Raw genomic sequence first — 285,676 nt, 5'->3', positions numbered from 1 at the left:
CTATTAAAGGGCCGAGTGGATATTCTGAGACATGGTGCAGGTTACTCGCGGTCTCTGGGCGTGTGGAAGATACATGTTTCTCTTGGATTTGAGTGACACTCGCTCAAAGGCCCCGACTCCAAAGACAGGAGACATCACGTCAGAGCTCTCCCCGCAGCACTAACGAAGGCTCCCTCCTAACACACACTCACACTCTCACACCATCACCTTCAGAGGGGGACCCACCACCCTGCAGCAGAGCCTGGCCCCTCGCCAGAGAGGAGGGAAGGTGGGGGGAGTTTTAGTGTGGAGCCTGGACGAGCCTCATCCAAAACACAGAGACCACTTAAAACACATTCCTGCAGCTCTTTAACACGGCGGCTCAACAGCTGAGGTCTCCCAAACTCTGAGAGCGGTGGAACTGGTTGAGTCGGGGTGCAGGAGGCTGATGTGTGGGGGGCTGTGGGACGTTACCTTTACCACAGGAAGCAGATGAAATATGAAACCTGGTCATGTCAGCAAACTTCCTGTTGAGCTGTGTGCTTTTGTTAAGCTCTTATCTCACACCTGTATGAATCATTGTGAGGCTTGCAGAGCCTCAGAGTCATTAGCAGCAGAGACTGACAGAAACCAGTGTGACGCTGAGAGCGACTTATAATCAGCAGAAACTGATCACAAACCAAAAAGCCGCCCCTCTGGTACACGATGTCCTCATCTTCAAATTGCAGAGCTAAGCTGCCTGAAAGGTGGCATAAGAGTTTTATGTCTATGACAAGTAGAAGCTTGTTGCATTGGGATCCATGTGTACTCACCTTACGGCCATATACACTGGCACTCCTATAGAGAACATTGTTCACGAGATCTAATTGGAGTCTATTTTTGGCTCATGAGAGTCAGCCCCGCTTTGAAAGGTTTGGTGCGTCATTCATTCCATTATTGAAACGTGGAGGTGATGTTCTGTAATACAACAGACAGATGGCTGCCTCAGGTGATTCAGTCATCATTTATTCTTATCAGAAGTATGAGGAGGCGTTGGCTGCACTGTGCACCTCCAACGACCAGCTCTACACTGTTTGATAAGATAATTACCCAAACATACGAGGCCTGCAGGAGATAAATGATGTGTGAGAGCGCTGTGAGTACGTATTAGCTCAAAGCTGCACTCTCTTTTTGCTGTCCTGCATGTTGCACACAGTCCCTGTTTGTAACCCATCCCTCTTAATCCACAAACAACACATTTCTCTTCCTTTCTTCATCAGCTGTTGGGCTAGCTTACCAAGCAATCGCCATCAAATTGGCACCAACAACTTGGGCCAGGAGACCAGAGCTCAATCTGATAGGTCAAACGTGTTCATACTGACTGTAAATGAGTGGCAGGAGTAAATCCATCCATCTATCCATCATCTATACCGCTTATCCTGTTCAGGGTTGCGGGGGGCCGGAGCCTATCCCAGCTGTCATTGGGTGAGAGGCGAGGTTACCCCTGGACAGGTCACCAGTCAATCACAGGGCTGACACACAGAGACAGACAACCTTTCACGCTCACATTCACACCTACAGGCATTGTAGAGTCACCAGTGAACCTGACGAGCATGTCTTTGGTCTGTGGGAGGAAGGTGTTTTGTCTTTATTATACAGTAACTGCATTTAATAAAGTCTTCTACTATGTGTTATGTGTTCACTACATATTTTCATATTGTAAAAATGCATTTTATTTCGCAGACATATTCACGTTGTTTGATGTTTGGGGAAACTGAAGCATACCATGCAAGCATGAACACAGGAAGGCTAAGTGATGCAACGATGCTAACTGTTGAGCCACTGTGCTGCCTATGAAGCTTTATTAAAAGGATTTGTTCTTTCTTACTACTAAAAAGACACACAACAAAGAGTCGATAGCGATGGTAGCAACAGATACAAGGTTAACAATGGTCATCTTTAAGCTTGTTAGCATGCTAACGTTTGCAAATTAATCGGAAAAGTGTAGACAGTCTTTTTTTGAAAGTTTTTTTTGTGGCCTTTAATGCCTTTATTAGAGAGGTCATTGGAGAGTGTTGGAAACAGGGGAAGAGGGAGTAGGGATGACGACAAAGGTCCGATGGTGGGAGTCGAACCCGGGGCCGCCTCATTGAGGACTGTAGCCTCTGGGCCGCCGATTTAACGCTAAGCTAAACCGACGCCCAGGCTGATGTTATTTCGATGTCAGTTTTTCGGATATTTGTTCACAAATAAAAAATGTTGGACCAATAATCTTTTGGACGGATGATTGCACTACAGGAAAAGTTATCAGACGACCAAAAATTACTATAATTCCTCAGGGGAACATAAGATTTGTAGCAAATATTTTGGCAATTCCTTCAGTAGTTGTCAAGCCCTTGGAACATGTCAAGAGAGAGGAAAAGTCTGAGGATCACCAAGGTCATTAATATTTATCCCATGAATATCTGCGAAATGTCATGGACATCTGTCAAATATTTCAGTTTGGCTCCCAGTGGTGGACCCACAGACGGATTGACATCGCCGATGGTCCAACATGAGCCTTAAAACTCTCTGAAGTTGGAAGACGTTTAGTTTTTCATTCACTTCTTTTGCTGTGATGATGATGCATGTCTGGAGACAGGTTAGACGTCTAAAGAGCTATTACTTTTGGCCAGACAGTTTCCTCAAAGACTCGATCGCTCCTCTGAACATTTCCGTGCAGAAAATACGAAACGCACCAACACTCCATTTCTCTCAGGGACACTTTGAATAAATACTGAATTATTTGTGGCCTGATGCACGCATGCGGACTCCAGAGCGAAGTATTCCAACATACACACACGGTTACAGCAGGCTGGACTGCCAGTGATTGTGATTGTTAATGAAAACATACAACACTCAGCACTCAGCAAGGCTTCAAACAGAACATTCCAGTGAAACACCTCTGTGGGCAGAGTTATTTCACTTCCTTATAAACATCTGGTCTCACTTTGCGGTTGATTATTATAGAGGCTTTCTTGTAGTGTCATGTCAGACGATTAAGTCGCATGAGGACACAGAGGAGAGAACGAGGTAACATATCTAATGATCTGAGTTGAAAGCGAGGGTATTAATCGCCTCTGGATTCATTAAGTGTTTGAAGGAATACTTTAGGAGAAGAAAAAGGGAGCGAGAAAGTCCCTCTGGTTAATCTGACAGAGGTGGTAGTTATTACGAGGAGGACAGATAACACAGCATGTGGAAGGAATCACAATCACAGACGGCATCACACGCGAGCGCAGGAGCACTAACTTCCTGTCACAAACACTTTTTCCCAAACGTACACACCAGCACTTTTATATCCTTGTTTACCGCTCAGCTTTCCTCTAACACAAACAAACTCTTTCTGTAACATGACTGCTTACATACTGTCAGTCGACACACACACACTGGCCTTTTTCTCCTCTCTCGTCCCGCACTGGAGCATGGACAGGCCAAAGCTCACTTTTCAAGAGGGGATGCTTTGAGTTCCAGAGGGGTGCACATGAAAGAGCAGCAGAATATAAAGGAGTGCCCAAGGATACACTGCAGCGCTCAATGTGAGGACAATTTAGCCCTGATGGAAAACCTGGATCAAAGGCCTGGCCTCCATAATTGCACATTCCCCAACAAACACTGTGCCATTTGAAGAGCGGGCCAGACCTCCAGACTCCTGAGACCCGTTCCTGTGCACAGACACAGGCAGCCCCAGTCCTTTCACCTTGCTATGTTCTCTATCTCAATGTCTCGCTAAAAGATTAGAGAAATGCTTTCATTCCAAAAGTGCTCATGATTTCTCTTTGAATGTCAAGATACGGACCGAGGCCGAGCCAAGCGGCCCGCACAGCTTCTCCTCTCCTTTGTTATAGGTCGCCAAGTCGTGGTTATCGCCACGGTGACTCATAGAGCAAAATGACCAGACTAACACTCATAAAGTCATCAGAAGCACTTCAACAGTAAAATAATCTCTGAGCTCTTTTATAAGCTGATGTTGCATTGTGCCAGTGAAAGTAGAATTACTGCTGTGACGTGTTTCCTGCAGCATCAGTGCAGCGTCCAGGCTGTGAAACGTCCTCACAGTATAAAGTCAGACGGGTCCCTCTGAAGGACATTTCTAGCAGCTGTTTCTGTGCTAAGCTAACTGAAGCTAACCTCATATTTGGAGACTATGAAACTGAAATCATTCTAACAGAACAATATAGTGAAAATAATGAACATTAACTTTGCTCCGTTGTGTAAATAAGTTGGATGGGGAATGTCTTGTTGCAGGTCGTCGGCCATGTTGTCTGCTTCACTTCCACGTGGCTCAGAGTACTCGCTGTCGCTCACAGACGTCACCTCTTCTCCACGCTCCGGCTTCCCTCTCTGTCTGTTTGTCTTCACACGTCATTTTACATCTCAACATTGGATACGCCAAGGATACATCTTTTCTATGAGTTATTGTCCCTCCATTTTGTTGGGAAAGTGGCGTGCAATGATGCAAAATAAAAATAATCAATCATTTTCCTTAAATGCATTAAAGCTGGAGTAAAAAAGGCTGTTTTGAAAATGTAAGCAGGAGAAAAAACAGATATTTATGTCAAACAGAAGAAGGTAAAAGTAAAAAGGTGTCAGAAAAATAATAAACTCTACTTTGTTACGTCCCGTCTCTGCAGAGTTTTAGTTGCATAAGCTCACAAATGAGAACAAGTCGCTGCTTTCCTGACTCCTTCTAATGATATTAGGATGATCTGTTTAAACTCTTGGGTTTATCTTCATGAGAGAATCAGTTGTGTGGTGCTTCTCTGTATACTAAACAGTAGGATGTGGTTGGACAGGAAATTGTTTTGAACTAGAACTTTCTTGCTCCCTTGAGCCCTGTCTGCAGGTTGTTTTGCTTCTGCACGCAGGTTCAGTGATCAGAATGTAGTTTCAGAGCTTGTAAATGTAGCGTGGATATCTTCACTGTGCTGCAGGTGAAGGACCTCTGGGTGTTGTGGAATGTCTTGGCTCTGCGGCGAAGGAAACCATCAATAAAAAACTGCTGGAGTTGTAAAAATCACAAGTCAGCTAGAAGAAAAAATGACTTATCTTCAATGTTTGCACGCTGAAGACTTTCATTACTTAGTTATGGGTCTTTAAACTTTAGATTTGGGCTGATGTTCATCACCACATGTCATATTGTAACAGGATAAGTAAGTGTAGTGAAAAGGCTTCCTTTTGCTCTGTCACAACAGATAAACTCTGTACTGATGTTTGCACTAAATCTCTCCTAACACTGCACAGACAGCAGCAGATAACCAGCGTGGCTGAGCAGAGGGCCTGTGAGTGCTTACTGCAGGACTTCTGATGGTTTTATGTTCCGTCTAGACGTTAATAAGTGGTTGTGTTTTCCTGAAAGCGCACCCCAAATCTCCCCTGAAAGTCCTATGGCGATGCTGGAGTAATAATATACTATATGCATGTGTTGTGGAGCTGGACTCAAATAAACATGCTTCTAATAGACCAGAACGTGGCACAGAGAGTGCTCTGTCAACAGATATATCACACGTTTTTCTTTGTTCATACATCTCTTTGACGTGGTAGTCTTCACATGTGGAACCACTGCAGTGTAGACAACATAAAGAACTTGACTTCTTCATTCAGAACTTTCTATTCTTCTAATGTTTGAAGCAGAGTGGGCCAATGCTGGCTGCGTAAACAAATCTGACGTTAATATTGACCAACTGAAGTTCAGCCTCAGTAGCTCTGATTTATTGTTTCTTATCTTTAAAGTCAGATTACGGAACTTTTAACAGAAGAAGCATCTCAATTTTCCTCCTACAGATGAAATGTTCAATAAATAAGTTACATGAACACTTACTCCGGGGGGATTCACTACAAATGGATTGCAGCGGCTGACAGCAACATGAATTGTGTATCATTTGCATCCGCTATCTGCTCCGTCCAAAGGTCTGATTCATGAAGCACATTGCACTCATGATATTCAAGCGCAAACACGCCCAACAGCAGCTCGTCCAGATATATAATTCCCTTCATGTGCAACAGCTCCAGACCGTCTCCACACATGTGGACAAAGTGTGCCCGTGTGCCGGGGTTGGTGCAAAAGGTGCACAAAAGGTGAAACTGTCGTCATGATCAGTGGAAACTCAGAGCGTGACAGCCCTTTAAATAATGCGCTGCAGTTACCTCCAGCTCTCTGCAGACGGTAATATTTTCACCCTAACTGCGCAGTGCTGTTAGCGCTGGTGTTTGTGAACTTGCCCTGAATACCTGCGTAATAACTCATTTATATACCGAAGCACAGAGACGCTGTTTGCTCTGCAGCGCACTTTGGGACGCATTTAACCGTCTGAGTGTGCTTCGAGAATTAGTCTTTTTGCGTCATTTGCACAGGCTTAGCGTGCGCCCTTGGTCTTTCAGATCTGTAGCTTGAAGAGTCCAAAACTGTAGTTCCTCAGGTGGCCACTTGAAGCAGACTCCAATAATGAGACAATCCTCATTCGGCTCTATATTAAGCTGCAAACCTTACAGCAGTAACTTCACTAATGGATTAGCCAATGGCAAAGACTGTAAAGCTTCAATAATTGCTTCTCTCCAGCTCCGCCCTCTCGTCCAAAAATGGTCAATTGTGGCTCGAGGAAACCAACATGTCAACGGCCCAATTGCCATCACACTGGCTACATTCATTATTTATATTCTCCCTTTAAGATTCGATGAGGACGAAGGTTGTTGAGCAGATAAAATAATGGAAATAGAACCTCTAACTTGAAGCTTTTCGATCAGATGTGAGAGTTTACAGATCATATTTTTACTTCACTGTAAAGCTTCTCTGTTGTTTCTTCCCCGCTCCTCCTGCACAAGGACTATAAATGAAATGGAGCTGTTACTCTGGGGCAATTTAAAATAAAATATGGTCCATGTGAAGCAAAGAAAGCAAGTTAAATACTGTAAGCGGCCTGTTTGCTTGAAATATAACCCTGCAGCCAACAGTCCAACAGTAGTCTATGAATCACTGCGGCCATTAAGATCCAGACACACTGATACACATATATCTACCATCTGCGGCTCACCTGTGACCCAGTCCTATTATGCTTGCTAACCAGATGGACCATCAGATAGGCCCTCCTTCGGGACGCGGTAAATGTATAGGTCTAAGTCTCCCATTCAGGGCTGACCTGTCGTTAACCCGGGAGGATTTTCTTCAGTTGTCAGTGAAAAGCATTTGAGTGGGTCGGATTGAGTTTCTCCTTTTCTGACATTCAAGTTCAAAGCAATCATGTGGAGGAGGCTGGAAGGGCCAAGAAAATAACCGAGTTTAAGAGCTGAGTTCCCAAAAAGAACCGCGATCGGGTTATGACGAAGCGTAATGATCATTTCCTCGCTGCTTTAAGGACAAAAGAAGAAGAACATTTAAGCTAGCTGAGCTCTTCCAGCTTTTATTCCTTCTTGGCTTCACTTGAACCTGTTGTGGTGCTAACAACGAGACACAGACTGTCCACGGTCTCCATTTCACTCAGAGGGTAGATCTCTGCAGAGATGAAAGCGGGGAGGCCTCTGGTGTTAATCAGGTGCTGATTGGCAGCTTGGGAGCCTTTAAGGAAACCTGCAGAGAAAAGATTATCCTTGAACACCACAGCCTGTCCTCCTTAATGGTGTCAGTGTTGCATCGAGATCAGGTGAAACATGTAGTTTCATGTTTTAGCTCCTAGAAGAGGAAGGACACTCCTGTTTCTTTAAAGTTGAGCTGAAATCAGACAATCATCTTGCCAATAAATTTGTTATAGATTCTTGTTGTCTGTTGCAACCAGAGGTCTACTTCAGTTCATATTTAAGCAGTATTTAAGCATGATGTATTTTGTTGCACTCTGCGTTGTGCTCAGTTCAAAGGGTAAGGAAGGGCAGAGGTTATACAGAAAGATTTCTACAGCTGATGCATGTCCGAAAGCAGTGTTTGGTAGCGTTACCTTTAAAAGTAACTCTTTCCTGAGTAATGTAACGTGTTACATTACTTTTGCATTACCAAAAATTAAACCCCCTTTGCGACTCGTTACACATGTGTGTTATATCATCAGGACAGCGTGTAGCCTGCTGTACGTCTACCTTTGAATGTATCGACTCTACTGTCTCTGCGTCGCCTTGTTTACGGCCCATAATCTGTGACTCAGCAGCATAATAAGGCTGCTAAAACTATGTCTTCTTTAGCTAAACCAATCCCACCAACTAAACCCTGTGACTGAACCGTAATGAGGACAGGAAGATCTCACTCGTTCACGCCCAAATTAATTCCCTCTCCAATAAATATGTTCACAAGATCTTTTAGGAAATGGGACACACGCTGGCTAATTGGAGGGGTGGCAGGGGTTAAACACTTCCCTCAACATTTCAATCTGTCACTCTGTACAGCTGCATGCTGGGACTAAAGCCTGGGCCTGAATGTTGGAGTCCATCTGAGCCTTTCCAAGGACACTAAACTGTAGACACCCCAGAGAGGCAAACATGGCCGCCTCAGAGGAAGCACACAAACCAGCTGTGTGCCACACACACCCGATCCATCACATCAGTCTACCCTTCTGTCGCTGATGCTTACTAAATTCTCATATAAAAATGTGATTCCCCTCAAATCTAAAACCCCACAAGCTGTAAGTAACACGTTTTCTCTCTCCATCTAAACTCTTGTCACTCATGATCGACTGCCAACAGCTCATTCTCCTCTTCATCCTGTCGGGGCCTCACAGAGATTGAGGTCTCGTTCATGTCGCTGAAGCCTGCCTGTGTAACCCCAGGCCCTCGCAGGATGTGGCATGAATTACGTGCACACACCGCACTGCTTAGATGGTAATCTTTTGATAATATACAGCCAATTTCCACCCTGTTACGAGCAGCTGATTGGTGCAGAGTTAGCGGCGCAGTCCACGCCTCTTTCATTATCACAGCAAAGTATGTGACGAGTCCCAGTGGTGCAGTTTAAACAATCACATAATGAAGCTGCTTATCGAGATGCTCACAGAGTTCACTCCTCCCCACTTCTTTGTCTGCAAACTAATCATAGTTTCTTTTTTTAATTAGGCAAACACAGTCCTTTATGTGCATAATTAAACATTTTAAATTAAAGTTTGATTAGTTTCCATCTGATTTTGCAAGATAGCGATGAGGACTCTAAAGAGGGGAGGGGCTGACACATACTTGCTGCTGTCTTTCAACACTGAATGAGGGTGTTTTCTGTCTCTGGCAGTTTGTTTAACCACTTATATGATTGGATTGCTCATTAATTCTCTTTCTGTCACGTCCCAGCGTTAATCATGTTTTAACTGTGCATTTAAACTGCCACCCTCAACATCTGTCTGATGATTTAATGTGGACATATTACAGTGAGATGTTTTCCTGCCACTGATATATTCTGATGCTTTGATGCAATGACGCACTATAAACCAAATTAGTGTCTCATTACAGTTGATATGAAGACGCATGGGAACATTCTGTGAGGAGAGTCTGGAAAAGTTAGTCAACTATAATGTGCACGGCCTTTTCCTGCAGTTTCACCCACCAGGTGTTTGCTTTATACGTTTTATCAGTCCCTCCAGGAAGTTGCAAGTCAGCGAATTTACGCAAATTCAGCCGAACTTTTTCACAACCTTGCAATTTTCTCTGCCAATCTCTGCAACTTTTCCACAAGCGTCGACGTGTTCATCCCCAAATATTGATCTTCACAGGTCTGCAATGTTGTTTAACCATCGGAGAGTATCGTTTACCTTTAATATCTCCAGACTGCTGCATGCTGGGGACAGACAGCTGATCCGTTCTAACGAGGCTCTGGTGCGATCGTCACTTTCATGAGCTTCCTGATCTTTAATGAGACTTTAAACAGTGAGTCCATGATCACAAACCCAACATTCAGAGTCCTCTTGTGATTATTTATCCACGTTGAAAACTGTTAGCCGCTCACTTAGCCACCTTCCTGGTGCCTTTCATTTTCCACCAACCAGAGGCTCTGTTACATACGTGAGTCAGTGTTGATATCAAAGAGTGTTTGTCCAGTGAGAGAGTGATCACCATCTCTTATCAGTGGTTTTATACAAGTGTGTGATATGTGATAAATAACGTGATTCTTAGCATCAAAATATGTGCAGTCCGAAAGTACTGTTCCATGGGAATGTCCTTTAGTCTCATTCAATTTTTACACATTTTATTTGGCATCTTGCCGCGGATATAAAGACACGTCAGGAGACGAACAGCTCACTCAGCCAGTAGATATTTATTGGAGCGTTTGGAGCTCGGTGGATGTGTCATGTGTTACACACAAAGAAGCCTCAAAACGTTGCGACTCGCTGCAGCGAAATCATGTCTGCATTTCAGGCCTCAACAATCACGCTAAAAAGCTGCAAAATCCTGGAGGGACTGTTTTAAAGTACAGAAACATGTTAATTAATGCACAAAATGGTTAAAAGCAAAAAGTGTTATTTGACGGAAACACAATGTGAAGCCTGACTGCTGAGTAAGACATCAGTCTGTCAAAGATCCTTATCGTTATTACTATTAGCTCCCTCCTCCCTCCCTTACACTCCACTTATCATGATAAGCTGTCAACTTTCAATCAAGCATGAGGCTGAGGTGAAGAAACACGAAGCTTTGCTCCTTCTTCTTGATCCTTCTTTCTGCTTGTGTTATTGTCCTTTGGTTTCCCACATTTTGGGCCAGTAGCCTCGATAGCCACAAACCGGCTGACTGCTGGTCACCACACCTATAGGAAACACGCCCACAGGACATGCTTCATACCCCAAAATATTGGAAATATTATCCACATCCGTGTGTTGAGTAAACAAATATTTTCCTCACCAAAAAAATGTACTTACGTATGTTACTTATGTTAAACATTCTGAGGTTTGTGCAACAAACACCCCGAGCTCTGCTGTAACTCCAGTTAAACAAACAGGGGAGTGAAACTCCTGCAGCCCTCTAATATGCAAACTTCATATCTTTTCATCTCTTAGTATAAATACTGTTGGATCTCTTATGCAAAAGAACTTTCTATTTCATGCAAACTTTTGTCCTGATAGCAACTAGCATTTCCAGTCGGGTTTCCTTACACACGATTTGACACAGGTGGGAACTCACTCAATTTTATGGCCGACGGGGGAGTAAGAAATGTACACACAGAGTCACAGAGGCACATCAAGTTAATGTCAACCCTGTCTTCTAAAAGTTATGTTCATTATCGACTATTTTTCATGCATTTTTTAAGGAACGAGGCTGCGATTCCTGCGATGTCGAGACCGATCCTCAGTGGTATAAGACTGATGCACTTCCTGCATTAGAGCAACACAACGCCAATGGACATAAATCAATTGGAAAAACAGAGAAATGATTTGGCACCGGTTGATAATATATTATAAATCCTGTTCATTTGTTCATTTAACATTACTTTACACTTGCATGCTCCAGCTCTGAGACTCAGAGTGAATGGCTCGACACAGTGGAAGGACGGAGGCCAGCTGTGGTCCTGATCCAGCCGTTCGCTTATGTGGGTCCAGACAGATCAGTGTGAGGGAGGGTTTGCTGCTGCGAGGCTGCTCCACCTAATCCCAGGCTGCATTACTCAACCCGTCCAGGCCAGCAGCACACAGACGCGGGGACTTCCCCTTCCCTCCAAAGACGTAGAGGAATACTGTATTGCCTCATGCACCACTGAGGTAATATCATTACTTCAACCAAATGCAACAAAGTCTAACCTGAATATCGTCTGAAGTGTCCAAACCTTGTCGTGAGAGACGACATTCAAAGACCGGTTTTTCCTCAGATATGTTAAAGCAATAACATTTCCGTCATTTGTTGCCTCTTCATTCATCTCACGGTGCTACATATCAAAGTTTTCCTGCTTGTAACTTTACTCTGCTGGGAGTTTTCTAACACAGAGAATTACCTTGACTCCTGCCAAGACTATCGAACAATGCTCTCAGTCATTTTCATGTTTTCCTCCAATAGATACCAATCAAACCTTCTTGACTTCTTCAGGGGAAACCCATCACATGGATGTGCAGCAGCTCCGCGAGGTATTGTCTCTTGCACGCAACTCTAAAATTACTGCTATCCACTGTTACTGGCACCCTTTCAACAGCTCCAGGGTGCTGAGGGGTGTCATTTCTAAAAGGCCCAGAACAGCGTGGGTAACAATGTTTAAATCTGTCGGAACAGAGCTCTTAAAATCCACCACCTCTCATCATACACAGTTCACAGGGCATAATTGTATGTAAGCATGGTTCTTTTGCTCTATCTTTACATGAGATAATGTGAAAATAAGAGGTGAGAAGTTACAGTTTGAACAGAATCTGATACGTAATCCTTTCATTAGGAGATGTGACATTTAGGCTCAGACTTTATTAAGAGGACAGCTGAAGAGACTCAAGAAATATGTAGAAGAGAGGGGGGATAACAAGCTCCAAATGGCTTCCATGGCTTGGAGGATTGGAGTTAAACCTGAGGCCGAGGCAGTGAGAACATCAGCCTACCAATGGGGCGACACCAACGCCCAAGACTCCTGGTGTTTGGATAAAATAACAGAGTTTAAAGTCTGGTCGCATCATGCACATAAGGAGGAACTTCATAGGTGGTCTTCTCTATAATCTCGAACATGCACTCTACAAGATATGAAAATAATGGTATCACTCACTACAGGACATTTGTAAGATCATTATGTGTACCATTTTACATGCTCTCGTATGATCTCACCGGGAAGCAAATGTAAACAAACACAAGCTGCATCCTTCGATGGACGTATATAAAGGCCGACTGCATCACAGCGGCGCGTCGAAGGCTGCCCAATTTCAAAGGCTTCTTCGGATGCGCCAAACAAATGTGTCCTCCTTGTCCCGGGCCACAAAGCATCCATCAGGTGCATCCTTCGCAGCCCAAGATTCATTGTGTGCCAATTCAAACGAGATGGCGTACTCTTAAACGGCCGAGGAATAAACTTTAAATGTAATGTAAAAGTTTTTGGTTTCAACTCAATCGAATAGAAAGAGATACTAATATTAAAACGTGAAAGGGGCCTGGAAACTTTAAATTATCTTTAAAGTAATAGGTTAAGTTACATGACATTAGTTACGATAGCTAGTTGGCTAGCTAGCCACCTGTTGCTAAGCGACAGGAGCAGCAGTTATTTTAAATGCTAAATATCAAACATGTCTGAATCAGGACGGTAATAAGTCTGCAAGCAGTTTGGTAGGTTTAGGATGGATCTGTAAAGCCCGCACATTAACCGATAATCTGGGCTGAAAATCAGTAAGACCAAAGGCCCAAACCAGATTCCTTACATGATTATCTCGAGGTAATCAGGTATAAATCAGCCTGACATAGCCTGAGCCCGGCCGTATCCAAACCTTCAGATGGGATGTTATTGTGTGTAACAAAGACACAGGCAGGTTAATCCTCTTCAGTAGCATAATGAGGAGAAGAGTCGGTGCAAAAAAGACCAAACTGGATCTGCTCTGACATATTTCCCTCGATAGATAAATATGAACTTGAAGCAAAGCGTTGGGCCTATCTCTGAAAACAAACAGGGCCATATATTTCACTTGGAATAACAGAGATCAGCTGTATCAACACTGGTCCTCCTACTGCAGCCAGCCACCTCAAGTGAGAAAGTCTGAGAACCGTCCTCTGAGTGCGTCTGAGCAGACATGAGGCAAAGGCTCTGTCATTCGTCTGAGAGGGATATTAAACTAATCAGGGTTCTGTTTTAATAGCCAACTTTATACAACTGTCAACTGTAGATAGACAAAATACAAACAGCCATCTCCAAACAGACACAGCTGAAGAGCACTTAATGGCTGTTATGATGTGATGGCAGTATTATGTTAGCGAGGCCGGCCTAACTTTTCTCTCACAAATAATCTGACTGCTGTTTGCACTGGCACAGCTGTTTGCGGTGCCTTTGTTCAGCTGTGCGTGGACTCCCTCCCTTTCCCCAGTTTGATAACATAATACTGTGAGCATGTTTCTGGAGGGTAATAAAACGAGACGGAGCCGCTATCTGCTCTTTGAATGAACAACAGATTTAAACACATCCCACCAAGCTGGAACATTTTACCATCCAATGTTTTCTCTCTCGTACATCCTGAAGACGTGGAGCGAGCAACGGGGTCAAAGGGCTCAGAGAATGATTTTCTTTCCAAGGCAAAACCCCTCCCTCAAACAGATTCAGATTTGTTAAGTCTTTCAGCTTGAACAATTGTCATTTTATAACAGTGAATGTACATTAAAATCATGTCACAGAGAGCCGGATACAACTATCAAGAGCTACATTAGACAATTCTTAAAGGGAGAACCAGCTGTTTTGAAAACTGTTGGTTGCACACCAATTTATTTGCATATCAACATTACAAGGAAGCTTTTTTATTGAACACACACGCAACTGTTCCCTTCCAATGCCGATCTTTTGACCGACCATCTCCCAACCACCCAACCATTTTTCTTCCAAGTGAGACACTGCTCCACAACACTGGTGGGACTAAGAGCCTGTGTTGTATTGTTGTCATGGAAACAGCTGTGGCTAATACTGTCTGCCTCTGCCCAGTTCACTGACTGTTAGCATCATAAAGAGCTGTCAAGGTTATACTGCGCCTGTCAGATTATGTGCATTAAACGAGAATACATTCATAGGTAGACGTGCAGCAGGCTACACGGCGCCCTGACAATATAACCCACATGTGTAACGAGTCACAAAGGGGGGTTAATTTTTTAGCTTTTCTCAGGACGTAACGCAGTAACGTAACGAGTTACTTTTAAAGTTAATGTTACCCAACACTGGATAGTGGCCATACCATAAAAGCTGAGCTTGGCTTTTTACTACAGTTCCTGGACTGTGTATAAGAAGAGGACGATGCCACGGTGATGCTAACTATCGGTTTGTGAACCCCATGGTGAAGCCTCGAGTTCGGCATTTTGGCCAAAGTTTTTTGGAACCAGAAGTGACGGTATCGTCTCTATCCTGGTGGAGCGACTTGTCAGTCACAGCTAGCCACGCCCTAAAACACACCCATCTTTCTTACTCTAAATGAGAGGATAATTTACTAATCATGTTGTATTGAAGAAGACCTGTAACTAGAGATTAAAGCCATAAACTCAGTCAGAACATTTTTAAGGGAACTAAGGGAATAAATCAAGAGAGTAGTAGGCTCCTTTTCCGATTTGGTTGCAAACATTCTGACTTCTTTTTGCTCCCAGTGGAGTCGCCCTCTGCTGCCCAGTAGAAAGAATGCAGGTTTAAGTCACTTATTCTTTCAGGAAGTAGACTATTAGACTATGACTGCTTAGAATAAAGAACATCCAATCTTAAAAAGCTGACGTCTTTTAATAACACGAGTCTGATATAAAGAGACGCTCATCTTCGCTTGTGTTTTCTTGCTTTCTGCATTTGTAAATATCTTGTGATTTCCCAACTCTTAGGCCAGTCGCCTCCAAAGCCACAACCCGGCGGACTGCTGTCACCACACCTATAGGAAACACTCCCACAGGACATGCTTTATGCCTCAAAATATTGAAAATATTATCCACATCCTCGTGTTGAGTAAACAAATATTTCACTGGCCAAAAACATTTGTTAACTCCCGTGGGACACAGGACTCTAATCCTACTTACCAGTGTCTTATTGTGGACCAGCTCCCTTTCAGTCCTGTGCAGAATAAGAACATCTTAATTCCTTGATTTGAAGAGGAAAACGTCGCAAATACGACATTCATTAGAACTTAAACGTGTCGAGTAGGATGCTGCTGCTTCTGCTCGAGCTTCACTGAATGAGGGAGGTGGTGCTGATGCACTAAAATGTCCTTTTTATTTCATAGAAGGTCAAAGAATTGCGACCTGTCGATGCACCTTTGACCTCACAAAATTATTGTCATTGTCGAGACTGTCTGCTCTTCAGCGAGCCGTGAGTGAAGCTGCTGCTGCACGTGTTGACTGATGACTGTGGACTCTATATGAGAGGTTTTGCTTTTGGAGTGAATGTACACACATCTAAATAAATATATTAAGGAAGTAACAGGGCACAAACACACAAACCTTGGGAGCTGCAACTCTTGCATGACGGCATGCTTAGTCACAGACCTGCAGGCTTTTCCATCTGGGGGGGACTCTGTGTTTTGTTTCAATCATCAAAGCTATTGGGTTTAGGGTCTCCTCTCTCCGCCTATCACTCAGCGGCACTCATGGCCACTCGGACCCTGAAACTTTACTCCGGGCTGCTGAGAGGAGCGGGCGGTGGGGCCGAGGAAACGTCTCTGCGGCGGTGCTCTGCGCTGCCGGGGGTCACTCTGCCATTCTTCTGTTACACAAAAGACTTCTTCGAGTGCCTGTGTGACAATGGCCTTTAGATCAGTGGAGCGTGATGATTGTTAACGTGAATGCACTCTGGATTAATTGAGCCAGAATTAATATGAAGTTTTTGGAGTTTTTTTCGGAGTTGGCAGGGAAACTTTTAAGCAGCATCCATTAACCGTGACTGAATGTTCACGTTGGTGTTCATTAATATTATTTTTTCATAGCAGACGTTATTGTGGTGGATGACTGGTCTCAGACTGGTCTCAGACTGGGACTCGTTAATGAGCACAACCTCTCACTTTCAACCCTCAGAGCAAACACAATGTCACTCACAAGCTCCTCATAATGAACACGCTCAAACCACATGTTCACAATAGCAGCGAGGCATGATTTCAGAAGACAAGCCTTTAAGTGAGCACAAAGAATGTCAGATGTGCTGACACGAAAGATCTCCCTTTTTTCTCCTTGATTTACATAAAGCTTTGAGCACCGAGGGAGACGAGACACCCGAGCGTTTGCACACCACATTAAAAAGCATTCAGGGCTTGTGATTAGGTCACAATGAAAAACATTATCAAATAAAAATAATTAAAACAAGGTTTCCAGACTGTTTGTGTTTAGTCGTCATCATAAACAGAGTCAGCCCAGTCTGTCGGTGAATTAAGAAAACACTGGGCCCCTTCTGCCGAGCCGACCTCGACTCACGGATCCTGTGAGACGTGCCAGCGGTTCGCTCTCTTTCAGCACAAGTCGACTCGGCCAGTGACAGACGGGCAGCCTCGTGTCAAAACACTGTCTGCTGCTGCCAGCCTACAGACAGCACGCAGCCCGGCACGGTTACTCTGTCACCCTCCGAAACTCCTACATGTTTACAGTGCATTTTTGTGTGCGATGACATATGAAATAGATTAAATGTGCGACATGTCTCGTCATTCTCGGGGGGAAAGCAGCCAAGTCAACAGTCAAACATTCACTCTGTTAAATGCTTTCTGAAGCTCCTCCGTACGTCGTCCTCACTCTGATCTACAGCTCCCATCCACTGCTGCCACGCCGCCATGTTTAAACAAGATATTCTCACGTTATTACAACATACAAACATGGCGTATGTTAACAAGAACATTTAAGTGACATAACAATAAACATTTTTTATATGTTATACATTATAAGAAGATAAACCTCCCTGTATATGAGCTTTTGAGCTCCCTTGTCTCGCAGGTTCCTGTGGTTGCTGTTGCAGACCGCCTGCTGCCTGCTTGGCTCCATCTGCTACAATTATTATTATCAGTCTTACTTTTATTATCATTATAATAGTTGTTAATGCTAATATTACATCCATCCATTATCTATACCGCTTATCCTGTTCAGGGTCGCGGGGCTAGAGCCTATTCTAGCTGTCATTGGGCGAGAGGCGGGGTTACACCTGGACTGATCTCCTGTCAATCACGGGGCTGAGACACAGAGACAACTTTTCCTTCTAGCTGTGAGACAACAGCGCTAACCACTGCACCACCGTGCAGCCCCTAATATTACATATATATATTATTATTATTATTAATATTATTATTGTAGCTATTTCACTGGCATGTTCTCTTGTCTACATGTGGATTGTGTTTTGTCTTTAATTTACTGATCCTACTGTATTGGCAGTGAAGTGTGTGCAGCATTGGAGTCCAAGACAAATTTCCTTAAGGGAACAATAAAGTGTATCGTATCGTATCGTATCGTATAAGGGCCTGTGTCCACTATCAGCGTTTTTTGCTCTGGTCGTGCCCAAGACCTCGATTTCAGAGCGCGTCTCACCGGCGCTTACTGTTGCTCCGTTACGAACGTTGTCTGGTGGCACTGCCGCTTCCCTTGGAAGTGATTGTTTTTCTGTATGCTAAATATTTGCTTTATTTCAAGGAAATTTTACAAAGAAAACAAATAATAGAAAGGAATCGTGTCCTGGCGTCAGCAGCAGCTCTACACCTGGAAATTGAACCCTTGAAAAACCAAAACGATTAGCGTCTCCTTCGCCATTGTTGTTGCCAAAATTGATATCCCACCCCTCCCTGATTTTGATTGGTTGTTGAGGGAGAAGTGACATTGACGAGCGCGGCGGTGTTCCAAAAGTTTAACCGAGTTTAACGATTATCAACCGAGAGCGCAGCAACAAAAAACTCTGTCAGTGAACACGGGCCCTAAGTCTGTATTATCTGCTGTTGCTCGATTTGTTCGTCTCTATCCATCTCTCTCTTTCTGTATCTCCCTGTATCCCACCCTCTCAGCCCCGTCAGTCGCGGAAGTTTATCTTATTAAACCAGTAAACTTTTCTACTGATGCTGCTGCTCCTCTTTCCAAAACTACTTCAACTTCTATCAGTGTCACATTTCACCTTTGTTGACTATTATCTTAGCTTACAATAACTTTAGCATGATTTTTCAGTGCCCTTTTCTACCAGAGGAACCCTGGTTTGGTGTTTTGAACCGTTTAGTGTGCAGTAACCACGTGAGGACAGAACCAGGCGGAGATGCCAGCCTGTTGCAAACTGACACCTCTTCAAAGAGCTGCGAGTCTGCCAACCATGCAGAGGTTTCATCTTTCTGACCCGAGTTCAAACGGCAGGACTCGTTCTCACACTTAAAGCTGAAAGCTGTTGAGCTCGATGAGTTTTAGATGAACAAACAGCAAAATGTTTCATAGTTTAGGACAAGTTCAGGCTTGTTCACTTGGCTTAATTTGAGATTAATTAAAGGAGAAGGATAAAGGCCAGTGTTTTGTACCAGGTGAAAGCAGCCAAAGAAATGCAACCTTTTTGGGTGTGTGTTTTATTCCCTCTTCAACCACAGGAATGCTCTTAGGTGAAGTAAAAAAGGAAATTATGAACCGGAACGTTCCCATTTCTCACTTTTCCTGATGTCTTGGATGCAGCGCTTTGTGCACAGAGTTTCCCAGACTTCAGCGATGTAGGAAACAAAATAATGAAGCCAAAATGTTCAACTGCAGAAACAAGATGGACATTTTTAATCATGGCCGTGGGAGTCAAACTCATGCCTTGAAATTATAAAGAAATCTGGAGAGTTGGGAACAAGTTAGCAGTGTGCAGCCATGTTTTTGTTCTTCTGTGCAGATTATTTTCACACAGCAACCTTTGACTGGAGTCAGGTTGAGCTCAGCCAATAAGATTAACAAGAACAAGAAAGCAACTGTGGCAAGAAAAGTGTAGGAATGTAATACTCCAGATTGTCTAAGCAGACAGATATTTGTTCTTTTCTCTCCACCAACAAAACAAGCAGCCTTCAGACGACAACCCAGTGAACCAAGCTGCTAATCTGAAAAACTATTACGCAGTATGTCGTCTGTATGACAGCCATGCATGCATTGCTTACATGCTATTTGTCATCATGCTGTGGAAAATATCGCTCCTACTGACAGTTTTATGACTTCTTCACACAGCATTCTGGGAGTCATGGCCAAGAAAAAAAGAGACGGCAATAAAACGCTCCTGTTGCCGATTAAGTCACAGTGAATTTAACCAAACTGAGGTTTACCATCGATCGAGTGTCACGGCTTCGATCGTACAGACCGAACAGAAGCAGAACTTTTTCTTTGTCTCCAAAAACGGTCTGAAAAACATCTTTTTTTCCTCTGCAAAAAGTTAACAGTCTGCTGTTTGTACTGCAGCCTCCAGAACTTGGACGAGGCTGCACATAATTTATTTGCAAGTTTGTTTAATAGCACACTCCTTTCTGCAGCCGCAGTTTATATAAGTGAACAAGTGCTTCCTTACAGGCCTTTTTGTCACGCCTGACTGTCAGATGTTTATTAAAACAAGTTTCATTGAACAGTGAGGTAACAGCAACAATCCAGTTTACCCATTTAAATCCTATTTTCTACTATCAGCGGATCCCTTGAATACTTGTGTTTGGAAGGCATGCGTCTAATGATGAGAGATGATTATCAGCCAGCTCTGCAGCTTTCCTGCGCGTGTTTGGTTTCTGGCCTGCAAAATTTACCGCGTGGGATCAATTTCACCGCATCCAAAGTGTCATAATCACAACAGTAAACAAGTTACATCTGTCCTCAGGCGGGAGGTGGTGGCTTTCAGCAAAGAGTTATTAACCTGCAGGCAGATAAAGCAGCAACAAGCTAGTGAACAGAGCGCAGCATGCGCAGCTTAAAAGGCAGAGACAGTAAAGACAGAAGAGTGAATAACTTATATTTATAAAAATATTTACATATAGGAAACAGTTTGCTGACAGTTCACCCTGTCAAAATGTTTCTACAGGTGAAACTGTGTCAGCTTGGCGGTCAAACGGGACTTTAGAGGAAACAAACATGGCGGACGATGGGCAGGAAGAGTTGGTGATGATAGAAAAAAGAACAAACTGTGGATGAAGTGGTGGAGACGGCGTGAACACGGGCTGTACATGTTACTTTATGCTGCACGTTTGCTTTTGTCGCCGTGGCTGCGGTTGTTGTGCTTCCTGCGTCAGTCAACTCGCTTCCTGATTGGTTTGGTTCCACAGGACGATCCACAGAGAGCGTGCTCGGCTGTCCTCGGGGTCCCCCCCCCACACAGCAGGATATCAGATCAGAAATATTGAACATGTTTAATATTAAGGATTTGAAATCAGAGCGGCCGTGACGTCCTTCCGAGCAGCACTTTTAGTTTCACACTGGATTCCAACTCTGCATCAGCCCACGATCACCAAGTGGACCTGTTTGGTTTAATGGGTTCACATTAGAGTTACTTGAAAGTCCGACAAGTCTCATGCAGAGCAGAGCAGTGCTTTCTAATGAGACACAGAAAAGTGTTAATATTGTGACGTAGCGGGGTAGTTAGATGGGTGGAGGAAGAACGAGGAAGAGGCGATGTGTGTTGCTACCTCAACAGAGCCCAGATTTATTTCCTTGTTAACCCAAGGTTGAGGTGTCCCCAGAAAAACGACCAACAGATTGGCTAACAGCTTTTCTCGCTTGGCTCTCGCTCGCTCAACGTGCATCTTATTCTTCCCAGAATGCCGAACTCCCGTTTAAAGACGTAGCTTTATAACTCTCTCTTTCCTTCCCTGGAACTACAGCTCAGCCATTAACCCACTACGGTGGACCCCTCCCTCAATAAACAGCAGCAAACATAAACAGTAACTTATCACCCAGCGTTACAATATTTTACATCTGGGGAATATAAACAAGCTTTAAAGAAGGGAAAGAAGTCTCCTGGCTCTGGCTAAAGAAGAAAAATGCATCCATGTGTGAAGCTCTTCACAGGTAACATGTCGTGTGTTTCATCTTTACACAAACAGAATGAAAGAACAACTGTGTGAAAGATTTGTTCAGCTTGTTCAGAGCCTAACTAAACCCCCTGCTTTATGCTAAGCTAAGCTATTTGCCCGCTGGCTGTAGCTTCACATTAATAAGTGTTTCAGTAACGTACCTGAAAAAGGAAACAGAGGATCAAACTTACATTCAGCTCGTTCCTACGTCACACATGTACTTGTTGATTTTCATCGTGAGTTTAAACAAGCAGCACGCTCACGATGGGAATCAAAGTATGCTCATTAGTTTAACATTAACAGGTAGTCGACACGCTCCGGTGAAGTCGACCCGTCTCATGCTCCGCTCCGCCGCGAGCCGTTCCCACTCGTGTCCTCTGAGGCTGCTCCACCTCTCCTGCGGCGCGGTCGGACACACGTCTATAAACTAACTGAATTCTGTCCGTCCCTTGTTAGTTGACACTGTATAATCTAATTGTCAGTGTATTGACTCACTAAATGTTGGAATTGGGTCCGAGCCCAGCACTTAACATGAAAAGCAGCCAGTTTATTGTCTTATAAAATGAAGAGCGCTTGCTTGCACTACATTTCTATTAATTACTGTGAGGAGAAGTGTAAAGTAAACCTTCTGACAGGCTCCTTCGTTTGAGCTTCGTCGTATTTTTACCTCGTAACACCACAAACTCCTTTTAATGTCCTACCTGAGACTTACACACAGTTTCCTGGAATAACAGCGAGGCTCTCAATCAGCAAACGTGCAGAAACATCGATCCAAAGCGACTCACTGAGGAGCGAAAAGATTGAACATGAAAACATATTTCAGCTCGTGAACGCCTGCTATATCTCAAGACTCATTCCTGCTGCGTGATCACACACTCTGTACGTGTGTGTGTGTGTGTGTGTGTGTGTGTGTGTGTGTGGGAGAGCCGGTGGATTGTGTTTACTTAAGAGGAAAGTGAAATGCAGAGGTCGCCTGTATTAAAACTGACAGGCCCATTTGGAAGCAATCATCAAATGTGTCATGGAAAAAGCGCGATGTCATGGTAAAAGGGGCGGCGAGACGCTGCCAGCATCAATATTTCCCTTCAAACAGGGCAGCTGATGTTGCTTTGACTCTCGTGCACATCGAGACCCTCTCCACACGTCTACAGGTCGTTTGTCTCCTGCTGATCCGAAGAGGCACAAAAGAGAGGAAGAGTTTTATCAGTGTCACCTCCTCCAGATAGGAAGTTCAGGTAATTAGCTGCACTCACCTCAAGCGAGGGCCAATATCCTGTTTGAAGAGAGCACTGTTCTGACTCACTGATCCTGGAGGCACACACACACACACACACACACACACACAGGCCCTCCTCACTTTGGGAGACCACCTCGGATGGTGTGAGAGGCAGAGGATCTAATCTTCCTGCCTGGATGGTTTGCATCCTCCCACCTGAGACACCGATCAGTGATTTCAGCAGAGGTGGGAAGTTTCAGGTATCGGTAGCTCCACACTTTAGCTTTAATGCATTTGAGAGGAATTTTTAATGGAGAAGAGGCGTCTAGTGAACGTGATGTCTGTGAGCGTCAGGGAGAACTCGGATTGATGAAAGTGAAGTAGCCAACATGGCCGACAAGCAGCAGCGAGACATTCCCCATCCAACTGATTTACACACCGGAGCAAAGTTAATGTTCATTATTTTCACTATATTGTTCTGTTAGAATGATTTCAGTTTAATAGTCTCCAAATATGAGGTTAGCTTCAGTTAGCTTAGCACAGAAACAGCTGCTAGAAATGTGCTTCAGAGGGACCCGTCTGACTTCGTCTCACAGCCTGGACGCTGCACTGATGCTGCAGGAAACACGTTGAATCTGTACTCTTATTTTTACTTTTTTACATGTGTATCTCACAAATTTATTCTGAAACAGACGTCAACGAAAATTACGACGATAAATGTTCGGCAGCGACCTTTTTTCCATGACGAAGACGAGACTGTGACGAGATGAAAAGAGATCTTTGATCACGACACGACTGACGACAAGCATGCTTTCTTTCCCTTAACGAGACGAGACTAAAAGTGGTTCGCTGTTCGACATTTAAAATCCGTATTTTCCTCCACTGTGCGTCTAATCTGTCAAAATACAAACAATGCATCCTGTAACTGGTTGAATCGGTTGAGGGGCGTGCAGATCAACCTGAATCCGACCCAGCTTACAGGTTAGGACGGCCCAAAGCGTGACAACATGACAGCATCCACGCAAAACAACAGATGGACACACTTTATTTATTTAACGCACTTTACTGTAGAAACAGGAGACGGAGTCTAAGCTAGACTGTCCAAGGTAAGGAATCTGGATATTACACAAGTAAGAGAGAGAGAGATGGTGCTGTACACCTCACCTTTATACCAGTTCTGATCCCCGTATGAGGCTGATAGTTTGGTTTAAAGGGAGAAAATGTTCGTACTAAAATGTGACTTATTATTGACTCAAACTGGACTAAAAATCTAAAGCGTAAAACTGACACAAATGTGACTAAAACTAAAAACTTTGTCGTCTCAACACATTTAACGCTGCCAGGTTTGACTTTCAGCAGGTAAACAACTCTGCTGCGACACTTTCACACACAAACATCTTAATCACATGATCACATGGCTCGACTCAGCAGTATGAGAGCGGGTATTGTAGGCCAGGTGGACATGCTATGCTGGCGAGTAGTAAACTTGTAGCTTAAGCAGGGATAATCTGATTTGTTTCACTGACTGCAGCCCTCTGACCTTCCCTCCCCTCGGAGGATCAAACACCTCCCTGAGCATTAAGGATGTGCAAGGACACACACACACACACACACACACACACACACACACTGATGATCCATTCACACGTGCTGATCCAGTCATCTCTTACTGATGTGCATGCTCAGAAGTAAATCCCTGTCGGTCGCCGTGTCGACGGCACATACAGCTCCACTTAAGGAAAGAAAAAAAGACAGTTAGAGTAAACACGACATAAATGAGTCACCCGCAGCATCACCGCAGCAATTAAGAACAGTTTGAACCAATGAAAATCAAAACCAAGGCACTCAACCCGACCCGCTGTAATCTTTACTGAAGCTCCACGTAGCAGCTGGACTCGCTGAGCTCAACCCGCTCTCACAAACACCATCCCCTCACAGGCTCTCACATAAAGGACTGATGAAACAAAGCAGCCACCTTTAAATAATATTTGTCTGAGTGTCGATTGCTGATACCATCTGTGACACGTTCTGTAAAAGCAGCTCCCATAAACACATCGTATAAACACTGTGATAGGACAGAGACGTCCTCGCGCTGCTGTCTGACTCCTCTCCTCCTCAGATGTGCGTCTTCACCTCGCACACTCACTCACAGATAAACTGACTTTGCTCTTTATTTCCTTCATGCTCGCACGTCTCTGGCTTTCCCACTGAGACACTTCAACTGATTCAGGATAAAGTTTATCTGTTCAGCACACCAGAGAGATACCTGAAGCATGCCGTGCTCGATCTGTAAACCAAGAGATTGTGTTTATATTCTTTCACTTCACTTTAAGGAGCTTTCACTGGAAATGGCTTCATCACAAAATGTTCTGTATATACGAAGGACTCTGATGCTTCAGTAAATATACCAATACATTGTTCAAATACATGTACATAAGGAAAGGAAGAGGAATAAGAACGATCAGATAACTTTATTTAAAGGATTGAAAATCCCAAATCTATGAATTTGCATGTACATATTATATAAGTGCGGGAGGCAGGCCGTGAGCTGCCACATCACAATCAGCCGTACTATAAAGATCTGGCCCTGACTCCTCCAAAGCGCCAGATCGTCGACTCTGTTCATGCAGTTAGTCACCTTCAAGCCCTTTGAGATATAACTGTCAGCATCCGTCTCCTGCTCCATCCCCTGGCCCTCTCTCTGCACTGGATCCCTGCAGTTCAGACTCCACTCCCTGCCTGCAGTCTCTGCTCCTGCACTTGGGTCGGTTGTAACACAACTTAAACTATTAAGTCAGTTTGTTGCACACTGGACAACAATTAGCTTCCAAACTGGTTGAGATGTCACAAGATCCTGTCTTCATACACATACACTTCTTAAACTTAGATTTAAAGTGATCACAGAGAAACAAACTGTGTCACGCATCAATCTGCAAAGTGCGGATGAAGCAACAACAAGTTAAACTGATGGGATGACGGCTGATGTTCACTCCTGCCTGTACTGAAGCCTTAACTTTGTCACACGGTGCTTTCTTCTTCCTGTCCACAGTCAGAGTCCTTGTTGGAGCAACACAGCAGAATGCAGGGGGATCGTTGTGTCCTCTGTCTTTAGGAGCCGGACAATAATGACATTAAAATAAATCAGATCAAATTTAAACAGAGGGCTGGTAAATCTTTTTAGGAGAGAGTGCTCTGCAGATTTTTGTAAAGGTAGGGGGGAAGGGAGCGCTCACTAAGCACCTAATCCACCACATTCTTGTTAGGGGTCCGAGTCTGATTCAGACGGGCTTCAATGCCATGCACTGCGACAGGAGGGGTAGCAAAAGGCTGAGGTAATTGGATTGGAATACGGCATTGAGTGTCAGACAACAAAAGATATCCATCTCTCTCATGGCCGTTCAGCTCTTTTGTTCCCGGCTGGAATTTATTTGGTCATTCACTCCACTCTTCCGAGCCGACGAGGACAGAAGAACGGGGCAGGCCACCAGGACCGGCTCAGTCTGGTGGTCTCGTATGCGGGCCAGTGGAGTCACAGCGCCTGTGCAGCCACTGTGAGGGGATGTGTGAACCACGGATCCCCCAAAGCCCAGGGGTCATTTGTGTGATCATTACCATAATCACATTAAGGCTGCAGGAGATTAGCACCACAGCCTCAGAGGAGAAACCCTGTCTGTGCTCCATGACGACTTCAGACCATGCTTAGAGGGAACAGTGAGCACGCTGCATGGATACCTATTAGCTGTATGACAAACGGGGGAACAGGCAGTCAAGTGGAAGAGCTGGATGAAGCAAGGAGGCATCCTCCATCGGCATGTCCCTTCTGCAAAATGTCATTTGTCCTGAAAACGCCACTTTTTAAAACTTTGAACAAACATCTTTAACAGTTCTGCCTGTGTCACACATATATACTGTTTACAGGGGGGATACAGGGAGATCTGATCAATCACAGAGGCTTAATACGATCATGTTTGCATGTTTAGTGTCCCTTAGAATACCAGATTTATATTAAACAAAGATCCCAGGTTTGCAATGCAATTTTTCGGCAGGCCTTATCTGAAAAGATCAGAAAACGTAATTTAAATAAAGAAAAAACACTTTTTTACTGGTTTGTCAGAGATACTAATGTTACATAGTCTGTTTGCAGCCTCATATGCTTGAATGAGAGTTTAGACAGGCTCGTTTTGGACATTACAGACCTGCAAACGTTCCCCCAAACATCATCAGACATCCAAATCAAAAATGCACTCAATTTATGAGAAGATCAGGAAAAAGATCTTTGTTTTGTATCCAGATGTGGGACTATTTTTCCTGACACTACAACAGTTGTGTCAGCATTTCCTCAGGCTCTCCAAAAGAATCAGTCTTACTGATCAATGCATTTATTTCATTGATTCTTAGAAGCACCTCCACTCTCCCCCGGCCCTGTCATCATCCACACACAAGCATCACCTCTGGGCAGGTCACAGGGGCACGTCAGACACAGGCACCCCCTCACATCCCCCCTCAAACCATCTACAATCTCTACACTCAATTTTAGCTTCTGCCATCAAGGCAAAAAAAAATCTCCCCAGGGTTAAAAACTTCTCCAATTAACCCTAATTACCCCGAGAGAGCTTCTCAATGAGGCCTGTAACCTGAGATGTCTATCAGCTCAGCGTCTGAGGCGGGCGGGGAGGAAGTCGTGGCTTTCATCTTGAAGTTCAACCACAGGAAATGTGACGTTTGAATATTGACAGCAGTGATTTAAGATGGTGGAAACTTCCCTCTTTGAATACAAAAACATTAACCTCAATATGCTTATCTCGGCATTTCAAGACACAAACTCAAGGACGTTTGTGGCTGTTGTTGCAGAAGCTACCGTGCACATCTTTGTGTCACTCAGGGATCTTCAGATAAGATTAGACATTTGCTTTGTTGCTCTAGTGGAAACAAAGAGCTACTCCCTGGTTACTGGTGCAGATTCAAACAAAAATAGAGAAAAATACGAGCCCTGTGTTCTTATCAGCTTCAAACTCGTACAGCAGAGACGTGTGACAGCCTCATAAACGGCGATAAAGAGTGATGGTGAAACATTACGTGGTTACTGATTGATGCGCTCCTCTTTCTGCAGCGCCGCGCTTCCCAACTGTGGTTCCTCGATTGTGACCCATTGAATGACCTGTGTAATTGGTCCACACAAATCACTAACCACAGGGGCAGAGGGGGTTCCCATCCTCTCATATGGATGTTTGTGTGTGTGCCTATATGTGTGCCTTCACTGATCCAGGTCACAGATTACCTTCTTGCAGAGGTAACCCTTCGACACCGAAAGGATGCAGAGGAAACTTTTGGCCTACTCCGACTAGAACTGATCAGCAGGGGTTCAGTAAGAGAGTCAAACCCGTCCTGGCTGTAAACTAGAGGTTGATGGTTTAAAACAGCCGTAGATTGGACCTCATTTAAATTGTGTGACATTCCTCAGGCAGGCTTAAACCCTGCAGCTCCTCTGCTCTGCTGCAGCGTCGTGTTCGCTCCTGATAACACTGTTTGGATTTTACTTAAATTCCAAAAGTATTTCTTATTAAAAATGCAGAAAATGTGCAGATATTTAACATTTTTCCTCCATGGAATTAGAAGCTTTTTACCCAAGGTTTGCATTACAACATACTGTGCATTAAACTAAACACGCTTGGCTCAGCTTCAGGCCTTGATGCACGCTCATCTGAGCTGTTTAGTTTGTTACCTAATGCCTAAAATGTAGAGAGCAAACCCTTTTATATGAAGCCACCTTTAAGCCTGATATAAATCTTAATGAGGTAAAATGATGGTAAACATTGCGGTGAGTAGAGCATGCAGCTAATGCAGGGAGATAAGCTCCTAAAAGAATGGTTTGGTATAAATTGATGCTTTCTGCAAATATAACTCACTTATTTTAAGGTCTGCGGTTGTGATGACTTATGATTATCAATGTAACTGCAGGTCACGGTTTATTTCCTCTTTATTTTCCACCACATCGCCGCCAAAGAGCCCTTACAAGTAGTCTTGAGTGTATGATTATGCTCATAATGCGCGGGGGGCGTGCTCTCCGGGGCCTGCTCATGAATATGGAGACACTCCCTCCCTGTTGAACTTGTGCAGAGAGCTGCAGCCCGGGCCAGCAGTCAGTCAGTCAGTCAGTCAGAGAGCACAGGGCTCGGCTGCCGCATGGCCACCGCGTAAACTTTCTTCAACTTTTAGAGGAAACTGTCGGATAACGAAGCAGAGCAAACTCTCGGAGAGCTTCGGGATAAAACAGGAAGAGGTCTTCTATGAATGTGGATCCTGTGCTCCGCTGATCAAACTGTTGTTTCCCACTCGTGCATGTTTAAACCAGAGGAGAGCTCTGGTGCCGTGTGTCGGCCAGACGACCAGTAACAAGCGAGTGGCAACAGCAGTCCGGAGGCATGACTCTGAGACGGGGCTCAGTGGTCGCTGCCTTTTTACTCTGCCTTCTGCTGAAGGTACGTGGACTACTTTAACACGGACAGGCTCACAAAGTTCAGCTGTTTGGATCCACTTTGATTGCATGTGTGTCGCCCTTTTCCCATGTAGCCATGCCTCATGCAAATAGTGTGTAGTCAGCCTGCTGCAAGTGCAAATCATGTAGGGCAGCCAAGGGCAAAACAGCCGCTTTGTTTGTCCAACTTTGTTTCATACAATGAGGTCAAAGTTTGCTTTGCATTCACTGTTCTGTCTTCCACAGGTGTCAGAGGGATCGGGACAATTCGAGCTGCAAATCTTATCGATGCACAATGCGAACGGAGAGCTGCTGAACGGCATGTGTTGTGACGGCGCACGGAACACGGCGGATAGGAAATGCTCACGGGACGAGTGCGATTCGTTTTTTAAAGTTTGTCTGAAGGAATACCAGTCGAGAGTTTCCGCTGCGGGGCCCTGCAGCTTCGGAATGGGATCTACGCCTGTCCTCGGAGGGAATACCTTTTCTTTCAAGAGCTCAGTCAGGAATGACAAATCCAGGATAGTTTTGCCCTTCAGTTTTGCCTGGCCGGTGAGTTGGAGACTTAAACAAATAAAAAAAAAACCTCTCTGTGTTTCCTCACGAGCTTCTCCAAACGAAAAGTCTGTTTGCAGGGCAATCTGCGCAATTACTGTCCGTCAGTCTCACTCAGAAAGAAGTGCAGAGAAAACACAAGACACAAAGACAGAGTTTCTCTTTAGGTGGTTTGTCCTTTAGAGGAAGGACCCCCTGCTCTCCTCATTATCTGCGCTAATTAACCAGGTGCAGGTATTTTTCTCCACCAGGCCCAGACCTGTCTGTTCTGTGTAAATAGTGTTAAAACTAGTTTGCATTGGATCATCATGAAAGCTTTGTGTTCAGGGCAGAAGGGCTCAAACATGCAGAGAGAAACCAAAAAGGAAAGTACAGTCTGACTTCCAGTTAAAATCACTCCCATGAATAAGAATACAGATGTAATACTTAAAGATAAAGATCCATTTTAGTTTATTCCCCTTTTTAAATCGACTTTGAAACAGCAAAATGAGACTTTTCACTTCGCCTCCTGAAAGTTTTCTCTGCTCTGACTCGACTCAACAAATAAAAAGCTGAGATGAGAAGTTGTGCGAGCAGACTTCCCCTCCTCTGCCCCCCTGGCAGCTGCTCATGTTGCACAGTACAGTAACTCCGCAGTGAAAAGCCCACTTTCCTCCAGTGTCAGCTCTTCTTCTCAGAGTAAATAAATGGGCCTGACAGGCCTGTGGGAGTGTTGAAGCTCTGCGAGAGATATGATTTGCCATGCTGGAGCGCAGTTCGATGTAGTGAAAAAAGTGTGCACAGACTGCCTGGCCCCACAGCCTGGCCTGCAGACTCCTCCACTGTTGCCTGATGGGTGAAAGGCACAGTCCGCTGGTATGTGTGTGTCCAATTACATCAAGGCTATTTTTACCTCGATCCTGGTGGAGGTTCTTGTAGTAATCTCAGGCATTGTACGCTGCGATGGAGACAGCCTGGAAGATGGTGCAATGTTTCCTTTACATGTTGTGGGCCAGTTTGAGCGTTCCCTATGATCCCAGTAAAACAATGTTCTCAGCAGGGTAGCGTGACATTTGATATGCTCTGTATGTTTTATTTGCTCTCCACTTAGACGCTGGCGCCTCACACCTTTTTAAAGACAAAGGTTTCTGTTTATGTTCACGCTATGGCAGCACTGAGTTGGCATGAACGCTGGAGACGGATTAGTTTCATCTTTCGGGTCGGAAATCGGTCCTACTTGAAAACAGCACTTTGAAATGAAACCTGCTGCCATTTTGAATCTGAGGACTCTGCTTTCTTCTCTTTCATGTGAAGTTAAACGAAAGGCCTCGATGTCCTGGAACTATATTGCTTGTTAATACGAGGACAGTAAAGCTTAGGGGGTTTTCCTGTAAATGAAACTTGCAGAAAGGATGCAGCTCTTGTCCTGTGCTGTGTGCTCTAAGATGACTTGGTGCGACTCTCCTGTAGAAACCAGGAGTTTGGAGCGTCCAGGCTGAGACCTGTGAGCGAGCAGAGCGGCTCGTTAGCTTCTCTCATCCTTCACTTCTACTGCTTTACTTCAGTGCACATTAACAATCGTCAGGTTAGGTATGATATCACTCTTTGTCCTTTTCATCAGTTGATTGGCTGTTGTGGACAGATGGCAGTGTGGTGCATTTGGGTTGTTGGGTACTCCAAGTTCATGAAGCTTTTTTACCCCCCTTCCCCCCCTCCCCTTCATCCTCTCTTGTGAGCTGCATGAAGTTGGCCTCTTGTCCAGGCCAAGGGCTTTGTTTAAGTCACGCTCGGTTGGACCCCAGGCATTTCATCGCTTTAACCTTGCCACCCACAGTAACTGCTGCACTTAATGAGGCTACACACATGTGCTGAGATCAGGTAGGAGGAGAGCCAGGCATCCAGCTGAATGCAACGGCTGGACATCTTTAGCGTTGGCTCGTCGCTGGTTTAGATCCCCGTGTGGATTCGCTGGTGTCTGCTTCGTGCTTTTTATCCCACAGAGGAGTCAGGGCCCTCACAGTGTATCAAGCAGGGACAATGGTGTGCCCTCAGTGACTACAGTGAGGATTACAGAGCATAATAGAGGCCGTGCAGCTGTAATGCCAGCGCAGGGCAAGCAACAGGAAGCAGTTGTAGTAGACTCAGCAGTGATGGAGTTGGCTCTCAGGCAGGCTGTGACCTCGTCTCTGTGGCAGCCTCAGCAGATTTCCACACAGTAGAGCCGTACGCGTTAAAAGGAGGTTGTTTGTTGGATCGGGTCGATCGTTCAGAAGTGGAGAGGTTAGGATGCAGTCCTTCTCCTTCCTGATACCTGAACTTGTGTGTAAGAGTCAGGGTCAGCTTTTTTGGCCGGATCTGTGAACACAAAAGAAATGTGTTTTTTTATACTCGTAGAGATAAAGAGAACCACTCTGCTTCCAGTGCTATAAATATACATATATATATTATTACAGCTGTAGGCCTGTACTAATACAATGCATGGCAACAGTAGTGCTACCCCTCCAAAGTAAAAGCCTTGCATATATATCATCGTTTCTCTGGTGGGGTTTTGCCAAGTTGCTGACATTTTGCTAACTTTGACTGTTGGCTGCAAGCACCAAACTAATAAAAACGTTTACTGGCGTCATGTGAAAAAAGACCTGAGATCAGTTCTTCTTTGTCTCCTGGTTGAAGTGGCGGCCATGATATTTCCATGTCTGCAGCAAAGTGCAGCTTGCAGTCGTCGTTGGAGCAGAAAAAAAGAGCAGATTTCTGCTGAAACAACTTTATTTTTTTAATCAAGGCTAATAAATGATGGCGTCAAATTGGTGCATAGACTTGCATGCTTAGAGAAGCTGCATTTAAGGTGGCATAGGAGAGATTATTGGACGTTGCATTGCCTTTTTCTGAGCGCCTACCTGCTCACTCTGAAATGGTCTTGCTTCTCCAGCCCTCGTTGATCCGGCGCTCTAATTCTGATCAAATTTAATTAATCCCACATTTGAAAGCATAATTTCCCTCCAGTGTTTGACTTGACACAATTCTGGCGTGTCCCCTCAGACATGTTGGCATCACTGTGAATTGATTTGTTGACAAGCCGGAGCCGTCTGAGAAAGCGGGATCAGGTGAGTCGCGGCAGAACAATACCCCCAGCCTGGAGGCAAAGCGCTGCGGGCAGCTGACGGAGTAATGACATGTTTGTTTTATATAGTCTGCTCTGATGTGGCAGTTAAGTGCAAATTAAGGCAGTGAAAGAGGGAGCAGAAACGTGTTCCTTCTCCCTTTTCTCCCACCTCACCCTGTCCTCCACTTTAACAAGGCCTTACAGTGTTGTGTCAGTGTGACGTTGCGTAACGGCTTTGCTGCTTATCACAGTTGTTTCATGCTGTTTTGAAACGTTACATGCACAGAAAATGCATTTAATCCGTCTCGTCTGCGCCCTGTTTCTACCTCCCTGACTGGTTAGTGAGTCTTGCACAAGCAACGCGACGGGCTGCTTGTTTAGTGAAACACTGTCTGACGTTCGTTCCTGGTTCTGGGTTCATGTTTTGATCTTGTTTGCCTTGTGAAGGATCCAAAATCTGTTTGCTGTGCGTCTTGTGTGCTGTCTTGTTTTCGTTGGCAGAATGTGAGATTCTTCGTCAGGGTGAGGTTCTGTCCTATCTCCAGGGATGATGTGCTTTTGTTTCTCTTACAGTATATTTAATAAGCTGTTGATTGTACACGAGTGTTTCTCCAAGTCTTGTGATGAAATTCTCCGGGCAAACATTCCTTCCTTCCCGGTCCGTCAGCGCGTCTGTGGCTTTAACGCTGATTATCAGCGTTTTCTTTTCATGACTGAGGAGAGTTTTACTGCGAACAGGGTGTGTTGCTTAGCAGGCCTAATGATTGGTTAGATCCCACTTTGATGCTGTTGATGTGATTGAGTCAGGAAGCTGATACAGAAGGTCAACATCCCTTTGACTGTGCTGTTGACATTTCCTGTGTGCCGAGTCTAATCTGGTGCGTCTTTGTTTAGACCTCTGCCTTTTTCCTGTTACCTTTTTATTCAGGGAGATTAATGGTGAATCAGATGGCTCCATTTTCAGTAGAGGAAAGGATGAGAGGCCTAAGTGTGTGAGCGTGTTGGAAAAATTCCCCTACTGCGAGGAGTCAGTAGTGTTCTTTGGCAAGTCATTGTGATTCGTACTGGACTGATCTTTATCGCGTATGTTGCTCGTCTGTTGGACAGTGTCTGCTCGGCCAGGAAAGATAAGGAGACATATGGCCACACTTATTGCTCTTGGACGTGTGTGTGTGTGTGTGTGTGTGTGTGTGTGTGTGTGTGTGCACGCTCTGTAGTTCAAAGAGAAGCTGTGAGTCAGCTGGGAGCCTGGGAAAAGTGAACCTGGCAGTGGCAGACGGTTCCAAGCTGATAACCGCCGGGAGTTATGGAGTGTTAGAGAGCGAGGGCTCGGGCTGTATCTCACTCTCTGGAAGCACTTACTCAGTCTGCAGCTAAACATCCCAACAACAGCGAGGCTACTTGTTAAATCAAACCCAATGAAAGAGCAACTTTCAGACTAGTTTAAGTATGTTTTTCATCATGTTTATGTCTTACTAGTGCGCGATCAGTCTGTGGTGACGATGCTCTAACAGCTTCCATGTTGAGGCAGGTCCAAACCGTGCGCGCTATGGGTGTGACCGTCATGTTCTTGTAGTTCTGCCTTTTAAAGGAATCAACCGATAACCCATTAAACGCGACGCCTCCTGACAACCGTCCACCGCAAAGTTATTTAATGATCACTCCCCCCCCCCATCCGTCCGGGACACGCAGCTTTGTCGTGCAGCAGGTGAACCAGGCGTGTTGATGTTTTCGCTTGGCAGGGATCCATCGTTGCTGCTCGTCTAACTGCCTGTAAACTGATCATGTGCTGCTGCGATTGTTTGAGAGGTCACTGAAGGGGGAATTTTCTGTAGTAATGTCAGAAAGTCTTTTCCCTACTTCTCATATTCCTCACAATCACGTCACATTAATGTTGCAATGATGACTAATTTAAGATCGAGGTGGATGATCTACTACGTTAAGTTCCCGTAACTTAAGGATGAGACATTTACTGCCCTGTGTGATGTGGGAGGGCAACTCAAGTACTCACGCCCAAAATGTTTCACAAGTCCATGTGGGCATGAACTCCGGGGGTGAAGCTTTGTGAACGATGCGTTCAAGTGCAGTCGTACAGGCTGGAAAAAAGAGCTAAAAGTTGTGCAGCAGAGCAACAGCACGACCCTGCTTAACGCTGTAAGAGAAGCCAGAGGTTGTTCTTAGTGTTAATTCAAGGTTGGGTCAGAGTTGTAGATGAGTAGGTGTCACATTACCACTGACTCACATGCTCGAGTTCTGTGTCAAGCTGTTGCAGCCAATAGTGAGTCAGTATGTACTGTAAGGCCTGTGCTGCTGATGAGCCCTGCATTACAAATAATAGCGGTCCTGATTGCATTGAAACTTTGGCACGGGATGAGACAAACGGCTCCTGGAAAAATGGAAAGTTGAATGGCTGACAAAAGAAGGTGAAGCCATGAAAAAGGAGTGAGTCATCGAGCTTGTCTTTCAGTGGAAAGTGAACAGGGGGTTTCCTTCATGCAGGTTTGTTTACCATGAAGTCATCGCAGCAAAGAGGGCCGCAGTGGCACAGCAGAATGTCTGAAATGCCTGCGAGCAGCGCTGCTCGGGGCGAGCATGTGTGCGAATATAGCGAGTAGGTGTTCCTAGTGGAAGCTGGAGCACTGTAAGTGGATTACACTTTCTCACAATCGCATACTTTCTCTGCGAGTCCGTCATGCGCGCTCGCAGACGCATTGTTGGTTCCCTCATGACTGCAGCACAGGGCAATGTTAGCGTGTAAGCTGATATCGGTGTGAGCGCTACCGACCCTGAATCAGACAAAGCGTTTTCAGGAGCGCTGAAATCAAGACAGGCCCTCCAGAGCAAAGCTCTCAGGCTCCAGTCTCTCTCGGTTTCTCCCTCCTTCCTGCCTTCTTGCCCTCACATATGTCACATAAACTTCTTTTGTTTTGATTTGACCTAAAAACCAGCTTCCTGAAACACTTGAGTCGAGATTTTTCACCACGTTCGTCGCCCGTCGATCTGGATGTTTACAGATTAGCACTGATAATCCCATGTTGGCTACTTTGCGACAACAGAACTGACTGTGCTTTCTCAGAACATTGGAAATCCTCCACTGAATTCTCGCCACTTTGTAAACATGTGGAAAAACTGTATTTGGGAAAAACAGTTTTCTAAAGGGAACAAGGGAGCAGTGGTCGAGATGAAGACGTATTTTCAAGGATCCGTTTTTTCTGTGCTAGTTTTTCTTTGTCAGCGTGTTCCGCTCACATCTCGAGTCCGTCCAGGTGCCGCGCTGCTGCATGAGGCTGCTTTTATTCTGTATCAGACACCCCCCTGCTGGGTGGGTGTCCTGCAGGACCAGTGTGGCCCATGTGTCCGTCATCCTAATCGTCGTGACGCAGAGACCTCCGCACCACAACGAGCTTATCCCCTCCTAATCAGATCAACAGGACCATTGTTGTATGTTAACAGTTAGCAGCTTCTGTAACCAGGCCTTGTTGTGAGCTTGCTCAATGAGAGGTGGAGAGGCCGTGGGAAAACTCAGATGTGGATTTGAGACTTTAAGCACAGAAAAATGTGAAATAAAGGAGAATATATTCATCTGATGTTTATTTAAGATGTATTTATTGTCTCCTGAGTTAGTTTGCATGTTACTATCTAACAAAAGGTGGTAAATCATACAACGCACAGTAAGTTTTAGAGACCATCCTTCACTTAATGATTAAATAGTAATTTTTATAATTTGCCTTTATGATGCCGTGACTGCTCGATGATCCTGCTCTTGGCTAACACTCCTTTTATCTCTCGTCTTGTCTCCCGCAGAGGTCCTACACGCTGATAGTGGAAGCCTTGGGCTTCAACAACGAAACCAGTGGTGAGTGCTCGTCCTTGTCTGCCATCTCCATCTTGCCTTCCCCTCTCTTTTCCGTCCCCCCCCTCCCCCCTCTCTCCCCCCCTCACTGAAACCTCTGGGAGGAGTCGTGTTGAAGGTCAGGAAAGGAAGTTTATTCTTCCTGAACTCCCTGCCCTCGTCCACATGGTCCGCTGTGTGTGTGTGTGTGTGTGTGTTTGTGTGTGTGTGTGTGTGTTGTGTGTGTTGTGTGTGTTGTGTGTGTTGTGTGTGTTGTGTGTGTGTGTGTTGTGTGTTGTGTGTGTTAAGAAAGTGTGTTGACAGGTGCCTGTAAGGCGGGAGAGCAGGGACGAGGAAGCGAGGGGGAAGAAGAAGTGGGGACAGGGCAGACGGCGGGGGGGGGGCTGCAGACAGAGAGGAGGAAGTGCGGCGAGGTAGAGGAGGGGAGCGCGGGGTGGGGGGGGCCTCTATGAAAATGTTTTGATTTGGCCGATGACTGATGGCAGGTGCTGCCAGCCGGGGTCGGGGTCACACCGTCTCGCTGTCACTGAGGCGTGAAACAGAGAGTTCATCCGGCCCGTCGTCCCCGCTCTGAGACCAGCCCGCAGCCACAGAGCGGGGCGTCACAGTTACCTCCGGCACAGGTGGGCTGCAGGCCGAGCTCTGAGCATGTGCAGCGCGAGCCTCTCTAGCGTCCTAATTGAAGCACTGTGGGCGTTCTTCCCATGAATGTGGGAAGAACACTGTGGTAACACGCTGAATCTAAATTCTGGTTGCCAGGTTTGGTTTCTGCCGTTAACTGTGCTCAGATTCCTGCTGGTTGGCGGTCGGATTGGCGACAGCGTGGTGATTCCAGCTGAGGGAGGGCCGTGTCCCATGCTTGTTTATGTGGGTCTGCTCGAGGTCAACAAGGTTTCGGTCTTTTCTGCTGTATTTGCCGCTCCCCAGAGAGCTATTAGGGCATTGGTGTGAAAAGCCCCCTGAATGTACACAGTGAATGCTGGTTAAGCCCCTCTGAGCTCCCCCAGGCTGGTCCACAGCCCTGATAGGACAGTCTGAGCACGTGAAGCGAACTCCTATTTAAATGCAAAGTGATTCATTCCGAAATAAAGCTTGATTTTAGCTTTTTGTGGCTTTTTTTCATTTGCAAACATGTTTATTCTTCAGATCAGTTTTCCATCTGCGTGAAGATAGAAACAGAAGTCCCTTTTTTACTGCTGAAAAGTGTTTGCTGTGTTTGGTGCTCGAGCGTGACCTTTCTGAGCTTCATAAAGCTCGTCTGATTTATGTGTAGCTCCGAGCCAGGCAGCAGGTAGTAAGAAGGTGCTACTCCTGACGCTGCAGGCCAGCGGTCGGTAGAGAAATGCCACACAGCTGAGCTCTGGATTCCAGGCCGATGTGAAATGTTACCGGGCACTGTGATTTCACTACCACCCCCCCTTTACCCCCCTTTATACACCACAGCACAGTAAATAAAGACAGCAGGCCGTCCCCCCCTGCATTGCATCATACTACACAGAGGAGCGATTCACCCGGCGGTCAGCCACCTCTGCTCACGTCAGAGCGGTAAATAACAGCCGTGACATCTTTTTCATTCTCTCCCAGGTGGAACATTTAGACATCGAGTCGTGAGTGCTGCGTGTGTGGTGCTAATGTGCGGTTTGTGTGCGGCGTGGTGCCTGGAGCAGGTTTGCTCAGTTCAACAGTGTTTGCTCTGCGTGCGACGCTCATCGCAGCCCTCGGCTCCCAGGTCAGGCCTTGCCCGTTTGACAGAGCCGTGACCTCTTCATGTTTAAAGAGAAAATAGGCCGTTGGAGTGTTTTTAAGTCTCTGTATGTGTTGCACAATCACAACACAGTCGGGCCCTTTGCTCCCCATCTGAAGTAAAGATAGTTACTCGTAAGTGGGCGAAAAAAGAGTCGAGTCAAGACCTTTTTTCTGACTGCCGTTAGCGCAAGAATGTATGTGAGAAAAGTGCTGATGGCACACTGGCCGTCTTCCCAGCAGTGACTGTGGCATTGGTGTCCTCACGCTGTAATTTATGGTGGCTGCGGTTCTGTCCTCGCCTGAGCAGATCCAGAGGGCAGCATGTGAGCCCAGTAATATCCTCGAGCTGTAAACCTGAGAATCAGAAACCGAGCAGGCAGGGCTGGAGCGGGAGCGTGAGAAAAAAAGCAGTGCAGGGTGCTCATTACAGGCAGCCCTTTCCTTTTTTTCTGCATTTCCTCCTTGTACTTTTCTTCCTCTGCAGCACACATAGTTGCTTTAATTACATATAATCTGCTATCTAAGAGATCTTCTGCAATTTGTGTCAGAATTTTCGGGGCATTTTTGGGTTCCCACTGTGCGATCGCGGTGAACATTGCACCTCCCAAATGCGTAATGTAGGATGCTGCATTCCACTGTCCTCTTCCTGGCTCCGACATGTGATCAACACCACTTTAGACGAGGGAAAAACACATTTCAACAAGAGTTTTGCAAATGTGATGTTTTAGGTGCAGATGGGAAGCTGATAGAGAAAGCCTCTCACTCGGGCATGATCAACCCCAGCCCGCAATGGCAGAAGCTGACCCACAACGGCCCCGTTGCCCAGTTCGAGTACCAGATCCGGGTCAGCTGTGACGAGCACTACTACGGCTTCGGCTGCAACAAGTTCTGTCGGCCCAGGGACGAGTTCTTCGGGCATTACACGTGTGACTACAACGGAAACAAGACGTGTCTGGAAGGCTGGTCCGGACTTGACTGCAACACAGGTGAGCCCCGTTGTACCTGCGTTATGTGTGAGGTCATTTCACAGTGGAAACACTGATGAAGGCAGCAGCTCCAGACACTCAGATTAGTCTACATGACTCTGAATGAGTCTTCAGAAACGAGCAGCCAGACTGTAATCAGTGATTCATGCTGATACACTGTCTGCTGCTCGGTGTGCAATCAATGGATGATTTGTTTGGGAACTCTCAAAGCATTTTTCCTCTTCCAGTCAAATAAAGCTTTTCATTGCCTGCATGAGCAGAAATAAACTTTAATTCCCAGGAAATCAGGCCGGGCAGCAGTCGAGTTAGTATTTAATATTTGTATGTCAGGGCGAGCTCGGCTGTTTGTCGACAGCCGTGTTTGTTCTCGCAGGCTGTAACGTCAAAGAGGGTACTTATTATATTATACTGCTTAAATAACGTTCGGATCTGGTTACCAGGCTCTGATGCTTCTTCTTCCTCTTCTAGCGATTTGTCGACAAGGCTGCAGCACCGAGCATGGATCGTGTAAGGAGCCGGGAGGATGCAAGTAAGTGAGCGATGCTGCTCTGAGTGATTTATTAGCCTGTTATCAATGCAGCATTTTTACAGTGAAAAGTGTTACACATGGTTTGTTAAAGTGCCGTTTTTATTACAGAGGTTGTTGCCAGAAGCATGTGGTGTGGATCATTTAGATATGTAGGGATTGTGTCCAAGCTCAGTTCAGTCATGGCGTGGATCCTTCCCTGTACGTGCCTGGTTTTCTGGCCAAGAGGCTATCAGTGCTCCGGCTCGTGAGCGAGACTCAGGCTGAGCTGGTGCTAAATCTCAGTCTGCGAAACGCAGAGGCCAAGACTCCATGTTGGAAGTGTAGCTGATGTGTTTCCCTCTAATGAGGCGAGCGTTATCGGCCAGATCGTGTGCAAGGTTCGGATGAGCCTTAAAGTGTACTGTTTGTGTTGCTAATGGCTTCCTAATGCTGTTTATGCACACAGCCAGAGGAAAAGCCCGGTGCTGATGGATATCAGAGCCGGAGCATTGTGTGCACTAACAGTCACATCTCCTCCTCATCCTGGAGGAGGCCCTGCACCGCCCGACTCGGAGGTGGCAAAAGTACACACATCCTTTACCCAAGTAGAAGTACAGATACCTGTGTGAGCAAAACTCCGACTGAACGCGTTTCCTGCAGCTTCAGGGCAGCGCAGGCTGTGAAATGTCCTCACAGTATGAAGTCAGACGGGTCCCTCTGAAGGACATTTCTAACAGTTGTTTCTGCTAAGCTAACTGAAGCTAACCTCATATTTGGAGACTATTTAACTGAAATCACTGGAACATTAACTTTGCCCTAATGTGGAAATCAGTTGGATGCTGCTAACAGACATCACATTCACAAGACGCCTCTCCTCCTCGAGGTTCCCCCTCTTGTCTCTCGTCGTTTTCATCATGTTGCGTCCGTCGTTACCGATGGAAACGCCAAAGAATCGTCTTCTTTATGTGTCATTGTCCACTTTATTTAGGTTTCATCTTAGTAAGTACAGATATTGTAAAAATGTAAGAGGTAAAAGGAAAAAAATGACAGTAAAATACTCAAAGTACAAACACCTGAAAACTCGGTAACAAAGTTTCTGTAATAGTTTCCCGTCCCCGCTGACTCTTCCCACCGCTCGTCTGCTCTCTCAGTTGTCTGATTTAGTCATAAATCAATTTAAGGGACGAGCAGGTTTGTTCATTTTCTCTCGGCTCTGTTGTTGTTCCCAGGCCTCTGACATCATCAGGTTTCTTGTAAGTGCTTGTGAACAAGAGAGTGAATCGCTTTAGTCACAGGACAGGTGTGGCCATAGTTAAAGCTCTGGGTTTAACTTGTTTTAGATGCACTCTGCAGCAGCTCAATGATGGGAAAGTGCTCACTGATACAGTAGCAGAGCTTGCTTGGAGGCTTTGTTGGCACAGTGTTTAATAGCAGGAGTACATTGCAACATGAGGGTAGAGGAGACTTCTTGTCTTCCAGCAGAGCCACAGCTAATGACACTGTGGGAATTTCTCTTAATTACACCCCCAGCTTTAATTTTTTAATAACAGAGTAATAATCGTGCACCTTTGCCACATAGAAGTCTGTGTTTGAGGAGCATTAACCATTGGCCACAACAAGCAGATTCTGTGTTTTCATGTGGAGGGTTAAAATGTGTCTGCATCCGCAGTGCTGCACAATGTAATGTCACATTCCCCAGTAATGTGGCTGAGTAATAACTGTGAATGATTAGAGATCCTGCTGGGGAATCCTGCTCCGCTTCTCATGGAGAGGATTAGCACACTTTTAAGAATAGCCTCTTTAATCACAGGCCGAGGTTTACTTAACCACCGCGTTTATTTTTACAGTCCGTCCGTTTCTCGGGGCTAATCAGCGCTCCGCTCCCCCCCCCGAGGGACACGGTTTCCTGTCGCTAGGCTCCACAGCAGCGACTGTACCGCCACCTCGCCACCTTTTAAAGAGCGGGCTTATCAGTGAGGCTGGATTGCCTTCTTAATTATGGAGCCCAGGAGGAGAAGGGCAGCATTATCAGTGTAATTATGGACCTGGACATTTTAGTGGTCAGCAGGCTGCGTTCCCCTCCTCGGCCCCGGGGCACGAGCCTTACTCCTGACTCATGGGAACCAGGATGAGCAGCAGAGTTCCAGCCCAGAGGAGGGCTGAACAATCCTCTGTGCAGCCATGCCAAGCCACAGGCACAGTGTTGTTAAAGGGAGCGTCTGGCCGCATGCTAATGTTAGCAGTGCTAAAGGTCCCATTGGAACTGTAATTTAGTGTTTTGTTTTTTCTGTTTGGTAAAATGCTAAATGCTCCTCTGTTCCCTGGTCGCCAAGTATTGTTTAGAGGCTGTTGCATAAACACCCTGCTGCTTAAGATTCATTTGCGGTCTTTTAAGACGCAGCCCAGTTGTGTGGGCCTGAAGACTGCCTCTTTGTTTCATTTGTGCAGCTCCATGCTGTATATGCTAATGTGCCGTTCATTAAGTTCAGATTATCGCCGTGCTGCTTGTGAAGGAATTTGGAATAAACAGCAGATTAAGATATTAGAACTTTCAGATACCACGGGGATTATTTGAACTGCTGTGATTTACCTGAATGTTCTGCATGTGTTCTGTGTGTGTGTGTGTGAGAGTGAGTGTGTGTGAGTGTGTGTGTGTGTTTGTGTTTTCACTCCTGTGGCTGACAGCATGGCTCTCTGTGTGTCTTGCAGGTGTCTGTATGGCTGGCAGGGCCAGTACTGTGACAAGTGCATCCCCCACCCCGGCTGTGTACATGGCACCTGTGTAGAGCCCTGGCAGTGCCTGTGCGACACCAACTGGGGCGGCCATCTTTGCGATAAAGGTTAATTCTCTTCTCTTATTTCAGTGGCAGTTGCTGCAGGAGCGGCATGTGTTGTGTCAAAACAAACTAAAGCTGTGTGAATGGCTCCTTTCACAGATCTGAACTACTGTGGCACTCACCAGCCATGCCTGAACGGAGGGACATGCATCAACACAGGACCTGACAAGTACCAGTGTACCTGCGCTGAGGGCTACTCTGGAGCCAACTGTGAGAGAGGTGAGCGTCAGGGACCTTCTGAGAGATCACTTTGAGATCTTTTTAGCTTTGTTTTTCAGATTTTGCTGAAGGCATTCTTGTTGTCTGCTGTTTTTTTGTTTAATCCGTCCCTTCAAAGTCCCGTAGCTTTGTTGAAAAGCAGGACTTCCTCTTTAACACTGATTCCTGTGAGTGACAGTTTCAGTTCTTCAGCATGTCCTCCCCCTGGTTCTATTCCTGCTAAGTTTTGCACATTTGTATTCAATCGGGAACATCAGGAACCCAATGTCGTCCCCTCTGCAGCTCTGCAGCGTCGCTCATGAGATGTCCATAGTTTGCTCGCTCTCTGCAAGCAACTGAAGGCTTTATACTCCTCTGGCTAAATCTTTTTCCTTTTAAGTTTCTTCTTCTTATTTTGATCTATAAGATAACTTGCGCACATTTGGAGGGTGAAATTAATGTGAGAGTGATATATGTTGGGTCTCTTGCAGGACTTGTAGTCTGAATAAGTAGGCGGGTTCTGGGTTTGCTGAGCTTTCAGACAAAAGGTCAGAGGTGCCTCGAGTTTGTAATCAGAGGAGGTGGTAACTCGGCAATAATCTGTTTCCACTTCAGTGTGAGCGGCCCCACAGTCAGGTAATCCGCCGGTTTGATCTTCGGGGGCCGCTCATCCCTCCGCTCCTCGGCCTCTCCAGACAGACGGGTGCGGTGCAAAGGTTCAGCTGCTGCGAACACTTACCATGAGATGATGGTTTTTCCTCATTAAATCTGAGCCTCGCGGGGTGCTGACAGCTTAACTGCAGAGATGTCAGGAAACCGTGCCCTTCGTAACAGGAGGTCCTCAGACCGGCGGACACGTCAGACTATTGTAACACGGGGGGCCTCGGGGTGCAGCGCTGCATCCTCCCCCCTCCACCCCGCATACCGAGAGCCGTCCATTGATCACCTCCAACCGCCGAGTTATTCCCCGAGTGAATCATTCATTTTTGATTCATTTGGGACCCACTCATCCTTAACTCGTCCATAAAGGAGAAACTGTGGGGCAGAGAGGCTCCCCCCTCCCCTCCCGCTCGCCCTCCCGCCTCTCTCTCATCTTCTGCCGCCTCTCAGAAGAAGAATGGCGGGGAGTCAGAGGGAAGTCACGGTGCGTTGGTCAGGTCAACTTAGCATGAAAGATGATTTCCTGGTGGTGTGGTCTGCAGGGCGGGTAATGAGAGTGAGATAGAGGGGGGGGGGGATTTCAGCGGGCTTTCAGGGCTGGGGAGGAGGGGGTGGTAGGAGATGGGTGAGGAAAGGAGTCGACCCCTGGGTGTGTTCTGCTGCAGAGGTCATGGTTAGAGGAGGGAGAGTCGGAGGCTGGAAAGCTTTTTTGCATCTGATTTACATTTGAAATATTTGCCAACGTGACGGTGAAATATTGGTTGCCGTGGAATATCAGTTGGTTGCTTGTGGGCCCAGTTTGTTTGCGTGTGTGTGGATGTTTCCCATTTCATAAGTCTTCTTTCCCGTTCCAGCCGAACACGCCTGCCTGTCCAACCCCTGCTCTAACGGAGGGTCCTGTTCAGAGACCAGTCAGGGCTACGAATGTACGTGTGCGCCGGGCTGGAGCGGCCCCTCCTGCACCATCAGTAAGAATGCACTTCTGCACCCCTCTAACATTCGAACCGTCATAGAAAACATCAGTTTGTATAACCAGAGTTGACTCCTTCTGCTCAGATGTGGACGACTGCTCTCCGAACCCCTGCAACCACAGAGGAACCTGCCAGGATCAGGTCAACGGCTACAAGTGTCTCTGCCCCTCGCAGTGGTCGGGGAAGACGTGTCTGATCGGTGAGCCTCTCTTCCTCCCTCCACCACTTCACGTCTGTCAGCTGCACATGCAAATAACACTAACCCCTTCTCTCCCTCCCTAGATGCCAACGAGTGTGAGAGCAAGCCCTGTGTCAATGCCAACTCATGCCGCAACCTGATTGGTGGATACTTCTGCGAGTGTGTTCCTGGTTGGACTGGGCAGAACTGCGACACCAGTGAGTTGAAGGCTGTCAGCTGCAGCTGTGGGACGGGACACATGTCCAGCTCCTGCCTGCTTTTATTTCTGTCTTGTGTTCACTGTGCTCAGGCTGAATCAGAGCTGTAACGTGAAGGAAATAATGAGAGTGCAGCTTTTCCCTGCGGTGTAAATCTGCTGTATCATTATTAGGCCTGTGTGTGGCCAAGGCTGTGGTGATTAGAGGTGGCTCAAAACAATCCCAGGACTAGTTTCACTTGGCAGCAGACGGGATTGCTCAATACTCCGTGTTGCACTGATTCTGCCGCCACGTTATCCAACTCTTGCAGGGCCGCTCTCTCGCTCTGACAATGTTTTTAAAGGCCCCTAGCATGGGAAACATAAAGCACAGACTTGTTTTCAAAGACGGCCTATTTAGTCAAGCTGTTCAGAATTAATCCTCACATTTGTTTTCCTGTGCAGATATAAACGACTGCAAGGACCAGTGCCAGAACGGGGGAACCTGCAAGGTACGTGTTGGGTATAAAACCCCTCCAGCTTTATCTGGTATCGCTGCGTTTGTTTGCCAGCTTGTTTGTTGGTTTTGTTGTCTTTATGTCGGAGCCCAGACATTTACAGCGGTTATATAAATAGCTGTTTTCCCCAAACCGACTGCAATTGTTGTGGAATTCCTCCCTGAAATCAAATCTGAGGGGAGTGGGTTCAGAGGGGTTTCTGAGGGAGGGGCTGAACGCTTCTTGACCACACAAGATTGAATTACAATAAACATTATTGTGTTGAGCTCGTGCCAGGAAAATGTGTCGAAATAATTGTGGAGCTGTGATAATGTTCCTCTGAACTTGTCGCAGCCCCCCCGCCCCCCCCTCAGCCTCGCTCTGTTCTCTGGTTTGACAGTTTTTGTTTGGACCAAAGCACTTCATCTAACGTGTGGCAGAGTTTAACCCTGGTTTCTGTCCCTCAGGACTTGGTAAACGGCTATCGCTGCGTGTGCCCCCCTGGCTTCGCCGGCGAGCACTGCGAGAGGGACATAGACGAGTGTGCGATCTCACCGTGCCTGAACGGCGGGCGCTGTCAGGACGAAGTGAACGGCTTCCAGTGCCTCTGTCTCGCCGGCTTCTCAGGAAACCTCTGCCAGGTGAGACACGACTCCCACCCGTGTCCCCAACACGTACATGCATCCTCCCTGCTAGCCCCCTTTCTGCCATGACTGTGTCTTTGGGTTTGTTGTAAAGTTTCCCTGCCCCACCCTCCTAAATGGCTGTTGTTCCACAGTCCTCTTTTTAAAAGGGAGTGCTTTGTTGAAGCTGCTCCTGGCTACAGCGGGATACATTCCTCAGCGCTGAAGCCCAGACTCAGAGGACGGCTCCCATGTCTCTGCCTTGTTTTTCCCCTTCGTCTGAGCGCTGTGCGTGTGTTGTTTCCTGGCACGGCCTGCAGGGAGGATGCTGTGGGTTTTGCTCTGTTTAGTGTAGCAGAAACTATGTCAGCTATCAGGTTCACAGCTCTCTATTCAATACCTTTCTGCCCTAGCTGGATATCGATTACTGCTCGCCCAACCCGTGTCAGAACGGAGCGCACTGCTACAACATGGCCACCGACTACTACTGCGCCTGCTCCGAGGACTACGAGGGCAAGAACTGCTCTCACCTCAAAGACCACTGTCGCACCACCACGTGTAAAGGTACGTCTCCTGCCTGCATCAACCACACACTTTCACTCTCTGTCTTTCTCCTGTAAAGTGATCTGCATAGCGTGCTGCAGGAAAACGCTGAATAAGGCCAGGCCTGAACACTTTGCCCTCATTTTTCCCATGAGGGCAATACCTGTTCTTTAGTTTCGTGCACTTGGCCAAGGTGAGCAGGTTTATTTAAGTGATGGATGCCCCCCCTCCGTCTCCTCTGCAAAGCTTTTCCACTGGTTCGGCCTCCTCTGAGCTCCTTGAGAATCTGGCAGCGGGCTGATAGCTCTGTGTGTGTTCTCGGTAATGACTTGGTGGGCTACCTCTTCTTTTTCCCCCTCAATGAACGTGCACATTTTTCTGTGTGTGTGTGTGTGTGTGTGTGTGTGTGTGTAATTGAGTGAGTGGACCAACCACAGAGTCAGATACCAGACGGTGAGATTCTCTCTCTCTTGGCAAGAATTAAGTGATTACAAGGGAGCGAATTCACCCCTCTCTGCTAACCTGATCAGACAGGGGGAAAGAGGGGATTTCAGCACAGAGTGAGAAAGATCGCTCTGAATTGCTTATGAAAGCATGAAAGCTTATCGCTGTTTCTTCTGTTGATCTGTCCATTTTTATATGAAACAGTTTTCCTCTCAGGAGAGGGGAGTTCAAACCAACTTATTACGTTTAAAAACCTTTGAACTTGTAGGACTTATTCCTCTTTTCCGCTCGTTCTTTCTTCTGTCACCTGTCGGCGGTCATATTCCTTTTTGAGCGACTTGTTTGGGCTTCATCTGACTGCCTCCTCCTCCTCCTCCTCCTCTTCGCAGTGATTGACAGCTGCACGGTTGCCGTCGCGTCCAACAGCACGCCGGGCGGAGAGCGCTACATTTCCTCGAACGTGTGTGGACCTCACGGGCGCTGCCGGAGCCAGGCGGGGGGCCAGTTCAGCTGCGAGTGCCAGGAGGGCTTCAGAGGGACCTACTGCCACGAGAGTAAGAGCAATCAATCAATCAAACTTTATTTGTACAGCGCTTTTCAAACAAGTTAATGCCATGCACAGAGCTTTTACATCAGTCACTTCCCCACAAAGAAAGAACGAACCTGCTGATACACCGAGACGTTAAACGGAGTAAAATACATAAATATATGGACGAGAAATAAACACAGACTACAAGTTAAAATAAAGGCTAAATAGAACTGATCAATAAGTAAATATAAACCTAAAGCTCCATTTAAGGGCAGACTAAAATAATAATCAGATAAATAATGAAACAGATGAATAAATAAAGCTCAATTAAAGAATGTTGGTATTTTCGCTTCCTTTAAGAAAAAAAAACCCTGTTTTTCTTCCTCTAAGTCTTTATTTTAAAATTTCAGACATCAACGACTGCGAGAGCAACCCGTGCCACAACGGAGGCACCTGCATCGACAAGGTCAGCGTGTACAAGTGCATCTGCGGCGGCGGCTGGGAGGGCGACCACTGCGAGATCAGTGAGTACACCTGCTTGTGACCTCTGAACGTCACACCCCTCCCTCTTATGACTCCTCGATACATGCTCCAACATAATAAACTGTTTGATGAGGCGTTTGATGTGGCACGCATAAATCTCCCTCCTGTCCGCTGTCTCCACCAGACATCGATGACTGCAGTACCAGCCCCTGTCATAATGGAGGGACGTGTCGAGACCTGGTGACTGATTTCTTCTGCGAGTGCAAGAATGGCTGGAAGGGGAAGACGTGCCACTCCCGTAAGAGCCCTATTTTTGTTTTTTCCACGCCTGTGTATTCTGTCTGTGCAGGCTCATGGTATGTGCTTATGGCTGTATATAATTACCCAATCTTCTATACAGTATGCGTGTGTTTATTCACACTTGTGTTGAGTACGCAGCTTAAGCAACTCCCTAAGATTTTAAACGCTCCCTCCAGGCGAGAGTCAGTGCGATGGAGCCACATGCAACAACGGAGGCACCTGCCACGATGAGGGCGACACCTTCCAGTGCAAGTGTTCCCCGGGGTGGGAGGGTACGACGTGTAACATAGGTGAGTCACACGGCCGCGGCAGTTTGGTCCAATGTTGGATATTTACACACACACAGAATGTCTCTGTGGGAGAGCTCCGGCTTGTCTGGGATATTAATCAGATCTGTCAGATCTGAGAGGTCCACAAACAGATTTTATCCCCTCACTCTGTCAGCGCTCCCTCCCTCCCCATCCCTCCGCCTGCCCATTCCTCCCTCTCCTGTGAGTGCTGACAGATATCCGCTTAAAATCCCTGATTGCACTGACAATGCACTTCAAAGTGGAGGAATGCAGATTCCCTCAGAGAAAAGGAAACCCTAAAGAAAAAGGCCAAACCAACAGCGGCCTCCTGTGAATGTTTAAGTTTTATGAGCCCTGATTTCACTCATAATCCTCTTTAAACTTCTCTCTCTCTCTTTTAGCCAAAAACTCAAGCTGTCTTCCAAACCCGTGTGAGAACGGAGGTACCTGCCTGGGACCGGGGGAGTCGTTCACCTGCGTCTGTAAGGAAGGCTGGGAGGGTACCACGTGCACCCAGAGTAAGTGCTCCTTAAAGGGGAACAGAGGATGGGATAAAGGGGGACAGTTATAGCTATTAAATGATGATAAACCTCCTGCTACCAAGTGCAAAGGTGAACCTGCATCTGATTAAATCCCACCCCCCCCATCTCTTCTTCTTTGTACCTCCTTTTTTTTGTTTAATCTCCCTCCTCTCTCGCTGGCTGCTGCCGGCCATGAGAGGAGAAGGAGGAGGGAGAGAGGGGCTCAGGAAAGTGGAGACAGATGTTTCTCCCCCCTCCACACCCGTCTCTCCCCTCTCGTCGTTGCATTCCTGTCCAAACAGTGACATGTCGGCTTGTTCTACAGCTCTCCTCTATTTCCCTCTACACGTATATACTCCAAAACATAAATTCCCCCACTTTAGTACGGGAGGGAGAAGCAGCCGGGGTGGGAACGTGGGTGTGTAGGCGTAGGTGGGGGCGAGCTGGATTTCATATTTGAGGGTGAGAGTCGCCTCGATTGTTTGCAGTGTTTTCTTAATAAGGCAGAGTAATCAGGCAGCGTGGCGTCCGGGCCAGACCGGCCCAACACGCCTCTGCACACGCAAGCCCAGACGTGCTCTCTGCCGTCATGTGCACTGAACACTCATACATGAGAGAGAAAAAACAACACACTCACTTCTTTCTGTCTCTCTCTCTCCCTCCCTTTCTCTATTTTCTCTCTTTCAGATACCAACGACTGCAGTCCCCACCCATGGTAAGTGGAAGCCAAACATTTCCTGTAGACTGAACAGATGTAAACAGGCTGCTCCTCCTGTATCAGAGTTTCTCACCTGCAGGCTCTCACGGAGTCTCTCTCTGCTGAGAACCCGGCAGGCATACACCCCTCCCTGTCATTCCTGGGACGCAATCAGCTAACCCTCTTTTGTGAACTCCCAGGCGCGACTCTTATTCAACCACACACCACTGCAGCTACACTCCCAAACACATGCACACTTGTCCAATAAAGAGAACAAGTCTGATTGCCTTAATTGCCTTCAATAAACTGTTATTATATGTTGACTGGTGAGAAAGTTGCAGCCTGAAATGGTTTGATAGAGAGGAACATGATAGATGGTTCTGTAGAACAAGCCCGGAGGTTCAGACTGAAGTGTTTTTTCTCTCTGCAGCTACAACAGCGGGACCTGCGTGGACGGAGATAACTGGTACCGCTGCGAGTGCGCCGCAGGCTTCGCTGGTCCAGACTGTCGGATCAGTGAGTATTAACCCTGCCTCCCACTCCTCCCTGATCCCTGTTAGAGCAGGTACAGGCCGCGGGACAGTCACAGTCCCCCAAAATGGAAGGTCTAGCCGGCCAATTATCTGCGCGTTGGGCCGCGGGCCAGGCCGAGCCATTTCGGTGTCACTCCGCCGGGCCCGGCTGCTGTCCCCGGGGGAAACCGGCTTAGCAAGCCAACAGCTAATCAGCCGTGCTCTCTGACACTGATTACACAGATTGTTTTCCCTCTTAAAGGCTTTCAGATGGCCACATTCTTTCCCATTGCAAACCCTTTGTTCTGCTAAGTCCAGCCTTTAGCTCCTGCATACCTGCTAATGATGCTGCCTTTAATAAAGCTGCATGGGGGCAAAGCGTCCCCGGCTGATTTAAAGCATGTTTGCTTGTTTTTATTAACTGCTGTGTATGTGTATGTACTGTTCAAATGACACATGACCTCGGGGAATCATGCTTGTGTGCTGACTGCTTAACCTAATATTTGTGTGCTGTCTGGCTGAGCTCTTTATTCCAAATGGAGCCGTTTCTTACGCTCGCTCTCGTCTGTGACAGATATTAACGAGTGCCAGTCCTCTCCCTGCGCCTTTGGCTCCACCTGTGTGGACGAGATCAACGGGTATCGCTGCCTGTGTCCGCCGGACAGGACCGGACCCCTCTGTCAAGAAGGTACGAGACTTTACTACATTAAAATCAAAGACACCTCCTCTGATGTTATCTCATCAGGTTTAGACGATTGCAACTCTCTGTACACGTCTGCCCCAAAAGTCTCTCCATTGCCTCGAGCTTTGACAGAATGCTGAAGCCCAGGTCCAAAAATGGGACCATGTCACACCTAGTTCAGCTTCAAACTGGCGACCCTTTTAGAATCAGTTTAAGGCCCTGTCTGGTTTGGCACCTGCCTTTATCTCTGATCTGCCGGTGATATCTCCCTAACGCGCTGCCTGAGTTCCAAACCGCCGAAACGGAAGGTAACTGTGCCGAGAGTTAAATCCTGTTTCTGTAAATGCCCTGCAGGAGGAGATCCGACGAGCTCGACCATTTAAAATGACTCCTCATAAACACACCTTTTAATTTATAGATCCAACGCTTTTATCTTCTGTTTTATTGACTGATTCACTTCAGTCTGTCTGCTTTACAAAAACAACTCCAACATCCACTTAGACATTGCCGCTGCAATAAATGCACGGTCAACTGAAGCGGTCTCTTATTTATGCATGTTGTCCAATGCTTTGTTGTCTTTTATGCATCTGAAGCACTTTATTATATTTATTAAAAGTCATTACTATTATGATATATTTCTAATACTGTTGTTTCATTTAACGCAGTGACAAGAAAACCCTGCTCAGTTAACGGACACGTCACCCCTGATGGACTCAAATGGGAGGAAGACTGCAACACCTGCCACTGCACCAACGGGAAAGTTGTGTGCACGAAGGTACGTCTTTAAACAGCTCTGCTAGTGCACTGAATACAGAAGTGATTTAAAAGTGCAAAACATTTTATGAGGCACAGCTGTGAGGCTCATGAAGTCACTGTTGACTAATAGGAGAAGAACAAACATGCAATAATAGTGACGGACTGAAAGGTTGTGACTATCTGCAGAGATCTCAGGTCGGGAGCACTCGGTGTCGGGGTGGAGCTGCTTTGGGAGTGTCGGATTCTTTGCGGAGATGATGCAGTTTGTTTTGAAAAGAAACACAAAGGCACTGTTAGGAAAGGTGTCGGATGCCAGCGCAGAGTCCCCCACTGGGTGAAGATTAGCTGATATACAGCAGAAGTGGAGCTATCATTATCATTCTCGTTCAATAGCTCCTCTCTCATTCTGCTCCGTGGGGTGAAACTGATCTACCAGGCCAGCAGGTTAAATCCAGTCTGATCTGGGAACACAATTATACGTGGGTTTAACTGCACTTTGCTAACAGTAGCTTGTGTGTTTCGTGCTGATTACAGAAGCAGATTCCTCGACATGTAATGGAGAGAAATTAATCTTTTGAGAGCCGCTGGGGAAAAGCTGGTGCCTCTGATTTAATGTGTCTGATGTGTTTACGGACCTGTTTCAGTGCTGAGTATCGAGTCTCTGCTGTTTTAGTTTTATCGACACGTTTCAGGCGGTACCAAAAAACTCTCCAAACATTTAATGTGTCATTTTCTGATCAGATTGTTTTTAACATGTTGATGTTTAGCATCTTCAACATCCTAGTTTAGCATTTTAGCATGTTGGTTTTGCAGGTATTACTTTAAGCATGCGTCACACTGAGATGGACCTGTTCTGGAGGTTACTAAGAGTCAGTATGATTTATGTTCCAGGGAAAACGATCCACACATTTACTGCCATTACTAATGATATCTTTTTAATACCATGTGGGCCCAATTCTTTCATTTCTAGAGAAGACGAAGAGCCTACAGCTACGCTAGCAGCTGATGATGTTAAACATGGGAATGATGGCTGTTGAGGCTAATTGCTAATGTGCTCACATGCTTGTTGATGTGTTAACATGCTAATATTTGCTAACGTATTGTTGGAAAGTTATGACGGTTCATCCTGAGGTGGACATGAACTTCTGTAACGAATGTCAGCAGCTTCATTTCTGTGCGTTTTTGTTCGTTACATTAATTCAACACGTTTTCTCTCCAGATGTGGTGTGGCCCTACATCGTGCCACCTGGGGGTCAAAGGTCGGAGCGGGTGTCCTTCTGGTCAGAGCTGCCTGCCCATCAGGGAGGGCCACTGCTTCATGAAGCCCTGCCTCGGCTTAGGAGAGTGCTGGCGCTCCAACCCTCCTCTGCCTCCCACCAAATGCCACCCCAGCTCCAGTTTCCAGGACAACAGCTGCGCCAACATCACCTTCACCTTCAACAAGGAGACCATGCCTCCGGTGAGTCACCTCCGGGGAACACTTTAAAGGGCTTGACAATCCAACAAGTTTTCTGCACAACTCAAACCTTTGAAAACTGACTTTGTTTCACATCAGTGTGTTAAAGCTGATCCTAAATAAGATCTATGATAGCTAAAGGCTTCACTCTTGGTACAGGTAAAGGCTTAGACGTCTGATTTTCTCATCATCATGTTGTCATTCATTGATGACATCATTATGAGGTGCTTAAAAATGAACAAGTAAAACAAACTTGACTCTTTTTGCAACAGAAAGCTCTGATTCTGTTTTACACGTGTTTGTTGATGATGTCATCACGTTACAAATGCTGTCAAACAAAAAGCTGCAGGAGCCGGCAGCGATCCGGCTGCTGCTGATCACTGTTTGCAAGATCCTGTTGAAAATGATCTAAAGTACAAACCGTAAGAGCTCGAGCAGAATTTGCAATAACTTTTAGGTTGTACAGATTTAAGGGACATAAAGCATTTGAATGTACTCAGGAAATGACATCACAGTAAGCCAAAAACACCAACGTAGGCGCTGAAAAGGACGTTATGTAAGCGTCTTTACACTTCAGAACTTAAAGATGTGTTTTCTTTAACGTTTTAAACTTACACTTGTTTTGGATCGATGTGTTTTGATCAGGTTTTGCTAATTAAAGACACAAAATCACAGCTCCAATACATCAGTCGTAAAAAAATTTTTTGACTTGCGTAACCACCCACAGACTCAAATGATTGAAGCATTTGAATGTGCTCCAAGAAACGACATCAAATAAGCTCATCTGTGCATCGGCAGAGTCATTTGTAGTGCAAAGTTTAAAGGGTTAAAAGTGTTTCAGGAAGAAGAATGTGGTTTGTTCTTCTCTCTCTGTCTGACTCCAAGAGAATCAGTCATTCACCACTCCTCATGCCAGTCCCCTCTTACCCCGCCGCACTACAAGATTGATTTCAGGATCTTATGGATTTGAGCTAAACAGGACCTCTGGCGACTCTGTCACCACAGAGGATCGTCTCCCGCCAGCTCCCTAACAAGCACGACAGCAGATAGTGACAGGCGTATGAGGCTGTGGTCTTTAATCTAAATGAGGTGGATCCCAACCAGATAGCATGTTAACCCTTCTGCCAAAACGCAGGCCCAGCTTTTCCTTTCTCTTCTTGATTGCCCTCCATTTTTCCATGTGCATTAACATTTGCTTCATCTCGTCTTCCTCGTCCAGAGCTTGACGGTGGAGGGCGTGTGTAAGCAGCTGAGGCGCTTGTACGTAGTGAAGAATTTCTCCTTGGAGCATTCTGTGTCCATAACCTGTGACCCCTCATTCTCCGCCAGCAACGAGATCCACGTCTGCATCGTGAGTACCTCCTCTCCTTCCCAGTCTGCCATATGTATGTCTGCCTCTGTTGATGCGTATTCAGAAAAACCCTCTGTGATTTATAGCCTGCAGCACACATTCTTAAGGCTTACTCTAATAGGATATGAGGTGGATTTAGGTTTGGTTGTTTTCTGTCATCAGTTGACAGCGAGTAAACATGATAATGGCAGAAAAGATTGAACTTAAACCAACAGATTTCCAACCTCACTTTGTTCTTGGCACCTCTAGTCGACTGAGGACCATAGCTTGGACCGGAGCCCTATCAAAGACATCACAGACAGGATAATCGACCTGGTTAGCAAACGCAACGGTAACAACACCATCATCACCGCCATCGCAGAGGTGCGCGTGCCAAGCCCCAGCAAAACTGGTATGAACCGCCTCCAAACTCTGCTCTGTGAAGTTTCTCAGACTTGCACACACTTGCATGTGTAGAAAAGGGAGGGAGGACTTTCTTTGTGCAAAGATCAGATGAGATGCAGTCAAGCCCTGAATATGGCAGCAATGGCGAGCAACAGGGAGAAATGTGCATGTATGAAAAATAATCCCCAACCCTCCCACGTAACTCGGCCGCCCAGGTCTGCCATCGCATGCAGCTTACACGGAATGTATCCAGGATTCGGATGGAAAGAGCAGAGCTGTTGGCTGCGTGGCTTTAGATTGGCTCGCTCTGTGACTGGCTGGACTGTGACGAGTAAGACTCCCACATGTGTCCACCATTCATCAACACAGTGACAGCAGACCGCCGCCACGGCCAAATAGAAGCAGCCTCCTCCTCTGTTCAGGGCTCAGAGGTCATGTTGCACTGGCAAAGGCATGCTAATGATTTAGCAGGCTGGATGTAGCAAAAGAATCAAATATTGTGGGTGTTGTTTAACCTTAAGCTGCAGGAGACCCAAATGCACAATGGTCTTAGGTACATGATGGTAAACATATAAAGTTTTAAAAGTAGTTTCCATCCAAACGTGAAATATTTTCATGTATGTCCTGATATTTGGTGTGAATTTGGCAGGCTTAAGGCTTAATATCTGTTGTTCAAACCAATCATGAATAAACACAACGTCAACAGCGATTGTCTACCTTCAGAGGATGTTTAGCGTCGAAGTTAAGAGCTTTCATTCTTACATTTGTCGCCTCTCCTTTTGACCGTCTTCCTTTCAGACTACCTGGTGCCCCTCCTCAGCTCCATCTTTATCGTCATCTGGGTCCTCGTGCTGGTCACCATCTTACTGTGGTGCATGCGCCGGCGGCGGAAACAGAGCAACCACAACGGGACGACGGTCACCGGCTCCGAGGACAACACGACCAATAACGTGCGGGAGCAGCTGAACCAGATCAAGAACCCTATAGAGAAGCATGCGGGCCTGTCGGTGGCCATCAAAGACTACGAGAACAAGAACTCCATCATTGCCAAAATAAGGACAAATCATCCTGAGGGGGATGAGGACGACAAGGAGAGGCACTTACAGAAGGGCCGCTTTGCCAAACAGCCAGCATACACACTGGTGGAGAGGGACGAGAAGACGCCGATCTCCAACCCCAACTCCACATCCAAAAACCCTAATTGGACTAATAAACAGGACAACAGAGACTTGGAGACAGCAAACAGCATAAACAGGATGGACTACATTGTATAGCAGACAGCTGTGTTGCTGTGCAACCAAGCCTAATGCCTTCACACCCCGGTGGTGGGTGGAACGGGGGAACTGTGGCATGTGTAGTTAGTAAACTGTCATGTCAGTCGTGACCCCACAGTATTTTCAGATATTCCCCGTGTTAATTTAAGTTTTGACAAGCTGGCTTACACTGGCAGTGACGGTTGCTTTGGTTGGCTGGAAACACAAGGCACTGGTAAACATTTCACTGTAGAAGTAGTTTCAACATGTCCTCCTCTGCATTTCATTTTAAATTTAGTGGACACATGGAAGGGGCTCCTGGTGTAATTGTTGTACAATGACTAAAACGACCCGACGTGTTCGACACTAGAGCTAATTATTCTTAGTTTGTGTTTGAATTCTTTTCTAGTTCCGTTTGGAGAAAGTGCCTTTTCAGCTTTAGACTTCAGCAACTGTCAAATGAGAAAAAAAGATCAACTTTATTATTTATTTTTATTTTTGGGGGGGCTGGGGAGGGGGAGGGGAGGGGTCAATGTCAGCAGTTGCTGCCAATATGAAGAATTTATGTGTCGATTTAGAACATGTAGATATGTACATTTTTTTATTAATCATTGTGTATATTTGATTTATTAACTTAATAATCAAGAGCCTTAAGATATCATTCCTTTTTATTTATATGTTCTGTCTAGTTTGAAGGTTTTGATAGCTGTGGAAGCCACCATTTCTTTCATTACTTAATTTCTTCAAAGCCAAATTTCAAAGAGTTTCAAAGACAAAGGTCGGGCACGTTTTGCCTGAAAGAAAAACTTTTTTTTTCCTTCCACACATTTGACATTTCATTACTTGTTGCCAGGACCTTGATTGAAGACAAGTGAGGTTAGGACAACAAAATACCACGGCTGCTGCGAGGGAGGGACATGGTGGCAGACATATTGCTTGCCACTAATGGATTAATACTTAAGGGAACAAAAATCCTTCAGCAGCTCCAGTTTAACCCATTGACACATTTCAAAGGCTGTCGCGACCCGCCAACATGCAAGGCGAGTCGCGTCAACAGGACACGCCAGAATTCCCATCTGCTTGAGTCAGCGTAATATCATAAGCTTAGAGCGTGAGTACTTGAAGAGAAGGGGGGGCGATGGGAACACTGTAGAGTCAGATGGAATACACTGCCTTCACCGAGAGTCTGCTTTGTTTCTGTGCACATTTGTTTCTTTTTAAAAAATGAGGCTCTTAAAGACAAACATGTTTTATCTCATCTGTTAACCCTTTGAGATCATGGCAACATTTTGTCCTATTTTTGACTTTGTGTTATGAACTTGAGAATTATGTGTTGATCTGGCAATATATTTTTGAAAGTCATATTTATTAAATATTTTGTATGAAAAGAGAATTAAAGTTGTCTTTGTTCTGGAGAGGGAGTGAAGAGTCTGTCTGTGATGCATCAAGCCAAACATGTCAGAGCAGATGAGGAGTTTCTCATGCAGCTGGCGTGGGAACCGCTGCTGGAGACTCTTCATAGACCTCATTGAGCAAGGTCTCTGTCCAAATGTGTTTACGGCTAATTACGTTGTAGCAAGTCGTATTAAGTCGATCCTGGAGACCAAAATACCTTGGCTCCTCATGATCGCCAGACGACGATGCTCTTGTTGTTTGGCTTAAACAAAACCCTTTAAACGAGCAGCCTGAGAAGCGTCCGTGGAGCGTTTAACTGATTTGAAGATGTTCTGCTCGTTTAAAAGGATGAAAGCCAAGAAGAAGATTATCAACACCTCCTGAAAACGACCTTAAACACATGGGTGGGTGACTAATCCACAATGTTGTCTGTGTATCAACAAGAACAGAATTAGCTTCTGCTGCTCATCTCAGGTTACAGAGATTTCCAGAATGGGAGCAGAAGCATTGGTTTATTAGTTGGAGGGAATTTCACTGTCAAATTGCCATGAGCATTAGCCAATCCAGACGGTGTGTCAGGAGAACAATCTGCAGAGATGCACAAGCTATTTCATGCTAGCTGAGTCACCAAAATTGTCAGCATATTTTCAAAGATTGAGAGGTTTTATTTTGGCCTCGGAAAAACAACTTTATTTACATCACAAAAAGTCTTTCCAGTAAAAATAAAAAGCGTGATGTAGGAAGGGGGTATGAGTGACTTTTGCCCCCGAGTTGCTCCTTGCTCTTCTTGGGGAAAGTCCGCTACAGAGAAATGAGCAGCTCTGTCGAGTGCTGGCGATGACAGCAGCAACATTTCAACCTGTGATACTGTAGACGTCCTTCTACTCCAAACTAAAACCACAACACACCCACACACGTGTGGTAAAGTTCAATAAAAAAGCTGTATAATACCCTCAAATTTAAAGATACATTTCAGGTGCTTAGCGGCTGAGCATAAAACAAATTGTATATGAATGAAATCTAACAACAAAAGTACATTTCTGAGAGCGGGGTGATGAAACATTTCTGGAAAGAGCAATCAATCACAGCCGAGCTTCAGTGGGGAGAGTGGACAGTTTTCAGACACATAGGAGCCAGTGTTTCAGACTGAGCCATGACGTACTGCACGGCTCCTGCCTGTCTGAAATCCCCAATCTCTGACACAAAACCAAATCTAAACTCCAATTAAAGGTTTTTGACTTTCATTTGCGAGCCTGTCTTGACCACCACTACTTATGGGTGGAGGCAAAGTCTGTTTCAAGTATTTGACAAGCGTAACTCAAACGTTCACGTATCAATTGCCTTAATGTGTTCAGCGTTTGATGTGTGTGTGTTTGTGGGAGCGCTGCATGTACTGCACATGTGAAAAGAACAGTAAGATGTGACACATGTACAGATGCATGTCATCCGAGGAGACTGTATGGGGTAAACATGTAGCCTGACACAATATCATCTCTATCTCTGTGGCGTCAGGCGTCTTTACTGTAGCGCGTCTCTCCCCCCTCAGGACCTCTTCTGTCGTCGTAATCTAGAGGTTCTGGGCACATTTTCACTCCCCTCCTCTGCGAGTGTGGATCTGGAACTAATAGAGGAGCCTGAGGATGCAGGCTTGACAGATAGGCCCCTCAGACTTGCGGCCAGCCTGTTTTGGTTTGTCTGTGCCGTGTTATTGCTTGTGAGGGGGAGCCTCTGGGCCCGTTTCCCTGGAGTAAGCAGCTCTACTTCCAGTGTGGTTTTGTTGCACTCTGAGACTGGGAAAGCCTTGGACTCTGCCTCGGCCTCGGCTGGAGGAAGGGGCTGCAGAGGAAGAAGGTCACACTTGGATGTTTGTGTGGAGCCCTCGCTGGAGTGGGCTTGCGTCGTGGCTGGAGGTCTTCCAAGGCACGTCCTCTTGGCCCTCTGTGGGTGCGGGTCTTCCCCTGCATCACTCGGCTTGCACCTCTTGCTCTTGCTTGTCTCTTGACTGATTTCATGTTGGCAGGAACCTTCAGAGGTCCCACGTGGGCTGATGCTGTCTGGAAGACTTCTCTCAGTCTGCTGCTGGGTCGGGCCCTGCTTTCGAGTAGTCACATTCTGAGCAACGGCTTCATTTAAGGCTCTGGGGAAAGGCTCCTCGTGGTCTGCCGCCTTCCTGTCAGAGCTGGACAAAGTCTCTTTTGGGCTTAATTCTGACTCTCCAGCTCCGACTTCCCATCTTTGGTTTTTGGGACAGGCTCTTTGTTCAATCAGCTGCTCCCCCGTACTGGAACCATAGAGCTCTCGATGGACACTAGCTTGTTTGGCCCTGAAAAAGTTAAAAGGAGAAGCGGAAATCAACAGATACTTGAGTGTCCTCTCTGACTGGCGAGGTTGGAAAGTTCTGTGTTAGATCATACTTACATCTTTTGAAGCACAGTCTTCTTTGTTTTTGCGGGGCTGTTTAAAGGCTCTTGGGTTTCTCCCACTCTGGAAAAATATTCCGATCTGCTTTGTTCGCTCGGCTCGGTCTAGAGAGGACAAACAGAATCGGTGTAAACAAAAAAGTATTATTCCTGGCATCCGCTCGAAAGGTTTGGCCCGTGTTAGATAAAAAAAACATACACTGGATTAGTGTAAAAATGATAATATGATGAATTAAATTAAAAGACTAAATAATCAAATATGATACACAGATAAGGTTTATATCATTTTATCCTCTTCTGACCCTCCTGTGTTACAAGTTGTGTTATATAACAGTGTCGCTCGTTATCTGATCTATGATCCATAACAAAAAGAAGTTTTCTATGATTCCTTTACAGACACTTAACTAACCTTACTCCCCAGCTGGCACAAAGAATTAGTCCCCCACTCAATACTGTCAAAAGCAACCACCTCAAAGGCTTTAGAAAATAATCACCGGCTTGTCACAGTGTGACGTGTGCTTCAGTCTCCGCTGTCTGAGGTTTGGAGTGAAGCTTGCAGCCTGAGGCAGAATTACTAAATGGTGAAACCATGTTGACAAGTTAAAACGGCGATTAAAGGAGGATCATTAGTGAGATGATGGAGCACGGCAGAGGAAAAATACAGCTGCGGAATATGAATGTGAAAATGCAAAAATAGGGAGAAAAGCATCTGAAAGAAGAGAAGATCAGAAAATACAAGTCAGTTGGAACAGCCTCGTGATTATTAGACTGAAGCAGCAGTTTGAGTTGCAGGTTCACTGGTTTTAATGAAGGAAGTCTCTCTTCACTCTCAATTATTACCATTTTATTGCTTCATATAAGTGATAAATCATTACTTCATATGCCTTCATACACCTGAGCTTCGGAAAAAGCATTTTCAGGAGGCTGAAATGGTCAGCGATGGACTGGGTCCAATACACCGACATACTAAGGTGAACCTCTGAGGCAGAACAAAGAGCGGGCCAAAGATTGGATCTCACCAACATGTGCCCTCAACAGGCCACTAATGAAGGTTAATCACAGGTCTTTCCCTTGGCTGACCTCGAACAGACTCCGGATTTATGAGAGAAGCAGAGACCCTGGTGGTAAACTGAGCTGAACGCAAAGGTTGAGAGTCCGTCCGTTTATCACAAATGATTTTCATCACATGAGTTGATGAGAGAATATCATTCAGCTGTGGAAGGAGCAGCGTACAGGTGAACAGCTTCATGATTTGAGCCACAAGCTGTAAACTAACAAGAATAAAGAAGCAGACACGTTAAACTCACACTGAACAAGTGGTGTCGTCGCTTCAGTCTGGAAACACCTGTTCTGCATCTGCGTGAGAGGAAATAATGTGACCTCATGGTGGCGCTACAGGAAAAGTAATAGGATCACAAAAGTCGGTAAGATTTCTCCTCTGGGAGCCGCGAGTGTTGGTACCAAATTCTGTTCCAATACATCAAGTAGATTCTGAGATATTTCACTGGTAAGTGAAGGTTCTGACGCTCCTGTGGCGTTCGATGTAAGGCCAGGGGTTCACCAAAGTTTTCAAGTTCATCCTCTGGCCACCACGAATGTCTGAACCAAATGTCATGACGTGAAACTTTCAGATAGTTCATATATTTCTGTTTGAGCCAAGTGGAAACCTTTTGGGCTGAGAAATGAAGACAATGTTAGCTTTGAGTGACAGCTGGGTGCTGCTAGCTGTCTGATGACATCACAACTAATTTACTGACTGATGTTTACGTCTCGACCATGTTTGTTTTCTTGGTGCCTTTTCGGGATATTTTCAAACAAAAATCGGACTTAAAATGTGGCTTCCTGTTTATTGAACTTAAATAAGGGGCTGTCGCGAGCAGTCGGCGTAATCTTAGCTGTCTGTACTCTGTGCAAAGACGCGAGTGTCTATTCATAAGTAGGGAGAGCTTTTACATATCTTTTGTCCTCGTAGCTGTTTAACACACTCATAAAGTTGTCATCGTTTGTCAAAATAAAATAGTCGATAGATTAATCAATAGAAAAATAGTCATTAGTGGCAGCCTGAATACTTGAATATTATTACACAGGAAATACTATGGTTAACTCGGTCAATCGCCCGCTAATGAATGAGCCACGGACACAAACTGTAATAGCTTTGCTAACTTGGAAACCTTCACCATCTCGACCAAATACAGTCACTTCTGGTTTCAGAAAACCAACATGGTGACAGCCAACATGCTGCAACCGAGACCTAAAAAAGGCAGTAGACAAACGGATGTGTGACGTCATGGTGGCTGCGTCTGTTTGATTGTAAAGTCTGGAACACGGTGATTGAGCAACAAACATCAGAGCCCTGACGCTAGCATGGCTAAAAACACTCTGCTGCAGTGGGAAAATACAACCAGACAGAAGTTCAGTGTTGGAAAATTTGAGGTTGCGGCCACAATGTTTATTTAATATCAGCCATTTTCAGATCATTACTTTTCCATAAATGGTTTGGTGAAATGATCAAAGTGCACTCTGAGATGGGAAAAACCAATGTGGTAAGTTTGGCATCGTCCGGCCGCTGTGAGCACAAAGCAAAAATCATTAATGTCCTCTCCTACATGTCTCCTCATTATACCAGTGACAACGTATGACCTGAGACCCAAGAGAGAAGCAGTGCCGGTAATTGTCCCACTCTGCAAAGGCGAGCTGTTGCATTGGAGCTTTGAACTGGGTGTTGAGACCTTGCACTTGCACGGGTCTGTGGTGTGGATGGAATAACGAGGCCAGACAAGGGGAGGGGATTGAATGAGGAGGCCGGGCAACAAGGAAGTAGGCGGAGATGACGAGAAACAAGGGACAAGATACAACAGAATGAATAAGAGGCAGCGCTTAGAGGGGAGCACAACAAAAGAAGAGGCACCCCCCAGTGTAATGTCGCTTGACCTCCACGGTCTCTCCAGCATGCCCACAAACACAAGAATCCTCACACAGGAAGTCCTCCACAGGCTGCCCTTTGTGCAGAGACAGAGTCCAGCTACAGTGTGGGCAGAGGTTCAGACTTTACGCTCTCTTAGGTCGTGAGCCACAGCTAGCCTTGGATTTGGATTTGGGACAGTGACACACATAAGAATCTGCATTTGCCTACGCACTCACACACCCACCCCAACAACAACAATTGTGAGAAAGATGTGGGTGCCATCGTTTGCACTGTAGTGCCTTGATACGGCTTCTCGTCTGTTTAATATGAATAAATGCTGTTTGAAAATCAACTTGAAAGAAAAATCAACAAGAAGCCAATGGGAGGTTCTCTGGGAAAGTTTGGTGCCTTTCTGTTCCTGTCGGCACGACTTCAAAAGAGCGAGAGGGAAGGAAGGAGTGAAAGAACAGACTGATGGAAAGGAAGAAGCATGAAGAGAGGAAAAGTTAGATATACAGCAAGAAAAGGAGAAAGATAGAGAGAGAGAGGTGGTGCATGAATTATTATCCTCAGGGGTCCAGGGGTTGGATATTCTACATAGCAACTTAAAAGGAAAGTAGAGGGATTAAAGACAGAGAGAGGAAGAGATGGTGCATGAAACACATTAGAAATATCACCAGCTATGTGGATTAAACAGTAAGTATTGTGTGGGAACCAAGTTGGCCTAATCTTGTTCGGTATGATGTAAACTCCAAATAGCTGGAGAGCGTCCCATGAAGACGGAGGGAGGGGTGGCGGTAAAAAAGAACCTCTACCAGCCGCCGCCGCCGCCACCACAACCACCTCTCCCTCAGCAACAAGGTTTTAACCCCCCCGCCGCCAGCCTGTCTGTTCGCCCCCACACAAAGCTGCACAACACTTCTCATGATGCAACACGTAGAGTAGACCAACAGTGCCCTCCCCGGCCCCGGAGCCTCCAGAACAACAAGGCTCCACCACGGGAGCTGCAACAGGACGGCACATCTGGATGTCAGATTATAGAGATAAACCTGGCAAAGGGGCGAGGAGACACAGAGGATGAATCATTTGGTTTAAAAGGATACCGGTACAGATTCTTATAGCTTTCCCCAACTCCCAATGACTCCTGGAAATAACTTCAAACAGATAATCAACTACAGGCTCCATAAAACACAGGGAATGCCATTTAAGATAAGGTAAAAACACAAATAGGAAGATTATGTTGGCTATCTTTTAATGCAGCTGCACTTGAAGTAATGCACTGATACAGTCAAATAGTTTCTGAGTAGTCTAAAGCACTCCGCAGTCACAAAGGATGACAAAACAATATCTTCATCTCCACAAAAGAATCATTTTTCTGGGTGAAAACATTACGTTTGTCAGGAACCGAGAAAAACAGGCGGTTCTGCAGCTTGTAGTTTATCCAATGGGTTTTGAATGGGCTTTAAAAGAATGTTTGCAACTTTAAGTTGAAGCTCAAACATAAAAAAATTCCAGGAAAACAAAAGAAGACAAGTCAGAGAACAAGCCAGCATTGAAAGCTGCAATCAACCATCAACTCCATATTTTCTCTTGATCTGCCACAGTGGGAGCCAGATTGTTTGTTTTTGGATTACTCCGTCTTTGTGCCTCATCTGACACACAAAACCAGCAACATGCCATCCTTTAAAGCCAGCTATTCACTCATCTGTCACAAAGCAATGATTCATTTCACTTGAAATACTTCAGACCCAAAAACTATTTGTTATAAAAATGGAATTATTCTTCTTTCTGGAAAGCCTTTGAACATCTTTATGATGGCACAACTAAAAATACAAAACCCTTAAACTGGCACCAAGCTACAACAACACAGCTAACTGTCAGAGCAAAAAAAACCTCCTGCAGAGATGTTCGTGAAACGAGTCGCACAAATTCCACCCACCCCGGTCCCACAGAGGAATCATGCCCTGTTTGTCTAAGCTCACCACATCTTCCTTGCAACAAAGTCAACAAACATGCATGGGCACATACTTGTCTAAAATAGAGGACAGTTCTTATCCCTGAACAATGGCAGAAGTTTTTGGATCCACCCATGGGTAAGGATTAAGACAAGCTGTTAACTGTTTGGACTCACTTTGTGGAAATCAATGAGAGCAGCTTAATGGATTGAAAGAAGGGACGTGATCGTGTTCTGTAAGAGATGATAGCCTTGTATTTGGCCTTGTTAGAGAGGAGATCAGCAGACACTGGATGCTTGGGAAAGCACTGCTGCTAGCCGTTGCGAGCTGTGAAGAATAGAGGCGCGCTGAGGTCATGAGTAAACACACAGACTCGTCCAGGGAGAAGAGGGGGGGACTGGAAACACATCTGCTCTGCCTTTGATCCAAACTTCTGCGGCACAGCACGCCACTCACCTCAGCTGCCCACTCTGCGCCTGACTAGAAAACAACGGCCACAATCCTAAACACTCGTCCTTCCTTCCCATGCTGCCCTCCACACTGTTGCTGCTGACTCACAATAGGAGCATTTTTTTAGAGGGACACGAATCTTCAAATGTCAAGGAAAAAAAATAACATTGTCTCGGAGATGCCTTTTGATTGCTTCCCACGGTCTCATGCGAGTGGAGTTTCTACGGCCCTGACTCTGCAGAGCAACAGGCGGTTCTGTTTCTCTGTTGCAACAGATAAAGTAAATCAGGCTGATAATCTTCTGTAAATAGATCAAATATCTGATGTTAATGTTGCTCACAGATGTGGTGGATGCCAGGATTAATACAACTCAACAACTCCAGACATGACAGCCATGAAACGCCTCAGTACTTTGGCACCTTGTCAGAAATCCTCTCCTTGCAGAAATCTGCCTCCGACTTGCTCTACTTTTAGATGAATAAAGCTTTCTGCTCTGGTTTCAAGTTTTTCTGTTTGCTATAAATATTTTAGCCTTCTGACACGGTTGGACGACATGTCGTACAAAGTGGACCTTTTCGAAAATTATCCCGCCTTAAAACTGTAATCACATTCGCTTTAACCGTTACACCTAAATTAAACTTTGCCACTTGGGGCATCAGATGCAACCTGTAAATACAACACTGTCAAATTTGCACCTTTTTAAGAAGTTATAAATTGTGTTAGCAAGTAAGCAAGTCCAATATTCACTTTCCTTTTTGCTCCGTTCTCGCCTCCACCAACTCCTGCAGGAAATATCGGGCATGTTTGCTGCGAGATAATCGAACACGTTCACCGGCTTGTTGCTAAATTTGCTGTTTGCTGATGGGTAGACAGTGAACAGTGGGTTTATTAGAGCTTTTGGCAGGTAGCAGATTCCTGCTGCTAATGGAAAGGACGAGCAATCAGACTGAGTCAAAACAGAAACGTGCTGAAACCTGCAAAGGAAAACACTTTATAGAAATAGGGGGACTGCAGAATCTGTGCCTCTGTATGGGGAACTTCTTGCACATCACAGATCATTATTTGATCTTCTTTTATTATCAAACTATTAATAAATAAGACTTATTTTTACTCTCTCTCGATAGGTGAATCTGTACCAAACAGCTACAAACTGTCACCCGAGTACCAAAGATCAACAATAATTGGTCTCCTTGCTCATTCGTCACTACTGGAAATGACTAAATATCACCATCTCCTCTTCAAACTGAACCACAGCTGAAAATATGACTAATAAGAGTTCACAGAGTACAGGAGACGTACAGCGTACTCAAGTGTGGGAGAGAGACGTTGGCTTTCACAGGACAAAAGGCCAAGCATGATGTCACCTTCGTTCCCTCACAACATAACCCCCTGACCTTGTGAGAAGTGCAAATTTGATGAGTCCACATTTCCACTGCGGTTAAAGATTTTTATTCAACAAGTCACACAAACTGAATCCTCACAACAAAACCAAAACCTCCCTGAACACAGGGAAACGTGGCATTTATTTGGGACCAGCAGGCTCGTGCTGTCAAGAGTTGTGGGAAAAAGACCCCTTCTTGAATGTATGACTAATTCTGACATAAGACTCAATAACCCTCATTATTTTCAGACAGGAACCTTATTAGTTATTAGTTTGTCGTCCCTTTTGGAAACATCCTCCTGCAAACTTTTTCCTCCTGACATGTAAGAACAGAGTGAGGGACGCAAACAAATAAGTGTTTTTGTCATGTGAAAAACTTTAGCCGTGCTGTCTGGTATCTTTCCCTTACAAACCACGCTCGAGGTTGGGCGAGTGAGAGCTCCACCACAAGACTCCCACCCTCCAATTCCCTCTGCTTGTACTGTATGAGCCCAGAGAACCACATCCTGAGGAGAGGAACGCAATCGACAGCAATGCCTCCTTCGACTGGAAAATTGGTTACACAATCTGAACTTTTCACTGACGACTGCGTTGCTCAAGTAAAAATATTACAATCGCTGCTTTCATGGGACGCCAAGCTGTGAGGAGTGCAGAGACGTTTGTAGGGGAAACAATAACCCATCGAAAAACAGCAGGGCGCTGATCATGGGATGTGATGGGAGAGATGTCTGTTCTTGATGTGACTGCCAAGGTGAGAGGGTGCACCAACATTTCCCAGGATACTCTGGGGAGTTTGGATCAAATGAGCACTGTCCGAAGACTGCAGTCGTAGGTCTTATGACATGGGCAAGAGTGCAACATGATATACACAGCATGGACTCTCACAGGGAAATACCCACTGAATGCAACATTATCTGAGACCAATTAATCAAGGCAGCATAGACCGCAAGAAGTGGATGTAGCCTGTCGTTTCAAAAGTGAATCCAGTGTGGAAGTGGCTTAAACCCGCATGCTTTCTAACGGCCAGCAGGGGGCGACTACACTGGTCGCACAAAGAAGGCCAATTGTATGAAACTAGATGGGAAAATAGGCCTACTTCTCTCTGGATTTATTACCTCAGTAAACATTTTCCTAATGAGTTTATGTTCTCAATCTCTAGTCTCAAGTCTTCTGCCCTCTAGAGGTATCCTCCAGTAACACGCGTAGTGCATAAACAAATATGTGAACAATTACATGCATGACGCAGCTGGTTGTGTACGCGATCGCAAGGTTAAAAAGCCTGCATATCTCCGGCCTAAGAGTAAAATAGACAATAAAGCTGGGTATGCTCAGGGGATGGCTACTGGTTGACCAGTCTCTACCACAGCAGCATCTACGTCTCCTTTAAATATGGTCACTTCTGGCAAAATGTCAAACTCAAGGCTTAAAAACAATCGTCTACAAACCAGTGGATGACGTCACTGAGGCTATGTTTGCTTGTTTAATACATTGATAGCAAGGTGCATTACATTTAACAGATTGCACATGATTGCATTCACTGAATCCCCCTTTAAGAACCCAAACAATGCAGCTTCAACAAAATGATGGACGTTTTTATCGGTCTCTTAAACCATGCATGATACACTGTGCGATAATAGTATGATATGAGTCCATACTGAGTGCTTATTCTTAGAAAATCACGGTTTTTACGGAGGTCAGCGTTGACTTCAGAGCGGTTATGAGCTTGGTTAATAGTAAAAAGGTTCATTGCCACATTTCTCTAGTGAGTGAAAGTATCCCAGCCTCCTGAAAAGCTGAACAATTATTTTTGGCTTTATTTTTGACCACCCATTAATGTTGAGGTTTACAACAAGCCTGTGTTTGAGTTTGACAAAAGGGAACTAAAACTGTACTGCTGGGGGTGACTTGGCAGAAAGTTGAACTCTTTGAAGAAGGGGGATGACTCTGCAGCTTTAGACTCCACCTCTCTGCCATCCTCCCTCTCCCCCCTCACAAGGTCTCTGAAAAGCCCAGGCAGGGCCCGTCCCCCACCCCTCATGTAAACAGATCAGCATATATAAAGTGAGAGCACAATTTGGCAACACATGCCTATAATAACACACAGACCCATGCAGGACGATCTGCCAGGCGACTGGAAGAGGAAATAGAGGAGTATAAACAGCACTCACCGCGGCCGGGCTCGGGTTTCCATGGTGTGCTGAGGCATCCTCTGAACAGCTCACACACACAACATAACGTTCAGGAAACACACGCAAATCTGAAGGCAGGCAAAGACAGAGACAACACAGACCACGCTAGTTAATAACGTGGGCTCACCTCTAATTATGAGTACAAGACAGACCGAGGGAATTGTGGCGGAGGTTTGAGATCACATCTACAAAACACCAAGTATTTACTATCCCTCAGACCCGGGAGAAAATGATAGTTTACAGATAATTGCTTAGCTTTATGAGCCGCGTAAGCAGCATGAATTATTAGAAAATTTTATGTTAATAGAGACTCTTGGGAGTAATTTCACTGTTTCATCGACTTCAAAGGCAAAGATCATTTACAAGAACAACACTTTAACATTTATAATATCAGGATAATAAATAAAAGACCTCAACATGTCTCCTTAACTGGACAGCCAAGCGGCCCACTATCTGACCTCTGACCTCCAAAGAGTCAAACATTTGCATTATACTGTCCTCTGCTTTGTATTCATGATTGCTTTCTTTTCCCCCTTTCCCACCGAAATTTAGCCCGTTGAAGCAGGTTTTTCAGACCCGGAAAGACCTGCTTATAGATGCCGATTGTCTCTTTTCCCGTTGCCAGTGAAGTATCCTCCTGTCAGTCTCTTTTCTGCTGCGTCACCGTCTGACATCACAAACGCACCCGAAACCCGAAACGGGGTTAGTAACCAGTGAAGATGTTACGGTGGTTAGGTCTTTATCGTATCTATTACTCATTCAGTCTGTTTATCAAACTCAGCGCAGACAAACTTGGAACGATGTTCGAGCGCTGGTCGGACGGAGACGGGCGGAATTCGTAGCTGAGATGACGAGGAGCCACAAACGGAGCATCACGCCGGACAGGGGGCGGAGATTAGTGTGTCGACATGGGTTTTGTGTTCCCATCATAGACTGTAGAAAAAGATGGACGTCAAGACAGCTCCCTAAAAGTGAAGCCAAACCCTCTCTGTTGCCCCCTGCTGACTGGCTGCAGTACAGGTCATAAAGCCCGCCTCCTCCATGTTAACAGATGGGACATGAGTCAAACTATTAAATCAAAATACACGTCAAATACATTTTTCTCAAACATGGTTTCTGTCATTATACTTAGTTCTTATCATGCTGATTTATGTCCAAGTGTTCATTTTTCTGACAAGTTTATTTTTAATTAGTTATTTGATGCTGTAAAAAGGATGATTGACAGCTCTGTTGACCAATACGGGTCCTGCAGCCGATCAGTTCCAGATTAGCAGAGTGGAGGACGAACGGCGAGAGGAGACGTAACTCAAACAATCACTGCACTCATTGAAGTTTTCATACCTGTGAACAGGTTTTACAGTAGTTTTGAATTCAGCACATGAAAAGCAGAACTTCTCTTTCAGTGGCTGTTTCTACAACCATCAGTTTTGCTTCAGTTGTCCTGATTAGTGGTTTAAAAACAGCCAATGCACACATTTACGTTCAGCAGAGGCAGTGAATGTCTTCACACTTGCTTTAATTGACTCATATCTTGTATGGTTAATGTAAGGACGATGACAAAGGATGACTTCGTCAGTGGGTGGGTTTAGATTTGGATTGATTGCTCAACAACTACATGCCAGGAATTTGGTTGGGGAAATTCTTTGTAGGCGAATTCTCAGGAACTATCGGAGCATTTTCTGACAAACAAAACACACGCATACAGATCTTTAAAAACAGAAAGATTGCGACAACATTTACCGAGCAAACTCCTTCCTTCCAAGTGATGCAACCTGTTGTTTTGGGGTATTTTGCAATCTTTATCTTATGCCCACCCAAGTTGAAATTAAAAGGGTACACAAATATTTTCTGAGTGATCTAACGAGAGGATGCCATGAAGATTACGGAGCACATTTATCCATTTAAGGGAATCAAACTCGATTTTACTGACTCAATGGTTGTTTCCTGTTTAGGCGACACTGAAAGAAGCTTAAAAATAGAAAAACTGTTCGTATGTTGTTTGTTAAATAACTGAATTCTGATTGACTGGTTACAGATTTAAAGCTCTTCAACTTGCCTTTTTATAATGTACAAATAGCTGATTAGATTTAAAACTTATAACCATCTGTTTTATAGCTAATTTAATTTTTAACATGACCACTATTTACAGCTTATTTAGTGGACCAAACTACACAACCTTTGACCCCAGGAGACTGGGTGTAATTTGACGTGTAACGGCTGCTGAGAGAGGCCGTCGTCTCAGTCTACAGCAGGTCAGTGCTGCCTTAACGTCCTGCCCCCTCAGGGAGCAGATATTAACTTTACTGACAGGAAGAGAGTCATGTTGGTCCCATGAAAAGGTGACCATGGGTCACAGGAACTAGATGGGCCATGGAGATAGATTCTCACTGCCCTACAATCTCCCTCTCTCCCACTCCCAGTAGCCTCTCATGGGAGCCACTTAATGGCTGCCTGTTCGTAACAACACCCCGAGCAGGTAGGGACAGGACATAAAAACAAGCGAGGGGGAGAAAAATCAACAGGCGCAGCACAGATGACTGGCCTTTTCTGTGGGAAATTTGGCGTTTGAGTGTGAGTCATTGAGATGTCTATTTATAAATCATTTCACTGGAAATGGAATCATTGAAAAAGTACGCACCGCCATAGGGCCGCTTCACGATACATCTGAGGTTGAAGTGCCTCTTCAGGAAGTTGGCGACCAGGTTGAAGTGTTTCCCTGAAAACAACAAAAAAGAAAAGCAGTTAAGACTTAAACGAAATGACAAACTAAACTAAATGGCAACTTTGGGACGGGACTTTCTGGATGCTGAGTGCTGGTATTTATGTAATTCCCTGATAGGATAATAAGATTAAACGCTAATAAAAAATGTGCTATGATAACACAAAACAGCCACTGTTGGTAATCATTTTTTGGCCAAACTGTGAGATCAAGTGTTTAATGTGTGTTTAATAAAAGCAACTATTTTAGATCCAATATAAAGCCCTTTATATGATGACTCAAGAAGGCTAGGCTAGGCTAGACAGGGACTTAAGTGTCAGACTTAAATGCAGCTTTTAACTACACTGTTAAAATAATCAGTACCATACTATAATCAGTAAGTTTAAGAGCTCTACAATGAGCAGATGTCACTTCAGAAACAAACAGGAGGCTGTGAGGGAGCGTGGAGTGGTAAAACTAAGACATTCATTTAAAAATAGCATCGTAGCATTCCTCTGATTTGCAGCAGCAGTGTTGGAGTTTGTCTTAATAACTGTTTTATATTCTTAATTGCTGTTCATTACAACCACAACATTAATTAGGCGGCCTGCAATCGCCTCTTTTTGTGCATAAAAAGGAAAATGAAGCTTTAAAAGCCTCCTTTTATAGAAACACGAGTCTGAAGAAGAAAACTTGGCTCAACAGAGAAAGTGACTCGTTATCTCTGACTAAGGTTTTAGGTTTTATCGAGCCAGCTATGGCAAAGAGGATAGGTCGAACGTTCTTCACCCTCTGCCCTCCATTCCTAACACCAACGCACCCGTTCTTAACATTATTGCACTATTAGCTCTATATTCTTACATGCATCGCTTAAATCTCCTACTGACCTCAATCTTAGTCTAAGAGCGAGCATAAAGCGAGAAACTCTTCTGTTTGAATCTGACTGACCTCCCAGTCTGGCACATGCAGAGAGACAGCAAGGCCCGGGCCTCTGCTCTATTTGTCATGGCATGTTTGTCATGCTATGTAAGATGTGCTGGGCAGAAACAGTGGCCTGTTGCCTAATCTGGTAGGAATTTGTTGACTTAAAGCAAGAGCCTGGCTAACACGCTATCCAGTTGTTCTTTGTACACAAGACAACAGCGCTGGGAAGCTGACAGGCTGCTCGCTCCCTTGGTTGACTTTTCCTCCTCTTGATGCAATGACTGAAAAACTTTACTCGACTGTTCTTCATAAACCACCTCTGTTATTTCTTATTCTTTTTTGGCATTCTCATATTGCCGTTGCCGTGTGAAAAACTCCTTAACTGCTAACCATGGGGATTTCAGAATTAACTTCAATTAAAGGATTACATGTCTTCCATAGTTTGAGAAAATCCTGACCTCTCGCACTTAAAGCTCATTCAAAACCTCCCTGGATAATGTCAAAAATGCACCGTCATCAACTTAAAATTTGGCTCTTTGTCCCTGAAAAGCTGACATTTTGGAAGTGTTTACCCGTCGGCAACAACACTGACAGTCATCAATACAACCGGGAAGAACTTGGACAGGCCTATGCTAAAAGCTGACCTACACCTAGGATAAACAAGCTCCACACTGTGCACAACAGAGCAGACAGCATGTTAACAGCATGGGCCCACACACAAGTGTGAGGGGGCCTCTGTGAACATTCCCCTTTCTCTGCCGGCCGATGTGATCTCAGCTCCGACTCAAGGCATCTAATTATCCTCTTCAAAAAGAAGCAGTCTTGTGATTCTTTGGATAATGACCTGCTATTACAGAGACACTTTGCCACAAAGCTGCGACAGGTATACGCTTAAGTCCCCTGGTCAGTGATTAATGGCGCCACCTCCGCTTTCTTTCTTTCTTGGCTCGTGGCTGAATTAGCATTCAGACACTGCTTCAACAACTATTACACTGACTTGCAAATAAAATATACAATAAATAGATGAATAAATTAATAAAAGTCAATCAAATCTATTGAAATAAACCAAAGTCTGTGAGAAATCAAAATGTTAACTCTACATTTGGATACCTGTAGAACAGAGCAATTACAATCAATATTTCCCTGAAGATGAAGATGATCCCGGACTGACGGGCTGTAACACTCAATGCTATTAAGTAGAAGTTTAGCCTCCAGCAGAATTCACACGTTTCACAATGTTAGACAGTAAAAGTGAAGATGTGTGAAAATACACCAAACATGAAGCAAGTCTGTAATCTGAATAATAAGGAGGTGATTTATTGGACATAAAAACTCCTTCTGTGAGAGACTTGGGATTAAATGTTGCTTGTTTATGCACTACTTTCATGATGTATCAGTTGATACTATTAGAGTCTAGATGAGATATTTGTGATATCACTTATGGAGGTGGTATTTTCTCATATGGAAAATAAAATTTTACGAGCTTTATTTGGGAAAGTTAATGTTAATCTGGTGATATCGTTTAACTTCATAGGCATTAAATCAGGGACTGACTTAACGAGAGACACTAGGGGTGGGACCTGCAGGGTAACTTGCGATACGATGCGAGATACGTGGCCCACGATAACGATAATATCACGATACAGCGATTCTGCGATAACTGATATACAGTATCGCAAGACAAATGTAATTGGACATCACGATATCTGATTAACTTCTTCTTCGGCCAATTCATTTTCTCTGGCGGTCAAACAAGACTTTAGAGTAAACAAACATGGCGGACGACGGGCAGGAAGAATTGGCGATGATAGTTTTTGGACTTTTTACTGAAAATTCAGAAAGAAAAAAGAACAAACTTTGGATGAAGCGGTGGAAACGGCGTGAACACGGGCTGTACATGTGACTTAATGCTGCACGTTTGCTTTTACCGCCATGGCTGCGGTTGTTGTGCTTCCTCCTTCAGTCAGCTTGCTTCCTGATTGGCTATCGTTTGGTTCCACGTGACAATCCACACGTGAGTGCATGCTCGGCTATCCTTGGAGTTCCCCCCATGCAACAAAAAATGTGATCGTAAATATTGAACATAATGTATAATTTTTCGGGGAATCGAACCCAAAATCAGCTTGATTATCTTGTTGTGTGTACCCCGTGTGTATGAAGCCACTGACATCATCTCTAGTCGTGCTATCCAGTGCCTGGAAATCTTTCGTTAGTATTTGTTTTTTTGAGGAGCTTTAAGATGCTTTATTCTGACCTTCAGCAAGTGAAGCACAAACACAGACTAGGAGGACGTCTTGATGAACTACATACAGGTTAATACTGGGTACCTACACTATTAAAAAACAACCACACTGATTTGTCCATAGAGTGTCTCCCTTTAGTACTTGGTGTACATAAAGTATGTAAAATACAGCTTTAAATAGAGTATGTGATTAATCCCAAAAGGAAATTGCATGAACAAACTGTACGGTATGATGAGCATGTTTGTAGTTAACAATAGCAGCATTTCTTTATTGGGAAAAAATTCAAATCTTCTGTTATTCTTTAAATAGCAAAGCAGTAATCATCTAATGCTGGATGTGTACCCGGAGAGGAATGCAGATCTGTATCTCTGTTTTGTTTTCTCTGCCCATTCTGGGTCCAGCAGCGACCAGGACGCAAGTATCTTTCATAGCACATTCATGACTATGTTTTTAGAAGCTTTGATTTAGTCCTTTAGACTCTTTAGCCTCATGTCTAGCTGCACAACTATTCTCACTGCTTTCCCTGGTGGGTTGAGCTCGCCAATTCCCAGGACAAGTTTGACGGGGACGTCTGGACACAGAGTTGGGAACCAGTGCATCGCCGTGCCCCGAGACATCAGCTGTTGCTCCAACTTTATAACGTCCTGCACAGCGCAGAGTTGCTCTTGGCCCTCTGCCCGGGTTCTCTCGTGCTAAGCTTACATTCATGTTTCTCTCTCACAAACAGTTTGCTAGTGCCTCCTCTGGGAATCAGTGGCCTCTTTCTGTGGCAACTGTGGCCTGCAGTGGTGCAATACCCAAATCTATGGCGGAGACACTTTAAAGGGGTTTCATTTGTACTTCCTGCAAGAGGAGACGGTCTTGCTTAATTGTTTTGCAACCAAATGCACGACTATGTTATGACAGGTCAAATCAAACAGTAAACAAGTCAGCACGCCATGTTTTCAGAAATGTGGTAAATAATAATGTAACCGCTTGTATGGAGAGTATTCTACCATCTTGTAATATACCGCAGAAAGAAGACATAGACTCCACAGGGCTGGTGCCAAGGCTACAGTACTGTACTTTAGAGAGACACACACACGCACATATGCACACACACACATCCCTGCAGCTTTCACCGCTTCCTGGGAAAACAATGAGAGGAAAGAAAAGTCAACAAACCAAAAGGCATCCAGTGTGAGTAGGACTGTAAGATGGAACAGACAGGGGTGAGAAGCATTCAGACCAGGGTCAAAGGTAAGCCCCCATGGAACAGACTTCATTAACTTCAGTCGTATCCTGAGGAGATCATTAAAACAGCCTAGAAAACATAGCCTACTTTTTCTCTCCATCCGCATTCCTGGCAGCCCGTGCTGTTGTGACTCATGCAAGAATCCATAAGAGTTTCTGCTCTGATATGGAGGCTTTTCTTGGGCTACAAGAATTAGCATGACTACAGTGGGTTTAAGGACTTTAACAGGACACATGCACCTGAATACTACTATAAAAACTTGACGTAATCTAGGAGAGTAACCGGCTCTCCAGAATGAAGGTAAAATTTAAAAGAACCCAGTGAAACACAAAAAGACTTCTGCTGGAGGAAACCATTTTTTTATGGCCATGTTTTTGCTTCACTTGGTTTCTTACAGGATTGTTTATTAGAGAATATAAGTATAAGATTTATACTTCAATGCTGCAGTGTTATATCATCGTATTAGGAGAGAAATCTGACTCCCCACCAGCTGCATGTAAACGCAGCTTTTACAGTAACCTGGTTGTTGCAGCGCATGTAAAGGCATTCTCTGATTCCCTGCTGTAACCTGATTAATCTCATTAACTGTGCTTCGAGTGTGCATGTTAATGTAGTGACTGTATGTCAGGAGAACTTCACTTCCCACGCAAACCCCTTTATGAACAGGAGTTGAATCAGCAGGACAGTCAGACATCAGTGCCTGAGAATCCTGCTCTTTTGACATCTCTGCTTTGATGTGGACCCCCTCCCTCCGTCCTCGACTGTGGGTGGAGAGTTGGGGCTCAGAGCGAGAGAGAGGGGTGGAGTGGTGAGGGATGAGAGAGCCTGAGGAAGTTACCCATATGTAAGTGGGGGCTTTCCTGGAAGGACATCACTCTCTGTGTGTAACTGCAGCTACGGCCGAAGCGGAGCACTGTGCCTTATCATCCTGCACAACGTCCACCTGAAACAATATTTGCACATGAGTGTTCAATTTAACATTTGGGTGACCCCTTCATCGCAGTTACAAAATACGCCGCAGCATGGTAGCTCAGGCCAACCCATAATGCAGCATGTGACTAAAGTGGTGGGGAGCATTTTGGAGCGCAGAACAATTATCGAGGGAGGAAAATCTATTTCTCAGAAACCTAATCTGATGAGAGAAATGGAGTCACAATACAAACTGTCACATTTAATCATCATTAAGTCTTAATTAGCCCAAGAGGCCACAAATCTCTCAAAGTGCTGCCACTGTTTATATTAAGTATAATTCAGGATGAGGAGGATGCAAACTGCTTACTTTGCTTTAAGCTCCTTTAGATTAATGTTGTGCAGAGCAGTTTGTAGACGTTAGTGATGCACTGGGCTCAAGTCAATGGAAACAGGCTGTGTTTATATATACAAACAGATGAACCATCGCACCCATGGAGATGCTATCTAGGTTTTGCTCAAGAGGCGACACAAGGGGCGGAGAAATGAAGCCAGCACTAAAGAGCCAAAAGCTGCAGTTCCTCTGGTGTCCACTTGAGGCTGTCTCCAGCAGTGAGTCAGTCCCCATAGAGCCCCATGTTAAACTTTACAGCAGAAATTAACATGTTTACAGCCTGGTACAAAAAACAGTTTGGGTCTCTATAGCTCATTTCTCTCTTCATGACAACTGTACGGGGAGAATCTTTATACAGCTCACCTGTTTACATTATATTAAGGCTAACAGTGATGCAGCATTAGGGGCGTGGCCTCTTTGAGTGACAGATGGGAGCTGCTAGCTGTCTGCTAGTTGTCCCCTCAGCTAACTCAGTCAACGTAGTGAACGTAACCTCTGGGCCGTGTTTGTGCTGTTGGAGCCTTTTGGAGATTTGTTCATGTAAATATCAGACAGATAATCTGTGTTGGGCACCGATTTAGCTCAGCAGTTAAATCGGCGGCCATATACAGAGGCTACAGTCCTTGCTGCGCAACTCCCGCCCTCGGCCCTTTGCCGAGTGTCATCCCCTCTCTCTTCCCCTGTTTCCAACACTATCCACTGTCCTCTCCCAATAAAGGCATGAAAGGCCAAAAAATCTCGAGTTTACAATATACATTGATTTATTTGTGGCAGCTCATGCATGTCAGTCAGGATTGATGTTGGGTTTGCCCTGCAGAGGTAACGGTTGGCCGTAGTGAAGAAAAGACCGATTCTTTAAGGTTAGCTGGTTCGTGTTGTTCACCTGCCACTTACTCTTCTTCTGGAGTTGTGTGCGAGTAGCGAGTATGCTACGTTTCACTTACTCCCTTAGCTTCTTTAGTCTAATTAATAATCAACTCTGGTCAGCTAGCAGAAAAAAAAGCTCATTCTGTTGGAAACAGGATGGTTAGCTAGCTTATTCACCAGCTAACAAAAACGCCAGGGACAGGGACCGTATCTATTTCATACCTTGATGTTTGCTAACCCCTCGCTCCTCTCCAGCTCCACCCTCTCGTCCAAATATGGGCACTTCTGGCTCCAGAAACAAACATGCAACAGCAAAAATGCTGTAATTAAGGCTTCAAAAAGGCAGTCAACCAACAAATGGGTGACGTCGTGGTGTTTGTTCATTATTCTTACAGTCTGTGAATGTAACTCACTGACCTAATGTGAACAAAAGGCCTGGAAAGCATTCCTGTCTTCAATTAAAGTGTGTTGCTGTTGTTGAGACAGCCACACTTTGGCTGGCATTTTCTGACAACACAAGAACATTTTGCACACAGCATTACAATGACATCTGTCCACAGAGAAAACCACTGAGCTCATGAGAACACGCGACACAGTCCCCATTTCTTTCAACGTGAAGCAGAGAAAAACAAAATCGTCCTTCCTCTGAAATGTTTCAGTAAATCCTCAAACACGGCATTCTGGTCAGGCTGAACACTTAGCAGGAGTTCAAGAGAGTGTGTGCCATCTCCCAGACCAGAATGTGGTAAAGGGGAACAGTCACATGAATGTGATCCGTGCTCAGACTCAGGCTCAGGCTCAGGCCCTAATTATATGGGAAAAGAGCGTGGTGTGACAGCTATGGTGGGGATTGCGGTTGTGTCCTAAGAGTCTGCAGCTGACCCTGCGGAGACGGAGAAGAAGAGAAAGTGAGAAAACATAAAAAGACGACATGAGGAGGGCAGAGAAGAGCGGACAGGGAGGCCACATGACAGGAGGAGAGAGGAGAGAGTGCATTAATGTGTAAAAATGCAAATGACATGTGCAATAATGGAGAGAAGGGTTAACAGTGGAGTCAGACTGTCCTATGTGTTGCTGCTGAGTAAGGCCGGGGGCTTACAGGAAGGATTTAAAGAGCCACAGCAACACCACAAAGCACCAGGGGGAAGGGGGTTGCCCAGCAGGGGCCAGTGGAGGGAGGGAGGGTGAGCGGGGTTAGGGGCAGGCGGGCTGGAGTGGCTACTCTGATCAGGATCCATTTCCAGCCCGGGCCTTGGAATTCCTTTGTTCCTGTCACAGGTCTCCGTTTCCCCCTCGCCTTAATCCCAGCCTGCCTCACGCCCAGTAACACAGAGAGGTGCAGGTAACTCTGCCACAGGCATGCCTCTCTATTTACAGACCAGTCCACACATAACAGCCACACACATAAATACTAGTAGTTGTGGTAGCACTGGGAAGGAAACAAAGTGGGTTATTACAGATTGTCACCAGTAAAAGTGCTTCTGTGTCGTCAGAAAAGGCAAAGTAGGAGGCTGATCGGCTGGCAGAACTGTCGTAACACAAGGCCTTAAGGAGCTAGAGAAGTCAAACAAATCTACAGCTATGACAGGACAGTGCAAGAATTAGTCTCTACACATCCTCCGCATTCTTCATTGGGAGGGAGATGGTCATTCGTAAACACATTCTCCAACAGTAAAGCTATCCAGCAACACTTGTGCTTTTCCCGCAGTGGCCGTGGCCAGGCTGCCTTAAGCCCCCTTCACAGGGCTGCCAAGAGGAGTCAGTGGTACACTGTGCAGCACTCGCAAAGCCCTCTCCCACGGCTATTAGTGACCATTCATCTGGGGAGCCTGGGAAAATGCCTCTCCAGCCTGCCGTGGCCATGGGGAAACAGGCTGGCAGGTGTTCCCTCCCCCTAAGCCCTGGCACCTGTGCAGGCAGAGGAAGAAGGAACCAGCTCTGCCATGGGGTACAACAGACTCTGGGTACCACTTTGCCAGAGCTCCTCTAACTCGACTGACTGGTAGGAAGACTCTCAAACACCAGGCTGAACCGTAACCGAGCTCTGCCTCACATGAAGAGACCAATCTGGATGTATCAATGCTAACAGTGGGCGTTAGACATCTGGTAATGTGCTCTGGCAGTTTGAAATGGCACGTTAACTAAATCTGTGTGAAATGGGCCCTCTCAGTTTACACTCTGCACTTCCACACAAATATATACACCATTATGGACCACAAAATCAATATCCTCTTGAGGTAAAACAATACAGCACCAAGGGAAAACAAAAATCAAGAAAGCACCGAGTCAGCAGTACAAGCAAACAAATTCTAATCTAATATTTGAAGTGTACTAGCACGCTGTAGAGTTGTTCCAATGCCGATACCAGTATCACAAATGCCTCATATACGGCCAAAAAGATCTGGTATCAGTGAGTACGCCAGTCTGTGCATCGATCTGACAGCGCCAGTTTTTGAAAGTCAAATCAACTTGTTTCACCAGAAATCAATTCTTCTTTGCTGCTCCTAAACTGCCTCAACGGCAATCTGTGCTGTACTGTACTGCCACCATGGAGGTATCATGGCTGCCACTTATGGCTGGCAACTAGTGTTGACGTGACGATCACAAACAGTATCATTGCAGGGATAGCTGAGAATGTAATGTTAGTCCAAGCTACTTTAAATGAAGCTGTTTCGCCTAAACGCTGGTGTTTCTCCAACGCTTGGCAGACACACATCCGGAGGGGCTGCAAGCCGAGCTGCCGCTAACGTTAGCTCAGCTTGTTTGGAGGAGTTCTGCTTGTTTTTGGGTTAGGATTGTTTTATCCTTCATCGTTCCTGAGGTTTCCAACGTGAGTCAAATTATCCAGAGAGGTTTCCTACTCTCCGAAACAAACTGACCTGATGAGTGAACCAGTAAAAACCCTGAATAAAGCTTCACTTGGAGTGTCAAATAAATATTCTCTGTAGAGAATTGTTAGTTATTTCTAGATATATTTGTTTATGTTCTTAATGACTGTCAAACTAAGAAAACACAGATTTCTCGTATCATTTTCTGTAGAGGGTTTAACCTGAGCCCGCTTATCAAGACATGAGAGGAGTCACATCGCCTTCAGGCAGGGTTAGTGTTCTCACACTGGTATGGGATATGTACTCTGTACTGGCCACTTATTGGAGTATCGTTGTTGGAATTGGTATTGGAAAGAAAACAAATGGCATTCATAGGAACTAAAATGGTATGGAAACATGTCTACCAAGAGGTCGGTGGATGGTTGAACCTGAAAAGCGAAGGTATCTTCACGAAGACAACTGTGACACTTCTGTGGTCAAAGAGCATAACCGCCAGCTTCCTGCCTCAAATATCATATCAAATGATAGAAATGTATTCCTCGAAGCACAGAGAGCCTATTATCCACTCATTTCCAATCTGTAATTACTCTGAGAAATGTGGGTGTGTTGAACACGGTCTACCAGGGAGAATGCAAGAGGCCTCTCCCAGGCTCCCCTTCCCTTCGGCTTTTAAGGTCTAGCATGTCCATTCTGCCTGTCCAGAGCCAAGATGTTTGGTGGGAAAAGTTCTCTCAGTTCATCTCTCTCTAAAAACATAAATAAATCACATCACTATGAGCTAATCATGAAGTCTCAAGTAGCCTGGGTAAAAGAAATGGGGGGGGGGGGTTGTGGGTTGACAGTTGGAAATTGGCCTCTGCAGCTGAGATTTAAAGGAATGATTTGAATTTATGTTGGCAGGAGACATGGGATAAGCTCTCTGACATGTTCACTGGGTGCTATACGCTCACATATGCTCCCTACACAGCAGCATGCATACATAAATACAATAACCCATAGAGATAACTCAGACCCAAACACTTGCACTGGAGGACCTTGGAATGTTAAAAGCTGTTGATGGCTCATTTGAAGTGCCAACAGCTGAGGCTGTTACGCTCCTCTTACTGCTGTCTGTTGGCGGAAGCCCCTGTGATTTCACACTGGCACCAGCTCAAACACCGCCTCATACAAGACCCACAATCCCCCTCCCATACCATCCCACACATAGCACCACACTCCATCCGCCTATTCTTGGCCCAGACATCAGTGCAACCCCGCCTGACACCTTTCTCTGTACGCAACAACATGCGTGTGCACACGTTCCGGCACATACACGTCTCACTGCAGGATATCCAGCTTAATTCTGCTCTCGCATAACATCACAGACACACACAGATGGAAATAGGTCTTCTGCTGAAACAGATACACACAGAAAACCAGCTTCCACTCCCTTCTTTGGACGGTCGGAAAGGCCTGTGAGGATTAGCAGGTTAGCGTTTGACCTCCTTGCAGAGCAGACGACCCCAGTACTTAATACTTAGGTTTGCTGGGCTTCCCTCCCTAAGCCTCGAGTCTGTCCTCCCCTTTTTATGGCTCCTGCCTGCCTGCTTACTTCTCACAGTCACCGTCTCCACCTTTACTGCTCTGCCGCCTCCCTCACATGGGACAATGAAAAGACCAAGAATGTCATTACACTCACTTAAGACCTTTAATAGGACTCGAGCACATGAACGAGGCCTGTTTGAGGCGCTATACCGTTTCATGTCCTGAGAGGGGAAAATTCTCGATATGGTACGGAGTCATGTTCCACTGGTTACATTCTCTTTGGCAAAGCTGCAAGGAGCTTAATCATTTTTACATGCATATTTCACTGCTGAAATACTGATAGGCCTCTTGTTCGCACAGTTGGAGTGAATGTGTGTGTGAAAGTGTGTGTGTGTGTGTGGAGCCTCAGCCTGTGATCTCCATCATTAGAGATGTCTGTCTCTCCTCAGTCTGTCATGGGCAATATGAGACAGGCTTTTCAGTAACCTTACACTGTCAGCCTGTTCACACCTAGCCCAGGGGGAGGATATATCTCTGCAGCACACTGTCGCTCCTTTTGATTCGCTCGGGTTCTGACTTGAATGAGCGCCTGAGTGCGGAGCAACCAGTATGCCCGCTTACATGATGACTTAGTGTTTATCAGGAAAATGACAGGAGTGGAATAACACGTACACATGCATCTGTGTGTGAAAACAAATGCGCACACACTGTTTTAGTGGATCAAGAGGCTAAAGTGGAGGGGAGTAGCGTGAGAGGCAGAGCGGCAGCCACAGGAGAAACTTTATGGGGCCGACTGCCCTGTAATCCCACTCTCACAGTCAGGCCTGCCCCGCTGAGTGAGCCCAGTTTAACTGCCCTTAACTGCTACCTGTGACAAACCTGTCTGCATTACAACACGCAGCTGGGGGCTGCTCTGAAGCTGGGCTTACAGCGCTTCAAAGGCATGTGTGTGGGTGGCTGGAGGAATGACCGTGTATTGGATAAAAAGGGATGAATTGAATTGGCTTGTTAACATTGATGCATAATTTATTGATTTTCCTCTGTGTTTATAAAAGCGTGGGAATATGTGTCAGGGCAACTATGAGAAAGGACAAACGCAGGTGTGCCAACACCACTTCACACACAGAGGTTACAAACACTAGCCAGTTAAATGGACTTATATTTTGAGCCAAGTTAAACGGTGCAGCACAATATAAAATCTGATCTGCTCTTGCCTCCAGGTCACACCCTGGGCGTAGAGAGTCACCATGTCCCGACTAGTCCTGTTGTCTTTCCTCCCACACTCTCCTCTAAAGGTAGCCATGAAATATTTTTGTTGTTTTGTAACTCCATTCTCCTCCTCAGTGCTCAGCGGCCCCCTTCCATGCACACGGTCGTATCCCTGCACAGGGAGCCAAGTAGATAAATAATGATTTGGCGTTCAGAGCCAAAGTAAATCATTTCACTTATTCAAAGGGTGATGATAGACACACCTAAGACAAGAAAAGGGAAGGCAGCGATGACTGCATTCCTGAGGAATGAGTAAGAGTGAAATGAAAACAGAGCAAATATAACTTGTGCTCATTACAAAATAACTATTTAAACTAATGCTCCGAGTCAACACAAGAAGAAGCTGTGTTTTACAGCTAACGGATTGTTAAGAAAAAACATTATATCATAGTACATACTGGATTATCTGAGTTTATTGCTGTGTAATTAGAGCTATCAGATGTAGAGTTTGCAGAGTAACCAGAATCTGAAATGCCTCCGAGACAGCCGAAAATGCAGAACTAGATATCAGAGCGTCGCCGATCAGATACAATAACTTAATGCACATCAAAAATATGCCTTACTGTTGCCATTAACTCCTCCTGTTAAAGCAGCAAAGAAGAACTCATTTAGAGGAAATTAGCATTAGACAACAAAAAACAACAGCAGTGCACTGCTAGCTGAGAGTTGTCAGAAATAACTAAGCGTTATCCTGTCACATTCAAAGACTCTACTTAACTCTAAATTGAAGTTTAGAAACTTAAAACTGGTAAAAAAACAAAAACAAAACTGCTTCACATTAAAAATCTGTGTTTTTCAACTCTCTTCTGCCACCACAGGATGTCAGGAGGGGCTGCTAACATTAGCTTAGCTTGATTCTAGGTGCTAACCCTGTTTTTAGGTAAGGATGTATTGTACTAAGCCAGGCCAATGAAAGCAATCAAATCACATCCTTGCAGGGTGAGTGGTACACAGCTGTTGAAATAAACATGCTTCTCCAAAACAGGAGCGTACACATCGAAAACATGCCTAATTGTTGCCACTAGCTACTCCTGTTTTAAGCAGCAAAGACGAACAGATTTGCGGACACTGGTAGCAGAAAGTTTACTTTTATCAAAGTTAGCAAAATATCAGAAATTTCCCGTCACACATTTAAAGTTAAGTTAAGATACTTAAAACTGGTAAAATCACAAAATAAAATGACTTCATGTGAAAAATCAGTGTTTTTAAAAAGCTCTTATGCCGACACAGGAAGTCAGGAGGGGCTGCTAACATTAGCTTAGCTTGATTCTCGATTTATTGTACTGAGCAGGTTGAGTGGTACATACCTGTTAAAATAACAATTATATGTATATATTCTTTATGGAACAGATGCCTGAGGGGTTTCCAGTGCAAGTCTAAGTATAAGAATTGGTATTGGGAAGGAAAAGATAATACTGGGACATCTCTAACAAGGTGGTGTGTTACCTTTTGCAACCAAGGCTGCAGCAGGTGTCATCTCCTTCTTCTGTTTGGCCTGTTTTCTACCATGAAGGGACTCTGCATACTGCTTAACCCTCTGGTCCACAGTGTCTCGAACCAGGGCTGTAACCTCCTACAAACAGTTTGCAGATGTTTCAGTAAGGAAAAATGTAGAGAGAACACAAGCTTTCATGATGATCACAGGCGAAGGACAGGACAGTAGAGGTCTAAGGCCAGTAAGACAACTCCACAAGTGGCTGGGTGGAGAGATGAGAACAGTTTGGCAACAATGAAAACCTCTCCGATGAATAGGCAGAAGGCTCAAAGTCATTTTAGATTCCACGCTGCTGCTGTCTTTAGAAAAGGCCCCCTGCAGAACAGAAGCCATATATTCAGTCACATGCTTATTCACACCCACGCCCTTCTCCCTGTGTCTGTACCTCGATGTGGTCCGTAGTAAACCAGCTGGCGTCCTCTCGGCCGCCCAGGGGCAGAACGTGGAGATCCACCAGCACGGCAAAGTTCCCACACTGTAACACAAAGAGGAAGGACAGCCACAGGTTGCTGAGGGGCATTGAGCTCACAGACAACAAAGGAAATCAGAGTGTGGGTGATTGACAGCGAGACAAACCACAACGACCCCCTGTGTCCTCAAACATCACCCCAGGCCTCTCACAGGAGCCTCCTCCCTCCTGTTTCGCTGTCTAGCCATCTCTCTACCAATCTTTGCAAAAAAAAAGTAAGGCCCTCTCTCCTTCCTCATGTTTCCCCTTCTCTCAGCATTTTCTCCTATAAGCTCTGCAATATAGGCACTGCCTCAGGCCTCAACAGGCTGCACAAAAAGAGTTTAAAGATGTAGCACATAAATGAGGATTATCCTACTTTGTATCAGAGTGGTGATAAAACTGCACAGATCTACCCTAAAGCACTGTATATGTTTCTGCACTACAACTCCTGAGTGCTGTAGAAAGCTGAGTAGAGGGCTGCAGAGTGGATTCCTGAAGCACCACGTCATCGTGTCAATGACAATAAGCTACAAGGGACAGGGAGGCCAGAAATGCCGCGGCTGGTTAACTTGCCGTTACATCTTTCTCAGGCTGGCCTGATTATGGTTTACACATGAGTGCAAAAGCTGCCCGCTGCACAAATGGATGTGGGTCTCGTGTGAACTTCGTCTCTCCCTGGACAAGGAAGTAATGGATGGAGTGAGACCACCCACACTATGAGACAGAGGAGCAACAAGCTCTGCCCCAAAGCTGGGGGTGATAATGCAGCGAGAAGCATTGAACTGAATGAGGCAGCAGAAACACAGACTTACATAAAGACTGAAAATCAGACACAGATTTTCACATTCTCATGGTGTAGATCTGAGAGACGAGTGTGTACAAACAGAAGAGGTTATTCATTTAGTACCAGGGAGTACGTCTGCACACTAAAAGCTTTGTTTTCAGTCCCCTGGGCTGAAGTTTGAACTCTGCAAATCAGACTGGAGGGATGTTTGAACGACCTCGCTCTCAGGATGACGCGAGAGAATGAATTAACAGGGTGTGTAGGGGAAGGCCCTTATACACTACACCTCCAAACTCTCTCCAGTTGTCTCCTTCTCATGTTTAAAAAGCAGTTAGGTTTGCTCCTCCGTCATAGCAGGACTTTGAGAAAGTTTTATTAACTGTTAGAAAGCTGAAGTTGGGCTGGGAACCTTTCGTCATGTGGCATTAAGAGGCTCAAATCTGGCTCTGAGCAAATCAGGCTGACAAATGCTTTTTTCTTTTTTTCCCATGAGAGCATTTTTCTTTCTCATTATCTGACTGCAAATAATAATTGAAAAGAAGCTGCTGCCTCGCTTCTCTTTGCATGTCAGGTAGAGGAGAGGGCGCCCCCATATGGCAGATCAGGGGATTAAATCTTCTTCTGCCTGAGGTCCTAAAGCCCTTATGTGGGGCAACTTGTTCGTCAATATGTCTCGGCATCATTGTTACCAAGACTAATGGGAAATGTAGGTTTTGTTAGTCTCTTATAAAGGCCGTGCATTCATCCATGATAGCTTGAAATATGTGAGAACTAAGACATCAAAGCGTAATACTTAGAAATGGAAAAATCTTTATGTAACCTTTGCAGGAATATAAACAAAAGTAAAACATGTTTCACAAAGACAAGAATGCCCCCCTTTCTAAGCCGCCTCCTCATGTATAAAATGCGTGCATGCAGCCTGTCAGAATCAGCTCGTCCCTATAGATCAGTATTCGTCCATCCTCTGCCCTTTGTCTCACAGCGGTCCACGGATGACTGGTGGCCTCAGCTGACTGCCTCCAACAATTACCAGCGTGTGGGAAAAGCCTGGCAACAGAGGGTCCGACCCTGTCAATCAAAACACAGGGACCCACTAGTGGATGAGCCCCACAGCCGTGTCGGGGGGTTGGACTTGACACACGATGGACGGGTTGTTGAATCCTGATTTTAGTTTCTGACTTTTGACACCGAAGACGACTGACACGTCTGGGTGTAATGCTGCGTTCTTGTGCTCCCCGGATGCTCCCAGTTCCTGGATTTTAGAGTCATTCTTCCGACTTTGGTTTGTTTATTGGCTTTTGGTCCAAAAATGAAAACAAAACAGATGCTACAAATAAGACGTGTTGAATTATATCACTAGAAATCAATCTAAATCACTCTACTTGGGCTGTTACTACACTTTTAACCTAATACAATATCACAACAGCCATGGGAGCAAAAGTAGACATACAATGAGTGTTGTGTGAGTTAATCTGTTTTTTATCAAGCCAAAGTAAACTTTGGTTTCTACATAATCTGAGCCTGCATTCACACGCTCCTCGGATGGTCATATTTCTAGAGTTGGGAAGCTGTCCTTCAGACTTTGGTGTGTTCACGAGATTCAAGTCTAAACAATATGGACGCTAAATAAAATGTTTTGTATTTTGTCTCTCAGGGTCTAATCTATGTGGACAGCAGTGCACTGCTGAAACTAAGAGCTTCAACTTCATTAGTCCTTCCAGGAAGTTGCATTGCAGCGAATTCATGCAAATTCAACCAAGTGCTGCAACTTTTCTGCAAATTTGACCAATCTCCCTGTTTCCCCACACATGTGAATTAATTCACGTCACCAAACTCACTCATTCGATATTGAACATATTGATCCCCTGAAGTCTGCAATGTTGTATAAACATCATAGGGCATCTTTTACTGTCTTACTGACCACTGCAAAATCAGAATAATACCATGCAACAGGTAACACGGGCAAAAAATTGATATGCAATACGTGAATTAACACGTTAAGCATCAAGGCAACATTTACTTTGGTTTTGGTTTCTGCAAATTATGACGACAAATCTGTCAACTTGGCAAGTCAGATACCAAAAATGTTCTCAGACTTTCCCAGTAGAGGCAGCATTCATGACATTTTTTCTGGTCATAAAGTCATTTTTCCTGACAACACATGAATGCAGGGGAAGAACTCTGACTCCATGCATGGATGACCAGCTTTTCAGGTATAACAACGGCCTGCAAAAGATCCTGCAAAACTTAGTTTGATTATGTAAAAATGTGTCACATAAAAGATAATTCACCTCCATGTTTATATTGGAGGTCAGAGTTAAGGTTGGTTTCTCTTATATTTTGTCCTCTGCCTGCATGTAAATCCTGACAGGGAACACAAAATCAATCCAACAGGGTTCATGGCTTTAAATTACACAAGCTGATGCAAGCTCTGCAGACAGGCACAAGGTTAATTTGATCAATACTCTGGAACAAAGACGGCAGTATAGGGACAGCGGTCCTGATGGAGACACACAGCAGGGTGAATCCCCCGTTCGGAGCTCCTGATTGAGTCTGTGTTTCGGGCTGAAAGCCAGACATCTAGCAAGTCTTAGACTAACTTCCTTTTATCACATTAGAGCAGCAGACAAGCCTCAACTGGGAACTGGACATTAATGATAAACATTGGTCTGTCCCTCACACAAAACAGCATGTGATTCCCGGGATTCTCAGAAATGGGAATTTTAGCAGGAATGTAAACTAATGCAATCACACTAATAAGAAAACAATTCATTTGCGGAGCAGGCGGGCGCTTCGATGCAGGCGCAAATTCCCCGCTTGAGTGTCGATCTTTGCGGCGAGGCTGAGCTGTTGAGGCGAAGCTATCAGAGCTTCTGCAGAAGGATGTTTGTGTTGAGTGCCGCAGATAAGACAAAAAGCAGCCCAATCTAATTTTACACAAAGGCAGAGACGACAATCACATCATGTGGTCTAAATTTGTCAAGTCCCAGGACAAAGAGTGACCTGTGGATCTCAAAGCTGAACTCTGTCATGAACTATGACCTCCATGGATCCCCCTTTAAGCCCGGCTACGGCCCCTCTTTAGTGAGATCTCTGCAGACAGCCTAATACTTTATAGATGCAGTAACACAGACCAGAAGAACTGTGTCTTCCTTCAGGAAAAAAAATCGGAAAGTACCAGAAAATCCAGATTACTCAAGAAAAGGGGAAAAAGCAGTAACAGCACATATACCTTTCTCTACAGTATCACATGCAGGAGCCTGAAGGATTTCATTAACTGGCACATTCATTTATCAAATTCATGAGCTTTTCTAGTTTGTGTACTTTGCTTTGACTCAAACTGTCGCTGTTGTTGGAGAGAAAGGTTTGAAAAAGGGCCAAGTTCCAGAGGAAGTTACTCTTTTCATACATACTGAAGCGGGCCAGCAGCGCTTTGTTCCCCGTCTTGCACAGGCTTTTTAGAGTTATGAACAGGGGCTGAAGGCTGAATGAGAGGCGGCAAGGAGCGCTACTTAATACCAAATCCTTTATTGTGCCATCTTTTGTGTGCTGACACACAGTGAATGAATAGCACTGAGTCTTCCTGCAGGCTAAGCTCAACTTCTCCAGCCTAATTCTCCCCACTGCCAATCTGATAAACATGACCTGCAGGAAGAAAAGGGTTAACAATGATAGAAAACATTTGAGACCGAAGCTGCACAACATGAGAAAATTCCTTCATATTTTCTGTCTGCAAATAAACAAATCCAGAGCCAAGCCCTCTGACGGCTCCTTTCCCTTTCTGGTCTTCAGAGCTCTGGTCTTTATCACTCTCAGTTCCCAAAACACTCTCTACCTTTCCTTATCTCTCTCCCAGACCGGCTCTCCATCCTCCCGCCTGCGCTGCTCCAAGTTGGGCACTGGGCCCAAACGCTACGAGCAGCTTCACCCGTCTCCCCACCTCGCTGCCCTTTGCCACTGCTATCGCGCCGTATAAGAACCAGACCTTCTCGGACTGCACTTAGCTCAGAGGCTAACACTAACCAGCCGCAGATGTTTACATTGGAAGAGAAGGGGCAGCAGATGCGGTCTCACTCAATAAAACTTGCATCTCTCCCCCTCTCCCTTTGTCTCTCTCTTTTTTCTGACTTTCTCTCTCCTTCTCAAAGTCTGCAGAGAGCCCAGGGGAGCTCTTTAGATCTGTGGGTGTGACAACCTAGCTCTCAGGCTTTATTTGCCTCATTCCCAGCACTCTCTGCGCTGTGAGTCACCTGGGTTTCCCCTTTTAAAAAAAAAAACAGACGACTCTCTTTTCCAATTTTTGAAACTGCCAGATTCTGAGCGGTGAAGCTTGAGACTTTTTGAGGTGAATGTTATTTACAGAAAGTGCGCGGAAGTGTTTTGTTTGCAAAGCTCTCGCCATTCAGGTGAATGTTAGCACACCTGAGTCCTCTTTATTTGATGATAAAAAAGAGACACAACCCAAGAGTGGAATTCCAGCAGCAAGAACAGACAGGAATATCTCCAGGTAACACTCGGCAAACAAAGCTCGGGCAGCCACATCCTTGAGAAATTGATAGATAGAGAGCAACAGCAGGCTGGGAAGTGTTTGGCCTCATTAGGAAATGTGAATTCGGTGCAGCAATGTAGGGCAGCGCTGAGATGAAAGGGGTTTTTATTTTCACTCTTGTCACCTTCTGCTGCGAAAGATTCCCCAAGCTGGAAAATGTCAAAATGTTTCTGATCAGACTGCGATGATTTGCTACAGAGGCATGATGTGTCGTCGGATATGAGCTCATCCACACAGCGACAACAACACTAAACAGCACATAAACCTCTGACATTAAACTGCTCTGTGGTACCTCAGTCTTATTTATTTATTTTAAAAAACACTTTATTCTCTGTCTCAAACTACAACATACGATGGATAGAAAGTCAGCAGTGCATTTGGCTAATAGAAGGCAGATTGCGGGGCTCTGCAGCAGTAATGTCCTGGCAGACAGCGAGCGCTTCAGTGGATCAGAGTTTCAGCCTGCAGGCCCTTTTGGGGAGGTCTGAGAAGTGGCAGGTCACTATATAGTCTAAGCCTATTTAAGAAGGAGCATACCAGCACCTCCTGCAGCTCCACAGAGGAGGGAGGGAGCTGCTTTGAAAACATCTTAGGAGGAGTCATAAAACACGCTGCTGAACTGCCTGCTAAACATGGCATTGTGAATCCAAGAACATAACTCATAATTGCTTCACTAATCCTCGCCAAGCTGGCCTCCTTTTGCAACACATCTTTGTGGAAACAATGTCTCTACGCAGTTTTTTTCTTTAATATACTGAGAGTTTAATTTATTCATTAAAAAACTGATGGTGTTGGTGTTTGTTTTGCGAAAGTGGAGCCCAGGGTAGCGCCTCGAACGCTATTGTTTGTACTGATCCCGTCTAACATACTTGTTTGTGGTTAGCTGGTTAAGCTTGGTAGAGGCTGAGTGCATTTTCTCAGGCAGAGTAACACAACAGTATCATTATGTGCCCAGTGGGAAGGAACCTTCCGTGAACCTCCAGGGTTTTACTCTCCCACAACCAGCCGAGGGGGGTGGTGGGCCGGCTTGTATGCAGGCATGCATATGAAACAAATAAAGGGGATGAGCGCAATATCTGGTCAACGAGGCACACATGGCATTACGGAGGATGTGAGAGATCAGTGTGAATGTCTGCAGCCCTCGTCCAAAACTCTCAATAAATGAAACATCAACAAAAGAGAGACCGGTGGCTTTTCCTGCACTTAACAAAAACATCTGATGTGCATTATTCCTGACAAAGCAGGAACAGCTCGGCTCTCTAACAGAAGGAGTTTTCCTGCTCTGCACGGCTGTGTCCATTAACCAAAGGCTCTCAGGGAGGCAGGCAGGGGAGACTTGCAGAAGGCGAACAGAGACTCTAAATAATGTCATCCAAAGGATGAATAACAACATCAGAATGTGGACGCAAGACAGTTGAAGCGTGTATCTGTACTCCCCTCTAGTGGCCAATGAAAATACTGCTGACACGGACCAAAAAATAAAAAACACAGCCAACATAGAAGCTGCAACACAATATTACATATAGTAAATGTTTTGCACATTTCCTGTTTTGTCTGTTTTGCATATTTCCCGTACTGCACACAACGTTTTAGTAGTCTGACATAAGGAAGTAGGGCCTGTAGCAGTTCTACTGTGTGGCAGTAAATACAGATTTTTCTCAATCTTTAGTTCCTTACCTGCATTTCTTTTATGTGGTGAAACATTTTGTTTAGATACTTAGAACATGTGAGTTATGCACATGTATAGATTTATACACTTGTATAGATGAGTACCTTCTTTTTTTGGTAAACAGGTTTTTAAGATTCAACAATCTTCCTTTATCAAATATGTTGTACCAAAATGGCTGCGCAAAATAGCAAAAGAAATAACAAAAATAAATAAATAAAGGTTATAACCTGTAACTCAGTTTTTACCATGTAACATGGGTACTGCATTGGAAACAGTTTGCTGAGGAAGGTTCAGAGCAAGCATAATTTAAACTCTTAACTTGAGAACTGTTGAGTTAAACACAACACTTCGACTTCCTACTTCAACGGTGGGCTCATAAAACCAATGTAAGAGTTTTAACAGCTGTTTCACATATTAAAGGTTTGAACAGAACACATACACCACGTTTTAATATAACACTATAATAAATGGTATAATATTTAAATAAAACACTGTACTATAAGGGGTCTGTGCACTCTGGTATATTTCATATTTACTTACCTTAATGACAAATTTGAGGGGAGCCATCGCAGTGAGCACAGTCCGCTGGTTTCACCTAAAAGAAAGTGCAACAAAACAAAAGGCTAACACTACTGATAGGAAACAACACAATAGCTTTATAACTTTAAGCCAAAATAAAATTATTCGACATAATGTTGTGTACGTGTAATAATATTATAAACAAATTTCATACCGCCAACCGTTTTTGAATGTTTGTCGACGACGGGGCTTCAAGATATGACGTCACATTCAGGTTGTAGTCTGACGCCTAAAAATCAAGTGTTGGTTTGAGTTTTGGAGAAAAAAATCCTAAGAAATAATGAATAAGGGGACAAAGCAACTGTCCGTATGTACTTATAAAGCAGAGTGGTTGAGTTGTGTGTTGCTAATCTTTCGTAACTCCACTAATTTTCAATTTTAAGAGAGAATGCGACCGTTTATTAAAAAGGACCCCATAGGGACCCAACGCTGTGTCGCTACCATGGAAACGAGATGCCAACAAAATGCCTGTTTACATTTAAAGATGATACAAAATCAAATTGAATGTAATATTTTTTATAACTACAAAAAAGACTCTATAATGTAAATAAATTACAATTTAGTTTTGATTTACTATACTTTGATGAATACTGTGTTCAAAATTGGTTTGGTTTTTGTCAGGCAACGCTTCAGTGTCACTATCCGAGTCGTGAAAATCAAAGGCGCTTAACATTGAAACAGCAAAGTAGCGTTTTCTACCCAATTTCGCGAAACGAACCGTCCGAAAGGGTACAATAGCTGTTTATTATTCTTACTATTGTAGCGGTAACTCACTGTCGAATCCATATCATCCACTTCTGTAACGTTAGTCAGTTAACTATGGTCCGAATGTGAAACTGTTGCTCAAGTGATGTCTCGCCTGGTCAAGAAATCTCCGTCCCTGTGCACGGATCTTCCACTGGACAACACTGATATCTGCAACAAGCTTCGTTTGCTGAAGCAGCTCCTGGGATCTTGTTGTGGTCCGACAGGAAGACTAAAACAAGTTCATAACAACATCGGAGGGCACGTTGTAACTTCTTCCACCTCCTCAGTTCTCCTGCCAGCCATTTCCTCCTCACAGCCTTTAATCAATCTGATCAAAAGCTCCATTCTCAACCACGTCTCTCGGTTCAGTGACTGTGGTTTGTTTGCTGCAATTTTGTGTTTGTCTCTTATTGAAGAACCAAAGCAGTCTGGTTTGAGAAGAAACGTGGCTATCAGAGTAAACAAGCACCTGCTGGGTCTGTGCATCAGCTACCTACAACAAGAAGACTGCGCCTGTAAGGTGATGCTCGACTTCTGCAGCAGCCAGAATTTGATCACATTAGCTCGCAGTGTTATCTCAAGCAAACCAGCATGTGTGCTAACAGAAGCAGGTGCATTTCACATCAGCAAGCTGGCTGTACAAGCTTTCTTACTGACTGTTCCCTGTAACAGCCAAAGGGAGACAGTCAGACTTGGCAGAATAGTGACTCTCTCTGTTGAAGGCCATTCTGTGCTAAACTCTGCAGTGTTTCCAGGTTTACTGTTGGAAATGTCAGATGTCTTTCACCTAAAAATGGCAGAAAACCTGCATTCAAATCCACTACGCATGGTGTTGTTCAGTGCATCTCTTGCAGGAGACCTTTCTGAAATAGGAGATGGGATAATTGAGGTACATCCAGGTGTAAACACAGACTCACAGATCCTGGATCAGCTCCTGGAGCTCGGCAAACATGTGGTTAAAGATGAAGTGAAGCTGTTTGTGTGCCAGAAGGTGATTCACCCAGTCCTGCAGCAGTACCTGAGGAGTCATGGTGTCATAGTGATAGAGAGAGTGGGGATCGCTCTGATGGAGCCGCTCACTCAGCTGACAGGTGAGCCTCTTTATGTTTTAAATCATCGGTGGATCACCAAATATGGAATTACAGAGACTTAAGTTTAAAACGAAACACAACACAGATAGGGAAATATTTCATCCAACTTTGAAGCTACTTTTGGGGGAACACTGGAAATATTTTAGGTTTCCCCCCCACCATGTAGAAGAGGGGGAAAAGATTCAGCATAACATGGCCCTATTTTTTGTGGTCGTATTGTATCAATTTATCTCTTATTGTTTAAATTATTACAAAAATTACGTATACAATTTAACTTTTTGGACCAAGCATAATTTAAAAACTTTTTCCATAAGCAGAGGTCAGCAGGATTGGTAGGAAGTTAAAACACAGATGGAGACATCTTTATTTTTTTACGTCAGTTTTACAGTAGTTTACGTTCAAATTCCCCAACTGCTGAAGCAGCTGCATAACATTACATAACATTTAGTTACATGGTTGAACATATCTGTAATAGCACAATGGTCCCCAAAGGTTTGCATCCAGTTACATTAGACTATGTGGACTGTAATGCAAGTTGAGTTTGTCAGATGCGTGCAACATTTGTGGCAGGTTTTTATGGTGGAGTTGGCAATCCCATTATTGCTGCAATAAAAATGACTGACGTGAGATTAAAGTGCAGAAAACTTTATCTTATTAATAAAACAGACATTGAAAAAGTGTTTCTTCTGGGACATAATTGATTGGTGATTAATTCCAACATATATTAATACTAAGCATGTCGCAAAATGATTAACATCATAATAACATCGTAATTTTGGGCCTCTGGTGTTTCCTACCCTTTAAATATTGAAATGTAGAAATGTGTAGATGTGAAATTGTGAATGTAGATGCTTTATGACCAGAATACTGTCCAGTGTTCCTTACATGTACTCTCTTATTTCACTTCTGTCCACTCTAATGAACAGGTGCTCAACCTGTAGCCACAGTACACACCACAATCCCTGCCAGGGCTTATGGGACGGTGGGAGGTCTCAGTATTAAGCAGTTTGGATCCAAGACGATGCTGCATTTACAGGCTGCGGGGGAGTCGTCGATCTGTACGATGATCCTCTGCCACAGGAATGACACAATGCTAAACGAACTGAAGGTAACTTAAGATATTTGGGGACGGAGAAAATTAAACCTATAAAATCAGACTCCTTTGTAGAATGACTAATAGCTCATTCTTTATTCTGTTTTTCCTCCTTTATATTTATTTTTCTACCCCTTCACCTTCTAACCTTTTCGTAGCATTAAGTTGATAGCCTCCCATGTTCATTAGTTAATAACCAATGTAATGTTATTAAACACTTTCATTTATACTGTTACTACGCAAAATGATGCTTTTCCTGAACAAAATGAGTCATTTATAGGAGGCTTGTTTGGTCTCCCAATTGGATACAAACATCCATCAAATTGCATCACAGAAAAATTGCTTTTGCACACAGACATCAGCTCAACAGGTCCATTAAAGGGAGTCATTACTGATGTGTTAATTTCCATGTGTGCCTCTGTTTCAGGTTGTTTGCCAGCAGACAGAACACGTGTTGAGGCTCACCCTGAGGGAGCCGTCTGCCTTACTCGGAGGAGGATGTACAGAGGCCCACTTAGCTGCTTACGTCAGATGCAAGGTCAAATCTAATATGTAGTCTTAAACCAATCAAACTGTATTGAATCTTCACCGCTTTCTCATTAAACGTGTCTATTTTATTTTTATCTCAGAGCGTGAATGAAGTCAGAGAGACCGTCTCAGCTCTGGGATGCTCACAAACGGAGTACCTCCTCTGCATGGAGGGATTCTGCCGCTCTCTGGAGTCTGTGGCCGCAGCGCTGCAGCACGACGGGGGTCATTCTCTAATCGATCTGACTCATGCTCACCACTGGACGCTACCTGCAGACGTCATGAAAGAACATATGGAGGATAGCTCGGGCTTCTGTGGCTGTGGAGTGTTTAAAAGTTGCCCAAACAGGAAGTGGACTCATCTAAACACCAAATACCAACAGTTCTCTCCTGCTCCTGCGTCGAAAGACGCTTCTGTGCAGCCACGAGTGCTCGACTCCTTCACAGCTAAACTCAATGCACTGCAGGTCGCTGTAGAAACCGCTAATCTTGTGCTGGATGTGCGATATGTCATTCAAGATACAAACTAGCAGGACAGGCGTTTTTCCAGTGTGGTTTGTGACGATCAAAGGGCTTTTTTATACTTTAACTGTAATATTCAGTTTGGACACTAGATGGTAGCATTGCCTTGTTGGTAATCTAATTGAACACTGCTGTCAGTCAGAGGAAATGTCAGGTTTTCGCCTCTTGTTTCTGTCTGTTGTTTTGTTCAACTCGTCTACTGACTGTAATTTACCAGCCACGTCCTGTGTACTGTTTCATTTGTGCCAAAATTATGTCGAATTTGCCCATTTTTAAAATCATGACAGATGTGTGAAACGTAAGAGTAACCATGGCTGCAGCTGTTGTGCTTTCTCCTGCAGTCAGCTTGCTTCATAGCACAGTCAAACAACAGGAAACTCAAAGAAGAAATTCATAACACAGTCAGCCTCAGCACCAGGACAGACAAATATTTAGCCACATGTTCAGTCGGCATATATTTTCCTATTTAACATAATTTTGGCACAAATGGAGCCCCAGAGCTCACATTCCTTTTATTGTCTATCTTTGGTGTTTTGGTTGGCAGGAAAAACTTTCCCCCATATAATCCAACATTTCATAACCACCAGACGGCTGGTGGTTATGAAATGAATGAAGCACACCACCACCCTGCCACAACTAGAACTCCAAGTGATTTTGCATCAGCCGATGAAGGTAACTCACCTTTGCATGAATTATGTATCCGTCATCACTTGCTGCCATTTCTTTTGATGGGTACAAGGAGGTTCTAAAACGTTGCCAATAATAGGTCCACACTTGTTGAGTACACCAAGTTACTTACAAAATGATGCCAGTCTGAACATGCTGATGGGTAAAAAGCTATTGAACTACAGAGATTAACCTCAGGCAGTCGAATGATCCACTGGGAGAAAGATGATAAAAATAAACAGTCCTTTAATGTTCTTTGATAAAATGGTTTTCTATATACATAGAAATGCCTGCTAAAAGCCGGTTACCTGTTAGCACTAAAATGAATGTAATTTCTGTGTAGACGTGAAACAACAGGAGTGCAGATTCTTGTGCTTGTCCTTCAGTGTCGGTTATCTTCTGCCTTTATACGATGACAGGAAGATGCTTTTTCTCTCAGAAGATGAAAGGAATCAAAGCTTTTCGTAACTTGGGATAATCTCTGAAGTTCTCCTGATAAAACCTGTAACAAAGGAGCAGACGATAAAAGCCTTCGACCAGGAAAAGCATGTGATAATGGTGTAGTTTGAGCTACCTTTCTTTTAGCTTTACTCACCTGTGATGGTAATAGGCTCTCGGCCCGACAAAACACAGGCTAAACACGGCGAACGAGAGTGCCGGAAGAGACCAGGTGGCCACAGCGAAGCCGAACCACTCCACTATCTCTCCTAAGTAGTTGGCACCAGACACAAATTCAAACAGACCCCCTGCGGGAGATAAAGAAGACAGGTCAATAGAAGCACAGAGTGGATTTATTCATGTGTTTCTTACCTGTGGGAATCCTGTAAACTTCTTCTCCTGGTTCCCTCAGGTTGCGTAGAATATAGTCACTATGAATATTGATCCCCATTCCAACGTAAAACAGCAATAAACCTAGAACAAATGATTAATTGTACATGATTATTGATGATTAATAATGGTGATTAGAGCTGATGAACGTATGAGGCATATAAAAGCAATTTATCTAACCAATATACGAGAAGGAGTGCCGTTGTACTGAATATCAGCACGGCTGTGATTATCTGCAGCCTATTGCCCGTGACTAAATAACAGCCATGCTGATAATCAGTACACCCGCACTCCTTTCTGTGTGACATTACTTTTTTATAACAGTTCTACAAGTAGCATTTATGCACACTTGGTACTTTGCGTATATATCTGCACGTTAACATAGACATGCTACTTTGTATATGTACATTTATCTTTAGGTTTACATTACAGTATTAGAACACCTGAGCTGGACTGATACATATAGTCTAAAGTCCCAGTGCTGTTATACTCTATATCTGCACTCATAGAAGGGCGGCTGTGGCTCTGTCAACCCCCAACCATCTCAATCGGAAGGTTTGGGGTTCGATCCCTGACTGCTTCAGTCACATGTCGAAGTGGGCAAGACACTGAACCCCAAACTGGTCCCGGTAGGCATAGCCATCAGATATGAATGTATAGATCATTAACTTTCAGATGTAAGTCGCTTTGGACACATTGAAGAATGTGATGCTGATGTTCAGTGTAACAGCACCCCCCTTCCCGTGTGATGGGAAGGGGTGTGAACAGTTCTACAAGCAGCATGTATTAGTAGACACTAATAACCAGCAACAGATAATCATGTTTAGTTTTTGGAATCATCCTTTTTCTCTGCTAACAGAATTATTTCTGCTTCTTTTAGCTTGATCAATCCCGACAAAGACTGTTTGCTGTAACATTAATAAACTATTCAAATCACCTGAAGCAGTGCTGTTATACTCTATATCAGCACTTATGGAAGGCTGCTTTAAAGAGTAATATTGCTCATACCAGTTTTATAGCGACAGTCTGCTGACCATCCATCATCAAACTGGGCGCAGTGCAGCAGGTAGTGTCCCTGCAGGGAACCATTCAGAGAGCAGAAGACACATGCTCCCACCATCACACCCAGAGGGAACGGCCTTCCTCGGATCAGCAGTGAATACACAAGCGTCCTGTGATGGGTGCAGAAAATAAAGACACAGAAGAGGTAAAGAAGAGGGGCAGATTTTATCCATGCTGGTAATGCAAAAAACATCATTTATAATGAGGTTGGTGATATTTTGTTCAAAAGATTTAACATGACCTTTCAAGCCTTTTACTCCTATTTTTAACGGGAATTTACCGAAACATTCCTCACAGTGTTTTAGCTTTAGGATGGTCGCAGCTTTTTCTGTGTCTCCAGATGAAAATGTTCCCACTTCAAATTAAAAGATTAAAAGATGAGAATACCACATTAAGCCTTTAATACTTTAATACATTCAAAACAGGAATTTTAACTGGATAACATTTATTCCATTTGCTGCATGTAGCACTGTCGGATCAGTGTAATTATAAATCAATATGGAGAGGAAATCTCATCAGTAAAACAACTAGATCCACGGTGAACAAATTCTTTCACAGAGTAAGCTTATACTTTGAGTGCACTGTTGATGTGCAAACTGCAAACAAACAGGCCAAATGTGAGACAAATATAACAGAAAGGCCCGTTTAAAACATGTAAGGGATAATTATAAACTTATAAGACATTATACAATAAAATATACACAAACAATTAGAAAAACTAAAGGTTAAAATAACAATCTCAAACTTCTTCTTGTAAATAAATGTCTGCTAAGTCTCTATCTATCACCGAATGAGGTAACACATGGTGACTGAGCCTTTGGCCCACTCATGAAAGCCTTTGCATTTGCAGTGTATAGTATTATTACAGACTGGGTGTCTGTGGCAGCGCCCAGTTAGTGACGTGTTTTCCATCAGCCAGCAGTGGTTGGTCTGCCAGAGAGGGTAGGCGGAGCTAAGCGGCTGCTTTTCCGCTCTCTGCAAGTGTTGCGAGTAAACAGTAATCTACTATGGCTGAACAAACAAAGAAAAGATGGATGACTACAGATACAACTTCAACAAGAAGTGAAAATCCAAAGAAGAAGAAACAAACTCGACGCTCAGATGAAGCAAACAGTCTGAAAAGGAAAGCGACCGTCAGCCAGGAAAATCAAGAGTTACATCTGTGAAAAAGGGAGCCAGCCACAGGCGTCTGGTTTAATAGGGAAGTGTGCTCCATTATTTATTGATTATTGTCAGTGGGTGGTGCAAAAGCTCCCAGAGTCAAAGTACTTTAAACTTTATCTTTTAAATTAAGAATGAAAATCTCAAAACCAGTGTGACAAGTAACAGAAATCCAACTAGTGATCGAAATTTTGACCTCAACATTGTTCAAATCTGTCGTTAAACTCATGTAAATAACAGATTTACCTCTTTAAGTTAGTTAATCCAAAATGACATAATTGTCCAAGTACAAAGGCTCAACATCTTTGACCTTGTACAGCTGTGGTCTGTTTTCTATCAGATGTCTGTGTGTATCCTGTGGAATGAAATTGTTAATGTAATGCAGTCCTCTGTCCCTTTGAAGAAACTGGTCCCACCATGGGAACAGGAAAATCTTAATCCCCCTTTTCAACTCAAACTGTGCACATATGTGGAGTTGTTTTGACAGTAATAATGAGGTTGTTTGGTTGATTTTGTGTTGACTTTTGTCGCACCCTGTACACGCTTTAACTTATTCTTCACGTGCTTGAATTTTTATGTCAAACTTATAAATATTAAATTAATTAATTTGTAGATGAAATTTATCTCAGCACCTTTTGCACTCTTCATTGCACTACTGTCTCCTGTCTACAAGTGTTGTTGCATTTATATATTAATACGGTTTAAAAAACCCCTCCAGGTAAAATCCAGTGTTTAACCTTGTAAACATCTCCATGTGGTGTTCTTCATGAGGTACAAGACATATCAGGGACAACATGAGCATCATCTCCATGGCTGGGCCTGTCTGCTTTCAGACTGCAGTGTACCAGGGACAGGCTGAACAACACGTTTTCACATTGGCAGGTTTGAGACATCACAAACCTAAGGAGCCAATCCCGTTAATGGACGGAGTGATGCTATGCATATCATTATGTGTAACCTATGGCAACCACTTTGGCGATGCACGAGCCAGCTGTAACCGCCATTGTAATGTTTGCAAACTCAATACTGACTACTAACATTAATGTTACGACTACTGATTACTACATTTCAAGCTTGCTAAGCTTCAACAAGTTGCTGCTAAACGAGAAGGAGGACATGCCTCGGGAAGATTTTTACAAAGTAATTAAACGTATTTTGCAGAAAAAACATCAGACACAATTTATTATGTCAAGCAGAGCCTTTCATATGTCTTAAAACATGACTGGAGCTGGTCTTAATATGGATCTATATCTATAGACCTGTACATAGTAGCTTTAATATTTGTGAGCTTTGGTGAACGTGCTGTCGTTTTAAGCTTCTGTTTGTGTGTCTGTACACACCATAACACATAACAGTCAAATTCCTTGAAGCTGCGCACACGCATGGCCAACAATGCTGAGTCTATTTCTGATTGTGAGAATTCTGCACAGCTGCACCGCATCTAAGAACTTTGACATGCACATTAAATGTCAAAAAAGCAGGCATTTGTCTTTGCTTTACCTTTGAAAGTAGTGCACGCAGAAGGTCCCCAGCAGCAGGTTCTTCCCCACACTGGAGGGTTTGTGCGAGGTGAGCATCAGAAGAAGAGGGATCAGGAGAGCCGGCATCTCCTGCAGGAACCAGGCGACTCTGGCTGGGACCACCCTGACTGGAAGAGGGAGTCCCATGTGGCGCCCGTAGGTGGTCTGAACCTTCTTGTGATGGACCAAGTACCAGAGCGCCGCCAGGATCATCCCACAGCTGATGTAGAAGACCGAGCCTTCATAGCAGTGCATCTTGCAGGGTCGGTGAGTGTTGCAGCAAGCTTCTCCTCTTCAAACAAGCATCTGTATGTTTCTAATGGGAGTGATCTGCCTCTTTGACTCCTCCCATACTAAAGAGTGAGGGTACAGCATGCTGAAACATGAAAGTGCTCCCTTTTTCTCAGTGTGTGGAATGTACTATATGTGCTAATAATTATTTGCATGGAATATTAGAACCAGCATGAAGTCAACTTAGGTCAGTCGCTGGCAGCTTCATCTGTCTGTACATAAAAGTGTCAACAGCTTCAGGAATCATCACTGGAAACAGGGAGACTTTGAAACAGCATTTAGTCACTTTTTAAATCAATGTTTTTGGTTTGAAATTAAATGTACAGCGGACTCTTAAAGAACTCTTTACAATAGTTAAATCAATATAATCCTAAATAGAGATCTCAGCTGAATAAGAAAAGGATGGAAGTTGCATCTTCCACGGCTGAGTTAAAATGTAAGGTGCAATCCCGATGATGAAATGACTTCCTGCTCTGCAAGTATTGACCAGCCAGAAATGTTCAACACTGCAAGGCCCAACCCCAAAGTCCCTGGATCTTTAATCTGTAGGGACCTTTTTGGGGGGTACAATAGAATCTTGGATTAATTTAGACCCTGGTCCTCGTGGTGGTAACGCCTCCAAAGGTTCCGTGTTGGCTATGTAAGCACTGAAAAATGTTTGTACTATGACCAGGTGATTCTGTAACAGGCTAAAGAGGCTTTTTTTTGGAAAGATTGAATTCATGCTTTCTCAGAGAGTGTGATGAAGGCCTGAATAAATCTTTTTTCTAATACTTAAAGTTAATTTCGGCCCCTTATCCAAACGAAGGCATTAATAATTACAGTTAATAACATAACAGTATCGGCATAATGGTTGTTTTAAACATCAGTATCAGCCCTAATTTTAGTGGTGCATCCCTAATAATTATTAAGATTGGTTTCATCCATTTTCTTCTGCTTATCCGGCGCCGGGTCGCGGAGGCAGCAGGCTAAGCAAGTTGAGACGTCCCTCTCCCCAGCCACGTTTTCCCCTCCATGAATCGCCATCTGAACGTGGTGGAGGGGTTTGCGTGTCCCTGTGAACCTGGGAGACGTGTTGTTGGGGGCACTAGTCCCTGGTAGGGTCTCCCACGTGAAAGTAGTCCCAGGAGAGGGACCAGACTGAAGCCCCTTTCACACATGCACTGCACTCCAGAACGTTTCCCAACATTTACCAGGTGGGCTGCATGTGTGAATGCAAACGGCTAAATTTCTGACCCCGACTTTATCCCAACTTTTTCCTTCCAGCCTCCGAGTAAAATGACAGAAAGAATGTCAGCAAAGAGCGGATCAGAAACCCCAATGAACGGCTAGAAGGGTGTAGAGCTAGCTCGCACGGATTAGAGAGACCTGAGCTACCCCCTGCAACGAAACCTTGGGGGCATGCTCAACGGCGAGCATCTGGTGGCATCTGGCTCAGCCCTATTCTATTTTTTTATCCCTTGTGTTTATTAATTTTTGTCTTTCTGTTTTGGCTGTGCTTCTTTAATCTTGTTCGGTAAAGCACTTTTGGCTGCATGACTGTACATGCATTAAGTTGAATTAAGATGAGAAATACAACAGCCTGTGATAAACCCTTTCTTCATGAAGGTTATAATGTTGTGCTTTTGTTCAAGGGTCAGGTTGTGTTGCTGTTGTAGGCTAATTAACTATATTCTCCAAAATATTCAGAGATGAATCAACAAATCTCCAAAACTGTTACAAAACAAAATATTACAGCCTACAAGAAGGTAGATCTGTCTGTACTAAGACGCTTTAGTTTTAGCTAGGTGTACCTAATAAACTGAAAATAAGAGAACTTGGAACTCTGGAAAGTTATTTAATCCTGAAAAGAAGGAAAAGAGTGTCAACTTTACTTTATTCGTCCATCCACCTGGCGCCCTCTGCTGGTGACATTTCATACCTCCACTTTAATTAAACATTGAATAAACTTATTCTACCCATAATGGCTACATAAGTGATGTCTGCACGTTTCATCAGCTGCACGACGGCAAACAAAAGAGGCGGCCTGTCCTCTGTAACTTTGGAGGAATAAACAAAAGTGAGTAAAAAGTGATGCATGGATAGTTTTCTGTGTGATTGTAAAAACGTGAAGAAAAAGACACCAGAGCAGAAATGCTTTTCAGTACATTTTACTTGTTTTGTAACATGAATCCACGGCCTCATCTGAAGAGCCTTTTGGGATGCTTTGTCAGTGGAACCTGAGATAAAAAAAACTCCATTCAGGGAGTAGTTAAGTAGTATATTTTTAGGTTTGTGACGTGTAAGTTCCCATTCTCTAAGCAAGAAAAAAATAATACAAAAAAACATTTCTAAAAGACAAAACAAAGATCCATAAACAGAAAATGAACAGTGTTGAGGTTCAGCCTTTGTCTCTCTACAGGAATGAGGTGATTTGGAGGAAACAGAACACCACTCCCTGCTGGAGAACGGAGATAACAGTTGGTGCCATTTTAGACCAACAGATGAGGGGGGGGGGGGGGGCGGGTCAGAGCTGGGGGAGGGCGGGGGGTGCATGTGGAAAAACAAAAACTGAAAATACACATCCTAAAATAAGACTAAAGTGAGAATACGCTTTATATGTTTATGTGCAACAGTGATAAAAGGCACAATAGCACAGTGTGTCATGCTTTACTAGTTTCCCTTCGACAGCCTGTGCCCACTTAACCAGATGTTTTAGCTTGATGCTAAGTGTGACGCTTCTTATGGTGCAGAGGGGGATGTTAGAGGACTGCATCGCTTCAACGGGAAATACTTGATTTAAGCAGCAAAAGTCAGTCAGTGATAAGAGATGATCCAAATATCAAACGACAGGACAGCAGCCATTGTGTTCTGCATCTTTCAGACTGTCACTGAACGCCTTTACTGCCACGATGAATCATCAGGTTTCTGCATTCAGCTTTTGTTAGCAGCACGACTACAGAGCACATTACTTTTAGAAAAGGGAACATTTTCTATTCTTTAATTAATAACTGTGAGCCTGACATCTGATAATACAAGTGTTCATGTTTATAAAACGGATTCAGATCCAAAAACGCCACAATACAGCAGGGAGCAACATCTGTCCCCTCTGAGGGTAGGTTTAGTTCTTAGAGCAACACTTAATGACTTTGTCCTGGCCGTCAAACCGCAGGCATCGATCATTCTCAAACGGCAGCCATTTTTTTATTCAGTCACGCTCAGGGTCCGAAGCCTAAATGTTGTTCTAATATTGTACTGCTTTATTTCAGGTGTTCAGATTATATAATCTGAACGGGGAGAATATGCAAACTCGCACAGTAAGGCCCACTACGTGGGACCCGGGACTCGAACCAGGAACCTTCAAGCTGTGAAGCGGAGCGCTAACCACTGCACCAAACATTTCCTATTTAATATTACTTGGTTCTCAGCCCTCCAGGTCATGGTAAATAGAAGATAAATCCAAAAGGCAACTGGGCTTGATTGAAGTTCTGAAAGACGTTTCAGACGCAGCTAGAATTATAAGCTACATGCTAATTAGCATACTAATGTCCTACAGAGGCTTATATTTCTAGCTCCGTCCACCGTCCATCAGTTCAGAACTGAAGAAGCCTTTCGCATGAGAAGAACTTCAACCAAGTCCAACTGCCTTTTGGATTAAGCTCCGAATTAGCCAATATCACCGTTAGCTAGCAAACATTGCATACATTACCAGTATCAAGGACTTTCTTATTGTGTAAAATCAATCAAACAGTAATGTTAGCCATGTCAAGTGGTTGAATGCTAACGTTAGCTAAAGAGATATCAAATGTTTTAGCTTGAAATATTGCTGACTGTCCCTCTGAGTGTTTGTTATTCAGTCTTTTTAGCTGCGGATCGTTCGAGAAACAGTTTTAACATCATATTCCCTATGTTTAAAATATATGCAAACATGGACACAGCAGTACAACATTAGTGAGTGTCCCAACCTGAGCGTGCCATCAGACAAAAATGGCTAATAACTTTTTTAAGCTAACCGTTGCTAATTAATCCTCCCACTGCCTCAGGAGCAAGTTTAAAGTGAGTTCCCATAAACGGGTGAGCAAGAACTCAAACCTTTGGATAAGAATAAAGACTTCCCAAAACTTTTGGCGTCTTAAATCAAAACATATTAAACAAAACAAAATCTTATCACCTATTTTAGTAACAGTTCCTAAATTTCCAGCCTTCAGCACTTTGCTCCAGCTGGAACCAAAGCTTTGCTGCTCTGACTGAACTGAATGTGTAACGAAAGAAATCCAGGAAGCAAAAACAGGATCGAGTCTCCTCTACTGATAAGAGATTCACGGTGGCAGTAATAAAAACAACTAGCGGTGTCACACAATATCCAGCTCTGATTATACTTCTGTACCCACTGCATCCAGGCCCTCACAAAACATCTAGATAATGCTACAAGTTCATAATCAGAATCTAATAAATCACTATTTTTTGGGCAAACCACGTCGATGGCTTTAGAGCTTAACTACACTGCTTCAGTTCAAATCTACACACTACTCGAGTAAATACTTCACGTCTATTCAAATCATTAAAAAAGGGAGATAACAGGAAGAAAATATGATAAAAGATAATATTTAATAAACTGAGAAATAATAATAAAGTTTTTGGTTTGTACAGTAGGGGTTAGTGAACTTCGCTGTGTGCAGCCCTTTGTTAGCAACTGATATATTTGAAATGGTACTTAGCTATGACATTGTTTTCAAGTCGCATGTAGTCAGTCAAAACACTCCATTTTCATCTGGCAACATTTCAGTATTCTCCTTTAGAGCTGCAGTTTTATTTTCATTACTTTTCTGAGGCAATTTACATGTGCACAGATCGCCAAGAGTCCAAATGTAAAGTTTGCATTTTAACAATTGAAACCACAGAAGAGCTTCCCCTCCAAACCAAACTAATAAGAGCTCTTCCTGTCTCCTGTAACCATTTGCTGCAACTGCACTCCAAACTAAATGTTTTAACCTAACGCTCTGAGACACACTTCAAACTGAGAGGAGGGTGGAGAAAGGCGGAGCAGAGCTGAGAGACAGACAGAGAAAGAAGACTGTATTGGCTTTGAGTGTCTAGGTCCTTCCTGCAAATAGTGGGCGTAACAGGGGGGGTGGGAAGGAGGGTGTCTGGGTTTCAGGTTATGGCGATAGATAGTAAGGGCAGGGCAGCGGCATTGCTTTGCCCCCTGCGACAGTCGACCTCAATGAACGATGAGCGCGCCGGCAGCGTAACTCACAGAGCTGTCCTGCCAGTTCCTGCACTCGCTGGACTGGGCGTAGTTCAGGAAAGAGAAGTTCATTTCTAGACCAGACTTCCTCAGCTCGGCCACAGCCTGCAAAACAGGGACATCAATAAAATACACAGTCACACTTTGTTTCACCTGTTCCTCACAACCCATTGATCGTACTAAACCCCTCCTCCAGAAAGAGATGGTCCAATCAAAGCTTTGTATTTAAGGCCGGAGATATACATGCTTTTTAATCTTGCGTTCGCGTACACAACTGTCTGCATCATGAATGTAATTGTTTACATACTTGTCTCTGCTCTACGCATGTTACTGGAGGATACCTCACCAGAGAGCTCAGGCCGTATGCAGCTACCGTATGTGCAGGGTGTAAACAACAGACAGGGAGACACTCGAGGAGGTTACTGTGATGTTCAATCTGAATTCTCAGTGGCCTACAGCTGATGACCCGTGGACAGAACACACCGTCTGCACTGTTCCCACTCTGTTTCTTCAACATGTTCCTCCGTGCACAGACGTAACGGTCCCGGCCCCGGACTTGTTTCCATTTCTGTGTCTCCCCCGTCACATCCACTCTGCCTCTACACTGCCCCTACTGCTCATGTGCAGACTGCATCTTGTGTTGACGTAGTGTACGTTTTTAAGGACGTGCACAGCCGACGCTACAAACAGACGCAGGGAATGTGGGGCAACCATCATGCGCACGCAAACACGTAGTTAAGAGAAAATATATCTCCAGCCTAACTGAGGTATCAGAAGAAAATTAGACTCCATATTTAAAGAGTGGGGAAGCGATGCGTCATAACAGCTGGTAAAAGTTGTCATATCCACCTGCTAAATCTAGTTTAAACTAGAAATAAAAAGCTTTCTCTGCAGACCTCAAAGAGCGGTTGAAACCATAACTACTACAGGGGGCGGGGCTTAGTGAACAGTCAATTGAACCCCATCAATATGTCTACAGGATGTTTAATACGTACAGTATATTCCCTCTGTTGTACTCACATTTAGCAGCACTCCAATGGGGTGACGCCCACAGATGGTGTTGCGGTACTTCTTCAAGTAGTTGGTGAAAGACATTGGATCCAGCTGTTCTATAATGCCCATCCCCTTCACAAGCACAGAAAGACAGACATTTTTAATATGTCCTCGTGTTTACATTTATTTTGCTTTGTTTTCTCAATATAATTTTGTTTAGTTTAATAAATTACTTTGTGATCTTAGGGACAGTTTTATTTTCTCGTGATCTTCTCTTGTGATCCTTCTTATCATGATCACAAAAAACTGTACCCCTGTACACCTGAAACTGCATTTCGAGGATGCATATTAAAGCACAGTCGCATTAAGAGCAGATACTGTTTCATTCATTTAGGCCTGGCTCATTGGGACATTCATGTCTGTTGAATATCTACTTCATTACCATAACAGCTGTTCATCTGGCTGATGGTAAAAAACCATACTTAACATGTTTTATAGCACAAGTGGTGGCACATTTAAATATATATGTTACCATTTTATCCAGATGCTCAATAGACCTGTAGATCTCCCCTTGAGACTCATCGTAGTACGTGTAGCGGAACCGTTGACCTTAAAAAGACAGATGGACTTCAGTACGAACATTCAGGCCATTTTATCCTTAGTTAAAACTTTACTTTTATAGCAGGGAGTTAGTGTTGATTTTATTAGTCGGTACCTACCCCAGTGGCAGAAGTCGGATGAGATAATGAAAAGGTTGGAAGGGTCTGCCAGGTACTTGCTGAGCAGCTTCCCGTATTCCTGTTCCCTGGACTCACTCAGGGCTCCCACCAGCACGGGGACGATGCTAAACTCGTCTTTGTGGCTGCAACATCAAAGTATTAAATCAGCAACGACAATAAAACTGATGGATGCTCGTTTTTACTCAGAGCATCCATCAGTGCGTGATTTAAACTGTGTAAGCAACAACGACTGTGTATGTGAAAAGTGTTTTTCTTTGTTAGGGGACACCAAAGCCTTAAGTTGCTCCAGTGTTGAGTGAATGTGTCCTGTGCACCTCAAACTACCTGATCCTTGATTTTCTGAACCAGGAAACTACCTTTGACTCCTGCCAAGCTAACAGAAGGCGTTATCAATTATGCATATCCCACTTTGCATGTCGCCCTGCACCAACGTCACTCTGGTTTATATTATGTATAGAATGTAAATGAACAGACAAAAAGAGCTCGTCTTGTTTTGTGAATTCAAGGTTCCCTGTGGAGTTTTTTTCATTCCTCTAATCGCTTTGAATCATTTCTTTAATAAGTGGGTCCTTGTTTTTTTTATCTGTTGTACACGCATGAGGACGCACATGTAAGCAAAGGTGGGAAGTAAAGAATGTCTTTCACATCGTACTAAGATATCTCTACTTTACTTCAGTGTTTATTTTTCTTATACGTTTGTATTCTAATCAGCCTAAACCTAACTTTTACTCCCTATAATTTAACACAAATATCTGTACTTTAGCTCTAATCCAATGAAGGGGAATTGTTGATTATATTTGCTCTCCCCCTTCCCAACATCAAGACCAATTTCAACCTAGAGGATGGGAGAATAACGCAGAGAAAAAACGATTAATCAAAGTGTCTATCGCTGATGATCACGCAACAGACATGACGAGAGCAACGTAAAAGACACAAAGACAAAACAGGCGAGAGAGGTAAACTCAACTGCAGAGATCTGGAGCTAAATTAATGTTCATTATTTTCACTCCGTTTAATAGTCTCCAAATATGAGGTTAGCTTCAGTTAGCTTAGCACAGAAACAGCCAGTATAAATGTCCTTCAGAGGAACTCGTCTGACTTTAGCCTGGACGCTGCACTGATACTGCAGGAATAAATATGATGTAAGACAGATATCTGTGGTGGTGTCACATTACTTCACAGATTTATAGGTGGTGGTATTACAGCTAAATATGCTGCACTGTGCAAACAAAGACAGCAAGCAAGAAAACAAGTATGTAAACAATGCTTGATAAAGAATACCATATTGGTCCGAATATGAGACGACCTTCATTATAAGATGACCCCCCCCCCCCCCCCCCCCATTCATTTTTTCAACTTTTAAAATTTTTATTTTAATTTATTTAAGATTAAATGATCACATTTAAATTTAATTAAATGCGCTTTAACATTTCAATAAATCATCCACGTGAGGTCTATTTATAGGGCAGTCCTGAAACAGCTGGAATACGGCGTGTGTTCCTGATAAACAGAACAAAGGTATGCCCGTCACTCTCTTGAAGCGGTCGCTTTGAGGACCACAGTACGATTCTCTCTGTTAGCATCTGATAGCCAAGACTGTTAGCATCTTTAAGACCATCTTTTTGGGCTCGCCGTCTTCGGACATTAACCTGCGTGACACCGTATTTCTCGGCTGCTTGACAGTTGTTTAATGACTCGGCTGCTTGAACGTTGTTTAATGACTCGGCTGCTTGAACGTTGTTTAATGACTCGGCTGCATTGATAACCGTTATCTTAATTAGCATCATAATGCTTGGCCGACTTTTGAGCCACTTTGTTCTGGACGATCACCATGTCTCTCCATCTTTTAAGGCCCTCCTGGCTCCGTAGCTGTGAGTGACGTCTGGCCTCAGTCATGAGGGGTACACTTGCTTTACAGATAAGTGGCGCCGCCTACTGTTGTGAACATATATTGGCATTTAAAAATCTAGACCCTGAATATAAGACGACCCCACTTTCAGATGTATTTCAAGGAAAAAAACATCTTATATTTGGACCAGTACCGTATTTAGTAAACAAATGCAATAACTTTGTTAGAACTCAAAATATACACAATGTGTCTTTGTAAGAAACATTGTATGTTAACATAAGAAAGTGTACAGTACATTCAATGGCTCAATAAATACCACTTTGTTGTGCATTACCTCTCCATGGCTTTAGCAGTGTAAGGCAAGTGCATTTCAATACTGTGCTCATCTTCATCTGTCTGGATACTCATCCGCTCAAACAACCCAGTTTTCCAGAGGTCAGCGTAAACTGTAAAACAGAGGTGAGTTTCACTTTCATTTGTGCATGTTACCCTGGCATGTCTCCTAATTAAGTAACTTTTGGAGCTCATTTAAATTGGGAGGCCTGATTAGGTGTCTAGCTGAGCAAACCTCATCACTGAGAGGGCCTTTATACTCCGAGTCAGGGAACTGTCTGGGCCCTGGAGGATGATTTAAAGTGAATCATCTCCCAAGACTCCCAAGAGGTTTGCATGCTGGAGCCCTTTGAAGGCCAGAGTATAACAATCCACAAAAACCTTAGAACTTGAACAGTGCATACCCTTCTGGTCGATTCTCAGGTCATAGAGAGGTGTTCTATAGATGTCTGCGGGTGACAGGGCACAGCGGGAGAGGGGCACATGGTGTGAAGGTCCCAGGATGAACACCCTACGACTGAAGGGCAACAGGACTTTATCTCAGTCACTCAGTTCATAAAAAAGAACACCAGCAGCACTGTATTCTACTATCAGAACTAACATCTGTGGGGGAAGATAAGAAACAGTCATACAAAGCATTTTCTTCAGTAAGGAACAGAGACAGAAAACTGAACGACTTACGTAACAGAGGGATCAACCTGCTTGTAGGCATGTGCTGCACAAGCACCACAGTAGGTATAGCCAGCATGCCTGCAGACAGGAACATGTCAGGTTAGGATGAAGCACAGATACCTTTTGACATGCTCACATTGGATTTTTCTAATGCTTGTCAACGTGTGCTTACGGTGCTATGATGGCTCTAGCAGGTCTGATTGAAGACTCTGCTTTGGACAGCCAGCCTTCTAGCTGTGCATTCAGCTGGGAGCCTGAAAAAAGCAGAATTAAAAAACTATTAAAAATTAGGAGCAGTCAACCCTCTCTTTCTGTGCCTCGTCACAGAATTAAGAAGACATGCCACTGCGTTTTAGGTTGTACAAAGTATAAATTTAGGGTATATCATAAATCATCTTTCCTTCTAGATAAATAAGCAACTGAACACATAATGAATAGTGAAAATCTGGAGTGAAATTGGCCCATATTTCAAATGTTAAACAACATAATGGTAGCAAGGAGGAATTATTAGCGAAGATAATGTTGGCGAGGAAGTAGAGCTTTCTCATACTGTGCGAGCCCAATAGTAGGGGAGGAATGAATGTTAGCATTAGCTGTTGTCTAACAGTAGCTAATGGGTTGTCAAACATTTTGGTTTACATTGAAATATGGCCCAATGTCCCACAAGCTTGTCTCACTGTCCACTGTCTGTTCAGTCACATGTTAAGGTAAAAGCAGTGAAATTATAATGATTTGTCAGATTTCTTATATTTATACTTCTTATAACAAGGAACACAACAGTGTGACATTAAAGCAGCATTCGAGCTTCCAACACTGAGCGTGACATCACAGGAAAATGGCTTCTGTGTGAGTATAATGAATATCAGGCCAGCCATAATAAATACCCCAGCTCTGGACAATCGTTAATGAGCTTGACCTTCTAGTTTTAACAGTCAATCTAAAACCAACTCTGATCTCATGAGCCAGGTTAAACAATAAAAATAAGCCCAGTTTTAACTTTCTAACTTTGGTTGCCTTAACATTGCCTGTATTGTCGAAACATTACAAGCCTTAACGAGTGTCCAGAGCTGCTAGCCTTATGTCAATCAATCAAAGATAACTAACTTCTAATCTAATATCATCTTGTGAATTTGTTCACTCAATGTGTAAGAACAAAGGTTTCTTTTTAAGTAAACAGCACAGTTCTCTCCATGGGCTACAGAGCTTCATGTGCTTTTGAAATGCAGCTGAATAACAAGTATAGAAATAATTTATTTTGCAGCCTGAACACAATAAGAAAAGAGGTAATTGCTAGATTTGAAGAAAAACTGTTAAATGACAAACAATATCCGAATGAAGCACAGTTAAGGTTCTGAAAGTTATGTTTAGTTAAGAAGAAGAATCCTTCATCCGTGGAAAAGGACAACAGGTTTGTTTGAATTATGCAAAACAGGAGAATGGAGAATGACTCACATTTTCTTTTGTATCGCACACAGTATGATGTGTTAAGCCTGAAATGTTTTGGTGCACTGACGACAACAAAGTGGAGTGGTTGTTTAAATCCTAAAGAAAGATGGCTGCTTTTGTTTCTAGAGCTTGAAAGAAACAGGAATGTTTATTTCTTTCATATTTGTACTTATTCATGTGTCTACTATGGAATCTGGTCTCTTCTGCCAACTATTGGTGTTTTGTAAGCCCTTTTTAAGTAGGAAAATTTTGCATAACACAAATACAACATAAAATCTATTGTTCAAAATTAAGTGTGCAAGATAATAACAAGTATAGTGAGTTTTATGAAAAAAACAAAACAAGGACATCGAGATCAGGGCAGATTAATGTGAACTCAGCCTTATGAAATAGCTTTAACACCTATTGTTAATGTGCAATATACTCATTGGCATTGTTTCTGTGGTGTTCAACTAATGTAAAACGGTTGTTACGAGCAATGCAGCAAGGACAGCTTATAAAGGATAAACAGGCAGGCTTAATAAAAACAAACTAGCAGCTAGCTGCTGAAATGGGGGAAGGGGTGCAACATGAAGCTTCAATTTTCTGCCCTGCCCAGTCCTTTGTTCCATGGCAGGGAGTATTTCTGCTCTTAACATAAAGAAGTGTCAGAGAGCAAAACAACGGCAGTTTAACTTAAAATAGTTGCTGGCAGGCTTCAGAAATGTCTAATCTAGCCAGATAGCAGGTAGGCCAGGTTTATTAGCAATTTTTGCTATGTTAGCTTTTGTTAAGTTTATATCTTTGATCGCTTGTCAGAAAAAGCTGAGCAGCAGATGTCAGTTTGTTTACAATCTTTTCCATCGACCATCCGAGGGGGGAAGTGCTGAATAAGCTCAATCCAACCATGCACCAAATGGGATAACAGATGATGGAGTCAATAGCAGCTACATGTTAGCTAGCCGACTTTTCATCAGCTGGATTAGCGTTATAACCCGAGCGTTAACCATCATCGTCTGCTGTGGCAAGCTATGAATTCAACGCTGTTTAACACCAAGATAATACAGGCTGTATGCCATGTAAGGCCAACACAACTATTAAAACACAAAAATATGACAAAAACAACATTAGCCTACTAGCATACAGCATGCTAACCCAGAGCTCTGTTGACAGTTACCCGAAGCAGAGTACCAGCTCCCGGCGTGACTTGCTTCTCTGCACACCACTCGGTTCGACATCTTGGTTCCCAAGCCGCCTATCTTGGTGTGCTTAGCTCTTGTCAGGCGAAAAAAAGGAAATTTGCAAAAGCCGGTGTCAGCTCAACCAGAAGAAAATCAAAGCCTGCTTGCTAACTTGCTTGTAAAGACAAAGGGTAGTTCGACTGGCAGGACAGCTGGGCTAGCAGGCTAACGGTCTCGGTCAGCTGGCCGCTGTGCTGTTACCGGTTAGTAAGTTAGCCGGAGAGACAGCTAACGTCAGTTGGTTTGACGGCCTGACGATGACGTTGGGAAAATTTATAAAGGCACAAAAGTAATGTGCCAACAGGGAACACCCAGAAGAGCAATATGAAGAGCTGGAGCTGTCACAGTCTTGATCGGAGGATTACTGGTGGTTTGTCAGTCGACTCGAGAGAGGAGCTTTTTTTTTCTCTCTAAACTTCTTCTTCGTTGGTTTTCAAAGGCAGTTTGCTTCCAAACCGTTGCATTACAGCCTGCCACTGGATTTGAATGACACCTACATCCTTCTTACTACTTAAATTTTCTAAACAATAAAAGAGAAAACATAAATTAATAATATTATTAATAATAATAATCCTTCCCCACCCCTCAACCCATCCTTTAATAAAGCTGGCCAACTCAATTAAGGCTATGTGAGGGCCTGGAGGCCAGCATTCCTCCCTCTTGAAATTCTTCTTCTTCTGTCTGTCTCACCATCCTCACTGTAACCCGAAATTTCATCTCTTTCATCCGTTTCTTTCCTGACTTCTTCCCACTGTTTGTCTCAAACTTGTCTTCCTCCATCTTCCTCCTTTTTGTGCCCACTAAATTTTTTCTCTAAACTTTATTACAGCATGTAAATATGGCTGGTTGACAAATAAGCCTGAAAAAAGTTCAGGCTTCAACAACAAAAGTTGTGTTGAACTTGTGCTCTGATATAGTGTCACATCATATGATGGACCACACTATACCACATTTAGTTGATGCAAAAACTTGTATTATTTGCAGTACTGAGTAGGTACATGTGGATATGCCACAATTACAGCCAATTACACATTTGAACTCCGAATGGGCACCTGGGTAGAGCTTGCAGGAGGAGGAGTTAATATCACTATTACCCCAACACATTTACCTGCTGTGTTTCCACCATGGTTTGTACATTGACTCGCTTAGCCATTTAACAGATTTTGTAAAAGGCAGGTTAAAGTCCCTCTGATTGAAATTCTGACATTTTTGTTCTCACATGGAGCCACTTCTGGTAATGTCAGATATGTTCAGCAGTATACTGTGTAAAAAGGGCTTCTGTATACATCTCTTTTCATGTCATTTATTTTTTTTAAATGTTGAAATCAGATTAGATCAGGTAATCCAGTTTTGGTTCTTATCTGGATTAAACCTCTAGTTTGTGTTGTTCAGAACTTTTGAGCAGGATTATCTTGATCCCAGAGACATCAGGCTGGATGTCAGGAACACAATGTAATAAAACTTTTAAATTGTTTAAACAATACAACATTTTTAGTGCTGACTTTATTTTTTTTTTAAATATAATTTGCGCCTAAATTGCTGAATTGCTAAAGTGACATCAAAAAAGTAGACATTAGGGGTGTACAAAAAAATAAAGAAAAAAATGTAAAAATTACACCAAATAGCGTAAATATCAAACTGGAACTGTCATTCTAGACAAAGTCTGAGGCAGGTCTATGTAGTCCAATTTAGAGAACTGGTAATCCGGATTTGGTCATCTTGAATAGTCTGTATTTGGATCAAGTTGATCTAATCCATTTTACTTTGAAAACCAGGACAAAAGCAAAATGGATTTGGCTGATCCGGGATAGCAGGATAGTCTTATTTTAAGCAGTTTACGCTCGATTTTACACGGAGTTCAGTGGAGAGAGCTCGGTGTGAGAAATTTTCTGTACTTCCTGGTTTTAATTAGGACCCCTCCTCCCATAGGTCTCACAACAATTGCCTGTTTCAATATCTCAAAATAGTGCCACATTTGAGGATTTTCCATTTTTGGGACAAATTATTTTTGACACTAATTATTATTTCTATAATCCTAGTTCATAATATAGGCGTTATGTCAGGTGAACTACCCAAAACAGTGCAGACAACTGGTGGGGATTACAGCTCTTTCCAGTGATCAGATCATTTGGCTAATCTCAGCAAGTAGAGCCGAATATTTCGCCTCCAAAGCTTTTCATTTAATATCACTTTCATTGTTGAGTCAACTTTAGCAATGTTTCGACCCAAGAATATTATGTGTTCAGATACATCACTTAAATTATTTAGTATAAAATACTTTTGGTCACTAAAAGGAGCTGGCTTTTAGAGCCGACTCGTTTATTACCGACACATCCCTTGTACACACAGGGAAGCTGAAGCTAGCAATGGAGTTGTTTCTCTTGTGATGAGGCACCATTATTTGTGTTTTTTTGTGAGGTTAAATTGTTCTTTTTTAAACTGGCTCGGATTACATAATTTTTAATGCGGCTTGAAGCTTTATTCTGCCGTGTCTTCTTTAATAAGCTGCTAACTCTTGAGCTACAACTGAAAACTAACGTTAGCCGACAGTAACGTGAGGGTAACGTCAGCCAAAATGAACGCAATTAAAAGCAAAGACAGCGGGGAAGTTATTAAAAACTACCACAAACAGGCCTTTGAATATGTATCTAAGGCCTTAAGGATCGATGAGGATGATACAGGTTTGTGTATTGTGTGTTTTAGTAACTAGCTGCTGTGTTGTGGTGGGTGACAGCCTGTAAACAACCCTCCCTATGTGCTGACAGGAGACAAGGAGCAGGCTGTGCAATGGTACAAGAAAGGGATTGCTGAGCTTGAAAGGGGTATTGCCGTAGAGATCACAGGACAAGGTATTAAACATTCAATCTTCCAGATGTTCATGGTGTGCAGTGTTCACATGCCTAAACCTAATGCTACATATTATTTAGCAGGGGATCACTATGACCGAGCAAAGCGACTTCAAGATAAAATGGAAGCAAATCTCACCATGGCAAAAGATAGGCTTGCCCTCTTGGGTAAGAAGCATCTGTGTTGTTGACATCTTAAAGTTAAGAGTCTGTCTGTGCTAGTTTTAACGAATAATAAAGCCATTGAGGATGCTGAAGATCAATACTGTTCTTGTTCCCCAGAGGCCACATTGGCTTCTAGAAGGAGAAGTGGTCCCCAGAGGAGTGCAAGTCTTACACAACCAAAGCCTGCGCCGAAAAGCCAGCCTGCAGTGCGAGGTGTGTCCACAAACATCAGGCCATCCTCTGCTGTCAGACCCCCATCTAGACCTGCAGATTCAAAGGTGATTACATGTAGTTGCATCTAAATTCAAAGGCAAGACTGCACTCTTATCCATGTCACAAAAGTATTATCAAAACACAGAAATTATAAAAATGTTCCAACCACACTTGGACTTGAATCAGATGAGATTTAAGAAACAATCTTTGTAGTAAGAGGATGTTTAAATTAACTCCTCGCCTGCCCCTCACACTTTGTTGTCCATGCTAATTAGAGATATCTGACTCTGATAAAGTGTGTTATGCCTCCTGGATGTTTCTGCTCCTGTTAAGGTGACCCCACGGTTTGGAAAAGCTCAAAATGGAAAACCTGCAGCCGTGAGACAGCCTCTGAAGAGGGACATGAAAAACTTCAAGAATGTGGACAGCAAACTGGCCAACTTGATTCTGAATGAAATTGTTGACAAGTACTTTGCAGCTTTTCTATTACAGCACCCATACATTTTGGTGGAATTTGAATTATATAACAATAAAGTCCTACTGCTCAGATGATCTTTCTGTGTTCTTTGCAGCGGGGCATCTGTATCCTTCGAAGACATTGCGGGACAGCAGCTGGCCAAGCAAGCGCTCCAAGAGATCGTCATCCTCCCTGCCTTAAGACCCGAGGTGATGACCTATAAAGATTTTTTGTCTCTGCTTTTATATTTCAAATTATTTGATTTTCTTTTAATGCTTTTCCACATTCTTCCTTTTAGCTCTTTACTGGCCTGAGAGCTCCGGCACGCGGCCTGCTTTTATTTGGCCCGCCTGGAAATGGAAAAACTATGCTTGTAAGTCACATATTCTTCCAACACAGCAAACCGATCAAACTGTGCTTTATAATTAGCATATTCCTCCTGGTAGCGTAGCATCCGTATTGTCAAAAACATCCTTTACTTCCTCTTATAAGGCCAAAGCAGTCGCAGCCGAGTCAAATGCAACATTCTTCAACATCAGCGCTGCAAGTTTGACCTCTAAATATGTAAGAAAATATTTTTAGTGCTCTTTTTTTCCTGCAATATACTTAACGAAGTATACCTTTAATCCTTATAACCTTTCCTGTCTTCACCGTCACAGGTGGGAGAGGGCGAGAAACTTGTACGAGCACTGTTTGCAGTTGCCAGAGAATTACAGCCGTCTGTCATCTTCATCGGTTTGTATTCTTTTATTAAAAGACTAAATGTACCTCAACATGAATTTTTATTCCCCAAATTGTAGCTCCTAAATGTGTACATGTTTTCTTACATTTAGATGAAGTAGACAGTTTGCTCTGTGAAAGGAGGGAGGGAGAACATGAAGCCTCTCGTCGATTAAAAACGGAGTTCCTGCTTGAGTTTGACGGGGTAAGAGCAGCAGCTTTCCTGAGATCTGATGGTGAAACATCTTTTGTGTTTTAAGTCTCTTATCTCGGAGAGCTCTGGTGTTATTTTCACATCGTGTGTTCAGGTGCAGTCAGGAGGGGACGACAGGGTGCTCGTAATGGGAGCGACGAACAGGCCTCAGGAGCTCGATGAAGCGGTGCTGAGGTACACGATGAAGCGTATCGCTGCCCTGCAAGAAAAACAAAAACAGATGGGTGTCACATTGCAACATGAACAGTTTATTGTTCTAACAAGATATTTTCATATTATTATGGAATATAAATTTAGAACTTTTCCTGTTGAAACACAATATTTATCTTATTACAACACGAAACAGTAACATTAACACTATTTGATTAAGTTCTACATCATGCTCGTGTCGGCACATGACAAGACTCTGCTGTTGTTGAACACTGCAGCACTAGAAGTGATATTGAAATGCATGCTCTTGTAATAACATATTTAATTTGTTCGTTATAGTTAAATAAAAATATCTTATTATAACGTGAAAAATAACTCGCTACAATTTTCTGTTTATCTCACAGGCGCTTTGCAAAAAGGGTTTATGTGACACTGCCGGATGAGGAGGTATTAACTGTGGAAGCATCATCACGCATCATTATTGTTGTCCTTGTGAGCTTTGACATGTAAAAGGTGCAACATTCTTTAGTTTGATGAGTTATAGGATGTTATCGTCTTCCTTTCAGACAAGGTTCATGCTGCTGAAAAACCTTCTGGGGAAACAGGGAAATCCACTGAGTTCGAACGAGCTGTCCTCTCTTGCAAAGTGAGTTTCATATTTAAGTTCCACACAGACTTTGCTGCATTAATTTAATGTTAAGTTGCACTAATTTTTGGATATATAACCTGACAGAGCGACTGCAGGATATTCAGGAAGTGATCTCACGTCATTAGCCAAAGATGCAGCACTCGGACCGATCAGGGGTAAGACGCCTGGTTTCTCATCTGTTAACCTCCACGAGGAGCTAAATCTGCTTCTTTCTCATGTGAAAATCGTCTCTTTCTCAGAGTTGGGACCAGACCAAGTCCGAAGAATGTCTGCTAGCGAGGTAATGCTGTCAAACAACTTCAGATCATCTCCTATTAAACTACTTCTACGTAACATTATTTGTACAGTGATGCTCTCTTGTCTGCATTCACAGATGCGTAACATCAAGAAGAAAGACTTTGAAGATTCCCTGAAGCGCATTAAGCCCAGCGTCAGCCCGAGCACTCTCACCATGTACACCAAATGGAACAAAGACTTTGGTGACACAACAGCTTTTTGAACTTTGAAAAAGTAAAAACTCTGAAAATAAAATAACCGTTTATTCCTCAGTTTTTCTTGTACGGGAACAGACACGAACAACTAAAAAAAACTTTTGCAGTCGCTCTAAAATGTTTAATATGATGAAATTTGGGAACATAATCGGAGCATTTTCCTGTTTTATGGAAAGACTTTGCTATCATGATTTCTATGAGTTTCTTTACTGGATTCTTACACTCCTGAAACACTGTCTTTCTACTGGAAATCTCATTATTTATTTTTAAGAATGTCCTGCAAATTACAATCTTTCTTTTGCCTCAAGAGGGCAGCAAATCTCTGCAAATACTTTCTAAACTTGATTGTGATTATTTGTTTGCACATGCATTGCTTACCTGATGGTATTGACATGATGGTATTGATCACAAAGTGCTCGGTGTGCTTGTAATAATTAGACAAATTGGGTGCTTTGTGTTATAAGAAAGGTTTTCAGTTTGCTCTCATAGTTAGTAGATACACATAGTTATATATACCTGATAGGTTGAAGAGTTGACCGACTCTTTTTCTTTCTGGCAAGAGTTATGACATTAAGTCGTGAAATGTAGAGGCTTCTAATTCTCCTCATGCATCAATAAACACAATTACGAAAAGTTTCTGCCGCTTTATTTGTTCTCTTTTCTTAAATACAAGAAGCTAAGTTCTCAGCATTTACTCTTTTATCTTTATTTCTTATTTTACTGAATATAGAGCCAACATGTTGCATCTTTTCCCTCTTTAAAAATTCATACATAAATCACATTTTTGAAGGTGTCAGCCAAGATTATAAGCATTAAATATCACAATGTGTTCATATTATTGGTTAGAGCTGTAGAATTTGAGTTCTGAGTTCTGCAGGCATATTTCAAGGTTTTACAGCATTTTCCCTTCAGAAAGTTTCCCTCACACACACACATGGAAGTCCTCCCTTGAATGAGAAGTTGCAGAAGCTTCACGTTTGTTTCTAGATGGTGCTGCTGTTCTGTGTTAACTTCACGCACGACTCTCTTCTGTGGCTCTCACTGCAGGAAGATTCTGTAGATACTTTGCCTGAAACCAAACGAGTGGAATGCATTAAATTGCTATTAATGAAAATAAAGTCCATGTTCTGCTGTGTTGAATGTCAGGTTGAGTGATGGATCGGATTAAGTTTGCAGTTGTCACATAGTTACGCCTGTAGGAGCTTCTGTGAAGTTCATGCACTTAAGTCATGTTTTCACCACAAGTAGCTGGAACTTTTATCACCAGGAGCTTCTTATCAGGGGATTTAAAGGTTCCTCCAGCACATTCCAGCGTATTGCATTACAGTATTAAAACCTTTTCATGTTATATCTCATGCACTGTCTTGTTTTGAATACTGAGCTAACTGGTGTATAATGGAGCCAATATGTTTCCTTTGGAGAAGCTTTCCCCAGGAACTACAAACTGTTGGAGGTATTTGGTGTGTTTCCACAGCAGAGACAAGGTTCTAAATAAAGTCCTGGGAACTTTATTTTACTTGCTAGTGGGACAGTACTTTCTAAAAGTACAGGGACTCTGGGGTCGGACTTGCAGGGCTGCAGATCTCGGTGGAAATGCAGACAACAATGGGCTGGAGGAACCTTTCAATCCCTGGTATAAATGCAGCTTCTTCTTTAGAGCATTGTAAATATTTATGCATCGTATGCAAATATATCCACATAGTGAAACTACTTGCTGCTCTGTCAGTCTTAAGTACTTGACCAATCAGAAAGATCTAGCACTCCAAGGCCCATCACCAAAGTCCCTGTTCATGAAGTACTATCCCTGAAGCAGGGACCTTTTGTGGGGTCAGATTAAGTCTCTGGGACTTATTCAGAACCTGTTCCCTGCAGTGGAAACAACCTGAGCACCTCCAAAAGTGCCAATGGGGACAGTTCAGTTCCTGCAGTGGAAGCAGAACTATACATGTAGGTGCCTTGATGGAATGCTCACAGAATGATTAAGTGAATTTACCTTATGTAGCTCTGTTGTCATGACCCAGCATGTAATGACAAGGCTGCAGATTGGGCTCAGACTGAGGTCAGCAGCTGTCGGGGCAGAAAGTAAATGCTTGTGGTCATTCTTTATTTTAGTGCGCTCCAAACTCCGACTTAAATCTCACCTCGCTCCCAGAGGCCCTTCCTATGGTCAGCGTCTGGTGTTGCTTGCGGTTCATGCGGCCCAGCAGCCGTCTCCTGTGCTCCCGCAGATGTTTGCAGACTCTGTGAATGTAAACATTTTTGGAAATTAATTACGGTTTATTTCCATATTTCTTCATGAGAGCAGAAAAAAAAAGAGCTCAACATGGAAAACACTGGCTTCCAGAGCTGCAGCCACACCTACCACTGCTCTCTTTCCCTCAGGGGAGAGACGCGGGATGGAGTGTGTTTTTTAACCTGTCAGGACTGAAGAGCTTCTTTCATGACGCCAAACAGGAATGGAGAGTGTTAGAGGTGAGGGTTTAGTCATCACCTTTTTTTCTCTGTTTACTCTTCCCTGAGAGCATCCTGCACAGGAAACAAACGGTCTGTATGACGGACTAGCTGCACGACCATTTAGACAGGTTACTCCCACACCTCTCATGGTATCTCTGAGTATAAAATAAATGCCTGCAGGAGGAAGCTTTAGGTAATCACCTCATTTCAACATTCTTACAAGTAATTACTTTTAATGTCACCTGTAATTACAGGAGAGGGCAATTATCATGTGTACACGATGTGCTTTAAATTTTAATGCTGACAAAAGATTACTGAGCTGCTGATGATTGACAGCGTGCCTTTTAGTTGCGTGTCAGAGGCCCGCACCTCCACAGTAGCTCATTGATGCTTCCACCACAACATCCACTCAAGGGATAACAGAATAGGTGATCATTTGATACCTCCAGTGAAACAGCCCACCCTGTAGAGGGTGGAATAATAGTCAACACAGTGAGGACCTCTCTGACTGAGCAAACAGACTGTGAGTGTTTCTTCAAGTGGCCCGTTATGAAAGCAGCGTGTGGATGGGAGGGTTTTTGTTATGGTGAGGGCACGTGTCAAACTTTAAAGCTGCTGGGGTTATTCTTTGAGTCTGGGGAGGTATTAGTTATAAACCTGGCATATTTTATTTATTAACAAAGACTTTACATTATTCAACATAAAAAGAAGAAGGAAACAGGGGTACTGGTTTAGCTCAGACGGTGGAGCAGGGGCCCGATATACAGAGGCAAAACCCTCACCACACCGGCCCCTGGCTCCACTCCGACCTCTGTCCCTTGGTGCACGCTGTCCACACCACACGATGTCCTTCTCACAACTTCACTGTCCTAAAAGGCAAACGTCCAAAAAAGAGCAGGATAAGAAATTAAAACATGAAGTGAAAGGCACTAAAGTCTCTGAAGTGCAAATGTTTCTACAGTCTCCAGAATCTGTCTGATTTGTGGTTGATGTCATGAGTCAGTTACACAGGAGAGAGAAGAGCTTTGATCAGAGATATCTGCATGACTGCAGGGACTTGCAGAGCCAACGCTCATTTGTCGCTCAAAATATTTATTACCAGGTGTTTGGTTTCTAAATTGAATAGCCTGCTTTAGCAGGTAAAGGAAGAAGACATTGTAAACTGTTACGGTATAGTATTGTATTGTATGGTATGGTATAGTATGGTATGGTATTGTACCGTGCCGTGTCATGTCGTGTCGTATTGTATCGGAAGGTACCGTACCGTTCCGTACCGTACCTTATAGTCAGTACAGTGAATCACTGCAACTAATTTGTTTAATTTATATTAAAAAAAAAAAAAGTTGAGGTTTTATGAGAGTTTGTATGCCGGACACATTTTTGTCACGTTGCCTGTGTTCAGCAGCTCATAACCTCCTGTCAAACCCATGTGTTGTTTTCAACTCCTGGTTTTGCTTTCCAAATATTTATGCTGTGCTAAGCTAACTGGCTAACCTTATAGACATGACAGTAGTTTCAGGAAAACAAGCCTACTTCTGGAATAGTCAAACTTTCTTAATCTAAAATCAAAGATATTATCATTATATTAGTATTTATGTACATTAGCAGGATTTCATAACTTTGAAAGACCTTTGTTCGATCACTAACTTCGGGTGCTTTGATTGAGCTTCATGCTATATATTTATAAATCAAAAGGATGGTTGGAGATGTCGTGTGTGAGCTCTTGGATTAGTTTCAATGAAGCCACATAAATAACATTCATGAAAGTCTTTCATCTCTTCAGAGTTAAAGTGACGGCGTCCTGGAACCCTGGGGGCATATTTGTTTTTTGCTGCCTGATTTGTATTCGTGGAAAGAGTTTACAGTTACAATCTTGTGTTTGTTAAATTGTCACTCGTGGAGAGTGATAGGTCTGCGGTGAGGTCGGTAATTGCTAGTCTTACAACACTACTATCTAATTTTAGAGGCTAGGACCTTTCACAAGGTGGAGAAGGAAAAGCAACATTTTAAAATGTTGTAGCATGTTCTGACTGAGGAGGGGATTCTTTTAAAGCGTGACCAATTTTGGAAAAGCGTTATAGAAAAAAAACTTTCTTTATCCACGTCTGCATACCTTTGACTGAACAAAGTTAAGCTCATGCATTTTCTCTCCCACCACAGCCTGCAGCCACAAAGCTGTAAAAGACCGAGGTGGACAGGGGGGAGTGAACTTTCTGTCATGCCCGCACATGACCTGCAAAGCCATTAATCTCAGTAACCTCTGTGAGGTGACCGGGAGTGAAAACTTGCCTTTGACTTCATGCAAAGTGTGCAGATGTTTTAGACTTGACATCAGTCAGAGCAGCTTGTCAACACGTCTATAAACGAGTCTGTTTTCAGCCTCACTGGAAGAAACATCAAATAAGAGCTAAATAAAGCTACATGCTTCTGGTCCGTGGGTGAGAATATTAACGTCAGTCTTTAGTGTGGACGAATATCCTCCATAGATGATGCTCAGGATGCATGTCGACATTGGACTGGGGTGGACATGTTGAGACGTGGGCCGCAGGTAGAGGCGGGGAGACGATGCTGAGTGGAGCGGAGCACTGTCAAGGTGAGCTGCAGGCTGCCCCGCGGTGCATTCCTTCAGCTCGTGTGCAGCCAAAACACTTGATGAAAAGTGAAAGTGCTGTGAGGACTGAGTATTTTCACAGGCGTAATGCCTCTGTCTGTCTGTCACGCTGCTTTCCCCTCTCCCCTTGTCCTCCCCTTTTTGTTGCCCTTCCCTCGAGTCATTCATGTGAGGACAGGAGCGGAGGTTCAGCTCCACCTCTGACCTCGGTCAGGTTCACTGTGCAGCAATTACACAACCAATCCACTCCCATCTCACACAACAAGGTTGGAATGAACCCTGACCTCAGAGTCCAAGACTAAAAAAATCAGATATATGTTTTAAAAAGGACATCTGATGACGATTGTATCATAGTTCTACACTACTAAAGAATGAAGGAAACAGAGAACATGTAAAGCTTTTTTATTACCCAGAGGATAAGGGCATAATAACACACTTTGATTGACAGTATTTGTAAACTTCAGCTGCAATTTTAATGGGAAAACTCAGGACACTGCGAGTATGTGTCCTCAGCTATCACCTTCTAACACTTCAAGGCCTAATTGAGCTGAGTTAGAGTTCAGAAAGTAGAGCGTGTCGTTGCCTAATTGGAAGATTGGCAGTTAGATCCTGAGCTCCAGCAATCTGCACGGCGAAGTGTCCTTAGGCAAGATAACGAACACTGCAGCCTCCACAGCTGAGAAATGAAGCCAGCACTAAAGAGCCAAAAACTGCAGTTCCTCTGGTGTCCACTTGAGGCTGTCTCCAGCAGTGAGTCAGTCCCCATAGAGCCCCATGTTAAACTTTACAGCAGAAATAAACATGTTTACAGCCTGGTACAAAAAACAGTTTGGGTCTCTATAGCTCATTTCTCTCTTCATGACAACTGTACGGGGAGAATCTTTATACAACTCACCTGTTTACATTATATTATATTAAGGCTTAAAATGATGCATCATTAGGGGCGGGGCCTCTTTGAGTGACAGGTGGGAGCTGCTCGCTGTCTGCTAGGTGTCCCCTCAGCTAACTCAGTCACTGAACGTAACCTCTGGGCCGTGTTTGTGCTGTTGGAGCCTTTTGGAGATTTGTTCATGTAAATATCAGACAGATAATCTGTGTGTGCTCTTTATTGGACGAACAGACCGTCCAACACGTATGAGGTCAATTTTTTCAGATAATGTTAACACTAAGCAGGTTTCAGTGTCTGCGCTCACCATACCTGGCTTGTTAGCACGGGTAAAATCTGATCTAGATCACAGCAAGTTGACCTAGTTCACTCGTTCAGGACTATCAATCAGCAGATCACTTTTTATGGCTCACAAAAGATCACAGCTGCCCCTATCCAAATGTTTTTTTAAAGGGGTGGAATAGGTATGTGCAAAGATTAAAGCGATTAAATATAAACCTTTTGAAAATGATTTGCTTTGGCAGGTACTGAGAGAGTTCAACAAAATACACATTCCTGCGTTGGCATTAGCGATAGATTCAAAAGGAGCGAAGCAGAGTCACAGGTTTGCAGATCAGAACATGTTGGCATGAACACTCTATGCCTCCTTCGGCGATTTTTATTAAGCATACAAAGGAAGGTTATTAGATGTGAAATGTGTTGGTTTAATGTGCTAACCAGTAGATGTCATGAGTTCTTGTTTCTAATGATTTATGCTGTGTTCTTAAGCATTGATCTCACATTAGTGTCCGTTTGTGCAGGACATAACAATCTATCAAAGGTGTCCTGCAGAGGTTTGGTTTTATAAGGATGCTTCAAAGCAGACGGTCTTGGCCACACGCCCAGGAACAGGCCCGGAGCTCTTTGATCTCCCTGTGTCCTACAGCATCTCACAGTGTCTCACAACACAACACACACACATCACACGTTTGTGGTATTTCGCGGATCTTTACTTAGTGGTACGTTGTGTCACTTTCTGGCTTGCAGTGATTAAGAATACTTCCTTAATACGTCTTGTTCATGCAAACATGTCTATATTTCTGGCACCGTTGGTTTGTGGAATAAGGAATACTGTATAAGCAGAGATTGGAGCTATGCAGAAAAAATCACCACTAGATCAGGCTCTGCTCCTTGGCGTGGGCCTTGAAACCATAGACAGTATAAATAATGGATGCAGCCACCATGACGTCACCCAGTGGTTTGTTGACTGCCTTTTTCAAGCCTTAAATTCAGCATTTTGGCTGCTGCTGTGTTGGTTTTCTGGAGCTGGAAGTGACCATGTTTGGAGGAGAAGGTGGAGCTGGAGAGGAGCGAGGGGTTAGCAAATGGCAAGATATCAAACCCAAACAGTTCGTGCTCATGGCTAATTTATTAGCTGGCAAATTAGTGAATGAATTATCCATTGAGTTTCCTACAGAATGATGTCTGTTGGTAGCTGACTGAGTCGTTTATTTATTAGATAAAAGTGAGCTTGTGTAACGTAGCTGACTTGCTGTTTCTGAGCCTATACCTCTGTAGGGAGGGCGAGTGGTGGCAGAACAGCATGAACCGGGTAACTTTAAATACCTGGTCTTCTCGTTACTACAGCCCGCCATCTTTTCTGCCAACAACAGTCCCAAATCCATGCACAGGCCAAACACAGAAAAAGCTAACAGGCCAGGTATGGTGAGCATAGAAATCAATACCTGCTAATTAGCGCTAGCATATAAAGAAAATAATACCAGAAATTCACAGAATACTAAGATGGTCTGTTAGCAGAATATACTGCACAGCAAGAGACACATTATTTGTCTGATATTTGCACGATAAATTCCCATAGGGAACCAAAAACACAAGCTGTGAAATGTTTATTTCTGCTGTAAAGTTTAACATGGGGCTCAATGGGGACTGACTCACTGCTGGAGACAGCCTCAAGTGGCCACTCGAGGAACTGCAGTTTTTGGCCCTTCTGCGTCGACTTCATTTCTCAGCCCCTGAAATTGCCGCTTGCTTGAAGCTGGCCTTGTTGTGCAGGAGCACTTGATCAGGGAGCAGACCTTGACCTCTGTCACATGACCTGTGAAACAGAGGTCTCCTTATCCACAGCATCAGACTGTGAGGTGTCAGCTGGGGGATGGGAGGGACAGGGGAACGGGGTCACTCTGAGATGTTGTTGTGCAAATCTATCACATCATTATTCACAGTGATCCTCTGGAAACTTTGCAGCACAGCAAACACACATTTACAGAGTCAAGAAGCAAAATATACGTTACACATAGAGTATGTGTCAATAAAGACGCATGTTCAGAGAAAGCTACATCTAAAACCAATGCCATTTTGACTACCTCCCGTGGAACAGGAAGAGAGTAAATAACTGCAGTGATTATAAGATGTTTCAGATGCATAGAGGGTTATAAAGTTTAATGTGCACCACTGCAGCATCCTGTGTTCACTGTATAATTAGAGTAAAGTGTGAATCAACCTCTGCTACCACTGATAACTGGCATCATACTGCACATCCATCCGAGCCTGACAGACACAGAGCTTGTTACCTCAGTGAGAGGTGCATTTAAAAATCCCTTAATAGCATAAATCAGCATGAAGGAAGGAGCCATTGTGGAATATGTGGCTGTTGTGTGAGATTATGAGGATATTCAGAACAATGCAAACTGTGACAAAGTGAAAGGTGTCATTAAAGAACAGAGAATTATCACCTGAATCTGCACTCTCACTGCTTTCATAGCATCTTTTTTGGCCACTGCAGGCGGCTGTTAAGAGCTCAAAATACACAGTGTACACTACCTGCTCTGCAGCAAATGGCAGACAGAGAAAGTTAAAGACTAGATGGGAAGAACGTAGCAGCTAAGGATCCAGGTTTTTTTCTCAGGAGCTGGTAGAAACCAAAAACAGGGATAAAAGAGAATCTCTATTTACAGATTATACATCAAAATGCACAGTCTGTAGGCGCACCAACGGATTTTAATATTGGAAATGTTCTGGTTTCCATTTGGTAGTGTGAGTAGTATTGACCAATCACATATCTGCAGACTTTGGTTGCATGCAGGAAAAATAAACCTGAAGCCCCAAAAAGTTGCTCCAAGAGGCAAGATCGACGTCAGACGATAGCCGATGGGTTTCGAGATTGGGTGATCCAAAACATAACTCCAAATGATCTAAAAAAGTTCCCTCAGCAGAGTGCAGAAACAAAGAGTCTGATCTCACACATTTGTCTCACCTGGCTCCTTTAAGTCAAAATGTTGGAGATATTTAAGGTAACAACAACGGGGCATTTAATCATCTCATATCAGGCATTAGTTTAGTGGATCATATTTGATCATGTATGGACTTAATCTGCGATGCTTCCGTGGAAAATACCCATTACCATGTAAATGTAAGGAACAGATGAAACAGGTGGAAAACTATTGAATGTTTAAATGTCTTGGAGTGAAAATCAGTGTAAAAATGCTCCAAACTGGACCAAAGGAATCAAAATGAAGCAGTTGTTGTGGCTCAAATGTGATATTAGCTGCAGATAAGAAGATATGCGCACACACACACACACACACACACACACACACACATGCATGCACACAACCAAACCAATGACCCTCTCCAGCCTGCAGAGATAATAATACACTGACTGTTGGATGTACAAACAGGAAACTGTTGACCAACATGTTGCAGCTGTTAGCATGCTGCTAGCGCTCGTTAACATGCTGGGAGGAAGAAGATTAACTGTGATCAGATTAATAACTGGGCTGATCACCAGCAGGAGTTATTTACGGGACATATGCCACCGAGATCCTCAAAGTTAGAGTTCATTTATTGAACCGTCCTGTTCCCCTTCATCACTCAGATTTATGACGGCTCAGGTTTTATGTGGTGTAACTTTACTGATGAATGAGACAGGTTAATCTTACCTTAGCTCTCTACAAATTGAGATAATAAATGGTTAGATTGATTTTAACTGAGACAGCAGAGATCAGAAGTGTATCTATTTGATCCGTCGGCTCATCTGTTCTCGCACAGACAGACGCTGTTAACATGCAAAACCATGTGGTGGTATTTTAAGTGGAAGCCGGGTTTTGCCAGGTGTCCTACAGCTGGGTGTCGAACACTTAAGTGAGTCACTCTACGAACCGTCTGGTATGTTGTCCAGGTGGTCAGAGGAGAACTTCCCTTTAAGTGAAGCCAGGCTCTGAAAGGTGAAACTGTCACATGTGGACAGAAACCAAAGAGAGGAGAGATCATTATTAGAAGCTCCAGAGGAATCAGTGAACCTCTGTGTGATCAATAAATATAATTCACAATGTCTTTTTTTCATGCTGCAACATTATAGCTTTGTAGTTTGGATATTTTACTTGAATTCAGGTAAAGTGAACACTTTTTAAGAACACTAGAAAATGCTTATTCAATTTCTTAGAAGAAGACACCGCTCATAACTGTTGGGTAAATATGAGGCTAGTTTAGCTTAGCATAAAGATGGGAAAAGTGGGAAAAGCTAGTTTGGCTGTGAGAGAAGATAAAGACATATGTTTGTAACGTTCCCCGAAGATGGTTAGTGGATGATGGGAGTAACAAAAAATAAAACCCATGGAAAACAAGGGAGGAACAAAGTATGCGCAAATTTAGAGGCATGTATCTACAAACTAAAGCAAACTTAGAAACACAAAAGAGAAGCTGATTTATCTTTATATTCAAACTCACTTTAAGCCGAAATTACAAACAGCAAACGAAACACAAAGACCTCAAAGAGAAACACCCTCCTCCCACAGAAGGACTGAGCACTACTGCAACCGACGTCTGACACACACACACACACACACACACAGCCGGATGGCCCACTGGCCCTGGCTCCCTCCTCTCTCTGCTCTATATACTCTTTCCTTGGTCGGCAAGTTGGCACAGGTGAGCTTCATAACCTGCTGCACCAAGGGGAGCGCCGCACTCGAGGAGCATACAAGAGAGAGACAGACAACACCAACAGAAACACACACTGTTTAGGAGCAACCCTGAGGTTCACACTCTAGTGTTTTTGTAAAGCTAAGCTAGCCAGCACCTTGCTGTAGCTTCATATTCGCCGTGGAGATATAAGATTTCTACTCATGCAATCATCTATCTCTGTGAACGAGCATATTTCCCAACTACTTTTCTCACTTTGCACAGAAACAGTACAAACGACCTTCAGAGGGACATACAGCTGCACTGTTACTGCAGGAAACACGTTGAATCAGTGTTTGTACTTTTACAGTGGTTGTATCTGTATTTTTCCTTGAGTAAAAAATGAGTTGAACTACATCTTAACTTCAGTAAGGGGTCTTTAAGGGGCCACATTCACCCAGCGGTCAGCAGGTCAGTGAGTGTTATTTTGTTCCTTGTTAATTAGGCCCAAACAGGCATGTGTCACGGCTCATCAGCTGCAGCGAGCGTGTCATCTTTAGAGATGACACGTTTTTGCTGAGGGAGAGGATAATGGTTTGGCCCACTAACCTCCTGTCACACACGGGTCAACTCACCGACCCTGACGCAGCTTCAGGACAGCTGAGAACATCCATGTCGTTAACGGGGTCACGCTTTTTTAAGGAGATTTGAAACACTTGATGTGATCCTGACTGACAGTTTCAAGCTTGTTTACTCCCTTCTACCATCAACAGAGGCGCCCATGTGTTACAACACATCAGTTTGGGGGACAGGTGGGCTTCCCTCAAGATCTCCAGTGAGATCTGCAGCAAGATATGTTTGTCAGTTTGTCAGGACCCTGCAGCTGCGGCTTCTCAGAAGAGCTGGGTCACTAATCTCCTCAAGCCCCAGAAGGCCAGAGGAGAGAATCCAGAGTCCAGCGTCAGAGCACAAGACCAAGGCGGCTGATGCAAAGAGCTTCATATACTCTCTGCAGTGTGCCAAGTAGGGCTATAAGGCTGCCAGCTCTTCCAGGTAAGCTACAGTGGAAGCAGACTTCGAAGACTGTGAGACAATCAAAAGGTTAGCCAGGGAGAAACGGTGTCAAACAAACATCCTTAAGTAGAAGTGCGTCCCATTGTTCCCCAAAGAACTTTTCTTCTGACGCCAACAGGATGCAGAGTTTTATTTACTATCCCCACGTGTCAAAACCTGATGTGCAGACCCCTTTGGGTAATGGCGTGCATTCAACCCTCAGTGAGACCTCCTTACATAAGTTACCTGCTAAAACAAACAGACTCTGGAGGAGAAACTGCAAACTGGATCCAGTGCCCAAATAAATGTTTGCATGTGGTTCAGGGCCAGAGATCTTAGACCACAAAACCAATCCACATCGCTCGCTGGGTTCAACACAGAGCCTGTGTGTTTTAAATGCATACTGAGCCATTCATCTATTCTTCTCCTTCGGGGTTTATTACGAGGTATTATGCAAAGATTTCAGACAACAATGCAGCCCCTTTCTCCTGCATATTACAGCTGCAGATAAGAGCAATAATACAAAGTGTTCTTTTCCTGTGTTGGAGTTCAAGAGGACAGCACAACAAAAGCTCAGCAGCTCAAACACCATGCACTTATTTTTCATGTATTTATTATATTTTAAGCGGTAACCTCCGCAGCTGCAGGCCGGCCTTGTGAGGGCAGAGGAGTGTTTCTGTGCAGGGGGAAACAGTCCAGTCTTTGTGCCTGTGGTAAAGTCACTGCATGAACTGTGGGCTTCACTGAGGAATTCTGGAAACCTTTGACTCACGAAGAGGATTTTATAAATCTCAGAGATGGACCACAAATCTCTGCAGTGGGGTTATCACACTCTACAAGTCCTGCCTCACTTCTAGGTCTTATTTTATCAGCAGACCCATTGAGTCACAAGACTTTTAGAAGAGCTAAATCATGCATGTAGTGAATTACAAGTTTACTGGGTAACTGAAATGTCCTTAGAGTGTGCACTGATAATGAATGTAGCCACGGTGAGGTCACCTGTTGGTTTGTCATCTGCCTTTTTAAATCCTTGAGTTTGGCATTTTGGCCACCGCCATGTTGGTTTTCTGGAGCCAGAAGTGACCATATTTGGAAAAGAAGGAGGCGCTGGAGAGGAGCGAGGGGTTAGCAAACACAAAGTTATCAAAACTGGGGCATTAGCAAGCCAAAGGTTTGTGTTGATATCTGCTTGAAATCTCCAAAAGTCTCCAGGGTCCAGAGGTTACGTTCAGTGACTGAATTAGCTGAGGGGACACCTAGCAGACAGCGAGCAGCTCCCACCTGTCACTCAAAGAGGCCACGCCCCTAATGCTGCATCACTTTAAGCCTTAATATAATGTAAACAGGTGAGTTGTATAAAGATTCTCCCCGTACAGTTGTCATGAAGAGAGAAATGAGCTATAGAGACCCAAACTGTTTTTTGTACCAGGCTGTAAACATGTTTATTTCTGCTGTAAAGTTTAACATGGGGCTCTATGGGGACTGACTCACTGCTGGAGACAGCCTCAGGTGGACACCAGAGGAACTGCAGCTTTTGGCACTTTGTCACGTCTTAGCTCCAGAGGTTTGGACCAACTTTTGTGAAGCGATAATACTCCTAAGAAACTCAAACCCTGTGAGAGAGAGGTGTGAACACGCTGTCAGCAGGCCAAAGTGGTTTACAGGGTTTTGTTACTGGACATTTGCCATCCTCACCTGCACGCCAGCTGGATGTTACATCAAATAAGTCTTCCTGTTTCTAAAAATACAGGGAGGGAGTAAAATATGTTTAGAGCTGCTGTCATAAGTTCAGCAGCCTTCACAAAGAACACGTGTAAAAGACCAGATTTTCAACTTGTGTCTTTAAATAGCTGCAGCCTGAAAGGTGGTATAGAAAATGTTTGCTGTGAAGGACATACTTTACCAATATCATGCACACATTGACCCAAAAAATGACAGGCAAGCCATTTACCTCCATGCTGCATGGAGCCTTCATACAAGCAGAGCCTGTGTCTCTGGTTCAGTGACAGGAGAGAGAAAGTGTGTGTGGACCTTTTTAAGCAGATCCTGTATTGGTCTCTCGACCTGGAGTGTGTCCTCTGTGAAGAGAGGCTTTGTTGCCCTCAGACAGCTCGTAGCCTTTAACACACACCTTCATAATAGTATCTGTGTCTGTGATTTTCCATTTGGAAAATTGTGAGCTTTTAACTTCACATCCCATGCTTCACTCTGCACAGAGAGAGGGAGAGAGAGTTATCATCACTGGCCTAATCACACACTGGCCCACTGTGGCTGCCCTCTGATAGCTTCACACACACGTGCCAAAGCATACAGGCGAGAGTGAAGCTAATCTTGATGTCTTCCTGAAGCGTGCTAACACCTCCACATTGTACAGTAGCTTAAACCTCAAAAGGATAAACGTGAGGCGGTAAGGATGCATGCTGCCAAAACAAAGCTGAAACGTCTGAACAACGAGGGTCCTGCCCCCCTTCACGGTCTGCTGTCCACATTAACAGATTCTTGTTGTTCTTTGCACCTGCTGGATGCAGGTTCCTCCTTGGCCTTTGACCTCTTAGCTTTAGCAGCAGAATAATCTCAGTAGCAGCTGTCCTCCACGCTGCCGGCACGACAAGTGCTGCTCGCCTGCTGTCAGACTAATAATCTCACTTTCACTCTGAGAGGATAGCTTTCCTAACTTCTGTAGGCGTTAAGATCATTCATGAAAAAAGCATGCAACTACTTCGGATTAGAAACCATAACGTTCGTCATGCTGTGATAGTATCTCATGTTTCGGCACTTTGAGCTGCTGCGTTGTTGAAATCTGCTCCAGAAAACCAACCAATGCCAAACTTAAGGCTTCAGAGAGGCAGTCGACATCGGGTGATGTCATGGTGGAGACATACATTATCATACAGTCTATATTATTATATAGTCTTAAATCAGGAGTCTTTTACTCTCTCTGGGCTGCAAACACAAGCATCAGTGCAGAGCTGAAGCCGTGTCGTGTGGCGTCTCTTGGTGAAGGGATGACTGTGTTCAGTGTTTGCCTCTGGACGGGTGACAGTTGGGGTCAGAGGTTCACTTTCCCCTCAGCTCCGTCACTCTCTCTCCGGACCGGACCGGCTTTCACAGGCTCAAAGACCGGGTTTGATGAGGAAGGACTCGGAAGCATTGAGGCACCTGGCAGCAGCAGCAGCAGCCTTTCCCTCCACATCCTGAGAGCCAGAGCCAGAGCTGCCCTGTGGTGGCCAGAGGAGGGGAACAAGGTGCACACTGTGATCTGAGCGCAGGCCGAGGGGGGCGGTTCAGGTTACCCCTTCGGTAGGTGTTCACCACAGAGAGGCTCAGTGTGAAGAGGAGAGGGCTGGAGGAGGGGACATGTTAGGATTTGTTTTCAGTTTCTGCAGAACAAAAGGAATTGAATCATTATAATTGGAGCAGCATGTGTTAGTGACAACTTCAAACTGTCCTCTAATAAACAGCTTTTTCTGACTGTATTACTGTAAATCACACGGGCGGGTTCCCCACACTCAAAGTGCCAGATGTTGGCGCTGACGTCAGAGCACAGTAAACTCACCAGTGCACACATGAGCTCACACTAACTTGATTATCCTTAATATGATACTTCTGGCCTCGGTGTACGTTTAGATGAATGAGCTCTGCATTTGAGCTAAGTGCTGTCATACATGCAGGACTAAAGTCTTCACCTGAGTGACCTTTTTCTTAATGTGCGTGATTAGTAAGAACCACAACGTCTCTGGAGAGGAGGCCCCGTTTTGTAGTCATTTGTGCGATGTCATACAGAAATTGTTGCCAGACCACAAACAGCACAGCTTATACAGAAACGTTACACACTGCCTCAGCAATCAGACAAAACAAAGTGACAATAGTTTCCTCATGTCGGTCTGGAGGGCTCGTATAAAAACATTAGTCAAGTTTGGAAGGGAAGTTTTGGAAAATGCAAAAAGCTCGATATGAGTAACCACTGTAAATGCTCTTCGTTGTTTAAGTCTTGGGCAGCTCTAAGCCCAGGATGCAACGGTGGTGCCCTCCCAGGACAGAGCTGAGAGGGAACTTGGTGGAATATTTGCACGTGTGGAGGCGAGCCCGAGCAATAAAATGCTTAAAACCCTGCAAAACAAGTGTTGTAAGCACATTTGTTTGACATTACTACAACCATTCGCTACAAGCAGGACTGCCTTCTTGTGCAAGTTGCCATTATCATGACGTAGGTTGCCAACTTGAAGGTTGTTGTGATGTTCCTTAGCAATCAGGATTTTGAAAACAGAAGCGCACAGATGGCAGAAGGAACAATTCTGCTTCAAATAGGGCGGCCAATGGCAGCTTTTACATAAACCCTGTTCACACACGCACTCCTGAAAATTTCCAGAATATTCACAGTCTGCCCCTGAACTTTTCCAGAGTTGCCCTTTCACACATGACCCCTCACAGCGAGCGAGACTTTCCCTGTCGGATGGGGGAGCGGGTCTCATGAGGCACAGACGACCCCACAACTGGCAAACAATTTGGGCATCACCTCCTCACAGCCAGAAGCTCCTGAATCTCTTCCTCTCTCCAGTCTGCAGACATCTCTGCTGTCGTCTTGTAAAGGATCCTTCTTCTTCAATGTTTTTAATGATCCTGTTCTGTGTCGCTCTTCTGGTTTCACACCGGTCACATGATATAAACGTCACCACCCACTCGCTCGCGGTGAATGTTCCTGACTGTTACCTGCTGCGTTCACACATCGGCTCACCCCGACTTCTTGCGGACATTTTACTACGAGTCTGCAGGACAAAGTCTGCAGAAAGTCGGGGTGAAACATTTGCCCGTTTGCGTTCACACATGAAGCCCACCTGGGAAACTTTCTGGAGTGCAGTGCAGGTGTGAAAGTGGCTATGTTAAAGGATAGTTACAAAGGGCTGAAGTTTGGACACACGGTACGACTTAAATCCTAAAACTGTGTTGATGTGTCGGTGGAAAACATGCATGCAGTAAAATGATGAACAGATCTCTGCAGCTCACCTGGCAGAGAGCATACCTATAAGTAAGGCGTTGTGGTAAGTAGTGCGTCTTTGTAACAGTGACTCGGCTTGGATTCCAAACCCTTGCCCTTGGCTGCATGCCATCTCCGCTCTCTCTCCTGCTTTTCCTGTCTATCTTTGGCTGTTTCTCACCAATACAGGCAAAGGTCAAAACACATCTTTAAAAAATGTTTTATTTCCAGCCAAATGAACCCCTCCTGAAATGACTCCCACTGAGGACTAGACATCTTCCCTGTGTGCCACCTCTCTCTATCTGCTTAGTTGTTAAGACACACACAGGATTACAGGTGCAATCATTCGGAGAGTGAGTGGGGGGGTATTAGTGCGTGCATCTAAGCTGGATTTAAAATGGACTGAGAGTTCATCCCGACAGTAGCGAATACTGGAAGCAGAGGAGAGCAGAGCTACTGCAGAGGACGGCAGGGATTCATGCCTTGGCATCGAAAAGTGAGGCCATGGAAATAACGCTAAAGGCTTTTCCTCTGAAGGTGGTGAACATACCATGGAGGAACAACAACCTCAGCACTCTACATTCAGACCCTCCTCTGTCCGAGCAAGGAGAGACCATCATCGGAGTCTACCTGTTAGTGTTGGGTGAGTCAGCCATCAAAAACCTTGAAACGTGTGCGAGCTGTGTTTCACTTCGTCTGTTTCGGGATTGAAATAATGTAACTGCACGGCGAGTTTTGGTGCACTGGTTGAATTGTGAATGCCTGCATCAAAATCGTTTCATTATTCTACTGAAAAAAAGTAATATCTATGAAATGGCAGAAGAACTTTTGCTAAAATGGTTGAAACATTTCCGTTGGTTCCAAACTTCCATGACTCTGCAGTTCAACCCATCAGAGACAGTTTCTCTCCATCAGCCGGAGACTGAAAAGAAAGTAAGGAGCCAAGAAGAAATGACTTACTCCCATCTTTCCAAAGTTTTGTGGGCTGCACCGTTCATCTCTTGGTCCTCTTCTATTAATGCAGTCGGAGGATTTTGTGTAGCACTGAGTAAGAAAAAGACGAAACCTTCTCTTCACTCTCTCTCTCTCATCAGCGCGCTAATTTATGCTAACTCATAACAGAGGTGGAGAAACTAGTAACAGTAGAAGCAGATAGATAGATGCATACTTTATTGATCCTGAGGGAAATATAGGCGTCCAGTAGCTTACAAGACATGTGAAATCACATCTGTCAACCCAACCCCCCCCCCCCCCCCCCCCCCAAAGCCCATCAGAAATGAATAAAATTACAGACAAAAATAAATTAACATTACAACTATAAGCAGAAGCAACAAGTTATAACGCTCTACTCTCCTGTGCTATACTTAACTCCACCCTGCTCTGCTCTAATCTCCGCCTCTCTAATCTCCCTCCATACTGTGGTGGAGTCGAGTACTCTCCTCTTCTGCACTATGAGCGACTCTACTGTCTTCTTTTATGCTTAACTATACTGCTACTCTACTATAGTCCACTTTACTGACTGCACATTCTCTCTATAATACTTAAAGCTGCTCTGTACTCTATTAAAACTATGATACTACACACAACACTACATGAACATGTTACTATACTATAAAACACGACAGCATTATTCTATACTCCTCTACTGACGCCATACGACACCATACACTTTACACTACGGCAATAGCACTTCACTATACGACACTTTAAGGGCTGTGGCAGCTGTGGCTCAGTTGTGGCCGTCTTTACATAGTGTCCTCTGCCATCAGAGAATGAATGCATGTGTGTAAGGGTGAAAGTGACATGTATGCTGTGTCCCAGTTCACTAAGGCGCGTCGAAGGCTGTCCCATTTCGAAGGCTCCTTCAGATGCGTCCTCCTTTTCCCGGGCTCACGAAGGATCCATCGGGTGCATCCTTCGTGGCCCAACGTATCCCAAGATTCATTGCAGACGAGGAATACACTTTGAATGTAAAAGTTTTTGGTTTCAACTCAATCAAATAGCCGGAGATACGAATGTTAAAGATCACAAAAGTGGCCTTGAAACTTCAAATTACCTTTAAAATAATAGGTTATAGTAGTAATACGTTATGTTAGCTACCTGTTGCTAGGCGACAGGAGCGGCGCTTTGTGACGCAAGGTTAAGGAACGGTAACAGAGCTGGTGACGCTAACAGGAAATCCTCCGCAGACCAGACCGTCTCATTTCAGTTCGGCTTCAGCGTCTACACAGGCTACGAGCGACTCATCCTCCGTAGGCCGCGTCCTTCCAAGGATGCAGCCCCTGAATGAGACACAGCTGCATTTACCCTTTAACATTACACTCAACTTTAAGTATACAGTATGTTGTTCACGCTACGATACTAAACTTTGCTCCTGAAACTGACATCAAACTAGCAGTCCCTGGGCTCAGTCAGCCCCGAGAACAACCTCAAAGCGGCTGTTTGCTTTAACCCTGGTTATTTAAGCAGAGATTCATGAGAAGCTGAATTAAAAAACATTATTTTCATTAAAACATGAACCTACTTCTAAAACACCTTTACAATGCTGGCTGTACAGGTGTGGCATAGGAAATGTAAATGTCTGAGCCCTTGGGGTTTAACTGTTTTTTACCTCTATACTCTCCTCTGCACAATTCTTCTGCTTTACTTTAACACGCTGCAGCATTCACAACTTTAAAACTTTACAATCTTCTCCTCACTAAACACCCCTTCGATAACGCGCTGTGTGTTTCTCTTCAGGGTGGCTGTCGTGGTTTGGAAACAGTCTAGTGATGTTCGTCCTGTACAGACAGAGAGCCTCGCTGCAGCCGACAGACTTCCTCACTTTGAATCTCGCCATCTCTGACGCCAGCATCTCCGTGTTCGGCTACTCCAGAGGGATCCTGGAAATATTCAACATCTTCAAGGACGATGGCTATTTGATCACCTGGATCTGGACGTGCCAGGTAAACGCAGCGCCACGGCTGTACTACATGTAAGAAGGTTAAAGTAAGAAACAAAAAGGACTGTTTGTGTATGCTTATTTATTTATATTGATTTTCTTGTCCAATTTACCAACGAATCAATCAAATAACTTAAACCCATAATGAGTAAAGTCCCCGTATCGTTGGATTAAAAGGCCTGAATGTGATGACTCTGCAGAACTACATTAAAAACATGTATGCACTGATTCTCTTGAGCCAATCCCAATTATTAAAGTCCATTAAAGGAATCTGTGGGAGTATTACAGTAAACTGAGTATGCGCGAGCGTGTGTGTGTGTGTGTACAAAGGATTATGCGAGTAGCCATGTGGGCTGGAGGTTAAATCTGTAATCAGATTACCCCTGTGGAGACCTTTAAACCGGGGAAACTCTTTGAGCAGAATGGTACCTGTCAACAAGCAAACAGGAAACAAGCGGCTGCAGGGGGACGCTTGTTGCATAATTAACCTCAAAGTTTCCTGTGGCTGATTTTAACGTCCTGTAAGTTTGTTTTGAATGAAAAGATGAGCTGCTTTGTGTCATTTCTAAGATGAACTGCTCATTTCTGTTGTCCTCCTGCCACAGGCTCAGCTTGAAATGAAATAGTTGTCATACTTTAACTTGGAATTCATCCAGGGTATTTTTCTTGCTCAAGGCTAGCTGTGCTGGAAATCGAACCCCAGAATGAAAACAAGCTGGTGTAATGAGAAACGCTTTCAGCCTCAGAAGCGTAAAAAACATCAATCTGAGCAGCAGAGAGGCCGTAAATATGAGCTACACTGCTGCACTCTAAGGCCTCAGCACTGCCACTGAGATGATCTCATCTCTCAGACATCTCATCTCAGGTTTTCAGGTGAAGGAGAAATATTAGGATAGCGGTACGCCCCTCTCATTTCACCGTCCCCTGAGAGAGGTGGGCAGAGAGAGGGAGTAAATAAAGGGGGGACTAAGAAGCGACAGAACCAGAGGAGGGAAGGAACAGGAAGGTGAAGGAGACAGGCATGTGAGAAGCATTAGCAGATTACTGCATGGAGCATGATGAGACATGAACGGCTGCAAGCGGGGCCAGATCCCTGAGTTGTTCCCCCTATGGGAGAGGATATTACTGAATATGACTGAGCCTTATGAAAGCTTTAATGTTGCAACAGGGAATACAGGAAAGGGACCACAAAGGAAGTGTGAAGGTGTAAAATCACCTGAGCAAAGACAGAGGCAGAGGTGATTCTGTCAGAGGAGCTCAGAGGTGGGAACCTCATCAGCTCTGTTCTTAGAAAACAGACAGAAAGCAGTTCTGAATCAAAATAATACTAGTCTAGACGTTGGTTGTCCTGTAATCTGCTGAATGTGAGGGTGTAAAAACGTGATGACTGACAGTAATAGGATTAGGACTAAGGAAGATCAAGACATTAACCAGCGAGGGACCTTAACTGATCCATGTCACCTGGAAATGGCACAGCAGGCCGCCGGAGCCAGACGGAAACAACGGAGCATAATTCCCTTCAACAACAGCTGTTATTAAAAGATCATATTCCTAACAATGGACTGAATGCTACAAAGCTTTGTTGGCAGTCACTGAACTTTCCTCCAGTGCAGAATAAAGCCTGCAGCTCCCGTCAGAGGAAATGCTCTGGGTCTGGTGCACTTTAGCAAAACAGGCAGGAAGAGCTCTTTAGCTTCAGCGTCTCTATCTGATAAAGCAAAACAAAAGGTCTGCGACAATTAGTTAGGCACAGGATCTACTGTCTGAAGATGTTTTAGAGATGAGATGCTGTGGTTCATCGGTTAGCGCTGTCGTCTCACAGCTAGAAGGTTCCTGGTTTGAATCCTGGCTCAGACGTAGTGGGCCTTTCTGTGTGGAGTCTGCATGTTCTCCCTGTGCATGCGTGGGTTCCCTTTCGGTACTCCGGCTTCCTCCCACAGTCCAAAGACATGCTCGTTAGGTTCATTGGTGGACCTATAGCATGAATGTTTTTCTGTCTCTGTTACACCTTACCCACCAAAATTAACACGTAGACGCAGGTTTTTCAGACCCGGGAAGACCCACGGATAAATGTCAATTGTCTCTTTTCCTATTGCCAGTGAAGTATCCTCCTGTCGGTCTCTTTTCTGCTGCGTCACCGTCTGACGTCACAAACGAGCCAGAGACAGGGTTAGTAACCAGTGAAGATGTTACGGTGGTTAGGTCTTTATTATATCTATCACTCATTCGTTCTGTTTATCAAACTCTGCACCGACAAATTTGGAACAATGTTCGAGCGCTGCTCGGACGGAGACGGGCGGAAGTTGTAGCTGTGACAACGAGTCACAGAAGTTACCGATGGAGCATAGGGGGGCGGAGATTAGCGTGTCGACACGGGTTTTGTGTTCCCATCAATGCCGATCGGAGCCGAGGTGATAATTACCCGGGTCTACTGCAGAGTCATGTGACCCGGGTCTGAATGCAGATTGTAACCTTTCCCACTAAGCAACAAAGCCGTGTGTTAGCGGGTTTTTTGACCAGTGGGAGAGCGGCTTAAGTGTCAGCCCTGATTGACTGGCGACCAGTCCAGGTGTAACCCCACCTCTTGCCCAATGACAGCTGGGATAGGCTCCAGCCCCCCACGACCGTGAACAGGATGAGCGGTGTAGATAATGGATGGATGAATGCCGTGATTCACCGATCCCCTCGCTCTGTTTTCTTCCAGGTGGACGGTTTCTTCACCTTGCTGTTCGGCCTTGCGAGCATCAACACCTTGACCGTTATCAGCATCACCAGATACATCAAGGGATGCCACCCAAACAAAGGTAAACCTCCTGACAACAAGCGAGAGGACATGAAGGGAGCCTCAGACCGCCGTCTCTGCCTGTCTCACATTCCTGCACCTCTTATCTGACAGAAAAGTGTGGTTTCGGGTGCTAATGAAACCTTATTACCGACTCCAGCTATGGAAATTATACCACTCGTCTCCAGCAATTTCATTTACATTTCTCCAACATGTCATTTAGTTAATTTGAGGTGACAGGTTCTATTTCGGGGTGTAGCTGATGCTGAAGAATGTCTTAATTACATGGAAATTAGGCCGAGGCTCTGTTGTCAGAATGGGATAAGAGCTTTTACTGTTTGTGGTTGTTCATAAAACAGAAGCAATATAAACCTGCATGTGGCTTTTTTACATCTATGAAGGCTGCTGGTGCACGTGGGATATCAACAGCTTTATATGTGCAGCTGCAGGTTCTGCACACGGCGGCAGATATTGTTTCTCCTCCATTTTTAATTTCCCTGATGTTAATTTTGTTCTATATTACTTATTAATAAATGTTTATGTTTGCTAATGTAGCGGTTTTATTGTTGTATTTTTATTATTCATGCAAAACTGTCGTTCTTGTTTTCCATCTGTTCCTATTTGAAGCAGCATGTTCGTACAAACGTTTCTATATAAATACATTTAAGTAGAGTTTTGTTAAGAAATGCAAACTTCTGCTGATCTTATCGTACAGTATATTGACATAAGCACTGCTCAAATAGACCAAACACTCTGATTTTCTTCCTCCTCCTCCTGAGCACAAAGCGATGTGTACAGAGGTTCTTTTCAGTCGCAGATGTTTGCAAAGGCTGCAAATGTAAAAAAGACCTCATTGTTCGATAAATGTCACAATCCTGACATTCACTAAAAGTCAAGAATGTTGCATCTTTTAGAGCCTCTCACTTTTCCATCCTGTGCCTGCAAAAGTCATAATGTTTAACCTTTTTAAAGAGCAAACAATCTGTTCCATAACGCCGGACTATTTGTGTTTTTGCAGCTTACTGTATCAGCCTGAACACCATCGCTGTGGCGCTGATCTGCATCTGGACTGGAGCGATGTTCTGGGCAGGAGCTCCACTGCTGGGCTGGGGAAGCTACACAGGTTTGTCCTCAAACACCTGCCGAATAAAACACAGAAACACAGAAACACTTCTTTTATCTGACGTCTGTGTCTTACGCTCCTCAGATCGAGGTTACGGCACCTGTGAGGTGGACTGGTCCAAAGCCAATTACTCCACCATCTACAAGTCCTACATCATCTCCATCCTCATCTTCTGCTTCTTCATCCCCGTGATGATCATGCTCTTCTCCTACATCTCCATCATCAACACGGTGAAAAACACCAACGCCATGTCGGCTGACGGTCTGCTCACCGCCCGTCAGAGGAAGGTGGAGAGAGACGTCACACGGGTAGGCTGGAAACAATCCAGTTTATTTCTGAGGTTTTAAGTGGAAGAAAAAAACTATAAAAGGATAGTTCAGATTTTTTGAAGCAGGGTTGTACGAGGTACTTATCAATGATATCTTTGTTACCTACAGTAGATGTTCGGTCAGCACGGCTCATTTGTGGAGTACAAACACAGCTAACATGTACCGCTGAGGACGGCAGAAACAGAACTCTAAAGATTCTTAAGTTTCCCACTTAAAAACAATCAATATCAGTTATTATTGTATGCTTTATTTTGAAAATTTGCAAGGCTTCAGACGGCTATTTCCTTTTTGCATGTCTCGCACAGTTAGAAAAAAACATAGACTGTCACAGATCAGCATGTTGCAGCGGCCCCGGGTTCAACTCGGACTCTCTGCCCTTACATAGCTTAGCATCCTGCCAGCTTCTGCAGGAGCTTGTATCCACTGTAGATGAAACACGTTGTATTGACAACTACCTCACACAACTCCACCATAAAAACTCCAAACTATCCCTTTAAAGTGTTATTTAAAAGTATCCCGCCTGCAATAAACCTCCTCTCACGTTATTCCACTCCTGACAATCGTTCCCTCATGTTCCTCCACAGATTTCCATTGTGATCTGCACGGCTTTCATCATGGCCTGGTCTCCATATGCAGTGGTGTCTATGTGGTCGGCCTGGGGCTTTCATGTGCCAAGCACCACCAGCATCATCACCCGTCTCTTTGCCAAGTCTGCCAGCTTCTACAACCCGCTCATTTACTTCGGCATGAGCTCAAAGTTTCGTAAGGACGTCTCCGTGCTGCTGCCGTGCGCGACGGAGCGCAGGGAGGTGGTGCGTCTGCAGCAGTTTAAAAACATCAAACCCAAGGCTGAGGCCCCGCCCCCTCCTGCAACACTTCCTGTTCAGAAGATGGCGGCAAAATACATGAAAGGAGAATCCCATCCTGACAGCGACTCAGGGGTCAACAGCCCCCCTCAGACCCCCCCGGCTGTCGCACAGGAGCAGGTCGGCATTGATCTGCCCTCGCACATCGAAACATCAGAGTACTGGTGTGACCGGCTCTGAGGTCTGCATTTTACATGAACCGATTTCTGAGTGACGAGGGATGAATACGTGTATTTTTGTATGTTTTGGTCTGACCCGTGTTGATAAGATGAATGTGTAACCAATGTGAATAAATTATTTTCCCAATCTCAACTGGGATTTCACACCTGATCTTTTCCAGCTCTTACAAAGGAGCAATTATTCAATCCAATATGTCGACAAAAAGCAGGAAGCAGACGTGGAAAAAGCACACACATTCTTTAGAACACATACTGCTGTGACGTGTTTCCTGCAGCATCAGTGCAGCGTCCAGGCTGTGAAACGTCCTCACAGTGTAAAGTCAGACGGGTCCCTCTGAGGGACATTTCTAGCGGCTGTTTTTGTGCTAGGGCCACCGGAGAATGCTCCATTCATAGCCTGCGTAGACCGTTAATCCCGAACTGAATTGAATCTGATCTACCCTTGCATCACTAAATGCCTCTCCTGTCGCCTAGCAACAGGTAGCTAGCAGGCTAACTAGCTAGCATAACTAACGTCGAGTAAGTTAAGCTGTTATTTTAAAGATAATTTTTTTCAAGGACCCTTTCATTTTCTTAAACATGCAACGCAGCTTCGATTGAGTTGAAACCAAAAACGTGTACTCGTCAGCTGGGTCAAAGTCCGGCATTTAGTTTGAATTGGTGTGCAATGCATCTTGGGATACGTTGGGCCGTGAAGGACACACCCGATGGATCCTTCACGGCCCGAAAAAAACGGTGAATGCATTTGTCGGCTGCATCTGAAGCAGCTTTTGAAATGGGACATCCTTCGTCGCGCTGCTGTGACGCAATCGGCCTTCAAATACGGCCTTCGAAGGCTTCAGCCCCTGGATGGGGACACAGCTCACGTGGCTCAGAGTTCTCCCTGTCGCTCACAGACATCGTGTTCACTAGACGCCTACTTTTCTTCATGTTATGCACGGAGAGAGACACTGAGGAATCAGCCTTTCTATGTGTTACGGTCCATTTATTTAGGTTGCATTCGGTCAGGATGTTGGGAAGTCGATGTGCAATGATGCAAAATAAAAATAAACAATAATTCCCCTCGAATGCATTAAAGCTAAAGTGAAGAGCATGTTTTGAAAATGTAAGCAGTAGAGTGCAGATATTGGTGTAAAGTCGTCAACCTTCCTGAAACTACTCACAAGATTTCCAGCTGATGAAATGTGCAGGCAGAAATGTACTGATGCAAGAGATGCACAGTAACATCTGGAAACACTGAATTGTCCTCGTCTCAGCAGAAGCATGTGATGGCTGCCGCCCGAGGGCACCCAAAGCCCCTCTGACTCCCATATATTAGAGATACTGGGCGACATGATGAAGAAATGTGTCTCCATCATGTCAGCGAAACAAGCTCAGGTTTGAGTGAAGCTCATCTTTAAAGGAGGCAGGGTGGCTCCATCTGAACAGGAACTGTATAAACTTGTTCCAGGCTGAGGTGAATTAGGCCAAATGTTTCTGTTGACAAGCTTTCAAACTGTTGAAAGAGAAATGAGCAGCCCTGAAATAGCACCGAACATCAATGGGCAATTATTTACTTGAGCCACGAAGGTTTAATTTAAAGAAAAAGTTCCCGAGGTGTTTCCTGCGGGTTCGTAAAGACCTTAATCACACGCACAATGAGCTCTTTTATAGCAGCTGTAAGTCCTTTAAATCAAAACGGCAATCAGCTTCATAAAGAGCAGAGTCGCAGCAGCTTGTGTGCCAATCTGCATAAACCAACAGACTCTCCCTGTTAGAAGAGCTGAGGCTGCCATATGACTGTGTGTGTGTGTGTGTGTGTGTGTGTGTGTTAGGAGGGGGTGCACATGAACTGCAGACCACAACAGCAGACAAAGTGACCGTGGATGTGACTTGAAGTTTCCCAAATAGGTGTTGATTGTTTTGCCGTGTGGAGGAGGAGTGATGCTGTGGTGAGAGTTTACACACTCCTGTATGCTGCTTTATCTCTCAGTAACAGGATGAGTAGTGATGGAGAGAAGTGAACTACATTTAATTAAACAAGCAGTTTAACTGCATTTCACAATAGCTTCCGTTATGAAACAGACTGGAATAAGCACTGATGCCTCTATATGAGCTACAAAAGCAAACCAGACCCGCAGCAAGAAGACTGACTCTTTTTACATTGTAGTTTTTTTAATGGCTGTGCCCGCTGCCCCCGGGTCGGTGTTAGACGAGGAGATTAACAGCACGCTACAGAAACAGACTTTGTTTACATTTTCCACATGAAAGCTGCGTCTCGATTCAGAGCCTGCAGCATTGAAGGACGCGGCCTTGTAGACGTGTGTAGACGATACGGCCAAACTGAAATGAGACTGGTCTACGCAGGATTTCCTGTTTGTGTCACCAGCTGTTCCTGCCCTGAACCTTGCGTCACAAAGTGCCGCTCCGGTCGCCTAGCAACAGGTAGCTAGCTGCAGGGGCGGATCTAGAGGGGTGGCTAGGGGTGGCTATTATTAATAAACTATAATTGGCTATTTGTCTTGTCAGAGGCGGGACTTATGTTAAAATCTGGGCCGTGTTGCAACAGGCTGCTCGTAGCTTTCTTTGCATTTTAAAGCAGCACATTTCCTGTTGTTAGTACTTTAGATTGTTACTCTGGACATTCGTCTTCTTTTTGAGTCTTTAAAGAATTAAACTTAGAGGATTTATGTTGCCGCTCTGGTGTGTTACTTTTAAAAGTTGAAAAATATACACATGAATAACATCTTTTAAATACTTTAATGTTATTAGTCTGAGTAGATATGGTTAGCGGAGATAGAAAGGGTAAATCAATGCTATTTATTTCATGCTATACCTGCATAAGTCAGTGTCCCAGTTGGGCCACCCCTGTCAAAAAAGTCTGGATCCGCCCCTGGCTAGCTGGCTAACTAGCTAACATAACTAACGTCACTTAAATTAACCTATTATTTTTTAAGACAATTTGTTTTAAGGCACCTTTCGTTATTTCTAACATCAGTACTGCAGCTATTTGAGAGTTAAAACCAAAAACTTTTACATTTTAAAGTGTATTCCTCAGCCGCTTGAGAGTCCGCCATCTCATTTGAATTGGCGCGCACCTGATGGATCCTTCGTCGCCTGGGAAAAAAATGGATGCATTTTTCGTCCGCATTTGAAGGATCCATCAGCCTTCAAAACAGGACAGCCTTCGAGGTGCCGCTGTGACGCAATCGGCCTTGAAAGACGTCATTCGAAGGATGCAGCCCCTGAACTGGGACACAGCTAAAGATTCACAGTGAGCATGACTGTTATAACAAAGCAGGAGGAGATAAGAGGTACCCGTTTGTCCACAGGGGGCGCTAACATACACACAAAACGAAAGTTCCTCAGAGTACCTTTAAGTTCTGAAAGTACAAACTATGTCAGCGTCATCATCGATAAAACTGAACAGGTGAGAGTTTTTTTTAAGTGCAGTCAGATAATAAAAACTCTGGTACCTTTTAAAATGAATAAATAAATAATGATAACAAATGTTCAGAGAAGTTGCTGCATGATATTTTAGAAATGCCCGGCTAACTGATTAATCCTGATTGGTCCATTACTCCCACCTGAACTCTGCTACCTGGAGGGCAGGTGTCTGACTTATGGACACTGTATACAAAACCAAAACAGACATCTCTTGCTCCTTTTTCCAAAAATAGTTTTTTTTTTTGGTATATATGACCCCCGAACCTAATTGATTGCATTTTCTGCTGGTGATATTTGGTTATAAATTCTTATTACGTGAACTATTTGATCATTTTCCTTTACAAAGAAGCTTGAGCTACTTTTTCTAAGCAGCTTTAGTCAAGCAAACTAGTTTCCTCCCTCTGGTAGCTTTGCTGTAGTTCAGCCTCATCAGGCGTGAAGTCACCAGTAGCCTTTTTCTTTCCATACCCGCAGATAAACAGCTTTATAGCTCGGGTTTTCTCCTTTACATAACAGTTAAGATGGAGCTTCAAGTGCCAGAGTACGCCAAATCCTCTCCCTGGTGATGCTAAAATCATAAATATGTGTGTTGGCTTCTTCTGTCTTATAAAAACAACCAAACTGATGCCTCCACTGATACGTCGCTGAGCTGCTGTTGGTCTCTGCATCCTCTCCTGATAGGCTCCCCCCGGGTTACTGATCTCCTGCCTGGGTGCAGAGCCGGGCGCCTGAAGTGGGACGGGCAAAGAGGGGAAACTGGCCCCGTCCCGTTCTCCACTTTAATGAGCGCTCCGATCCTGCAGGAGTAAAAGTCCAGGTGGAACAGCTCCGCGCTCGCTCACTCACGCACTGGCTGCTTTTCAATGAAAGAGTGAGGATTCAGGGAAAAGTGCGCAGGGAATTACTTTTTTCCCCGGCTGGAGGACTATTTCACCTTCTCAGGTACGTTCACTTTCATTGCTTCACGGGGATGTGGGTTTTACACAGAAAGCTACAATTCAGATCAGCATATGAAGCGGTGATTTGTGTTTGCTGCTGCGTGGCGTGGATGAATTATCCACTCTTTCAATGATGCGTAAATGCGCGTAATTGATGTCCAACTTTTGATAATCAGGTCCGCGTGAATTCAAACCATTTCACGAGGTATGTTGTTGTTTGTACTTCTTTATTTTGTTTGTATCTTGTATTTATGACTTTTTATTTCAGCTGAACATGTGAGATGTGACCGGCTGCCAAAATATGCGAACTGCTGCTGAAATAAGCTTCAATAAGCGGCTCAAATTCCGTGTTTGTCTTATTAAATGTTCCCTTTTCCCCAGTAAACACCCTCCCTCCTCTTTCCTAAGTAAATGTTTTAGCTGAATGAACTCAGCCATGCCTCGATCATTCATGCTGCAGCCTGTGGAAAATGATCCAGCTCTTATTTTGTATTTTTTCTACCAGGCTAGCCGAGCCTTTATTTTGAAATGACTCATTTCTCTTGTATAATCAGCAGAAATCTGAGAGGGGAATTCTCCTGCACTTGTTTTTATATCATGCACCCTGTTTGACATTTCTCTGTGTATTCTGTCTGACATTTCTACACGGTTTGAAGCAGCCTGATTAAGAGCAGGTGGTCTACATGCAATATGTCCAGCAGCAGACTGCAGGCTGCGACTCGCACTGAAGCCGGAGCCAAGAATTAAAGTAATTCAGTCTGTTCAGAGCTTGATAAACAAATACTGTCCCTGCAGCAGCACCCAAAAGGCTGCAGAACTGACCTTGTAGAGACATGTTGGCTTTCCTGTGTGTCTGATCTCTCCGTTGGCTCTTCAGTTGGCTTGTTGCTACAACACTTGGCACATCTAACATGCTTACAGTACATTTCTGACACCTGTGACTGCTGGGATTTTACACTCCCTGGCACTGGGTGTGTGCAAATACTGTCTCACTTAAGGCATGCAATCACTCAGAAACAGCTTTAAATCAGCCTCTTGGCTGGATGGAGCCCACCCTAAATGTATTTACACCCCTGATAAGGAATGTGGGTGCTGCTGAGACAGAGGAAGGTTAGAGGCAGTCTTTGTGATTGACATGAAGCTGCATGACCCAAAAGTTCCCCATTACAGATGGACAGAGGTGGGCACTTATGTACTTGTGTACTTCTTACTTGTACCTGCTACATTTTTACTCAAATGTCTGAATTTTTTACTCCTTACTCCTCCTCCTCATTTTGCATCACCATGCACCGCCTTTCCAACGTCAAGACTGATTTCAGCCTAAATGGATGGGATGAGAACACATAGGACAGATGATTCCTTGGTGTATCCATCAGTGATTATCACGCATGACAGACATAACAAGAAGATGAGGAGCAGATTCAGTGCAGCGAGACATTCCCCATCCAACCGGTTTACACACCGGTGCAAAGTTAATGTTCATTATTTTCACTATATACTTCTGTTAGAATGATTTCAGTTTAATTGTCTTCAAATATGAGGTTAGCTTCAGTTAGCTTAGCACAGAAACAGCCCCTAGAAATGTCCTTCAGAGGGACCCGTCTGACTGTATACTGCCTGGACGCTGCACTGATACTGCAGGAAACAGGTTACAGCTGCACTTCTACTTGTGTAAACGTGTGACAGAAAATAGTGTGTTTTCGGGTGAATCATCAGAGCTAATCAACCACTGCGATCTAACACCTCTGAGTCTGTCCTGCACCAGTCCCACGTGTGTGTGTGTGTGTGTGTGTGTGTGTGTGTGTGTGTGTGTGCGTGTGTGTGGTCTGCCATGTTTTGAGAACCTGTGTGTGCTGCTCTTTGAAATAGGCACATCCAGCTACTGTACATCCTGTTTGCATTACAGCCTGTGTGTACCTGTGACACTCCTGCAGGTGTGACTTCCGTCCTGCTGCTCGTGCTTTAAAGATGTTGGAAATGTTTGTGCAGGAGGTGAAAAAGTTCATTTCACTGCAGCAGCTGACGGCGTGACAGAGCGTGGCACTGTGTAATCTTAGTGGAGGTTGTTTGTTGTCCACATTGTATTGAGAACGTTACCATGAGTTATGCGACTCGTCTGAGCTGCAGCGTCTTTAAGACACTGAGAGGCTGGAGGGTTCATCGTCTGCAGACTGTGTGAACATGTGCAAAGTTTCTTGTAGCTTATTGTCAGCATTTTGTTTATTTTTTATTTTTTTAATTGTATTTTATTTTCAGTAGAAAGTCAACACGTACACAAAGGATCACGTCAAGTCTGATTTCTATAGCACATTTTAAACAACGTGAGCGACCCAAGTGCTTCACAAACAGTACAAAGACACAAATGATGCTGATCGCAGACAAATATCAACATCAAAACAAAGAATAATGTAAACAAACAAATTATGTTCGTATTTGTAAAAGCCAAAGAAAAGAGGAGGGCTCTGAGCTTTGCTGAGGGGGCAGATCCAACGTGAAAGCAGAGAACAAGATGTTGCAACACAACTCAATCCATCCTTTCAAAGCTGATCAAAAATATCTCTCTTGAATCTGCTAAAATCAGAATAGCTGTGTGAGCATGTTAACAGGAACAAGACCCGACAATCCCAGAATGCTCGCTGTCACAGCCTCTCCTCAGTCTGTTGAAGTGCAGGTGTAATGTCTATTTATAGATTCTGCATAACAATGCAGCCAATTTTGGTATCGGAAGTGTTCTGGTTTCCGTTTGTTGTACGCCCGAGCCGTATTGACCAATCGTGTATCGGCAGCCTTTAGTTGCATGCAGGAAAAAAAGCAGGGTGGAAAGCAAAACACAATCCGCTGTAACGCCGTCCTGGCTCCCGTCAGCTCATCTGCTGCCTTAGTTAGCTTTTTATTCATCTCTATAAACAGACATCTGCAGCAAGTGCAGCTAACAATCTTTTCTTAACTCTAACTCCATTCTCGCTTCTCGAGCTGCTCGTCGGACTGTTAACAGCATGTCTTGGCTGGAAGTCCGGTGTCGCTAACCGCTGGCTACACTGGAAGCCCTGCAAAGTTAGCCGTCACTCCCAGAGGATATATCATCTGCAGAACACAGCTGATGGGTTTGGGGGCTGTTAGTTAGCTTCAAAAAGGCCAAGAGGGTTCGGTGGATCTAAAATCATCTTATTTTGAAAAACGTCTTCCATGCTGTCTCTGATTGTCTTCCAGAAGCTTTTAAATCGCAGAATACACGCTCGCACAGTCCCAGTCTCTCCCGCTTGCTGTCGGCCTCTTCTTGGACTGTTTAAATGCCAATGTTGTAAAGCGTCTGACCTTATTTTCCAATTAAATTCTCTAAAGGACAGTAAGTTGGTTGATTTCTCATCTCCGCTTTTCTTCAAACTTATGTTCCCCAAAACAGCAGATTTTATAGGCATGAGATGCTTAGTTTACTAAAAAATACAGCACGATAGCACCACAGAGCCAAGCTGAAGCTATGCTCTCGGTCCACCCATGCCTTATTTGAAGTATAACACGGGCATAGGCATGAAATAAACACCTGCACATTAGCAGCCCACCCTGTTTGTGCTCTTTGATGGCGGTACGTCTTAAAGCCCTCATACACTGTGGTCTTCTCCAAAGTTACCTGAGCACATGATCCCAGATCTGTTTGTTTATTTAGGTCTGGTGTGTGTGTGAGAGAGAGAGTGTGTGTGTCTCCTCAGGATCTATTATCTACTGTAGGAAACTCCCAACATGCACGTCGAGGGATATCATTTCGTGTCATTGCTAGGAGGCATTTAGAGGCTCCCACTGAGAGCACAAATTAAAAAGGTCTCAAATTATTGTCATTGTGCACATTTCATTTTCTCCTCCAGTGATGTCACTCCTCTGTAGGGACCAGAGCCTCTGACTTTTTGCCGTATTTCTCTGCTAACGTCGCTCTACTGTAATTAGGAGCATGTTTTTCTCCTGGCAGGTGTATGACAGATCAGTTTTGTAGTCTGTGTGATCCAGGGGAGCACGCTGACTCACCTCTCACATGCTGCAGGTCTGTCTCCTGTACTGTAGATGTAAATATGTGTCCCAGCTTGTTCCGCCTCGGCTTTCTTCCCCCGCGAGGATGAAATTGTGGTCCTGACTGTGCAGCAGGGATCTGCCTACCTGTCAAAGCACAGCGCTGTGGAAAAATCATGTCAGTGCTCATGAACGTCAGATAAAAATGTAGAGCTGCATCAGGGAAAGTCCTATCACTGCCAACTATAGTTATATTTATATAACCGTAACATTTTGTGGTATGTTTGTGGCGTGTATACGCTATAAAACTATCATCTTTGCATGGTAAATCATGCACTTAAATACCAAACAATCACCTCATGCATGCGCAGTATTTATAGCTGCAACAGAGAGAGCCGTGCATTGAAAGGCATTTCACTTTAACTCTAACACCTGTTGTGATTCTTATCACCAATGTGAACAAGATCCAGCACAGGAGGCAACCAATGAGCTGAGAGAAGGTGGTGATGAGTAGTTCAATATTTAGGCTAATGCAATTATTCACTTTGTTGTCAACCGTTAAATGAAAAGTAAATACATCTGTAAAGTTGATATGAGGCTAAATCCAACAGCTCTTTAGCTTAGCTTAGCATATTGACTGAAAAAGGAACCAACTGTTAGCCCGGCTCTGTCAAAAGGTTAAAAAAATCCACCTACTATCAAGTTGTAAAGCTGGAGGGTAAAGAAATGTTTATCTGTAGTGGTTTTAAAAGGAGTATTTATTGGCACAATAATCTTCGGGGTTGCCAGGGAACCTGCAGGGAGTCACTGCACCCGGCCAAGAAATCGTCCAACACGTCACCTCCCTCACATCAAACACCTGCTGTGTTCCACTTAGTTTTCATACGACTCAGCTGCTAATGAGTCCGCTTCAGGGTTAATGTTAATGTGGATTTTGTTTCCTTCAGAAAGAGCAAGGAGAAGGAGAGCTGTTTTTTATGGCATCAAGCTAAGCTAGGCTAACTGGTTACTAGCTATAGCTTCATATTTAGTATACAGACATAAGAGTGATAAACTTCTCTTCATGAGTCTGTTTCTGAGGTCAGACAGCAGAATTATGACATTGTACTGATGGTTTACAAAGTTATCTTAGGTTTAGCACAGACTGTACACAAGTGGACATGAAAGAGGAAAGAGGACACTCCTTTGAAGACAGCAAGGTGGGGGCCTAAGACAGCGTCTATCACACACTGACAATGCAGTGTTGAATTCTCTGCCCAAACAGCCGAGATCACACTCACACTCAGGATCATGTGAGCCTAACGACCCACCAACACAAGAGGGTACTAACGACGCTCAGTGCTGTTAGGTCACCAGCTCAGGTTAACGACTCACCCTTGTTTACACGTCTATTAGCACACTAATGACCTACAGAGGCTAATATTTCTAGCTCCGCCCACCGGTCAGTTTAGAACTGAAGAAGCCTTTCAGGTGAGAGGTGAAATGTCTTCAAGAACTTCAGCCAAGTCCAGTTGCCTTTCGGATTAAGCTTCGGACATGAAGCTTACCCAGTTCAAGTCAATCTCTGGAACCCTTGAGCTCACATTTTGGCCATCGCCATCTTGGATTTTGGAGCCATAAGAGACCGTATATGCATGACAGGATAGATACGCATTGCGTCATCTTTGTTCTGATTGACAGGCTGCCGTCTTCATCCTAGATCGTCCTAGATCACAAGTTACAATGAAATTGTAACATTAGGGCTTTTTAACCCTGCCAGTTCAAGGAGGGATTATTACTCTAAACAGAAGCAAGCTTGACTGAATGAACATCATGCTGTTTTTAAGAAGACTTGAAACTACAGATCAGCTCATCAGGAACATGTTTCCTGAGAGAATCATCAAGAGGAGGACCATTCTTCCATCTGTTTTTATCCAAGTCTTTTTGCAACCAGTGGAGACGCCCCCTGCTGGACATTAGAAAGAATGCAGGTTTGAGGCACTCCCTCGTAGGCTTCACATTTGAAACCAAGAGGGTATGTCCACTTCTTATATCCCATCTATGATGCATACCTTTGCAATCCAGTGCTTATGATTCATGCAGAAAAAAACCTAAATTTATCCAGGAAGCAATAATCAATAATCTTAAACACTCCTACATGACAACTAAACCATGCAGCCATAGTCTGATCTGCTGGCCTTATACACGTCCTCAGTGAGTCTGAACTGCATGTGACCCCTCAGATCTTGCTGCATGATCACTTGATTGAACCTGCTGGTGTGTGGCGACAGGGACAGACGCGACGCCGCCCTTGCCCTTGTTGGAGGTACAACATTCCTCTGTTAACAGGGAGGCCTCAGTCATCACCTTCCCCTGAAAGGAGCTCCATCCCACCTCCCGCCTCCGCCCGGAGCGAGGACCCGGTTAGCTCTCATGCTTAGCTCACCTTCTCTGGCTGTCCGTCTGTGCTCAGACTTTGATAGCTTTGTTGTAGTTATCAGGAGACTGTTATGACGTCTTGGCGACCCGTTTCTCTTCTTGTTATCGCAGGCTTCACCTCTGATTTATGTCTTTACATGTGTTTAACTTTTGAAGGAGAATGACAGGCACACTCTCCTGTCTGTACTGTAAACAGACTGTACTTCAAACAAACAAAGAAGCCATCTGATTGAACACAGCTCCCCATTCCTTACACATTAAATGACGTCTGCGTGTGCTCTCTAATCAAGTCTGACTGGCGATGGAGGGAGGACTCTAACATGTCTCAGAGCCCAGATGTTCCCTGCTGAGCTTCTGATTGGCTAATACTTTCAGCCTTTTGTAACCCAGATGCTAAATGAGTCACTCAGCTTCGCGTCCACGCTCTGCTTCCTATTCATCCTAAAAACTCTGGAAAGTGTTTCCCAGTGGAACGAGTTTACTCTGTCTTGTTTCCAGCTGACATAAAACACTCACAACTGTTCAATAAAGTCTCCAAAGTTACTTTTAGCAAGCAAGCAGGAAGCAGGAAACTGGTTCCAGGGGATAACAGTGAAACTGTGCTGCTTCTCTCTCTCGCAGGTTTATAAGAGGAGATCTGGCTGACCTGCTGAGCCTGCACACCCCCCATCATGATCAGAGCATCCCTCACTGCCGTCTGCCTCGGTGAGCCATCCGTCTGTCTCTCTGCAGGAGTACGCTGGTTTCAATCATCCTCGACTCCAATGATTCCAGAATTTAGATGCCGTATCCTTCAGAATAAACTTTCTATACATTCACACAATCAAACAGCAGCTTGTGTGTACAGTAAACATTATGTGAGACTCCCTGTGCCTCCTCTGCAGTGCTCCTCCTGTCCTGCGTCTGCTGGGCCAAACCGAACGGATCAAAGAACAAGAAACCAAAGCAAGGTACACGTCAACAAACTAGCCTGTAATCTCTGTCCCTCCGGTTGTTATGGTCCAACCATCTCTCTCTTCTAATTTACTCATCCAAAATGTCACTCCATGACAAATCACAATGTATAGCCTAGTTTTATTATACAATATTCAGTATGCACTTTCTAAGTAGTCCCAAATACTGTGGTATGGGTTTGATCATTTGTAGGGCAATAGGTGGGAAGTACGGTGGCCAAAAGGGCCCAAAGGTTTTGTTATTAGGAAAAATGGGCTGCAAATTCTGAAACACAAACAAAAGTACAAAACAAACGCATGAACAGAAAGTGCTGCGAATTATATAAACATAATGGAAGCAAATACGTTAACAGCAAAAGAAACCAAAACTCCATTAAAGAAGATCCAGTTTCACCACAATCAGACTAAAGCTGTGTCCTAAGTCAGGGGATGTCAGCTTCTTACAATTGTATTCAATGTTAAGCAGTTCCTGTCTACACGTTGACATATAGTCATTGCAATTACGGCTGCAAATAAACGATTATTATTGATTTGTCAGCAGATTATGGTTGATCATTCCATAAATTATCAATATATGTAAAAAGTTCCTGTGATGATTTCCAACAGCCCAAAGAAATGATGAATGTTGTGTCCGACCAGATCCTCAAAAGCGTAACGACATGAACCTGGCCTTTGGCTGAAAAATAACTGAAACTATTATTTGACTTTGTAAAAAGTTCTAGATTATATTTTTGTCAATCATCCAACTGATTCATTGACTTGTTTCTTCAGCTCTAATTGAAGTGCTGGCTAAACAATGTCACCTCACCTGTATAACCTCACCATGTAAAAAACGTCTAAAATCCTCTCTTGAATCATTGTTCTGTCCACAGTTGTCCCAGCCATAGAGTGTGATGTCAGAGCAGGAAAAATCAATCTCCCAGAGTTCATAGCCAAATGTCCTGCACACTGCAAGGAGACAAAGCAGCAGGTGTATGGGACGGGCGTGTACGCCTCCATCTCCAGCATCTGCAACGCAGCCATCCACAGGTGATGAATGTCAAATAAATCTCACGTTAGACGTTTTCATTGCAGTTTTTAACAGCTCTGTCCGATTTAAACTTTGTGTCCACAGCGGCGTCATCACCAACACAGGAGGGAAGGTGATCGTGAGGAAGATGGCCGGCCAGAACATCTACAAAGGCAGTAACTCCTATGGAGTGCGCTCCCTGTCTCTGCCAAAGTGGAGGGAGTCGTTTGTCGTCACAGGTATTAATGATGAAGTAATAAATGTTAAATATTATTCTTTAGAAACAACCCTCAAACTAACAGCTGTCTCTGATGTGTTTCAGTGGGGAAGCCCAAGAAAGGAGTGATCTACCCGTCGACTCTGGACTACGTCCCCTCCAGACCGACCTACGTGAAAACAAGTGAGAGGGTCGATTTTTTTTATCAAGTAAAGGCCGACACGTTCAGTTTTGCTCTCTATTTCTAGAACAATCCATCCATCCCCGGGTATAATGGCCATGCTTTCACAGCATTTTGATGCGTTCAAATGCGCCCAAACAGTTATCAGCTACCCCAGAGTAATTGTCTACATTTAACACATCAGGGTTTATTTAGCCTGATTCTGACCAAGACCTCTAGACTTCCTTTGGTCTACAAATCACAGGATCAGTGCGTCCCGGGGACAAAAGGTTACCAGATAGATGTCCCTGCACTTGACTCCGGCCTGTTGAACTTAGCTCAGGTTGAACGAGGAGTCAGAGCGCTGCAGTCGGCTGAAGAATCTCAGGAATGCATTACTACACAGCCGTTACTGTGGACGCTCTTCCTCCTCGTCCATCCGTCTTGTACACGACCGCCTTCATCCATCGTCTCCTTTCAGGTCAGAAGGAGGCCAAACCCCCTGCAGCAACTACAGCGCTGCCTACAACGACCGCACCTGAACCTACCACAACTACAACGCCTGAACCCACCACCACCATTACCACCACAACTCCAGCTCCTACCACCACTGCGCCCCCTCCTCCGCCCACCACTGCCAAGGCTCGAGCTGCAGTCCATAAAGTCAGAGACGCAGGTGAGTTCAACAAACACTCTTATTTTAACACGATGTTGCATACATACATACATGTGGGAAAAAGCTTCTCAATCAGTGGATCCATGTATGTTATGAGGAGGATTGTGTGTTTACCTGGTCCAGTAAAACCGATCCAGACACGAGATCCAGGGCAGCCAGCCTGACATCAAACTAACAACATCCGCAGCTCGTAGCTAGAAATGTTGTTTCCTTGAACAAGCTTTAATTTGCATGAACGTGAGTGATGAAGACGAATCACTGCAGACGGTAATTACAAGGGAAAACTGCAATTATGACAAATTACAGCAGGTCTGTGATGAAGTACGGTGCGGCTCAGTTCCTGTGCTGACTGACGGACTTGAAGGTTTTTCGTGACGGTCGCTGTTTGAGTCAGGAGCAGATTTCAGTCTTAGAGCTGATGTTTTTAAAGCTAAATAAATATAATGCATGAAAGCGGACGATCCAGAAATGTATAACATTAAAATCAAAGCAAGTAGAGACTTTTGTACGTTTATACTGCAGGGAAAAAAGCATGAAAACAAACAACATTTTATAACAGAGCAGAAATGTTTTTCATATTACATCATAGGGGTGGGACAAATAACGATACGGCTGACTTGTGCGATACAATTATCGATTGGCTGAAGAAGTTAATCAGATATCTCGATGTATCATTCAATAATTGACTTGCGATATTTCAGTTATTGCAGAATCGCCGTATCGTGCTTTTATTCTTACTGTGGGCCACATATCATTTATCATATCTCGAGTTACCCTGCGATTCCCTCCCCTATTATATCATAACATATTAACAAACTATATGCGTCTGAATGCGTCATTGTTGTTATCATCTACAGAAGCCCTAAGCGGACATGCATCCACACATTTTATTTACTCCATTTACCCACGACGAGTCCTTTCTGGTTGTTTTCTCAAGATCTCGACTTCATCACAACGCTGCACCACCGCACTGTTAGATGATCATCACTCGTTATGCAACGGTCTGACCATGTGCCAGGGTGCCAGTTAGATTCACAGCCTAACACTGAAGTCAGGGTTTGTGAGTCACTATCTTGTTTAAAAGTCAACCGTACAAAGGTCCCAAGAGATCAGAAAAACTTATCTAGAACCCAAAATAGACGCAACCAAACCGTAATGTAGACACTCAACAAACAATAAAAACCACAAACGGTAACCACAAAAAGTAAAGTCAACTTAAATGTGTTATATTTCATAAGAGAAAACCAACACAGAAAAGCGTTCCTTCTGGAAGTTTGAATGTTAGGGTTAGATCTCGACTTATCTATCTCGTTATCTCGAGATAACAACGCTGCACCGACATAACATCAGATGATCATTGATCTCTATTTACAGATTCTACAAAGTAGAATAGTCTACATTGTAGAATCTGTAGGCGGGGACCTGGATTTCCGGGAAAGCAAGTGTTCTGGTTTCTGTTTGAACTACGCTTGTAGTCCGAGGATTATTGACCAATCACGTATCAGCAGGCTGCGGCGTATGCAAGAGAAACAGTCTGAGGAGAGCAAAAGCAGGCAGAACGTAATCCGTCGTAATGCCATCCCGGCTCCCATCAGCGTGCTCTGACGACAGTTCAGCTCCTTATTAATCTCTATAAACAAACATCTGCATGCTAACAGCTAACAATCCGTTCTGTTAAAGCTGTTGGGTTAGGGTTAGGGTTAGGGTTAGGGTGAGGCTATATCGTCTCAGACTACAGCCGATGGGATCGGAGATTGGATGATCATAACTCGTATCCCCAGAGCTGCAAAAGCACAAAACGAACACAGAAACAGGCTTAACCTCATTAGTGTGGGCAATGGCACCATGATCCTGTCTGTAATATCACAGTGACCAGCCTGTTCTGTTTTCTAGATCGATATGAAAAGTATCTCGTTATCACACGAAGACTTTGTTAGGCTTTGTTATCTCGAGATAAAGAGAAAAATAAGTCGAGATCCTGAGAAAAGTGCTGAAAGTAACTCGTAAGGTGAAAGACAGCCTCGTTATCTCGAGATAACGAGATAAATGTATCCGTTAAAACGGGAGAACCAGCTTTGTTATCGAGATAACGACATATATAAGTCGAGATCAGAAATGACTTGTTTAAAACAGAGTAAATAAAATGAATGGTTGCATGTTCACTAAGGGCTTCTGTAGTTAAGCCACTTTTAAAACATGAATACAACCGGATATGTTCGATTTTTTTCTTTAGGTTTTAACACCAAAACTTTATGTTAAATGTTCTTCTGGAAATTATAAGGCTAATTGTAGATTAAATAATTCGATTGATTTATGTGCACATTTACCAATCATAGGTCCAAACATTGCTTAATTCTCCGTATCACGTCGTGGTGGTGTTCGGGAGCAGAAAGAACCGACTAATCTCTGACCTGAGCCAAATGATCCGATCACTGAAATGAGCCGAAATTCCCATCACCACTGACTTCACTGAACACTTGATCACCAGACCGTTCATCACTCTTATTAAATGAAAACATTATGAGATGGTAATCATGCTGAGTCGTCTGGCCTGCTCTGGATATTAATGAGTACAGTGAGTATCTTCAGGTATGTGTGTAAACGAGATGGGCCGTATGCCAGAAAACCCCCCGACCGGTTCTGTCTCCTTCATTCTCTGTAACTTTATCTCTCCTCTCTCCACATTGGCACCACGTTTGTCTTTCTTCTATGTAGGCAGCAGTCACCCGTACCTTGCCTCTGTGGCAGCCGCCAGTTCAAGTAAGTGAAGCGAAGCAAACAGGGGTCAACATGTTTTCTTTGGTCTGTTTTTGGTGGCATGAAGGGGAGCGGTGGTGTTGCTTTATATTGGGATGTAATGGAGGACTGTTGGGAGGGCCGAGTTTGGATTGTGCAGATTAAAAGAATTTATTCAGGCCGACCAAAACACAGGAGAAAGACAACATTTCATTATATTACACAAGGTAGAAATGAACCAGGAGGACATTTTAAAGGGGAAGTTTCTCAAACATCACAGAGAGAGGACTGAAACAGTGCACCTTCCTCTAGCTACATGTCAACAAGTATTCAAGGGGGAATCACGTATTGGGAATAGACAGTCGGCTCCATGGCATACTGGGATGCTTACATCAAGCATGGGGTGTTTGCTTGAAGTTGGTCTTATGGGAATCATGTGCAACTGTGTAAAGGGATTAGTGATCCTGGTTTCTAAGCAAGTTTGTCTTAATCAATGACACAACTTGGGTGTTTCATCTGTGAAATCAATAGCCACGATCTGGGCTTTTCATTGGGGCAAAATCCAAGTTAACTTTGGCACATTTGTAGAATTTACTTCACATATATTTTTGTTGAAATGTGCCCACGCTCTGTCGTTCTCAACACTGGTGTAGGACAGTCACAGAGCAGTCAAGGAAAGACTCACAGCCAAGGTATGTCAATGACTCTTCAGCTCTATGAAAGTCCTTTACAACACATATAACATTCCAGTTTAACTTAACCCTGGCATCTCTTCAAAGTATTCAGAGGAGGAGCCTATCCCAATAGATTCCCACAACGAGCCAGCGCAGGTAAACCGAGCTTTCATCTTCCTCATGCGTCTCATTTTCTCCACATTCGCTCTCTCTTTTGTTCTGATGATCATTCACTCTGCATGGTATCTCTGTTCTGTGAGTGCAAAGCATAGACTGTATCAAAGAAGTGGACATAGCCATCATAACATTAACCACCTTTAAGCCTCGAGTTTGGCATTTTGGTCGTCACCATCTTGGTTTTTTGGAACCAGAAGTGGCCACATTGGATAAGCATTGTTTCTCTTTTACAGTTAATTGGACTCAAAATGGGAGCATCGTTTACTAAATGAACATCATGCTGTATTGAAGAAGATTTAAAACTAAAGATTGAGACCATGAACTCATCAGGCAAATGTTTACTGAGGTGATAAATCAACTGAGGAGTTTGAAACCAAGAGGGTATGTCCACTTCTTACAGTCTATGTTGACAAGGCTGCTTTTTCTTCTAACAACCAGACTGACCAACTGAACCAGATTGTTCTGGAGAAGCCCGAATTCTGTTCTGTGATCTGTAAAGTAAAATAATACAGAAACACGGGCTCATGACTTTGATGATGAGTATGAGTGAGTTTATATAACTAGTAATGTTCTGGTGAAAATGACTCTGTAACCAGAGTGTGCGGCCATGCTAGCAGCTCTGTGAGGATAAACTTGGGCATAGTGGTGCTTTTAGCTAAATGCTAACATCAAAGTGCTAACATACTGACGATAAAAAGAGGCCTAAATGTTTAGCAGATACATAGCTCCATTTTCCCCATCGCCATAATAGTATGAAAACATAATACCACTATAAAATTTGTGAAGGTCATTACACAACAGATCATTTACGATTTTATGTTGTCTTATTTTACGTTTGTCCACAAATCTTGGTCCCAGGTCTGCGCAGACCGGAAGCAGGGTCGGCTATCAGGAGACAGCCTTCCTCTCCAGTCGGCCCAGGTTAGCCTCACCATCAACACACACACACACACACATGAACACACACAAACTGGTAGACATGGTGGGATTGACAGGGACTCCAGAAGATGTAAGTCCGATCTTCATATCCAAACCCATAAGCCCCGGCGATCGTCACCCCGGGGTCACCACTAATCCTCTCCATCGGCATTCCTTCCACGATAACCGCTGTTCTCTGTCATCAGGCACATCCTCTTCTTCATGTTTTCATTCCCAAGATGAAAAGAGGCAAATGAAGCCCAGTTAGAGCCCGCAAACACGGCCAGCATATATCCTTTTGTTTCTGATATCATGCTGCGGAGAAAAATGCCTTCAACTTCACTCACAGCAAAACAGCTGGGCTGCATTTGTGGATGCTGAAGCTCTTTTCTGCCCCCCCTTCTCCCTCCTCTTCCTCTCTTCTTCTATCTGCCTGTTTCTCATTGCTACAAACAGCTTTTAACAGGGTTCAGCCGGCCCCACCCGAGCGGACTTCAACCGGCCAGTCCAACCCGGGTAAGTATCTCCAGACCCAGAGCGGGGTCCTCACACTGCACACACACACACACACACACACACACACACACACACACACACACACTGACGTAGAAAAGCAGACAGGTCTGATCACACAGAGGCAATAAAAGCCTGCTGAAATGTTTTATAAAGCAGCACTAATGTTTTCCCTCTGTGGGACGCTGTGGTTCAATGAGTGGACGGTCCTCTATAAACGACGGGCGGAAATACTTTCACTGTACCCGTCATGGAAAAGAAGCGGTAAGTAAGTTGATACGCCTCAAAGACGAGCAACGATGGGGCGCTGGTTTAGCTCAGATGGTAGAGCATGCATGCCATGTGCAGAGGTAAAAAAATAATGAATGAAGTGAAACCTGCGCTCTGAATTCCTCTTGTGCCACATCCAGTGTGTAATATGAGAGAGGATGAGGGCGGTTGTTGGCTGCATCCCTCTAGTTAACCTGCCAAAAGGCCAAAAACATATCTGTTAAGTACATTATAACATTTGGGGCACATTGGGGCAGCTGTGGCTCAGTGGTAGAGTGGATCGTCTCTCAATTGGAAGAGTTGCAGTTCGATCCCCGGCTACTGCATGTTGAGGTGGCAAGACGCTGAACCCCAAATTGCTTCCTAAGGCGTAACGATCGGTGTGTGAAAGTGTGTGTGACAGGGTGAATGTGACATGCGGTGTAAAAGCACTTTGAGTGGTCTGAAGACTACAAAAGCGCTACTTAAGTGTAGTCCATTTACTATAATAGTTTTGATTGATATCTTTAACGCCTGCATCCCCTTTTCATTTTCTCGTAGCAGAGAAATTCAGTAAAATTGTAAGTTGCTATGTTGTATGTCTGACCGACTTATTGATCCTTATCTGACATGAAAGGTATATATTTTTTAGTCATGAAGACATGTCTCCTACAGGACGGATATATTTCTTGTTATAGATAATGGGGTCAGGTGAAGGGGCTCCTATTTGGCACCCACCTGCTAAAAATGAACAGATCACCTCTGGCCATATCTACCTGATTCTTAGACGGCATCATCTCTCAACTCCCTCCTTTAGATAAGACCACGATGAGAAACACGCTCTGTCAGTGCAGTTATAACATCCTCTGACAGATCCCATCTGGTCGGGCCTCTCCCCTCTCTTTTAAAATGCTTACAGAGATGCAGACAGAGAGATGAAAGCAGCAGCGCAGAGTGGCTCGGTGCTGCTCCCAGAGAGACGAGCGACCCAGGCGATCTGGGTCGACTCTCCAGCCTGTCAGGAATAGAAAGCTCTCGCCATTCAAACCAGGCGAGGTTTGGCTCACTGAAAAATGTGCTTCTGTTTTTACTTCTGTGGAATGCAAAACCAGCGGATCCCTAAACTTAGACAAAACGACTTTTTATGTTTTATTCTTATTGCCTAGTTTTATCTTATTCTATTTCTTATTTTTATTCTAGTTCTGTGTTAAATGTTCTGCAACAAAATCACCAAAACAAATTCCTTGTATGTGTAAACCTACTTGGATATAACCCAGATTCTGATTCTGAGTCCTTGCAAAGATGCTTCATTGTACGATATGCATCCTAAAAAGCAGTGTGACCTCTTGCAGGCTGGTGCATAATCTTCTGTAACTTAAGTGTGTAAAGTTTCGCATCACTGCTCCTTGTGAATAATAATGTGATACTTTATTGATCCCCTTGGGGAAATTCTTGATGCTGGAGGTCAGAGATCAGGGGTCAGGATCAGCGACAAGGAGCCGGCAGGTATTTAGCGACTTTCTCAAGGACGCTCCAGCAGGGTGGATGTTTGCTGCCGTTTGAGTTTTGATTTATGAGCTGAAGGGTTTTCTCTCATGTCGCTCTGCCACCGTCTGCCCCAAACAGATGTTCGGATTTACTGCTCGGCTTTCTGGAAATGTTACGGTCCAGTTCAGCCTCGCATTTGTAATGAGGTGTCCACAAGATGACCCCAAATTATCAAATAAAACCTCTTCAAAAGATGAGGTTTGTTAGGCCTTAAAATCCAATCACATGTGTTTAAGACTCTCAGACAAATGCTTATTAAAGACGCTCCTCCAGACATGTTTCAGAGTGAGCTATCACACAAAATATTTGCTCAGAACCCCTGATCCTGCTCTGACCTTCTGGCCCCAGTGACCACTGAAGTGGCTATGATCAGGAGAGTTAACCTCAATCCTTGTAAAGCACTCGTTTCATCAGAAGTAACAACACTGCTGTCTGCTGTAGAGCACTGTGCCTTTGAGCAGCAGCAGATTAGGCTAATCTCTGCGTCCTACTATCTACACTGTCCCTGGTTTGACACCAACTTTAGAATAATACTCCCTCGCTTCACTTGGCTCTCCCAGCCCGTCCCGGTCAACAAAGGCCCTGCTCACTAGCTGCCACTGGATGGGAACCTCACAGCCCGGGCTGAGTGTTTGTGTAAGCGACCGTCCACCACAGGGAGGGGTTAACCGAAGTGTGTTGTCATGGGACAGTCAGTTAGACACATGAAATGCATTGTTATGGTTTCGCTCAGCTGTTTGGGCTTCAAATGGTCAATCATATTTCATGCACGAGTCCGGCTGAATAAATTGCCTGATGTTTTTGCCACGCTTCAACTTCAGACTTCGAGCCTGTATGAATTGTGATTCAGAGCAGCAGGTAGAAACAGAAAACACATTTTCTCAGAGAGCTGGGTTTCCTCTGTCTGTCTACCCTGCAGGTAGAAAGACCAAAGCTACACTGAAACAACCTTTGGTCGCTCAGTCACCGTCTGTCTGGGTGACTCCTGGATGTTTAGTGTCTGTCTCAAGGCTGAACATCTTGTGCATACCCCACTAATAACGCAGCAGGTTTCGTGGAGGTCACAGGTATGCTCCTCCTTGATGCTTCTGTCCTCAACAAAGCTTTCTAATCTTCCCCCGCACAGCTTTTCCCAGAAGGGAGTGGGCGCCTCCCTCCTTACCGCGTCCTGATTGGTTCCCTGGTGCACGACGACCAACAGGTACCAAATATCAAATACATCATTCCTTCTTTAACCATTCATAAAACATAATCTAACATGAATGTTCTTTTTATTTCAATAACTGACCAAAGCACAGCAGTGTGTAAAGACGCTGGCCAGAGATATAACTGAAGCTTAGCTATTATATTATTATGGAGTAGTAGTACACTGGTGTATGGATAAGTACCTCTTACCCCACTTACAAAATCCAAAATATCCCTCTAAATGTCCGTCAAAACAGGAGTCTGCAGCCATGCTCGAGTGTCTTGGTCTTTGACTGAATCTAAACACAGCTGTGCTTTTAGCTCAATGCTAATCCCAGCACGCTAACATGTCCACAACATGGATTAGAGAGATTCTTCTACTTATACATCCATGAGTCACAATGACAATGCTAACATGCTGGTACAATGTTTACCATCTTCATTATCTACCATGTTAGCATGTTAACATTATTGTTAGCACTTACTAGCACTAAATACAAAGACTAGCAGAGGCTAACAACCCCTGAATATAACCCTTGTAGTTGCTGATGCCTCCCCCTCTCTGCTGTACATTCAGATGTTAGTTATGGATCTCCAGACTCAGGATACACGTGGAGCGAGACAGACACATCTGAGATTACAGGTAAGTCCCCTGAAGGCCACACAACATGACAGCATGGTGTGTACTGCCCCCCTTCACTGTGGTGGGTTACTACACTTTGTATGTTGCATGCACAAACACAGCATGCTTGCATTAGTGAAGCAGTTTGGTATCTGCTGACCATGTATGTGTTGAATTGGCTCCATGTGTAAGTACATGCAGTGTGTCTCTCAGGACTGTGTTTACATGCCATCTGCCTGCCATATGAGAGATTCATGTGAAGTGTGGAGGAGAGCATAGGGCAGGGTTTCTGTTAATGCATGTGAGAGAGACACACTGTGAGGTGATAATTCTGCTCAAAGCCGTTTTTTTCATTGGTCTGGGATTGGTACAGAGGAGTATGTTACCAATCACAACCATGGAAATGTGGTTTCCTCTTAAGTTCATGTTGGGAATACTAACGGGTTTCACAACATCCTCCTCTAGCTCGGGATCACAGGCCTGATATGTCAGAATATGAGCGCTGGTTTTATAACTTTGGACCGTACCGTAAGTGTTTTTCTATTCTTTAAATTGGGATCTAACAAGTCTTTGGGTTCAGGTTTTAATGTGTGATATGTATGCATTGTGGTTCTGTAGATGTATACCTGTTTGCCTCCCAGATATAAACACTTTATCATGTGAACATTTTATTTTCGGACACAGGACTATACTTTGAATTTCTCTCTTGTGTCTTTGAAATGAAATGAGTTGTGCCATTTTTCTAGTCTTTATGCTAAGCTAGGCTAATCACACAAGGCCCTAGCTCCCTAAACTACACACAGACTTGAGAGTGGTATTGATCTTCTCATCCAACTCCTAGCAAGCGAAATAGCAATTTCTTTTAAATGTTGAACTATTCCTTTCAGTGCTTTACAGGGAAAACACACTTGATTTGTTTTAGTCACAGCCGCCACACCAAAATATACAAACCACTTACAATCTGGCCCGTTCACCAAACAAAAAGCCCTCACTTTCAGATTACAGGCCATGCTTCCATCTGTTTGAAGACACAGCCGAACCTCCAAATCTCAGTAAAATGAACATGGTTTGGAAAAGTGAGCTGGGCTGGCACGACAAAAAACCACCAAACATCCAACCAAATAAAACCAGTGGAGCCGAGGCAGACTGTAATGCCATGGTGTGTTTATATTAATTTCCCATGTGTTGTGTTCCTCACTGTCATCACCGATCTCTTTACTTTTAGTGCCTCGCTCCTCTGACCCAGACAACAGCCGTAAAGCACCTTTAGATACAACCCATACCAAAGGTGAGCAGCGGTTAGCAAACACCTGTTTTAGTTTGGACTAAAACAGGTGTTTAGAGTTTAGACACGACATGTTGCATTAAAGACATCAATAATTTGTTCTGCTTCCTCTCTGCTCTTTAGTTAGCTTTAACTATCTTTTTTAAGTTGGGCTGAAAATTTTTGATTTCTTATTTATGAATAAGAAACCAAGAAGCCTTTTTGTATTACAATAATAATGGCAGATGATGTTGATAATTAGTTGCTGCCTTGTGGTAAAAATGGTCTTGCTAATGCTTGTATGATATCAATGCAGTGGAGCCTGTGGATGCCTGGAGGCCGGAAGCTAACCTTTATGAATCAGGTGAGGAATTGTCATTATGGGAGATGGACTGTTTCAGATGCTAATGATTTATGACAAAACACCTGACACACAATAACAAATAATATTAATTCATAAAAACAGGATTCAGTTATCCCTGGTCTATCATAGAAACGGGAGTTACTAAATATACAACAGTGGCATATTTACTTCCTTAAATTACTACTGAGCAAATCAAAGGCCAACAAAAAGTAACAACCACAAAAAATCACGATCCTAATCAAAGTCACCACAGAAAGCTTCTGTGGATTTACAAAACATTTCAGCTGTGAGCAAAAACGACAAAAAGAAACTAGTTTAATGAAACATTACTAAGGAAACAGCAATAAACAACTCCTGCTAGCTAGCAGCTGCCTGTTAGCTGCAGCTAACGAGCCACACAACACATTACAGAAGTAGCTTAGTTTTAGCTCACGATGCTAACATACCGTATTACTGCAGCTCGTTCAGTCAGTCACCTTCATCCTCCTCATCGTCATCCATCGCGATGTACGTTAGCAGTTAACATTGCTGGAATTAGCATACACACCAGCAATGTTTAAATCAGAAACCCAACGTTTCTGTCTTCATATGCTACTTTAACACGCACAAACTCTATATCTATAAAAACTAGAGCCTTTGTGATGAATTTGATTTGTAATTTATTTAAGTCGTTTGTTTATTTTATTTATTTATTTAATTTTATTATTATTTAAATGCATTTCATTTTCTGTGGTGTACCTCGGGCTTACAGTGCCTTGTTGAAACGTGTTGTAATTGACTAAATGTCAGTAAAGTTTACAAAAAGTCCAATCCACTCTGCGTCGTTTATTATCGATAACAACAGTAACGTCATCTATAATCGGCTGATTAGCACTAAGTTATTGTACTTCACTGAATAGATTGAACACTTTAATTAACTCGTAGACGATAACATGTTAAAGTACCGTATGTTTATATTGTCAAACATAAATTGAGTCTTGTCGATACAGCGAGTCGCAAAAGTCAACGGTCATCATGCCTCGCGTCACCGTTACGTCATTACGGAATTTAAAAATAGGATTATTTGTATTTTTTTTTGAAATACATAAATATAAGGCAGATTGATGTCGGCATATGTATACTATATATAATAATATATAATTTTATTCCATATATATATTTCAATCACAAAATTACTCAGGGGGACTTAGTTGTTTTTTTATGCGAGACCCCGCTAGCTCCTCCCCTTCGCCGCCGTTGCTTGAACATTCGCCACAACCATAAAGTCACTTTGCCAGTAAATCCTTGCTTTGACTGTAAGTATAAATCAAACCGGGACTATCCAAGGAAAAGCGTCTGGTTTTCTGCTCAGCCTGTTATTGTTGGGACTTGGAGTCAAAAAGTCAATGGCATGGTTGCTTGAGGTTAAAATCCGAGCCTGTTTGGCGTTGATTTTTGCCACAACAAATGCTGGCTGAGGTTTGGGATCTCTGGAAATAGGGCAGCAGGAAATGTGTCATGTTAAGCTTTCAGTTTGATTCTGGAAAAGAAGAGTATTTATAAAGTTTATAAAGATATAATTCTATGACAACATGTGATTAAACTGCCTTGAAAGATGAGAGGTTATGCTGTTTGATTACATAGGATGGGAAGTTTTCTTTCATATCAAGAAGGCGTATGACAATGATTATTTAAGGACACACTAGGTCCAATGAAATTATTCAAAATATCTTAATGTATAAAGCTTAAAGAGTTTATTTTGGCAAAGAAAAGCAGAATAATGCTTAAAAGATGTGTGCATGTCTTGATTTTCAGGCTTCAATGTCCGAGAGCAAGAACCTGCACCAAGAGCACCTGAGCCTGTGACGCAGGGAGACCCAAGTATGTCCCACACATCTTTAAATACACTGCTTTATAGAAATAATTTATGTGATCATTGCATTTTAAACATTTTTATCATTGCAAAAAACTTGAACAATCTTGGTGAAAATCCACACACTCATTGACTTCTGTGCTGCTGCACGACGTCCAAGTACAAAAGGTTGTCTTGAGGAATGTCTTACCAAACACCTGATTGATCTGCTGTGACCTTGTTGTTTAACTTTTTTTTACAGATTGTAAGGTGGACCTGGCCTTCCTGATGGATGGGAGCTGGAGCATCGGGAAGAGGCGCTTCAAGATCCAGAAGGACTTCCTGTCTGAGGTGGCTCACACCATAAATGTTGGCGTGGCCGGACCCATGATGGGAATCATCCAATACGGGTAACCTCACTGTTCTCATCGTGTTACTGTTTGTACCATTTTAAGGTAAGAATAGAGAATGTGATTGCTTTTTGTTTTGTGTGCAGGGATGATCCTGTGACGGAGATCAGTCTGAAGTCTTACTCCAACTCCAGAGAGATGAAGTCGGCCGTGGATAAGATCGTGCAGAAGGGAGGCCTCTCCAATGTGGGTGAGTGACCCGCTGTCATCCGCCAGCTACAGTAAATGCCAACAAACGCAAGTGTGAAAGTGCCAGGGTTGCAATTATCGCTTGGTTTACTACCCAGGCACATATTCACATGCAAGGATGGAATTAAATCTAAATTTGCTGTGAGACACTGTTAGCTAAATTACAGTCCTGCGTCTGTCAGCCTTGTTTTCCCTCCGCTCTGACGAAGAAGCGTTTTGGTTTAGCGGGCCGCGGGGGTCAGCGTTCAGAGGGAAAGTGCTGTTTTTCTGCCCCGGTTGGTGCGTCAGAATGCAGCCGCTGCCACGTGTCTTTATGGCTCGCTAAATTCTGCATTCACATACACATAGTAACTGTGTTTGTGTTGCCCAGAAGTGCTCTGTAATCATACAACAGTGTGAGTGGTTGTAAAAGCTCTACAGCTCCCAACAGAGCCTCTCCTGTTCTGCTATCATTTAGACCTCCGCCAAAACTATCATTATAAGAGGGTGTCACTATTTCTGTGATGGTACACAGTTAGGGCTATGCATTGTATATGGATATGTGGGCATTTTTGTGTTCAAAATACATGTTTTTATGTGGCATACAGTAGTTATTTTAGATGATTGCTTCTTTGCTGGAGGGAATGTGGCTGATCATGCCCACGTTTTCTGGTCTTGTCCCTGTATTCAGACTTTAAGGAGGGACAGTAATCACAAAAACCCTTTCAGAGTCAGTACAACACTCACATCTCTCTGTATTGGCCTTTTTCCTGACTGGCTGAATATAAATGACACCATCATCCTTAAGTTCTTGCTGGCAGAAAGCAAAAATGCCGTAACAAATGCACTGGCTTCAGAAAAACAGCCCCACTAGTGTTCATATTTTTAAACACCTGCATCTTCCAGATCAAATTACCTGCTCCATATGACTCCCAAAAAAAGAAAAACCTCAACTCACTCAACTTGTCTTTCTCTGAGTGCATTCCTGCCTTTTAACACACACTTGGATAAAAACTGGTTGTAGCATCATTTAAACCGTCTCTCTGCTGCCCCCTGGTGTCCTGACAGGAAAGGCCCTCACCTACATCAACAGGCAGTACTTCAGTGATGCAAACGGAAACCGAGGCGGAGCTCCTAATGTGGCCGTGGTGCTGGTGGACGGATGGCCCACGGACAAGGTGGAGGAGGCGTCTCGGCTCGCTCGGGAATCAGGCATCAACATATTCTTCGTCACCATCGAGGGTCCCGATGACAACGAGAAGCAAAACCTTGTTGAGGCCAATTTTGTTGACAAGGTGGGGGGTTATCACCGAGTTCATTAAAACATGCCTGTTTGTTAATATGAAAGAAATCCCACAGAAACATTTTAGAAAATATAATAAGCATATTTTACAAATAAGGATAAAAGAGAAAAAAGGCTTCATTCTCGACCCTTCAGCTGCTGTAGGACCGGCTCCAGCAGAGCTGACCTCTCTTTGTATTTTTTCTGTCTTTCATTATAAATAAACAAAACCTTAAAAAACAAACCAAACATGCCCGTCTGAAACAAAGCGTGTCTTTCCTCCTGCAGGCCGTGTGTCGGACAAACGGCTTCTTCTCCCTGCCGGTGACCAGCTGGTTCGCTCTGAGGAAGGCCGTGCAGCCGCTGGTGAAGAGGGTGTGTGACACAGACCGGCTGGTGTGCAGCAAAACCTGCCTCAACGCCAACGACATCGCCTTCGTCATCGACGGCTCCAGCAGCGTGGGGACCGGAAACTTCCGCACGGTGCTGCAGTTTGTGGCCAACGTGACGCGGGAGTTCGAGATCTCAGACACGGACACGCGGGTGGGAGCCGTGCAGTACACCTACGAGCAGAGGCTGGAGTTCGCCTTCGGTCAGTACAACCACAAGAACGAGCTGCTGAACGCCATCAAACGCATCAACTACTGGAGCGGCGGCACCAGCACCGGAGCTGCCATCACCTTCGCTGCAGATCAGCTGTTCAGCAAGTCCAAACCCAACAAGCGCAAGATCATGATCGTCATCACAGACGGACGCTCCTACGATGACGTCAGGGCTCCTGCACTGGCTGTGCATCGCCAAGGTCAGAGGTCAACCAACAGAATCTGAAAATGAGGCGATTTTAGGCAGATAAAGCCAAGTCAAGAACTGATTCTTGCTTCTCTGCTGTGTCACTTTTTTGCTTTTCCAGGATCAACTTATACATTTTACTTTGAGCTAGTTTTTTAAAGCAACATTAGATTGGATCAGCATGATCCGGATACAAACCTTTTAAGATTGAAGTCATCTCAACACTACTAAAAAGTTCCAGAGAATCCACCACATAATCACACAGATGTTGTTCCCTCTGGTGTGTTAGTCCACAGTGCGTGTGAGTGAGAGTGTTTAATGTGACAAACACATGTCAATCCTGTGTGTGTGATCTGCTCTCCCTTCCAGGTGTGATCGCCTACTCCATCGGCATCGCCTGGGCCGCCCAGGACGAGCTGGAGTACATCGCCACAGACCCCGACAAGGAGCACTCCTTCTTCGTGGACGAGTTTGACAACCTCTACAAGTTTGTCCCCAAGATCATCCACAACATCTGCCAGGAGTTCAACTCGCAGCCCAGGAACTGAGGCCAGACGGAGGGGCGGGACACAGAGCCACTTCCTGTCTCTGGGTGCTTCACAGAACTCTGATTGTAAATTTGCTCACTCTGTCGCCCAGATGGCGGCGCTGGATTGGCTGCAGCGCCTCGTATTTGAACAGGGAGGGGTTTGAATTTAGGTGAGGATTGTGGGATTGGACGAAACAAATCTTAAAGTAAAACAGCATTTGGTCCCAAACATACAGATGGTGCTAATGGTAAAGGGTTTGCATAGACAGTGACATACTGATGTCTCATGTGCAGCCTGCTGTGGGCCGTTTTATCTCTGCTGCTGCCATAAAGAGAGCAGAGTCTTCTAATGATTTAATAATGCTAACAGGTAGCGCTTTGTAAAGGGTTAATAAGTTGTAAAAAAAAAAAGAATGTTGTTAAATCATTTGTTGCTACCTTTTAGAGAGTTTATAAGCTCTTATAAAGAAGAACATTTGGGTTGCCAGGTTGTGAAATATCCCCCCTCCACTGGCATGAAACTATTTTTTTTGCTTTCTTTAGTTCAACAGGCAAACCTCTCTAACGCACTTTCCACCTTTAAAATATCTGAACAGCTGCAGAACATCTGCATCTCAATTCAAATTTCAGCAACTTTTCAGTGTTTATTGAATTCAAATTCGATGGATTAATTTCTAACTACAATCTTATAAAGGAAAGTGAAATTCTGGAGCAGCCAGAGAGATTTTTTTTTACAACTTTACAACCCAAAGTTCTCCTCCAATACAGCAACATTAAATGATTTACAAACATTGATAAATGCAACTTCTAAATCCTTTCTAAAGACTGTTTTACAATGAAGTGGTGCCAAAGTGATTAACAAACATTAAGCTACTTTACTGGGACATGGTGCTTGCAGAGAAATGTAGATTTAAAGCATGCCTAGCACTTCCTCTTATGGCTTACATACTTCATAATAATATGGTGCATTTTATACAATTCTCTATAAAGAGGATGGTTTTCTTAGGAATGGTGCATTTTGATCTTCCTAAGAGGAGAGGTTCTGTAGTTCCTCTCAAAGACAACGATTCTGTTGGTGCGAGCGGGATTTGAAAATTGGGCAACAAAGAAGTGGACTGGTGTGCGCGGTGAGGAACGAGGAGCTTGTATATCTTTGTATAAAGTGATGGCAGATCTTAAATTTGCTGCTCTGGAATGAATAAATTCCTCTCATCCGCTGTTTTTCTAACAGTTTGTTGCTTCCAGCATCGCAGGCATTTCTCCGTTTTTATTGAAAGAGTATTTATGATTTTCCTTCTGTCATGTCCTGTTTGTACATATGCATATTAAAAACCTTTCGCTAATAATGTTCAGATATTTGATCAATATTTTTTTGCAGTTTTTAATAAAATAAAGAAAATGAAGAGAAGTGAAAGAGGCTGTTTTCTCTGGAATCTTTTGTTGACCTAATTCGTGTAAATATGGCGTCTCTTCCCGGAGCCTAACTCAGTCTTATCTGAACACACAGACATGATATACACGTTATTAAATTCAGTCTGACTTGCACTTTCCAAAGATATCATTGTAATGCATCCCTCAAGGACACAGAGCAAGTAGACCAGCTCAGGAAGGATGCCTTAAGAGGCCTTGAGAGCATTGACAGAACCACAGCAAATAGAAGCTCTGGTGCATGCAGTTTGGGCTCCAGCCACGCAACATGTGAAGCTCCGGTTTCACAGGTGCCGAGGCTGCAGAGGCGGATCAGCTCATACATAATGAAATGGCTTGGTCTTCACAGGTGCCTCAGCAGTTCAAGTGCACCAAAGTAAGACTGGAGAAGATGCTAACAGAGGGGCAAGACCCACTCATAGCCCAAGCTGCCCCCACCCTGGCTATTGGTCAAAAATGGACCCCATCAGAAGTGACCAAACAGGCAAAGGCTGCGCTCAACCATCGGGACATCGTAGGCCAAGTACAGCATAGTGGAGGTGGCCAAGCTCTCGGGACCAACACGCCAGTCTGGAACAAGTCTTCTCCATCACAGAGATGTAAGCTCGAGCTGGAAGAGATACGCCGGCAGGAGGGGGAAACCAGACGCGCCAAAAGTGTGGCACAGGCAAAGCAAGGGATGTGGATGAGCTGGGAGGGAGTAGAGAAGCTTGAAAGAGCTGTGGGAAAGCAGGCTTCACCATCTATGATGTCCTGCCATCTCCCAAGAGTCTCAGCACGTTGTACGGAGAAGACCACACATGCTCCCTCCGCCCAACGCCAGCAACACATCGCCATCATCGACCCCACAGTGCCCTGGGTAGAAGCAGTGGAAGAGGCCTAGGAGTGCAAGGAACTGAGGTACGCCTATCTAAGGGTTAAGGTCAAAGGGTTGTCTATGTGTACAGTATATGTTATGTAATAAAAGGCGGATAAAACTTCAGCCTGCACCTTTTCAGCCACTATTTTTTGTTTTGCTTTTAATCTAATCCCTCAATTTAACTTATATTCACTTATATTTGTATTTAGAAGTGGTTAATTGTACATTTTAGAGCCACTACTCCTTCACATCGATCCCACCGGGCCTGGGAACACCTCAGGATCCCCCAGGAGGAGCTAACTTGCTAAGCCTGCTGCCACCGTGACCCGACCCCGGATGAGCGGAAGAAAATGGATGATGAAAAATTGAAAAACAGACATAAATAAACGATTAGAGGCAGCACATCCCTTTGAAAGCCCCTGAAGTGCACTTAAACCACACTTGGTTTCTGCAAACTGCTTTGAAACTTGTAAAATGACAAACATCAGAGGCGTGCATCGTTTTACAGCAGGTTTTATTTTGAACATACTTTCATATACAAACCAGTGACTGAGAAAATGGCTCATAGAAGCTGTACTCTACACGTACAACTGCTTGATTGACTTGTTTTTTAACCCAGGATTGTTTCCTCCTCACAGTTTACAGCAAACCAGAACTTTAAGGACATTTCTCTTCCTTCAGCGGCGGATGGTTAACTCTTTATTTCAAACAGTACTGCACTAATTTCCTGCTAAACACCAGACTACTGTAAATATCGGGACATGATACATCACGTTGTAGTCGAGCATGTCCACACGGTTGGGGAAAACTACATACAGTACAAGCCATTCAATTCAAACAAGAATCAAAATCAATTAGTGATTCCTAAAATGGACATCTAGAACCAAGTCTGAATTGTAATATTATAACCAAGATGGTTTACTTTGGACACTCATGTTTGTATTTTCCTCTGAAGTGTACAGTTACTTCTAACGGACAGACGTCATATTAAATCTGTCACTCTACCAGCTTTGCCGTGAAATGCACAAAATTGATTCCCCAACCACACTTATCAAAAGGAGCACTCAAACTCACGCTGCACAGTAAATTTTAAGACTGAATATATATTTTGTTTATTATAAGCATTTGTAATTTTACATCCAATGTTAAAATCGACAACATTGTGATAACCAGCTCCATTCCTCCGTCGCCGTCCCCTCCCTCCCCTGATCCCCGAAACAAAGCTTGTTAAAATAACATTTTCCAAGACCTTTTTAAAGCAAAGGCACATTTTGTCAAAACGTGTTTTAAAAAGGAAAATAAAGGCAGGCCAGCGAGCAGAGTCAGTGTGGGAAGCAGAGAAGAAGAAGAAGAAGAAGAAGAAGAAGAAGAAGTGAGAGGCTTCCACGACAGCTCCAGCGAGCCTTCAGTACCCCACATCTCTGGAACATCACAACACAAAACCTGACTCGGAGTAAAAGGACCCGGTTTGTCTGAGAGGAGAGGTCAAAGGTCAGGGGGGGTTTGGGATGAGCGTGAAGTCACAGGGGCAGAAGACCGGCTTGAAACCTCATTTCTCCACTCCACACTCTTTAACACTTGTCCTGAGCCTCCTCGCTACGGAGGGTGAGTTTTAGTCTGTCTGGGGGTCTGAGGGGGGCGCTGTGGGGGGGTCACACCCAGGCCTGCCTGGATGGTAGATGAGGGACTAGAGAGCAGTTCTCCTCCTCCCCTGCCGACCCTTTCTAAGGAGAGTCATGGCCCGTTTGAGGCTAGCGGCTACATGGTCTACAAGTCCGACATGAAACCAGTGGGCTGTGAGAGGCGGGGCTGGACCCATGCCCGAGGGTCCCTCCCCTCCTGTGTCTCTATTGGTCCCTGATCGTGGGAGGCGGAGTCAGCAGGCGGGGCTGCAGGGAGAGACGCAGCTCCGCGTCATACAAACACTTTGGCGAGAGCGTCGGCCCCGGCGCTGGCGATGTAGCACTTAGACGGGTGAAACGCCACATCGTGGATCGACTCCTCGAACTTCTTTCTGTGGGCCGTGAACTCCTGGATGCAGGTTTTACTCTCCAGGTTCCACAGACGGATGGAGCAGTCGTGACCTGCGGAGGAGAGGACGAGCATAAGGGGAAGCAACTCAAATATCTCATGAAATCTAAATCACATTATGTCTTGCTTTCTTGTCACGTATGTGCTAGTATCTGCTCAATAATGATGAATGTTTTGTAGGCGTTCTTAATATTTAATTCTACGTCTCGACCTACACTCATGGGTGGGTACAAATTCAGTGTTTCCATGCTTTCTCAAACTCTTAGCTCCCTCCCCCATCACTACACATGCTGCCAGTTACCATCCAGAGCACAGGACACACAAGCTAGCGACCGTGTTAGCGTCCAAAGCTTGCTAACCCTCCTGGTTTTCCTGCCTCTCGACCTGCTGTTGTGTATTTTCTGTGACACTGATGAGGAGCTACTTACTGCCTGACATGAGATAAAGTCCGTTCGGATCCACAGCTAAGCTCGTGACGGCGTCCAGGTGAGCCACCATGGAGTGAATGAGCTTCCCGCTGTTGTTGTCGAAGAACTTGATGTGTCGGTCCTCCTGCGCCGTGATGGTGATGGGGAGAGTCGGGTGGCTGAGGACCTTATTGATCTGACAGGGAGTGCCTGGAGAGAAACACACAGGCATGTTAGACATCACACAGCCGGAGAGGGGATTAAGACTGACAGCACGGACAGTCGAATTAAATCATAAGCTTTATTTTAAAGCATCGTTCAGGGGGAGAGTGAAGAAACAGGAGAATAAAACTAAAGCTGCAAAAAACCAAAGAGGCCACGATGGACTGAAACATGACAAAGAATTTGGAAGGCAGGCCAGTCTCAAACCTTTAGGAGCTTTGTAGACGAATAAAAAAACCTGCAGCCAGTGCAGGTTAGCTTAAACTAAACCTAAAGTTTGTTTTTTAAGGAGACATGCTGGTAAAATCTGGGTCTTATAACTTTAGCACTGTATCCATGACTTTACGGGCAGTAAAGACTATATTCTGTATAAGAAGTGCACATTGATTTTAAAGTGAATCCAATTTAAAAGTGTCTTAAACCTGCATTCTTTCTATTGGCCAGCAGGGGGCGACCCCACTGCTGCAGAAAAAGAAGTCTGATTGTACTGAACCAATCTCAATCTCTAGTTTCAAGTCTTCTTCAACACAACATGATGTTCATTTAGTCAGAGATCTCCCATTGAGAGTCACACAGACCACAAAGCAGGGGAGGGTTTAGGGCGGGGCTACCTGTGATTGACAAATAAAGAGACCCTCTCAGCCAAATATGATCACCTCCGGCTCCAGAAACCAAGATGGCAACGGGAAAAATGCAAAACTCGTCTCTGATACGTCTCTGATAATGGTTTAACTTTCCCAGAGCTGCCTCTAAATGTTGTTTTATTTTCTTTCTGATCAGCTGAAAAACCTACCTGGCTCCAGATTAGACTCCAGACTGAGGACCATCTGACGCGTCTCCATGTTGAAGAGTCCGATCTGCCCGTTTGTGAAGGACGTCACCAGGTGGGCGGGTTCACTGCACACCAGGTCCACTGAGGAGGGGACTCCTAGGTCTGTACACAGGCAGACATGTATTTAAGTTAAATACTCCATTAAAGTAAACATACAGAAGAGAAGTCAGGAAACACGCTTGTGGTGCGTACTTTTGTCTTCGTTGAACACTGCGAGTGCGGGGGAGGTGGTGTTGGCGTCCCACAGTCTAACGGTCCCGTCTGCAGAGCAGGAGAGGAGGCGCTGGTGTGCGCTGCTGTACACCAGACCCCACACAGAGTCGGTGTGTCCGCACAGCGCTCCACGCAGCATGGATGGGTCTGTAACACACACGAAACAACACGTCAGTGGCCGTGACTGGATTTAAACATCCTCAGACCGAAGAACAACACGTGGTGTTACCGTAGGAGTCGTAGGGGTCGATGTTGGGGTTGGGGGTGTTCCAGCACTGGATAGTCCCGTCGACCCCTCCGCTGAAACACTGCTCCCCTGATGTGCTCATCACCACGCTCAGCACTGCCCCCCTGTGGGGCAAATAATGACGAATGAGCAAAACTTCCAAAGCCAAATCAGATAAATAGATTTATTCATTAAGGTGTGTTTTTTTACCTGTGGGCCCTGAAGGTGTAGATGGGCTCCACATCTAAAGATGCACTCCTGTGGACAAACAAGGTGTTCATTAACATGTCGTGCAAAAACAAACAGCAGCTCCAGCGTAAATAAGTCGATGATCACATTCAGAATTAAACCTCAGTACAAGACCGCATAGTGCTCAAGAGCGCCGGGCACTTTTAAATCCACCTCAGCGTATAAAAACACAGAACAATAAAGTCCAAGCTTTGGACTTTAGATACTTTAAGTTGTTGTCAATAACCGGGAAGAGAAATGCACATCCTAAAGTTTAAATCGGTGTTTTTATACGCTGGTTTCCTCCCGTTTCTAATTATACTTCTACAAAAGGCTCAGCTGGTTCAGCATCCCTGTCTTTACTCGCTTATGGAAGCCATACGATTGTGCCGTTTCAAAGATCCTGACTGTCCATGCATCGCTGAACACAAACAAGGTTTTGTGCTCACAATCTTGTCACATAATCACCACCCCTTCACAACAGTGTCCTACTTATAAATTCTGCATTTTTTTCCTCATATGACACCTACGACCACGCTATTGACTGAAAACATGTCGGTTTAAGTTTGGTTCTTTCCTCTTTTATTTTGAAAGGGGAGCGTTATCCGGTGAAGGACCTGGTTTTTAGTAAGACTGAATGTTCATCATTCATTGATAGTTTGGCGTCATTAAAGGCTGCACGGTAGCGCAGTGGTTAGCGCTGTCGCCTCACAGCTAGAAGGTTCCTGGTTCGAATCCTTTCTGTGTGGAGTCTGCATGCACAATGGAAAGTTATCCCAGGATGGAGAGGGTTCGATTGTACAGATAAAAGCACAATTTACTGCTACACACAGCGAGTTGCTCATACTGCACCTTATTCCCAATAACCCTTTACACTAAAATGCCTCTAAAAATAGACTCATCACATTCCTACAGACTACAGACGGCGTGAGGGCAGTGATGAGGCACGATGAGTCTTGTGGAGCAGAGTGCTGTCAGTTCTCTGTCACATGGGGGCCGTTTCCTGTTGCTGACTCGTGTGACGGAGCAGCAACAAAGACGGAGTTATCCTCTCGACGAGCTTTTCTCTCCCATGATGCTCACACAGAAACTGAACCAGACACATAACAGAGCATCGATTTAAAGTGGTCAGGGTTTTTTCAGGTCTTACTTTTTTGCAGGAGCCGTCTTCTGCAGGTTCCACATCTTGAGCGTGTGGTCCTCGGAGGCAGTGACGAGGACAGGCTCCACCGGGTGAAAGGTCAGAGCTCGGATCCCGTCGAAGTGGCTCCGCAGAGTGAATTTGGGGTTCCATGTTTTTCTCATGGCGTCCTTGTTGTTTCCGATCTGAGGAGGAGACATCACATCAGATTAACAGCAGTTTAATTACATATTTTCATTTTATTTTAAACATATATTGAGCTGCAGTTGTAAGAGCTTTGATGGAATTATGTTACAGGATAAAAATGAGAGTAAAGAGTGAGATTACAAATATGTTATATAGGACTTGTTATTTCTTTCTTAATGCCAGTTTTTTTAGGCCCTTTAAACACTTTTTTCACTGCATCACATTAAACTCAGCCTAGCTTAAAAAAACACACACGCTAAAACCTCCTCAGGTGTGTTTTATAGGCTCTACTTGCACCTTGCTGATGTATTATGATCTCAAAATCATCCACAGCTACACTTTCAAAGCACCTTCTCTGACACTACCTATAAAAATAGCACTAAAAAGACGGCTTTCAGTGCGCGTTTGTTGCAGTAAATTTGCTGCAGATTAGAGGAAGACGATGCGATGTCTCTTTAACATGAACAGAAATAGTTTCCCCAGAGAATTTGTCCTGTATTTCTGCCTCCGTTTACTCACATCGTACGCCAGACTGTCGGCCTCGTTGGCCACGGTGAGCCCGGCGAGCTCCCCCAGCCCGAGCTCGCTCTCCATGGCCTCGTCTGAGCCCATAATGAACGACTTCCCCGAGGTGGGCGGGAAGGTCATCGCCTCAACTACGGAAAACAGAAGACAATAAATAAACCGCTTCAGACACAGTAAACAGACTTTTTAAACTTTATTGCTACACTCCACAGGAGATTCTGTTTCTGTACCTTCATCAGTTCGGTTCGTCTCGTGCTCGTTGAAGCGGACCGCGTTGGGCCGGGACTGGGGCGTGGACGGAGGCTGCATGTGGGACAAATCCTCCGCATCTCTCAGGTTAGCCAGCATGTCCTGCAGCTTGGACCGGTTAGGCCCTGTTTAACAAGTCAGGTTAACAGTGTTACCAAACAGACATTCAGGGATGAGAGAGTGGAGGAGGAGAAAAAAGTAGATTTTTTTTTTTTTTTTTTTTTTAAATGTGAGTACAAGCTGAAAAGGAGAACTCAGGATGAAGATGGAAGAAAAGCAGCTCTGAAAGGGAAGAAAATAAATTAATGTGTAAAAGAAGAGAAATAAAGAAAGAAAACCGGAACCAGAGAAAAGGCAGAAAAGGTGTTAAGGGAGATTTAATTGTAAGTGTGGGCTGTGTGGAGAGAGAAATATAACATACAGCTGTTTATTATGGTGCAGTCTGTCTGATTTTATGCATTTTAACACATGCACGTCCTTATAATAAAACCGTAAACATCCAATCAGAGAAACAAAACTCTCTCTGAACAATTTAAACGCCTTTATTGTCACGGCGAGGTCATGCCGTCTTTACAAAGAAAACTCTGACGCATTTCGGCCTCAAGCCTTCGTCAGGGAGTGAAAACTGAGGATTACTGTTTAAACGCGTTTCACTCACGAACGAGCATCTCAAACTAACTCGTTTTTTTTCCAGGAAGTGCTTCTAAACCAAATGCCTGAAAAAAAAACCCCAAACAGGGCTCTTAATGATCTCCTCCACACACCCACAAAGCGATAAAGTACCGACGCAGTGTGAAGAACAAAAATAGACGTGTAAAGAGTGGTGTTGCAATCAAAGTGAGATGTACTGAGCTGTGGAGCTCATGATTCAATCACAGTAAAAAATCAAACAGCAGCCCTGCAGAGCGTTTGGCCTCATAAATGTGAAATGTAAGAGCTCTCAGCGGCTGAATGAGGCCTCCTCTGAAGTGGGCTGTTATTCTGAGAGCTGAGTCACTGAAAAGCTTTTAATTACTATTAAAGAGAAGCTAAATGACTTATTACGGTAGTATCAACATGGCGGACAAATGAGGGTGATTATGGAGAAGATATGTAGGAAACAGACGACGGTGGAGACGAGTGCGTTCTGATACAAGATGAAGACGTGAATATAAAAACAGGACAGGAAAGCATGCATCATTAGGGCTGCACAATTAATCCAATATTAAGTCAATCACAGTTTTGTCTTCCCACGATTAAATAAACACGACTGACGGTGATGTTGATGTTTAAAATGCTCCGCCCGTAGAAAACTCTGCTGCATATCAAATCAAGCGCTCCCTAAACTAACAGCCGCTCCCCCAGGGGGCGATGGAGAGGTTTGGGCTTCACTCCTGGGGGAGCTGGCATGTCATGTGATGAGCGCCTACCTTGCAGCGGCAGTTTAGAGTGGAAGAGTAAACAACAGAGACGGTCGGAGAAACTAAAGTCAGATGTGTGGAACAGAAGACGAAGAGCTGGTCCCCTGAAACGGCTCGTCAGCGCTTGTTTGGAGGTGTTTCAGGTTTAAGTGATGTGAAGAAGAAACAATGATCAGCAAAGAGGTCATGAAACCTGCGTCTGCGCCGCAAAGCAACACGACTAACTTGTTGAAGCAGCTGAAAAAACAAAGTGCAGCATGATGAGTGTGTGAAGGCCGAGAGGAAGAACGAGCTGCTGCCCGTCCTCTGGCGTCAAGTCAGACATCCAGAACAGAGACGCTGTACAGAGACACCCTATCCAAGACACACTGAAATTACCCACGATGCACCACATAAAAAACCTGATTTTAAGTCTTAGTTTGATGCAGTCGTGATTATCGTTTTGGTCATAATCGTGCAGCCCTAGCATCAAGCATAAAATAAAGGAGATTTACAAGACAACAGGAGACAGTCGGGATGAAATGAGACAAAAAGGACAGAGCAGTGCCAAGAGGAAGGCTTAATAAGGAGCAGCCGAAGAAGGAGATGAGAAACAGCAAAGATTTTTCTTTTTGATTTGTTTTTTTTGGCTGAACTCAGGAAAGTCTCTACAGAGAGAGGAGGAGGAGGGAGGCAGCAACGCCTGACAGGACTTACTCTTCACCCCCTTTTTCCCCTTGCGCTCCTTTTTGTACTGCTCCTTGAGTTTGGTTATCATGCCCGGGTCCACGTCCCAGGCCTCAGAAATGGGACCTTGCTCGTCCTTCTCTACACAGGGGGAACAAAACCAGACCGAGAGGCTGTTGAGGAACTGCCCTGGTCGAGGGTCTCTCAGACTCTCCTGGAGGTTTCTCAGGCCTCCAGGAGGGTAGAGGGTCCTGAGATCAGATTTGGGAGCAGCATTCAGAGCAGCTCGTTTCATCTTTTTAGGATTTATTTTCTACTGGACGAAGTAAAAGTGGTGGCAGGGAAGTTAATGCCACGTGAGGAAATCTTTCATTTGAACATTTGGACTCTGAGAAAGGACAAATATTCCCTTGAAATCTTGTTGATTTCATGTGATTCAAAAGTTCAAATACAAAGAAACACCTCAACGTGACATCTAGCCCTAATTTCCCGGCTCAAAGGGAATCGGATCGATTTGACGACACACAGGAGTGGGAGAGACATTGTGGTCACAGGCTGGCTATGGGAACACACAGTGGAAGAGATCACACACTATGGGTTAAACAGAGACACTCCAAACATGATTTATGACCACAGCATGAAATATGAATGACGAATATCCATGAGAAGAAGTGTTCAAATATTTTACGTCTTCTGAAACTTGTTGATTCAATTTGTCGATAATTAAACAAAGAGAAACGAGGTCAACATTATGATACTGCAGGTGCCGTAAATTAATCTGTTGTGTCGACTGATCCGGAGCTTACCCCAGTCTGTGCCGTCCCCGTTGCCTCTGGACTCCGGCGACGTGTCCATCTCATCAGGGCTGGACAGGAAGTCAAAGCCCTTCAGCGCCTCCTCGGTGTCGGGGTCCTCGCTCGTGTCCATACTGGCCGGCGATGTTGAAGACGATGGCGGCTTCTTCCTCAGGATCTGGGACAACATTAAGCTCAGTTATGAAACTACAGCGACATCATTTCCTGTCTGTTGTGTGAGCGCAGACTGTTTCCTCACCGTCCTGGACTCCACATTCATCCTGTCCTTCCCCTCGCTATCGTCCTCATCCTCTTCGTCGCTGAACTCAGCAGCTGCGTTCTCAATGAACTTGAAGGCCTCCAGTACGGCGCTGCTGTCTGAGAGCTCAGCTTTCCTGCAGGAGAACAGTGATCTGTGTAAAACACTGCTGCAAAAACGCAATCACAAGGAAATGGTATCAACTAGTGCCCTCAAGCCTCTCACCCTCTGGTGCCCTTTGTTGACGTGTCCGTCCCGTTGACCAGAGGCTCAGTCCCGGTCCGTTCACCCGTCCTCCCTCCTCCGTCCCCGGCTAATCCCAGCAGCGCTCTGACCCGCTGGGACTTCACATCTAAGATGGTGTCTGTGTAGCCCACCTCCTGCAGGTACCTGGAACAAGATAAATAAACTTTAACACAGTGTATTTGGTTCAACACAGTTTTTTAAGTGCAGTTTCTATGAAAGGAGAAGTACATCGAACATCTGTAAACGTGGAGACTTTCAGATCCTCCGTTTAAAAACTAAAGATCAATTCTTTTTCTTTCTCTTATTGACGATGTTTTCTGTTCCTCTGTCAGTAACATAATAAACACACGTTTATTCATTCTGCACCTGTTTCTAAATTCCTTTACTTACCTTTCCTTATTTCTTTCTTTCCTTATCTTTTATTCCTTCTCTTCTTTTCTTACCTTTCCTTGCTTCTTTCCTTACCTCTCTCTCCTATCCTTCTTTCCTTTCCATACCTCTCTCTCCTATCCTTCTTTCTTCCCTTATTTTTTGTTCCTTCTTTTCTTACCTTTCCTTGCTTCTTTCCTTACCTCTCTCTCCTTTCCTCTCTCTTTCCTTACCTCTCTATCCTTTCCTTTCCATACCTCTCTCTCTCCTATTCTTTTTTCCCTTTCCTTTCATTACCTCTGTCCTTTCCTTCTTTCTTTCCTTTCCTTACCTCTGTTCTTTCCTTCTTTCTTTTCCTCTTTCTCCTCTGTTCTTTCCTTCTTTCTTTTCCTCTTTCTCCTCTGTTCTTTCCTTCTTTCTTTCCTTTCCTTACCTCTGTTCTTTCCTTCTTTCTTTTCCTCTTTCTCCTCTGTTCTTTCCTTCTTTCTTTCCTTTCTTTACCTCTGTTCTTTCCTTCTTTCTTTCCTTACCACTATCTCTTCTTCTTTCCTTTCCTTCTTTCTTTCCTTACCTCTATCTCTTATTTCCTTTCTCTCTCTCTTTCCCCTCTGTTCTTTCCTTCTTTCTTTCCGTACCTCTCTTCTTTCCTTACCATTTTTTCCTTTTTTACCTCTTTCTTTCTTTACCTTTCTTTCTTTGACATTTCTTCATTCCTTTTTACAGCTTACTTTTTAGTTTAGCCTTTCTGAGTTTCTTTGAATGCTTGTTTATTTGTTTAAAATAAAAATATTCCTGAGAGAAAAAAGTGAAAGAAATAAAGATGTGTGGATTATAGTGTCGTATGGAGAAAGACTGAATTACAAGACGCAGACATATTGTAAAGGAGTCTTAAATAATACAGCAAAAGCCCATCAAATCTCTTCTGCACAAACTAGGTTAAAATGTAGAATTCACTACAAAGGCTTTGATGTTAAAAGAGACGAGGAAGCGTCTTGTTTCTGTCGTCTGGTTGACGTGTCCTCTCTGAGCTACTCATCAAATATTACACCTCCTCTGACTCTGAGGGAAGCAGAAAAACCTCCAGCACTGCGAGCGTGAGAGGAGGCTGTCTCGACACATTATTGATCCGTCCCTCGACACAGAGTCGGGGATAATTTGGCGTCCTCATCAGCCAGCATGTCGGGGCAGATAATATGTGAGGGAGGCTGGGATTATTTACACAGACTGACTGCGGAGAGGGACGGTATGATAACCAAACTACCGAGCCTGCTGGGTAAAATAAACACAGAGGAGGTACTGACCGCTGCTGGCCATGTGAGGGCGCTCTTCCCCACAGCTCACAGAGTAGTACATTACTGTGTCAACAAAAGTGTAGAGAAATACAACCAAGGGCCTGAACATCCTGGTATTCTGACGTGGTTAGAGCTCTTACTGTCTGAGGAGCTGTCGGCCTTGTTTCCAGGACAGCTGATTGTTGAGCGACCCGCTGGACTCGTTCTCGTTGGCCTCATCTGGAGGAGAAGAGGAGGACAGAAATTAGGGCTCTGCAAACAGCACAGCCTCTGACATTATTTCCGCTCTGCAAACACGACCAGAACATTCCTGCATCGCAGCATCCCGGCAACAACACACATCCAGCGCTCAGTGTCTCTTTAGCAGGTCGACAGAGGAGCAGAGTTATATACAAGACGTCACTGCTTCTAAATTAGGCCAGTTTAATAACACATCTTTATTGTGACAATTCTCTTAGTATTCTTGGAAAAGCTGAAAAGCTCATTAACTTAATATCAGTGTTTGTTAGAGTCTGACCGGAATGGGATTGTTTACAACGATACAGATTTTAGGGAGAACAAATGTACAGATTACAGACATGACGGCCTGCAATGAACACAGACTTTTTCTAACTGACTCAGCAAAGGTACTCAGAAGGCTGCTTTCTAAAATATTAACTTAGTGTAAAAGAATATTTAACATTAGACATTGTCAACCTATTCTAGAGGGGACCACCGTCTGCTCAGCTGCTACGTGTGCTGCAGACTATGGAGTCGGAGCACGCTCCTTGGGACACACATACGAGCTAGAGATGTGCTTTCAAGCAAAAATACTACTTGATGTTCACTGGGATCTTTTCGACTAAGATTTCGTAGCGATTAGCAAACAGCTTTCAGATGCTCTACAGCCACCGTCTGGTGGTAGCACCGCATCACAACCAGGAGCCGTGAAACTATGGAAAAAATATATTTTTAAGATGAAATCATAGTCACATTAACTTTTCTATTTTTTATGAATGAATGACTTTTCGAATACTGGAAATTCGTGGCCCATCCCTATGCTAACCCCTTTGTACCCCCTATGTAAAACACACGGAGGCAGAGTGGTGGGGCGAAGTCGTTCGCCTCTGAGCCGGCATTGGAGGTAGTAACAGAGGCGTAACAGCCTCAGTGTCAACGGTGGAGCTGGCAGAGCGGAGCAGTGCCGTGTGCTCGTATGTGAAGCAGTTTACACCTCACACACGTTTTGTTTGCGCAACGCTGGAACGCTGTAAAAACACACACTGGGGCGGCTTTAGGCTAGCGTTGCTTGGTCCAATGTAAAATGGCAGAGGCTGCATGACAATGGAGCTTCGCCGTGACGCTGGGGCAGAATTGCAAAGTACACAGGGCCGATGAAACCATTTAGAAATCACCCCAAGCATTGTTTACTAAGATAATCCTTTATTGATCCCCAGGAGGGAAATTCGGGGGAAAATAACTATAATCTATATGTTAGAAAAAAGTTTTCATATTGGAAATATGGGGAAAATAAAGCTGGATATCGATATATTTATTATAGGACCATATCGGCTTTATCATATTTGATAGATTGCGAGTTCAAAGCTGGATTCAAACCTGAGTTGTTATTTGTTAACATGAGCACCTAATCCAAATATAACAGCCGAGTAGGCAGTGAGTGCCTTATTAAAACTGTGTACACAGCAGCACAGGCAGGAGAAACACAGAAGAGATTTAAATCTCACCATCAACAGCTTGTTTGTGATGCTTAAACAAGACATCTGATATTTAATGACGCATTCTGACACCTTCAAAATGTCCGGTCTCTGCTCCGACCACGTCCCATGAAATACTAGAAAGAGCAACAACGTGTGTGTGTGTGTGTGTGTGTGCGTGTGTGCGTGTGTCTTTATGTGTCTAACAACACAAACAATGATGAGAATAAACTTTGATATTCTACAATGTCAGCACTCTGCTCGCGATTCGGCTGGGAATTCAGAACGGGGCAGAGAGACGTGTTAATAAGATTTAGATGGGGTGTGTGTTTGTGTGTGTGTGTGTGTGTGTGTGTGTGTGTGTGTGTGTGTGTGTGTGAAGGGGTTGATTTGGCAGGGCAGACAGTCGAGGGTGGCTCAAAAAGTGGGTCATGCCTAATTCAGGAGGGTGAGGAGCGGGCAGGTGCGCCAACATACGAGCGACACCTCCCACTCCTCGTGTCCCGCTCTTCTCTCACCCCTCCGCCTAACACCTCCCCCCTCCTCCTCCCCTCATTCATCAACACTTCAAGGGCCCGGGCGCTTTGAACAGCCCTCATGAATAGAGATGAGGAGAGGAAGTGTCGCAATCTGACTTAATGATGGCAGAAAACCTGAACATGAGAGGCCAATTAAACGACAATGTTCTAACGAGAGACAGGTAGAGCGCTGATACCAGAGTGATGCCGGTGATAAACGCGGTGCAGTAATGAAAGCACGGAGGCTTTAAAGTGAGACCAACAGCTTTGATAAAGTAGTTTCAGCTTCTCTCATTTGGTCTGTTTATTTTCCATGACCTGAAATGTTGCTCGGGGAGCGTTCAGAGATTAGACGTGTTGATTGTTGAATTATTTTCATTACAGATTAACCTGAATATAAATCAGTTGGGTTTGCAAATTGTCCAAAAACGGTACAAAAAGAAAAAAATGTCCAAGATGAGGTCAAAAATCCAAATGTTGCAGCGAACGTTCACACAGAAAACAAAAGGAAAGCAGCTGATTAACACACCTGAGAGGCTCAAATTCTGCTTAGAAATAGGTGAAAGGCTGGCGGCACAATTAATCGAATATTAATCCAGATCACGATTCAATAAACACGACTGACGGTGATGTTGATGTTTAAAATGCTCCGCCCGTAGAAAACTCTGCTGCATATGAAATCAAGCGCCTCCTCAACTAACAGCCGCTCCCCCAGGGGGCGATGGAGAGGTGTGGGCTTCACTTTTGGGGCTGGCATGTCATGTGATGGGCAGCGGCAGTTTAGAGCGGAAGCGTAAACAACAGAGACCGGTGTTATGGTTCTACGAGTGACCATGTTAACTGCCGACTTTCAGCTGAATGTGTTTGTGGTTGTCGTGGTTACAGCAGCTGTTTGAAAAGAGAATACATAGCCGTCCTCGTGAATGCCTCTTTTCATTACAATCTCAAACACACTTCTCTGTTACGTCTTTGAAGTGTTGTTTGTACAAATGTGTCATGTAGGCGTCGCTCAGTCACGTTTTGTACGCTGCTTGTTGTTACGCTACAACAGGAAGAGAGCGAGGCACTCGTTAAACCGAAACACCGCTCCCAAGAAACGGGTCATCATTGCTTGTTTGGAGGCGTTTCAGGTTTAGGGCGAGTGATGTTAAGAAAAAACAATACGTCATGAAACAACGCGAAGCAACACGACTAACTTGTTGAAGCAGCTGAAAAAACAGCACAAAGTGCAGCATGATGAGTGTGTGAAGGCCGAGAGGAAAAACGAGCTGCTGCCCGTCCTCCAGCGTCAACACAGACATACAGAACAGAGACGCTATCCACCCAACTCCCAGAAACACACTGGAATTACCCATGATGCACCACATTCAGGTAAAGAACCTGATTTTCAGTCTTAGTTTGATGCAGAGTCTGAATGTAGCACAAAATGGAACTGATAGCGTTGCTCTGTTTATTTAAATGTGAAAGTACAATAAAAAATGTCCCTGAAATTCATAAATAATCGTGATTATCATTTTGGCCATAATCGTGCAAACAATCACAAATTTTCCAGAAGCGATGTCTCTGTATCTCCACAGAACGAACAGTCGACAGCTTTCATTTAAACGACTTCCTCCAAAAGAAATGGTCCCTTTAAAACCACGAACACTGCGTCTCCAGAAAACGTCCCTGTTTTTCTGTAACATCCAAACGTGTTATTTAAAATGTTCTGATCCCATAACTTTAATTCAATCACCTCCGTTTGTTTTTGGCTGAGACAGAAATATAAAAAGATTTAACCCAGGAAAATAAAAACATCTCTTTGAATAACTTTTCTTTTTCCACGCGTCCTGGTAAACACTCTCAGTCTATACTATCTGATCTCATGTATCTTTCATTGACTCCTATAGCAGCTCAATATTTGTTCAGTATATCCGTATTCAGCTTTCATGAAAGGACACTGAGGAAGGAGCAATTGAGGCAAACAAGATCCAACATGAACGCAGCCTTCACATGCGTACCAGTCCTGTCACTTGCGGTATGTGAACTCGACAATCACGGTGATTTAGTGCGAGGAGGAGGAGTCGGCTGTTGGACTTACCAGAGTCGTAGCTCGGAGGCTTCATGTCCCCTTGATTTAACTCTGTCCCATATTTTAACTTGTGGTATTTTGCTCTGGAGGAAGAAGAAGAAGAAAAAACAGACACACAATAAGCAAACAGGGTTTATCAAAAAGGTCTGAGACGGAGCTATTTAAGAAACTCATTATGCATAAAATCTGCTTTGAAAGTCATGTTGCTCTACTTCTCACAGACACGTTAGCTTGTGAGGCAGAGTCACTTCTATGAAGAGAAACAAAAGGAGCATGCCTTCATAGCTGCATTTATCACGTATAGAAAGAATCAGTTTACTGTTTTTGTGCATTTCCTGACAGAAAATATTAAAAAGCTCATTATTATTTCCCTGAGGCCTTGCTGATATATTCAAATAGCTTGTTTTGTCTGATATAAGATCTTAAATTTACCATCACAATAAAATTTAAAAACAACAAATATTCACATTTGAGCAGCTGGAACCAAAAACAAAAGTTTAAGACGAAGAAGTCATTTCCTCTTGATAGACTCCAAAAGAGTCCAATACACTGCAAGTTGTGCACAGAGACAATTCGATATTTGCTGATGACATGAATGTATGATGGCTGAAACTGAGATAAGATCAATGTTTCTCTGATGCTCTGCAGACACAGAGGGGCTGCAAGCTGGGCTGCTGCTGACGTAAGCTCCTCTTGTGTGTAGACGCTCAGGTTGTCTTCATGCGGGGTTCACACTACAAGATAATCAAGCCCATTTTGGGCCCGATTCCCCCCTTCAGACTAAAGTAAGCAAAGTCCTGATGTTTTGATGGCTCTAAAGATGATCTCTCCAGATGTTCCTGTGGTGTGAGGGATGTTAAAGGTGATTCTACTCCTCCGATCTGCTCAGAAGAACATCATGGCTGCATCGATTTCAAACCGTAAATATAAACATCAATGATCTGATATCTTGTTGCTCTCACATCTTTTACTTTGCACACTTTCTCTTCCTCCTGTGATCCAAAGGAAGAACCCCCCCCCCACCTCCCTCCAAATCAAATTCTGCTTAAATTGGGAGCTTCCTACATCCAGAAAGCCATTCCTGATATTGCTTTCCTCTGAGACGTGACCTGTTTCTAAGCAACTGGGGGAGAGTGGTAGTAATGGTGGGTTAAGTGTTGCTGCTGAGGCGGAGTGTGGGGTGATCTCACGGGAGGAAAGTAGATAAATATACACAACACGCAGCCAGAGGATGATTCACTGCTGAACAAAGCCAATGATGATCCTCACAGAGCACAGGTGGTGGATGTGTGTGACCTGTGAGCCGACTGGGGGAAGGACAGAGCTCTAACCTTTGGTGTCACACGGCTGTGTTGAATACTTGACTCCGATTGGTCCACTACAGCATCCTTAGGTCTGTTATTTCTGTATATTAGACTAGGGTTGTTATTATACCAGAGTTTCAAACTTCGATACAATTTTTAAAAAAAACAATCAACACCTGTTTTGTTACCGCGGCAACAAAAGAAGTCCTAGAAACAAAAGATGAGGTAATTTTCTTCTTTAATTTCCCTCCTTCACACAGAGCTGCTACAGAAAGAGTCACTAAACACACAACAGCTCATGTGACAGACTGTTCATCATCACTCCTCGTCCAGGAGCAGTGTGAGCGAGTGTCTGTGTCTGCAGAGGATCTGCCCTTCAGCTGTGTTTCTATTCTTCTTCTTCTTCTGCTGTTTAGGACGTTTCCGAACGTCCATCGCTGAGCAGCGGTCTGAAGCTTCACTCGACCTTTCAGTACCATCGCACGTAAAAAAAAACGTGGTATTTAAAAGTACTGAACTATCAAAAACTGCTGCTTTAAAGAACAGACCTTTGCAGTGCATGCAGCTCTGATCCGACCTGATCTCAGGAACACATCTAATCGTATCAATCCAGGGACAGAAGTACGGTTAATTTAACGTCAGCTCGTTCATAGTAACATGTCTTAAGACTTTATTAATCCTGAAACAAATGCCAGTGCCACATTGCTCCAGTATAAAATACAAAACAAAAATAACAGCTCACATATAAATGTAAAGTTCTAATAAATGCAGTGTCTAATAGAATATCAATCGAACAATAAGTTATTGACAAAAGTAATCCGAGTAAAAAGTAGTGATTTTTGCAGTAATTAAATAACGAATATAAAGAAAGCAGTTTTCAAAGACTGGTGATTGAAAGAAACAGGTCTGTCTGTCTGTCTGTCTGTCTGTCTGTCTGTCTGTCTGTCTGTATACATCTCTTCTTCTATCTCTCCCTCCATCCGCTCGAGGCAGATGTCTGTTCACCATGAGTCTCGTTCTGCTCGAGGTTTCTGCCTTTTGAAAGTGATTATATTTCTCTCATGGTGGATTAATGTTGGGTCTCTGTAAATACATAACAAAGAGGACGCTCTATAAAGTGTCCTGAGAAAACTTTTGTTATGATCTGGCAACATAAAAATAAACTGATTGATAATTGATTGGCTAACGGGGCAGAAAACCTCATTTAAAAAGTCTACAGAGTTTATCGTTGCTTTGGAAGCAATTTGTACCATAAAAATCAAACCAAAGAAATAAATTCACTTTTAAACCAATAAAATAATTTCCTTATCTTTAATAAGCAGCTGGTAGTAACCCAACTGTCCTTAAGGGTGAGACAAGACCCCTTTGCTTTTTGTCCTGCATCACACAGGTTTCTTTCTGCTGTATAAACCCACTCACTGGACACACCTGTCTAAATCAGTTGTATTAGGGCATTAATAACACAAGACGTTCTCAGAGCTTAAGCCTACAGATACTCGCAGCCAGTCCTCTCATTTGTTACGCATCTGTTTTCCTTTACTTCTTATTCCTTTGCACTCGAACAAAACCAGTGGCCCTTTTTTGTGTCGGCCACAGAGCTCTTAACTTCTCCCTCTGTGGTTTTAGTTATGGGAAAAGACAGCGACTGCATCGCTTGGCTTCACAGACACAGCATTTAATCCTACCTGAAAAAGGGAGAAGTCAAAATGACAGCTCCATGTATTAATTTGATTTATGTTAGGCGGATCATTCTGGATTATTACAACTAAAGTCTGACAGGGCCGACTTAGAGAGCTGTCAGACGACCAGGCAGGTTGTAAACACGGCGGCAGCTTCATTTAGAGGTAACAGAGTTGAGAGGACACCTGAAAAATCGGGGATAATCCTGCATTACAGAAAACCTGTGCACACACAACGGTGAGTGGAAGCTGAAATAACCGGTTTTGGTATTAAAGAATTTTAATACTTTCCTTCTTCTGTTCATATATTGTAAATAAATAAGGTCTGTGCTCTGCTTTTGTAAAGCGGTGATGATCGGCTTGAATGACCTGCTTTAAGCCTCACAAGTCACATTAATAGAGAGGTGCTGAAATCATACATGTATATCTGCTCAGGGTGCAGCCATGCGTCAGGGAGGAAGGGAAATGCAAAGTGTAACAGCTCTGCTACCACAGGGACCTTTTGTGTGACGCTGACGGGCTGGTGCACATGAGAACGAGCACAATGTCATTCCTCTGGTTTACTGGAGGACGACAGCAGCGACGGTGAGCTCGTCTCCTTCTCCCTTTCACCGTCTCGTCCTTCTGCTGAGGACGATGGATGCAGAGTCATCAGCATCCGACGGCAAACAAAGCCTCCATGCCAACACATGCTCCCGTCCTGAGACATCACACCAGCTGGACTCTGGGGGAACCTCTCTGGCACTCTCGCTCTGTTGCTGCTTCTGCTGACACCAGCTGAGACATCCGACTGATACGCACAGAATATAAACAAGAGGAAGCTTGCAACTCTACGCTGGTTATTTTTTTACGCTCTTTGTGTGTGGCAGCTTTGTGCAGGTGCAGCAGATGATTTGTTGACCAATGCAAATCTCACATTGCCATGTTTCTCAGAGGCAGGAATGTATTTTAGGAGCGTAAAAACCTGGAAACACTGCAGACCAGCTGAGGTGTTTGTGTGTGTTGTGGGTGGGCTGAAGCAGCAGTGGGCGGTAGGGCACTCACCTCTCTTGCTTCAGCGCGTACTCCAACATTTTGATCCTCCTCACAAGGTCTTTCTTCAAGTTCTCCTGGCCTTTCCTCTCCCCCTGCAGGAAGGCGATTTGGGCCTGAAAACACAGAAATAGGAGTGTCATTTCACATTTTATAGTAGTGATAAATTAACTGTAGTTGAATTTAATAATAGAGACAAAGTTTCCGGTGTTTTAGCGTCTTTGATTTGAGCTAGGAAGCAATAAAAGATTTGCTTCAAAGAGCCTTCATGAGAAAACATCTGAGAACAGCTACTCCTGTCAGGACTGAAATAGCATGAATCAAATCAATATGTGTGGCATGATGGGAAATAAAAAAGCCAATCTGTACTATTCTATTTTAATCTAACCTACTCACTCCCCCACACACGAACTTCCCCCCTCCCTCCTCTGAAACCCTCTCCCTCTGCACACCGCTGTCTCTCTTCAGTAACAGGCAGCAGCTGTTGACGCAGTCAGTCTGAGTCAGCACTACGTTACATTACATCGCTGGGTACCACACACACACACTCACTCACTCACTCACTCACTCACTCACTCACTCACTCACTCACTCACTCACACACTCACACACTCACACACTCACACACTCACACACTCACACACTCACACACACACACACACACACACACACACACACGCATGCATGCACACGCGTGCACATGCCGGCTAATGAGAGTAGTAGAGACAAGCTCACAGTGAAGCAAAGAGTGCATGAGCTGCAGCAGATAAATGACGCAGAGGGATCTTACAGCGGGATCAGATATTAGAGGACTGTAATCATCACAACATATTCCAGCCACAAAATCATACTCTCCTGTAGTACTCAATCAGGTCACTGCAGCTAGGCTAGTTAGCGTTCAGCAGCTCTACTTTATCTTGTGTTTTTATAAATGGAGGGAATTTTTTAGCAACCTTACAATTCGATTCACAATCCATCACGAAAACAAATCCTCGTTACAGAGCGAATAAATGTATAAATAAATAAAATCCTGTGTTCTTTGTGCCAACCCATCAGCTCCTTTCTTCTGCCAAGTGAGCTGCAAAGAAAACATCTCACAGTCAAGCTAAGTGGTTCTGATGAGGTCCACTATCTTACTCACTTAAAAAAAACACAGAAGGGCGTGTGAGAATATGGAGCTTTAATTGAGTCATTGATTCAAGATAACTGCATTAACGTGGAAGCATTGCAGCATTGCTGTTTCTCCACACATTCAGCAACTCAGTTATAACAATTACTAAGAAGCTGAAGCATCGTGTTTATAAGACAAATTGAGGGATAAGTGCATGAATTAGCTTGAACCAGCTAGCTTTAGCACTTGTTAGCTTGAGTGCAGCCACTGAGGTGTTTTTTAACCTTTTAACTCGGGCAGCACGATGTTGGAAAAAACTGACTTTTTGCTCTGCGATGTTTATTGCGACTTTTACTCTCTGGCACCCACATGAAGAAGTAGAGGGAGGTCAGGTGGAGCGATAAAATAAATACAAACAGACTTGTGGGCTGCACTTATGTTTCTTATACCATATGTCATCCACAATTTCTGATGGTGTTCAAATGTATGTTTAACCAGACTGTAGAGCGTAACTTTTGCAAACGAAAGCACCGTCTCCTACTTCCTGTCGGCACGCATTCTCACGCCGTGTGCGCGCTGCAGGTGTAGCCGCTAAAAGCAGCGGGATTTCAGCGCAAGACTTCTCGTTGTCAGGCACCTGGAGTAACAATCTGAGCCTGTCAGTGGCAAAAACAGGCACTTTTAGTGGACGCAATTGCCCCAGGGGATTATGTTGCAGCCACTGCGGCTGTATCGAGTCATTCCGACACCCATATTTGTAAAAACAGGGCCCAGGTTTAAAAATACTGAGCTTCTCCTTTAACCAGCACCCGAGTGAGGTGCCGTAAATAATGGGAACTCACTTATAAGCCGCATGTTTGTTTACAGCGCACAGACAGGTGACACACAGACTCTGCAGCACAGCGTCACTTCACTCTGTGCTCTCATGAAGACTTGCACTAATGTGATATCAGACGGACTTTCTCCTGCACAGGTACAACGAGAAACTGGTGAGCTTTGGTTTTGCACCGAGCAACAATAAAAGTCACAGCTTGACGTGTTTAATTTGCATCACTATTGCACGTCCTGCGATGTGACTATTGCACACGCGCACATCGCAATCGTGGTGGTTAAACGTGCGGCCCAACTTTTAACCAATATTGTTACTGCAAAGGTTGCATCCCGTTTTCCCCACATATTTTTATAACTTTGTTGGGTAGTATGGCCATAAATGTCTCAAAATTCTTGTTAAATTTGGTTTGTGGTAAAGAAAGAGCAGTTTATTTTCATTTTCAAGTTGTCATTTTGTTCTGCTTCCACTACATATGTATTGTCTAAGGAGCAACAAGAAACCAAAACCAAACACTGCAAAGATTGTCCACATAGTTGGTCCAGTATTTTAGGGGTTACAGCCGGGTGAAGGCTGCCAGACGGCTCTAAAGTCTCTAAAGGCTGCGTTGTTTACAGACAGAGGGATAAGCGCGCTGTTGTTCCCATTTCAGGACTTTAACAAAATCTCACTCTCCTTTAGCGTCCATCTTAGTTGATAAAAATCAGCTCCAAAACAATGAGCATAAGAATTTAATTAAAGTGTCACTCTGTAGTTAGCAGAGTATAACAGAATGATTGGATTGCACTGTTTAAATCTAACTTTGGATTAACACAAATGGCAAACAGTATCTAAGAGAGTTAAGTGTTGGCACAGGAGAGCTGCAGCAGGCCAGCAGATCCACCGCAAACAAAGACGGAGAAAAGCCAAACAGCTCCTGTCAAACTAAAAAAAAAGCTAATTCCAGTTTTCTCTTGAGGATGATTCAATCCTATAAAAGCACATTAAAATCTCACAGGGACTGAATATTGACTCGTTTCCCTGCGTTTCACTCTACATGCAGAGGATGGTGCGAGTTTGAGTGGGCTGGATCACAGTTTCACACGGATCGCAAGTAGCGCTGCTGCTGCTGCTGCTGCCTGCAACAATGAGTCATGACAGCGCTTCAATCTGCCTCGTATTAATAACAGCATCCTCAGCCTCCTCAGCTCTCCGCAGAGGGACCCAAAACAACCTGCCTGCAAGAGTTCCAGTGCCCTCAGGATTTATGGTGCTACAGTGTAAACAGCTACTTTAGCTAGCACTAGCACTCGCTAGCAGTCTGCAGCACACACATCACTCTTCCCATTACGTCTACACAGTCTTCGATTCCTCTTTCGCCCTCGTTTATGTGCTTCTAACCCTCAGCTGGATCTATACTAATGCAGTCAGGTTTGATAGCATCATTTAGCATGCATCTGACTCTCCTCATCCTTGAGCAAATATCACAGAGAGCTGAAACAGAAAGACAAAACAAGACAGAAAGGCCTCTCCTGCAAGTGACCGTAAAATGCAGAAAATACCAGCAAGAAGAGTGAGACGAGGCAAGAGGAGGGAAGCAATCCAAACAGGTACATATTTCTTAAACGATCTTTGTTTTTTTAAATATTGATTTGTTAAAGTGGGTGGATTTACATTTTAGCTTTCACAGGAGGAGAAGAAGTGAGGTGAGCTTTCATTCTTTGCTCTGTGCTCTGTAGGATAGGAAGAAGAGGCTCGTACCAGGGGCACAAACAAGCACTGGGAAAGTATTGCATATGGAAAATGATCACTGTTTTTATTGGGTCAGACTGCGCGGCTCATGTAATAACTTTACTCTCACTAAAGTGGCTCCAATCTAAATATCAGTGAGGAGCAGTGCTGCCTCGGGCCTCACATGCAACCAAAATCAAATATCTCATTAGGCTAATTGTACAGCTATTTTCTATTTAAGGCATCTGTGATTTCCAGATGAAAACAGTGGATCTTTGTGGCTACCATACGGACAACACAGAACAAACAAAAAACTAAACAAAAATACAACGAAAAAACTTATTTCAACAATACTACATGCACATCTTTAACAATAACACAGCGTAAGAACAGCCTGACAGCGCTGGACTGCAAGTTGAAGCCTCGAGTAAGGCATTTTATCACGCCACGTTGGTTTTTGGGAGACAGAAGGGACCATATACAGCTCCGGAGAAATTAAGAGACCACTCCAAATGTTGCTTAAATCAGCGTCTCTCTCTACATGTATTGGGCAGCACAATCCAGATGTGAACCATTGAAAACCTCCTGAATGTGATCAAGAGGAAGATGGACGGTCACGAGCCATCAAACAAAGCCGAGCTGCTGCAAGAGCAGCCTAACGTCACCCAGCAGCCCTGTGAGAGACTGGAGGAGAGCGTGCAGAGACGCATGAACGCTGTGATTAAAAAACAGGTTATTCCACCAGATATTGATCTGTGAACTCTTCCCGAGTTCAAATATTTTATTCTGTTGTTTCAACATGAACTTGTTTTCTTTGCATTATTGAAGCTCTGAAAAACATTTGTTTTCTTAACCAGTCGTCATTTTCTGCAAATTAAAGACCAATATTTGATTTGGAAGAAGGAGAAATGTTGTTTACAATAAAACAAATGTTCATTTGACACAAACACAAACCTGTAAATAGCAGAACCAGAGAAAACAGATTTTTGCAGTGGTCTCTTGTTTTTCCGGAGCGGAACAGATGAGAGGCTGGAGCTGGAGAGCAGCGAGGGGTTAAGTTATCAAAGCTATACAGTCATACACTCAATAATCAAGGCATATTCATTCACTGGCTAATTAGATGTCTGTGTTTCCCACAGAATGAGATTATACTTGTTGTTGACAGTGATGGTATATTTATCAAACTAAAGAAGCTAAGGGAGCTTGTGGAACGTCGGGGAGTCGTTTCTTGTTCTACATGTGAACAAAACGAACCAGGTACCCTGTTGTTCACCTCACTGTGAATCAGTGTACGACAAACACTGAACGAGCTCACAAGCCAGGTGAGGTGAGCACAGACACAGATAGCTGCTATTTAGTGCCAACATAAAATAATAGTAGAAACACACTCGTTTAAAGCCTGCGTCTTGACTTCTTAGACGGGCGGTTAGTAAATTCACCCACACAGCAAGATAAATATTTAACATAATAATTATACAGAACATATTTAAGAAATAAATTTGTCAGATATTTGGATGAAAAAATCTCCAACAGCACAAACACGGCCCAGAGGTTACGTTCAGTGAATTAGCTGAGGGGACACCTAGCAGACAGCTAGCAGCTCCCGTCTGTCACTCAAAGAGGCCACGCCCCTAATGCTGCATCACTTTAAGCCTTAATATAATGTAAACAGGTGAGTTGTATAAAGATTCTCCCCGTACAGTTGTCATGAAGAGAGAAATGAGCTATAGAGACCCAAACTGTTTTTTGTACCAGGCTGTAAACATGTTTATTTCTGCTGTAAAGTTTAACATGGGGCTCTATGGGGACTGACTCACTGCTGGAGACAGCCTCAAGTGGACACCAGAGGAACTGCAGATTTTGCTTCATTTTTCAGCATCTTATTTTTCACTGTGGATGACTCTGCGCTGACTGATACAGCGAGCGATCTTTCACTTCCTTATCCACATGAAGCTCTGGCCCTGAGACCCCTGGCGTCCTGCGGTGCCAGAGATAGAGAAGAGTGCAGCTCTGTGAATCTCTGGCTCGCCATCTCTCCTCCATCAAACATTAACCTTGGGAGGAATGCAGTGAGTCAACTCGGGCCATAAAGAGACACAGGAAGCATTTAATTCCCGGCCTCACACTGCCTGCATTATTGGGCTGCTGGATAAGGGCTCCTCAGTCTGTCTGAGTGAGAGACATGGAGCATGGGGCGCCCAACGAGAGCTTTTCAGAGGCAGGAAATGAGGCAGAAGAGACAGCAAGGGAGGAAAATAAACATCAGAAATTGGCTAAGTTTTGGTAGGTTAAGGTGGGTCACAATGCCTCCTACTTTGGCATGTAGGTAAATGTAGTTTGAGCATAAAATTTCTACTCTAAAAGAAGAAAAAATGGACAGACAGAAGCTTTGAGTGACACTGAATCAAGATTTAAGACGCATTTAAAGACAGCAGCACGTTAAACAAATAGATATAGATACAATTTAAATAGTATTAAAGAAGATATAATTACTTTATGATCCTTTACAGCACCATTTAAGTTGATATCAGTTTAAATCTAAGCAAAGAAAGAGTTTAATGTCTTCCAGTCTTTGCATTTCATTTTGGCAGTTGATAACACAGACGATAGGAGCGAGAGAAAACAATCCGACATCTCCTTTTCAACTTAATTTCATCAGTCAGTGAATGTATCATGACTATGAGCGATCTCACCACTATTTATATTTAGAGACGGCCTTTAACGTCTGAGATTTGTGGATTCCAGACATGCTTTCTTCCAGACTTGCTCTGCGTCATCGCCTAAGACATCGACAGCACAATGAGGCCATTTAATCCACACAGAGTGAACACTGTGAGAACTCCAGTACATCTGAGCAGCAAGACTGAGCTCACTCCATTTGTAGAAGAAATTCACTTACACTCACTCGTACAACCTCGGGGCTTCCTCACAAACAAAATGGTCACACATGCCAAAGCTGAAGAAGGAAAAGGGGGGCTGGTGTAAATCCCACATTTACGATGCAAACATCCTTTTTCTTTCCAAAGGACACTGGGTTTACTCTCACAGCTACCGCAAACCAAGGAGGACCATGATGGCCGACCCGATGACTAGCAAAGTGCATTCCTAACATGCCATTACACTCGTAGCAAGAGGGGGGAAAAGGCAGCAAAACAAGTGAAGCAAGACAGAGGTGCTGTAACGTAGCTACAGCAGCGTGTTTATTCAGAGACAACACACCACAGATCAAACGGACACTTTTTATGGCTCAAATAACTCATAAAAGCATTTTAGTCGAGAATATTCAAAGCCTGTTACCATGAAATAAAATACATCACCAAAACTAGAGCACAGACTTCTTGGAGGTTACGTTCAGTGACTGAATTAGCTGAAGTGACACCTAGCAGCTCCTACCTGTCACTCAAAGAGGCCCCGCCCCTAATGCTGCATCATTTTAAGCCTTAATATAATGTAAACAGGTGAGCTGTATAAAGATTCTCCCCGTACAGTTGTCATGAAGAGAGAAATGAGCTATAGAGACCCAAACTGTTTTTTGTACCAGGCTGTAAACATGTTTATTTCTGCTGTAAAGTTTAACATGGGGCTCTATGGGGACTGACTCACTGCTGGAGACAGCCTCAAGTGGACACCAGAGGAACTGCAGTTGTTTGCTCTACAGTGTTGGCTTCATTCCTCAACCACGGGGGTTACTGCCTGGTTTAGGTACCTCAAACCTCCACTTTCACATCCACCCGGCTCTTGTTCTTCTCTGCTCAAGATAAGAAGGGCAAAAAAAAAGTCTTCACACAGCTGCTACTGTCTTGAAAACACTACACGCTGACTATGTACAGGTATTACAGTGTCTCCTGGCTGACAGTCGGTGAGTATCAATCAAAGTGCTTAGCTTAATCCACTGCTCCATTTCGCTACACAAGCAGTGAGTCACATTATGATAAACTGAGGAGCTGGAGCTCACTCCTTCCAATGCAGACACATCGATCCACTCTGCCCGTGGCCAGGCCGGGCAGTTACCTGCTCAAACTGGGATTTTAAAAGATTTCTGTGACTTTGCACAATGCCCATCAGACACAATAAAATCCTCACACTGACAAAGATGTCAGACAGTCAAAAATAGATCTTCTCTCATCTCCTAAACCTTCACAGACACACTTATTTGCTTTTCTCGTCTCATCACGAGTTTCCACTTGAGCGTCATTTTACACTCCGCCGTCACGTCAGGTTGACACCGCGGTGCTACCTTACAGGGGTGCAAACAAAGGCAGCATGCTGGGCTTCTTGAGGACAGGGGTGCAGCATCCCATGTTGCTGCATTAATATTACATAAGGCCTAGGAGTACATGCAGACACGCACACATACAGTATGCAGGCAAAGAGCTCGGTTTGCAACATCAGCATTTTCTCTGACTGATACATCTTGTGACTGAAAGGTGTGGTCCCGGCAGAACCAGGCTGAATAATACACTCAGAGCAGCTTCACAACCTGCAGAGCGAAGAAGACTCATTCAACAAAGGCTTTCTAACTGCAGAGCTGAGCGGTTTCTGGCTAAATATGATCATCATAAATTTGAATTTATGGTTCAGAACAACATTTAAAGAAGGGAAATGATTTTCACTTTTGGGGGGGAATTATTGTATGGAGCCACCAACACTTCCCTGAGCTCCCATGGTTCATAGTTCTTGTTGGACAGGGAGACATTTCCAAAATGGCGGCATCCTCAAGCACTAAAAGAGTGAATAGTTTGTTCCCAAAAAAGATTTCGTAGCATCTGCAACAGTCACATTGCAGGACGTGTGATAGTGAAGCAAATCAAGTTAAACACGTCAAGCTGTGACTTTATTGTTGCTCGATGCAAAACGAAAACTCACCAGTTTCTTCCATCAGTAATCTAGAACAAAGTCTGTGTGATATCAGTGCAGAGTGAACTGACGCTGAGCTGCAGAGTCTGTGTCAGCTGCCTGTAAACTGTAAACAAGCATGCGACGCTGCTGCCGTCAGAGATCATGTCGGCGGGATGATCGAGGCAGATGCTTCGTCACATGAGGCGGCTTATAAGTAAGAATATCGTGAGTACCGTAATACCGTGAGCGTTCACGGAGCGGACCTGCCGCAGAGTGTTTACTCTTAGCGGCTACACCTGCAGCACACACAGGGTGCAGGGATGTGTGTGCCGACAGGAAGCAGGAGACGGTGAGCTTTTGTTTTATAAACTTACAGTCACCTAGCTGGTCACGCTGATTAAACATACGGTACACTGGAACACCGTTAGACGTCTCTAACGTCGCAGTCTCTGACCCAAGTGTGTTCAAAGTAGCAGGGGGTTTTGTTTTGTTTTGTTTTGTTTTGTTGGAGGAAAATAGACTAAAAAGTCCCAAATAATAACACCAAGTGTGATTGTTTACTGTTTACATTGACATGAAAACGCACTGCGTTTATCAGGTATTATTTCCTATATTTTTTACAATTGCAATAAATATGGCGGAACAAAAAGTTATTGCAATGTCAGTTTTTTCCAATATCGTGCAGCCAGTCTGTGGCAACTAAAAGCAGCAACACAGCATCTCAAACAGAGACACGTAACAGAATGAGGGAAGAAATCAATTACATTTTTAAATCGCTGTTGGTGTCAACAAATTGGATTTTTTTGTCCAATTTGCCCAGCCCTGATGTCGACTATCAGAGAGCATCTGAAACAAACCCAGTAAAAGAAGAAGAGTTCACCAGGGACACTGTGCTTCATTAGGAGCTGTTCCAAAACCAAAAGGGCACACCAACATATATATATTTATACGAAGCAAAAAAGGTGCAGAATGCGAGCATTAAACTTTAAAATAAGCAGTCTGACTTTTGTTTTTACAAAATGCAAAGAAAAAGGTGCCAAGCTCAATCCACAGGTAAGATTTATACATGACGCCAGTGTAAAACAGCAGAAAATGCACACAGACTCACAGCCACATCCACAAAGAACCCAGCTGCAATATATAGAATTAAATCAAGATATAATATTTATGTGTAAAGAGCTCTTAGAAATGTATTTGAAAGCAGGAAAACACCGCCTTGCCACCAGAACGGGGGAAAACAACATTTCCATTTTCACCATTTGATCTGGTGAGTAAACCAATTTACGGCTCTGACAGACGGGTGACCTCAGACTTACTGTAAAACTGGGGGAAGCAGGCAACTTTGTGGCACAACCGGGCAGCTGTCGCGCACACCCACGCAGACAGATGAAGGCTGTAAGTGTGAATTAACAGGCCGGCAGCGCGGAGAAAGGCTCTTATGTGTGACCAACAGGGACAGTGGAGTTAAAGCTCAGAGGACCAGACTTCGGTTAATAAACAAGGGTCCCTTCAGACTCGCTCACAGGAAACACACGAGCGCTTTTAAAAACCAAACGATATTATCTGTACAGGGAATATTTCATATACACTCATGACTGCCTTCGTGGTGCTTGTAGAGCTTTAAATATTGATAATTTATCGTGTCATACTGGGAGGTTATCCAGAAATTGCACGATGCTCGATAAGTGTTTCGTTACCACGGCAACAAAAATAGAAGTCCTGGGAACAAAATCAGGTGATTCTTTTGTTTTTAGTTTCCCACCTTCACACAGTGCTGGTACAGAAACTGTCACTAATCACACCAGCTCAGTTGACTGTTAATAGTTATGAAAGACTTAATGAGCAGGATCTTCCATATTCAAATCTTCCCTCTCAATCATCATCCAGGAGAAGTGTGAGCTGCTGTCTGCGGAGGATCTGCCCTTCAGCTGAGTTTCTGTTGTTCCCATTATTCTGCTGTGTTTGGGACATTTCTGGACGTCCATCGCTGGGCAGAGGTCTGGAGCTCAGCCAGCAGTCCAAAACATCTGTGTGTCTCTCTGCTCGCTGCCGTCTGTGATGTTTGCATCTTTATGAGGAGTTAAAGGAACTTCACAAAACATCTTCATGTGTCGTTCTGTGAATGAGAACAGTCCGCTGTGTCGTTGCTGTGTCAGAGCTCCAGGTGTGACGGAGGGCGGAGCAGACAGACACACGGCAAAGCAATCAGAGAATAATGTCTTATCTGACAATTCAAGACAGGATTATCACGCCTCTGTTACGTTCCGTCTTCCATGTAAAACGCACAGAGGCGGAATGGTGGGGCGAAGTCGCCTCTGAACCGGCATCGGAGGAAGTAACGGAGGCGAAACGGCGTCTGTGCAAACAGCGGAGCCAGCAGGGCGGAACAGCGTTGTGTGTGCATTTGAAGCACGCACGTTTGTTTCCACCAGACGCACGTTTTGCTTTCGCAACACCAGAATGCCATTTAAAAACACACACTGAGGCGGCTTTAGGCCGGTGTTGCTTGGTCCAATGTAAAATGGCAAAGGCTGCTCGACGGCGGAGCTTCGTTACGGAGCTGAGGCGGAACCACAGTGTAAAACAGGCTTATGTCGCTCGACCACAGCTGCTCTCTCTCTTGCTCGCGGCAGCTTTGGGTTGAAAATCCGACAGAAAATAAGAACCTTTGAACACCCTGGATTGCACACTATAAAAACATCCTAGAATAGATTTAATAAAATCTAAATCTGTGTAATATCTATGGAATATACACTACAAATTTATACTACAATATACTTTAAATATAATAAATATAAACATACTATGCTGAGAAATATAACAGTTTAAATACCACCGCAGTGTGTCTCAATCCTGTGGCTGAGGATGGGGACATTTTGGGGGTTATGTGAGAAAGGATGTGAGCAGTTGTACATCTTTAACTTCCATATGAACGGCTCAATTTAAACAGTTCATCGAACTTAAAGTTTCCATGTCGATGCCTGCGAGCAACAACACTGAGAAAACTGCATGTGTTCTTAGTGAGGAAGCATGTAATCTGTTCTTTCTGTACTTTCCCACTCTGAAGCACACGCTGAAGAGGGAAACAAAAATAACTGCAGCTTGGGGGCGGACGTAGAGAGAACGACTGAGGAATGACGGTGACACCCATTTCTGCATGCCACAGTATGTACTGCTGTGTGGTACTGCTGTGTGGTACTGCTGTGTGGTACTGCTGTGTGGTACTGCTGTGTAGTACTGCTGTGTGGTACTGCTGTGCGGTACTGCTGTGTGGTACTGCTGTGTGGTACTGCTTATTGCTGCACCATTGAGCTAAATACTCCTCAGGCTTTGCCATTAGAAAACATGAGATCACAGTAACAAGTCATGTAACTGAGGAAGGATAATTCTAGGCTGCTCCAGAGCTCACTGTGGTCGTCTCCAACGTGGAGAAAAATCACTTTTGCACTGACATCTTTTATTGTCTCATTTGTACATTATCAGTGCGTTTATAGAAACTTATTTTAGTATTTTTGTCTCCGTTTTTTATGAGATTATAAATGTTATATCAGCGATATTTGTGCTGTCTTGACTGTGATTTTAGGTGCTGTTAGGGCTGCACAATACGACGATATATATTGTCAAAACGATATGAAAATGTTTATCGCATGTGTTTTTCTATATCGTCTCTATGGTGATGTCACAAAACCAGCAGCTGAACTGCTTTAAGGCTGTTTCTACCTCATTTTGACACCGCTTGGCGTTCTAATCCCCGCACGTGGGAGTGAACCTGGAGAAAACCATAGAGGGAGGCGCCGTTTATTAACATGGAGAGGGCGGACACACATCACGCAGAAAAGGACTCGGGCTCAGCCCAAGTGAAAACGGAAACTTGGTACTTTTTATTTGTCAAGTATTTAATTCAAACAGGATGATCCAAAAATAGGCTTTACCAAGTGGTTATTTCATGCAGACTAATTATTTAAATTACAAGATAACATGATATATCGTGATATTTATCCTTATCGAGATATGAAAAATCCTTTATCGTGAAACAGGATTTTGGCCATATCGCCCAGCCCTAGGCGCTGTTAAAAAGTAATTTCTGTAAAGGATTAACAAAGTTAGTAAGTGAGAAAGAGAGAAAGACGGCATGTATGTATCCATCTATCTATCATGGTGAAATCTCTTCCTTTAGAAACACGGGAACTCGTTTGTGGGTCCACGTTTCAGTCTGCACCCACACAGAGCCACCTTACACCCTGAGTCACCTTCAACCTTCTCCCGGTGTCAGATTCTGGCTGCTGACGGATACTTCTGGAAGCAGATACTCTACGGAGCAGGGATTTCCCCATAACTGGAGGGCTGATGGAGCTCACTGCTGTGACTGTACGGGGCGTAACTCGACTCAGCCTCAGTCATCGGGCCTGAAAAAGATCTGCGCTGCTCTCTACGACACGGTGACATAAATCACAACAGTATCACAATATTCCATGTTTTTCTGTGCTAAGTTAAAGTGAATAGACTTCACTGCTCCGTGCCACTAAGCTAACTTTAAACCCAAACAAATTAGGCTAACCATTTACCCAGTTTAAGTGCTAGAAGTTTCTCTGAATGCTCAAATAATAAGCCTAATGATTGATCAGCAGGACAATCATGTGTCTCATGCACGGAGGCTCAGTCCTCGATGCAGCGGCCCCGGGTTCGACCCCCGACCCCCGGGCATCTGCTGCACATCATCCCCTCTCTCTCTTCATATTTCCAACTCTATCCACCGTCCTATGAAATAAAGGAAAAGGCCGAATCTTTTATTTTTGACAATTCAAAGATTCATTTGATTAACTGATAATTAAATAATAATCAGGTGACTTTTAATACCAAGATAACAGAAAACAAACTTATTAGAGCTTTAACCTGTCACTAACGAAGCCAATCAGCTTTACTAAGTCAATCAATTGATAATCAATGATCACTCAGCTGAGGTCTAATCCTGAATGACAGCTGCTCGGACATCACACAGACACAGCACAGCAGCAGGAAGAGTCGAGCCTGTACAGTTCAGACTCTGCTGCAGAGGAGAGGAGCGGCTCCGAGCGTGACCTAACAGGCCGGCCGGACCACATTCCTACAGAGGTTCGCCTTCCTGAGACATAAGACACAGATTCAACCGTCTTCCATTCATGTCCATACAAAGAAAATCCAGGGAGGAGAGAGGAGGAGAGTATTCAGCGGGTTGTGAAATCGCTTTGTGTACATTTTTAACCCTTTGAAAGCAGACCTCCTGCAGGCGGCTGCAGAGGGAATGTTCTTGACTCCGTCCTGTTTAAATCAGACTAAAATATAAACTAGAAAGGCTCCAGCCTTTATTCTTCCTGCAGCCAAAGGCTAAGAGTTCTGTCTTTTGTGCCATCATGTTGTATGTCTGTTGACGTCATTATGTAACATAATGTGTGGTAGAAATGGCATAACATGCGCCTGCAGAGATTCCTCTTTTACATCATCCTGGTACAAAATAAATCAAACATAAAAACAGCAAGAGCCTTCATTCTTTCTGCAACAGAAAGCGGAGGCTTACATCTTTTGCATCTTCATATTGTATGTTTGTTGATGATATCACCACACTACATTAAATACAGTGCTAGATGAGGTGAGAAAGATTGTTCTGTGCATATTTCTGTTTAGAATGTTCTGAAAAGAAAATCATAAAAGCAAGAACATAACTTAAAAAATCTTACATAACTTAGCTCATACAGATTGGACCAAATGTCCCCTCTGTGGATCCATAAAGTTCTGTCTTATCTTTGGGATGAAGCATTTGAAGGTACCCTAAGAAATGACATCACAGCGTGAGCACTGTTCTTCTACTGCAGATGAAACTATTGAAACGTCTTTTCACTCTGCTCATAAAGATGAGGATATTTTAAAAAACAACATTTTGAGAGTTCAAACTTCTCGAGTGCTAATAAATAATTTGTTTCTTTATTCAGAAATGTTTCATTTTGTGTTTCTTTTGCAAAATCTGATGAATCTGACTTTAGAACTTTTCCTTTTTTTCTGACACATTTTCAATACTTTCATAAATCATTATGGTGTATTGACTTACATAACCTCTCAGCTTAGGTTTTAAAGAGTTGAGAGATGCAAAAGATTTGAAGCTACTCTAAGAAATTACATCACAATATGCCAAAACACTAATGCACGATTTGCAGACTTATTTCAATTTCAAAGTGTTCATGGAATTTCATCTAAAAACATGTAAAAACATGGAAGATAACGTGCATTGTAATTCAAATACAAGTACAAGGACATGATGAAAGATGGAAACTATGAGGCGTATGTCCAGGAGGATGAAGTGGGCCATAAAGAACATGCAGTACATGCTGCACAGTATGTTCCATTACGGCTCCATGTCCACTTGCACTTTTCATTATTCATACATCTATTTACGCTCCTTTAAATGACTGTATCTACTTTCCTGCATCGTGCTTCCCTCACTGAGAGTTAATACAACAATAGTATGTTTGCATTATGCACACATTCCCCAAGGACACAACAAGGTTACATCAATGTGGATTTTCAAAGCTTTTCAATACTCGATTCATCGCTCTTGCTCAAGCGCACAGGAGAATTTAAAAAGAGAGAGAGAGCAGCTGACAAAACTCATTCTTCAAACTATTCATAAAGACACTGCAGAGTTTAGAGTATCATCATGAGGAGGCCAGAAGTTTTAAAAAGTCGGCTGCAGGTGAAATTTTGGTTAAAACTTCATCCATGCATTAAGTGCAACTAAAAACAAGAACTCAATTTGAGCGCGCTCTGTTTGCCCGCCACAAACAAACCACCCAACAAGCCATTTAGCAACCTCACTGTGCTCAGCTGCTGCTGCTGCTGATAAGCTTGCTTCACGACAGCAGACAGGAAGCTTAGCGCACGGGCCTGATGAGTCAAAACCGACTACTACACAGAGCAGGGGATACGTCATCGATGTGAAAACAATGCAGTGTCTCCCTCCAGTCCCTTTGTCAGCTGAGGTCAGCCTGTCCAATGAGCTCGCTCTCGTCTTGGATTAAACAACTATGGCATCAAAACTGGGTCAAAATTATGGAAAGAAAAACACTTGGCATGGAGGGTCAAGTTAAACAGTGAGTGGGTGAAACAACGTCTGCTAAAATCTTGGATTAAACCGATTAAATTATCCGGCTCATGGTGTCAAAGGTCATTTCCCTGTTGCATATACTTGAAATATTTATAGTCAATCATAAAAAGAGATGATAACAGTTTCTACCTCATATTAAGATCAGTTAAAGCGAACGAGATCCAGGTGAAAGTGTTTAAAATATCCCCTTTAAACTTTAAAAAAAAGATATGTTGTACTTTTTCTTGACAAAAGGATTACTGCTGTCTACTTGCTTCCATTTCCCCCCACATCTAGGCTATATATTTGTTTTTGCACCAAATCTCCAAAACCAAATTAAGTTTTTATTATTGCTTACTTTTAAACCAGGACCTCAGTACCTAATTTCCCTTTCATGCATTATTATGTACCTGGAATGACAATAAAAATCCTTGAAGAAGTTAACAGGAAACCAAAACAACACAAGTTGTTCAGAGTTAACTTTAGAAATGGGCAACGTATTAACTTCAAGTTCTGGCAAACTAAACATTAAAAGTCCAAGTTTGTAAGGTTATGGTGCCTCCCTACAGAGTTATCTAATAAATAGATTAATATGACTTCTTTAATCACAGGGAAAGTGTCAGATACAATCAAAAGACAAATTAAAATATAATTTTACATTTGTTCACCGGGAGTAGCAGTGATATAGCAGCTAGCTTCTGATAAGATTCATAAACAATAAAATAATACAGACTCCACAGTCTGTAGTGTCCTGCATGTCAGCATTAACAGCTAGAGATAAAATGCAACATAAATCAAGGCGGGGTGCTGTACTATTAAGTTAGCTTACTACAAGTAGGCAGGTAGCCTCTGTGTTTCCAGACAGCACCTTGTAAGGAACATAAACTACTCTGCTATAATATTAGTTGGTGGCTATTTTCCCATTGGTCCTCTCTATAGTCAGACATCCAACTCTTATAGGGCGCAGAAATATGTTTGGTTAGCGTTTTCAGGCAGAGTAAAGAGGCCTCAAACAGTCGTCGTGCAGTCTAGGGATTGGTGGATCAATACTGCAAGAGCGATAGTAAGATACTTACAAGCTAAAAGAAAATCGGTTTGTAAGTATATAAAATACGTGTGTCTGCATTTAGCTCACCTGTGTCAGCTGAATATGACACTTTTTCTTCAGCTATGAGAACATGTGATTGGAATTGTGTCACTTTTTTCAGCCAACAAGCTTCAACTTAACATACTACAAGAGAAATAATATATTTTAACTTTATTTAATAATAAGATTTCTCTTAAATACTAGACTTTTTTAATATAATTTTTTTTTTTTACAAATAACAGTTAATTAAATTTTTTTTTGTTGTAATAAATGTGTTATAATTGGCCTGTGTGTGGCATGTGATATGCCTTTAAATGTTTATATATTAAGATAAACAGCTAAAGTAATAAAAATATTGTTAATATTATTTAAAACAATTTACACCATGTACATCTTTTACATGGTGTGTAGCATTTTAAGATGATTAAGTGAAATATTGAACAATATCGCGCATAAGTAGTTATGTAAAGATACATATAAATATATGTATCCAACAGTTAGTTCCGAACACTTAATCTGATTGGACAAGAGGCATTCCATGTGTGGTGATATAGAGTATAACAGCACTGGGACTTTTAACTATGTGTATCACTCCACCTTAGGTGTTCTGTATATAACTTACATTACAGCAGACTACCTTTATCTGACACATTAAGCCTCAGATACAAACCGGTCACCAAAGTAACTGTCACAGACTCATATTTTACTGGTTCCACCAAAAATAAAAACAGTTTAAATACAAAGTAATGGTAGACACAAAGTAGCGAGAGTGTAGGAAAATGTTCAGTCAAGTTGCAGAGCTAGTTGTGTTGGTGGAGCCAAATTTATTATTAAACTAACAAAACAAAAAATCTTTTCTTCCTTACTCCTTTTCACAGCTCTATGTTTCTTGTAGAACTGTTGTATAAACAGCCTTCGGCCTTGTGCCTATGACTGAATCACAGCCGTGCTGTTATTCAGAACAACAGCACTCCCTCTGTTGTGATATTCCTTAAATATATACAAATGTGTATAATATACTGTATGTACCAAATGGACAAGCATTTACTTTAACAACAATATACTAAATAACACATGCATTGAAGTAATAGTAGTAATAATAAATTATAGAATATGTAGAAATACAACATGTTTAGATGTGATATTATCTAAGAAATTACTATTATTCTGAAAATGACGTACCCAATAAATAAATTATCGGCTTCGGTGTCAAAATTGGAACAAATAGTACCGGTATCATAGCAAATTTAAAAAGTTTGGTATCGCCCATCCGTCGTGCAGTCAGGTCAGGGGGGCGCTGCAGCTCCTTTAGCTCCGGAGCTAATGCTAACAAGCTAGCCTGCTAATCAGAACAATCAAACACAGAAACTCAGCGCGAGCTGCTATAAAGAAGCTACGCAGTGCTCCGGTAGTGCCACTAATATGAGGTCGTGTATACTTTAAATATGGTGGTTTTTACCTGTAATTCGGCCCGTTCCACCTCCCATTGTGCTCTCTCTACTTCGAATCGGGCCCATTCGTGCTGCAGGAAGTGCAGGATCCCCGGGATACTGTACTGCGCCCTAGCCGCCTCCCCAGCGTCGCCGTCCGGCAGCGGTCCTTTCCCTCCTCCCGGTAAAACAGAGTTGTTATTATTGTTGAAGAACACGCCGGGCCCCGCCTGCTCGTCCATGGCCGGGCTCGGTGGAAAGCTCCGTCCGTTGTGTCGCTGATTCGAGGTGCTAGATACCAACGGAAGGGCAGAAACGAATCGACTGTGCTCAGTCTGCTCGGCTCCGGGGAATGAACTCACTTTCTGACAGCTAGCTGTCATTGAATGACGTCAGTAACAACGACCACGCCCACATTATGTTGGCTGGGGGGCGCTCGATTAGCTTACCTAGACTACCCGGAGGATCAGACTTTTTCCTTTTTTTCTCTCTTATTTTGCTCAAACTTCACAAAACAAAGAACATTTTATCCTGAAATAGTTTTATCAATTATGTTGATATATGAGCATTGTGACATCTTAATAATAATGATAATAATAGTTGAATACTACCAAGAAACAATGCCAAAACATTAGACTAAATTTAAGAAATAAAGTAATATTGCGGACGATGACGGACGGTACAATAGTGATGAAATTACACAAAATATTTACTTTTATGAGATAATTTTTATACAAAACTTGAGATGTCTTACTAGATTTTGTTTATTATTTTATATGTTTATTATTTATTTATTAATACAAAAAGATGTATCAGGAGTAAAAATATGTCAATTGTTTATACAGAAAAGGATATTACGAACTGTAGACATGTGGTTCAATTAATTATCTTTAACGTATTTGCCAAGACAGATAAGCCTCACAGCTTTGTCAGCAGATTGTGAGTTTGTATTACAGTTTAGAAATAGGATCATGTCCTCCAAAATCATTTTAATCTATTAAAACATTAACTTCAATCTAGACCTCTCACGAGTAAAAACAATCATAAAAAAGGTTAGAAATTGACTCAAATTCCGTTCATCAGAAAGAACACAGTGGGAAAATATTTTAATTAAATGTATGTAGTAACTTATTCCAATGGTGGTACCTATGAAGGAGCTTATTATATTTTGTTTAAAAAGAGGAATTTTTCTGATTCTGACCAAACTTTATCTTCTTAGATATCTTAAGAAAGTCATCAAATCTTTAGAAGCAGCCCCAGAGGACCAGGCTAAACTTGTTTGTTTTTAAAATCAGCTTCACATTCGGTTACAGATCGTTTATCTGTATTTATTCATCAAACTGGGTTAAACAATCAGCTTTAAATGTGCAACCAAACACAGGCAACAGCAGCACTGAGGTCGAAGCAACTTTATTCTCATTTCAAAGAAATGAGTGTTGAATATAACTCAGGGCCATTTTAACACATCTGCAAATCTCATGAATGATGGCAGCAATGTTCACCAATTATATCATTAGTATTACACTGAGACAGATGAATCAAAAAGAAGAGGTTATAATAAATACAACAATATGTATGATATACAATCATATTAATGGATGCACTGTTCTGCCATTTATCAGCAGACCAATTAACTGTCTTTGTGATAATTACAATTTCTGCCTATTTGAACAAGTGATGCATTTAAGATTCAAAGTGTCCTATTAAAATCTCATTCTGGGCTCATAATAATCATCAAAATGTAACTCTCAGTCACGTTTAAGATCAAGACGTAGGAATGTTTACAGCATAATTAAAGAAAAGTATTACGTCTTTTTAAAAAAAGTCACAATAACAAAGAAACAACCAGCAGTAACAGACGAAGAAACAAGAAAAGGAGGAAAAATAACTAATGACAAAAGAAAAATGTGAATTGTGTCCCTTTGTAAATGTGCATCAAGTCCGTAAAGGATACATTCACACATCAAAGATCCTACAGATTTTAAAGTGAGCATTTTTTAAAGTGAACATTCAGATGCTTTTAATGATATTTACATCATTTCCTTCTTAACTCGAAGATGATTTCATCCATTAGAAACCAAAGATGAGATGTACAATAAATAAATACACTTCAAACTGTAAAACAAACGGTATTTGACGTCATGTGGTACCAAAGAGACGACAGTACATTAGGCTTTGAGCGTGTGCAGTGTGGTTTTGGAGTGTTCAGAAGAAGCTTGTCTTGAGTTTGATGGTGGGTGCAGCCTGCACAGTTGGCTGAGCTTGTCTGGCTGCAGCTTTAGCTTTGCTGCTGGCCTGGTTGGCCCGAATCGCAGATTCCAGACGGATTTTGAGCTCAGGTGCTGCACCAATCACTATCTTGAAGGCAGCTGGATAGAGGGGGCCAATCCGCATTAAGTTCTGGAGAGCAAAATCATGCAGGCCTTTGGAGACTTGGGGTGCTGAGGAGATTGCGTTTTCATCCAGAAGGTAGGAGACGAGAGTTGGTACAAGGAGAGCCAGCAACTGCACACCTATTAAATAGAAAAAACAATGAGACATTTAGAGAGGTAATCACTAACAAACTAATTACAACGGTTCAACAGAAAGGGGCTGAATGGAGCTGAGGCCACAAAAAGGAGCACAGGCGGGCTCAAGCAGATCAGTTCAGCACAGTGTCAAAGTAAAAACAAAGGAAACCAGATAAAGTAACTCTTAAATATCTGTCTATTCGTGTATTACCAATATTTAAATAAATATTATTTTAATGTATTTTCATATAACCAAACATCCTCTGGGGTCAGTTTCTCCAATATGACTAAAAACAACACTGAATGTTGTTGGTCGGAAGAAACAAGACTTCTGAAGTCATCACCGTTTACTCTGGCATGGAACACTTGAATGTAATTGAAGGTTATAATTAACAAACAATAATGTGTGTATGTATGTAATATCTTCATAATGTGCAATTCAGTCTAAATAATGGTGAATGACACTTTAGGGAGGTACAAAATCCACTTGAATGCACCTTTTCTTACCTCTTTTTGTTTGTCTTTTTAATAAATCATATATATTATAGTTATTATAAATGTATGGTTCAGAACAAGTGGGCATGAAGTAAATGTGTTTTTTTGTTGTTGTTATTTTAAGATGCAAAGCAAGTTGCATTCAACTAAGTGCACTGACACCAGAGGCGCTAGTAATTCTTTCCTATTGTAAATAAAATAAATAAAAATAAATGAAACTGCCGATTTGTGGCATGTAGCACAAGCTGCATATTAAATAACCCTTTAAAGAAACACTTTAAATTCCACATATTGAACACAATACAGCTTAATACAACACAAACATAACATAAATCCATGTTTTTTCCAGTTTGTGTGTTTCGGGGAATAAAAACAAGCAAAAGACAGAACAAAATAAACCTTTTTTTTTATATTTTAGTTAATAATTAAGAATGTATAATGAAGCATTATGTTAAAATAAAGTGTAAATCTGAGAGTAAACCAGAGCAGGGATTCTAAATTTAGCAGTGAGCTCAGTGTTTCTCTGATCTTTGACAGCACACATCCAAAGGCACTGATCTAACTACGTTAAGAGACCGACTGTAATGGAGCCGAACACTTTAATGGAACAAATACGATCCTTCCATTAGGCCGAGGCGTACTCACGGTTCTGCTCTTCCCCCATCCCGACCAGATTCTCCAGGACCCTGATGCCCTCCTGCACGGCCTGCAGCTCTGCAGGCGTCCCCGGCCGACTGCGCTCCACTGCCTTCAGCTTCTCCACCATGAGCGGAGCCAGAGCGTGGATGTACGGGGTGGAGAGGGCCCGGCTGGAGTGCTGGAACACGGACAGCAGCAGCTGGTAACACCGGGCCTGAACCTGTGAGGAAAAGAATGACATCTGACAACTTCACCTGGTTGCACACATGCACACAAAGTCTCACACACCTTCAGATCAGGCGTTCACAATGTGTCCAAGCTCAGATTAGTTTGTTTATTCAGATCCACATGAGCTGCACCAGATATTCTTCCAGGGGTCCAGGGGTAGTTCGGCTTCTGTTAGAAATATTGTGCAAGCTTCTGCTGTTGGTAAATAAAGGTGCTCACCGTTGGATCACTAGAGTTGAGGGCATTCCTGAAGCGCTCCATGCAGTCCTTCTGCAGCACTGTCACTCCAACAAGTTCACTGCTGGCAGAGAGCAGGAAGAGAGTGATCGCTGTCAACATGCTGACCTCGTCCATGTCGGGCCGGGACTCGTCTACAGGATCACACAAACAAGCATTCATACTGTCAATAAAAAATCATGTCATCCTTTTATTTGTGAAACCTGTGAGTGTGTTTGTGTGCCAACCTGGCTGTGAGTGCTCGAGTACGGACGCCAGGCTGCTCCTCACGAGGCCGGCCCACTGTGTCTGCATGCTCTCCACGCGGGCGAGCGGGGAGGTGATGATGGTCTTGATGCCCTGCAGGGCGGCTGATACGGGCGCGGGCACCGAGCCGTCAGCGGTCTTCACTGCAGTTTCCCTCAGCACGCCCGTGATCAGGAAGAGGACTGTGGGTAGGATGGTCATGCTTCCTGCAGAGGGGGGAGGGTCGAATCATTTCATAGTGAATACATCTGAGCTTACTTACAGCACTTTCTAACGTCTGATCATTGACAGCAGCAAAGAAACCTGCAGCCTTGTCAGTGAGTTTAAGACTTAAATTTGCATTAGCATACACAAACATGAACACGAAAGGGCACGCAGGCTAATAGCTTTGAATAAATCATACACATTGGAACCCAGACTTGTATCAGTGTGTGCAGGGATCTGATTTTGTGTGTGTGTGTTGCAGTTTGCCCCGGGCCTCACCAGCAGGAGAGCAGAGCGACGGCAACTCTGCCAGGATGGAAACTGTGTTTGCCACCAGACGAGCGCTTTCTTCGGGCAGTCGCTGAGGCCGGAGCGGCACATGGCTGGGCGACTCCTTCACACGTGTGTTGAGCTGGGGTAAGTGACGGACCAGGATGAAGACCAGCAGCTCCATGGCGGCAAACACCAGGGACTTGCCGGGGGCGAGCTCCCCCGTGTCTCCTCCTTCCCCGAGGCTCGGCTGAGAGTCTTTGTCGCTTTCTTCCTCTTTGCCTGAGCAGAGTCACAGTGACCTGGATTACTCTAACAGCCACGTAATTGTAACGAGTGTAGTAATTAAAGACTTGATACTTTGATTACCCTGACAAAAACAAAGTCCTAGGCACCCTAAATGAGGCAATTTTCTTGTTTAAATTACCTGCACAGATTGTTGGTAATGAAAAACTGACTGACTACATACTAACACATTTTAAAGACTGTAAATAGAAACGACTCTCTTCATCTTCAGGTCACTCGACCACCACTGCTGCTCTCTCTCTCTAAGTGTACACAGTGCTTTAGTTCCTGACCCTTGCCGGTCCTCTGTCGCTGCAGATGGTCCTGTGCAGCCCTGATGGCCTCCTGTACGACAGCAGTGACCTGGAGCTGAACAGCCGGAGGATCTCGGGTCAGCAGCAGCCTGTGCAGCACGTTCAGGAGCTCCACTGCCAACAGCTACAACACAGATCATATTTAGAGTAATGCCACAATGACTCACTGGGAAAACATCTTTAAAAAGAGCCCAAATAAGTTTGGGAAATGAGGAAAAGTCCACAGGGGGTTTAATACTCATGCAAGATGCTGTATTTTTAAAGTAATCTTATATTTTAGGATAGTTCAAATCTTCCTCGGTATCTCTCTTCTCTTGTGTCCTCACCTGGTCCTCTGCGATGTGGGACTTGGCACATGGGGACTCCAGCAGAGTGAACAGAGCCTGCAGGCAGGACACCACATGTTCGATGGGCTCCTCGGGTCGGGGGAAGCAGAGGAACTCGATGCTGACACCTGAGAGACAGAACACAAAAATGCACTTAGGCTGTGTTCATGCTTTTCTCTTTTTCTACTCGTCACCACACTTTCACTGACGGCAGATTTGAAGTGGATCCCCGACTGTTAGATAACCAAAAAACATACATATAAAAAATTCACCAGATAAAGGAGGAGATTACCTAAAAAACCCAGTACATGAGTGCAGGATTTTTTACTGACGTGTTTCATCAAGAACAAAAACACTGCAACATGAAGACTACATGATGTGAGTCTCTTTACCCAACAATAGATGCATCCTGTCTTCGACCGACTCCTCAGAGGTCTTTGTGGTTAAGGAGGCTGCCTGAGTGGGAGCAGGAGTCTTGGGGGCAGCTGAAGTGACCTCTTCTTTCTCCTCACCTGCTCCGAACCCGGTGCTGCTCAGCCACAGGGTCACAGCGTGCAGGACCGGAGCCCACGAGCTGCGATAGTGCAGCCGTGCTGTGTCTATAGTCTCTGGAGTATAAAAGGCTCCACCTGCAACACAGATGCACAATGATGGAACTTGTTTTGATTGTGTTACTTTGAATAATATACAAATGCAACATATTACATTTAATTTTATGACACAAGTGACAAGTCCTACTTGAAGTGGCCAGAGACAGCTCCAACAATGTGCTTGAATATCCCATTAAAACAACTATTTAACAGCTCTCTACGTGTTTTCCATTGCAGGAACTGTTGCCATGGACTAAAGAAGTTTGTTGACATCGTAGGGACCAGGGTCTCAATTAAGAATCAAGCACTTTATTTTACCCCCCAAAGCATCCCTGCTCTGGGAGTTAGTATGTTCCTGCTGAACCTTCCTTAATGGTACGAGTATGAGTACAGGAATGGCCTTTTTGCACGTCAGCAGACTAATTTGTGTGACCTTCATGGTTCTTAAGACCTCCGTGGAAATACAGGGGCTGGAGGAACTTCTTACTGCCTTGAAAAGATCCTCCTTGGACGACAAGTCACTGGTACTGGTACTGGTTTTGGTTGTTGCTCTTTGCAGAATACGATCACAACTTTGATTGTAACAAAACTACAGCAGAGGGCTAAAGTCAACGTTATATTTGACACTGCAAGGACGTTGTAATCCCTTGCCCTTTTACACACGTACCACACAGTACGAGATTGTCCGTGTGAGTGCCGTTCGACTATAAAATACTGCATTTGGTTTCGGTGAGAGGAGGCAAGTGGGTAGAGGTGCAGGATGAGGAGTGTTTTGACTGTTTTTGCATTAATATCACTACAACATGTACAGAGATGTTTCCACAAAACAAATGCAAAAGACGAAAACAATAAAAAGGCAACTGAGGCAAGAAGAAGCAAAACTACGTGTAACTTGAATAATGACTTCAACCGCCCACTCGCTGTCTGTGAATGGTCCTGACAATTTCCTGCTGCGTTCACACTTCTGCTCACTCGTACATTAAACAATGAAATGACTTTGTACCAGGGAGGCCGGCAGGATAACGCCTGTTTAATGTCCGAGCCATCAGAGTCAGACATTTGTGTTTTCACATGCAGCCCCCCTTCAGGCAATGTCTCGACATTTAAGAGTGCAGAGTGTGAAAGGATCCATCTTATACTGAAGGTTCTCTGGTTGATGATTCAAGTTGCTCTCTGCAGAGTAAAATCAGAACTTTGATGGGAAAAACTGGAGCAAAGACATAAAATCTAGTCTCAACATTCATGTACTTTTAAAAACAGAAGAGGAGCAAGGGGGGCACGCTGGTAGCTCACTAGGTAGAGCTTGTGCACCATGTACAGAGGCGGAGTTCTAGCTGCAGCAGCCTCGGCTCAATTCCAGCCCTCACCCATTGCTGCATGCCTTCCCCTCTCTCTCTTACCTACATTTCCTCTCTCTTCATCTTTCAATATCAATAAAGGCAAAACATTTGTAGTTTAAACATTTGGTGTGAAACAGTTTGTCTCGTACCGTCAGGCGGCAGCTGACTGGAGAACTCAGCGGGCAGAGTGAGCAGGGCGTAGTCTCGCAGCATGGCCAGCCACAGGCGGCTCAGCGAGGGAAGCTCCGGCTGCACCAAAGTGATCAGGCTGTCAGGTGGAAGCACGTCGGCGCCCAGGTCGTCCTCATCCTCATCGTCCTCCCCGCTCCGGACCGGTTTGGCGGGCTTAGACTCGGCCTCTTTCTTGATCTTCATCGCCACCACATACACCTGAGAGGAAGTGTGCAGAGTCAGCTTCATTGTGCACATCATTTGCAGGATTGCAAACTCTGATCTCCAGTCTCACCTCGGCCCACGCCTTCAGCACGGCCAGTTTCTCCATGGTGGTGGCGCTCTCACTGTACAGCTGACTGGATGAGCCCTTCCCAGCCTGCACCTTGTCCAGCGACGACACGAGCAGGTTGTGGACGCGCCGCAGGTCATTCAGGTCACTGACTACGCCGCTGCCGATCCACGTACTACACACCTGCAGTCACACAGAGGAGTCAAGGTCATAAAAAGTCAAACTAACAAACATTTACAGCCACCATGTTTTTATTTACTTCCCTTATGCGACTTTAAATAAATAAACTACATCCTGCCGGCCCTACAAAGCTGGCTGTCTTACCTGGCAGGCTTTGGCTGTGATGTCAGACGGTGTATCAGGTGAAAATGCAGGTCTGAGGGCAGCTCCCACCTAAATGCACACACGTACACAATCAGTACAAACTTCACTTCTTCAATCTCTTCGTATTTTCTGTGTCAGCAGCAAGTGTGGACTTAAATTTGAACACTATTTAACTCACATTGGCCTGGTACTGTTCCAGGATAACGTGGCCAGGAAACTCGGGCTCTGGTACGGATGCAAACTTTTTAATGATGTCCTCCAGCGCCTGCAGGCCAGCCATCCTCAGCTGGTTACTGTGGTCTGTGGCCGCCATGAAAGCCATGCGGATCAGGTCAGACAAATGGAGCACCAAGAGATCTCCTGGATGGACAGAGATGGGAGGAAGAACAAGGAATGTGTGAGGAATAGAAACAGGAAATACAATCAGGACACGTTTGCTTTAGTTATTCTTTGAGGATGAGTTTAACGTCAGCAGGAGGAACAATTGATGCCTCATTCAAGGTCTCTGAGTTTGCTTTTTTTAACATTGTAAGAAGTTCAGATGGATTAAGTGGTTTTTAAACATTCAGTGTGCAGCGATTGCACTCAAAAGAAACAGAAATGTGACCCTGAGGCTGACATTTAATCGATTTAAATACTCTGTTGTAAGTAGAAGTTGCAGAGGAGGTAAAGTACATTCATTCCATACTTCCTAAGAGTCCCTCTGAAGGACATTTCTACCAAAATACACACATGCACAAACAGGACCCTATGGACATGCACTAATGGAGAGATGTCAGAGTGAGGGGGCCGCACGTGGACATGCACCCCCAGCAGTTGGGCATTCAGTGCCTTGGTTAAGGCAACCTCGACAGTCCCCAGGAAAGGAACTGGCACCTCTCCAGCTACCAGTCCCAATTAGATGCTTGGTCCGTACAGTCCCTACAGACTGAGCTACTGTCTACCTCTGTGTCGTACATAATAAAGGAATCATCTTTTCTCTTATTGTCACAATTTTCTACATTAAAACAGACTTGGCTTTTGGAAAGAGCAAACTATGACGCAAAATGAAGTATAAAAAATCGATCCTTCTAAGAAAGTAAAAGTAAGGAGCCTGTTGTGTTACAGTGTAGGGGATAAAAAGGTGAAGTGCACCTTTCAAAGGACACACACACCATCAGCCCTTTTTACTTTGCAATTCTGCCACAGCGCCGTAACGAAGCTCCGCCGTCACACGGCCTTTAACCATTTTACACTGGACCATGCAACGCCAGCCTAAAGCCACCCCAGAGTGTTTTACAACAGTATGTTACACAGACGCCGTTACACCTCTGTTACTACCTCCGATGCCGGCTTGAAGGCAGAACGACTTCGCCACACCGTTCCGCCTCTGCCAGTTCAAGGTGGAATTATTGCGCCTCGTCTTCTATGTAAAACACACAGTGTGAAAAGAGCCATCCCCTCATTGCAGTCACAAAATCTTCTACAGCAGCAACACCACTCCACTGTGCTATTACTGTCTAGCCTGCAGAGTGCCTCCTTATTTTAGAGAAGCTTATATAAATATCTGTTACAGAGAAAAAAAGAACCTCCTACCTTTGCTTACTCATCTCTGGCTTTGTTGCATTTTTACGTAACAGAACATGAATGAGCAATTTTCAGCAGCTCACACTTTAACTGCCGTAAAAATACCATAAAAATATATATAACCCCATAAAAACTGTAATGTTAAGCCTAACGTATGCAGCATGAAGTAAAACAATTTAAAGCACAGACAGGAGATCACAGCATAAATCACATGTCACTAAGGTGATCTCAGAGCTCTGTTCCGGCCTCTTTGGGGATCGTACCTTTGGGGTTTTTTGCTTTTGCAGAGCGTGCAGCTGCCAGGTCAAAGTGCGCTTTGTCGTTCTCACACAGCAGGATGATGCGGCACAAGCAGTCAGCTGCAAATACGCGCGTCACCCATCTCGGCGCCACAGAGGGCTTCGACTTGTCATCCTCGCCCAGACCTGTGAACATGGTGTCATCGTCCATCTCGTCCTTCTTCTCGGAGTCTTCCTCGTCCCTTTCCACCTCGAAAACAACGGCTCCTCCTACATCTGAAAGAGGACGAGGACACGTTCATGATATTGAAAATGAAAATGACCGTGTGTGTCATCCTCTGTTGTTTCGTAGATTTACCTGTAGTTGCTGCCAGGACGTCCTTGCAGAGTTTCAGCCAATGAGAAAGCTTTTCCACAGCAAGAGACGACAGCATGTGGCCCAGTGTGTCGTGGATATCAGAGCACAGCTTCCTGTCCGTTTCCCGGTCCAGCATGCCAAACAGAACTCCCTCCAGACCGGTCTCTGTGATGTTCAGATCTAAACCAGGTACAAACACAAAGTCTCACAGGTGTACTGATTAAAGAGAATGATGTTGTCATGCTCATGATTTGTACTCACTGATTGTGTTGTCTTTGCTGTCTCCTGCCCTCTTCGCCAGGCTCATGGCGTACTCACAGACCTCTGCAGCCTCTCTCTGAGCGAGCTGTCTCAGGCAGGCCACTGCAGCACGACGCAGCAACAGGTGAGAGCTGCACAGGTGCACCTGCAGGGATTTGACAGCATAGTAGGAAATTAGGATTAAGATTTAGACAAACTACTGTACATGTAGTCTGATGATGTCTCGTTATGTCTTACACAGAGACAGGGCACCAGGCTGGACAGGTTGACGTGGCGTGGAGCGAACATGTGCAGCTGCTGTAGACATGAGATGGCAGCCGCCTGCACGAGGGAGTCAGAGTGGTCCTGCATTATCGCACAGCCGACCAGGCAGGACGAGCGGATGGTGGAGATAGTGGCTCCATTTCCTGGCAAACCCAATGACAGTATTTAGGAAGAGGGACAAAAAGAAACAGCACTTAAGGACAAACTGCATGCCTTCAAGTCAAAGTTTGTTTATAAGACACATTTAGAAAAACATGGTGGACCAAAGTGAACATAAAACACAAAAACACAATAAATAAGAGTAAAATTTAGTTGCATAATAAAATTTTAGCCCATTTAAAGTTTTTAAAACAAGTAACAAAATCTTAAACTGGATCCTGAAACTGACAGGAAGCCAGTGAAGAGAAGCCAGCACTGGTGTGATGTCAGTCAGAAGATGGGCAGCTGCATTCTGGACCTGTACAAAGAGACGACTGATCTACACTAAATACAAGGACTTACTATAATCCAAGCGAGGTGTAATAAACATGTGAATGACTCTGTCAAATTAATTTGGAGGAACATAGGCCTTTACCTTTCCCAGAAGTCTCAACTGAAAGAAGCTTGTCTTGATTACTGAACTTATCCGTTTGTCAAATTTCAAATAGCTGTCAAAAATCACACCAAGATTTTTGACTGAAGGGCGACTGAACGCTATCAACGCCATCCAGGATTTCCTGGCCTAGCTGGATGGAATAAGTTCTCTGACTGAAACTATTCAAGGACAATACCTTTAAAGCCTACATGCAGCTCAAGGCGTGATAAAAGAATCTGGCGATCAACTGTGTCGAAAAGCACAAGTCAGGTCCAAAAGCACCGGCACAGCAGAGTTTAAAAGGAGTTCATTAAAAAGTGCTGTTTCAGTGCCGTGACGTGATTTAAAACCCGACTGAAACCTTTCAGAAATGGTCTGATTGGAGCCGCTTTAAGACCACTTTCTCTAAAACTGTGGACAGGAAAGGAAGCTTTGAAATTGGCTGTAAGTTTGAGAGCACGGAGGGGTCCAGACTGGTGCTAAGGGCTGCACTACAGCGTGTTAAAAAACAAAGCCTTAAAGTCTACTTCAAGAACCTGTAGTGCAGACTGAAGACCAAACCAGGCCCTTAAATGAGCTCAATGCAGCCCTTTCATCTTATTTCATATTTATGAATAAAAACATTTAAATAAATATGCACTATCCATAAAGATCAGTTCGCACTACTGTAGCAGTTGGCTGTGGCTGCTGTTAAGGCTAATTTCATGCTGTTAGAAAAAACTTGAAAGATTGATGAATTTTTCAGAGAAAATGGCAAATTTGTGAGAAAATACTTTATGAGATTATTAAGTCAGAAATTAATGAGAATAAAATCAGCAAATGTATGTGCGTGAATCCTCTCTGGACACCCACCCGAGCGCACAATGCACTTAATAAAGTCGTCAGCCACGACCTTGAGGTGGTTGTTTGTTGTATAAGCCTCCACCCACACAACAAAACGATTGAAACACTTATTTAAAGTAGTTTTGTGTATTTTTCACTGTAATGCAGGTTTGTTTCCTCTCAGTCTCCGTCATGAGGTCGTGGGGTAACTGTCATGTGTGATGGTAACCCCTGGGGCAAACGGGGAGCACAGAAACGTTTGTTTCTGCTGCAGAGGGTCGCTCAGTCTATCTCCGCTATGAAGTCATACCAACTATTAAAAGCAATATCATTATTTTTACTTAAACAGCCTGATAAAATAAAAATAGATTTTTGTGTTTACTTTCTTTTACTATTAGAAAAGCCTCCGTTTATTACTCAGATATTAACCAAATTATCAGAGAATAAAGGAAACTAAATAAAAATATGTTGAACGCCAGATTTACTTAAAAAAAATGTACTTTTCTTTTTAGATTTAAAAGGTGCCATGTCAAATTATTACTTTTTAAATTAAGACAAAGGAAATGTAAATGTCCACTTTGAAAAAGGGATTTAAAGCGGATTACACTGCCACCTGCTGTCCAGAAAAGGGTATAAAACTGCTTTCAAAGGAAAAAAGAACATGATGGTGTCAAAGTCGCACAAAAAGGTCTGTGAGTTTCTGCCACAGTTACCCTGTAACTCCGGCCCCACGGTGGTGATGAGTGCTCCCAGGCAGCGGCCCAAACACTGGTGCACCTCGGTGTGAGACGGGGGCACGGTGAGGAGCAGGGTGAGCACCAGAGAGAGCGTCGGCTCCACGTAGCCTCTGTACATGGGACCGCTCGAGTCCACGATCAGGGCCAGAGAGTGCAGAGCCCAGGTCTGTTATAAAAGGGGGAGAACGTCTGAATTAGTCATGCTTAGAGTTTTTTAAATGAAACACAAGATAAAAAACAACACGTGCTTTAATTCAGATTTCATCTCTACTATTCTCATCCAATAGTGAATTATAGCCTTTTCCTCCTGAGTAATTCACTGTACCTGGACCTCATGAGAGGACCCGTCCTGGGCCAGGGCCAACAGGATGCTGACGCTGGTCTTTAAGTGCTGGCCTGAGCCAATTCCTCCAACGTATCGATGCAGACAGCCAAGAGCGAGTGAATGACCCGTCCTTGATACCACATCTCGGGCCGACTTCAGTCTGGAAACAGAGGAGGAAGAGAGACATTGATCACATGATTAAAGCCGAGGATGTAGAGGTGAGTGGGTGGATTCAGAGGACAATCAAAGACTGAAACATCCATCTTCCTGACAACAGATTATAGTAATTATAAGAGATAATAACAGGATGAAGAGAGACTGAGATATGCTCACTTGTCAAAGCTGGTCTGCGCCATTCTGGCGATGAAGGTAGCTTCTCCCACCACCTGAGCCATCCTGCCCAGGGCCTCTCCAGCAGCACAGCGCAGGATGGGGTTGGGATTGTCCAGCGCTCCCATCACCAGAGCCAAGGCCGACTTGCGCACCTCCTCAGGACCCAGAGTGCTCTTGTTCTCCGCCAAACCCTTCAGTCAGGGAGGATGGATAATGAAACACGATATTTGTGTTAAACTTAACATCACTGCCTTTCTTGTTGTCTTTGTCCAGAATTTATATAAAGGAGGAATACACAGAAAGGCTGCCGCTTGGTTTGATCTCTTTAGATTTATCTTGCAGACACTATCCATCTCTCCTCCTCTCCCTGTTGAGGATTATGGTTCTTCTCCGATCCACTCGGGTATTAAATACAAGAACAAACCCACAGTAATATAATTTGACCTGAACCGGGCCTAAATGACAGTAACAAAACGTCAACCCGAACCACTACAGGAGTCGGGGCAGGTCTCAGGTCGTAGTGTCCGAGGGGAACCATAAAGACCTCTAATATGAAGTGTGTTCTCTCACCTTGAGGGCGCTAAGCACTGCAGTGAAGATGTTCAGCTGGACGGCCTGCTGTCGAACGCCTTTAGCCTGTTTTATACACTCAGCAAAATGGTCTAACATCTGCAGCCTGAAGCACACACACACACACACACACACACACACACACACACACACCCACACACACACACACACACACACACACACACACACACAAACAGGTAGAATATATTAGACAGCTTATAAAAGTGCATAAACATATCACACAAGATGCTGCACAGCAACAACTAAACCCCTCACCTGTGTTTGAAGGAGACATGGGGGAAAACCACACCGAACAGAGCCACTGAGGCGTCGATGACCGACACACCCAGGGGAAGAGGCCCGGGGATGGCCTCACCTACAGGGACACGCAGGTAGATGGAGGAGGGGTCGTGTTCGAGAGCTCCGCTGCCAGATGCACTGTTGGGCTGCAGCTGTTTACAAACAATAACAAAGAAAGTTCAACAGTGAGCAATGCATGAGATAATACTTATTGGTCATATGATTGATGATTGTACTCACCTGATCCTCTATGGACTTGTGGTCCGTCTCTTGTAGCCAGGAACCCATGAGCACACTGTCGTCATAATGACAGAGAGAGCGCAGCAACGAGGTGGTCGTGTTGGCCGAGTTGTCGGTCAAAGTGAACTCTGCCACCAGCTCCCTCAGGAGGGCGTTGAAGCTGCCTGCAGGAGAAGATTACTGCTTTAAAAACACCTCCATCATAACTTTCGGTGAAGGAGAATAATCAGAAGGGACTGCGTTACCTTCGTAGGTCTTTGGAGGCAAAAGAGCGAGGATGTCGTACAGCCTGAGCCTCACCATCGCTGCGCTTGCTTTCAGGTGAGCACCGTGGACCTTGATGATGGCGGGGACACTGGTGGAAGGAGGAAAAACAACAAGCATGAGACATACAATTCAAAACAAGTAAGAAAAGTATCTTTCCGTCCATATTTCAAAGCATGACACTCACTGAGACATCATAGTCATGGCACATTCAATGGGAGTCATCAGTCTGCGGATCACATCTTCTGTAAGCAGCTCGGGACAGTGGGCCACGAAGCTCCGCATGGCTACAGAAGGAGAACAGGAGTGTTACAGAGCGTGTGCAGGAATCCGAATAAAAAGCAAAGTAGAAAAAAGGTGTTTATTTACCGCACAGTGCTCCGGCTCGACCTTCCAGAGTCACCTGCCAGGTGAACGAGTCTCCTCGGGCCTTCTCTGCCTCCAGCTCCTTCTGGGAGCGAGGAAACACGTTCCTCCACAGAAGCAGCATCTTGGGAAGGTGATATCGCACGAGGGCGGGGCCTGCGCACAGATACAACGCGTGGGTCAGAGGGAGGAAGTGAGGGTGACAAATTGAGGCCATGAGATGGAAGAGAGACTCACCCAGAGTCATGAGGGCACCCAGCAGCAGCCACCCGGCCTGCGTGCGCTGCAGCGATAGTCGACTGTTCTGAGCAGCTGTGCGCAGGAGGTCTTCAGCTATACTCACAACCAGCTACGAGAAAAGGACACAAGAACATACAACCTTAAAGGGCCTGTGACAATACCACTGGCTTTTTCAATAAAAGAGAGCTTGTGCTGCAGCATGGGCCGCCTTGAGGGAACACACAGTGACCAGTCTCTTTTATAAGAGCACTTCCTTTTTTCAAATGGCTGCTGAGAACCCTATGAGGTGAAATATCAAGACTTTCAGAACTCCGGTGTCGTCGCTGCTGCTTTTGTTCAGGCGACAACTCAAATGGAGCAGGACTCATCCTCCTGATGAACAAGAAATGGATGAGAAGCTTGTTCTGACTGAGCTGTAGGATATATCAGACCGGATTGATCATAATAGAGACAGAAACAATCATATTTATCTCGCCTCTTTTGCCCTCTCCATCGTTACCCTTGTCAGACTTGTTGTGCTTGTGTCTGTACATTAAGACTTATGTAAAACCAGAGTCAAATTCCTTGTATGTGCACACAAACTCGGACCAGGAAACAGATTCTGAAAGAAACATCTGTGTCTGTATAACTTGGACAACAAGTTCGACAGCTCTTGAATCAGGTGATGACATTCCCTGATTGCTGTCTCCAGCAGTCTTCTGCTCGACAGCTGTCAGACTGAGAAGGTACGGCGGCCACATCATCAAACTGCACATCATTTGCCCCATGCTATCTGCTGCGTCTCGAGGTCTGCCTCAAAAAACAAACTGCACAAACACGCCCATAAAGTTTTTGGAGATCGGTCTTATGAGTCTTTTGTCTCATTGTGCAAGTTTAAGGGGCGCAAAAGCTGCGCAATCCTTGAGTGAATTAGGCCCTGTATATTTAATATTTCACTATATTTATTTATTTATTTATTTATATCTTATTTTAGGATTTCCTTCAGGACTGATATCAAATGTTTTGATGTTTTTCCTCTCACTGCACAAGCGCTTCATCCTTGTGCTCCCCAGCGCCCCACAAACACTTCTCTGCCAGTAAAAAAAGGGCCTGTGTCCTATGTGGCAACCATAGAGGCTGGTAGATAAAACAAAACCTGAAAGACATCTGCACAAGAGAAGGAACCTGTAATGTTACGCTCTGAGGCTACACACCTTGCCCTTGGAGTGCGGGATACCCAGCGGACACTGGTGTACTCCTCCCAGCAGAGCAGCCATGGCAAAGCTGTATCCGCTCACAGCCTCAGGTGAACTCTTCAGGTTGTTGATTCTCTCTGCACAGCGATCCAGCAGCGGCGTCAACTGATAGGGAAGAGCCACAGCAACACAGCGAAGGCACCACGCGGCCGCCAAACGGGCCGCCATGCTCGGGTGCAGCAGCACGGAGGTCACCGTTTCGAGGAGTCCTGGGGAAGAGGACGTGGAGTGTGTGTCGAGTTTCAGTTAATCTGGTGTAAATTCATTTATTTCTACAAGAGACATACAGAGTGATACAGTCTATTTATCCTCTCTTTCCTCCATCTTTCTGTGTCTACATGGAAGAACAGAGAAATGTGAGCTTTCTATTAGAGAGAGAGGGAGGGGGGAGAGTTAGAACCGAGACGAGAGGAGAAGGGAGGACAGGAAACAGAGAAGAGGAGGAGAGGAGGAGAGATGGAGGAAGGAAGCATCATGTTAGGATTTAGGTGTGTCCTTTTCTCGTAGAGTTTTCATTCATGTAACAGGAGGGACAGCCTACAACACACACACCCTACTGCTTAAACCCAGCTTGTGTTTATGTAATACCAGATTTAGTACTTTGTGTCTCACCTATAGAAGGCTCCTGGATGAGCGGTGAAGCTGTGGCACTCAGACTCTGCACAAGACTGCCGAGCTCTTTCAGCGCGCACACCATGACATGCTGACTGGCAGAGACATCAGCTGCCCCGGCCTTGTTCTCTCCGCTGATGTCATTCACAACTGCCTCTGCAAAAACATTCACAGAGAGAGAAAGAAACGAGAGGAGGAGGGGTTATTTAGTATAAAAATCTTAGTTTCAACAAGATCAAACATCTTTAAACCGCCTGCATGATAAAATCCAATAACAAATTGAAACAGAATGTGTGCAGCATCGATGGATAAGATGGCCTGCATTACAATTGCAACTAATTTAGGTTGTTTTTTTATTGTTATTGTAATTTTCTGACATGTTACATGAAAATGCATCGTAATATCCTAACTTTGTGGCCACATTAGTCCATGTCTTGCTGTCACACATCAAAAATATGCAAAGATTTACGACTACAGCCTTTAATCCTTCAAAAATACTCAAGAGACACTGCACAGCTCAACGCCACAAACACAGAGCCCTGAGGATTTACTGCTGTAACTATACTAAAAGATAAATGCAACCAGAAGTCAAATACATTGCTCAAAGACCGTCTTATGGTCGTTTATCAAGAACTAAAATCCTCAGAGCTTAAAAAGGCAAAATGAAGACACTTTTCACAGAAGAAATAAGTCAATTAAATGGCTTAATAGGGCTGTCACGGTAATCACGGCCTGAATGCTGTCGAGTTTTAAATTAGCAGAACAAAAATGGAGATGCAGCAGTGAGACACTTCTCAGGAGAGTAAAACTGAACCTTTGTCCGAGAAAGACGGTAAAAAGCTTGGCGAGAGGAAGAGTGTAAACGGGCAGTGTGCGCGTGGAAAGAAAGGAAGAAGAAGGAGAAAGTAAGGAAACTTACAGCACAGTGAGTGACAGGAGGGCCGAGAGGGACTTTGCTGCTTGTGCTTCTTCATAGATGTAATAAAGTTTTAAAAAACGATCTCCATCTCACGACTTAAAATGCAGTACCGCAAGGAGGCGCTTGTGTTTCACCGAGGTTAGAAAAATTCAGTACCGTGACAGCCCCACCAGGGATTTAAATCTGCTTCTTTAACTTGAGTCGAGACTTTGTTCCACTCAAACAGACTATAGACTATACATAGCAACACACATGAGAAGGCCAAACCTCCATTAAACTCCAGGGAACATTACTTTTAGCAGAGATATTTCACAAAGTCTCACAGACCCAGCTGGTTGGAAAAGAAACAAGCAGCAAGAATAGTGAAGAGCCCAGGACCGCGTTTTAACGAACACCAGCAGTCAACATCTGTTTCAAACTCTTGTTTAACATCGATATGAACAAAATAATGTTTGTTTTACTCAGTTTACTTCAGTTTGTAGGTTGCAAAGCAAATCAGAGTAAGAATCATCCTTTTTGAATGATGTAAGGGTGATTATAAAAATGATTGATGTGTTGTCATGAAGCAGAAAAAATGGAAATTTGGAGAAACTGAAATAAAAAATGACGGACAAACTTGCAAATATTATGATGTGTTGTTGTTGTTGTTGTTGTTGTTGTTGCTGTTGCTGTGGAGAGGGATGGCGTGTTAGCATCATGTGTTTGTGAGTTTAGTGGCACATGCAGCCAAATGTCAACAGTGATGTTATCTGCTCCTTAGGGATTTTAATGCAATAACAGAATGTGAATTTGCAGTCAAACAGCCATTGAGTACCATGCAATAACGCAAGCATGAGTAGCTGGAATGCTAAGCTAGCGATGGATAATGTTACTGACTGAATGATGCTGCTTGTGGTTCAAAAGAAATGTAAAAAGAAAACATGCAAATGCAGAAAGGAAAGAAAGCAGAAATAGGGAAAGGCGTCTCTGCACACAACAAGACAGAAAGAAAAACCCTCTCTTTACACAAACAAGCGCAAACCATGCAGACGTCTTAGCAATTAAATGAAGGGTGAATTAAAAGGGATAATAAAGGATGAGTACTTACTCTGTAATGCTCTGAACCGTGATATTTCCCCCCCATCCTCCTTACCCACAGCCCTCATTTGCTTGCTGATGGCTTGGCAGATTTCTTTGCCGGCTGCGATTTGTGCTTTCTCTCCGAGTAAGCCCCCCAGGGTGGCGCGCAGCATGAAGGAGACACAGCGGCGAGAGTACACAGCCTCGACATGAGTCTGCGTGGCCCGCGGGTGAGACACCAGGTCCAACACGTGGGACAGGAAGGTGGCAAAGTTGCGCTCCAGCCACTGACCGCCGAGCGTTGTGACAAACACAACGTAGGCCTGAGGAAGAGGAAGAAAGATGAAGCGTGAAGTCGTCCACATCAGCTGTACAATTCCTCAGAGGTGATCGGCTGAAGTGAATGAGTGAAATGACAAACAAGAAGTTCTGCCACTTTTAAAAATGCAATTTGTTTTTAATTTCAAGTGTGAAGTTGCCGGATTCGACAACGCTTGGCATGTTATGTCTGTGAATTCACCTCACCTGTGTCACGCCCACGCGCACCTCCCTGCTGACAGAGCCTCCCCCCTTCAACATCTCCCCTCCGCTCTTCAGGAAGCCGGATCCACCGCGCAGAAAGCCCGTCGCCATGAGCTCCAGCACCTCCTCTAAGGTGGCCCGCTTCACGTTCTGACGCATCACTGAGGAAAAACCAGTATGAGATCATGACAAACAAACTTAGGGAGCCAGTGTACGTCAACATGAAGGTAGAAATCATCTCTTTAACCTACCAGCTGCTTGTTTGGGCATCAGGGCTGTGGCCATGACGGTCCCCAGCAGTTTGGCCACCGCCACCCGAACACCGTAGTTAGATCCTTCCAAGGCTTTGAAACACAGAGTGGCCACGTTCTCCAGCTCTGTGGTCCACATGAAGACTGCCTCATTCTGCAGCTCCAACAGGCACTGAGAAGAGAAGAAGAATAAAGATGGAGTCCTGTCAGTAACATCCACAGTATGCATGTACTAAAGGTTGGAATCAACAACCTCCTGAAGATGCAATACTGTATTTGCAATTACACAGTTTGAATACCCTTTTTTTTCTAATTCAAACATGTCCCAAAAGGTACATTCACATCCCTTCTATGTGATGAGCAAAAGTTTTTAGGCCGGGCATTTCACTTTCAATATTTTATTGCAGAAAAATATGATTGTCAAGCAGAAAAATGTGCCGAAACGTTCCATGCACCTGAAAAGAAAACCGTTTTACAGTCTACATAGTCAAACTCAACAATAAGCAAACGTCTGTGGATTACTGTCCTGTTACAGGTATTGTAAACACTGCAACTTGTACAGAAATAGTTGTGCAGCAGCTACAGCAACAGGGCGATCTGAAGGTAAATTACAAGTTAATTAAAGTTAATTATGTCCCCAAACGCAGCACCATCGCCTCCAAAAGCAGCTGTGTTTATCATTCTAGTACCTGAAAACTTTCATTTCTATTTGCAATATTTCAGTAAAATAAATCTGATAAAAGATTGATACTTTATTGGTTGATTTCTTCCCCTACACCTACCATGTACAGAGAAATTAATTTACTAGAAACATTCTGATGATGCATAAAAACAATGTGGAAATGTTGCAAAGGACTGGCCACATCACTATTACCACAAACAGAACAATCGTCAGGTTTCCTGAACAGGAAATTGTCTTTCACAACAGAGAGGAGATTGTTGCAACACATTTAAGTGCAGTCAAAATAAATGACAAAGTAAAAATATGTGCATCAGTGTTTTCTTTTTTTCCTCACGGGAAAAGTGATCCAAACTTTTCTCCAAAAACATATATAATAATGAACCAAACAAAGATCACTATAAAACTGCTGTATCTTTATGATATCAGCAGGAGGTGCCTTCTTGGATGTTGTTGCAGGATCCTCCAAAAGGAAATTGACAACTTACGAACATAAAAGCTGCTAATTTTTGCAGTAAAGTTTGTTTGTGGGAGAAAAGGTTCGAACATCACAATAAAAGGAGGCTTTTCTGTGCTTTGTAAGACAAACATCAGTGCAAGGAAGCTTTACAAACATACAACAGCATTAACTCAACTTTATTGTCCCCGAGAGGAAATTTGTTTTGCAGCCCGGTAAAAACAAAAAGCATTTAAAAAACACACACGGAGTAGAAGAGTAATAAACTGAGAAAAAAAACTAAAGAATTCCGAATTTGAAAAAATTCAGATTTTGCCATAAAAAATGGCAAACTTAGGAAACAAAAACTTGTAAAATAGTGTTTATATGAGCCTTTATGAACCTTTTTGAGCCCCCCCAAAAAGTAGGTTTGGTTCACAGCCCCCTCCCTCTCGATTCACCTGTTTCCCCTTCTCGGCCCTGTTGGCTCTGCTGCTTACACAGGCGTGCATGGCACAGAGCTCAGTGCATATGTAGCCTGTTTTCTCTGCACACAAGAAGCAGACAGATAGACTGAGCGAGCCTCTACTGCAGAAACACACATTTCTATGACCCCCGTTTGCCCCAGGGGTTACATCACACATGACAGTTACCCTACGACCTCATGGCGGATACTGACAGGAAATAAACCTGCATTACAGAGAAAAAAACACGACTGCTTTACAAACAAAATCATTTACGACTTAAATCTCAGAATATTACTCTTCTCCTCCAGGTTTCGGTTTTGTTTTTTGTTTTCTAATGGCCCTGATATTCCGTCGTACAACAGGACGCCAAGAGTATGTAGAACCATCATTTAAACCTTCATTAAAACCAAAATTAAAAATAGTTACAATGAGTAGTTAGTTAGCCTTCACTACTTTACACCAATACAAATATTCTAATGACTAACCTTCGCCACTGCACAGCGCACAGCCATCGACCTGTCAGTGAGTAGAGAGCGGGCATTCTTGTAGATATCTCTGTGACATGAAGCTGCAGCTCCACCGAGTCCACTCAGCACCTTCTGCAGGCTGAGAAGGATCTCCCCTCTGCCTTGGGACTAAATCAACAAAGTAAACAGAAGACGGATTCAACGTGACATCATATCTGATTCTGAATAATACATCCTTTTAGTTATCCACTCCTGCTGCAAAATTTCATACACAATTTGATACATTCCTCCAGTAAGAAAAAGGAACACTGCAATTAATTTCCCAATTTTTACTCTTAACGCTTACCTCTGCACTCTTCAATGCCTTCAAAAGATTATTGATGGTGTCTGGAAAGGAGCTTCCCAGCATCCTGCCCATCTTCTCATAGAACGCTCCAACACAAGCCACTGCAGCACTGCAAGAAAAGAAACTCTATACATCATAAAGAAGCTTTGCATCATAGTTCTTTGAATTCTTTGCAAAACAATGCAATGCAATAATCAGATGATTCTTGAAATTTAACTGCCGTTGCAAGACTACCCCACATTATTTTCACATTTTGAATCGTCTCCTCTTAAGAACAATCAGACTCTTTTATTTTATTTTTGATTGATGAGTAATTGAATGATATCCTACGTCAAGAGTTAGATTAAACCTCAAAGCTTCAAACATATACATATCTATAGAATCACAGTGGCTTAGGTGTTAGCAAGAACTTGCTAACAAGAACTTGCTAACACCAAGAGCCCCCTAGTTTACCCCACATCCCCTCTCAGCCCACCTGAATCTAAACAGAAACATGCAGGTATGAAAGAATGATGGTGTAACTCTGCTGGAAAACACTGATGCAGCTTCAATCACTGTTAGAGGCCATTAATACCAGCAATAAACACAGCATGTCTGCTCATGTGCACTTAATCCCCCCTTTTAAACATGAAATATCTTTGTATGGATTAACATTTGGCTTAAGTGCTCATACCCCTGAAAGTAAGCGTGCAGTATATGCTAGTAACACTGATTGCAGTGCTGAACAGCTTATATCTTGATGTAGATGTGTATAATATCCAGCAGAATATGTACTTACACAGTGATTATATCTCTAAAACAGTGAGCTAAAATAGGGCTGCAATGAACAATTGTTTTCATCATTGATTTGTCTGGCAATTATTTTCACAATGAATCAATTATAATTTTCTTTTAATCAAATAACCTTACAGTTTTGTTGGCAGGTATGCAGGGGTGTCATCCTTGCTTTTGATGATCTCATTGCATTTATCCAGAGTCTGGAAAACAGTGAAGGTATCGCCGATGCTGTAGAGGGTAGCAAGGTTTTTGGCCAGCAGTTTTCTTGTTGGTGGTCCAGGTGCACTGCTGATCAGTCCTGTTAGCTGTTCAACCAGTTTCTTCTGCTTCTCCTTCACGTCCACCTGCCATCCCAACACATAACAAAGTCACAAACTAGGTCTAATGAAAGTGTCTTAAAAAAACACAACAACGTCAGAATCTTAATAGCCACCTTATTTGCTGCAACAAGCACTTTATCCAAAAAGCGGAGCCACTCGAAGATGAAGACAGGCCTCTTTGCTTCAGTGATCTGGGCCAAAGCATCTTCATTGAGCAGCAGACTGTGAGCCAGCTCCATGGCGAGGACCTTTTAACACGGTGCTGTACACCTCGCCTCTGCAATTATACATATGAGATTTTACTTGTCAGAAATTGTTTTTTAAACATTTTTAAATTCGTGTAGTTTTTTCGAATTTAATTTAAATAACATGTCGAAGCTGGATGAGATTAACGCTTTGCTGTTCTGTGTTGACAGCTGTCTGCCTCCAGCTGTTGACAGGCGAGCTGGTTAGCAACCTAAGCTAGCTAGTTACTACGAGAAACAAGCTATACTCCGGCTATACACCCTTATCTAAACTGGCCGTTTGCTCATTAAAGTAATATTTTGAGACATTTATATTTTCAAAAACACCCCATGAACAAAATTTTATGAAATATATGGTGTATACGTATGTATCCTACCTGTCGACAACCTAGGATGAATGACGACGAGTATCGGTTGTGTCGCATTAAAGTCCGCCCGACGTGAAACAAAGGAAATACTGTTGGGGGGGATACTGCTTTAGCATGATTGATAAAAAAAAAAAACAGTTTCACATTTTTGGTAAGATTTGTTCTTTCGAAATATCTATTTGTATTCATGTTGAATTCGAATTATTCCAAATTCATTTTTTAAAGGATCCGGAAAGATTTAGTTATTGTATACCTTGTAGCTACTCGGAATCTATCACTGAACGAACCAAACAACCGTGAACACAAATGCACAACCGGATAAGTATTTAGCTACTAAATCTTTCGTCTTTTATTGTGGCCATAATGTCTGATGAGGAAGAGGACTACATGTCAGATGCCTTTCTCAGTAAAATGTAAGTGTTTTGGGTCAAATCCAAGTATCGCATGTACTTGTTGGCTCAATTGTAATATGGGTTAAATTTAACCATTAGTTGCTGTGCACGTACAATTACCTAGTTAAGTTCTGAATAATAAAATATATCAAATCTTCTATTTATAGCGTCCCTGCTTTGTGTATGTAAAAAAGTTGTAGTTTTCAATAAATAAGCTAATAAGCGTGAATTTACGACTACCATTGTTGTCTATCCCAGTAAACGTTTCTCTTGTGTTCTTTCCGACAGACAAGATGTGAAACCAGGTGTCAGCATGGTGAGGCGGGTAAAAGAAGCAATGAAGAAGGAGACACAGCAAAAGGAGACGAACATAAAGAACAGACAGAAGACATTCAAGGAGCAGGAGAAAGAAAGTAGAGAAACAGCTTTACAAAACACCATAAGCAACGAGAACAAGGGATTTGCACTCCTGCAGAAAATGGGTTACAAAGCTGGTCAAGGCCTCGGGAAGAAAGGCAAGTTTCTTCCTTTCTGACTAATAGTTATATTTTTCTGTTTTGCTCTTTTTGTGGGTATTAATGGTTATTCCTGTTACCTCTGCAGGAGCAGGAAGGGTGGATCCTATTCCGCTTAATATCAAAACAGGTAGGCAGTTAAAGTTTATTTGTAACAACATGTGTAATCCAACTGATGGTTTACTGATGTGTTTTAAATCAGACAGAGGAGGCATTGGAATGGAAGAGGTGAAGAAAAGAAAAGCTGAGGAAGAACTTGAAAATTATCGGCAGAAAGTACGAGCCAAACAACAAAATGAGACCAAATCTCTTGAAGACTTTCGGTAATGTTTGCAGCTGTTTATCCGAGGCACTATGACTCTAAACATTCTCCTGTCAAACAAATATTTCATAGTTTGTGTGTGTGTAATCTTGTGCTTTTAATTCTAGGTCAAGAGTACGGACAGAGAGAGAGGAGCGTAAGATTGAGGGAGATCTCAGGAGGAGTCAACGAGCATGTGAGCAGCTTGACAGTCAAAAGGTCAGTCATTACCTTCTTACCGTCTTTTACCTTATTCACACTCTCTGCAGTTGTTCTCTCTGAAAAGGGCTATGTTAAACTAGATCAAATTACCACTACAATGAACCCGATCACTAATAAGACCACTTGTAGAAACAGAATGCAAAAGAAATGCATTTATTTAAAATAACTCAGTTTAGGCTACATCAGATTTTTTATATGTGTTTGTAGAAAAGGCTGCAAAGTGACAAGTGTGTTAATAATTATTATTAAGTGCCTTTAATTATGTGGGGTCTTTTGTTTTGAAGTACAGTTGGTGTATATCGTCAAGATCATACGATTGGGAGATTACCCACAGGCTCGCTGTATTAAGTGACGTCATTCACATTAATAAGCCGGCTGCTTCAGAGTGATAGATGAGTGAGGGACAGTGCGGTGCAATAACTTGTGAAGAGTGATGTGTGCGTAAATGCATAAGAGTAAGTATTTTCTACTGAATGACCGTATTTCTTGTGTTAATGTAGATACACATACTTAATGTCAGCCAATTCTGATCAGGATTCTGCGCTTTGATGTTGGCTGTTTGATGTTTATGCTAATTATATGCACGTAATTACGGTCGTCGGACCTGCATCACGTAAAGTTTAAACATGTTCATGTGTGTTAATGTGTTCATAATCTGTTTAGTAATGTTATGTGCTTAATTGTTGAGCTTGGGTACGACGTGAATGGTGTTAATCATATTGTGGCCGTCTGTGCTTTGATCACTCGGTGACGGATGTAGCACGTCCGTAGGTTTTCAAAATAAAGGTATCCTGCCGGTTGGGCAGCGGGAGATTTAACATTAGCCGTAAATAACCGGAAGTGTTAGGTTCACATTGGCAGTAACTTCACAGAATGTATAGACGAGAGAGAATCTCATGTAATGAGTGTTTATCACTTCTCTGTTCATATGAGTGTATGTATGTATATATTATTCATTCATTTGTATGTATGTTCTTTCTTTTATAGAAACCACACACACACATACACACGCACGCACCCACGTTACCTTGTATTGCAACTGGATTACATGTAAGCCTGTCACTACTAAGGAGGGAACAAATCAGCATCAACCATCGCCTGCCTCTTCGATACATACTCTTGAGCTTTGGCCTTAAGTGGTGTTCTGGCCGACACACTGACTTGAATCTAGTGATAAATCCCAACTAGCACCCCGATCAAGCGGTTTCCTATTACCTCCGCTACAGTGTTAGTGGATTATATTAGAAGGACTAACTTAAATAAAGTTACTCTAAGATAACTAACTCTGTTAACTACAGCTTTAACAATTTACTGTTGTGGCATCACTATAATATTTAAGAGAACTTTTTTGGTCAGTTTTTTTATGTTTTTCTCATGATTTTTGTATTTCTACCTGTTGAGATTTTCCTTTGTGTAAAATTTTTGATATCTTGTCTTGTTTTGCGTGGACCCCAGGAACGATAGCTGTGACTGCAATATAACTGATGGGGATCCTAAGTGAATTTATCAATAAGTAAATGTGTTTGAATTTGAGTTTTTCCGTCTGTAAAACCTTTGGCTGAATTGTGTTTTCAGTGCATTAGCGTCCCCAGGGAGGACTGGTACTGGCCTAAAGCAGGGACTGATGAGGAGGAAGATGCTCTAAAGGAGGAGGAGGAGGAGGAGGAGGAGGAGGAGGCGGAGGAGGAAGAGGACGAGGACGTGTTGGAATTAACTGTGAGTATTTATTTATCATTATTAATTAGCGATATAATGTGTAATCCTAAAATTTTAAACCAAAATAAATTGTTATCAAATATACTGAAATATTTTGCCAGTCTATATTGGAATATGTCTTTCTCCGTTACAGTCCTTTGACAAACTGCAAGTTTTGACGTCATATTTAAGAGGAGTCCATTTTTACTGCATATGGTGCGGGACCACGTATAACGGTAAGATTACAACATGGCGGTACTTATGTTATTGTTTTTATTGCCTTTGCTGATCTACTTTAAATTTTGTTTTTCACAGATGAAGAAGACTTGTGCTCTAACTGTCCCGGGGATACAGCAGCAGACCATGACTGAACTTGGAAAAAGACATTTTCTCATTCGCCTGGTGAAGCAGCAGTTATAAATGTTTGACGCTGAAAACATTATGTCCCTGTTCAGGTGGCATGTGACACAGGTTTATCACAGGTTAATATGTGTTCTGAATGTGGGAAACATTTATTTATCATCCAGTTTGAGTCTGCTCTCCATCTCTGGATGAGAATCATTGTTTATGCTGCATATTTGTTGGGTCTTGTATTAAAAACATTTTTACATTTACAGTTGGATTTTTGGATATTTGAGATATATTTTAAGTATTTATAGTTTGAAAAGATGTACTTAGTGTTTGAGACATGTTTCAAGACCAACTTTGACTTTCGTTTTCATTAAATGTTTTAAGAAATATTTATTTACTGGTTGATTTATTTGTTCATTAGTTAGAGGCAGAGCTTGTAATAGAACATCAATATTGAAGTACAGGATGTAAACATGCTAGTTAGCATTTAGTCCCTAGGCAGCTTATGTAAAGACAAACATTACAAATGACAATATACTGATACAGATATACACAGGTACAAAAAACTAAATACATAGTGCGACATTTTAAATTAGAAATGATCATGTTTCTTGTTCGACCTAGGTCTCCCTTATTGAACATGGAAGGCTTTTCCAGTATTTATTCCAGTATTGTTTATAGTGCGCCTATTTGGCACCTCAAAGCCCCCTTTAGTTTTTGCCCTTGTTGCCAATGTCAATCCATCCATCCATTATACACTATGATTTTCAAGAACGTTACAAAATAAGAAACCTTTCATCCATTAAGTAAAAGTGTTTTCTACTTGCTGGACAAAAAGCCTGCTCAACGTCCCCATTTAAAATTGGCATTAACAACTACAGCTCCCATGAGTCTTTGATGTAGGCTTGGTGTTAAAGCTACCAGGGGACGGCAGTTGATTAAAGCTACAAAAATAAACATGTTGGCAATATAATGGTAGGTATTTTAGGAAGATGTTTTACCGAAACTGACGGATTAAGAATATAAGTAATTAATTAAAATAAATTATGATAAATACAGAGCTGGGAAAGATATGTTAAAGGTAAGTCACTCTTATTCCTCTTTAAAAAGGTTTTCCATCAGTTTGTAGGTTTTCTTAATTTTTTTGTAGCCTTTATACGTTTTAGAGCGTTTTTTGTACCATGAAAATGGTCATTTTAATTTTTAATGACTTAAAAACCTATTTATAAAAACTTAATATTTTGGGTGCCTTTTGCCAGTTTACGTCTATACATACATCCACACAAATATCAACAAGTAATTCAACGAATAAGATTTGCAACATAAAATGTTATAGTCAATCTCGATAATATAGCTATTTGAACGCAATATTTAATATTTTATTCGAGTCCCAAAAAGTCGTGACATTTCCGACGTTATTTTAAGGCGTCATGACGTGTTACGTTTACTGAGAAAACGAAACTTAAAGTGGGCACTGGGCACAAGCTTAATCGGTAGTCGGATATGGAAGCAGGGCGGAGATAGAAACTGGAACCATGTAATGCTCTTAAATTTGCACTTGATTGTTTTATTTAATGTAATTTGAGTTGACTATTGAATCTAATATGGAAGCTGAAAACTACGTGGCTAAACTGAACGAGCATGCACAGAGGACACGCTCGGAGCTGAAATTTGAGGACGTTGGATCTGTCGGCCCTGACCACATTAAAACGTAAGTGGCAAAAATGATCTGGTGGCATGTACGACCTGCAAAATAAAGTAGGATTTAAAGAGATCCAGAGGTTTGTGTCAGCAGAAAATGTATGTTTATACTATACTGTGTTTTACGTGAGGTTATTCCGTGTCCCAGGGTAGGTTTATCCTCCTTAGGATAACTTACAAGGCGCAAAGTTAATTTCTTAGTTATACACGTGTCACAGTATTGATCCAATGAAATAAAATAAATGAATAAGTACGCCAGTGAGGGTCTAAGAGTGTCCAATATCATGTCAAGCTAATAACTTCACCTCGTTTCCACCAAAAGTACCAGGAACCTTTAGGAGCAGATGGACTACAAAGGTTCCACATGTTTGTTGTTGTCTGTGTTTCCACTGAAATCTAACAACTGTGACAGGCTTACATCACCAAGTCATATTTATATAGCATGTTTAACATTAGCAGGAGTTGACCCAAAGTGCTTTACAGTGAATGCAGGCAATAGAATCTGTCTCAGTACAGGTAAGCATGATGAAAGGAGCAATGAGATAAAAAGCAATTATACATGTAGTGCAATAAAAGCAGTATTAACTCTTATTACAACAATAATAATGAAATCGTAAAAAAAGAGTAATCAAATAGGAAGAACGGAGAAATAAATAAAACCAACAACATAGTAAACAGCAAGAGGAACTCATGGGGAACTTTTTGATTGAATTAAACGCAAGAGAAAAAATGTCTTGAAGTGTGATTTAAAGTCGTCAATGGTAGAACAGGACTTAATGTGAAATGAGAGACAAATGAAAAAGCCCAATCACCTTTGATTTTTGGGTGTGAGTGAGGGCCTGAAAGGTATGGACTTAGCTGAGGTTTTAACTTGTTAGATCTTAAATTTGATTCGGTATTTTACTGGTAAAAAGTTAAAAAAAACAAAAGCAGCTTTAATTTGAATGAGGTTCCCAGCTAATAAAAAAGTGGTCACATCCATTCAAATGTATTTATCAATAACAATTACCACGGCAGTAATCTTTTAATTGCTCTTTTCATTTGTTCTTAATTGCTTTTGTAAAGTCTGCTTTTATGCTAGTTGTAAAGCACTTTGTTACAAACCCTGTTGACCTTGACCTCAGCAGGGCTCTACAGGTAGCTCACCTGGTTTCATTACAACCCTCAGCCCTTTGCTGCAGGTCATCACCTCTTTCTTCCTCTCAATTCATCTCTCTACAGTTTTACGACCTAATAAAGGCAAAAAATAGACAAATAACTCAACTTCAACTTGTGAACAAATTATCTGCATTTCAGCATAAAGACCGGTTCTTACTTGTGGGCGGCTGTGGCTCAGTGGTAGAGTGGGTCGTCTGACTGTTACAGTCACATGTCGAAGCGTCCTTGGGCGAGACACTGAACCCCAAATTGCTCCAGGTGGAATTGCCATCGGGTATGAACGTGCATAGATCTGATTTAAGATTGACACTTAGGCTGCCATCAGTGTGTGAATGGTTGAATGTGACATGTAGTGTAAAAGCAGCTTTGAGTGGCTGCAAGACTAGAAAAGAGATGTAAGTACAGTCCATTTACCACTTCTTATTTTAAGCTCTCTGCTTTGTTTCTGTTTCTTTGCTGATCTTGCTGGTGTAAATTGGTAAAAAAAAAGACAGGGTAAACATTGGAATATGTAAAGACAAGCATAAGCATAATGTGCTTTTTCACGTAGGCCTATATGCGAATACTTAATCATTTTATAAATGTTTATTGCTGCAAAGCCGGCCCCCAAAGTCCCTTTACCATTGGAAAGTACGACTTTAAAGCAGGGACTTTTTGTGTATAAGCTTTAGCCTCCAGGACTTTTAAATAGACCCTAGCTCCTGCTGTGGAGTTCCTCCAAAGGTCCTTTTCTTGGTTAGAGTTCCTGCTGTCAAGAAGCAGGTAAAGTCAAGTGTGCAGATTCATGTCCTACATCACAACATATTCTTGTGACATCTTGCCTGTGTTTTATAACTCGTTCTTAGATTTACTCTTAGAGCAGTCCTGAATGGAAAGGCGTATCCTGATGGTGTGGGAAAGAACAAGAAGGAAGCCAAACAGAACGCAGCTAAAAATGCACTGAGAGGCTTGTCAGATGAAACAACTGAAGCTGTAAGTTTATTATACATCTTTATCGACTTACAGCCTGTGTGAAATACATGACATACAACAAGCCCTTTACTTATATTTTTAATCGTTTGGACAGACAGAAAATACTGCAGAGGCTCCTGCTACACCTGTGCATCAGTCGAGTACCAACAACATCAACTATATTTGTTGGCTCAATGAATACGGTCACAAACACAGGTTGGGTATCCGGGCTGTGGAGTCAACAAAAGTGGGAGCAAACAGTACTTTTCAGTGAGTCTTGACAGTTTGTAATTTATTGTGGTTTACTCACCTTTTAAAGGTGCGTCAAATAATGTTTGTGCGATGTTGAATCCTGTAGCTTCGTGGTTGGTGATAAGGAGTATCCAGCTGCTACCGGGAAAAATAAGAAGGAAGCTAAAGAGGAAGCAGCCAAGCTTGTATATCATGAGATATTCAGCCTTAAAACTACAGAGGTAAGTAGTGATCATAGACCGTATAAATAATGGACCTAGCTTCCATGACATTTACCATTAGTTTGACAATTTTGCCGTCTCCATGTTGGTTTCCTGGAGCCATAAGTGACCATATTTGGATGAAAGGGTGGAGCTGGAGAGGAGCGAGGGGTAGGCAATCACTAAGCTATCAAAGTAGTCGATGTCTGTGGCTAATGCATTAGCTGACAAATGAGCTAGTTAACCATCGTATTTGAGAATTAGATTCTGTTTGTGTTGGTAGCTGACCAGAGTTTTTTATTTATAAAGCTAAAGAAGCTAAGAGAGCTTGTTGAATGTACAAACCAGGTAACTGGTAACACCACAATTAACAAATTAACAAGCCAGGTATGGTGAGCACAGACACAGATAGCTGCTAATTAGTGCTAACATCTCAATGAAATAATAGTATAATGTGAGTGAGTGTAAAAACAGTGTGTGAGACGTGTCCAAAAGGCTCCAACAGCACAAACACGGCCCAGAGGTTACGTTCAGTGACTGATTTAGTTGAGCTAAGCAGACAGCTAGCAGCTCCCATCTGTCACTCAAAGAGGCCCCGCCCCTAATGATGCATCACTTTAAGCCTTAATATAATGTTAACAGGTGAGCTGTATAAAGATTCTCCCCGTACAGTTGTCATGAAGAGAGAAATGAGCTATAGAGACCCAAACTGTTTTTTGTACCAGGCTGTAAACATGTTTATTTCTGCTGTAAAGTTTAACATGGGGCTCTATGGGGACTGACTCACTTCTGGAGACAGCCTCAAGTGGACACCAGAGGAACTGCAGGCTTTGGCACTTAGATCCCTGGAGGTTGCCGCTTGGTCCTAATACACAGTAGTTTTTCTCTCTTAAAGTCGAGCTGAAACGGCATCTCGAGAGTATCTAGCTTCCGTATCGTGAAGTATTTCCGAGTGAAACAGGACGTGCAGGCGGGACATATCATTAGAGGGATTTGATTTGATCGTTGAGAAGTGGGCGTAGACAGACGTTCTCCACAGCGCAGTAGCTAGCTAACTGACCGAGCGTTCTTGGTGCTCTGCAGCTAAATGTTGCAGATTGATTGTTTGAAATTGTTTGGTGCTAACTTACGTAAGCACGCGTGAAATTTAGTTTTACTGGAAGAAAAAATGATCAAAGTTTGATATAAGAATACGGAGAAATTGATTTTCTGTATTTTTTGGCCTATATTGTCAAATAGATGCACAATATTACCGGGGATGTGATCTAAAAGGATTAAAATGACATTTTTCATTTCACCTCGACTTAAAAGTATACCGTCATGAATTTTCAAAGACAAATTTCAATTATAACACAAGCTTCTTTCCAATCAGTTCATCCTGATAAAAAATCATTCTCCTTTTAAGACAGGAGATGAGAAATGCAGCGATGTACCAAGCCAACAAGAGGAGACATCGAATCAAAATGTGTCCGACATCTGGTGAGCACGAGTGGTTGCAATGCATTGTTTCTGTTGGTTATTAAAGGTTTGACTTGCTATCTGATCTGTTTGTGTTACAGTGATAAGACAAGGAGCCCGAGTGTGATGACTCCAGGAAAAGATTTCATCGCAACAAACTTCATCGGACTCCTCAACAACTACTGTCAGAAAACAAAGCGCACCCACGATTACATCTTTCAGAATAGATGCGGTCAACCTCATAACCTGCTGTGAGTTTTATGATTATTACCTGAACAGACGCGGTATTAAAACTAGGATTAGGATTAGGGTTATTGAATTATCTAAATATTCCCTCCCTGCTTTCACAGGTTTTATTACAAAGTAGTGATCGACAAAAAAGAATACCCTGAGGGTGAGGGCAAGACTGTCAAGGAAGCCAAACAGAATGCAGCTCAGCTGGCCTGGTCTGCTCTTCAGGAACAGTCCGATTGGGACAGCAAGGTATTTAATATTATTGATTTTATTTGATAACCATTAGATTGTTAAAGGAGAACTTCGGCCCTGGAAAAAGCCACTGTCAGTCAAAGCTGGTGTTCTCTGTAATCGATAGAAGCAATAATATTTGAAATTTGCGCCATAGCTGTGGAGAAAGTTGTACAAACAGCTCATAGTTTCGTCCATTCTATATTCCTACAACACCCAGCGTGCATTGCGCCCCTGCCTCTGAAAGGAACGGCCCAGCAAGAGACGCTGGAGTGAAATACGACCGTTTCACTGCAGGCAACGGCTCAGAGCGGGACAGACTCCAAAATAGACGAGATTATACCGGTGGAAAAATCTTCAGGTCTGCAGTCTACATTTCAAACCTGACGGTTTTGAACGAGACATGACATCAGAGGCGGGCGTCCTAGATTGAGGAAGTGTAGTCTGGCGGAGGTTTTCCTGGGCCCATTGGAGAAGCGGATAGCGTCCTCCAAAGTCATAGAGCGAAATAACATTTTTTTCCTACCATAATGGCATTAGCTCCCCATAATAGCATGATACTGAGGTTGAAAATCAACGAACTGGCCCTTTAACAGATTCTCTTATGTTTCCTAAGCCTTTCATTTAAGCACCACAGCTTACCTTCCTTCACTGGTGGAAAATAAGTACAATGGCTGAACCTAAGTAGATTTTTCAGGAATCTGTATTTTTATTTTAACACTAATAACGCTATAATTTCTACTCCTTATTTTCAAATCAGGCACGTTACATAAGCTTGAAAACATTTGAGGGGAATTATCGATTATTTTTATCTTGCATTTTTGCACGTTGCCTTCCCAACATCAAGACGGATTTCGACCCTAAAAGACGATTCCTTAGCACAAACATCTGTGAATTTCTTGCAAGACATGCGTATCATGATGAAAGATGACGTTATAGATGTGTGAGGACAAACAGACAGAGAGGGAAACTGGAGCGTGGAGAAGAGGCGTCTAGTAAACGTGACGTCTGTGAGCGACAGGGAGAACTCGGAGCCACGTGGATGAAAGAGAAGCAACCAACATGGCCGACGACCAGCAGCGAGACATTCGCCATCAGACTGATTTACACACTGGAGCAAAGTTCATGTTCATTATTTTCACTATATTGTTCTGTTAGAATGATTTCAGTTTAATAGTCTCCAAATATGAGGTTAGCTTCAGTTAGCTTAGCACAGAAACAGCAGCTAGAAATGTCCTTCAGAGGGACCCGTCTGACTTTATACTGTGAGGACGTTTCACAGCCTGGACGCTGCACTCATGCTGCAGGAAACACGTCACAGCAGTACTTCTACTTTTACCAGAGTCTTTTATTACACACTTACATCTTACACTATCTGTACTTTTACTTGTGTAAAGAATTTGAGTACTTTTTCCACCTCTGTCTGAAACAGGTGAGCCGCGTCTCAACATGTCCAATTAACATGTTTTGATTTCTGTCACATACAAACTGTACTTGCAGTTATGTAAAGCTAAACTGCTACAAGCTGCTCCCCTTTCCCTCCCTCCCTCTCTGGATGTATGTGGTAATGTGTCAGCTCTCTTTGAGAAGCCACCTCTGGTAACAGAACAGATATATGCGTCCGTTTGAATGAAAATAAGGCCATGGCTCTGACAGTGTACTGTACTGACAGTTTACTAACCTGTGAATGTAATACCTTCGTATGTAGAGGCAAAAGAAAGAGAAAAACAAAAAACACAATGTTGTGTAAATAATAACGACAGTGGTGTTCAGACATGTAACAACCAAACTCTTCTGTGTGCTTCAGTTATCTCAGAGCTCAGCGATGTCCGAGGATGCTGCACCGGCCAGGCGGCCCACACCAACCAGCACACCGTAAGACTCTGACTGACCGCTACAACATATCGTCATTTCTTTTACTATCTGCTAAAGTTCCTCATTTTATTATTCAAGGGAGCCCTGTGACGGAAAATCATCAAGTGTGCCAACAACTCCGACTGACTCGGTTGCTTTCACCAATTCAATGTCTCCTTCAGATCAGGTTTGTTATTTCCTGTGAACCTCCTGCAGAGGTTCAGCGGTTTCTAAGGCTCAGTCTTCTGCAGAAGTTTTATTAAGGATCTGTGAACACGTTTATTTCTGCTGTAAAGCTGTCATCATTTCACTGAGTTTGAATTAGCTTTAATACAACTTTTAATATAACTTTCTACATTTTCTGACTCCCTGTTACAAAGATTCAAAGTCCCGGTGTGAAGTCAAAGATCAGGTAAGCTATATTTTCAGACCCACTTTAAAGCTACAATAGTTTTTATTTCGCTGGATGTTATTGCTCATTTTTTCTTCTTGTCTTGTTAGAATTGCAGCAATGTTCCCAAATGCCCACAAACACAGTAAAGAGGTGAAGAAAGAAGTTTTAATCATGCAACTTTTTGTTTCAGACTGTAATCTGTATATCATGACTTTTCTTTAATTTATTAAGGATATAATGGTCGACTTCAATGGCAAGGATGCAGGAAAGAGTGAGAAATCAGCAACCCAGTCCGTCGTCTCCAGGTACGGAATATTAAGACTAAGATTAAGACATTACTTTATTGATCCCCAGAGGGGAAATTTGGTTGTTGCAACAGCATAAAGACACGTAGCAAGAATTAAAACCCTGAATTCAACTATTAGCGTGCATGTTTTCTTTATTTGTAAATATACCATCAGAAAAACATTTTTACAAAAGGATGCAATGACTTCAGAAAAACACACATCTCTATTTACCGGATTTTAGTACAGTAGTGTTCTGGTTTCTGTTTGTAGTAGGCTTGTAGTTTGAGTAGTATTGACCAATCACGTATCAGCAGGCTTTGGTTTGTTAGGGTTGGTCTAGTGTTAGGACCACAGTAGCTGGAGACCAACAAGGATGGCAGTTTAAAAGGTGTTTAATTCTTTGTGCAGGCAAAAAAATATCCAACAAAAGTCCAAAAAAGGGCAAAACCAAAATGAGCCAGGTGGGGGTGGCTGGAGGCTGGCTGACCACTGAAGGCGGTGAGGCAAGAGGGCAGGTGAATCAGAAGTCGACGTGGCAGCAGGGCACAAAAAAACTGTTAGCTGCAGCAATAGTTAGGCCAAAAGCTAAAGCTGAAGTTAGCAGGAAGAAAACACAAACTGGCAAAAACACTGAAGAACTCTAGAGTCAAAAGTACATGCGTCAGCACTATGGAACGAGACAGAATTATCTGGCAGAGTGGTTGAGTCTTGACCAGTCTTTTATGGAGTAAGTGATTGCTGGAAGATTGAGAACAGGTGTGCCTCTGCTGCAGCTCCAGAGGAGAGTGAATCAGCCACACCTCCTGCCACACACACTGGGGGAAAAGGTAACAAAAAGAGGAGAGAAAAACAGAGCCGCAAGAAAAAACAGAAACAACACAAGAAAACTTCAGACCCTAACATGGTTGCATGCACGAAAAACAGTCCGTGTGGAGAGAAAAAGCGGTCGGAACGTAGTCCACTGTAAAGAATGCATTATAAATGATGGCTCCGCCCTCCGTCTCATGTTGCAGTAGTTTTCTTCTCCTCGTGAGGACAGACCTGACAAAGCTTCATGTTGACTTGTTCCTAATCTGCATCATGATGTTGTTCTTTCAGCAAACTGAAGAGCCGTTAATTAAAGTCGATCACAAGAAAATCTGTTTCTGTTTGGGCTTCATCCCGCTGCAGTAAGCCAGAGTGCAGCCTCTGTGTAACTTCCTGTTTACAGTGAGACTGAGACTCAGCACAGACAGATGAACGGGCCCTCCTGCGGGGGATGGGACGAACCAAGAGATGACAGCGTTTGTTTAGCAGACATATCTGGAGGGAGAATTTCACTTCACTTTGATCTGAACACACGGTCGCTTCTCGAGCTGCTGACTGGACTGTAAACAATGCAGCGCAAGGAGAAGGAAGTCTTTGCTGGAAGCCGTTCGCTCAACGCTGGCTAAACAGGAATGCCTGGAATATTTGCCGTCGCTCCCAGAGAAAATATCGTCGTCTGATTATAGCTGATGGGCGCTGAGATTGGAGAAACACTTACCTAAACCTTTCTGTTAATCTCAACAGGTTTACGTCAGAGTATGACACCATAGTGTGCCTCGGTAAAGGAGGCTTTGGTCATGTTTACAAGGCAAGACAAAAACTACTGGAGAAGGATTATGCTGTGAAGGTTGTCTGCTGCAAAAAGTAGGTCTGGTATAAATGATGATTGAGTTTGAAGGAAATCTGCTTCACATTTCTCGCAAACTTTGTTTAAAGTTTAATTACATGACTCGTGTTTTTATCTCTGTCTGATCAGGAAAGCTCTGCGAGAGGTGGCGGCGTTATCCGACCTCAACCACTGCAACATTGTGCGATACTACACATGTTGGCTGGAGGATTCAGAATACCAATGGGACAGTACAGGGGACAGTTGCAGCAGCTCCCAGTTAGTCCCATCCTCTTATCTAATGCTCGACTTTTATACTAATTGAAGGTATTTCAGCAAACAGTTTCCTTTCTTCTTCTCTAGGTCGACCGGTAACTCAGCCAATTCGTACCTTTATATTCAGATGGAGCTGTGTGACACCAAAACGCTCAGAGTGTGGATAGACGAGAAGAATATGCAGAACATGAAGAAATCTCTCAGAGACTTCAAGAGAAGGGAGGAAAGTCTCGGTATTGCTCAGCAGATAGCAAATGGAGTCGAGTACATCCACTCCATGAAGTTCATCCACAGAGACCTGAAGGTGAGACGACGTGAATAAGATCATTTGTTCCATCACATCAGTCGTGAAGCTTCATGTGTGTTTCCCTCGGTCCCACCGTCAGCCTGCAAATATCATGTTCGGGAAAGACGGGGAAGTGAAGATCGGAGACTTTGGTCTGGTCACTGATGAGAAGGACGATGCTGAGAACCTGGTGGAGAGAAGCGTGTACAAAGGAACCCCTTCGTACATGGCTCCTGAGCAAGTGAGCTGCTTTGTACTCTTCTGTAAGGTTAAATAATGTTTGTTGAGCGGAGACATTAAAGGTAACTCATATCGAAAGCCGATGCAAACGCTGAAATACAGCCCTGACTGTGCTACTGAGCTAGTCGTTCCTCGGGGCTCTGTTTCTGTTTGCAGGTATTTAAATCAGCCACTAAGAGCTCATTCATGGAGGCGAACGAGCATCAGTGCAAAAAACGGTAGTCCCTTTTTACGTTGCAGTTCCATCACAGCGTCGTAACGAAGCTCTGCCGTCATGCCACCTTTGCCATTTTACATTGAACCAGGCAACGCCGGCGTAAAGCCGCCCCGGTGTGTTTTTACAGCGTTATGGAAGCTGAACGTGAGGTGTAAACAAAAAGTGCGTGCTTCACATACACACACACACACACACACACACACACACACACACACACGACGCTGTTCCACCCTCTACACTGACGCCGTTTTGCCTCGTTACTCCCTCCGATGCCGACTCAGAGGCAGAATGTCTTCACCCCACCTTTTCGCCTCCTTGTGTTTACATTTACTTTAAAATAAAGAGCAGGAATTCTTCTGCATGCTGCTTCTGATTTTTCCATCTCTTTATTCAGCTGTACACCCTGTGACAGGCACAATTTGCAGCGAGTAACAACAGGAGATGTAAATTGTACTTGAAAGTGTGTGCAGTCGAGATCGGCTCGGGGAGCCGCGTTTTTGACGTCCTGGCCGTCCCCTTTTTATGCAAATGAGCCTTATTGCATAAAATGTTGGAATCTAGATCTGGATCTGGATCTGGATCTGAATCTATCTTCAGATCTAGAGCCATTATGCAGGACGGGGATAAGAGTTATTTTATCTCGAGGAGCTGTCCTTTCCTCACTCCAGGAAGAAAGCTGCGTCACAGAAGCTGCAGTCTCTGAACCCATCAGCTATTGTCTGAAGATGATATATCCTCTGGATATATGATGGGCTTTGTTGCCAACGGTTAGCGATAAAGGACTCCTGGCCAAGACTAGAATTTAAATCAGGGCTGATTTGGTGGCAAGTGATGCTAAATTCTTGGTGCTATCAGCGGCTGTACTCCTCTTAAAGTGTGCTCTTGTTTTCTGACAGAGGAGCAGGACCATTTACGATCGGAAAGTGGACATTTTTGCTCTGGGGTTGATATATTTTGAACTCCTTTGGAACCTCTTCACTGGCCATGAAAGGAAAGCGGTGAGTTGTTTTATTAGTGGTAATAATATATGTGACTGTGCTCTTTATTTAAAGTGTTTTCATTGATTCTCGGCTGTATAATCAACAAACGAGCTTATTGAGACTGAGACGAGACTAAGAGACCGAGTCACGACTTGGACCGAGGCAGGACGAGCCCAGTGCGAGTCACACTCTCACTATCCGTTGTCTCTTTAAAAATTGGGACGCAGTTATTAGAAATGATACGTTATTATTTACATTTATAAGATTTTCAAACCTGATACATAGCAGAGAATAGTCGCCGTGTGAATGAGGTGAATTACATGTTCTTCCCTCTTTTTTTCCCTCCATGAATTCCAGGTTTGGGAAGATGTCCGGAACCAGAAACCTCCTGAAGGATTTACACAGAACTTTCCCCTCGAGGTATGCCAGCAGTCGTTCTTTGTTCAGTTTTAAATGTTACAATATAACTGAGTGGAGACACTTGTATCTTCACATAATCAGTTCTTTTTTTCTTTGTTGCAGAGCGATATAATAAAGTCGATGCTGTGCGTGAAGCCAGAAGATCGGCCTGAAGCAAGTAAACTGAAGACGGAACTGGAGAGGGGCTCTCGTATACTTAAGCAAGTTAGAGATACGCGTCGCGAGAATCGGACTGTTTGTTAAGAAAACACTCAAACATTAGAAGCGTCCGTCATCGCTGGGCCATTATTACATGATCGCATTATTTGAGGAGACTGCGATCAACTCTTTTTAGGTTCCAAAGTCAATGAAAACAAACGTAAAACAAACGTAAATACCAGTGTTTCCGTTGAAGATCTGTGCCGGTCATTGTGTCCTGCAAGCTTTCAATGTTGCGGACAAATGGGTGAAATTACAAATATTATCTGCATTTATTTAGCTTAAATACAATTGATAGGCAGGCTTCATCCAGAGCGTAGAATTGGGTAGGGAAATTACTGACTTGTCCCTACAATCATTTTGTCCAAAAATTAACATGATACGCGTAAAGTTGCACGAACCTGCAGAGGAGTCTTGCATGAGATAGCCGTCACTCTGTCCGCCACTGTAAACAAGGACTCCGTCTACAGTTCAGTTCGTACGCACACTAAACTGACATTTATACAGCAGAACAACGTGTCGTGCTCACATGACCACTTTCGTTGTTTGTTACAGATTCTAATATTAATTAATATCGCTGCCTGAATGTCTTTAGTTACAGTGGGACATTTGAAATTAAAACACCTGGGGGCGCTGGTTTAGCTCAGTTGGTAGAGCAGGCGCCCCATGTGTAGAGGATATAGCCCTCGTCGCCCTGACCGCACGTTCGACTCCCGGTCTGCCGATCCATTTTGTGCATGTCATCCCCCACTCTCTACTCCCCACATTTCCCGTCTCTCTTCAGCTGTCCTCTCAATTAAAGGCAAAAATATCAGAAAAAAAAGTCTCATATTAAAAAAAGAAAGAAATTTAAACACCTCATCATCAAAGCGTGGGCTGTATCAAAAGTAACGTTTATCCGTTATAATTAACAGATAAGAGAGAAGAGCAGAGAGAACCCTCTCAGGATATATTTCACTTCGCAGGCCGTGGGCAAATTCAAGCCTCCATCACAGCGCTGGCATCTCGTGCGCTTGTGGCATCGATTAGAGGGGCTGTGGCTGATGCTGCGGACGTGTCCTCGCTGGTAATTCCTTTGCCAAAATGACCACTAATGGGTCGGATGGCTGGTTTAGCATATTCCTGAAGCGCGAGTGTTGAACATATATTTTTTTTCACCGGACATTAAGACCGGGGGATTTTAATAGGTCAGAGTTCAACAGATTTTACAGGTGAAAAAACTGCAATTACCAGGCAACAGAAACCCTGGTAAATTTCATCATCGTCATGTTTTCTTCCATTTGAAGTTACACTGGGGCTTATTTTATTCCCTTATCTTGTTGCACCTTCTCCTTGCGATGGTTTAATTGCACTTGACTGCAAAATTTGCAACCCCCAACTCTAAAAGCACTTCTTATAATCACGTAATGGTTTTAATGTCAGGCAATGTCAAGCATGCACCTTTATTCACAGAGACATCACATTCTGCAGAACTTGTGTTTGTATGTTTTAATAATGTTTCATGAACTGATGCGACAGAATGATAATAATGAGGTTTTAATGGGAAAAGGGTTATAACATCATGTATTTCATTTTTTACTTTTAACAATAATCATGTCCCGGGTGAGAATTTAAATGTTTCTTGAACTGGTTCAAAGTGTTGACAGTGATGTCACGTCACGTTGCTTTGTAATAAAGAGGTGGAATAAAACTGTTCTGTTGTGTTTTTGTACAATTTGTGAATTTTATTAATGTTTTCATCAGCTTACTGAAGACTTTTATTAGTGAAGGAAACTTCCCAATAATTGCAGAAAATCACCTTTATTTACCGAGCGCGTGTTGATGAAGATTGCGTCATTGTTTACCAAAAAAAATGATTCTGTATTTCAGATATTAGAAAAATCACTTAAAACATGAGCCTTTTCTGCTACAATCAAGCTGGACAAGTACTTTGGTTCTTTGTTCACTTGTTCACTTGTTTACTTGTAAATGGTTCTTAAACGGCAGCAGAAGCAGAAAAATCACCAAAACTGATGTTTGTGCAACATATATGTGAAAATGATGATTAAAAAATATAAATTGAATTCGTTTTATTGTCAAACACATACTGTATATGCTTTAGTGTAATTAGTTTGTTTTGTATAAATGTTTTGATGAAAAATAATGTTTAAATAAGAGGATGACATGGACAGCCTGTTCCCCCTAACAGCCAGGTACAGCTAGGCTCGGTACGCTAGGCTAATTGGTACCCAGTGGTACTAATACAATGCATATATGCATGACAACAAACATCATTTTTAAACAGAGCAAAACAGTTTTCTGGTTCATATTATCAAATTAAGAGAAACTTATTTGTAGGTGCAGAGTTGTGTGATTATTTTTTAACCATATTATTCAGTTTTTTGTTTTTTGTTTGATAACCTCGACAGTTACCGTTTGTTAAACCCTCAATATGAGCGGATATTTACAGTGAATGCATTAGACATGAAGAATCTTGCATATGTATTTCCTGCAACAAGTCAAAAACTAATCATTTCATACACAAATGTAAGAGTGTTTTACATTTTATATTACAGTTTTTAAACTAAAAAGAATGGACAATTGTGGTAGTCTGGAAGCTGTGAGGCTTGTATTAAATAACTTAAAATATATTTGTGCACATGTAACAATTATAGGTCAAAATATTGCTAAATTTGTATTATTAATTTGAATTATAAAATCCAGATGTGGCGCTAAAGAAAGAGACGTTTGGGAGCCGAAAGAGTCGACTCTTATTTCCTGGGCTGAGCCAAATGATCCGATCACTGAATAGAGCCTAAATTCCCATCACTAGTACACAACAAACATAAATAATGTCTCATCAGAGCAAAACGTTTTTTTTGTTTCATATTTAATCATTAAATTAAAAGGTTTTTTTTGTTGCTTTTAGTTGTTTGAGTTTTTGTTAGACATCTACGATGGTTATCCTTGACCTATCCCCATTTAAATCATCAATATGACCAGATATTTACAGTAAATGTATTAAACGTGAAGAATCTTGCACATTTATTTCCTGCAACAAGTCAAAAACGAATTATTTAATACACAAATGTAAGAGTGTATGATATTTTTTATAAGGTTTTTATACCACAAATGTGGCTTAGCATAACTATATTATATTATTATTCTTATTATTATTATTATTATAGTGATATATGTCCTCACGTTCCAATCCTAGAAAAACTATTTTGGCTGAATTATAAAATCCAGATGTGGTGCTAAATAAAGAGCAGTTCGTGTTTGTCCAAAAAGTCGACTCTTATTGCTGAGCTGAGCCAAATGATCCGATCACTGGAAAGAGCTGAGACTCCCATATGTAGTCCACAGTTTCAGTTTCGATTAATCAGATAAAGTAAAGGCAAACAGCGGCGCGTGAATCACATTTATATGAAATCGAAACTCACAGGTTAATAAAATGAGCTGAATCGAAACAGAACACGGAGTCCTGCAGGACGAGCAGCAGAGAGGAGGAGAGACAGGAGTCATAAACTTTCTACAAGTCTTAAACAACATTAGCTGAATTTAAATCATTGATGATGGACGCTGGAAACTACGTCGCCAGACTGAACGAGTACGCACAGAGGAGACGTTTTGCGCTTCACTTTGAGTTCCTCGGCTCCGATGGGCCTGACCATAATAAAACGTGAGTATGATTAATGTATTCATCATTTTGTGTCATTTTTCTTTGCTTCATTAAAGCGGTTTAACTGCAGCAGATAACATGACTGGAAAATATGCTGCATAGCTCTTTGCATAAGCAAGACAGAAAATAAATAATAAAAATATAACGGATTTATATAAAACTACAGATAGGAACCTGACTTTTCCTAAATATGTTTATTTTATCACAATATAGTTTTAAAATTGTTACCAAAATTACAAATCAGAGATTGAAGAAAAAATAAACACCTAAAATAAAAAAGATGGAGCATTAATAACAAAATAAAAACAAGATACATCCTCACAAATCTTTCTTGCTACATTACAATTATTTACAGTTTATTTTTTTAAGTAAAAAGAAAATTATTTGAGTAAATTGTGACCTGGTCTCGTTAATATGATAAAGGTGAGGTCAATAAATGGAAATGTTTGAGTAACAGTAATTAAAATTGTATGTAAGTTAAGTGTTTGAGCATGGTCTGTTCATGGTTGAGTGTAACAGCACTTGAGCAAAGCTTTGGTGTAAATAAAGCAGACACAATATGAATGATTATCTCTTCCTGGAGGCCTAAAATGGACGTGTGCAGATTTATGTAACCTATCGCACCCAAACTACTCTTACTACATTTGCTGTCCCAACAAGTATGTGTCACTTCCTCTGCAGATTCACCCAGCGGGCAGTTCTTAATGGGAAGGTCTATCTTGATGGTGTGGGGAAGACAAAAAAGGAAGCCAAGCACAATGCAGCTAAGAACGCCCTGAGGTGTTTGTTGGAGGACGAACAGGTGGACTCAGTCGACTCCGTAAGATTCCTCTCTGTTTACTCACTTACAAAGTATCGCTCAATACCCTTTAAATCACTTCTAAAAACACACGTGTGTAAACAGGCATTTACGTGCGTCATCTTTTACTACCTTTAACCTGATCTTAAGTAAGAGAGCCAACACCTTTTTTTTTTATCTCTACGGCTCTCTATCCTTGTTTTCATGTTCCTTCATGTTTTTGTGTACATTTATGTTCCTTACTGTAAACCACCTTAAGCTGCAATTTACAGTTTACATTAAAGTTTGACTAAATAACCAAATCAATGTTGGATTGTACATATTTAACAGTAGGTCTCTGTGACATATCTTTGTCTAACAGACGGACAGTGCAGCAGAATCTCCAGCTGCTGCAGCAGCTCTTCAAACGAGCAGCAGTAACATCAACTACATATGTTGGCTGAATGAATACGGCCAGAAGAACAGGCTGACTGTACGGGCTGTGGAGTCCAATAGACCGGGACCAAATGGTGCAACTCCGTAAGTCTCTTAACTGCACCCCTGTTAGTTAGCGATGTTTAGCCACCATTGGAAAATGCATTAAATAACCATTGTGTGGTATTAGGTGCTGTAGCTTCGTGGTTGGTGGTAAGGAGTATCCAGCTGCCATCGGGGAGACAAAGAGGGAAGCTAAAGAGGAAGCAGCCAAACTTGTACATCATGAGATATTTGGCCGTAACACCTCACAGGTAAGTCGTATACACCAGTTTCTTTTAAATTGTTGGCGTAATCCAAAATGGAAGCTCACCGTTTGTTGTTTTACCTGTGACGTAAACTGCATGTGTAGTTCAGGTGTAGTACAAAAAAATACACACCTGTCGACGAGAAACGGTCTGTTTTTTCTTTGGGTGTGTATGTTTCTCAGAAACTATGACACCACACGACACGTATTTCCCAACAACAAGTAGCCGCAGGTCTGAACACTTCTACTTTTGAGTGCTTTTGAATTAAAATGGATCCAGAGAGGTGACATTTTTCATCTCTAACATGATGGCTAACACCTTCTTCTCTGCATTTTAGACGCCCGTCAGATCATCAGTATATCAAGGTGGTGCCTCGCCCGTGTTGTCAGCACGATCAGCTACACTGTAAGACACTTCTTGTCTTTATCAAGAGAGCACAGCATGCAGTTAAACACCAAGAAGCTGTACTCATGTCTCTACTTGTATTCCTTCAGGGAGTCCAGTGAATCATCATCGAGTACAAGTGACTCAGTAGTTTTCGCCGATTCATCGAACTCCTCCGGGGCTCAGGTCTGGTCTTTTAAAAATCTTATATACACTTTTTACAATCTTCACATGTGATATTTAGAAACTTAAATATTTTCTAACACGACAACACAAAAATTACCAAAAGTTAATCTATGTTTTCTTGTGAATTGTAGATGTCCTTCAGGTCGTCTGATGCATCAAGCAGGTATAAAAATGTATTGACCCGAGTATTAAAACAGTCCATAGAGTATAAAAAAATCTGGACTAATGCCTCTTATTACTTCCTCATAGAGAGTCTTTTGCATCGTCACCAAGCCTGCAGAGGAATGCATACAGCTCAGGAGTATTCACTGATTCTTCCATGGAGGAGGTTTGTACTTCCTGTTCAGTCTTAAAATCTGTGATAGTTCAAAGTAAAGTCAACCCTCTAATATTCAGCTTCTAACTCTGTATCTGGAGGTAATGACAGAATTTTAGTACCAGGTGGGGGAGGTATAGTAACATTTGGTTTAGATGCCAAGTAGTACAGGGTTTGATGATCTATATCATTAAAGATACATTTTTACAACCACAAACGGCCATTACATCACTCTCAGTACAGCCACCAGACTCCAGTGACAAAAACAGTATTTTTTACCTCTTCAACACAAGAATTGCTGATCTACTGCTACACTATAACAAGGCAGCCATTTTGACCGTTAGTGTAACAGTTTTTCCATAATAGTTGTTGAAATAAAACTAATATTACTGTAGGAACGGTTTATTTTATTATAACATTGGGTTGTTGTTTTTTTTATTCTAAATTTCTATCTTTTAATGACAACAGATATTGCTCTGTAAGGCCTGTGTCAACTAACAGCGTTTATTGTGCTAGCAGTGCCCACGACCTCAATTTCAGAGCGCTTACCGTTGCTAGGTAACGAAAGTTGTCTTCCCAACCCTTGGCAGTGACCGTTAAGGGCCTGTGTCCACTAACAGCATTTTTTGCGATGGCAGCGCCTATTTTCTTTACAAAACTAGTGCAGTTTAGTGTTTTCAGTGCTCAGCGTCCTAAGCACCAAAAGCCCTTGGCTTTAGCTTTTTTTTGTCGCTGCACTCACGTCGCTCTCTGTTGAAAATAGTTCAGCTTTTGGAACACCGCTGCACTGGTCAATTCACTACTCCCTCACCAACCAATCAAAATCAAGAAGGGGCGGGACTTCAGATATCAACTTTGTCAACAACAATGACGGAGGAGAAGCTAATCCTTTCGTTTTTTCGAGGTTACAATTTCCAGGTGTAGAGCTGCTGCTAACGCCAGGACACGATTCCTTTCTATTGTTTTCATGTTTTCTTTATAAAGTTTACGTGAATAAAAGCAAATATTAAACATACAGAGCATTTAAGACAGACTCAACGGTCACTACTGAGGGAAGCAGAAGTGCTGTCAAAACACTTTCGTAACCTAGCAACAGTAAGCGCTGGTGAGAGGTGCTCTGAAAATCTAGGTTGTGGGTGCTGCCAGTGCAAAAAACGCTGTTAATGGACACATGTCCTAAATCAGTTTTAAATCGCTCTGTTTGCTTAATATCTGCTTTTATTCAAGGACATTTAACAAAGGAAACATAAAAACAAAGGAATTAATCATGTCCTGGCCTTAGCAGCAGCTCGACACCTGGAAATGTTACCATCAAACATATTGTTGACAAAGTTGATATCAGAAGACCCGCCCCATCTTGTTTTGATTGGTCAGTAAGAGAGAAGTGACATTGACGAGCACGGCAGTGTTTCAGAAGTTAAACTATTTTCAAATGAGATCACTGAGCATTGGTTTGTATAGGAAATATTTGCTGCCATAGCTAGCGTACTAGCTAATTAGCTAGCTAATGAATTAGCCTTGTATTGAGCATGGACTGTTTAACAGTATGACTTTGATAACTTCTGCTTTTCTCCTCTTTAGCTCAACCAACGTGTCAGAAATTGTGCACTTGAGACTCCCCAAAAACAAAATGGCAAGGTGACGCCACAGTGGCTACGTCCACTTTCTTTTATACAGTCTGTGGTCTTATACTCGATAACAACAAAACACAATCAGAGCAGATTTCAAACTTGTAAATCTTTGTTGTTCTTTTTTTATCTAAGGTTGCTGACAATCACTTGAACATGGGAAAGAGTCGGAATGAGTCAAAGTATGAAAAAAATGAGCTTTTCTTTGCACTTTTTCATGTGTTTTCTTCTGACATGGTCTTAAATCTCTCCCTCATGTTTTTACCTTTCGACAGGTTTACTACAGACTTTGATTCTATCAAGAAGCTTAGCAGCGGAGCCTACGGAAAAGTTTACAAAGCAAGATCGAAACTATTAAAAGACAAGTCTTATGCTGTGAAGATTGTCCGCCATGACGAGTAAGTACACAGAAGTAGGTTTAAAGGGTGCAGTGTAGCATGTGTACAGAGTTAATGAGATTTTCTTGTTCTTCTGTTGATCAGCAAATGTCTTCGAGAGGTGAGAACATTATCAGACCTCCATCACCGTAACATCGTGAGATACTACACATTTTGGATGGAAGAAACCGGATACCAATGTGACCATTCAGGGTGCAGGTCCAGCTATTCTTCCAACTCTTTTTCCAGCTCTTCCCCCAAACCCATGCAAGTACCATAAACCCTTATTTCAGGTTAAAGTCAGTAATTAAAAATGTTCCCCATTTTCAATCATCTTCTTAATTTGTAGGTCGACAGAAAATTCATCAGCAAAGTTCCTCTATATCCAGATGGAGCTATGTGACACCAAAACCCTACGAAGTTGGATTGATGAGAAGAACGCTCAGTCTCTGCAAGACTTCAAGAGAAGAGAAGAAGCTCTAAACGTTGCTCGACAGATATTTAGTGGAGTCAAGTACATCCACTCCAAGAACCACATCCACAGGGACCTTAAGGTGAGACCAAACATGAGTGTGTGGCTGAGACAACGCTGATATAGAAACTAAAAGAGGTGTCCGTTATCAGTCATTTATGGATGATGTGCATGTGGGACTTTTGTGTCTGTGTCCATAAATTCCTGATAATGGACACCTTTAAAGGAATTAACTATTATTATTATTTATGCTTTCATGCATTTTGTAATCAAATTCTAAAAACAGGGTAAGGCCATGACGTCCATGTTTACTGTCGGCCATGTTCACTGTCGGCTACGTCACCTGACGTCCATGTTTACTGTCGGCCATGTTCACTGTCGGCTACGTCACCTGACGTCCATGTTTACTGTCGGCCATGTTCACTGTCTGCTTTGTTTCCTAACATTCATGTTCACTGTCGACTACGTCACCTGACGTCCATGTTTACTGTCAGCCATGTTTCCTGCAACTATGTTAACTGCCAGCCATGTATATTTAAAATAAATGTCCCTCATTGTGATAATTAAGTGTTGGCATGTTAACAAAGTAAAACAAGATTAACATAAAACAGGTGCCTTTTTAGAAATCTATTTACCCACTTCTTCTGGAAGAATCCAAATCAGTTTTACTCTTTGTTTTTCACTGGTTAGCCCGACAACATCCTGTTTGGCCTGAATGGAGAGGTGAAGATCGGGGACTTTGGTCTGGTCACCAGAGATGATTCTTTGATGGACAGAACAGTGGACCAAGGAACCCCAACATACATGGCTCCTGAACAAGTGAGATGATCTATAACTTTAATTCTTCTATGTTGTTTTAACAAATAAGATCTTCGAAGACTACCTACTTTATAAGCCCACCACACTGAAAAATTATCCCTTTCCCCCCTAAAACTCTCTACTGTTGTTAGTGAGAGCTGTAAATAAAGTTAATTATAGTTAAAAGAACCAAAGCGCTCGAGGCCAAAGCTGTTTTTCTTTTTTCTTTTTTTTACAACAGCGGACCAAGACCTATGACAAGAAAGTGGACATTTTCGCTATGGGGTTGATTTACTTGGAACTCCTTTGGACATGCTCTACAGGCCACGAAAGAGTAAAGGTGAGTCTTTCATTAACAGAACAGAACATCAGCTGTGTCCCAATTCAGCGGCTGCATACTTCAAAGGACGTATTTGAAGATTTCGTCACAATGCTGCGTCAAAGCCTGTCCCATTCCAAAGGCTCCTTCAGATGCGGCCGACAAATCTGTCCTCCTTTTCCGTATTCCTTAGATTCATTGCGCAACAATTAAAAAGAGATTAAAAGGGGAGACTCTTAAGCAGTCGAGGAATACAATTTTAGTTTTTGGAGTTTTCCTCCTCCAAGTTTTTGGTTTCAACTCAATAAATCAGCTAGTGATGCAAACTTTAAAAAACTGAAAGGAGCCTTAAAACTTAAAATTACCGTTAAAATAATAACGTTAAATGATGTAGTTATGATGTTAGTTATGTTAGCTAGTTAGCCAGTTAGCTACCTGTTGCTAGGCGACAGGAGCGTGCTTTGTGATGCAAGGGTAAGGGGCAGGAACAACTAGTGACGCAAAAAGGAAATCCTGCATAGACCAGACGGTCTCATTTCAGTTCAGCTTTAGCGTCTACACAGGCTACAAATGACTCATCCTCCGTAGCCAGTGTCCTGATGCCGCAACTGAATTGAGACGCAGCTAGTACAGATGCGTGTAAAAAGTACTGTTGTAACCTGTTTCCTGCAGTATCAGTGCAGCGTCCGGGCTGTGAAACGTCCTCACAGTATAAAGTCAGACAGGTCCCTCTGAGGGACATTTCTAGCAGCTGTTTCTGTGCTAAGCTAACTGAAGCTAACCTCATATCAGGAGACTATTAAACTGAAATCATTCTAACAGAACAATATAGTGAAAATTATTAACATTAACTTTGCTCCAGTGTGTAAATCAGTTGGATGGGGAATGTCTCGCTGCTACTCGTTGGCCATGTTGGCTGCTTCACTTTCATCCATGTGGCTCCAGGTTCTCCCTGTCGCTCACAGACGTCACGTTCACTAGACGCCTCTTCTCCACGCTCCAGTTTCCCTCTCTGTTTGTCTTTTATGTCTTTTACTTCATGTTACATCAGTCATACATCTATACCGATAGATACATCAAGATATCTTCTTTTCTATTTGTTACGGCACCATCCATTTAGGTTGAAATTGATCTTGAAAATGCTCAATAGAAATGATTCATTATTCCCCTTAAATGCATTACAGCTAAAGTAACTTAAGTTTGAAAATGTAAGGAGTAGAAAGTAAAGTAGAGATACCTAAAAAAAAGACAAAAAAAAAAGTATTTATACTTAGTTACTCTCCACCTTTTTGTTGTTTGACAAATCACCTGCCACCATAATATTACTATAGTACGAAGGCCCACATCTATGATACAGAACAAGACCAGTCAAGTATGCTCCTTTAATGTCTTGTATGTTTTCCTTGAATTAATTGTTTCATTCAACACAGAATAATAACACATTTCAGGCTGACTAACGTGTTCTTTCTTTCTTTTATCACCAGGTTTTAATTGATGCCAAACTTAAAAGGTTCCCCACCAGTTTTAGTGAGAGATTCTTCGCAGAGGTAGTACTTTTAATACTATATTATTTCGCTTTTCACTGTATATCTGACGGGCTGCATGGTGCTGAGTGGTTAGTGCTGTTGCCTTACAGCTAGAAGGTTTCTAGTTCAAGTCCCGGTTCGGATGTAGGGGGCCTTCCGGCTCCACATTGTGAATGTGAGCTTGAAAGGTTGTCTGTCTATGTGTCAGCCTTGTGATGGACTGGTGATGGATGGATATCTGACAAGGTGCAAGTTAGTCATGGTTGTTACAGAGCAGCTGACTTACTAGGATTTTACCATTACAACAGGTTTCCTTCTCTAAAGCCTCAAAGGATGAGTCAAAAATGTTTGCGATAGTTTTGATTTTATGAAGTGGGGTTTAATGAGGTTCTTTCATGCAGTAAAACATCATTTTTTATTGATCGAACAGAGTTTTCATCAATAGTTTTTCTTTTTTTGCAGAGGGAAATCATCAAGTCGATGCTGTGTGAGAGGCCAGAGGACCGACCTGAAGCGAGCACACTGAAGGCAGAGCTGGAGATTTTAAACAAGACGATCAAAGCGCTTCTGGCACAAAGAACCGTCTGAGAAATATTTCCAAACGCTCCTCTGACTCAGATTCTTGTGATGATCATCTTATGTCGGATTTACGGACATTATTTTAGACACTGTTTTTACCCTCATGTGCTGTACACAGGTTTGTGAGGATATGGGTCACATGACTTGGAGACTTGATCGACGGACATTGATAAAAACTTGACCCGACTTTTACTTTGTTTTTAACAACTTGAGACTTGAATAAGACTCTAAGCGACCTGACTATTTTTTATGGAATATTTTATTTTTAGACATTAAGAATTGATGTAATGTTTCTACGACATGATTGGGTGATTTTCTTTTGTAATGCACGCTTCTTTTGCAAAGTCTGGAGAGAGAATCAGTGGTGGCTCCTGTGTGTGGTATTTTTAAATCTGACTGCTCCTCGCTGCTTTTGCACGTCTCCTTTTATACGATTCATGTTTTACTTGTGTCTCTGTATTGAACCTTCTGTTTGTAACTTTGTGCAGCTGTTGTCTGAAGCAGGTCTGAATGACATTAAAAAAAAATAAAAAAATAAAAAATAGAAAGTAAAATAGAAAAGCTGTTCCATAAAGGAGACCTTTAAAATGTTCGCTGTATCATGGGTTTGATAATCACAGACTGAAATCAAATGTTTATCATAATTTAAAAGTCACTTTTACCATTATTCATAGCTTTATTTCGATGTGTTGTGTCGTAACAGCTGACATTTTATTCTATGCTGGGAACAGTTGAATGTTTTTACAGTGATGATCGATGATTTGTACCGAATACGATGGAAAATAAAAAATGATTTGGGCAAAGTTGTCATTCATTTAAAGTTGGGGCTGGTCCTCCTTCTCCTCCTGCTTCTTCCTTACCTTCTCCCTCTTCCTCTCCATATCTCCTTCTTCCTTACCCTCTGTGTTCTTCTCCATATCTCCTTTGTCTTCTTCTCCTCCATATCTCCTTCTTCTCCTTCATATCTTCTTCTTCTCCATGTCCTCTCCTCATTCTTCTTCTTCTTCTTCTCCATATCTCATCCTCCTCCTTTGTCTCCCTTACCTTGTCCTCCTCCTTCTTGGTTTTCTTCTCCTCCATATCTCCTTCTTCTCCTTCATATCTTCTTCTCCACATCTCCTCCTCCTCCCTTTTATTCTTCTCCATAGAATTCTTTTTCTTATTTCTTTGTTAAAATTCAAAGTTAATATTAAAAAAGAAATTAGATCTCTCTGCTTTCACTTTTTCATCACTGATATAAAAAACGTTCACAGAGAAAGAAGAAATAGAGCGTCTGTTACTATATTTCGACCAGTAGAACACCAACAATGTGTATTACCAACACTTGCCAAAAGTAAAGCGTATGACGCTTCAGTTTTGGATGACGCAAGACAACAAAGTTTGCACACTAACTTGGTTGTTGTATTTTTTTTACGTGACCAGTAGGGGGAGCTGTGGCTCTATGCAGCAGCAGACCCCCGGCCTGCTCATCCTGTGGGTTAGAGAGGTTTATTCACAGTGAGAGGGCCAAAACAGAGGGAGCTGTGTGACATTTAATCATGCCTCCGGCGCATGCTTGATGATTAGCATCTCTGTGGAAAACAACAGTAACAAGTGGATCCCACACAGTCACCTGGTCGCAGAGCACACAGTCACACAGGCGCTGCTAATCAGCACAAATCAGCTCCTGCAGCTCAGCATGTTAACAAGAATCACCACAATGCAGACCCCACAGAAATTACTCAGTGCCCTTGGAGAGAGGCTGGACTGTAGGTGGATTAGCACCATCATGTAGGTTACCTTCTGTCTTATCAGTCGCAGCCCTACATCAAAGACTCGTTGCTCAAAAAGAATGATAGGCGCTACAAGGAGGGGAAATGCTGCCAAAATGAAAAGTTTGCAAATCCAGGATTAACTTATCCTCGTTGTAGTCAGTCTTTTGAGCCTTGCATGACATCCCCCTCAGATCTCCACATGGCCGCTCTGAATTCAAAATTTAATTTGGAGAACAAAAAGTTTCATTAACATTTCAAAATCATTTTAAACCTGCATTGATTGTTTTTTTCTGCCACTTGGGGGCAGCACAACCAAAGGAGATCACAGCATCGACATGTTACCACCTACAAAAGTTTTGTTTGCAAACATGTTAGCTTAGGCTGGAGAGACACTTGCTCCCGTGCATGATGGCTGCCCCATGTGACCTGCATCTCTTTGGCACGTCCGCTGTGCACGTCCTCAAAAATGAACGCTACGCATACGCGAGCTGCAGTCTGCACATGGACAGTAGGGGCAGTGTAGAGGCAGAGGGGATGTGACAGGGTCAACACAGCAGCAGGGACAATGGCAGAACGTTCTGAAGACAAGCTGATAGACAGAGTCCACAATGATCCACATCTGTACAATGTGTCGTTGCCACTGCACAGAGACAAACATGCCTGTCAAACAGCTGCAGACAGATAAGTTCTGTTTGAGAAGTCGACGTGGAAACCTGCAAAACTAAATGGAAACAAGTCCAGGAGCGTTACGTCCGTGCATGGGGGAACATGTTGGAGAGACGGAGCAGGGACGGAGCAGACAGTGTGACCTGTCCGTCTCTGTCCTGCCTTACAGTGGCTTATTCACACATCACTTAGCCATGAAGTAACATTAGCATTTATCAGGCATGCTATTTTTGTGTTTTTTAATAAATGTACATCTAACATTCACAAACTCCTGAGGAAAACATGTTGATAGAAACTAAATGCTCCTCTGTGCTCACTTGCTAGAAGCTAGCTCTTAGCAACAAATGGCTACATGCAGGCTGAAGCAGCTTTATCAGCTAGCTGCTACAGCTGATAATGATGCTAATGAGAGCGTTAAATTTGAATGAAGACATTTAAGTTTTGCACCATGAAGCCAAAACAAATGATTTAAGCTGCTAACAGACTTTGCAGAGCTGATGAGAACTGTAACGATACCTTTAACATCTCACTTTGTCTTTTAAACAGTTTTAAATTAAAATATTAATTAATGCAGCTTTAAGTAAGTCTGCTCAGAACAGGATTAAATGTGTTCAAAGTGGACTTGTGTGGGTTTAAGCCGGCATGTAGAAACCACACTGTATTTCATTTTACACTCTACATAAATAATCTGTTTCCTGTTTTGTTGCTATATTTATTTATCCTCATTAATAACCGTTTAACTTCCTCAATAATTACCAACAGTTCCTGCTAATTCTGTCCTTTTCAACTTAAGATTTCATTTATATTTACCGCATGAGAAAACTTTGAATCAGTCTCACCCTGACATTTATTCCACCAAAACAATGTTCCCTCTCATTTTAGCAGTTTCAAAGATAAGAAGCCTGGTTTGTGTCCAATCTTCCACAGCTGTCGCGCTTGTGTGAGCAGGGTTATTGGATGTATTGAGGTCACTTCCTCTGAGAGCACTGTGGGCACTGAAGCAGGGCTCTAGTCAGTGGCCTGGACCGTGTAGCCGGGGGTAAAATGGACTCACCAGTCAGGAGCACGGCAGCCGAGTGTCTCCCCAGAAGTCCCAGAGGTCGGAGCAAAGATTACTCTGTGTGCAGCCTCATTGCAGAAGCAGAAAGCAGAGTTTCTTCTGCTCTGTGTTTTAGGAATCGACCTCGCTGCAAAGACAAAACTATCGCCCACCGGCAGAAATCAGACTGACAGCTGAGGATCCACGTGAGATGTCAGGTAGTGTTGTTATCTTCCCTGTCTGTGCATATATTGCAGAAGTTCGGTTGAGTTATAGCCCACTTAACCTCCGGTGAACTCCAGTTAAATGGAGCACGAGTGCATGCTGTTCCTCGCCCGAGGCCCCTCTTGGCTTTTATTCTGGACTTTCCACCTCTGCAGAATCACATCCTGCCGCTGTCCTCCCCACTTAGGAAACACACTGGCAGTGTTGTTTGAAGGGCCAGACCAGGAATGAAGCACGTTGTAACCTAATTATCAAATGGCGGCCATTTTTTTTCTGACATCACGCTCAGGGTGGGAAGCCTGAATGTTCTTATGGTGTCCTCGTGCTGTGTCGTTTGGTTGTCAGTCGTTTAAACACAAGGAATAAGACAACAACTGTTAGCATTTGTTAAACATCTGAACACAACCCATAATGAAAATCTGGAGGGACATTTAGCCAAGTTAAAATAACCTAAATAATTAGCCTCCATCAGAAAACAGCTAAATGATACATTCAGCCACTTCCTAGCTCATATTACCGTTAGCTAGGAGGAATGCTAATGTTGCGACCTAAACGTAGATGAAAAGTCTGTATGCATGTCGGCTGTAGCCAGGTGCTGGTGTTCTGTCGAATAGTGTTACCTCTCTAGCTGTGCAACCTGTCTGCGGGTGTGCAGAGCCACGGTCCTGGGCGCTTGTCACCACTGTCGGGCTGCACACACTGGAATAAACTGACATTTTGTTCTGTACCAGATAAACACAGTGTGTTTTTATTTACATATAAACAATTCACAATCATACTTTTTATTATTTGGGATTTTAAAGTCTTTTTTCTTCTAACAAAACAAAACTCCTCTCCTACTTTATCGCTCTTGGTTCAGCGACTCTGACACCCGCATGAAAAAGTAGAGAGAGTTCAGGAGGAGCGACACGTTTCTTTAGCCTATAAAATAAATACAAACAGACTTGTGGGCTGCAGATGTGTTACTTATAGGTATGACATCTACCATTTCTAATGAGGTTCAAATGTATGTTTGATCAGCGTGATCAGCTAGGTTTCTTTTTGAAAGGAAAGCTCACCGTCTCCTACTTCCTGTTGGTACACGCAACCTCACGCCAGGTGTCCGCTGCAGGTGTAGCTGCTAAAAGTAAACACTCCGCGTTACATCTGCTCCGTTACCAGCCTGTATCCACAGTATTAACCAGCACCGGGACGCGGTGCGGCTGTTAACGGGAATACACTCACTGAAAAGCCACCACCCTCCATCATCCCGCCGACATGATCTGTGACGGCAGCAGCGTCACAAGCTTGCGCTCTCATGAAGAGCTGCAGTAAAGTGATATCAGACGGACTTTTCCTGGAGATTAGTGACGCAAAATGAGAAACCGGTGAGTTTTTGTTTTGCACTGAGCAACAAAAAGTAGCAGCTTGACGTGTTTCACTTAATCTCCTTCACCAGCTCACGTCCTGATGTGACTATTGCACATGCGCACACCACCACTGCGATTGTTAAACGCTATATCGTGCAGCCCTACACTTAAATCTTAAAGGTTTCATAACAGAGTATGAAAACATGCTCGCATTATTCTTACAGTACACTTACCCCTCTTTGTAATCAAGAAACATAAATAAATAGCTATGGTACCATTTTCCGACAAAGCAGCACAACTCAACGGAACACCGGCTGCTGTCTTCAGAAAAATAAAGCACGGGGAGAATAAAGCGGCTAAACAGAAGACAAAGTCCTGATCGTGACTAACGTTTCCTTTCGACTGGCTGTACGATACGCAAGGAAAGACGTAATTTGCGGTAATATTAGCAAGGACTTGGTTGGATGCTAAAGTTAGCTGTTGTATGTTGAGTTAGGTCTGTTTTTGCGTCTCCTAACTCGGGTTACATGAAGCAATTTTCATGCAATAATTTCAGAATTAATATCCGACACAACAGACTGCAAACTTTGCTCCACACAAGCCAAATACTCCCCCATATAAACCGATATTCATTCTTATCTGACTTATATTTACTCCTCAGAAATACCAGCCGTCGTTTCCTGGAGTGTACCTCTCAGGTAGCAGAGGATTAGAGGGATTTCCTTGGTTACCTGTTATTGTTGTATCTCTGCCTTTAGTCTCACTCCTGTCCTGGTTTGTCTTGCCCATCTAACTTATTTAACACATTCCCCTCTGTAAGCTACGTTTAATCTAATATATATTTAATTCATCTCTTTTGATATTTTCCTGACAGCAAAGACGGTGAGCCATGTGGGGCAAATAAATATCAATGTGCTGATATCACATGCTCACTCGCTGTCTTAGCTTGTTGGTGTGTTTGTTTTCGTTATGGGCACATGTGGGTAAAAGCGTGGTACGTGTCTGCGTGTGTGTGTTCACTTGGCTCGCTCTGTGTGGCAGCTGAAGGAGCTGTCAGAACATCTTAACTTATGCTGCCTTGTGTCACTGTGTGTGGGCTTGTAATTTACTACAAATGATATTGCATTCTCTCTGCTGACAGCCTGCCAACGCTGTCAATGGGCAAAGCCAGAAATAAGTCGTTTGTCAACTTCTTTGCCCCCTCAAATCCCCCAAACACTCGCTGTCTTTGTGCAGTCGCAGCCACACCTCGCAGCTTTAAAGGTCAAGGGCGCGACAGCAGAATCACCTGTTAAATCTTTAATAAGTCAGAGACTCAGGCCCATCTGGAGTTCAGCGGAGCAGCAGGGGAGGCGGCAGTGTGTCAGGAGGATCCTCTGAAAGCTTCTGCAGCCAGTTACTCCCCTGTTTCCTCCTGAAAAAATGACACCTTCTGACAGCCCAGCTGTTGTGCCAATTTCATGCCCTCAGGGAAGACAAGTGTGACGTGATGCAATCATGATGTTAGTCAGGGGGAGTACAGGAAGTGCAGCACTTTGGAAACCTTGTGTTTGTTAAAATCGTGCTATATAAATAAAGTGGATTGGAAGAGACACTTAAAGACGTGGCACGGGTGACATGTTGCTCTGTGAGGAAACATAAACGGCACTTGGTCTCAGAGTTTCTGTCTTTATGGCACAGTGATGGATCAACCAAATGTGCAGCCCAAAGCCTTTATGATACCTTTTTGGCTGCCCGCTGGGGTCAGCCCTACACATGGGTCTGCATGTGACTCACTGACTGACTGAGTCACTGGTGTCCTTGGCGTGTTGGAGCCCTCAGGTGTCCTTGGCGTGTTGGAGCCCTCAGGTGGGCTCAGTCTGCAGCAGAGCAGCTTCTTGTGTCGGTCTGAAGCAGATATTCACGCTTATGGAAAGTTCAATGACTGTAGTGTTAGTGTTAGTTACGTCTCCTCTCGCCGTTCCTCCTCTACTCTGCTACTCGGGAACAGAACGCTGCAGGAGCCCCATTTGTCGACAGAGCTGTCAATCACGAGGCCACACCCCCTTTTTATAACATCAAATAACTAATTAAAAGTAAACTTGTCAGAAAAATGAACACTTGGACATAAATCAGCATGATAAGAACTAACTATAATGACAGAAACCATGTTTGAGAAAGATGTATTTGATTTTATAGTTTGACTCATGTCCCATCTGTTAACATGGAGGAGGCGGGCTTTATGAGCTATACTGCAGCCAGTCAGCAGGGGGCGACAGAGAGGGTTTGGACTCACTTTTAGGGAGCTGTTATGTCGGCCATCTTTTCATACAGTCTAGGGGTTACGACGATGAAAAAGACATGAATCGGTGCACAAAGTGACCCGAGTGTGGGGCAAAAAGTAACAGCCGTTTGAGTGTGTTTTCTTCTGACACTTCTTATGTGAACAAACGGGCAGTCCGTTGCTGGTTACACAGGTTAGAGCCGAAGACTTCATATGTGCCCGCTGCAGCCACCCACACTAATGTTGTTTACTGCTTCCAAATCAAGCAGGAACACATCTGAACATCCTCTGCATTGATGACACTAACATATCACAGCTATGGCATTTACTGGGTTCCTCAAAAGAGAGTGATTTAACAGTTTTATTTGCTTCATAATGTGGTGCCTAATTCTACACCTGCACATGCAGACTGAAGCTAGGAGATAGCATTGATGCTCATGTGCTATTAAAGGCCTTAAAGTGAGGTGTAAAGAGGCTCAGCACTGCCAGAATGAAACAAGGTGACATCATTGCATAATTTCAGTGATCAGTGACTTTAAAGCAGGAAGTGTGATGGCAGCGGTAATTACCTGAGCCAAAAGCGACCTGCTTTTTTAACGAGGCTGCAGAGAAATAAGACATTAAAGGGTAAAATCATCAAAGTGGCAGATGAATTAAAGATCGAGTGAATCGACAGGAATGAATTAACTTCTGTAACGTTTGCGGATTCATGGTTCTTCCTCTTTGTGTCAGTAGTAATTACACCGACACCTATGGGAGACGCGGGGAGGGGGATGAAAGTGCAGTGAAACCAGGACACGAACAAAGCCAGGAACAGAAAGACGGGGCCAACGCTTGAACGCCACGCCATGACAGACAGCCTTTGGGGCTGTTTTATTCAGCTGCCAGGAGCTTTTTAGGATCCGTTTTATCTGCTCTGCCTTCCCACCCACCCACACGCCCACCCCTCTGGATGGTGCTCCAGATGATTTGTGTCCAGTTTGGCTTCACTCGAGCCAACACAGCCTCTGAAAGCAGCCTCTCTCTGCCTCCTTCTCTGCAATCAGTCTGCCTGTCTCGTGTCTGAGAGCTGTTAGAGCTCTTTGCAGCCTGAGCTGGTCGGCTCGCTGTGAACTGAAAGGTCACTTCTGGTTGTTTGGTTCAAAGATAAATTTAAAATCTATTTTAAGTTGATATTTTAATCTGTTTTTTCCTATTCTATGAGGCCAATGGCAGTCCATGAATGAAAGAGTCTGAGTCCACAGGCAGGGTGAGATGGAGGAGGAAAAAAACACCGGCTTCTTCCCTCAATAAGTCACATAGTCACCTTTTTTCCTTTTCTGCCCGTGAGCAATGTTGTCATAATTTACAACTTATCTAACCCTTTTACTTTGTGGATCCTTCTCATAAATTCAGAGCAGGTCTAGACCGACTCTTTGTTATGTTATTTAAAGAGAGGCCCAACATGAATCACCATGAGTAGCACTTAGCAACATTCGGCACATTGGCAGAAAAACTTCCTTTAACAGGCAGAAACCTCGAGCAGAACCAGACTCATGTTGAACAGCCATCTGAAGAGACTGGATGGGCTGAACATGGGATAGAAGGAGATGCAGGATAGAGACAGGCAAAGAGAGCAACAACAACATATGTTCTTGTTAAATCAACAACATATGTCCTTGTTACATGAACAACATATGTTCTTGTTACATCAACAACAGGTAACACATACTTATGGTTACAATGCCAATAATAGTGGTACACTAGTGTGAAGATTAGCAAAAAAATAAATTAGCAAGAGAAGCAGAGTAATGATAAAGGCTGAGTTAATCGTAATTGTAACAGTTGAAGTCAACAGGTCTACTATTAGCATTAGCAGCAACAATAATGATACTATGGGGAAGGCTGATGTTAGTAGTTGTTGCAGTCGAGCAGGTCCACAGCAGCAGGTGGTCTGCAGCAACGATCCCCAGGAACCTACAAGACAAGGGAGCACGAGAACTCCCAGGAAGATATGTGGTTAGTAATGTTAATGGGACCAGAAGATACAGAGTTAATGAGCTGCATTAATATGACAGAGAGAGAGAGAGAGAGAGAGAGAGAGAGAGAGAGAGAGAGAGAGAAGCTTGGTGTGTCAGATCCCCCCGGGATCTGCAGCATGCTAAACATGCTAACAGGCATATGCTAAGAATGTATCACCCAGATAACATCTAAATTCAGCATTTTAGCATGCTAATATTTGCTTATTGGCACTTAACAAGTTAACTTTCCTCAAGCTGGAACAACAACAACGGGGAAAGTGGGAGAAAACACTGGTGTATGTTTTGCAGACTTCACAGGCTGACCATGGCTCCACCTAAAGAGACAATGGTGTATTTATTTCCGTTGTTAGTGTCTTTTTATAGTATCCATGTTGATTTTTGCATTACGACTTAAAGCTTGAGAACATGCTGAAATCTGAAAAACAACTTCCAAATTTGGAAAGAGGGACCACCTCAGGAGCGCGTGATGCAGGTTGAGTCATAAGAGTCCTTCTCTGGAAAGGCTACCACAAATGTCTGTGCCAGATTTCACTGCATTCTTTTGATAGTTGTTATATTTCAGCGTCTGGACCAAAGTGACCAACAGACCGACCTTGCCACCAATAAAGCTCTGCCATTAGCAAGAGTAAAAACACAATCTAATATTATAAAGTGTGGGGTGATCGAAGATCCTTTCACAGAAGATTCTCTCCAACAAACCTGCTTTGATCCTCATTGGAAAGACACCTGTTCTGTCTGATACCTCCAAAAATCTACACAAGTCAAAGTCAGTGAAGGCTTCGTCGGGGAAATTCAGTGTGTCAGCAGCTAGCAAACAAAAAGGGAGCGCCTGACGAGATACTGGATTGGACATTTTTAGTCTTAATCAGTTGTGGAAGAAGTACTCAGATGTTTGTATTTAAGAGAGACATATCATATCATAGAAGTACACTAGTTCTTAAGTGCTGAAGTATCATTATACAGCAGTTATTTCTGAGCATGTAATCTGATTGGACAAGAGGCTTTCCATGAGTGGTGATATAGAGAACAACATCAGTGGGACTTTTCACTCTGTGTATCACTCCGCCTCAGGCAGATGTTCTGATTACTGTTAACTAACATTACAGCAGACCGCTGCTGTGTTCGAAATGCCATACTACATGCTATATACTGTATAATGTATTCTACATGCTGCAAACTGTGTGCAGCGGTAGTATGTAGCACGGAGCTGTTCACATATTTTGCAGTATGCTACACCAGGCGTCAGTTTACGGTTTTGGAAAGCAGAAGTAAACAATAGCCCGCCTATGCTTCTGTAGCGATAGCGCCCCCTTCTGCTCTTCTGCTGCCATTTTAACTGCTGCTGTGACGTTCCAGCGCTTTGCATTGTGGGATACAGTAGGCGAGGCAGACTGGTCCGATGCATACTGCAAGATTTTCTCCAAATCAATACGACATCCGGGTGTTTTTGGCACCCTGCACATTTAGCTTTTGTTTGCATACTGCACGTTGGCTAAATCAGTACGTACTGCTGGTATAGTCTGGCACTTCGAACACAGCCCGGGTATGTCTACAGTGACCCAGCTGGTACCTCTGAATCACACAGCAGACTCTGATTTCACTGGCTGATGATAAATTAAAACCTACAGATAAATGTACCTGATGAAAAACAGATGATCTGTAGTAACCATGGACACAGAGTGCAGGAGAATGTTTGGGTTGCTTGGCAACAAAAGTCCAGTTTCTGTTAAGTGGTGGAACTAGTTGAGTTGGTGGAGCAAAAATAGTTCATTGTAACTTCTCACTCTTATTTGCAGCTTGTTTAACTGTTGTACAAAAACAATATCACACTCGATGTTGTGATGTTAGACTGAATATCATCTGCTGTGATTATCTGCCACCGAATCACAGCCGTGATGATATTCAGTACAACATCACGACCTCCAGTGTGATAGCCTTTTGCTTTAGTATCACAATATACCAAAAGAAAAAGTCCTTTTTATGCAGAATGACCTATTTTAGAATAATGTAGTTATTGATGCATTAATGTGGAACACTCCAGGGTTGCAGCAGGTAAAGGTGAGGCTAATTTTACTTGTTTTGTACACAACTGGGCTTGTGAATTTAACCCTCAGGACTAATACAGTTTATGTAATTTGATCTTTACTTATAATAATACAGAATACTTTAGTTTTTGTTTATATTTTCAACTTGAATTAATCCAATAAATGTTTGTAAAATGGAGTAAAAAGAACAATATTTTGAGTTTAAGCAGCAGAAAATGGAAATACTCAAGTTTAATATTGACACCTCAAAACTGTACTTAATTATGGTACTTGAAAAAAATGTCCTTAGTTATTTTCCACCACTCGTCTCAATATATCAGACTCATTAGTTCAGACATTGAAGCAAATCTTGTTGTAGTTGAAGTAACGTATATTCTGGTGTTTTCAAAGCCTTTGTTCACGCTGCTGGTGCACTGACACACAACACGAGTATAATACTCTTCACATAATGTATATAACCTGATAAGATGTCCTTTAAAAGCCCCCACAGTTACATCAAATTCAATGCACGGCACATCTGGGCTCTCAGAAATCCTTTTAGGGATGGTTGAAAGTCCCGATAGCTGGCACGTGGCTCCTGTGTTATTCATCAGACCCAAATTTGTGGCATCACTCTCACAGAGCCTTCTCATAAATGGATTTCTGGTCGTGTGTGAAGCCTCATAGGGGAGTCGGTGCACCGTGTGGCCATCTGTCTTCTTCTTTCCAGCCCCCTGAGCCGCTTTCCCAGAAATCAACACCCTGTGGTCTGAGTCACCCTCGCCATCCAGTCGTCTGCATTCATTGTTTTTTTTTCCATTAAGGTCTTTAAGCACTATCAAGTGTTTTTCTCTGAGTGCATGCTGTGCTCTGTTATTACAGGCATGTCACTGTGAGAGCGTCACTGATAAAACTGTCCCTCAGAGCTACTTCCCGACTGTATCATATCTTAATAGACTGTATTAATAATGGAAGTAGGCACTGTTATTTTGAAGCCCAAAACTCTGTATTTTGGCCGCCATGTTGGTTTTCTGGAGCCAGAAGCGACCATATTTGGTCAAGAGAGTGGAGCTGGAGAGGTGCGAGGGGTTAGCTAACTCTGTCATCTAGGGACGCACGATATTGGATATTTTGCCGATATCTGATATGCCAGTATTTTCCAACCCTTTTTGCCGATTTCGATAACGATATGCAAGTTAGTTTTGCGCTGATGTTTATGTTACTCACTGTACATACTGATGTTGTTAAGTCGTTAAAATGACGAGAATGTGAGCTAACTGTGAGCTAGCTAAGAGTTGGTAAAGTTGTCTAACTTCTCTTCATTGGCTGAGTTTCTGTGACTTTTTAGTCTTTATTTGTATTTTGCTGATAACTTTGTGCAGGCAGTGCGCGCGCACACTCTTGCCGAGTTAATGTCGTAGCATTAGGTCAAGCTTTTTTAGGGAATCATCGAGCATTTAGGCAGAATTAAAGCGTTTTATCGCCGAAAAATAGCAGCAGAAAAATGACATATGACGATGCCGATATGTCGTTTTCAAGCCATAATCTGCAGATACAGATAACGTGCCGATAATATCGTGCATCCCTGTCATCTTCTCTGCAGGAAAAGACAACAACAATCCTGACTCCCTGCATGAGCTGACACAAATAAATCATTGTATGACAAACACTGAACGAGCTAACAAGCCAGGTATGGTGAACACAGACACAGATAGCTGCTAATTAGTGCTAACATATAAATAAAATAATAGTATAATGTGAGTGAGTGTAGAAACAGTGTGTGAGACGTGTTGGACGGTCTGTTAGTCCAATAAAGCGCACACACAGATTATCTGTCTGATATTTACATGAACAAATCTCCAAAAGGCTCCAACAGCACAAACACGGCCCAGAGGTTACGTTCAGTGACTGAGTTAGCTGAGGGGACACCTAGCAGACAGCTAGCAGCTCCCAGCTGTCACTCAAAGAGGCCACGCCAGTCCACTGCAGAGAACCAGTGATAGATGGTTTTAATTTCCAATTGTAGATAACTATTAATCCTGATGTTACCCCTCTATCATTGACTGTCCTTCTCAGCACCTGGCCACATTTCTCCCCCCTCTGCCAGCAGCCGAAGAGGACAATGATCAGCCCCGCTCGCCAGTGAAGCCACCGGCCAAATTGGCAAACTCCTCGGACCGAGTTGGCCTCCCTTTGGAGTGGCTCTTGGATATTTAGTGTGCCCACTGTTCTGCTGCTAATTGTGTGGCAGTGAAGTCCACTCTGGCAAGTGGGTCCTTCCATCAATCCATTTTATTCCTGTTTCGCCCGTGACAGCGCCCGCCTGCTGGCACAAAAGTCATATTTTCACAGCATGGATGTTGCTCTTGTTTCGTGCTTTGGCTTAGTTTTAATGTCACTTGAACACTTTATGCATTCAAGGCAGCACCTGGTAATTAGACACATCTTCATAATTATCAGCCTGTTAAAACACCTGGATTTGCTCCTTTAAGTCCACAAGCACCTATCTAACCACAGTGTGTCCTCCAGGGGGCACTGTTGTATCAGGCTACATCCCACTGTTGGAGCTGAAGGAGAAGGGAAGTGGCATTGCTGTCTACCACTCTGCTTGTGTTTTCACTTTGTAAGACAATGGCACTATACTGTTATATCCGATCTGACCTCCACCTGCAGAAAGAGACGGATTGTTTGTCTCCTGCAGCAAATTAAAACAGAAAGCGCTCTTTGAAAAGCAGATAACACCCCCTCATTTCGAACAAACACTGTATGACCAAAACAGGAAATAGGGAACATGTTGACTGCAGGATGTAAATCATTTCAGAGTGAAATAATTGACCATTTCTCAGAGAGGAGCGTCCATTAATCGATACCATGCAGTACTGAATGATAGCCGCCCTGCTAATAGAACTGACGAGCTCATTTGAATTATGGAAGAATGTTTGTCCCTGAGAGAACAAAGGCTTTGATCTGATTCCAGGGAAGCTTGTGGTTTTATGAGCAGATGTAATTACTTAGAGGTTACATATGTTTCCTGTGTTTTAGAAACACAGATATATACGCCTCTGGATAATGCATAACGTGCTGTATAATTTCTTTGACCTTGCCCTGACTATTTCATTACATCCCACTCCTCAAATCTGAGATCGTCCTGCCCCTCACATCTCACCCCGGCTGCTTTCACTACCAGTTAAACCCGCTCGCTCCTCAGGTATTTGAATATGGAAACCATCTTTCACTGTGTTATTGGCCTCCTTCTCCCCTCCCCGTCCTTCAGTACAAATGATCTCTCAGCACTAATGAGTACATGTCTAAAAATACCCTCCTTGTCCACCGAGCTGGATGTGTTGTGCTGCGTATTGGGCTTCAACAGATGTTAATGGTTATGGAGCATCACAGCGGTGTAATGAATAGAGGCACAGCTACCCTGTGACTTCATTTAAAGAGAATATTTTAGTATTCGACATGCATCTGCACCCACCCACTAATGGATTCAGTTTAGACGCCGCCTGCTCCCCTCCCGGCTACCTTTGTAACAACCCGGTGGTGTTCTCTGTTGCCATTGTAACGCCGCGTGACCTTTCTTAAAGGGTCGAGCTCACGTCGAAAGATTTCACTCCAGCTCTCCACCCCATTGGAGGTCCGTGCAGTTAGAAATGGCCTCTGGTTTGACGGATGAGGGAAATGTTCCAACTGGGCTCGTCTCACAGTGAAAGAAAACGTAAGGTGATGGATGGAGCCGTCACCGACCTCGTCTAATTAACTGACAGGGTCCCCTCGTTGCCCCCATGAAGGTCCAGTGACTCAATTCATGGAGTAATGTGCGGGCATGGCCATATTTGCTTTTGCCAACCTGCTCTGCAGTGAAAAAAAAAGACTTTAAAAGTTTGTCTTCTCTTGTGTTAGGGAAGTGGATTTTGGAGAGGTGACACAATTTAACAGCAAATCACTTTTTATTCAGCAGCTTTATTGATGATAACAGGGACGTGCCAAAAGCTGCAGTTCCTCTGGTGTCCACTTGAGGCTGTCTCCAGCAGTGAGTCAGTCCCCATAGAGCCCCATGTTAAACTTTACAGCAGAAATAAACATGTTTACAGCCTGGTACAAAAAACAGTTTGGGTCTCTATAGCTCATTTCTCTCTTCATGACAACTGTACGGGGAGAATCTTTATACAGCTCACCTGTTTACATTATAATAAGGCTTACAATGACGCATCATTAGGGGCGTGGCCTCTTTGAGTGACAGCTGGGAGCTGCTAGCTGTCTGCTAGGTGTCCCCTCAGCTAACTCAGTCACTGAACGTAACCTCTGGGCCGTGTTTGTGCTGTTGGAGCCTTTTGGAGATTTGTTCATGTAAATATCAGACAAATAATCTGTCTTACTTTGCGGTTTCTTGAACGAGCCAATGAAACAAGCATACTGTGTCCATTACTCCCACCCACGTTAGCTTTGGACCAATAGAAAGTGATATGATTGTGTCACATCACGTCAATCTGCCATGAATCACTCAACTCACTCAGGTTGCAGCGAACCGTTGCTGCGGCTGTCTTACTGTTCATTTTCTGAAAACTTTTCAGATCAATGACTTGAAAAGTATAAATGCTGTTGTTGAGTCCGCAGGCAGTTTGAATAAAGTGAGCCTCTGTTTTAAAGTATATAAGATTTATTAACATGATTCAAAGTTAAATGTTTTTCTGTTTATCTCTATGAAACAGGTCTGAAGTATTTAGGTTGATAAGTTTTACAATACAAATAGTTCCAATGACATCTAAGAGTGCAAATGGTAGAAAGCATCTGCTGAATCTGAGTTATGATTATGAGGGGGTCCTTGGAAAATGTTCTCCCTGTAAGGGGTCCCTGGCCCCAAAAAGTTTGAGAACCCCTGGTATAGCTTTGCTAACTTAGCATTTTGCCTGCCCTTGAAGCTCCATCCTGTCCAAATATGGTCACTTCTGACTCCAGAAAACCAACATGGTGACGGCCTAAATGTCAAACTGAAGGCTTAAAAAGGCAGTCAACATAACCAGTGGGTGACGTCAGTTTGGCTACATCCAGTATTTATGCAAGCTGTGGTACAAACTGGTCATGTCTCTAGACTTTCCCAAAGGCAAACAACAATAATGCCCCTATACAAACCTGTACATTATGCAGTGATGCACGATGAGTCTCTAACCACATGGGGAGAAAGTCTCTGGATGATTTCATCAGACTGTGAGTTCATTATGACCAGATTGGAAGTGCCAACCCAGCAAAATGTTTGCAGCATGAGAGTCAGCTGTAAGCAAGACCCCACACCCATTTCTCCATCCGTGAGAAACCGAGAGCAGACCTCCCCCTGTTCCTGCCCAAGGGTTCGAGTCTAATTCAGACAAGATGTTGGATGTTCAACAGCCTCCTTTTCTCATTTGCGGTGCGGATCTAGATGAAAAGGTGGCGAGCGGCAGGAGCAGACCTCTCTGGAGAGGTTTCATTAGATATTACAATCTAAGCTTCCTCCAAGGCCAGGGTCAAAGATGGCTCCTATTTGCACCTTGTTTCATGGCCAGGAAGATAATCGACCCACGCAGAGTCCATCTGGTTCACATGGTGGTCTTGTGTAGGAATGGCCTTTGTAGCACGCAATGCAGAGGAGCGAACACAGCCCCAAAGTAAGGGGCAAATAAGGACTGTAAGAAAGGAAACATTCGTTTGTCACAGCTTAGTGAAAGCAGGTCTGTAGTCTGCAACATGTGACAATCTCCTGAATTTCCATGCCCCAGTTATCAGTGAGTCTGTTGTGTTTGTACAGTCTTGCTGAGCGTGATAATGCCGCTGTAACCTCCCCGTCTGTCCTCATGCTCTGCTTGTGTCCTTCACAGGCGGTAATCAGATACAGTGGTCTGATTGTGGAACAAACGACCCGGGGCAGTCCAGCTGCACAGGAGTACAGTTTCAGCCCTGAAATGATGATGTCACCACTCCCATGTGACACAGCTCAGTTTCACTGTCAGATCAATTATTCACAGCGTTTAATTGGATCAGCTGAATCCAGATCGC

General features: G+C 43.5%; 13 protein-coding genes across 22 annotated transcripts; 8 read left to right on the top strand and 5 right to left on the bottom strand.

Annotated features, from left to right (window-relative positions):
- Positions 1-28,900: 28,900 nt before the first annotated feature.
- Positions 28,901-57,714, top strand: jag1b (jagged canonical Notch ligand 1b). Of its 2 annotated transcripts, XM_069658263.1 has the most exons (26): positions 28,901-29,219; positions 29,462-29,767; positions 36,657-36,708; positions 39,180-39,437; positions 39,906-39,966; positions 42,655-42,785; positions 42,882-43,001; positions 44,495-44,608; positions 44,697-44,810; positions 44,894-45,007; positions 45,451-45,497; positions 45,950-46,123; positions 46,519-46,669; positions 47,482-47,646; positions 48,032-48,145; positions 48,289-48,402; positions 48,581-48,694; positions 49,096-49,212; positions 49,903-49,930; positions 50,343-50,428; positions 50,999-51,112; positions 51,772-51,881; positions 53,082-53,321; positions 54,538-54,669; positions 54,919-55,060; positions 55,852-57,714. In XM_069658263.1, the coding sequence occupies exons 1-26, from the start codon at positions 29,163-29,165 to the stop codon at positions 56,325-56,327; spliced, it is 3,651 nt and encodes a 1,216-aa protein (XP_069514364.1). In that variant the 5' UTR covers positions 28,901-29,162; the 3' UTR covers positions 56,328-57,714. The 2 variants fall into 2 exon arrangements, with proteins under 2 accessions (XP_069514364.1, XP_069514365.1); XM_069658264.1 differs by lacking the exons at positions 28,901-29,219; positions 29,462-29,767 and adding an exon at positions 31,603-31,627.
- Positions 57,715-58,384: 670 nt separating this feature from the next.
- Positions 58,385-93,428, bottom strand: slx4ip (SLX4 interacting protein). Its single transcript, XM_069659245.1, has 7 exons — positions 93,380-93,428; positions 85,772-85,861; positions 85,338-85,464; positions 71,640-71,717; positions 68,981-69,069; positions 60,120-60,226; positions 58,385-60,024 (listed from the first exon to the last, which is right to left on the bottom strand). The coding sequence occupies exons 1-7, from the start codon at positions 93,404-93,406 to the stop codon at positions 59,244-59,246; spliced, it is 1,299 nt and encodes a 432-aa protein (XP_069515346.1). The 5' UTR covers positions 93,407-93,428; the 3' UTR covers positions 58,385-59,243.
- An 840-nt stretch (positions 93,429-94,268) lies between these two features.
- Positions 94,269-97,445, top strand: mkks (MKKS centrosomal shuttling protein). Its single transcript, XM_069658750.1, has 4 exons — positions 94,269-95,256; positions 96,183-96,364; positions 96,777-96,887; positions 96,979-97,445. Exons 1-4 carry the CDS (start codon positions 94,269-94,271, stop codon positions 97,405-97,407), a joined length of 1,710 nt encoding a protein of 569 aa, XP_069514851.1. The 3' UTR covers positions 97,408-97,445.
- Positions 97,446-98,315: 870 nt separating this feature from the next.
- On the bottom strand, positions 98,316-102,891 carry srd5a2b (steroid-5-alpha-reductase, alpha polypeptide 2b). Its single transcript, XM_069658751.1, has 5 exons — positions 102,617-102,891; positions 99,902-100,065; positions 98,876-98,977; positions 98,661-98,811; positions 98,316-98,567 (listed from the first exon to the last, which is right to left on the bottom strand). Exons 1-5 carry the CDS (start codon positions 102,889-102,891, stop codon positions 98,501-98,503), a joined length of 759 nt encoding a protein of 252 aa, XP_069514852.1. The 3' UTR covers positions 98,316-98,500.
- A 2,170-nt stretch (positions 102,892-105,061) lies between these two features.
- Positions 105,062-115,760, bottom strand: memo1 (mediator of cell motility 1). Its single transcript, XM_069659241.1, has 9 exons — positions 115,344-115,760; positions 112,914-112,995; positions 112,751-112,819; positions 112,474-112,586; positions 112,071-112,182; positions 109,867-110,009; positions 109,680-109,756; positions 109,175-109,279; positions 105,062-108,259 (listed from the first exon to the last, which is right to left on the bottom strand). Exons 1-9 carry the CDS (start codon positions 115,402-115,404, stop codon positions 108,128-108,130), a joined length of 894 nt encoding a protein of 297 aa, XP_069515342.1. The 5' UTR covers positions 115,405-115,760; the 3' UTR covers positions 105,062-108,127.
- Positions 115,761-117,738: 1,978 nt separating this feature from the next.
- LOC138588350 (spastin-like) lies at positions 117,739-121,945 on the top strand. 2 transcript variants are annotated; one of them, XM_069658419.1, is made up of 16 exons: positions 117,739-118,088; positions 118,173-118,256; positions 118,338-118,421; positions 118,536-118,696; positions 118,965-119,098; positions 119,204-119,297; positions 119,387-119,461; positions 119,581-119,652; positions 119,748-119,823; positions 119,922-120,013; positions 120,117-120,196; positions 120,577-120,619; positions 120,739-120,818; positions 120,906-120,976; positions 121,061-121,101; positions 121,195-121,945. In XM_069658419.1, exons 1-16 carry the CDS (start codon positions 117,983-117,985, stop codon positions 121,318-121,320), a joined length of 1,419 nt encoding a protein of 472 aa, XP_069514520.1. In that variant the 5' UTR covers positions 117,739-117,982; the 3' UTR covers positions 121,321-121,945. The 2 variants fall into 2 exon arrangements, with proteins under 2 accessions (XP_069514520.1, XP_069514518.1); XM_069658417.1 differs by having other exon boundaries at positions 118,335-118,421.
- A 16,749-nt stretch (positions 121,946-138,694) lies between these two features.
- Positions 138,695-146,411, top strand: LOC138588991 (opsin-5-like). Its single transcript, XM_069659253.1, has 6 exons — positions 138,695-138,833; positions 140,930-141,135; positions 143,836-143,935; positions 144,932-145,036; positions 145,121-145,344; positions 145,950-146,411. Exons 1-6 carry the CDS (start codon positions 138,695-138,697, stop codon positions 146,409-146,411), a joined length of 1,236 nt encoding a protein of 411 aa, XP_069515354.1.
- Positions 146,412-150,600: 4,189 nt separating this feature from the next.
- On the top strand, positions 150,601-175,879 carry vit (vitrin). Of its 6 annotated transcripts, XM_069658310.1 has the most exons (23): positions 150,601-150,778; positions 157,813-157,896; positions 158,076-158,141; positions 159,017-159,173; positions 159,259-159,392; positions 159,476-159,553; positions 160,012-160,206; positions 162,922-162,966; positions 163,596-163,634; positions 163,722-163,772; positions 164,652-164,714; positions 165,168-165,227; positions 168,148-168,222; positions 168,784-168,849; positions 169,294-169,356; positions 170,054-170,116; positions 170,409-170,456; positions 172,251-172,316; positions 172,550-172,697; positions 172,784-172,887; positions 173,934-174,160; positions 174,436-174,949; positions 175,306-175,879. In XM_069658310.1, exons 2-23 carry the CDS (start codon positions 157,863-157,865, stop codon positions 175,482-175,484), a joined length of 2,475 nt encoding a protein of 824 aa, XP_069514411.1. In that variant the 5' UTR covers positions 150,601-150,778; positions 157,813-157,862; the 3' UTR covers positions 175,485-175,879. The 6 variants fall into 6 exon arrangements, with proteins under 6 accessions (XP_069514411.1, XP_069514413.1, XP_069514412.1 ...); XM_069658312.1 differs by lacking the exon at positions 169,294-169,356; XM_069658311.1 differs by lacking the exon at positions 164,652-164,714 and having other exon boundaries at positions 150,602-150,778.
- Positions 175,880-178,252: 2,373 nt separating this feature from the next.
- On the bottom strand, positions 178,253-215,813 carry LOC138588174 (striatin-like). Of its 2 annotated transcripts, XM_069658079.1 has the most exons (17): positions 215,486-215,813; positions 197,349-197,452; positions 193,331-193,404; positions 189,179-189,257; positions 187,357-187,521; positions 187,132-187,267; positions 186,885-187,050; positions 186,109-186,219; positions 183,994-184,137; positions 183,758-183,894; positions 183,062-183,237; positions 181,894-181,941; positions 181,687-181,808; positions 181,437-181,604; positions 181,206-181,346; positions 180,212-180,400; positions 178,253-179,836 (listed from the first exon to the last, which is right to left on the bottom strand). In XM_069658079.1, the coding sequence occupies exons 1-17, from the start codon at positions 215,696-215,698 to the stop codon at positions 179,667-179,669; spliced, it is 2,343 nt and encodes a 780-aa protein (XP_069514180.1). In that variant the 5' UTR covers positions 215,699-215,813; the 3' UTR covers positions 178,253-179,666. The 2 variants fall into 2 exon arrangements, with proteins under 2 accessions (XP_069514180.1, XP_069514181.1); XM_069658080.1 differs by lacking the exon at positions 186,109-186,219 and having other exon boundaries at positions 215,486-215,792.
- A 1,037-nt stretch (positions 215,814-216,850) lies between these two features.
- heatr5b (HEAT repeat containing 5B) lies at positions 216,851-240,129 on the bottom strand. Of its 2 annotated transcripts, none has more exons than XM_069658461.1 (36): positions 240,099-240,129; positions 239,590-239,753; positions 239,289-239,500; positions 238,380-238,488; positions 238,052-238,201; positions 235,985-236,156; positions 235,737-235,894; positions 235,240-235,534; positions 233,234-233,389; positions 232,580-232,830; positions 231,384-231,495; positions 231,150-231,302; positions 230,968-231,067; positions 230,762-230,871; positions 230,517-230,680; positions 230,253-230,428; positions 229,977-230,082; positions 229,407-229,597; positions 229,074-229,233; positions 228,725-228,914; positions 226,589-226,758; positions 226,352-226,496; positions 226,091-226,270; positions 225,757-226,008; positions 224,106-224,287; positions 223,928-223,996; positions 223,607-223,786; positions 223,290-223,530; positions 221,603-221,839; positions 221,211-221,338; positions 220,864-221,008; positions 220,295-220,567; positions 219,793-220,017; positions 219,548-219,699; positions 219,107-219,320; positions 216,851-217,969 (listed from the first exon to the last, which is right to left on the bottom strand). In XM_069658461.1, exons 2-36 carry the CDS (start codon positions 239,713-239,715, stop codon positions 217,662-217,664), a joined length of 6,192 nt encoding a protein of 2,063 aa, XP_069514562.1. In that variant the 5' UTR covers positions 239,716-239,753; positions 240,099-240,129; the 3' UTR covers positions 216,851-217,661. The 2 variants fall into 2 exon arrangements, with proteins under 2 accessions (XP_069514562.1, XP_069514563.1); XM_069658462.1 differs by having other exon boundaries at positions 235,285-235,534.
- A 250-nt stretch (positions 240,130-240,379) lies between these two features.
- gpatch11 (G patch domain containing 11) lies at positions 240,380-243,846 on the top strand. The gene is made up of 8 exons (XM_069658834.1): positions 240,380-240,502; positions 240,770-240,996; positions 241,085-241,126; positions 241,199-241,319; positions 241,426-241,516; positions 243,095-243,235; positions 243,369-243,450; positions 243,530-243,846. Exons 1-8 carry the CDS (start codon positions 240,453-240,455, stop codon positions 243,583-243,585), a joined length of 810 nt encoding a protein of 269 aa, XP_069514935.1. The 5' UTR covers positions 240,380-240,452; the 3' UTR covers positions 243,586-243,846.
- A 1,200-nt stretch (positions 243,847-245,046) lies between these two features.
- Positions 245,047-258,225, top strand: LOC138588147 (interferon-induced, double-stranded RNA-activated protein kinase-like). Its single transcript, XM_069658050.1, has 19 exons — positions 245,047-245,276; positions 247,270-247,396; positions 247,491-247,645; positions 247,734-247,848; positions 249,233-249,306; positions 249,387-249,536; positions 249,636-249,768; positions 251,558-251,625; positions 251,704-251,791; positions 251,985-252,016; positions 252,106-252,148; positions 252,230-252,303; positions 253,837-253,956; positions 254,069-254,197; positions 254,282-254,498; positions 254,581-254,721; positions 255,834-255,935; positions 256,275-256,337; positions 256,440-258,225. The coding sequence occupies exons 1-19, from the start codon at positions 245,170-245,172 to the stop codon at positions 256,578-256,580; spliced, it is 2,079 nt and encodes a 692-aa protein (XP_069514151.1). The 5' UTR covers positions 245,047-245,169; the 3' UTR covers positions 256,581-258,225.
- A 1,861-nt stretch (positions 258,226-260,086) lies between these two features.
- On the top strand, positions 260,087-269,140 carry LOC138588764 (interferon-induced, double-stranded RNA-activated protein kinase-like). The gene is made up of 15 exons (XM_069659016.1): positions 260,087-260,196; positions 260,878-261,016; positions 261,357-261,514; positions 261,600-261,723; positions 262,055-262,122; positions 262,212-262,287; positions 264,185-264,241; positions 264,367-264,413; positions 264,507-264,629; positions 264,714-264,875; positions 264,958-265,162; positions 265,771-265,899; positions 266,120-266,218; positions 267,682-267,744; positions 268,186-269,140. Exons 1-15 carry the CDS (start codon positions 260,087-260,089, stop codon positions 268,309-268,311), a joined length of 1,686 nt encoding a protein of 561 aa, XP_069515117.1. The 3' UTR covers positions 268,312-269,140.
- The last annotated feature ends 16,536 nt before the right edge of the window (positions 269,141-285,676 follow it).

The sequence above is a fragment of the Semicossyphus pulcher genome, unplaced genomic scaffold (genome assembly GCF_022749685.1).
Source record: "Semicossyphus pulcher isolate SPU_LCO1_2020_fin unplaced genomic scaffold, fSemPul1.0.p SCAF_12, whole genome shotgun sequence".
Classification (NCBI taxonomy): domain Eukaryota; kingdom Metazoa; phylum Chordata; class Actinopteri; order Labriformes; family Labridae; genus Semicossyphus; species Semicossyphus pulcher.
Note: the sequence above shows the minus strand (reverse complement) of the source record. Positions and strands in the feature narration are given on the sequence as shown.

Excerpts from the sequence above, each read along its gene's own strand:
- jag1b (XM_069658263.1), top strand. The coding sequence starts at position 29,163 with ATGACTCTGAGACGGGGCTCAGTGGTCGCTGCCTTTTTACTCTGCCTT. Across the intron at positions 46,670-47,481 it reads TCGCACCACCACGTGTAAAG|TGATTGACAGCTGCACGGTT; the intron begins GTACGTCTCCTG and ends TCCTCTTCGCAG. Across the intron at positions 49,213-49,902 it reads GGGTACCACGTGCACCCAGA|ATACCAACGACTGCAGTCCC; the intron begins GTAAGTGCTCCT and ends TCTCTCTTTCAG.
- slx4ip (XM_069659245.1), bottom strand. The coding sequence starts at position 93,406 with ATGGCTCCCCTCAAATTTGTCATTAAG. Across the intron at positions 71,718-85,337 it reads TGCAGCCTTGGTTGCAAAAG|GGAAACACTTCAACCTGGTC; the intron begins GTAACACACCAC and ends TGTTGTTTTCAG. Across the intron at positions 60,025-60,119 it reads AAGACTGTGCTTCAAAAGAT|GGCCAAACAAGCTAGTGTCC; the intron begins GTAAGTATGATC and ends TAACTTTTTCAG.
- mkks (XM_069658750.1), top strand. The coding sequence starts at position 94,269 with ATGTCTCGCCTGGTCAAGAAATCTCCGTCCCTGTGCACGGATCTTCCA. Across the intron at positions 95,257-96,182 it reads GCCGCTCACTCAGCTGACAG|GTGCTCAACCTGTAGCCACA; the intron begins GTGAGCCTCTTT and ends TCTAATGAACAG. Across the intron at positions 96,888-96,978 it reads CTGCTTACGTCAGATGCAAG|AGCGTGAATGAAGTCAGAGA; the intron begins GTCAAATCTAAT and ends TTTTTATCTCAG.
- srd5a2b (XM_069658751.1), bottom strand. The coding sequence starts at position 102,891 with ATGCACTGCTATGAAGGCTCGGTCTTCTACATCAGCTGTGGGATGATC. Across the intron at positions 98,978-99,901 it reads AGACTGTCGCTATAAAACTG|GTTTATTGCTGTTTTACGTT; the intron begins GTATGAGCAATA and ends CATTTGTTCTAG. Across the intron at positions 98,568-98,660 it reads AGAGCCTATTACCATCACAG|GTTTTATCAGGAGAACTTCA; the intron begins GTGAGTAAAGCT and ends CCTTTGTTACAG.
- memo1 (XM_069659241.1), bottom strand. The coding sequence starts at position 115,404 with ATGTCGAACCGAGTGGTGTGCAGAGAAGCAAGTCACGCCGGGAGCTGG. Across the intron at positions 112,820-112,913 it reads GCTAGAGCCATCATAGCACC|GCATGCTGGCTATACCTACT; the intron begins GTAAGCACACGT and ends TCCTGTCTGCAG. Across the intron at positions 110,010-112,070 it reads ACTGCTAAAGCCATGGAGAG|CCACAAAGACGAGTTTAGCA; the intron begins GTAATGCACAAC and ends TTGATGTTGCAG.
- LOC138588350 (XM_069658417.1), top strand. The coding sequence starts at position 117,983 with ATGAACGCAATTAAAAGCAAAGACAGCGGGGAAGTTATTAAAAACTAC. Across the intron at positions 118,089-118,172 it reads GATCGATGAGGATGATACAG|GAGACAAGGAGCAGGCTGTG; the intron begins GTTTGTGTATTG and ends ATGTGCTGACAG. Across the intron at positions 119,099-119,203 it reads CTGAATGAAATTGTTGACAA|CGGGGCATCTGTATCCTTCG; the intron begins GTACTTTGCAGC and ends TGTTCTTTGCAG.
- LOC138588991 (XM_069659253.1), top strand. The coding sequence starts at position 138,695 with ATGGAAATAACGCTAAAGGCTTTTCCTCTGAAGGTGGTGAACATACCA. Across the intron at positions 138,834-140,929 it reads AGTCTACCTGTTAGTGTTGG|GGTGGCTGTCGTGGTTTGGA; the intron begins GTGAGTCAGCCA and ends GTTTCTCTTCAG. Across the intron at positions 145,345-145,949 it reads TGGAGAGAGACGTCACACGG|ATTTCCATTGTGATCTGCAC; the intron begins GTAGGCTGGAAA and ends GTTCCTCCACAG.
- vit (XM_069658310.1), top strand. The coding sequence starts at position 157,863 with ATGATCAGAGCATCCCTCACTGCCGTCTGCCTCG. Across the intron at positions 159,554-160,011 it reads ACCGACCTACGTGAAAACAA|GTCAGAAGGAGGCCAAACCC; the intron begins GTGAGAGGGTCG and ends GTCTCCTTTCAG. Across the intron at positions 164,715-165,167 it reads TTCCTCTCCAGTCGGCCCAG|CTTTTAACAGGGTTCAGCCG; the intron begins GTTAGCCTCACC and ends TGCTACAAACAG.
- LOC138588174 (XM_069658079.1), bottom strand. The coding sequence starts at position 215,698 with ATGGACGAGCAGGCGGGGCCCGGCGTGTTCTTCAACAATAATAACAAC. Across the intron at positions 184,138-186,108 it reads GGGGAAAAAGGGGGTGAAGA|GGCCTAACCGGTCCAAGCTG; the intron begins GTAAGTCCTGTC and ends CTTGTTAAACAG. Across the intron at positions 183,895-183,993 it reads GACGAACCGAACTGATGAAG|TTGAGGCGATGACCTTCCCG; the intron begins GTACAGAAACAG and ends TGTTTTCCGTAG.
- heatr5b (XM_069658461.1), bottom strand. The coding sequence starts at position 239,715 with ATGGAGCTGGCTCACAGTCTGCTGCTCAATGAAGATGCTTTGGCCCAG. Across the intron at positions 226,271-226,351 it reads CAGCAAAGACAACACAATCA|ATCTGAACATCACAGAGACC; the intron begins GTGAGTACAAAT and ends TACCTGGTTTAG. Across the intron at positions 223,531-223,606 it reads TGCTGAAGGCGTGGGCCGAG|GTGTATGTGGTGGCGATGAA; the intron begins GTGAGACTGGAG and ends ACTTCCTCTCAG.
- gpatch11 (XM_069658834.1), top strand. The coding sequence starts at position 240,453 with ATGTCTGATGAGGAAGAGGACTACATGTCAGATGCCTTTCTCAGTAAA. Across the intron at positions 240,997-241,084 it reads TCAAGGCCTCGGGAAGAAAG|GAGCAGGAAGGGTGGATCCT; the intron begins GCAAGTTTCTTC and ends TTACCTCTGCAG. Across the intron at positions 241,320-241,425 it reads AAATCTCTTGAAGACTTTCG|GTCAAGAGTACGGACAGAGA; the intron begins GTAATGTTTGCA and ends TTTTAATTCTAG.
- LOC138588147 (XM_069658050.1), top strand. The coding sequence starts at position 245,170 with ATGGAAGCTGAAAACTACGTGGCTAAACTGAACGAGCATGCACAGAGG. Across the intron at positions 254,722-255,833 it reads CGTACATGGCTCCTGAGCAA|AGGAGCAGGACCATTTACGA; the intron begins GTGAGCTGCTTT and ends GTTTTCTGACAG. Across the intron at positions 256,338-256,439 it reads CACAGAACTTTCCCCTCGAG|AGCGATATAATAAAGTCGAT; the intron begins GTATGCCAGCAG and ends TCTTTGTTGCAG.
- LOC138588764 (XM_069659016.1), top strand. The coding sequence starts at position 260,087 with ATGATGGACGCTGGAAACTACGTCGCCAGACTGAACGAGTACGCACAG. Across the intron at positions 260,197-260,877 it reads GGGCCTGACCATAATAAAAC|ATTCACCCAGCGGGCAGTTC; the intron begins GTGAGTATGATT and ends CTTCCTCTGCAG. Across the intron at positions 265,163-265,770 it reads ACATCCACAGGGACCTTAAG|CCCGACAACATCCTGTTTGG; the intron begins GTGAGACCAAAC and ends TTCACTGGTTAG.